Source organism: Leucoraja erinacea, chromosome 18 (assembly GCF_028641065.1).
Source record: "Leucoraja erinacea ecotype New England chromosome 18, Leri_hhj_1, whole genome shotgun sequence".
Classification (NCBI taxonomy): Eukaryota; Metazoa; Chordata; class Chondrichthyes; order Rajiformes; family Rajidae; genus Leucoraja; species Leucoraja erinaceus.
The window spans coordinates 18,108,719-18,397,076 of NC_073394.1; the positions used below are offsets into that span (position 1 = coordinate 18,108,719).

A 288,358-nucleotide genomic window follows, 5' to 3' on the forward strand; every position below is an offset into this window, starting at 1 on the left:
CGGGCTTTTATGCTGCAGTATTTCTTTCCTGATGGCAGGAGATCTAGATGTGTGTGGAGGGGGTGCAGTCTGTCCTTTGCTATGCTCAGTGCTTTTTACATTTAATATAGTTGTTTTTAAGTAGATATGTGCCAACGCACGATGCGTAAATTTAATTGATTTCAGTGTTGAAGTGCTTCAGAATATACAATACTTCTTTCTTTTAAATCCATGTAAAAATATATAGATTATTTTTATTTCTAAATCTTGACAATATGGATATAGGTGACCATGGGAAATGTACTGAATTTTGAGATTGAGGCCAACCATTTTTAGGAATGCCCTTGCCCCTTGTTAATACTCCAGAAAAATAAATTGAACAGAGAACTAAAGTTGCTTGAATTGAAAAGGAAGATCCAATGGGACAATATGTATTCAAGAGTTAAAATCATTTTAACCAAAATGTTGCATGAACAATCTTGATTCTAACCAGAATTACACATGGTAGTAATTTTTTAATTGTTAACTTGTATCCTTGCCTAAAATCAGTGGATCAAATTTCTGAGTAGCATGATTTGAGATTCTCTTCGTTCAAGATTACGTGTTGGCATACCAGGCAGTGACAGAGTTTGAAAATCGTATAGTAAAATGTACAGCATCAACGTCTGCCATATTGTCAATAGATGTATACTGTATTGGACAGCTGGAAAACTTAAAAATGAGATCTTTATTCATCATTTTCTTTGGTGCTAAAGTTGTTCTTTAATGTAACTATTGATAATTCAAATAGTATTAAGTGACTTTTGGGAAAACACAACGCGTCAGATCATGAGGTGAAGCAACAATTCAGCCCAGGTTTCTCATCAAAATTATACCTGTTGAGTCTTTGTGCTTAATTTCTTCATTTCCTGATTTGAGTAAATCTGAAGCAAACTCTTACAGTTGGATTGCCTGTTAAATGTGCTTGCATATTGGTTTCCAAATATGGGATGCTTTAATACAGGCTTTCAATTCATCTTCTTTAGTAAATTGTGAAATTGCTGGGAGCATTTGACAAAAATAACCATCCAGCACTAAAGTAATACTTCCCATTAATTTATTATTGTGTCTAAGATCTTGCAACATTCAGTCAAATATTCATAGATCCATAGAGCTATACAGTGTATATCATAATATTTAAAAGACATTTAAATATTTTAAAGACATTTAGACAGGCACATAAATAGGAAACGTTCAGAGGGAAATGGGCCAAACAATGAGGGTAACTTGGTCAGCACAAGGAATTGGGCTGAAGAGCCTGGTTCTGTGCGGTATAACTCTATGACTCTGTGAAGACGAGTCTTGACCCGAAATGTCACCCATTCCTTCTCTTCAGAGATGCTGCCTGTCCCACTGAGATACTCCAGCATTTTGTGTCTACCCTCTATGACTAACTGTGTACAGTCAAATTCACCCATTTTAAACTCTGAAAGGGCAACAATTCTTCACCCTTTAACTTCACAATATTTCTCCATTCCCAGATCAGCTGAAATACTAATTTATCGGTTTTCCATTTCTTGTAATTACCTGTATTTTGAAATTATGTCCTAAATCCAGCAGATGGCAGTATACATCCACGACAGTATTGTATAAAGGAGTGTAAAGTCATAGAGCTGTAAAGCATGGAAACGACCTTCGATCTCCCTTGCCAAGTTGGCATTCATTTGCTGTCTTTGGTCCATAACCCTCTAAACCCTTCCTATCCATGTATCTGTCCAAATATCTTTTAAAAGTTGAAATTGTATCCATTTCTATGACTTCCTCTGGCAGTTAACTCCAGATACACACTACCCACAGAGTGAAAATGGTGCCGCTGAAGCCCCTTTTAAATCTCTCCCCTCATCTTAAGCCTATGCCCTTCGTTTTTGAATCCACAATCCTGGGAAAAAGTCTGTGAGCGTTCACTTTATCCATACATCTCATGGTCTTGTCACTCCTCCAACTAATGAAGAAGAAAATCCCAGCATAACCAAACTCTCCCTTAACTCAAGCCTGCAAGCCCCGATAGCATCCTGGTGGATTTGTATGCTGGTTTGTAAATTAATTGACCTCTGTAACTTGCCCCCAGTGTGTAGCGAGTGGATACGAAAGTGGGATAACAAAGAATTAGCATGAACAGGTGATCAATTCTGTTAGTTTATTATTAGTTTAATTTATTGTTACATGTACCAAGGTACAGTGAAAATCTCTTCTGCACCCTTTCCAACTTAATGACATCCTTCCTGTATCTAGTGGACCAGAACTTTGCATGATGTCCGAAACGTCTTCATCACATTGTCCATCTGACTTGTCGGTAGGAACCATGCACCTATACATCACCTATAAATGTGAGGTTATCCATTTTGGTGGCAAAAACAGGAAAGCAGACTATTATCTAAATGGTGGCCGATTGGGAAAGGGGGAGATGCAGCGAGACCTGGGTGTCATGGTACACCAGTCATTGAAGGTAGGCATGCAGGTGCAGCAGGCAGTAAAGAAAGCGAATGGTATGTTAGCTTTCATTGCAAAAGGATTTGAGTATAGGAGCAGAGAGGTTCTACTGCAGTTGTACAGGGTCTTGGTGAGACCACACCTGGAGTATTGCGTACAGTTTTGGTCTCCAAATCTGAGGAAGGACATTATTGCCATAGAGGGAGTGCAGAGACGGTTCACCAGACTGATTCCTGGGATGTCAGGACTGTCTTATGAAGAAAGACTGGATAGACTTGGTTTATACTCTCTAGAATTTAGAAGATTGAGAGGGGATCTTATAGAAACTTACAAAATTCTTAAGGGGTTGGACAGGCTAGATGCAGGAAGATTGTTCCCGATGTTAGGGAAGTCCAGGACAAGGGGTCACAGCTTAAGGATAAAGGGGAAATCCTTTAAAAACCGAGATGAGAAGAACTTTTTACACGCAGAGAGTGGTGAATCTCTGGAACTCTCTGCCACAGAGGGTAGTTGAGGCCAGTTCATTGGCTATATTTAAGAGGGAGTTAGATGTGGCCCTTGTGGCTAAGGGGATCAGGGGGTATGGAGAGAAGGCAGGTACGGGATACTGAGTTGGATGATCAGTCATGATCATATTGAATGGCGGTGCAGGCTCGAAGGGCCGAATGGCCTACTCCTGCACCTAATTTCTATGTTTCTATGTTTCTATACTTCCAGATCTCTGTCTTCGGCAGCACTCCCCAGGGTTCTGCCATTTACTGTGCAAGTCCTGTCCTGGTTTAACATACCAAAGTGCAACACCTCATATTTGTCTCAGAATTAAATTCCATTTGCCATTATTTGGCCCTCCTCCTGAACTAATCAAGATTCTGTTGTAAACTTAGATATTTTTCCCCATTATCCACTAAACCACCAATTTTGGTGTCATCTGCAGATTTACTAAGAATGTTAACTGCTTGTCATCCAAATCATTAATGCAGACACCAAACAGTAACCCAGTACAATGATGAGTCGGCCTATAGGGAGGAGGTCCAGCTCATAGCAGCATGGTGCACTGACAACAACCTGGCCCTTAACTCCACGAAGACCAAGGAGTTCATTGTAGACTTCAGGAAGTCTAGGGGCGGCACGCACACCCCCATCCACATTAATGGGACGGAGGTGGAACGTGTTTCCAGCTTCAGGTTCCTGGGGGTCAACATCTCCGATGACCTCTCTTGGACCCACAATACCTCAACTCTGGTCAAGAAGGCTCACCAGCGTCTCTTCTTCCTGAGGAGACTAAAGAAGGTCTATCTGTCCCCTCAGAATCTGGTGAACTTCTACCGCTGCACCATCAAAAGCATCCTTACCAACTGTATCACAGTATGGTATGGCAACTGCTCTGTCTCCGACCGGAAAGCACTGCAGAGGGTGGTGAAAATTGCCCAACGCATCACCGGTTCCTCACTCCCCTCCATTGAGTCTGTCCAAAGCAAGCGTTGTCTGCGAAGGGCGCTCAGCATCGCCAAGGACTGCTCTCACCCCAACCACAGACTGTTTACCCTCCTACCATCCGGGAGGCGCTACAGGTCTCTCCGTTGCCGGACCAGCAGGTCCAGGAACAGCTTCTTCCCTGCGGCTGTTACACTACTCAACACTGTACCTCGGTGATTGCCAATCACCCCCCCCCGGACACTCCTCCCACCAGGAAAAAAATACTATGACTGTATGCACGTAAATAGATTTATTTATTGCTCATATTTATGTCGCTCTTCTAGGGAGATGCTAACTGATTTCGTTGTCTCTGTACTGTACACTGCACAATGACAATAAAGTTGAATCTGAATCTGAATCTGAATCTCTGCGCACTCCATGGGTCATAGGCCTCGAATCACAAAAACCCTCCACAACTTGGGTGGTGCAAGGGCACAGCTTGTAGAGCTACCATCTCATAGAACCAGAGCTAAGGTGTTGTCTGTGTGAAGTTTGTACATTAACCCTATGACCACATGGGTTTCCTCATGTGCTCTGGTTTCCTCCCACGTCCCAAAGAAATGCTGGTTTGTAAGTTAATTGGCCTCTGTAAATTTGCCCCGTGTTTAGCGAGTGGATACGAAAGCGGGATAACAAAGTACTAGCATGAACAGGTGATCAATCGTCTGTTAGTTTAATTTAGTTTAGTTTATTGTTACATGTACTGAGGTACAGTGAAAAGCTTTTTTGTTGCATGCAATACAGTCAGCAGAAAAACTATACAACCGCAGTGTGCAGATACAGGATTAAGGGAAATGCTGCTGTTGAAGTTTAAAAGAGTGGAGTGATTGTAATGAATGATTGCAGATCCGCTTCTAGGTCCACCACGCAGAGAATCGCCTGTTTTGGGCACCATCTTGTCTTGACTGTTGACGGGGACTCGGTGGGTCGCACGACTTGTTTCCTTGCTGTATCTCTAAACTAAACTACTTTTTGACTCCTTCCTCCAAGTCAGTTTTTAATCTAATCCTAGCTCACCTTGGATTCTTTGTGCTCTAACCTTCCAGTGGCCTACCATGAGAACGTTGTCAAAGGTCTTACTAAATTCTAGTTAGGCAACGTAAGCTCCCCTCTCCTCATCAATCTTCTTGGTGAACTATTCAGAAAATTTCAACATATTTGTGAGTCATGATTTCCCATTCACAAGTCAGTCCATTCCTATCCAAATGCTGGTAGATCCTGTCCCTAAGAGTCCCCTCCAGCAACTTTCTCTCCACTGATGTCAGCCGGCTTGTCCTTGCTGCCCTTCTCAAATTTGACCACCCTCCAGTATTCTGGAACTTAACTTATTTCTATGAAATTGCACCATCACAAAATACCCAAGTACACAAACCCACAATAAAATTAAACTGAAAATACGCCCTAAATCTACAATATGAAATACAAAATGTAAATGTATTCATTTTGTCCAATATGCCAATCTATCACAAAATATTAATACTTCAAATTAAAACATTACTGTACTTTTGAGTCTGGAACTAAAATTGCATCACTGCAAGATAATATTACATATTATATCGAATTTTCTCTCCTATGCCAGCAATATTTTGATGTTACCAATGTCAGACCTGCTTCCACCAGTAAAGTACATGTTGAAACCAAAGCAAAGAATTGACAGATGCAATAGTTGAGTTGTGGAGAACCCAATGGGATGATCTGCATCTCTGGAGGGAATTGGATAGTCGCCTTTTTGGGTTAAGACCCTTAATCTCGACTGAAAGAGTAACGAGTACACTAAAATGAGCATGATGAAGGGGTGGGATATGATGCCTTCTTGGCTGTCGCTTCACCGTGGTTGGTCCACGACAAGTCACTGGTAATATTAATGCCATGGAATTTGAAGTTCAGAACCATTTCTGCTTCAGTATCATTGCTGTAGATTGGGGCATGTACTCCACCAAGCTTTCTGAAGTTGATGACTAACACGTTTGTCTTACTGACATTGAGGGAGGGGTGTTGAAGGAGGTAACTGTAGTTGATAAGTAGGTCTAATGTAATATCCTTTCTGTCTAGGTGTTCCAGAGGTGAGTTTAGGTCCAGGGAGATGCTGTTGCTGTGGGCCTGTTAGCAAGTCTTCCCGAGTACCTGCCGTTAGCGTTACAAGCCGGTAAGAGATGTCCCCGAGCTCCGCCGTACCCGCTACGTTCATTCTCCATGCTTACACGAGTTTGATTTTTTTTTAAACTCGGGAGAGCTCTTGAATGAACTCGCATCGTGGGACAGGGCCATAACCAATATGTCCATGGTTTTCTATTCTCCACCTCTCACCAAAAACTTCAAATTATTCAAATTATGGTAGCACCTATCCCCCTTAAATGCATGACACCCTGCAGCAATTTAGGGAAGCATAAAATTGGATATGGAAATGAGGAAATATTATATAATAAAACTGCTCGGATAATAACTTTCATATAAGCTAAGTCAATTTGCAAGAGAAAAACTTAAGGCTTTCAGAAACACATGTCCGTGCAAGAAATAAAGTACAAAGAAACACACACCAGGAACAGGTTGTTTATCAAAACATGGAAATGCTAATCTAAACATGCATAGCTTTGTTTATTGCAATTATAACGCTGTAAGATGTTGTATTTGGTATAATCTTGTGTTCAGAGAGTAATTGTTAATAGGGCCCCTTCTTGGGTCATAGGCCATTTGGTCATGGCCCATTTGCTCTTTCTTTATGGCACATTCTTGAGCTCCGGGTATGACATAGAGATAAGGGTTTATGGCTGTTTATATTAAGTCCGAGGCAGACCCCAAGGCTGGAATATCTATCTATATTACTAAAAGTCTGATCTTGACGGCTTTTGGCCCAATGTGCTGCGATTTCCGAGAGAAGGCCGCCACCTATGGCCGACATTTATTGCCACCTCGCTCAGAGCCTTCCGGGACTGGAGGATTTTCCCCATCGATGAAAAATCAGAGAGATATTAATGTTTTTTTTTTAAATCACCATTCTCTCTGCTGCCCCTGCTGGCGGCAGGGGGGAAGGGCTATAAAACCCGGAAGTGTAGTCCCTCATTCAGTCTCTGCCAGACCCAGGAAGCGAGAGGATCACGGCTCTCTGAGCTGTGAATAACACTGAAAGCACGTCTACTCCACGGTGAGTCCCCTCGATGCGGCTGTAAGGTGGCTGCTGCCCAATTGTTTGCCTCGCCTTTTTTTTAAAGTTTGTGTTCACAAAATGAATTTTGGGTGTCGGGTGGCTGCAGCCAAATTGTTTGCCTTGGCTTGGCTTTTAAAATCATTGCAATAGTTGGCTGCCAGCTTTGGCTAAATTGAATTATAATTATGTTGAGATAAGGGATCGGATGTGTGTGTAAGGGAGTACAGTCGCTTGAAGGGGAAAGAATCAGATTAACAGTTATGTGACCTTCGTATAAGTTTGACTTATGTTTATAGAAAGTCAAAGAGGCGACTGTGCTTTGAGTTAATGGTCTGAAGCTGTAATCTTCCATTTCTTCTGTAATGTTTGTAAAGAGGCCCTGCAGATGAGATTGGAATTCCATCTCCCAGAGATAGCTGGAGAAGGGGAGGCTGTAAGTTAGAATGAAGCTGTATCCTGGCATGAAACACTTATCATCAATTAAGTTAACAGATATACAACCCATGTATGCTTGGAGTTGGGAGGTGTGTGTGTGTTTGGAATTAAACTTACAAATCTGTGTAATTCATAAGAATAAGGCAAACTTATATATTTAATGTTTGTAATACATAGGTAATATAATTTTAAACTGTAAAATTGTAGTGACACCATTTATGAAATGTATTGTGTCTAAATAGGATTGTAAACATTAGACCTTGTTTAGATCTGTAGAGATATCTTTCTTCTTGGTATGGAAAACGTGTTTTGTTTGTATGATGTGTAATCATTGTATTACATGTGTATATTATATGAGGAGTGGTTTCTGATAATTGAGCCTACTGTGGTTTTACTTTGTTGAAATAAAATGATTCTGAACAAAGTTACACCACATGCAAACGAGGGTTGTAAAATGAGGCCAGAGAAGGGGGGTCATGTGACTACTGTTGCAAATCACTGGAAGGACTCAGATGATTGGTTACTAGTTTGCCTTACCCTCTGTATCACAAATGTCTAATACCTATATAATGCCTTGAGTTTGTACCAGAGTTACTGGTTCTGAGCCCGCCCCGGATCTGTCAGCTCTGTGTTGGAAGGTTCAGAGAATTATCGCAGCACTGCAATAAAGAATCAATTTCAGCAACAAGTGTTTGAGTCAAGTTTTCTTGAAATAGATTGACAAAAAGAACTCAGTTTAACCGAAATGGTTTTCTCCATTTATGGAAATGGGTTTTAGTAACTAGGGGCATGCTAAGGTCCGTGAGGCTGAGGTTGGGAAGGAAGGGGGAGGTCAATTTTTTAATTTTAGTTCATACCTATGTAAGTACAAGAATGCATAACTTGTTTATTGTGTATTTGTAATACAATTTATTGTGTATTATATGTCATAGCTGCTTTCTTGTATCTCTCTCTCTCTCTCTCTGTTGCCTGTAACCATCGTCTGTTTCGGTGAGGGAAGCATGTCGGTGATTGGTCACAACATCCCTCGGAGATTGTGTCTGATTGGCCGCGGAGTGACCAGCGCATTATGTGATTGGACACAATGCCTTTGGAGACAGCGGCTGATTGGACGATGGAGACCGATTTGTTGATTGGACCGGAATTTTAAGGGAAGCTGGTCGGTGATTAAACGAATCCCCCTTAGAGACAGCGATTGATTGGCCGCCAAACAATCGGGCACAAAAAATTGACAAATAGGAAAACAATAAAATCGGAATTCCGATTTAAATCGGAAGAATGTCATGCCGGGTCTGCACCAAAGATACTAGTATCCACTCTGGTATCATTGATCTGCAGTTCCTTCCTATTGAAAAAGAACCCTGGCCCAAAACAACTCCTAATCCATTCCCTCCACAGATGAAGCCTAGCCGGCTGAGTGCCTCCAGCACTCTGTGTTTTTTATTTAACTGGAGTAACTCAGCAGGACAGGCAGCGACTCCGGAGAGAAGACCCAGTGGCAGCACCTAACGGCAGCGGCTTGACTGCAGTCCGTCTGTCTTTTTTTTTGTCCTGTTACATGTATGTTTATGGTTCTAATTTTTATTATTTTTTTAGCTGTGTATATGTGTGGTGGGGGGTGGGGGGAATGGGGGAAACCATTTAATCTCTTCCCTCTATGGGGACCCGACTTTTCCCTGTCGGGTCTCCGGTGTCGTTTGGCCTAACATCGTGGAGCCGGCGGCAGCCTCCAACTGGAACCAACCCGAGGGCTCCAGTAGCGAGCCTGCGGACTCGCCATCGCGGAGCTGACCGACTTCGGAGCGGGGAGAGCTGTAGTGGCGCGCGGCTGCAACCCGACTTCGGAGCTTCAGAGGTTCCAGCCGCAGGCCCGGTGGACAGGAACATCGGGAGCTCTCAGGTCCCTGGTGGGAGACCGCTTTTCGGAACTCCCACAACGGCAACTTCTCCCGCCGGAATCGCGGGGTTTAAATGACTCGGAGCGGGGCCTAACATCGCCCGGCGCGGCTTAAACGGCCGCGGGACTTACCATCGCCTGCCGGGAGCTTTAACATCGTGAGCCCCAGTCGCCTCAACGCTGCAGTTGGACAGCTGTACCGCGGGGGAAGAACAAAGGGAAGAGATAAGACTTTTGCCTTTCAACCCAGTGAGGAGGTGTTGGAGATTCACTGTGATGGATGTTTGTGTAAATTGTGTTAAGTGTGTGTCTTGGGTTCTTTTTTGTAATGTCATGACTGTAGGAATGAAATTTTGTTCAAACCTTGTCTGTTTGAATGACAATAAAAGGCATTCTATTCTATTCTATTCTTCAGACTGAACTGAACTGTCGTCGGAGAGAGTATTTATGATTGTCTGAAGTAGGGGGCTCGACCCAAAATGCCACCCACTCCCCAGAGCTGCCGCCCGTCCCACTGAGCCACCCCAGCCCTCTGTGTCCACCTTCAACTCCGGAGCCAAACAAAGAACAGAGTGCTGGAGGAATTCAGCGGGCCAGGCGGCACCCGCGGAGGGAACAGACCAGGAGCCGCCACGGGCCAGGGCTCCCCCCCCCCCCCCCCCCCCCGCCACGGGCCAGGGCTCCCCCAGCAGGAAGGACCGGCAGATGCAGCCGTCCCCGCAAAACGCCAAATTATTCCGGGAATGCCAACGGTGAGAGGATGAGAGAGAGGGTGTGAGAGAGCGAGAGAGAGACGAGATGGGGAGCAGGAGAAAGAGGGAGGGAGGGAGAATGCAAAAGACAGGGACACAGCGAGGGATGGAGGGAGAGGGAGAAAGAGAGGGGAGAGAGGAGAGAGAGAGAGAGCGAGAGAATAATAAAATAACGTGGGTGAATGACTTTACCTGCACACTAGAAGAAGCCCGTGCTCGCGGTCTTTAGCCTTCAATGACAGTGAGTTTTAAGAAATTTTCCCGTGAATTTTATTCAAAGGAATGCGGCGTCATTAATACTTGGTCTAAACACAATTACATTTACTAAGGAATGTGGATCGATGTATTGATGACACATTGTATAACTAAGTGTTAACTCCTGGCTGTTAACAAGTGTTAACAGTGGTAGTCAACAAATCGTTTTCGTCTCATGGCTGGTGCAGCGGTGACTCGTAACGATTATCCATGGTCGTTTTTTAAAAAAAATCTGTATTTAACAACTCTGACCCTTCTAGTACAGAAATTGGACATAAACTGACAACTGAAAAGTAGGGAACGCCGTCCCCCTGCGTACCCCCCCATTTCCATCACTGGTTTTCCCAGTTTTCACCTTCTACCAAGGGGAGTAGGGGAATAGACTAACAGACCCTAATTACTTCCATAACATGGAAACTTTTTTAGAAAGAATGATGAGAATGAAATGGAAAAAAAATGGCAGTTTGCTTTAGTATTATAATTTATAAGCAAATAGGAAAAACTAAAACAAAAAGGGAAACCACAATTGTTCTTCATAACTTTAATATACAAAAATGTTTAAAAATCTCTTAATCCAAGAAAATATAGCTTTTGAAATTACTATTTCACAGATGCAGTTTTATTTATATTTTGAAGTATATTTTGTTAATTATAAGTAACTTCAAAATAGTATGTTGCATTTTTCAATTTGCATCTGTAGGTTTATGGACTTATCCCTGCAATGTTACTAGTGCCCAAGGGATCCAAATCCGGTCTTGTGAGCATCTTATGCAATCTTTGTCCTATTTCTGCCATCATGGCCTGAAATTCCTCCTAAACTGTTCTATCCCTCTCACCTCCATTACAGAAAGAAAGGAATGTTTAAAATGGTTTTCACAACTTCAGGCTATCTTCAAGTGTTTTACATATCACAATGCATCTTTGAAGTATGGTCAATTGTGTAATATGAAAGGAGACAGCAAATGTACATGTAGAAAGCTCCCACAAATAATAAAGATAAGGGTCCTGACCCCAAAACATCTGTCCATTCATCTACAGATCTTCCTGACCTGCTGAGTTCCTCCAGTACATTGTGTCTTCTTAACCCATATCCCTTCCTCTAGCTTCACATGTGCACGTCTCTTATCCCACTACCTTTGTCTTGTCATCTCTGGCCTTTGTCCTACCATCTGCCAATCAAACCCTCCCTCACCTGCATCTTCCTATCAATTGTTAGGCTGTGTTCCGCCTCCCCAACCCGTCTAGTTTACTCCCCCTACTACAATCAGTTTGAAGAAATGTCCCGACCATAATTACCATCCTGTACAGCTCTGTAACAGAGGACTATCTGATTTACATGCTGTTCCCAGGGACACATTTGAAGACGGACATAAAGTCCGGCTGGACTATCATGAACTTGGCGAAAGACACTCTTTGGTCTCCAGCATTTTTGTGTACCATTGTTCTGTTCTTGTTTTGCACACATTGTTGATTCTGAAAAGTTTATTTTTGGAAATTAAAAAAAATATTCTCCAGATATGCGGCCTGAACCCGAGTTACTTCAGCACTTTGTGTCTCTTTCGTATAGTGATGTTGCGCGAGGATAAATATTGACAAAAACACCTTATTAAACTCTTTGAAACAGACAGACGGGATGTTGTGCATGGTGTTTTGCATCCGCCTAACATCTCAGCCAAAGACAGCATCTCATAGAAACATAGATAATAGGTGCAGGAGTAGGCCATTCGGCCCTTCGAGCCTGCATCGCCATTCAATATGATCCTGGCTGATCATCCAACTCAGTATCCCGTACCTGTCTTCTCTCCATACCCCCTGATCCCTTTCGCCACAAGGGCCACATCTAACTCCCTCTTAAATATAGCCAATGAACTGGCTTCAACTACCTTCAGTGGCAGAGAATTCCAGAGATTCACCACTCTCTGTGTGAAAAATGGTTTCCTCATCTCGGTCCTAAAAGATTTCCCCCTTATCCTTAAACTGTGACCCTTGTTCTGGACTTCCCCAACATCGGGAGAGAGGGTGCAGCACTCCCTCGTATTACACACACACACAAAAAAAAACTATTCTCGAAACCCAATCTCTCCCACCAAACCTTGCCATTGCATCCTCCTAGTCGAGGTGTCAGTTTGTCTGACAAAACTTCCCTGAAGGTTTTCGGAGCGTTTTGCTTGGGCGTCCGTCCAGACCAAAGATTATAGAGTCCAGACCCATTGCACTGCACGCAGGCAGGTAGGCGGAATGCGGAAGGCCGGGGCCCGCTCGGCGCGCTGACGTCAGCGGGGCGGGATGCGGGCTGAGAGCGGACGGCGGCCCGCACCTTGCGGTTGTGAGGAATCCGACAGCAGCAGCCGGAGCGGGCGTGACGGACCGACCAGGGCATAAACTCACAGCCTCCCCGACATGGCGGCCACTACCATCGCCACCCAGAGAGGCCCGGTAAGCTGTCAGTCACCGACACCCACCCCACCCGCGACCCGTCTCCCCAGCCCGGCCCCGCTCTCCCCTGCCGCGGCCTGGTAAGGAGCGGACATTTGTGGCTCCGAGCGCCGCTTCGGCAGCACCATAGTCGGCGCAGCGGCGGCAGCAGCAGCTTCGGCAGCTTGACGCTTCCTTCATGTTCACGCCCAACAGCTGTTTTGCAATTCACTGAGTGAAATACTGTGCTGTCCCTTCCAGTGTGTTTTTAGGTTATTTAAACGGCATGAAATCTGGTAATTAGACTGACCCGGACCCGGTCTGGGGAAGGGTTTATGTCCGTCTACCTGGTAACTCCAAGGTGGCATTTTCATGAGACGATCACGGGATTCCAATATTTGTAAAGCTAACGTAACTCACGAAGGCCCCACAATTCTCTTTCGTTTTACAATCACGTGTTTAAGAATGTTTTTAATTTTGTTGTCAGCTGCGATTGAATGTTTTCCTCGGTTTCATCACACGACCGATTACCCCATCTGCTGTTCCCGGAATCAGTTGTCAAAGCTTTCATCCATGATGTTCAAAGAATTTCCCCCTTTTCCAGCATCTTTAAATTATTAAATATGAGTGATGATGAAGGCCAATGTACCACCTTATCTACCCGTGTCGCATTTTTCTGGGAACCCTCTGTTCAACAACAAGACTCACCAGGGCGATACCATTCATGGTGAAGGTCCTGCCATGGTTTTGCTTCCCAAGACACCTGGCACTTATCTGCATTAATTTTCAGCCATTCTTCAGCCCACTTGGCCAGCTGATCAAGATCCTGCTGTAATTTGTGACCGCCATGTGCACTATCTATGACACCACCCAGATTAGTGTCATCAAAGAGGAACAGTCTTACTTCATTTTGACAGTAGTCAGTGATGAGGCTTTGCTTTTGTGTTCCTGTTGGTACCCTTGTCAATCAACTGAAATCATTGTATATAGGCCACTCAAAAAAACCAGAAAGGGCTATCGTACATTCAGAATTTTGAACTATGAATTACAGATGGTGTTTGTGGTCAGTCATTTAGAAATATGATGTGACTTTTTAGAAACATAGAAACATAGAAACATAGAAATTAGGTGCAGGAGTAGGCCATTCGGCCCTTCGAGCCTGAACCGCCATTCAATATGATCATGGCTGATCATCCAACTCAGTATCCCGTACCTGCCTTCTCTCCATACCCCCTGATCCCCTTAGCCACAAGGGCCACATCTAACTCCCTCTTAAATATAGCCAATGAAGTGGCCTCAACTACCCTCTGTGGCAGAGAGTTCCAGAGATTCACCACTCTCTGCGTGAAAAAAGTTCTTCTCATCTCAGTTTTAAAGGATTTCCCCTTTATCCTTAAGCTGTGACCCCTTGTCCTGGACTTCCCTAACATCGGGAACAATCTTCCTGCATCTAGCCTGTCCAACCCCTTAAGAATTTTGTAAGTTTCTATGAGATCCCCTCTCAATCTCCTAAGTTCTAGAGAGTATAAACCAAGTCTATCCAGTCTTTCTTCATAAGACAGTCCTGACATCCCAAGAATCAGTCTGGTGAACCGTCTCTGCACTCCCTCTATGGCAATAATGTCCTTCCTCAGATTTGGAGACCAAAACTGTACGCAATACTCCAGGTGTGGTCTCACCGAGACCCTGTACAACTGCAGTAGAACCTCCCTGCTCGTATACTCAAATCCACTTTTCACTTGTTTTGTTTTATTAATTTTGTTAATAATTGTTTGTTAATTGTTGATATTCATATCTGCGGAGCAGTGCAGATTTTTACTCATTTTGTATATACAGACTTGATTTTTTTGGCAAATTAAAGGAATCAAATGGTATGAGAAATAGGACGGAGGTGTTCAGATTGAAGTGCTTTACTGTCAGTTAATTATAGAATATGTGGAAAACAACTAAATTATTTAACTGTTACTCTTTTTAAGGTGTTCATTGGAGAATTGCCTCAAGATTTCCTTCGCATTGTACCAACACAGCAGCAGCAACAAGTACAACTTGATGCACAGGCAGCTCAACAATTACAGTTTGGATCAGATGCAGCTACCATGGGCAGACTAAGCATCACAGTGGTACAGGTAGATAATTTTAAAGCACACAACTGGGCTTGGCTATCAGAAATGGGCATGGGTGCATGTGCAAATCCTGCTTATTTGCTAATAATGAAAAAATGATCTACTGTCCTGAAATGCTGCATATGTTGTTTGTTGTATGCTGGTGAACTGCACCTGCCTATTCCTGCACTGTCTTTATTAACTGTTCATCTTGTGTGTGTGTGCGATTGTAGAATTGCAATGCAAATTAAATTAATTTAATTTGTGTTACTTTTTTGTTCTGGACTATGAACGTAATGGTACCCTGTCATGGTATACAATAGATCAATTCTTAAATTAATGTTATTGTCTAAAGATCCTACTAATTTTCTCCGATGAACTTGAGTAAACTTGGCAAATTGGGCAATTTGCCTGTGGTTGGGAAATAGCCCTCTAAACCCTTTCGATCCACATCTTTGACATTTGGCTGCCTCATTAGTTTCTTTTAATTGTACATATATAAATTGATTCTTTTAAAGGTTACAAAATGTAATATCTTTATTTTTGCAAATTAGGAATGTAATTGAGCAAATTATTATAATTGTAAGAGAAATCTTAAAGGTGTTAAGGTGGTTTAAACAGTTGAATTTTGAACTGCCAGGATTGAAGTATGTAATGTCTCTAAATCTTTTATATAGCAATTATTAATTATGCAGATTGTTTAGAAAATATTTTAAACATTGCATTTTTGATATTAAAAATAAAAATCAATTCTTATCTGGCTAAACAACCAAAGAGAAACAATTCTGTTTCAGCCCATGAAAAATATTTTTCAATCTGTGCTGATGAATATCAAGTTAATTTTTGAAAAAATCATCGTGCGCACAAATGCCAGAGGATAAAATTTAGTCAGAATTGGTTTCCAAAGAGGAACTTAATAGTTATGAGGGTTGGTGGGAATTTCAATACATGGCACATCAAATAGCTAAAGGCATTGGAATCATTGAAGTGTAAAAGGCCAAAAGCTGTCTAAAGGCCCTTCTCTGAGAAATGGTGAGATAGATGAGCAGGAATTGCTATGGCATTGTAACGGACAGTAGAGATAAAGGCGAACTGAATGGTTTGGCTTGTAGGGCCGAATGCCCTCCTCCTGTACCTATTTTCTATGTTTAGAGGTTGACGAAGTCACCAATCTAATAATTGAAACAGGAGATTACAAACGTGTGAATTGGGGGTTTGCAAGTAAATATAATTGTTTGGAGATGGAGGTAAGAAGAAGAAGTTTGTTTGTTAGAGAAGGCATGGAATGCTGCAACTATGAACAATCTTGCTAGTTGTTTCTTGCAGTGGATGGAACTCAGGGACTCTGTCCGGGCCAGTTGCTTTCTGTGGGTTCATCTTCAGGAAGGCCAATCTAACTTCAAGAAAAAGGCACACTTGAGTTGGGCAGGACATACCCTCTACAATATGCAATCAAGCAAAGCTTCTGCAACAGTTACTCCCAAACCAATATGGATATTACATTCTTAGTCAAATGACAGAGAAACAGGCCCTTTGCCCCAAATTGTCCATGCAAATCAAGATGCCCCATCTAGGTTAGTTCCATTTGCCCATGTCTGGCCCATATAGCTTTAAATCTTTCTTTCTACTTATCTGTCCAAATGTCTTCTAAATGTTGAAGATTTTGACATTGGTCAGAAAATTCAGCGTTTTGGGATTAATTCTCCCACACAAAGATCTTAAATAATGTTTGAGAAATTCTTCTCAAAGAGCCCGTTTAAAAATTTTAAAAAATAATAAAATAACTGAGCGATCGATGATCAGCATACTCAGAAAACTGAAGTGCTTATTTGCTTGCCCTGTAACTGACTAATCCCCCACCACCAAATGTGGATTTTTTTTTCTGAAGACCTTTTAAAGTAAAGATTTGATTGCATTGGCAACTTGATGTTCTTTTCACTTTGAACTCGCATTTGGACATGTCTTTCATGTGTTTACTTTAGAATATTTGTATGTAATAAATAACACAAGGAAAGCTCCATATAAAGTATTATATTTCCTTTTTAATTGTATATGTGGTATGGGAAAATGCCAGCATCGCTGGCACAATTAACACACCAAAATACATTTCTTAACATGGTTAATGTTGCTCCTGAGCTTTGAAATCAAATTGTAATGCTTTCCCTCCTACCATAGGTATCAAATGTGTAATTCCAGGATTGTGAACTGGTATTGTTAAAGGAATGCTATCTTCCATGTCTAGGTGGTTTGCAAATTGACAGAAGAGATCTTGCTGGGTTGCATCTTGTCATAGTGGGGACATCATAGAGGGTGCAGGGTGGTTGTGGTCGTGAATGTATAATGGAAAGTTGCCAGGTAGACACAAAATGCTGGAGTAACTCAGCGGTCGGTACAGGCAGCATCTCTGGAGAGAACGAAAGAGTCACGTTTTGAACCGTCGCGTGACATGTCTATGTTTGGTTTAAATCAGCATCTACAGTTCTTTCCTACACATGGAAAGTTGCTAGTCAAATGGAATAATTTTTCTTGTGCTGTTAGAAATCTTGATTAAAAAAAAGTGGAAAGCATTCCATCACTCTCTGATTTGAGCTTTGTGAAGCACAAAATATGTTGAGGACCTGGAGATGAATATTACCACAGAATATATGAGCCTCCAAATTACTTTCATAAGACAGATTTTGTCTTATGAAAGATCATCCTGAAAGTTTCATAATCACCAGATTATTTTTTTATTGCAGATAATTGATTAACTGAATTTGAACTCAGAAGCTGGCATAGTGAGATTTGCTGGTATTTGGATTGTTTCAAAATAACGTATACTATTATAGCTATAGGCTGCCAGATAGAGATACAGATTTGTTTATTGTCATATACACCAGGGTGCAATGAAATTTCTTGTTCACATGAAGCTCACAGAGTTAATATACAATGATGATAAAACAAAAATAAATACAATTATGAGTACAAAACAACAGAACGGTGTAAGATTGTGGTGCACAAATCAAATTGTTCAAAAGAATGTTAAAGTACAATAATGAAATAACCAATGAGATAGAGGTAAGAGTAAGAGGCAGCACCTCTGGGAATGGAATGTGAAAGAGGTGATTGGTTCCGAGTCGGGCAGCAATGGGAAAGAAGCTGTTCTTAAATCTGGACACCCGGATCTTCTCCCAGAAGGTAAAAAAGAGCAAAGAATGGCCAAGGCAAACATCCTTGATGATACTTCCAGCATTCCTGATGCAATGTACCATTAAGATGGACTGGATGGAAGGAGTCCATTCAGGTTATGATGAACTGAGCTTTGTTCACTACTCTGCAGGTTCAAGGGCTGAGCAGTTGGGCAGTTGGCATACCAAGCTGAGATGCATACTGTTGGAATACCATCTGCCATGCATCTATAGACGTTCGAGAGAATCTTGTGTTCAAGCCAAATCTTTCATATGCGTAAGAAAGTAAATGCACTAGTGCATTTTCTCGATCACTGAATCCATGTGAAATGGATAGGTTAGGATGTTGGTAGAAACTTAAAGTTGTTGACCATCTCAACAGGGGTTCCGTTGATAGAACAGGATTGTGTTCACCCTCTGCCTCCCTTCGGTCAACAATCGGCTCTTTTGGTTTGCTGAATTAAGGGCCAGGTTATTGTCCTGACAATAAGAGATTAGGTTCTCAATCTCTTTCCTGTACACTATCTCATTGTTGTTGATCAGGCTGACAACAGTGGTATCATGTATGAACTTAAAGGTGACATTGGTATTGTTTTGCTATTGTCACCTGCACCAAGAAACAGTGAAAAGCTTTTGTGTGCTGTCTAGTCAAATCAATTCACAGTGTACATGAGTATAGTCAAACCAAATGCAAATACAAAAGATAGTGCAAAAAAATGGTAATAGTGCAGAATGTAGTGTTACTAGCATTATAGTTACAGAGAAATAATGAAAGTTCTGCAATGAGGTAGGTTGGAAGATTGGTAATACACCCTATCTTATCGGAGGACCATTCAGTAATCTGATAACAACGAGGAAGAAGCTGTTCCTGAGTCTGGTGGTACGTCCTTTCATGTTTTGTAACCTGCACAATGGCAGAAGGAAGATGATGGAATAACCAGGGTGAGAAGCATAGTTGATTAGGGTCTGCTTTCGCAAAGGAGTGTGAAGAGTAAATGGAGTCGATGTGTGGAGAACTGGTCTGTGTAATGGTCTGGGCTACATCCATAATTCTGAAATTTCTTATCATCCTGAGCAGAGCTGTTGCCAAGCCAAGCTGTGATGTAACCGAAAAGTGTGATTTCTGTAGCATATCTAGAGGTTGGTTAGTGTCATTTGAGACATGCCAAACTTCCTTAGTCTTCTGAGAAAGTAGAGATGTGGGTGTGCTATCTTGCTTCAGAGCTTCAATATGGTTAGTCACAGTTAGTTTGGTGATATTTGTGCCTAGGAACGTAATCCTCCAAACCATCTCCACTTCAGAACAATTGATGCTAATTGTGGCATGTGCTTGCCTTGCTTCTTGAAGTCAATAACTAGCTCCTTTGTCTTGCTGACCTTGAGACAGAGTTGCTTTCTTGACATATGTTATTAGGGTCTCTTTCTTCTTCCTGTACTCCGTCATGTCATTCTAGGAAATCCAGCCCATTGTAGTGGTCCCATCTTCGAACCTGTAATTTGGCTGCACAGTCATGAGTTTATAGGGAGTACAATAAGGAGCTAAGAATGCATCCTTGTGGGGCATTGGTCTTGAGAATTATTGTGGAGCATGTTTTATAGCCTATCATGGGTGAGGAAGTCAAGGTTCTAGGGGCAGAGGGGTGTACTGACTCTTAGGTCAGGAGTTTGGTTAAGATTATGGTGCAGAAGTCAGAGCTATAGTAAATAAATAAGAATCTGTCATCGATGTCTTTGTTATCTAGATGTGATGAGCGTAGCACCAGTGAGACTGGGTCAGCTGTGGACTCATTGCGACTAGGCATATTGCAGTGGATTAATGCTGTCTGGGAGGCTGGTGTTAAGTGAGCCATGAACAGCCTCTCAGTACTTCATGATGGTGGTCATCAGAGCTACTGGACTGCAGCTATTTCAACATGCCAGTGGCAAGAATACCGGGCAATGAAAGTCCTGTGAACGGGCTTTCAGCCCTTAGAAAGCGTCTGATACCTGCTTGAATCTTTTAAAACCTACAATGTGATAAATAACACTTAAACAAATAAAACTGAAGCAAATAAAGGCAAACAGAAGTACCAACCTCGAGGGAGGATGAAGAGAGAGATGGGGGAAAAATACGAAACGTGAGTGATAGTGAATGGGGGGACTTACCTGCAAGCCAGCCAGGAAAGCCGTTCGACCGGAGCCCTTAATGACCTGACCTATTTAAATCTGATACCTGTTTAAATCTTTCCCATCCACCAATACATCCAAATAGTTCAAATGGTAATTGTACTAATTACAAATGGTAATTGTACCCACATCAGACAGTTTTAAGAAATTCTCCGTGAATACCTTCAGTAATACGAAGGTCAAAACACAATTGGAAATTGTCCCCCACTTCTCAAAACAATAGGGGGACGTGCCCCCGCCACCCCCTACCCCCCACCCCCCGGGATTTCTGCCCATGCAACATGCTACCTTCCTTTTTTTTTAAATTGATAATAGTGGTCTTAAAACAAGTGGGAATCTCAAAATGGAATGGGAAGAGGTTAAGGATGTTTACAAATACTCCTACCAGCTGGTACGCACAGATCCTGAGATTGTGGCTAGGGACTCTATCCGGGCCAATTGTTTTCCCTTAGAAAGGCTGATTTGACAGTGATGGTAGCCAACCCGTTGCATCCGAGGCTGTCGCTGTGGAAATGTAGTAATGTACCTCATTAACTCCTTATTGTACTCATGACTGTGCAGCCAAATTGGACCTCAGGAGGGACAGGAAACGAGTCTACAGCATTTTGGTGGCACATTCTTGAGGTTGAGATGGCGATTGGTCATCCAGGAATTGAGGAAGGCTTGATCGCACAACTCTGAAGGGCGCCAGTGTTGAGGATCAAAATGGGCGAAATGTTATGTCCAATTCTAACTGACTGAGGTCCAGAAGCCAACTGCCAATGAAGGAAATAAGGCCAAGGACCAGGATTGTAACTATAGGCTTATTTGGTATAATGATGTTGAAGACTGAATTGTTGTTAATCAATAGCATCCTGAAATAAATGTTCTCTTACTGTCAATGATCAGGGCTGAATGTAGTGCAAGGGAGATGACGTCTTCTGTGAAGCCCTTCTGGTAGGCAAATTGTAAGGGTCTAAGTGGGATAGGTGGGGTGGGGAAGGAAGGTGGCGGCCATGTATGGCAAGCAATCGGTGGATGCAGGTGAGGGTGGAGAATGGTAGATGGTGGAGTAAGTATCAAAGGTAGAAGTGAAATGGAGACAAAAGGGCGTCAGAAGAAATGCAAACCTTCTGGCTGCATGTTACTCCTTTATCCTTATCTGATGCCCTATTCTCCATCAGAGTGAAGATAGATGCCGAACCAAAACATCACCTGTGCATTCGCTCCACAGATGTTGCCTGTTCCACTAGCAATTTGATTTTTGCACAAGATTTATTTGCTTAATTGAAAATGCCTACTAATTCAAATTGTTAGTGAGGATCCAATCAGATTATTCGATTTTTCACATCCTGATTGTCAGTTAAAGGTGCCAAAAATGAGAGTGGAGAAGAATTCTTGGTATTCTCAATAGAGACTCATAGTTGCCTTCTTGTGTTGAATGTTCACATTTAAAATGATCCCACATGAACTGCGAACTTAAAATCAAAAAGCTTATATTAGGAAAAATCATCCATAGATTTTCACAAATGTAATTAAATGAAAGATTAGAAAGAAATCATGTTTGTTTTTCCAGTTGAAAATTGGCTAAATTTATCCCACTTTTATTGTGCCCTCTGTCGCCCAACTATCTACTTTCCTCCCCATCTGTTATCAACAAAGCCACATTTTTTGATATCAGAAAATGTTTTTCTTGACTGCTCAATGATTCGGAAAAGCTGACATTTGGATGTCTGTTATGGTGATGACGACATTTAGTGAGCAGTCTATGACTAATTGCAACATTGTGCTTAGGTTTGAAACATTTTAATATTATGTAGCAAGATTTAATTGTCCCCACTTCTTTACTGTTTTTTATTCACTATCTACCTCCAACAAAAAGAGATTCAAGAGTGTTTATTGTCATGTGTCCCAGATAGATAATAGGTGCAGGAGCAGGCCATTTGGCCCTTCGAGCCAGCACCGCCATTCAATGAGATCATGGCTGATCATCCCCAATCAGTACCCCGTTCCTGCCTTCTCCCAATATCCCCTGACTCCACTATTTTTAAGAGCCCTATCTAGCTCTTTCTTGAAAGCATCCAGAGACCCTGCCTCCACCGCCCTCTGAGGCAGAGAATTCCACAGACTCACCACTCTCTGTGAGAAAAAGTGTTTCCTCGTCTCCGTTCTAAACAGCTTACTCCTTATTCTTAAACTGTGGCCCCTGGTTTTGGACTCCCCAAACATTGGGAACATGTTTCCTGCCTCTAGTGTGTCCAAGCACTTAACAATCTTATGCTTCAATGAGATTCCCTCTCATCCTACTAAACTCCAGAGTGTACAAGCCCAGCTGCTCCATTCTCTCAGCATACGACAGTCCCGCCATCCCGGGAATTAACCTTGTAAACCTACGCTGCACTCCCTCAATAGCAAGAATGTCCTTCCTCAAATTAGGGGACCAAAACCGCACACAATACTCCAGGTGTGGTCTCACTAGGGCTCTGTACAACTGCAGAAGGACCTCTTAGCTCCTATATTAGATTCCTCTTGTTATAAAGGCCAACATGCCATTCGCTTTCTTCACTGCCTGCTATACCTGCATGCTTACTTTCATAGACTGATGTACAAGGACCCCCAAATCCCATTGTACTTCTCCTTTTCCCAACTTGACGCCATTTAGATAGGACAATGAAATTCTTGCGTTGTTTGAGCACAACAGAATATAGTAGGCATGAATACAGAATAGATCAGTGTGTCTATATGCCATTATATGAATATATATTTCATGTGTGTATATAACATGAATAAATAAACAGATAAAGTGCAAATAAACAGATGATGGTCTATTAATGTTCAGAGTTTTGTTTCAGTTGAGTTTAATGCCTGATGGCTGTGGGGAAGTAGCTGTTCCTGAACCTGGACATTGCAGTCCTCGGGCTCATGTACCTTCTACCTGAAGGTAGCAGGGAGATGAGTGTGTGGCCAAGATTGTGTGGGTTCTTGATGATACTGCTAGCCTTTTTGAGGCAGTGACTGCGATAGATCCCCTCAATGGTAGGGAGGTCAGAGCCGATGATGGACTGTTTACTACTTTTTGTAGCCTTTTCTGCTCCTGGGCGCTCAAGTTGCCGAACCAAGCCACGATGCAAATGGTCAGCATGCTCTCTACTGTGCACCTGTAGAAGTTAGAGAGAATCCTCCTTGACATACCAAGTCTCCGTAATCTTCTCAGGAAGTAGAGGTGCTAATATGCTTTCTTTATAATTGCATCAGCGTTCTCAGACCAGAAGAGATCTTCAGAAATATGCACGCCCAGGAATTTGAAGCTCTTGACCCTCTCCACCATCGACCCGTTGATATAAACGGCTGTGGGTCCCCATCCTACCTCTTCCAAAGTCCACAATCAGTTCCTTGGTTTTGTTGGTGTTGAGGGCCAGATTATTGTGCTGCCACCATTTGTTCATTCGTCGATCTCTATTCTATACTCTGACTCCATCAGTGTACATCGAAAAATGGGAACGTCCCACAACAGTGGTGTCGTCGGCGAACTTGATGATGGTGTTCACACTATGACCGGCTACACAGTCATGAGTAAAGAGTGAGTACAGCAGGGGACTGAGCACGCAGCCTTGGGGTGCTCCCGTGCTGTTCATTATCGATGCTGACACATTTCCTCCAATAAGATCAGTCTGTGGTCTGTGGATGAGGAAGTCGAGGATCTAATTGCAGAGGGATGCGCAGAGACCCAGATCTGAGAGCTTGGTAACCAGCTTGGAGGGGATGATTGTATTAAATGCCGAGCTGTAATCAATGAATAATAGTCTGACATATGAGTTTTTGTTGTCCAAGTGGTCCAGAGCGGAGGGGAGAGCCAGCGAGATCGCATCCACCATTGGTCTGTTACCACCGTGCATGCTATTCATTAATATATGGAATTGCATTACCCAATTTCTGCTTTTGTTTGAAACAATGGCCAAAGTACTTTGTACTTTAATAGGAAAGCTATCTACTTGTAGCCTGCAAATTATGTGCCCCTTAATGATGACACAATTGCAAAATTATGCTTTACGGTGCAAGCCCTGATTTGGATCTATATGAGCAATGAATTTCATGCAGTAAAGTCTTAGCCTGTGTTGGCGTCAGCGATACTAGAATTTGTGCAACTTTTTGATGAAACATGTTATATTTTATCTAATTTTACATGCAATTTCCCCAGGCAAAACTGGCAAAAAACTATGGAATGACACGCATGGATCCGTATTGCAGAATGCGTCTTGGATATGCTGTATATGAGACACCTACAGCTCACAATGGGGCAAAAAACCCAAGATGGAACAAAGTTATACAGTGCACTGTGCCACCTGGGGTTGATTCATTTTATCTAGAGATATTTGATGAGGTGAGTTTCTTAACAAAGTTTACTGTATTGTCTTTGCAAGACAGGAGAGAATATCGAGAGCGTAGTTTTTTTCTTTCACAACAGAGGGACACAACCGAAAAGAGCATTCACCACGCGCAATGCCATCTATAGCCGCTCATAGTATTTCAACCTAGTTCTCGTAATTTTGTCTGGATTATGGATGGGGGCCGGGGCATCAATTGCCGGAAAATCGGTGTTCAACCTAAATACTCCTCGTAATGGTTTTGTTGATGGTGCTTACTCAATCATTTTTGCCATTAACCAGTTTGGATAGGTGTCTTTTTATTCAAACATATGTAATTTCATTAATACGATGAATACAATGTCTTCCCTTAATTGAAGTTAACAGTCTCATATGAAGGTGTTTATCTCGTACCTTGCCACACTCGTTAGTTGGAAAGAATTTTGTGTTTTTACACATAAATGGTGGTTTCCACTGGTAAGATTAACATTTTCAAAGTGGTTGTCACTTTTTGCAGAACATTCCCATTTTCCGATATTAGGCAAACTGATCTATAATTTCCAGGTTGTTCTTTCTCGCCTTTAAGTAGCAGAATGGACCCATTGGATTTTCTAATCTGAAGGTACAGTTCTGAAACCAATATGATAGGGTGCCTGTGTAAATACATTTCAAGTAAACCCTAGACCAGCTTGTATTTGAAATTGCCCAGGTTGGAAAGATGGATTTCAGCTAAATAAATTTTATGTGCTTAGCAGAATTTTACAAAATCTATGCATGTACAACAGATGTAGGAACATGGTTACATTTTAATTTAATCTTGCTTCTATTGAATTCCAATCTTTGAAAAAACTTTACTGACTGATTAACTTTAAAACTTGCCTTTAATTTCATTGGCATATATTTTATTAAACACATATTTTATACTTATAGCGAGCTTTCTCCATGGATGACAGAATTGCCTGGACTCACATAACTATCCCAGAATCGCTAAAAGAAGGGAAAGTGGTGGATGAATGGTACAGCCTTAGTGGGAGACAGGGTGATGACAAAGAAGGAATGATTAACCTTGTTATGTCATATGCAGTAAGTGAAACCTAAATCTTTTCACTTTTACTTTAAACATGTTGTATGGTTTTGTTGAGAAGGAATGTCTTCACCGATAGGATGGTGATTAGAGTCACAGAGTGATACAGTGTGGAAACAGGCCCATCGGCCCAACTTGCCAACAATGTCCCAAGCTACACTAGTCCTACTTGCCTGCGCTTGGTCCATATCCCTCCAAACCTGTCCTATCCATGTACCTGTCTAAATGTTTCTTAAATGATGGGATAGTCCCAGCCTCAACTACCTCCTCTGGCAACTTGTTCTATACACCCACCACCCTTTGTGTGAAAAAGTTACCCCTCAGATTTCTATTAAATCTTTTCCCCCTTACCTTGAACCTATGACCACTGGTCCTCGATTCCCCTATTTTGGGCAAGAGACTCTGCGCATCTACCCGATCTTTTCCTCTCATGATTTTGTACACCTCTATAAGATCACCCCTCATCCTCCTGCGCTCCATGGAATAGAGACCCAGCCTTCTCAACCTTTCCCTATAGCTCACACCCTCTAGTCTTGGCAAAATCCTCGTAAATCTTTCCTGAACCCTTTCAAGCGTGACAATATTTCCCAAAAAACATGGTGCCCAGAACTGGACACAATATTCTAGATGCGGTCTCCAACTTATTATACAACCGCAACATGACCTCACAACTTCTATATTCAATACTCTGACTGCTGAAGGCCAAATTGCCAAAAGCCTTTTTGACCACCTTTCTACCTGCGACTCGACCTTGAAGGAATCATGCCCCTGTACTCCTAGATCCCTCTGCTCTACAACACTACCCAAAGGCCTACCATTTACTGTGTAGGTCCTGCAGTTGTTCGATGTCCCAAAATGCAACACCCCCAAACTTTTCTGTATTAAATTCCATCCACCATTCCTCCGCCCACCTGCCCAATCGATCCAGACCCTGCTGCAATATTTCACAACTATCTTCACTATCTGCAAAACTACTAACTTTTGCATCATCAGCAAACTTGCTAATCTTGCCCTGTATGTTCTCATCCAAATCATTGATATAGATGACAAGCAAGTGCAGGCCCAGCACCGAACTCTGAGGCACACCATTAGTCACAGGCCTCTAGTCCGAGAAGGAACTTTCCACCATCACCCTCTGCTTCCTTCCATGGAGCCAATTTGTTATCCATTCCGCTATCTCTCCTTGGATCTAGAGCAGCCTACCATGCGGAACCTTGTCGAACGCCTTACAGAAATCCATGTACATAACATCTACAGCTCTGCCCTAATCGACCTTTTTGGTCACGTCTTCAAAAAAATCAATCAGATTTGTGAGTCACGTCTTCCCACGCACAAAACTATGCTGACTATCCCTAGTCAGCCCTTGCCCATCCAATTGCATGTACAACCTATCCCTCAGTTTACTCTCTAGTAACTTTCCAACTACAGATGTTAAGCTCACTGGCCAATGTTCATACCACTGGGGTGTAAACTACCCAAGCGAAATGTGAGGTGCTGTTCCTCCAATTTGCAGTGGGCCTCACTCTGGCCATGGAGGAGGCCAAGGACACGAAGGTCGGATTCGGAATGGGAGGGAGAGTTGAAGTGCTGAGCCACCGGGAGATCAGGTTGGTTATTGCGAACTGAGTTGAGGTGTTGTGCAAAGCGATTGCCAAGCCTGCACTTGGTCTCACCGAGGTTGATCATACGCTGAATAATCCAACCAGATTTTGTTTGGAAGTGGAAAGAAATAATAGAAATTGCATTCATTGCTACGTGTAAAAAGAGATGAGATATTGTATTGTAATTTTGCTGCATGTCATTGTGGTATATATCATGTCTTGATTCGTGAATATGTTTAGTTTGTGACTTTATTTGAAGCAGAAATAATATGTGAATGCTTCATTGACCATAATTCCGACTGGTAACTACGCACTTCGTCCGAGCACATTATCGCACGTGCCATGCAAACCGGCTTAAATGATCACCTAAACTGTAATTTGGCAACCTAAAAAGCTGCCTAGGTTGCCCGGCTGGCAACAGAGAAAAAAAGTTAAGTGAGAGCCTCGGTTATTGATCAGGGCATAGATTACCTAATTTAGAGGATAGATCATGGGAGGCCAGGCAGGAGTGGTGCAAAACAATTAAATTCAATTTAGCATTCTTGGATACATTCATACGCAGAATTTGCTCTGAGATGTTGCTCTAAGTTTTGTTCCTTTCCATTTAGAAAACAATTCTACTGCATAATACCGATGCAGTTGAAAGAAAGGTTGTGTGGGATAATTTGAGAATTAACTTTTGAATCTTCTTTTAATTCTTTTAAGTTTACAACTTTGGGAGGAAGATACTGCACTCCTGGAATTCATGCTTTCTTTGTTTTTTCCAACAGACACTGCCACCAAATATGTTGGTCCAACCACAGCCAGTAGTGCTGATGCCTACTGTGTATCAACAGGGATTAGGATATGTGCCAATTACAGGTATAGTTAAACCTTTCAAATTCTTATTGTAATTTCCCAACATGTTTGTATCCTGCAAGATGTGCATGGTTCAAGTAACCATCTTAAAATTATTTATGAACATTGTTTAAGTTTGGATCTTTAATCTTATTCCTCAATGCTCCTGTATTATATCTTTCATTGATCAGAATATTGATCAGTTCATTGATCCGTACCCCTCCCACTACTGTAATTCTATAGTTTTCCAATTACAAACCCTCTGGATTACAAGTGCACTCCCGATTATGAACCTGCTTTGCAGTAAACTGTTCCTTTACACCATACTGCTCACTACAACTTGAAAGGTCTCCTTCCTGACCCAGTTTTGTAATTATCCACCTTGCAGACATAGCCCTCATCCACAAAAGCAGTTCACACAAGACACTTGCTTCATAACAGGAAATAAATCTTTGCCTGCATTAATTGAAATTATATCTTCCAGTCCCAGACAATGGACTAAACTAGGTTTACTGCTTAAAATACAAAATAATGTTTAGTTAATTTCTTCCTGTTAACTCTCCCATCTGTGTCTTTTCCCCAAATGTGCATCAACCTGGAAGATTTCAGATTAATTTCCTGAATTTCATTTGTATGTTTCTCAGTCGAGGAAGTAGAAGCAGTATGAGCTTCATGCCGCCTATGTGGATTTGGCAAGTGGGCAAAATCAAACTAAAGTTCCTTTCTAATTGTTCTTGATATTTGAATTCATTTAATTTATGAACTGTGGCATAAAGGGCTCTAGTGTGCGTGGGATTCAAGTATTGAAGGAAGTGCCAAAAGATGACAATGCTCGTGGAAAGATCCTCACCATGAGCGTCTGTGTTCAGGAGATTGGGGATAAATGGGACAGCATCTTAAATTTAAATTCTCATGCCATTTTGTTTTCTTCTTGTCTGTTTGGATGTTGGTGTTAGTTAAAATTGTGTTTGTTTAATTAGTTTTGATTTAGCATCATCTTTCCTATCCATATTTGTTTTGTTCATGACCATGTCCTTCAGCTAACTGGGAATATTTTTTCACGCCAGGCATTCAGTCTGTACAGTATTGAGCAGAATGAACTGTAGAAATCCTAATTACTTGTAATGCCAAATTCAGTATCATAAGTGGGGAGAAAGAGTGAATTCAAGTTGAGGTTGGGGCTGTAATCCTAGTGATATAGTAATCCTATAATTTCTAGAACCAGTCTGAAATTTTCTATAATTTCTAGAACCAGTCTGAAATTTGTTAGAGGCACCCATTTAAATATTACAGGATCTGGTATAAAATGTGTTTTCTGTTTTGAATTGTCATTATCTTTTGTCTATTTACCTTTTTTTATTTTTTTTGAACTTTCAATTAAAATGTAATGTAATTTTCCAGTTGCCAAGAATATAATGATTGAAAAGGTAACAAACTTATTGCAACTTTGATTGTTGGAGCTCTGCAGAAATCTGCCCTGCTAGTTTAAGCGCCACATAGCAGGAAAGAACTGACTGATTAGCTTTGCTCATCTCATCTCATTCTTTTACAACAGTAGAGGGCAGAATTGGCATTTTTGTGGATTGGAGGGTAGCTAATATTATCCCACTTTTTAAGAAAGGTGGGAGAGAAAACAGGGAATTATAGACCAGTTAGCCTGACATCGGTGATGGTGAAGATGCTGGAGTCAATTATAGAAGATGAAATAGCGGCACATTTGGACAGCAGTAACAGGATCGGTCCGAGTCAGTATGGATTTACGAAGGGGAAATCATGCTTGACTAATCTTCTTGAATTTTTTGAGGATGTAACTAGGTAAATGGACAAGGGAGAGCCAGTGGATGTAGTGTACCTGGACTTTCAGAAAGCATTTGATAAGGTCCCACATAGGAGATTAGTGGGCAAAATTAGGGCACATGGTATTGGGGGGAGATTGCTGACATGGATAGAATATTGGTTTTCAGACAGGAAACAGAGTAGGGATTAACGGGTCCCTTTCAGAATGGCAGGCAGTGACTAGTAGGGTACTGCAAGGCTCGGTGCTGGAACCGCAGCAATTTACAATATACATCAATGATTTAGATGAAGGGATTCAAAGTAACATTAGCAAATTTGCAGATGACACAAAAGTTGGGTGGCAGTGTGAACTGAGGAGGATGCTATGAGAATGCAGGGTGACTTGGACAGGTTGGGTGAGTGGGCAGATGCATGGTAGATGCAGTTTAATGTGGATAAATGTGAGGTTATCCACTTTGGTAGCAAAAACAGGAAGGCAGGTTACTATCTAAATGGTGTCAAGTTGGGAAAAGGGAAAGTACAATGAGATCTGGGGGTCCTTGTTCATCAGTCAATGAAAGTAAGCATGCAGGAACAGCAGGCAGTGAAGAAGGCGAATGACATGTTAGCCTTTATAACAAGAGGAGTTGAGTATGGGAGCAAAGTGTCCTTCTGCAGTTATGTAGGATTCTAGTGAGACCACACCTGGAGTATTGTGTGCAGTTTTGGTCCCCTAATTTGAGGATGGACATTCTTACTATTGAGGGAGTGCAGTGTAGGATTACAAGGTTAATTCCCAGGATGGTGGGACTGTCATATGCCAAGAGAATGGAGCGGCTGGGCTTGTATAGTCAGGAGTTTAGAGGGATGAGATTGGATCTTATTGAAACATATAAGATTATTAAGGGTTTGGACACGCTAGAGGCAGGAAACATGTTCCCGATGTTGGGGTAGTTCAGAACCAGGGGCCATTTAGAACGGAGATGAGGAAACACTTTTTCTCACAGAGAGTTGTGAGTCTGTGGAGTTCTTTGGATACTTTCAAGAGAAAGCTAGATAGGGCTCTTAAAGATAGCGGAGTCAGGGGATATGGGGAGAAGGCAGGAAATGGGTACTGATTGGGGATAATCAGCCATGATCACATTGAATGGCAGTGCTGGCTCAAAGGGCCAACTCCTGCACCTATTGTCTAAGATCTCAGATCATGCAAGAAATTTAACAAAAACAAATTTTTGACGGATATACATACTTAGATACAAATTTGAAAGTGAGATGTGAGACTGCAATGGCTATTTACTGCTGTGATCAAACATTTATGTGAATACTTTTAACATAGAAACACATCCCTAGGTCCTTTAAAAAAATGAACGCTTATCAACAAATTCCGTTGTGAGGTCAGGTGATAGGTGAACAAAACTAGGATAAACATGGAAAATCAGCCCAGAAAGCTTTGAAATAATTAACTTTGGAGATTGCAGAGGTTTGAAAGGAGGAATCCAGTAAGAGTTGGGATGTGGCAGGGGCAGGAGAAGGTCTCGTAAATCATATCAAGCAAGATGATATAGCCTGCCAATAGATTGCAAGGTGGGTAAGCTGGTTGGAGGTGTGCACTGATTGTTGAACTACTGGCCTTTAAATTTCCAGAGTGGCCCTTAGTTATTGCATTGAACTCTAGATCTCTGAATCTCTTGGCCTTTGCACTAGAGATCAACTCCTGCTACCAGCAGACTTAGCAACTACCATATTTTTGGTAAACTGTACATCAGGAATCTTCCTGTTGAGAAAGGAAGAGGAGAGCTGGTACAGCCAAAGGAGGTAGGGGTAAGGGATATTGTGCCATATTTGGAATCTCTTGGCCTGTTAAACTGAAAGATAAGCCACTGTTGTGCTCTGAATGAGAGAATGTATGCATTAAAATATAACCATAATCTCTATTTCACCTGTTAACTTTGGAATAGTTAGCTGCTTGCGGCTTTAGTTTTTGCCTCTGCTATCCTTACAAGTATTGCCTATAGCCCAGGGAGCGGTAGAAATAGCTCTGATTTTTGTTTTAGTTGTCATGTAGGTTGGGTGTGATGCATCAACTTAATTGGCCCAACATTTTTGTTTTAACAATATTTTCACGACGAGGACCCAGTGCCTCTTATTCTTTGTCCTTATATTTGCTTGGCATATTCATTGGTGTAGATTTGGTAATGATATTTATGTGTCAGTGTCTATGGTTCTGCTGTCATTCAGTTTAGTCTTATGTAGAATGATATGCATTTAAGGCTGTGAGTCAGGGAGCAATATTGGAGTCGGCAGGATGTTCTAGTTATAGAGATTAAGGAGGCCAGATATATCCTGCCAGTTGCCTGTAATTTCTAATGGTAAAAATTCTTCATTAGCAGCAATAACATGTAATGATTCAATTTACATTTACTTAATGGTTAAAATTTGTTTTGGTCATCCTACTGTGCCCATTTTATTAAAGTTAGAGTAGGTTTATAAAATATTTTTTCTCAGCTTTTGTATTATGTAACATACACCAGGTTATTTAAGCTGGGCAAGTAGTCATTTAATGTTTGCATACTTAACAAAATGTTCTTAACTAAGCTCCATATTTCTGATCCATCTATATTTTAGAAGTTATATAGATTACAATGTTTAACCTACTATTCACTGTCATCCAGTTACCATTTGAAATCCTTTCTTGTCCATAGCACTTTTACAATGCATATTTTAATATTTGCGTAGAAATGAGAGGATTAGAATCTGCAGCGCATGAAATATTGGGTGTTGTGGCTTGTTGAGTACAATCGTTTATAATACTTGTTTTGCTAGCTTACTAATAAACTCAGAATTTTCTGACATGTTATTAATGTTCCTCCTTGGTGTTTTGCTGCTTTAAATTTCCTACTTCAGGGCTTGAGTATTTTGCACTGGGTAAGTTTTGAGAGAATTTTCTCACAGACTAAAATCTTTGCATGAACACCTTCAATGTGCATTTGCTCTGTACTTTAAAGTGGCTGTTGCATAATATTTGCCGTTTATCAGTAAATGAAGGATGGCTTACGATCTAACTAATTTGGTATTGATAATATTTTTGTGCTTTGCAAACTAAATCTACACACCTGCCTATATTGCAGGCAACATGTTTTGCTCACATAATAGGGGCACATTTTATAAACATATTCCTCACTTCACTACCAAATAAAACTTGCACAAAAACCTCCCTTACTTGAAAGTTGTTTAAATACACCTAGTATTGATTTATAGAGGTGCTATTTTTAAAACCATCAGATACATTTGTAGTTTTATGGGATTTATACTGGCATAACAGACAATTTGAATTCGTGCCATTTCTGTGAATACTTGTGCACAAAATTATTCAGTTGGTCAAATGTAGTTTAACTTGTCAGAATGACTGTATTAAATAAACAGCCTGTGTTAATTAACTTTCAGAAGTGCTACATGTTATTGATATACCAGTAAAGTACATGAATCACTTGTAAAATTTCAGGCTGCTTTGTCAAAAAAAGTTTATGGGTACATCACTTAACCCTCAGGATGCATTCCCAACAGCTTGAGCATTAGTGGATTAACTGGTAAAGGGATAATTATACAAGTGGAAGTTATTGCTGCAGTGTCTGAATGGTATGAATCTCTTCTCCAACAGCAATGTGGTTGAGCACACAGCCCTCAGCTGGCACATCCCCACCAGTAACATGGTTAAAATGATTCTTGCTTCCTGACTCAGTGTGAAGTGAACCACCAAGGCAATATGCAATTGCTGCCTCATGTTGGTCATTTAGTTACTCAGCATTGAGATGCAGAATTAATGGCGGCACTCAGATCAGTAAGATAAATGTGGGCATTGCTGGTGACTGACATCTTCTGTTCAGTATGTTGTCAGACCAACTGGATCAGACGCTCTTTCTCATGGCGATAATGGAAGCTGATGTTCCAACCATATCCTGCCCATCCCTCGGTTTAGCTGGACAGTATCACAGTCATGAAGACACAGCTAGTCTGACCCAGCCCTCACAGGCAAATCTCTGCCTGTTGACCTAAGGACTCACTCCATACAAAGCTTGGTGGCAATGTGATCACCATTTTACTGTAGGAACACCAGTTTTCTACAGCACAAATTTATCCCATGTTTCCAGTGCAGCAGCACACTATCAGAACATGTCTTTATTGAAAAGGTATTAAGGATACATGTGATTGGACAAACTCCGGAACCAAGAGTGTTCTGAGGTATTAGTGTATTGAAATTGTTTCATTGACAAAGCATACCATTTATTTCTAGGGTAACAACGGGCTACTACCCCTTTTTTGGCTATTAATAATACTACCCAGAAATCCCTGATTTTAAGAATATTATTGTAATTTAAAATTACACTAAAAAAACATACTGATCATTTTAATTTCCATGAACAGGATATTAGACAAAATTGTAAAGTTTGATGTCCAGTACAAGCAATTCCATCAAAAAAATCCTAATTTATAATTTATCTTGGAAGTGTTAATTCTTACCAGCACTATAAACAGTTTACCCGTACAGGTATATGCAGTAAATGTAATTCAATGTGATATTATTATAGGATTAGTTTCCCCCTATAATTCCACATTTGGTAAGCTATCTATGTACAGAATGTCATTTTGCTACGGCTGGTATATTGCATGCTAAGCCATCGTCCATATCATTGTTATACTAATCATTGACTCCAGATTTTTGGCATGTTGTATTAAATATTCTTAAATTTACTAGGTGTGCCAACTGTCTACACACAAGGAATGATCCCCGTTGGAGCACCAACACAGATTTCTGCTCCACAAAGTTTGTACAGTGAGGAAGATCTGAAATCCATTCAGGACATGTTCCCCAACATGGACAGAGAAGTGATCCGCTCAGTGTTGGAAGCACAGGCAGGCAACAAGGATGCAGCAATTAATTCCTTGCTTCAGATGAATGAAGAATCGTAGAATATGTGCAGTCAATGTTGCCAAGACCCCATCATAACCTAAGTATTTCTGCATCAAAGACTTTGAGCTTTCTCTCTGCAGATATATCTGGTTTAAGAATGCACGTGTCCAGTAATCAGCACATTGTACAAAGTTTGTAACTGTATTAAACATGAAAAGCATTCCATAATCTTAGTGCATATGTTTAAGATCAGAAATGCAGATGAAATTGCCTTGTGCATATTGCTTATTGGAAGGTTCCCCACAGAGCTTTAACTTGATGCTTATGTTTTTGCAATGGGCCTGTCATGTATTCTGCAGCATTATGTGTACATTGTTCAGCTGTCAAATGCTTTAACTGACAATTGTTATGAGTTTATTTAAAATGTATATTAGTTGGAAATATACCATTGAGTTAAATAGTCATCTTAATTACTTACAACTGCCACAATAAAGCAAAATTGTTTGGGGATGGGGATTGAATGGTAGTGGGGAAATTAAAACTTGTGAATGGGGCACCTTGGTCGGCCAAGGCACTTTGGGCCAAAGAGCCTATTTCCATGTTCATGACTCTAAATCCTAAAATCAGTGAAGAACTTCAGTAAACAACCCCACAGCCTTGTAACACACATCTGAAGATGCTGTAATAATAGAAGTCTCAAAGGAGATAAGCTTGACTAGTAATTAGAGGGTTCTCTCTGCAAGCCTTATAAGGAGTCATTATCAGGATCCTCAACTGTTTGCTCAAGAATAGGTCCCCAAACCACAACATAATTTAGTGAATTCACCATCTAACAACTCCAAGGGAAAATGCAGGGAGCTGCACTATTGACTATAAATTGCCCTTTGCATCCAATCACAGGAGTTACTCCCACCCCCCAGTTACATTGCTCACTTTGTACTCATTTCCCATTACCAAGTCCCTCATTTCCCTTTTATCCCCCTCTCACCTCACCCCTTCCACCCATATCCCACTTGCTTTTATATTTCACACTGACTGTTTCGTTTCATTTTTACCCTCTAGTTTTTGTCACTTACGCCACCCGTATGCCAAGCAAACTCTTCACACCGATATCCACCTATCATTTGCCAAGCTTTGTCCTACCGATATTTTCACTTTCTCTCCTCAACTAAGGGTCGGTCTATTCACTCCACAGATGTTGACTAGCTGAGTTCCTCCAGAACTTTGTCTTATGCTCAAAGGACGCAATGCTAGAGCAATGAGAATCAGACTGTGGGGAGGGGTGGGGGAAAGAACAAAGCTGGAAAAGAAGAGAGGTAGGACAAAGCATAGCAGTAATAGCTAGACATAGGTTGGGCACAAGTGTTTTACCTAGTCTGTGCTTGGTCTTGCCAATGTACAGGCGGCCACATTGAGAACACAAGATGTAGATTAAGTTAGAGGAGGTGCACTTGAACCCGTCTCACCTGGGGGAACTGCTTCTTATCGAGTCCACATCCACAAGATTAGAAATTGTTCAGCCAGAGCTGAACACGCTTCTCAGCATCTGCATACACTGGCGTCTTGTGATTCTTGGTGGAAAGAGGGCTGCGATGTGAACACTCTTTCCTTGACCCCGGGAGAACTGCTGGGGTCCGTGAATGGAGGTGAGGAACAAGGAATAGGGACAGGTGTTACATCTCCTGCGTATGCAGGAGGAAGTACCTGGGGCGGGGATGGTTTGAGTGGGAAGGGATGAATGAACCAAGGAGTTGCAGAGGGTGTGGCCTCTGCAGGTGGACAGGGGTGGTGATTGATGGGATCAAGTTGGAGGTGACAGAAATGTCAGACTATGATATGTTAAATGCAGACACTGGTGGGGTGAAGAGCGAGGACCAGGGCAACTATTTGGGAGAGGGTATAAGAGCAGAAGTATGGGATAAAAGAGATGCCGGTGAGGGAATCATCAATAACAGAAGGGGAGAAACTAAAGAAAGGGGACATTTTGGATGTCTTCGAATGGAAAGTCTCATCTTTGGAGCAGATGCGGTGGAGGGAGAGGATTTGAGCATAGGGAATGGCATCTTTGCAAGAGGCAGGGTGGGAGACTAGTTTTACATTAAGTCTTTGTTTCTACTTGTCAAATTTGTGATTTGTGTCCAGGACTCGCAGGAACACTTTAAAGGCATGAACACCTCAAAAATTCCACGATATATCCCATCGGTCATGTGCTTGCCCATTCACTTAACCTAATCTTTTTAAAACCCTCTATATCTTCACAGAACTCAATAGTACTACTCAATTTGCACATTCGATAGTACCTGCCTCAACTACCTCCTTCGGCAGCACATTCCATATACCCACCACCATTTGTGTAAAAACGTTACCCTTCAGGTTCCTATTTAAATCTTTGCCCTCTCACCTTAAACCTATGTCCTCTGGTTAAGAAACTGCATTTACCCAATTAATCCCTCTCACGATTCTTTCTCCTGCGCTCCAAGGAATAGAGTTCTATCCTGCCCAACCGCTCCCTTTAAGTCCTGGCAATATGCTCGTAAATCTTCTCTGCACCCTTTCCAGCTTGACATCTTTCCTATAACGGAGCTAAAAACTGAACACAATACTCTAAATGTGGCCTGACCAAGGTATTAAATCAACTGTAAAATGACCCCAACTTCTATATTCAATACTCTGGCTGATGAAGGCCAAAGTGCCGAAAGCCTTTTTGACTACCCCATCTACCCACCACCTTCAAGAAAAAATGGACCTGGACTCTTAGATTGCTCTGCTTTACAACATTCTCTAGAGTCCTACCATTCACTGTGTATGTCCTGCCCATGTTGAGATTCCCCAAAATGGAACACCTCACAATTCTCCGTGTTAAATTCCATCAACATTTCTCAGCCCAACTGATCAAGATCCTACAGCAATTTTTGATAACCATATTTACTATCTATATTACCACCCACTTTTGCATCATCTGCAAACTTGCTAAACATACCATGCATATTCTCATCCAAATCATTGTTATAGATGACAAACAGCAATGGGCCCAACACTGAAACCTGAGGAACACCAATAGTCACAGGCGTCCAGTCTGAAAAATAACCTTCCACCATCACCCTCTGCTTCCTTCCAATAAACCAATTTTCTATCCAATCAGCTCTCTCTCCTTGGATCTCGTGCGTTCTAACCTTCCAGAGCAGCCGATCTTTTGGAATGCCTCGCTAAAATCCATATATACGCCTACAACTTTGCCTTCAACAACCTTTTTGGTCACATCATCAAAAAACGCAAACGGATTCATGAGACATGACGTTGCACATACAAAACCATGCTGTCTATCCCTATTCAGCCCTTGTCCATCTAAACGCATGGATATTGTGTGAACACCCAGAAGAACAAGGGAACTCAGGAGCCAAAGGCATAAACTGGGTTAACTAATTGACATAAATATTATGAAAACAAGATATTATGAACAAAGTTCCAGCACCTGAAATGACCAAGAACTTCACGTTCACAAATCCACTTGGGTTCATTAGCATTTATTAATCCAACAGAGCAATAATCGTTCAAATTCACAGCTTGGTCTGAGGCAAGAGTGGAGGAGGGTTGGTGTTTGTGAACTCTTCTTTCTTGGCTATCAAATTTAACCATACCCGAGGCAAATGAATTTTATTGGGCAAAAGCCTTTTCTCTTTAATGCTCTTCTTAACTTATTTTAATTTTCTATGCATCTGCATCCAGCTTTTAGCAGTTTGACAATTGTTAAAAATGTTGCATTAAAAACCAGACTGGAAAGGTAAATTAAGAAATATTAAGACTTTCCAAGATTTAAAATCAATTCAACAATATTGGTAGATAATTTGGTAGCCAAATAATTCATTGTGTGTAAATAGAAAACATCAGCTAAAATTGTTGATGACAATAATTTAGTTATAACTTTTCAGAAAACTACCTAAAGGAAACATTCAAAATAAAAGATTTCTGAAGAGTGGAATTATTCACTTTTGTGGTTTACTATTCAAAACATTGTTCATTTATCTACAAGCATACTTATCCATCATTTTACAATATCTAGTTTTCACAAGTTAAACTATTAAATTAACCCGGAGGACAACCAATTATAAATCAAAATGCCACAAATTTGCTTTATTTAATTACTTAAATTTAGATTCCCAGCCACAATGGGATTTATGTCATTGAACTGAAGGTCTTGTGTCTACTAGGCTGAAAACTACTAGAGCTGGAAATCTTAAAGATTTATAAATAAAAAGACAGAGAATTAAGCACGAGATTGGGATATGTGTTATTCATATGTTTAGAATCAATGAGGAGAATGGGAGAAAGATGTGCACTCCTTTCATCGAGAGACTGGCCAAATAAATACTGAATAAGAAGCTAAATTTTTAAAAAATCACGCACTCAATATGCAAGGTAAACGCGAAGTGTTACTTCAAATATATGATAAAAGTGAAAACTAAAACACTAGGATTATATTTTTACTTAAATGACAACATAGTTGGTTCATTACATTGAAAAGCAGAATCAAACAATGCAATTATACTGTGATGATAAAGCAAAAAGCAAAATACAGGAAATCTGAAACAAAAACTGAAAATACTCTAGAATATTATTTCAGGTCAACCTCTTATAGAAGGTTGGCAAATTGAAACGTTAACAGTTTTATCCAACTCCTGATTATTTCCAACATTTTCTGTTTTTAATGCTGTTATACATTAGATTGAAGCCTTGGAATTGGGGATTTTACGCTGGGAATAAGAGATGGTGGATCCAGAAATTATGTTTTCTTTATGGCACCAGATTCTTCCTCGACGAAAAGGCGATTTATTTTCACTCCTTTCTAGGTAATATTTTGCTGCTTATAATCTGGCCCCTGTACAACAGAGAGGCCAAATGCAATTTTGGTCACAACTTTAAGGAACAACTCTGTTAAATGTGCCCGCTTGTGGACACCCTTTATTAACTTATTCTTACCCAGCGATTAAAAAAAAAAGTTATATTTACTTTTGCATCCTGCCTGGCCTCGTGACAATATTTTAATACATTTCTATTTGCTTTCTCATTATTAACTATCAATTTATCATGCAATTCTGTCTTACTGAATGCACAAGTGCAGGAAACAACAATATTTGTGGAAATGTTCTTCCTTTGGTGGAAGTGTTACAGATGTTTCTGCAGTCTTATTTGACAAATATCTATCACAATAAATGTTGCATTTAGACTAAATACAACTACAACTGCACTTGACTATCTAGTGTTAACACTCCTTTTGATCTGTTTTTCGCAATATTTCCTCACAGATATTCTGGCAGGCCTTGTTTTATCATTTTTCTCTTCGATGCCAAATTAGCTTATAGCATCTGTTGCTTATCCAGCAAGGATACCAGTTGTAGACTCATCTGCACCTTTTCTCTGAACATGCTATTCATGGCTTAGAGCTATCCAATCAATCACAGTCCATCCGTCCAGCCTTCTGCAAAGCTCAGTAATTCTAATCTGTGTGACAGCAGGAATCATTCTTAGGTTACTACACAATGTCTTGCGTTTTACTCTCAACCTTGAATACTGAAACCAAGTTGGGCGACACAGTGGCTCAGCTGGTGAAACATGCACTCAGAGACCTGTGTTTAACCCTGTCCATGGGTGTTGTCTTTATGGAGTTTGCACGCTTTCCCTGTGACCTTGTGGGTTTCTTTCCCGTGCTCTAGTTTCCCTCTACATCCCAAAGACATGCGGTTAGCCAGTTAATTGGCCTCTAAAATTGTCCCTAATGTGTACGGTGTGTGTGAGAAAGTAGGATAACATAGAACATGTGTGTACATTGGTCAGTGAGGACTTGGTAGGCTAAAGAGCTTGTTTCCATACTGTATCTCGAAATTAAAATATATCTCTAAAGTAATTGATTTAAAATAATCAAATACATCTGTCAATTTACATTCCATCTCCAAAATCTTTTACACCATTCTACTTCCGCAATTCACTCTCTCATTATGCAAACACCTTTTCAACAGATTTTGTTTATGGATTTACACATCTTTCAATCTCTCACATATTCAGTATTGAATATCTATTTCAAATGGACATAAGAGAGTTTGCATTGTTGAGTGCTATTGCTGCAATCATTGCAACTCACTGAGCTTATGGGATGAAATCAGAAAATGCTGGGAACACTCAGTGAAACCATCTGTGGAAAGATAAAGAGTTAATGTTTTAGGTCTAGCAATGTGTCAGAAGTGGAAAAGAGATAAAACGTTAGTTTTAGGTTGCAGAGAAGGTAGGAGAAATGGGATCTTACAAAATGCATCAATGTCCCAATATTTTGGAATGTCACCAGCTACTCAAAAACTCAAATTGTATTGAAATTCAAGCAGAGGTAGCATGATTGGTAATCCCAGAGTTACAAGCTGCAACTGTCCCAATAATTAAATGAACTGATATTAACTGAGGGATGCAACCTATCACGTTTTGGTCGCATTCCTTCGAAGACAAAGCTCATAATGAATCCAAGATCAACAAATAATGCATTTTTCACTTGACTGGCCTCTTGGCTCATTTTTGGCGCTTTATTACTATTAAACTCAAACCTGTATTATCTGTAGGGCACAATAAATCCATTGGCAGAATTTTTTTTAAAAAACCACATTACCTATTAAACAATCTATACCAGCTTATACCAGTGAGATACAAATTACTCCAAAGTACAAAGACAAATATAAAGATAGCCACTTCAAACACACTAGCGATAATTCTCTTATATGAAAACGAAACCCGAGAGAAATAGCTGTGCAATCTAACATCTAAGTAAAGCAGTTTAAGCTACATTGTAGCAACCTTATACATCCTATAAGGATCCTTTCCTTAAAGCTGTCATTGTACACTTCAAGGTGCATGAATATTTAAAAAAGAAATTTAATACAGAAACCCAATATTGTCATAACACTTCTGTTTAAATTCAATAAGTACCGTTCTGAAAAGCCAATTACGGGGACGTTTGTTTTGTACGTCTGAGCAAAGAGCATTTTGCAATAATTTGCTTCACTGGACACAAAATTAAAAATGGAACGATGGTCATAAAAATTAAACAATTCACTTTTGTACAACTTAAGCAATTCAGTTTATTGCAAACTTTAACTAAAGGCATTAAATTTAACAAAGTATATTTACATTGTATATTGGATGAACATTGGAAATTGGACAAATGAAAATGTATCATACAACCAGAATCATTTGACAGCAAGATGCCAATACTTTTTACATTTTGTACTTGTGTGAGTGGTTCATGTCCATCCTGGCGGTGTATTAAAAACGATTGCCATTTTATCATGCAACCAAACACATAAACCTTGCAAACAAAAGATTGTCAAGATGGAATAGACTTTTATCCCCCACTTGGCAGCCACATCTATATAACATTGTAACTCCCACAGTTCCGGTTTGGAAATAATCCATCTTTTCCCAATCTAATTTTTTACTTTAAAAAAATTGTACACTATAATCCTACCACATTTTTAAGTAATTGCTACACTGTAAAAGATGTTTCAGTATCCCAATCTTCAAGTATCTGTGATCAACTATTTTAGAAGTTTAAGTGGTGAATCAAGCATTAACAATTGTATTTGGATTTTATCACCCCAAAGCAGTTTGGAAGATCACAGAAAATTGCATTGCTGGGTTTGATTTTCTTTTCCAATGCTTATTTCTAGAGCTCTAATCCCAAGCTGTTTTTTTTTTAAAACAGTGATGAAGTTGATATAAAATATTTCATTGACTTTGAACATATTAAGGTGCTTGAAGGATCCAACAATATAGTTACTGTAGATGCTGCAAAGAACAGGCCACACCAATAGGCGAGTGCACATCTTATTTGACTTTCCTGCAACAGATACTATTTTCTAATGTGAAAGCATTCTTCCACAAATTTATCAAGCATTACCATCATCTCATTTCAGACTTTAACCTGTACCATAGGCACTTTGTCAAATGACATTTTCAAAATTGCCTTAGTATAACCCAATACTAGTCATCGCCTCCATTAACAGTCCAGTAAGGTCCCTTGAAGAGGTCCAATCTGCCAAACACTTTAAATCCCTGAATTCAAAAGATGGAGTTACTGTCATACTTTCCTCAAGTAGGCTCTTCACTCCGTAGAAATTTATTTCAAAATAATCTTTTAGCCAACTCATATTACGTTAACTGCTCAGGCATCAGTTCATCCTGATCAAGCTCTATTCACCTGGCAAAATAAATGGATCTAAAAAAAACAAACTGGTTAAATGATTCAACGGAATTTTTTAAAAATAGTAAAATGATCAGATCTTTAGTTAAGTGAACCACACAATAGCCACGTGCAATTCAAAGCTAATGCTCAGCATTCTTCACCTTTGATTTGTACAATCTGTTGCTCTGAAATTAAAAGATACAGGACAAACATACTTATGGTTATTCAGTGACATACCAAATGATCAACTCATCTTGAGTAACAAGTATATTTAAGCTCTGACTTAATAGAGTTTCCAAGACTAATCTAGATTTCAAGAAATGTTTACAAATAAAATCTGAAGGAAAGTCACTCTTGAACATTTACAATTATTTTTTTCCTAGCAATTGGTTTAATATAGGCAACTCGATCAAAATAACACTTTTACATTTGCATTTCACCTCTACAATTTACACTGCCCACTTGGAAGAAACACTGAAAGTTAAATTCTTATACAAGATGAAAAAAAGTATGAAAATTTCTAAACACTTTGGTCACACTATGTGTTCCAATTGGTATACTTCAATTATATACGTTAGGTTTAAGTATACACACTTTTATAAAATATTCTACTCTTATAACCATGGCAACAATACTAATTATGTGAGTGGCAAGATATTTAATGGACTGATCAACCCATTTAAAAGGACATGTATTCGAAACAAATGCACGCAACAGTTCTTTGCATCTGTTAACATGTAATACCCTCATTTATACATTTCATTCAAACTCTTCTTTGCACATCCATCTTTAAAAAAAAATACGATAAGAATATTGCTGGTCCTGATCCCATGTAAATTTAGTGCAGCAGTGACTGGCTTTGATTGGCCTAAACCCAGTGTCTCCAGTAGACCCCACTGATACCCCTGGATAGTAGCTGCTCAGGCTGGAGTAGACAACAGCAGGCAGAATTATTCATGCAGGTCCATTAATTGAAGCTTCAGGTGACAGGACTTGTTGAGCCATCCTTAAAAAAAACACAAAAAGCTATTTTCAGCAACTGAGGAAATCTTATGCCCCCACAAGCAAAATGGATTCAAATCTCAGTTGAACAGTTACATAAAAATATGTTTAGCATACAGTATAAAGCAGCTTCATACAATTAGCAATCAGCATCATTGAGACTACAAATTAGCACTTTTCTTCCCTGACACATGGTGCACATTTGAAGTCCATATGGAATGCAAGGAATACTCAGAATTTAAGTCAGCCAAATGAAAATTATGGCATGGTTTATTAAATTTGCGACATACCATCAGCCAAGTGACTACAACATTTAATATTTTATTCAGATAAATTAGCACCATTTTAAATCCACTTACTTTGGATGAATTAGTCTGATCCATTTTCAGCTATGCTGCCAAGTGGAATGGAAGTACTCAAGTGGGCCTGCTAATTTGGATAGAATCTACAATACAGAAACCAACCATTCAATCCAATTAGTTTCTGTTGACTTTTATGCTGGACACCATTACGATTTCTCACTCAAACCATTCCTTTCCCTGTATTTATCTACCTTTCTCATAATGGCCCAATCATCACCTTAATGAGCCCAATCATCACCTTAATCATCACCTTAATGAGCCATTTATTTGCTTCAATTCTTGCAGATGGGCTTCCTACACAATGCATCCAAGAGTTATTTGAATTTGACAACTCTTAATACTCTAACTTACACATTTCATTCAAACTCTTTTCTGCAAATCTTTTAAAAAAATTGTAAGAATTTTGCCTTTCCTGATCCCGTGTAAATTTAGTGCAGCAGTGACAGGGTTTGATAAGCTGAAGCTCAGTGCCTACAGTGAACCTAACCAATACCCCTAGATTGTAGTATTCCAGGAATCAATATGGTGAGCTTTGCTGCATTCCTCAATGACAAGTATATCCTTCATTGAAAAGGGAGACCAGACCTATATTTCAGATGTGATACCCCCAGCATTCTACATAATTGGAGCAAGACATTTCTTGTCCTGTATTCAAATTCTCTTGCAATACAGGCAAACATACTATTTGTCTTCCTTATTGCTTGTCAAGCCAACACGTCAATTTCCAGTGATTTGTGTAAAACGACACATAGGTTGCTTTGTCAAATGTTCTCCATTTAAACATTTTCTGCCTTTCTATTTTGATACCAAAGTGGATAACCTTACCATTTTCATATGTCCATGAAGCCACTTTGAAATATTCCACACAGCCACAATGCCGCCTAGCTTGGTAACGTCAGCAAACCGGGGTACATTACATGAACCTATTGTACAAACCACTGATATAGACTGTAAACAACAGGGGCCCTTGCACCATCGCGCAGGACTCATCGTGCAGGACATCTGTGGTAACTAAATATGCAATTTGGTATAAAGAGTGGGAACACGATTAGCATATTCAATCCCGGGAGCCGGTTTTGTCATTCAATGTGATTATGGTTAATCCAACATTCCTCATCTTCATATCCTTGCTCCTTCCCTCAGGCGCTTGATTCTGACATTGATTAGAAATCGATCTCAGCCTTAAATATCCACAATGACTGCCCCATAGTTCTCTGCAGCAAGGAGTTCCAAAGACTTATAAATCTCAAAATATATCTTTCCCTATTCCAATCTTAGATCGGCACTCCTATACTGAGATCATATTCTCTGGGCCTGGGCTATCCTACGACAGGAATCATCTCTCAGTATTTATCCTGTCTAGCCTGCAAGGAATATTATATTTCAATAAGATAATCTTCCATTCTTCTAAATTTCAATGAAGAGTATTCCAATTTGTTTTAGCTTTCCATGTAGGATAATCCTTTCATACTTGCAATTTTCCTAGAGAACCCTTTCTAACCACCACCAATTAAATATCTTACTTAGCGAAGGACCAACATTGTTTGCACCTCAAATGTCTTACTTGTAAAACTACAGTAAGACTTCCCTACTATTTTATTCCACTTCTTTGAATAAAGAGGCATAATTCCATTGGGTTTCCCTTGTGTGCTGGCTTTCTGTGCTTTGTGCACAAGGGTCTGCCAATCCCTCTGTCCTGCAGCTTTACATAGTGTACCCTGATTTTGTTGATAGTTTTGTACTGCATCTTAATAAAGGTTTTCTGAAAGCGTAATTATTTCTCATCAGATGATATCCTTGTTATCCAAAAAAAATTCCAATAGATTTTTCAGATATGATTTCCCTTTCACATTTCCGTTCACTCTCAGTTCAGTTTAGTTTAGCTTATTGTCACGTGTATCAAGGTACAGTGAAAAGCTTTTGCCCCAGTACTATTATTGTTTCCCCAAGTACTCTGTTATCATTTCCTTAAAATTCACTGACGACAAATTAAACTAGGCAAGTCATATTTGAGCAAGAGCAAGTCAGAGGCCAGATATTCTGTCGCATCTCATCTGCAAACGTACAAATGTCTTGCCTTCATCGTAAAGTGATAACAAGAGAGTATTGGATAATTCTCCATTTGCTGGAATGTTCCCATACACTACAAATCACTGAAGGACACACAATGATGGAGTAACTCAGCAGGTCAGGCAGCATCCATGGAGGCCATGGATATGTTTCAGGCCGAGGATATGTTTCGGGTCGAGAAGGGTCTCTTCAGTCTGAAGAAGGGTCTCAACCCAAAACGTCACCGATCCATGTTCTCCAGAGATGCTGCCTGAACTGCTGAGGTACTCCATCACGTTGTGTCCTTTTGCGTATTAACCAGCAACTGGAGCTCTTTGTTTCTACACTCAAAATCAATAATCAGCCTCATTTGATTTTCATCTTACCTAACATAATAGCTGCGGTGTTACAATCCGTCAAAAGAACTGTTGCAGCATAACTCAAAACTGTGATCTATATTACCTGGCTATATTACCTGGAAGGTTAAGAGCAGCAAGTATATTAGAACAATGCTGCATCAGCAAGTTCTCCTAGAATCCTGGTTTAGAAATATATCACTAGAGCCAGGATTTTGCCATAAATGCCATGTCTTTTCATGCCTTTTTTGATGATTTCACCACGATAATGCCTTTTTCACAATCATGCCTAAATCAGCCTTTTTCGTAGTTTTGCTAAAAGGCCATGCTATTTTCTCTAGTTGCACCGTGATTACAATGACGTTTTCTATGTTAACACGTTAATATTAATGCTATTATTAACGTGTTAACATAGTATAACTTACAAGAAAACTTTGGTGGAATCTTTATGGGGTGGTGCAGGTGCAGCAACAGTTAGTTCTGCTGCTTCATCGCTTCAGCAACCTGGGTTTGATACAGACCGTATAGAGTGGTCATGTGATGCTCTAGTTTCCTCCTACATTCCAAAGGCACATTTAGTAAGTTAACTGGATGCAATAAATTATCCCAAGCGTAGATGGGTAGCTGAAGAATTAGGATGAGTTGATGGGTGTGAGAAAGAAGATCCCAGGGAAATAAGAGGAAGAATAGAACAGATGGTATTGCTCTTCTGGAAGTTAACAGAGACATAATGTGCTAAATTGCACCTTTGTGTCATAGTAATTGGGAAAGGGAACATAAGGTCCCAGTGACAAGCTGTACATTGCAGGCAATTTTTATTGTAATCGTTAAACTTGAAGGTATTTCTTTCAGAATATCTGCCATCAACAAATCAAAATCTTCTCTGAAGCATCATGCAAAGACATTGAGAGAAAAGGAAACATAGCCAAGCACACAAAAATGGGAAATGGAAAAGAATAAAGTTCCCCACAAAGCCCAACACAAATAAGCTCAAGGAATGAGTGTTAGAAAGGTAGCTGCTGGAGCTGGATGAATGTCAAAAAGTAAAACTAAAATTCAATAGTTTATATGATAAAAATAACATCATAGGTTTGCAGAAATTAGTCCATTGACTAATTCCATAGAAATTGCAGAAGCTTGAAAGGAACAAAATAAGCATGGGATTCTAAACAGTGGACCAACTGCCATATCTAGCCAACAGAACGGTTCCAAAAGACATGACCAGGAACGTACACTTCAGCCGCAATTATGGAAGTGAACATAGGTAAAATTAAAATTTAAGATTAGGATTATGTGTACAATTTTGGGCAACTGTCCTGCTATCCACCGTTGTGTAAATGCTTTCCAGCCGTGCATTATTCAAATAATAATGTAAATCCATAATTGTGCTGTATAAAGAAAACAAATATTGTTAGCTCATAAAGTCGCCCATGGGGTACTGCACACATGCCAGTGCTGCTGTGATAAGATTGCTGAGAATTAATGTCTAAGATTCCACTGAAATTAGTGAAAGACCAGAATCCAGTTAAATAACCCAGAACTGGAATCACACTGCGGTCACGGTGGCACAGGAATAGAGTTGCTGCCTTACTATGAATGCAGCGCTGAACACCTGGGTCCGATCCCAACTACGAGGGCTGTCTGTACGGAGTTTGTACGTTCTCCCCGTGACCTGCGTGGGTTTTCTCTGAGATGTTTCATTTCCTCCCACACTCCAAAGACGTACAGGTTTATAAGTTAATTAGCTTGGTAAATGTAAAAATTGTCCCTAGTGGGTGTAGGATAGTGTTAGTGTGCGGGGATCGCTGGGCGGTGTGGACCCGGTGGGCCGAAGAATCTCAAAACTAAACTAAACTAAACTAAACATTTGGACTGATGAGGTTAACTTTCCACCAATGACAGCTGTAGTGTTCAAGAATACACATGGTCTTATACCCATCTGTCAGTTTTTCTGATTCAACATGGATGATGTAAATCTTTATAACACCACACTACATAAGCAAACAAAAAAATACAAGCAGGTCCCTCAGCTACCTGGTCCCTCAAGCTTATCCCAATATTCAGAATAATTATGTGGTCTTCCGAAGGCCTCATCTTTGCCCATTCCTATAGCCCTCAATTCCCTAAATATTCAAAAGAATTACATACCATTCTTTTATACATCCCCAGAATACACTAAAGAGTTATTTAAAGAGGAGATAGACAACTCCAGCAGGATTTCTACACATCTCAGTGTAAATTACCACCTCCTCGTTTTGTAATTGTCTGTTTGTTCAAGACTTGTTCAAGATGGAAACATCTCAACATTCTATAATGCCCCTTTGGGATCTTATCAGTTTCAATTAATTCATCCCTCATTCGTTTAACTCCAGAGATTACAAATCAAACTTCTTTACCCGTGCGATGGAAAACCCTCTCATCCCAGGGATTCATCTAGTTAATCTCTTTTGAAACAACTTCTTAATTCCTTTCTTAAAAATGAGATCAGAAACCTGCAAAGTATTTCACAGAGAATATGGTGTGGCGTGACCCCACCAATATCATGTACAATTGTAACAATACTTGCAATAACGGCAACATTTGCCTTCCTATCTCCTTGTTACATTTGCCTGTTAACATTTTGTCAGCCATATTCAATTCGTTTGCAATCTCCCTATTTAGATAATAGTCTGCCTTTCGATTGATCTACAGAACTATACAACCTCACAATTTCCTATCTTATTCTCCATTTGCCAAAGTTTTGCCTACTCACTCAACCAAATCAATTCTGCCTCGGAGTTCAAATATCCTCATCGCAAATGTTTGCATATATTTTAGAGTCATCAACAAACATGTATACCATACACATTTAAAGATCTGCAATTTGCTTATGTGGATAAGCTATAATTACATTACAGTAAGAATTGGATATAGCCACCAAATATTCTCGCATTATAACAAATAGAAAACTTTCTGACAACTGTGCTGACTTCATTCCATAAGATTACAGTTGAACTTTTATCTCATTATCCCTTTCATACAATTACTACATATGCTTTGATTCTGTTAATATCTATAAATCTATCAACATCTTTCTCTTAGCAGGCGAGCCCCAATAGCCTTCATCAGTAAAATATTCACACCACAGGGTGAATGATTCTCTTCCTCATCTGCATCCCAAATATCCAAATCCTTGTATTTAGATTGTGGCCTTTGTTTCAAGACACGTAAACCAGATTTTTAAAAAATAATTTTGACATCTACTCTGCCAAGCTCCATAACAAGTTTGTCCTATTCAATTAGATATTCTAAACACAAGCAGGCATAGGCACAGCCTTGTCTCCTCCTACAACAATCCTGCAATCCCAGGAGTTAATCTGATATAATTCAATCATGTTGATTGAGCAATTTATTTACATAAAAAAAAACATTTCTACACTTTGGAAAAAGTATGCTATTCGCTTATGTCAATAAATTCTGTTCTGTAATATTTTAACATGACAAACAAAATCAGAAAAGCAATCAGTTATATCCTACAATGCAAATAACTAGCTCAGAATGTGAATACTCATTTAATTATTTTATATATTATTATATATAAACATCTCAGTTTAAAAATAAAATTAGACCTTTATATTAAAAGGAGTATACTATGACCTAGATCAACTTATTCTTAAGCAACCTTTGCTCATACCCAAAACGGAGTACTGATTTTGGATGATCAGCCATAATCATAAAGAAGGGCCGAATGGACTACATCTGCACCTATTTTCTATGTTTCTAAAACAAGCCATTTTCTGCTTCTGTAACTATTTAATAACCCCATCAATTTAGTTTATTAGGATTCACAACAAATCAAAATAGTTTTAGTGTGTAAGGAATAACACAAATTAAGTCTACCATTTGTCAAAAAAAATCACTTTCAGGCTAGTGAACAGCTTGTATTACTATTAGATGTAATAATTCTGCTTTTATAATACATAACTCAGAGGTATTTGACAAGCTGCCAGCGAATAATACTGGATAATAGTGATGTGCAAGCGAAAGAAACTGTTCATGAAACAAATATTGTAATAACCATCATCAAATAAATAAGGGATACCAAAGTTAAACACTGTATCAGGTTAATCATTAAACTACATTGGATTCTTACTTGACTTCTTCCATTGATGCTACATTGTCAATGGGGCCATTCAAGGTGTCTTTTGCTCGAGATTTTATATTGTCTTCATTGGGCCTCAAACTGTTGATAAAATAGCTATGTTAAACATACAGACTAAACTGAAGCATGAAGACATTCTTGGTAACAAAGTAGGGATGGTATTTGAGTTCATAGAGCATTCCAGTACTCTAGCACTGTAAGGTTTGATCACTTTATCGCAACTAATCTGGCCTGTCTTCCTTTATCTACAATTCTAGTGGCCTAGACAGGCTGATACATGGTAGATGTATGTCACCAATAATTCATGGACAAAACCTGCCTATTTTTGATCATTCTGCTGCAGCCCAAGGAGGTATGCTTGACCAGAAACCTTTGTTTTGTATGTGAGGAGATAGTCAGCCAAAGATAAAATGGACAATTTTAAATTGCTACATTAGGGCTCAAGGAATAATTATTTTACACACTTCAACAATTCATTTATTACACAATTATGTGAAAATCATCAGCTTTTAGTATATATATTATTACACAATTATGTGAAAATCATCAGCTTTTAGTATATATATACCCACCCCCCAATGAAAGAAAAACATATCTGATATTTCAAATGTATAAATGGAACAATTGACACTACTATATAACGTAATCATTCTGTATGAACCAAACTAAACATAGTCCAGCATTCATCCTTTACAGCTGTCAATTCAGGTTTGGTTGACTCTTTTTTTAGTGCATCTCACAACTACGTCACCCTGCATCCTATGTAGTTTCCCTAATATGCAGCATCAATGTCCTGCTGTTCTACTGAAAATGTGCACCATGTGCCAGTTAAGGGTATTTCATTGCACCACAACTAGATATTATTTGACAATTCATGCAGCTAATCATTTCAATTTCACAAACATGAAGTACAGATAACAATTACAGCCTGATATAAAATAATCTGAAAATAAAATAACCTGAAAATAAAATAATCTATCTAGTAAAAACAAAGCTGTTTTAGTAAATAACCCCAAATGGCCTCTTTCGTGCATGAAAAGGAGTAAACTATTGGTTACTTTTTCATACTTTATCAGGGAATCTTATACGTTATAATGTGAAATCTGCATACCCATCTATTCGATAATCATTAGACAGTGACGTTGAGGTGACTTTTGCAGCTTCTAAATGATCTGGCGACGTATATTTTGAAGAAACATCTTCAGAGGTAGACAACTTTACGTCCTCACTAAACGGGAAAAAGACAAGTAGATTATTTTTCTGTAAACAGTTAATGTCTTTTCACACTCGTTATGAAACTCACTCTCCAATCATGCAATTTGTGAAAAAATTCACATGCAAATAGGAGGAAATCATGAATGAACGAGGATCATTTTGCAAGCAACATTAAACCTTGATGTATTATTTCAGATGTTCACTCAAAGTCATGCCATAATATGAAAATATATCTATGATGACACATCTGCTTGTTCACACATACAGCATGTGGTTAATTCACACTTAATTGTAATACATACCGATAGGATTTCAACACTCTGAAGCCAAAAGCACGAGAGAAAGAGAAAGGAAGCTTAAATTGTGAAAATCTCCAATTGAACTACTATGAATTAGGTTTTTTTTCCACATTCAAATGATACTTAGTATAACTACAATAAAACAATTGGATTACTTTAATTCTACTGTGAGATTCCACCCCCTAAAGGTTTTCACCAAACACATTGGTCTTGGGGAAAATAAAACAGATGTCTGAACTTTAGTATTAACTTAACATTATCCTGTAAGATCTTAAACTAAATCTGTAATTATAATAAACATGTCAAAGGCACATTTCAAATAAAAATAAAATTTATGAAGTTCCTTTACTGACAAAAATTCAATTAATTGTTTTTGAATCAGCAAACAAGTGTTTGACTCCAGTTTCATGATTTTTTTAAATAGTAAATCAATGTCAGTGCAGTTAGTAGTTAATTAACTGAGCTGCAGTGCAGCAACTATTGTAAAAAACAATAAGCTGGCATCTGGCTCTCCACATAATGTTTGCCATGTTCCCTTCTAACTGGCGGATCCTGCTACCCTCACTCCCTTTCACCCCTCCTGGGTCTTTTTTCCCCGCAATATCTTCCAACTCATCGGAGTCCTAGTTCCTGCACTTCATTACAATTCACCAGGGCTCCATTTCCCATACTGCACTCCGACTCACCTATCCACACTTCATTCCGATTAACCCAAGGACAATGCACATGCTCTCCTTAAACTGATTTGGTCCTGCTTCCCATGATCTCCTTAAATTGACCTGGTCCTGTGTCCCACACTCTCTGTAAACTGATGTGGTCCCATTACCCATTTAAATTTATTAGGTGCACTGGTAATGTTATAATACCATTAACATATATTAAGAAAGTGAATTTTTAAAATGTTGTATTAATAGGGAATAACATCCAATAGTTTGGAAAATCTGCAAATCCAGCACAACAGTCCCAAATATGCTGGATTATCAGAACAGTGCTGTATTATACTGCACTTCTGGTAAAAAATACTTCACCAGTTGAATGACAAACGTGTACATATTCAAACTAGTTTGCCACATTTAGAAAAGGCATAAAACATATGCAATAGAATCTGCAACAAAAGAATATGCTGATTAAAATGTATTCACCTATAGGTTTCCTCAGAAAAAATCCTTTCAAAAGAAAGCAATAATGTAAAAGGTTAATTGGAAACTTAAGTGAAATTAAATTAAAAAGTAAGTTGCAGAGATCTGGGTATGAACAACACAAAAGTATAATGAAGCATTATAGAAGAACATAAATCCATTCATAAGCATCATCATAATTGATGTCACAATCAGGAAGAATTTGAGCAGTTCTGATGCTCTTCTTTTAAAATGGAATTTGATGGAAATTTGAAAATAGATTGAGTAACACGAGAGAGAACATTTGTGCCTGACTTGATGGTTACTGACAGCATTTCAAAATGGAAGGCCCATCTTTTCAGTTCACTCTATCACTGGATTCCACATGGAAATGATTAATGTTTTTAAAAATTATTCCCAAATGTTGAAGATATTTTAAAACATTATCAAATACAGCATTTTATCAGACATTTTCGTAGACATCCCTCTGACATGTGTTGTCAGAGGCTCTATTGCTGCTCTGAACATGCCACAGGACTTGAGATGCAATGGGCAAACATAATTGGTCCTCTCTCTTCCAAACCAAGCAAGTGTGGATTTACGTGGGTGACCAGAGGCAGCAAATTCAGGTGGTTAGATAGGCCAGGCAAGTCTGGCTCTGTGAAATTGTTTATAATTTCTCACTTACAATAAATTCAGAATAAATGTCTACCAACAAACCAAATATATAATTTAATAATCATTAAAGATATGGAACCAACAACCACATTAATTAATTGGAAGAAATACTATCTGCACATTTAGGTAAAGAGTTGATGTATTCAAAAGATAGCAAAAATAGTGGAATATTTGGCAAAAAGCAATGTGGATACAAAGGAATTAACATGGAAGCAGCATAAGCAACAGCAATATTCAGTTGAACCAAATGCCCTATTTATGTGCTGTAAATGCTATGTAATCCAGCAAATCTTGCTGTTATTCTAATTAACTATTTTAAATTTCCGAGAGATTTAATTTTATTCCTAATATACATTCACAGTCATAATGTACACCAAACATTTGGTGAAGCAAAGGTAGAACTATTTAACTGTGAGAAATTCAAGTTGATCTTAAGAATGGAAACAATTTATAAACAAAACTTTATTTTTAGTAACATTGAAATAATAGTAACTGCAGGATGAACATGTCCAAAATTAGATAAGGGACAATACCACAATGTAATGTTCATTCACTTCATTAAGTAGCAATTAGTTGGGATGTTACACTCCTTTACCAAATCCCAAGGTTTCAGAGGTTTAACAAATTAGAAGCAATAAGATTGACTATTGGTTGTTGTCAAATAAGGAATAACGGATCCACTCTTAGACGTCTCCAATGGTATTGAAGGCTTCTACAGTGGGTAATGGAGTTGGTTGTTATTTTGGCAGTAAGAGGTAACTAGAGGCTCGGGTTAAAACAGGGAAATACCCATGTGATGAGACTTGGACATCAGATCCACAAGAGATGAACCATCAGAAACAATGAATTCCAATTTCTCTGCACCCCATTGGCTCAGCACTAATACCTATGATGCTACACAGCTGGCAAAATGGAAGAAATACTCTTGCAACCAATAAGCCAGAAACAATGGGATAGAGGTGGAAGAAGTAGATTAGACGTGGATTAGATTATGGATGTCACATCAGAAGAGAACAAAAGTAGTAGGAGGAACATGGGTCTTCTAGACAGAACATAACTATTTACCAAACTCCAGAATTTCATAAGAACCAAGACCTACATTCAGAAAGGAGGAACCCGGAATCTGGAATTCAGAGAAAGCTGGGCACCATTAATTCGAGATAGATCAGCTTGTGACTTGGTGGGTACTAAACTGTGATTGCAAGCTGTGATTGCTCCTATTTTGGCTTTGTAGTTAAGGCGCAATACCACAATGTAACATTTATTTCATTAAAGGGCAGTTATGAATTGGAAAGTTAGCTTGCTTTACTAACATCCAAAGACAGAGGCCTAAAGAATTGGAAAAAACAAGATTAGCCATCTGATTAAAGTTAAATACACCTTTCAACAGTGGAATTCTCCGCCACAGAAGTAGTTGAGGCCAGTTCATTGGCTATATTTAAGAGGGAGTTAGATGTGGCCCTTGTGGCTAAAGGGATCAGGGGGTATAGAGAGAAGGCAGGTACAGGATACTGAGTTATATGATCAGCCATGATCATATTGAATGGCGGTGCAGGCTCGAAGGGCCGAATGGCCTACTCCTGCACCTATTTTCTATGTTTCTATGCCAATGCTGTTGCTCTAAAATTAGTGATAATTTTGTACATTAAAAACATTTATCGCTCACCAAATCGACATGATCTCCAAAGCACATAATTCCCTCAAGCTCAGTCAAAATCAAAATTAAGTAAATTTGGGGAAGAATCTATTGTCATTCACTAATGTCAGTATCTCAGTCCAAACAAGTTTCTTAAGTTTTATGTTAACTTTTCATGACGACCTGAAATGCCTTCATTTTAATATTAAGGTAGATTCCAATTTTACAAGGAATGGAAGTTTGCTAAATATTTAAATAGCCTCAAGATTTAAAAAAAACAGTATTCAGGAGAAAATCACAACAGCAACCTACCTGTTAAACACAAAATGCTGGAGCAACTCAGCGAGACAGGCAGGATCTCGGGGGAGAAGGAATGGGTGACATGGTCTCGACCCGAAACGTCACCCATTTCTTCTTTCCCGAGATGCTGCCTGTCCCGCTGAGTTACTCGAGCATTTTGCGTCTACTTTAGATTTAAACCAGCATTTGCAGTTCTTTCCTACCTTTTAAACACAGCAGTTTCAGTTTTGGCATCTACTGTAAGGCTTACTGTCTCCTTCATGGAGCCATTTGTGACTGTCTCTGTTACTTGGTCTGTAGCCACCTCTTCATCCTCACCATCGGACAAATTGGGTTCTAAATTTAACGTGGCTGACCCCGCTTTTTGTTCTTTGTAGGCAAGGTGTGAGGTTGCAACAAAATCTGAAGATAGGATTAAAAATAAAGAATTACATAATTTGAAGAGCAGATAAAAGAACATTTTAAAACTTGGTTGATAATTAGTTCACAAATTGCACAATCCGGACTTTTGATTTACTTTGACTGATTTGTTTAACAAATTGACAGCAAAAAAAATGTTCTCCCTAAAAACAGTTATTGCTAATAACTCAGTGAAAAAAACCATTTAACACAAATGTCATAGAATATACCTTCCAAATAATCACATTTATATTACTTTCTTGATATTTGCAAATGATTAAATGAAATCAGGATAACTGAAGTTATCTACAGACAGGTTGTTGACACAGATTTTAGTGTGAGGTTAGTGCTCTCTGACATGACAATTAGTTGTGCTGAACTTAGTCTATACTTGTGAGACCTTCATGAACAGGCTCTTCAACTCACAATATCTGCACTGAACATGATGCCAGGTTAAACTAATATCCTCTGCGTGCACATGATCTATATCCCTCCATATCCATATGCCTGTCTATCTGCCTCCACCACCACACCTGGCAATTTCTCCTCTCTTTTCTGTAGCTGGCCTATATCCTGCAGAATACATTGACAGCAATCCTCACTGACTGCAAATCTAGATTTTTGTGGTATTTGTAAACTTACTAACTAACCCATCTACATTTACATCCAAATAATTTATATATATCACGAACAACAGTGGTCCTAGCAGATCCCTGTGGATTGCCACCGATCACAAATCTCCAGCCAGCATTACACTCTTCCAACAAAATCCTGTTTTCTATGAGTAGGCCAGTTCAGAAACCAAATGACCAAGTCACCGTGGATCCAATACATCTTAATTTTCTAGATATCCCTACCATGAGGGATGTTACAAATGCATTACAATAATCTAGAAGATGCCAAGATCCTTGTCAAGTTCCCTGCAATCTCCTCTCTTGCCTCTCTCAAAACGTAATAGATCCCATCAGGCCCTGGACATGTATCCAACTTAATGCTCTTCAAGGGCTCACACATCACCTCCTTCTTGATCTCAAACTGCCCCAGCAAATTAGTCATTCCCACACTGATGTCACTGTCCACCATGTACTCCTGTTTGTTGAATGCAGATACACAGTTTTATTTAGTGCCTTGTTTACGTCCTCTTTTCGCGGGTTACCTTCTAGTTTTTAATGTACATATAAAAAGCCATGGAATTTTCTTTAATCCCACTCACCAATTACATTTCATGGCTCCTTTTTCTCCTTCTAACTGGCAGCTTGAGTTCTTTCCTACTTGCATATTCTTCCAAGGTCCTATCTGATTTAATCTTTCTAAATCTTACATAGGCTTCCTTTTTCTGCATGACCAAATATACAACCACTTTAGTCATGCAAGATTCCCTTACCTTGCCATCCTTATCCCTCCACCTTTTTGGAATATGAACTCGGAGCAGCCTTTAAATGATTCCCATATGTCAGATGCGAACTTACCCGATAACATCGGTTCCCAATTTACTCTCCCTATTTCCAGCTAACAACACTGTAATCTCACATACCCCAATTTAGTACCTCCGCCAAGGTCCAGACTTACCCTTAATCATAACTATGTTAAAACTTATGCTGAGATCAGTTCCAGTGAAACACCAGTCACCTAGCCAGCCTCGTCTCCAGTCCATGGTTCAGTATAGTCCCTCTTTGAGTTCAACTATCCACAAACTGTTTCAGGAAACCTTTTTAGATACTCCTTACAAGTTCTTCCCCTCTAAGCCCTTTGCACTGAGTAAGTCCCAGTCAATAACATGGATGTTAATGTTGTCCACTACAAATTCCCTGTTGCTTTTGCATTTTTCTGTAATCTGTCAAAAATGAGTTACAAATTAATACAATGTTATCTGTAAAGAGATCTCAAGCAGCAGGATGGATTAGCCATCTTCTGCTCTGAACTCCTTGAATCAATTAATATGTCTTAAATTAAATTGATAGTCAGGCAAAATTCGAAATTGAAAGATAAAGTTATAATAGTATTATAAATAATGCTTTACTTTGAGGGTCACACAGTTCATAGAACTGTTATCTCACATCACCAATGGCCTGGGTCCAATCACCAGCTTCATGGTCTGCATGTGGTAAATGTGCAATCTCCCTCCAACTGCATACGTTTCCTCCCACATCCCAAAGATATGCTGGTTGGAAGGTTAATTACCAACATTAAATTGCCCCTGTTTTGTAGATGGTATTAGAATCTGGGAGGAGTTGATGGAATATAGGGAAAATAAAAATAGGATTAGTGTAAATGGATGCGTATTGGTTGGCACAGGCTCGATGGCTTGTAAGGGGCTTTTTCATGCTGTACAGCTCAATGACAAAATCCTTTCATTCGCACAGAATCAATGAATCAATATCTTGGAGAAAACAGGTCCTGCAGATTATCCAGACTACACTCGAGGCATACAGGACTTGTTGATTGGAACATATGGCACCTACATCAAGATAGTTAGCTGAACGACATTTTAACAAATTACTTTGAGGTACAGGGAGGCCAAAGACATGTGGACTTGAGTAAAGCAGTCTCCAGAAATTCAGCATTCCCACTGACATTGGGAGAACATTAACCATAGCTGCTCAATGAAGCCTAGTCAAGGCTGAGATTTCACTGCAAGGAGTTACCAAATTAAGGCATGCCAGTCAGGAAATCAGTGTACTCCACTTTCATCTGGCAAATCGAACTGTAGCAACTGTGAGCAGGTTTGCTGTCCAAGTGTCAGGCTCTTCTCACAATACAATCACGATTGTATGACTGAACGTTCTTCATTTTATTGACATTGCTAAATAACACTAATTCAGCATTTACAACAAAAAGGAATTACCTTCACGATGTGCTGCTACACAACTGTGTCGAGCATCCCCTGGGTCCAAACTGGTTTCCATTGCAATTGGGGAGCTACTTCTTAAAGGATCCTTTGAACTGAATGGAAAATATTTGTATTATTTCGGCTTACTCCAGTAGGCAATATTTATTAAATAATTACGCAGCATTCCACGTTGAGCCCGTTTTTCACATAGAGCTTGAAACTCGTTACATATTATTGGGAACTATTGAACTTCAACCCTGCAATCTCTACTCTTAATAACAGGACAGATCCCATCAGACCCTGGGGATTTTCCCACCTTAATGCTCTTCAAGAGCCGCAACACCACCTCGTTCTTGGTCTCAAACTGCCCTAGTATATTATTATTCTTCACCCGGATCTCACTGACCCCCATGTGCATCTTATTAGTGAATACAGTTGCAAAGTACTTGTTTAGTACCTCACCTACACCTTGCAACTGCAAGCACAAATTTCCTCCTTTATCTCTGAAAGGTCCTACCCTCTCTCCCCGATTACTCTCTTGCCTTTAATGTACAGTCTTGGGATTTTATTTAATCTGACTCACCAAAGACACTTCAATGTACCTTTTGGTCATTCTAATTGACTACTGGAGTTCTTTCCTACTTGCTTTATATTCCTCAAAGGCCTGATTTCATTTTCTTAATCCTCACACGCCCTTCCTTTTTCTTTTAGACCAAATGTATGACATTTTTGGTCATCCAAGGTTTCCAAATGTTGCCATCCTCATTCCTCTGTCTTACTGGAACACGCCAGTCCTGAGCTTTAATCAGCTAGCCTTTAAACAACTCCCATGTCAGATGCCACTTACCTAACAACTGGTTCCAATCTACTCTGCCTAGCTCCTGCCTGATAACATTATAATCTGCCTTATTCCAATTTAGGCTATGTTGCCTCAGCAGATGAACATTCAAGTATGTCCTCTCCGAATGTCGCTATGACTAAAGCAACACCACCACCTCTTTTATCTCCCTCTCTATTATATGTGATATCGAACCCTGGAATGTCAAGCTGCCAGTTGTATTCCTCTCGCAACCAAGTCTCCGGAATGGCCACAACATCATAGTTCCAATCACTGATCCAGGTTAAGTTCATCCATTTTAGCCACAATGCTCCTTGCATTGAAGTAAACACACTTCAGGCTAACAGTTTCACCATTGTCCATTAACCTGTCCCGGGCCTCCCTTTAAGACTTCCTGGTCCAAACCTTCTCTTCAGTCCTTCCATTTGCTGACCATTGTTCTGGTTCACACACCCCTGCTACATATTTATATTGTTCTCAAAAGAACAGAGTTTCATAGGTTATGCCACAAAAAAATCGTCTACATTAAGTTGCAACCAGGATATGAATTTGAACCAGGTAGAAGTTACAAAAAACAAAACAATGACTAGGTCTAGAATGCATTGTAGTAACTCAGACTTTCTGATGAACTAACTTTAGAGCCTATTACCATTGGCAACTGAATGCACGAGAAGAGGCATAAATATGACAACACACACACTTACGAGAGGGTATGTTGCAGCGAGTCGGGAGCATGGCTGAACCCTGCCCCCCCAACACCCTGGCCCTCTTCTCTCTCTCTCCCCCACCCACAGCAACTCCAACCAAACGCAATGGAGGAAGCAGTGGAAGCGGGAGAAGCAGCCTTACCCGGGCTACTCTAAATATAAATGTTTAAAAGTCTCTGAAGAATACATCCAAACTAGAGATTTCCTATTAATGGAGCGCACGTCATTCTGTACTTAAGTGACCATCATGTGGAAGAGGAAAGTGAGCGTGAATGCGCATCAGCAATGAACACATCTATCAGGACTATTACATCGAATGGCTGTGCAAAATTGCTCAGCATGTGGTATATTCCACTGGGATTCGATTCCCATGCGTGTTATTTTCAATAGACTTTCGATTTTAGTTTCTCTGTACCAAAATTCCCACGTCAAAAAAACTAGGGTAAATTCATGACAAACACCTTTGACAAACACTGCCTTGACATATTCATCTGCAGCAACAGCGCCACTTATACACCAACCTACAATAAATGCATGGCCATATGATAACTTTCAACAGGTTGCTCCGACATAATTTACCCTTTGGCCCAACAAATACAACAAGGTCATTGGTCCGTGAATAATAGATCTTTTTCCCTTTTTCCCCCACAGTCAAAATGTAGGGGGAGAATCTGCCTTTTGAAAAAAAACATTGGAGGGATTTTAAGAATAGCTGCAATCATTTATGTTACAATTGTGAAAGATAATTGGGCGGCACGGTGGCGCAGTCTTAAGTTGCTGCCATATAGCGCCAGAGTGCCGGGTTCGTTCCGTACGGGTGCTGTCTGTAAGGAGTTTGTACGTTCTCCCAGTGACCTGCATGGATTTTATCTGGGAACTCCGGTTTCCGCCCACACTCCAAATACTTACAGGTTTGTATAGGAAGGAACTACATATGCTGGTTATACACCGAAGATTTGCAGATTAATTGGGTTGGTATAAATGTCCCTAGTGTGTGTGCGTGTCTAGGATAGTGTTAGTGGTGGTGGGTGTGGGCGAGTGAAGGGCCTGTTTCCGCGCTGTATCTCTAAAGTTTAGAGCAAGCTGACGAGTAAGTTCTGCATTACCACAGAACCCGCTAAATAGCCCGCCGCACGGAACGTGTTAAGAGCTTGCTGCGGGCCAGATAAAATCTTGTGGCGGTCCGGATGTGCTCCGCGGGCCATAGTTTGGAGACCCCTGGTCTACAGCATGGAACCTCAGTATACTAAAATATCATAACCTTTAACTTATGCTGAAGTTGTAATCTTCTCCAACAACAATACAATCAATTTTTTGAATATTTTAACAGCTGGAGGTAATAATAATTTCAAATGAAAGTACAAGTATTGTAAATAAAATCACAATAGTATGATGCAGGTTGGTACAAGTCTTGTTAATGAACACGGAACTAACTTCAATGAATGCACATTACATACTTTAGTAAAGGCATTTGGTGTTGCAGTGAGAAATAGAATATAGAATCATGCAGATTTTATTTTTAAAAATCCAAAGAATAAAACTAAATAATATTGAAAATACTAATTGAAGGCATGGAGGATTGGCACGTTCTGCTGCTTGATCAGTCTGCACTAGATTAGAGGGGAGCATTAATAATTAGGAACATAATTCATCTATAGGATTTCTTTGGATGTACGAAGAAAATATTACCTTAACTGAGAGGAAAAATCCGAAAAAGTAGCCCATCCACTTTCCTGCGATACCGCATCACCTGAACTCCACAAAGTAGGTCCACTGGAATTTGATGCATTTATGTTTGTAGTTTCCATAGGCACTTCAAAGTTTGCTGTCCACCCTGGGGCTGTAAAGAAAAGTTACCAGATTTACTAGTGTTTTACTGCAGCTACAATGTTTACAATACATTTATGCAGCATCTTGAATGGGAAAGGACAAATGAGACTAGATCAGGTAGTCTCGCCTCAGACTACACTAGTTTAGCATGGATGAGATGGACAAAGAACCTGTCTCTATAGTGCATAACTCTACGACAGCAAGAAACAGATACTGACAATGGAAAAATTATATTCAACAAATCCTCACTGAAAACCACCATTTCAAAACAAAGTCAACCCACCATTTTAAGATAACCGAGACATACTACATGTCCCATTCCTTAAATACATACTTTAATTATGAACAATTTTCAGTTGATATTTGTCACAAGTCACATCCATATCATTTTAAGATTAAAGAAAATGTGTGTTTTCACTACTTGCCATCATTTGCATCAATTTCCATTCTGTCATCCGGATTGGTACCACTGGGCTCAAATGTATTATTCCGTTTGTCACTTTCCTCGTCTTCAGAATCTGTGCTTTCTTCACTGTCTGTGCTACCTGAACTTCTGCACATAACACAAAATAACTTAAAATAAGTTGGCAACATTTATAGTTTTTCCTATCAGCTGAAGCATCTCAATGGTAGGGGCAGATGGGTAAGGCGAGGTTCATGTCTGGGAAGCCAGAAGCAAGGGGAAATTATCGTTAATTCCAGGACTCTTAATATAATTGATCTACAGAAGGATCTTGGGGTCCAAATCCACAGCTCTTTGAAAGAAGCAACACAAGTAGATGGACAAGTAAGGAAGGAATACATGTTTGCCTTCATCAGTTGGCCATTGAGTATAAGAGTCTGGAAGTCATGCTGCAGCATTTCATACTTTGGATGTCACATTTGCAGATTTGTGTGCAGATCTGGTCACCACATTGCCAGAAGGATTTGGAGAGGATGCAGAAGAGATTTACTGAAATGTTGCTGAATTAGAGTGTATTGGCTACAAGGACAGGATGGACCAATTTAGTATTTTGTTTTGTGGAGCATCGGAGGCTGAGGGGAGATCTCATTATGAGAGGCATCAATAGTTTACAGTCAGAACCTTTATCCCAGGGTGGAAATGCCAAATACTAGAGGGCAGAGAGTTAAGGTGAGAGGGGGGAAAGTTTAAAGGAGATGTGCAGGGCATTTTTGGTTTTTTTCCACAGTGGTAGGTGCTTGGAACATATTGTAAGGGATGGCGATGGTGGAAACTGATATGGATCGTGTGCATACTTAATTTGGCAATATGTTTGGCACAGACAAAATGGGCTAACAGGCCTCTCCTGTACTGTACTCTATGTTCTATGAGTATTTAGGAAACAATGGGAGAAGTCCCAGGCTACGCACCTGTGTCGATTTTTTGTATCTTGTGCAAAGGTTACATCCTTTTCTCCCCAAATATCTTCTTCATCGGACCCGCTGTCATCAAATTGTTGTATCCTTTCTTTACAGCATGCCTCAAATAGTGCTACATTAGCCTGGAGTAAGATGGTCATATGTCACAAGATCCCAAAGAATAAAATAAAAACCACATTTTCGCATTAGGCTTCAGAAAGTAATTAACGATCCTCTGAGAATTAATAGCCCAAACTACACTTCTCGCTAAATTAGCAAAGAAATGAAAGTATCATGATTTATCAGATTGGTGGAACTGAGAACTGTATTTCATAAGAACACTTCAACTCAAAGAGTTTCCAAGCAATCAAATAGTTTCCAAGCAATAAGAAATGAACATTAAAACGTCAGAGTGCTTCAACTCTGGGAAATTCAACAGAATAAAATGGGCAATTGTTACAAGTACTGAAAAAATTGAGAAGTTAGGTTTACACAAAGTAATTTTAGGACCCAATGTTGTACTTTGGCACTCCACCCAATCATGCTGGCAGTTGTGGCACCATCTCAATAATGCCACAAATTGAATGCATATGAGAATGTGTTCAAAAATGCCTCTATTTAGGCTGGTGACCTTCCTCTTCCAAAGAGGTGCTTCAGGTGAAACTGTTTACGAAAGATCATAGTGAGGAAACCAAAAGCAACCATCACTGTGATGCTTTGGGGACTACTCTTCAGTGAAGCCAAAATGTGCTCCAAGCATCAATTTCTAGTCTTCCTTGGCTTCTCGTAATTTGTGGGGATGTTTCTGGATTAATCAAATTCTCACTGGGGTCATACTGCGAGCTGAATAAATTGACTAAATGGCTCCTAATGACAGTTTTTCTCCCCCAAATGCTGCGGCGCAGATGGTCTCACTGAAAGGAGACATATCGCTTTTAGTCAGAACTTAGCTGAATGGCAGAACCAAGAATCTAAATCTAGCAGCTCAAAATCAAAGGAATCTAATGGAATATTTTATGGAATGGGATGGAATACTTTATTGTCACATGTGACTAGGCACAGTGAAATTCTTTGCTTTCATACCCAATGTATACAATTAGCGCTGAAGTAAATCACTGTATTAAAGTCAATTTATGATAAAACAATCCACAATGTTATTTGCAACTAGTTTGCAGAAAAATACAAAACTATAATAATGGTTCACTTTAATTATTTCAGTTTCATTTTATACATCCATTTAGTGCATTTATACAGTTTAATAGAGACAACATCACCTGTACCTTCACAGTCAACCCAGATGGGTTATTTTAGCAAAGATAGGCAAATCAAATTTGGATCCCTACTGTATTGTTTGGTAAAAAAGATTAGCCTGACTTTTAACAAATAGATGGGTTGAATTTCATTTAACCCATATTATGATTAAATAAACATTCTTAGTATACCTCCTCTACCCCACTGCATAAAAAAGAGCAAATACTTACACTCTCATTTGTATTCAATGAAAAATTGATATCACCAATTCGCTCAAAGGGGACACTGCAAATGATGCAAAATGTTGAATAGGATTACAAAACTATAGCAGAAATAAACTGAGTTTCTGCAATGAGAAATAATTTTATAAAGAATATACAGATCATCAGAATCAGCAGAGAATCTATGAATTGATAACATGTCTTCCAAGGATTTGAATTAATTAGGAAAACAAGAATTATATTATTTTCATGTTAACCAAACAAATGTTGTACAGCAATCATTTACTACTGCTTGCATTTTGTATTATTAAGAGGGCGTGTAAATTACACATCAACACATACTAGACCTAAATGACAAACTCGAAGCTTAAAGAAATATTGTAACTGGCATTTTCATAAACAGATGCAGGAAATGACCCAACTAAAATACCTACCTTCTGGAACATCATCTTTCCTTGTATATAGTTGCTTACGCATTAGATAAAATAGGGTAGGCCTACTATCCATAAGTTAGAATGTTACATATGCAAAATTCTACAAAGATTGTATGCTTCATGGGTGTACCATAAACATACAGCATTAAAACAGCCTCTTTAGCTCAGGCTTGCTCATACTGACCAAGGTGCCCCGTCTATACTTGTCCTGCCTACCCGCATTTTCCCCATATCCTTCCTATCCATGTACCTGTCCAAATGTCTTTTAAATGTCGTTAACAACCTTAACTACCTCCTAATACATCTTTCCCCTCTCACCTCGATCTATGTCCCTGGTTCTTAATTCCCCTACTGTGGCTCAAAGACTGTGTATCTATCCTATCTATTCCCCTCATGCTCTTAAACATCTCCATTAGATCACCTCTCATCCGCCTACACTCCAAGGAAAACAGTTCTGGCCTGCCCAACCTCTCCCTATAGCTCAGGCCCTCAAGTCCTGGCAACATCCTCGTAAATCTTCTCTGCACTCTTTTCAGTTTAACAACATCTTTCCTATAACAGGGTGGCCAAAACTGAATCCAAACACCAACACACCTGTACCTTGTACACCATAATATAACATCCCAATTTCTATACTCAAAACGCTGAGTGATGAAGGCCAATGTGCCTTCTTGACCTCCTTATCTATCTGTGATGCCACTTTCAAGAAACTATGTACCTGCACTCCAAGATCCCTATGTTCGACAATACTCCCTAAAGCCCTGACATTTACTGTGAAGATCGTGCCCTGATTTGACTTACCAAAATACATCACCTCACATTTTTCTGCATTAAAATCCATTAACCATTGCTCTGCCCATTTGATCAAGATCCCACTGTGACCTTACTACACTAACCATCTTCACTATCTACAATACCATCACTTTAGTGTATCTTCAAATTTACTTATAGATCACAATAGGTTTCAAGCAGCCACAAACTGAAGATGGCAAATTTGTCTTGTTTTCAAAACGGTGATGGAGAATGTCAAGAACTCACTAAGGGTAAGCTGCATTGAATGCGGGGAGACAGTTGAAAGAAACCTAAATAATTTCCCAAATGCTTTAGGACTGAATTCTCGCAAAAGAACAACAAAGCTCTGTATTATTTTTGAAGTGTCTCAAGGCCGAACAAGAATTGAATCATGCTTACAATATGATTATTACACATAGATGCAGCACAGGAACAGGCCCTTCAGCCTTTGATATCCGTGTCTCGCATTGTGAAAATTTAAACTAATCCCATCTGCTTGCACAAGGTTTATATTTTTCCAGCTCTTGCCCATTTATTATTGAGTCATAGAGCTTTATAGCAGAGAAACAATCCCTTTGATACTTGTCCATGCAGATCAAGTTGGCATTCTAGGCTCGTCCCATTTGCCTGCATTTTGCCATCTATCTATATGTGTGTGTGTGTGTGTGTGTGTGTGTGTGTGTGTGTGTGTGTGTGTGTGTGTGTGTGTGTGTGTGTGTGTGTGTGTGTGTGTGTGTGTGTGTGTGTGTGTGTGTGTGTGTGTGTGTGTGTGTGTGTGTGTGTGTGTGTGTGTGTGTCTGCCCGTCTTGTGGGTGCTAGCCTTTGATTCGTTGCTACGCCAACACCAGACGCAGAAACACCGATTCTTTCCATTTCGGTAGAGATTTCACTTTTCATTCCAAGTATCCACTCCTGATTACATTTTGTCATGTTTATGTACACGTTTTTAATTAAATCCTTCTCTTCCCCCCCACCACTCACTCATTTTGTCACCTCCTGCTGGCCAGCGACCATGAACAATGAACAATACCATTAAATCACCGAGAGACCAAGAGACTGCAGATGCTGAAATCATTTATTCACAGGTCATTCAAATAACCATTTTTGATGTGAAATTGATCTATCAGAAGATTATAAACTTATCTTGATAGGCACCCTTATTAAAATAATCACTATACACAGAGAGGCTTGGAAGAAAAGTTGCCATCTTTCTAGGGGGGGTGGATGGGTCAAGAGATCCTGCACTAACACAGCTTCAAGCAATCAAGCTTTCTTGAAGTAATCTGGGGGCACTTCTCTTCACGTTGTATATTAATGATTTGGATAAGGGGATTGAAGGCTTTGTGGCCAAGATTGCAGATGATGCTAAGATAGGTGGAGGGGCAGGCAGTGTAGAGGAAGCAAGGACTCTGCAGAAAGACTTGGACAGGTTAGGAGAATCGGAAAAGAAGTGGCAGGTGAAATTCAGTATAGCAAAGTGCAGAAGTGCAGAGTCATGCATTTTGGTAATAAGAATAAAGGCGTAGATTATTTTCTAAAGAGAGAGAATCCAGAAATAGGAGGTGCAAATCGGAGTGCTGGTGCGGGAATCCCAAAAAGTTAATTGACAGCCAAATCGGTAGTAAGGAAGGCAAATTCAATGCTAGCATTTATATCAAGAGGACTGGAATACAAAAACAGAGAAGTAATGCTGAGGCTCTATAAGGCATTAGTCAGGCTGCATTTGGAGTATTGAGAGCAAATTTGGGCCCCATATCGGAGGAATGAAATGCTGGCTCTGGAGAGGGTCCAGAGGAGGTTTACAAGAATTATTCCAGGAATGATTGGGAAACCTCCTCTGGACCCTCTTACCAGTGGAAACATCCTTTCCACATTCATTCTATCTATGCCTTTCATTATTCTGTAAGTTTCAATGAGATCCCCCCTCAACCTTCTAAACTCCAGCGAGGAGAGGCCCAGTGCTGTCAAACGTTCATCGGAGTTTAGAAGGTTGAGGGGGGATCTCATTGAAACTTACAGAATAATGAAAGGCATAGATAGAATGAATGTGGAAAGGATGTTTCCACTGGTAAGAGAGTCTAGGACCAGAAGTCATAGCCTTAGAATTAAACTATATAACTTGTGAACTTGCAATCAAACCAAATAAGAAGGATTTTCACATCTTACGAACACAACACTTTTCACACTGTTTGACAGTTTCTGATTCTTGTTAATAATGATTATATCATATAATGATCCTTTTGCACCTAAAGGAAATGCTATCTTGCAAAAACTGGCAAAGAGGATAGGAGACCATGGTCATGCAGGATAGGTAGACTATCTCTGTACGATTTGCTAACCAGGATGTACTTAGGTATGGCAATACTCTACTGGACTGTTTGAAATAAATAATTTCACTGTGCATTTGTACATATGACAATAAAAGCACCATTGAACACTGAACCATTGAGGTGTGTTTTCAAATCGTCATCATCCAGATGTAACCAATACATCAAGTCCACGACAAAATGTTAGTACTTTCCTTGAACATAAATGGCTGATACACAATGGGAAGCAGGCAGGTTATTTTACCTGAAGTAATAGAATAAAATTGTAAACTATTTACTCTTACCAAATTTGATCATGATCAATAAACAGTGGTTCAGATGTTGGGACATGGCATGTACAAAGCCACTTGTCAATGCCCATTGTTCAAAAAACAAAATACACAAGCCACAAAAAGTTCTTGCATGTCTCACACAGACTATCTCCTTCTTTTCCCCTTAATGGGCCTGTCCCACTTAGGCGACTCTTTAGGCGAGTGCCAGGGTCTAGTTTTAATGGAATTCACCTACTACACCTGGCGACAACCTATGATAGCACCTATGACAAACTACGACAGTAAAAATTGTCGCCACTGTTGCCAAAACATTTTCAACATGTTGAAAATTTTGCGGCAGTCGCCTGTAGTCGCCCAAAGATTCGCCTAAGTGGGACAGGCCCATTACCCTTTTATTACATCTTATCATTTCTCTTCTTAGTCTTATAAAGTATATTTTCCTTCTCCTTTCCTCCACTGCACAAAGTCTGTTCCACTATCCCAACACCGTCGATATCTTCATGCCTTTCTCCTTCATTTCCTTTGTAGATTTCTTTCATGCATTCTCAAAAAAAACATGTAATTTGGAATTAAATGATTACCTCTAGCTTTCCTCTTCTCTGTTCTGTAAAAAGACTAGGCCCACTTATGCTCCCAATAGTGAGAGCAATGGTGAGATATAAAAGTTATTCATTAAAAACTCTAATATTAACATACAAATCAGCATCAAGCTGCTGTAAACCTTGCTGGTCACCAACCAATTGATTTTCTTAGTTGAATACATCACCCTATCACTGAATGGGGATACTGGTTTGCACTCCAACTAATCATTTAGATTTCAGCCAACTAAACAGTTCCCCAAGCAGCTGATCCAGCAGATTGAAGGTCACCGTGGAGCGGCCTCCAACCGGAACGACCTGGGGCTCCAGTCGCGGAGCTGCGGACCTACCTACCATCGCGGAGCTGGCTGAGTTCGGAGCAGGAGGAGCGGTGGTGGCGCGCTGCTGCGGCCCGACCCTGGAGATTCGGAGGCTTACCGCAGGTCTGGTGGACAGTAACACCGGGAGCCCGCGGGTCCCTGCTGGGAGACCGCTTTTGGGGCTTCCGCAACGGCGACTTCTCCCGTCCGAGTTGCTTTAAATGGCCGCGGGGACTGTTAGCGCACACCGGGGGCTCCAACACCAAGACCCGGAGCACGGCCTTGCATCACCCGGCGTGGCTTTAATGGCCGCGGGACACTTACCATTGCCCACCGGGGCTTTGACTCTGACACCAGGAGGAGAATGAGGAGTGCAGGGGAGATATAAGACTTTGCCTTCCATCACAGTGAGGAGGAGATTCACTGTGATGGATGTTTGTGTAAATTGTGTTGTGTCTTGGTTCTTTTTCTTGTGTGTATGACTGCAGAAAACAAATTTCGTTTTAACCTCAATGAGGTTCAAATGACACAAATAAATTGTATTGTATTGTCTTCTTCGCTGGAAGAAGATTCAGGAGACCAGAGGTCACACATGCAGGGTTGGCAGCAGCGAAGCTGTGGAAGTAGTGAATGCAAAGAGGAAGAAAGAGAGGTACAGAAGGTTGAAACCTCAAGCAATATTATCCAACATGTAATGAGAGAGGAGCGCACTCTTGGAATATGCAACTAGAATTTTTTCCATTCCTCCTGAACCAAAGTATGTCTGATGCAGGAAATCAGAAACAAGACCCAAAACTGCTGAAAATACTCAGCAGGTAAGGCAGAGTGCTTTTTTCAGATTATAGACCCTAACAAAGGGTTGGTTTCTCTCTCCACAGTTATTTCTTTAAATGCTGAATATTGCCAGCATTATCTCTTCCTGCGAGTGGATTGTCTGCTCATCCTTTACTCTTCATCTGTTAAAGCCGCCAATGGGAACACTTAGTTCCCATTTCATACTGGCAAGACACAACACACCTATTTTTGAAAGTAAAGATTAGCTTAATGCTTCCCTTCAATCTCGAAAGCCAGAACATTTAGTATTCAAGTACACTGATTTTTTCCTTTTCAGCGTTTGTCTTTTCAAGCTTAATGCCATTCAAGTGCCAGAAGTCTTCGCTCCAGTTGATACTATTAAAGTCGGTTTACACAATAGGCTGATGTTTCCCTTTCCACTACTATTCAAATTTGTCACTTTGTCAACATCAATTTAGATTTGATTTATGAGGACCAGTGAGATATGCATAAAGAGATTGAACTAACTCTGGAGTAGATGAGCGAACAAGAGCCAAATCATAGGTCTGACTTGAAGCGCTAGAAAAATAGTTCCCAGAGATTTATTACCAGGATGCAATATTTGGCAGTGATGCATCCATTAAAATAGGCAATGCCTCAAGATTCCAGTTGATGCAGGGTAAGTACAAAATTCTTTAATTGTAATCTAGACTTAACCAGTTAGAAAAGAGCATTTCAAAAGGGCAAAGTAAGATTACATTTCAAAGATGGAGCTTCTTTACCGAAGAAGGCAAAGTCAAGAATTTCCAGCCACGTTTAGAGCCAAAGATTGCTTGCAATTCAAAACATATGTGCAACATCATCTGTGACAGTGCACACTGTGATCAGCTGTGTCCTAGAAATATTTTAAATTCTCATCTGCTGATTTACCCCAATTGAACGGTGAGAAGCTAAAGGATTGAAGTAGGTTCTTTTTTTTTTATATCTCTTGCTTTACTGATAAATGAAACCTAAGCAGAACACAACATTTATTGTATTTGTAGTTTGGGAAGTAGTTTATTTTGTTCAATGAAAAAGAATGTTCCTGTGGTGTTTTATTTCAATTACTTTATCAAATTAATCAAAAATTAGCAGTTGTATAAACAAATGAATGTGGATATTCATCTAAACTTTGGGTTCCATGCAATGTAACCACAACGTCAAAAGGCTGAGCAATGAACTAAATTCCTGTAAGGTAATTCTCCAGTCAGTTTTAGATGTAGCCTTGTAGCAAAATATCAAAACAGGTTTTAAACAAGCATTCGATCTAAGCTTAAAGGAATGACAACTGGTTATCTTTCTTTATGTTATTTGCTTACATGATGATTCAGTTAAATTTGTAAACATATTTTAGTTTTTAAGCAAATGAATGTTGGCAAAATTCAATTTTCTGCTGAGACAGAAAAAATACCGTAGAACAAATCCACGTAAAGTGCAAAATGGAAATTACCTCAATTGAGCTAATTGTTTGACTTGGGATGCGTTTAATCTCTGCATGAGCAGAAGACGCAAGATGTACCCTTTCATTCACAGGATGCACTGTATGACTGTGGGAAGAGAAAATTATACTTTAAAGCCCCGAATCATAGAAAGGATCAACAGTATATTGTTGAAATTGTTCACCAGTTAACATATTATCCAGCAGCGGATGTCTTTTCACAAGGGTTGAGTCTCAGCCACTGAATACATATGTGTGCATCCAGTGAAAGTATACCTTTCCAATCAGTGTACAATTTCCTCAAAATGTATCGTTACATTTTTCAGAAGATATCAAACGCAGAATGCACTTCACTCTCACAAAGAACCACCACCAAGCACCACCAACAGAAGTAAAAGTGTCTCCAAACTTCATCCACTGGTATTTGCAAGTGGCTTCTGTACAGAATCCATAGAGAAGATTGAAGTTCAATGCAGAAATGATCTGAGAATACAGAACCTTTGGCATGTCCAGGAAATAGCAAATAACCTGACACCACTACACATATACTCAAGTATATGCTAGAGTTGCCAGAGTTTGAGAAAATGGTGCAGGTGTCTTGAAATGTCATTCTCAGATTCCAAGTCTGGGAAATTCAATTAAAATTCAGCAAGATGAAAGAGTCCATGGCATCAAATATTACAAATTGATCTGTGCAGCAAAGTCTACCATGAGTAAAGACAGTAATCAAAGTGTAGACCAGACCATATCATGAAAACATCAAAAGACAAGCCCAAACAGTTTCTCAAGACTGGGCCAAAAGTTACTCTACGCAGAAGAATACAGCCATTTATTGTACAAATAAATGTTTCATAAAGGAGATAGCACAATTGCTCAGGAATTATAACAGTTAATTCTACTTTATGGTCATCTGAAACCTATGACTTATGCTGGTACTTTAACCAATGAGCACCAGAAAAGGTTGCTTATTGCAATTAACATGCAAGCTTTAAAGCAGCCAGGTTTTGGAGAGCACATGTCATTTCATGGTCAACTTGATAACTATGATTATTGATATCAAATTCTCAAGGAATCATGAGGTTTTATTTCCCCTTTATAAAAATGATTCACTTTGCAATCATTTCTGGGGTAAATTTATAGTCATTACGGCTGACCATCAGACCTTGTCTCTTCAAGTGGGGTATCAAAAGGGACAATTTTCTGTGCCAAGATAATCCATGGAAACAAAATGTTTCTTTTCACTAAATGCGAAACAGCTTCTCTTCAACTGCAGATATCAACGAAACAAAAAACAGATTTATGTAAACAATGGGTAGAATCACATAGGTAATGATCTTTCCAATGTCATCAATTCTCATCACAATTGCGCATCTATTCATTCAATCTGGCTCATTCAGGGAGCTTCAGTATTACAAGAAGGAATCTAATCTCTAATGGGTACTTTTGCACAGCTGATCTAACACCTTCAAGAGTTGCCAGAATAATTTTGGTGTGGAGATCAATACATAGTGTGGAGAGATATTGAGTAAGAATTTGGCACAAATTACAACTAGAGGAAATATGACAGAACAGAAAGAATGTAGTTAGTTGTAGTCCAAAAAAGCAGCTTGCAACTAAGATGCTGCAAAGGATACACTGAACTTCAGCTGTATCTCTTCACAATGCATGGGCAACAAAGAGAAATGCATTTGTATATCTAATATACAATGGATAGCATTAAATCCAAACCTAATGTAAAGTAATTTACACAAATTTTAAAATAAAAAAGGGATGAACTGAATTTATAATCTGTAAATATGCTCGTTGCACACTGACAGAAAATAGGGAAAGTCCTATGTGATGACTAAAGATCAAGCCCACTGATTAAATCAGTACAAAAATTAAAAATTTCACTTTTTCCACTCATCTGCCTTAAACAGAATTAATTTGTGGACAGTTCATCAGTTGACATGGCCCATTCAAACTTAATTTAAATGGATAATGATTAAGATGAGTTTGTGCACAAAATGTCAGTGGTTCTAACAATAGGAAGATGACAATTATGTATATCACCATGTACTTATCTTTACAGTGTTCGTTAAAAGACAACTAAGAGATATTTTGGGAGTGTAGGAACTGAAAGAATCAGAACTATAATAGTTTAATACTAGGAACTAGTTTTAAACTGAAATTACTATTTGATTTACCTAAAAGCTGCTTCCTCGTGAGAACATCTTAACAAAGTATAGAAATAAATCACACAAAACTAAAATTTCAGAATGCTCTTTCCTCGCCACCATCTAGAGATCCCAGCAGTCCTTCCAGGTGAGACTGAGGTTCATGTGTACTCCTCCCTCACCTTCATCCAGGGGCCCCTGCATTCCTACCAGGTGAAACGGAGGTTCCCGTGCACTTCCTCTAATCTCATCTACTGTATCCGGTACTCCTGATGTATCAGCAAAACAAGCGTAGACTAGGTGACCGTTTTGCCAAACACTTGTGCTCGATCTGCCAAGGCCTACCAGTTCTCCTTATTGCTAATCATTTTAACTGTCCGTCTCATTCACATATTAACCTTTCTGTCCTGGGCCTCCTCCATTGCCAGAGTGAAGCCATTCGTAAACTCGGAAAAACAGCACCTCATATTCCACTTGGGTAGCTTACAACATTCTCCAATTTGGGGTAACCTCTAACAAACCCCCCTCCCCCCCGTGCCCCACCTTGACTCGCACCTATTTCTCCCCTTCCCCTCCACTTTCATTCCTCTGGCTTTACAATTCGCAACTCTTTTGTCTCACATCTATTTTTTTCATCTTTGGTCTTTGTCCAACTATCTGCCTATCCAAAACCCCTCTCGCCTGTGTCCACCTATTATCTGTGCACCTTGTCCTGCCTTTCCTTGCTTCCAGCTTTCATCCACACCACCTCCCCTACAATCAATCTGAAGAAGGGAACATATATCAGATAATTTTTTCCCAATATTAGGTGAGCTACATCATTCTGAAGTTAAAAAGGTGAGAAATATCTATTTTTTTCTCAATAGTCTACAAAAAAAATGATTCTTCCCCCCCCCCCCCCCCCCCCCCCCAATGCTAAAGTCTAAAAACGAGTCCTATGGCTGGTTGACCAGATGTAAATGCATTATCATACCTTAGTTTAGGTAGTTAGAAAGCAAAGTCTGGACAATCACACACAAAAATTTAAAAATTAGTGAATCAATCTAATTATTGATCAGAATTATTTAATTAATAACCAAACAACAGTGAAGTCCAACATATAAACTAATTTATGCAGCTCATTAAAACTCCTCTAGTTGCATTCATTTTGGTCAAAGAGGATTTCACTTTCAGCTTCAGATATTCAATTTTTTGACCCTAGACCCATTAACTAATCAATCAGACATAAATCCAATAGGTGTTTTTGCTTTTGCTGAAATAATGAAGGGATAATGAGAGAAAAGAGAGCTCAAACGCTTTCTTCTTCAGGTTGAGAAAATAAAGCAGAATAGATTTTAATTTTGTAAAAAAAAAAGGGGAATAGTTGTACATTGATGAGCTTAGATTTTTTGTGGACAAGCTCATTTCTACATTACCAATGCACCCTAATCACTGGTTTGGATACTCGTATCTAGTTGGCACCTCCAAAATGTTGGACATCCTTGTAATGTGTTGCCGTTACTTTTACTAAACTGAAATAATTAGCAGATTCAAAATTTAAAGTTTCACACACAAGATTAAAAGAAATCAATTCTACAATTCATGCAATGCAGAAGTAAATTCCGATTCCAAAGGAAAATGCACCCAAAATGCCAAAGCAGTTTAAATAAATCAGTATTCCAACATTTTAGACAAGAGGAACATTTTAATGGCAATAAGAGCGGAAAATAGACAAGCAGGCTCCAATCTCCTGTCAGTTATTTATTTTTATTCCATTAAAATTCATGCTACCAGAAAAGATTTATAGCTCGTCACCCAAATCAGGCTTATATACACCAGTGTCAAGCAAGGCATACTTACTTCACCATGTCTTCCTGATCAGCAAACTCTTCATCATTGAAGCCGAACTGGTCAATAAAATTGGACGTCATTTGTTGCATCTGATAATCAGAAAAGGCCTGGCAAACCCAGGACCAATGACAGGGATATAATCTTGATACTCAACCATATAAATAAATTTACTTTATTGGGGACCCAAATATCCTAGCAAAATTCTTTCAAATGGGCAATAATCCATTAATCATCTCTCAGCACAATTGGCCTACTGATCAGGATCCTTTGGTCATTTTTCATATCGATCTTCACTATGTACAACTTTAGGGTCAAGTATTTTGTCATCAATTTCAACTCCTTGTAATTTGCTATGAAAGGATTTAATGGATAGGATGGACCCCCTTGGATAAATAGTGGCAATCTTTCCAATGATTCATATTGGTAGGCTACATTGTTGTAAATTGTCTTTAAACTGCACTTCCAGGCCCAGAGTCATCGATTTGTTCCAAGCTTAAATAAGAAAATGTGATGAATCCTCACTGATATGGGTATACATACATACTGGGGAAAAAAACTAAAAAGCTGTGTATTTTTTAACCAATCTTGCATCAGAATCACTCTGGTGGCTGCGTGATCTTTTCATAATTCTACTATAAAGAATTGATTAAATTATATTTTACATTAATATGAGAAACAGTTAATTGAAATTATTTAGATGCATAGTATGATTAATAATTTGTTTTCAGAAACAATGACCTTGGTGAAATAAATCTTTTGAATAGTCGTTTTCTCTATAAAATTGACTTTCCAAAATGTTATTCTAACATGCTGAAGAGATTACAGTATATGAAATAAATGCTAATTTTGCATTAAATTTTGGTACAGTAAACGCAAGCGCAACTTCTTGCCCAAAACTTTATTTTCATCAAATCTATGATAAGGAATTCAACTTAACAGCTGAGAAGCAGCTTCAATCACTGTGAACAATGGAATTTAATTTCCCGGTTAAACTGCAATATTTTTGGAGCTATTCAAACACCCAAACATGAACGCTAAGAATTTGTATTAACATATAGCATCTTTAATATACAAAAGAATGTCAAGGATTTTCATATGAACATTAACAAACATATCACAAAATACTATATCAAATCACTAGTTTGGTCAAAGCAATATTTTATGCAATGTCTTAAACCAAGATAAAGAGTAGTGTGGTAGATCTTTGGAGGGAATTTCACAGTTCAAGAAAATAGCAAGTGACTGTCAATGGTGAAGTTATTCAGGAATTCGGGAATTATTAATCCTGTTAGAGAACTGCAGATATCCTGGAGGTTCTAAGAGCTAAGGAACATTATGGTGATAATGAGGGGCAAACCACAGGAGTATAGGAAAATAATAATGTCCTTAAAAATGTAGACATTGGTTAATAGGGACCCGAGGTGGGCAAGTACAGGGATGATGGGTCAAAGGAACTTTACATAAGTTAGGAGCAAATAGTAAAGTTTAGGATAATCTTCATTTTGTTTATTTGTATATGTATATCCCCTCAATCACTAAACAACATTAGACTTCATCATTAAGCATTCAAAGCAACTAAACTGGTCTGGGTTTATAAAATCCCAAATTCTCATCATTTACAGCCATAAGATATTTTTCAAAAAAACTTTAATTTAAGTCTTGAGTTCTCTTAGTTGTTTTAATATTAAAAACACGTCAATTGCACTCTAATATAGTTTTAACTGTACAATTGTGTAACCTCAAATTAAACATTGCAATTGCCTTCCATAATATAGAAATGAAAACTCATAAGTGGACTCTAGCAGTTTACACTTTATAAAAATAGTTGATTTTGTTTAAGATTCATTTTATTGTAACAATTAGCCATGATTTTTCATTTAAATCTCCAAGTATTATGCTCCTTTCAGCACACAGGTAACTGTTTTCACTCATTCATTATGAATTGGTGATTACTATTTTATAAACTATTGAAGTATTTAGACTTTAGTGATACAGCGCAGAAACGGGCCCTACAGCACACCAAGTCCGCATTGACCATCAATCAACCCGTACACTAACACTATCCTACACACTAGGGACATTGTTTATAACTTACCAAAGCCAATTAACCTACAAACATGTATGTCTTTGGAGTGTGGGAGAAAACCGGAGCACCCGGAGAAAACCCACGCAGTCACAGGGAGAACATACAAACTCTGTACAGCGAGCATCCCTTCTCAGCATCGAACCTGGGTCTCTGGTGCTGTTAGGCAGCAACTCTACTGCTGCACCACTGTGCCACCCCAAGTATCACATTAAATAAAAATCACATTTAGTAAAACACTGCAAATTTGGTAAACTTGGGCCTTTAACAGTGTTGGGCGGGCAAATATTGCAGATGACTGTTTTGATATTCTGTCAATACTCCCAATACTCCAACAGTTTAACAGTTTTTCGGCAAGTTGGAAAAGAGCATGGTAATTAGCCCACACTGATTAACATGCTGATTAATTATGATTTTCAAATAGTCGTCTAGCAGAAATTAAGAGTTATGTTGCACATTGCATATCCTGACTCTTGATCAATATTCGGCAATTATGAATCAGATAAGCCTAATTTTTGGTCCCAATTTCAGCAAGCTTTAAGGTAAGGTGCAAGAGCACCTAGAAACTGAAATTAAAACTGAGCAATTATCTATTCAGCTAAACAACAGTATATATATTGTATTAGTATATAGGGCAGAATGAACAGCCAAGGTTAATTTATATAATCTACATTTCTGCAAACCATTTGTATTTTACAAGTAAAATAAAATTATGCAATGACTTACTTGCTGTAACCCTGAGTCTGGAGCAAAGCCCTGTTCTTTAAAATCAACTTCATCATCACTGGATGAATGTATATTGTGTGTGCTAACCTGGAATAAAATGTAAACAATTACGTTATTCCACTATATACCTTAGGCTATCTGGTTCCACCCTAATCAAAGTAGGTTTACTATTAGTCTAATCACATAATAATCACAATACTATACAATACTGAAGAAGGGTCTCAACCCGAACCATCACATCTTCCTTCGCTTCATAGATGCTGCCTCACCTGCTGAGTTTCTCCAGCATTTTTGGCTACCTACAATACTATACCAAATAGTTTTAACATATTTTGCAATTCCAAACTTCTTTCAAATTCAGTACTTGCATGTGTATAATACAACTCATTTTTTTGTTTGATAGCAACATTCCTCAGAACATATTTTAATAAACTGAAATGCTTGAACATAAATAATTTTACGTCAACTCACATATTTCTATACATCTCAAAAATATAATCTCACCTCACTGAAGAATGTGAAGTTTTGCCTATAATACAAAAAGTTAGAACCCTGGTCTAAGAAATGCTTAATAGTCAATTTACTTTGCAAAATAATTTGAAGGCACCAACTTGAAATTTTAAAACAATGTCAAAACCTTAATCCAGTTACCAATTTAAAGTAATGGGAATATTCGACCCAAAAACTTTACAAATAATTAATTTGCTCATTTATATGAACTAATTTAGTTATCCTAATTATAATGTACATTGAGCCACAATTAATGCAACCATTCTTGAACAATTATCCACGTTACAATAGCACTGATAAAATAAATGAAGAAACTGGTGATCATTTTCAACCCTATATAAACTCCACACCTTCACCACCAACTCCGTCTCCTTCTGTCTCATTGTAAATCATGCTGTTTGCAGCCTTAAGGGCCTGTCCCACTTTCACGACCTAATTCACAACCTTTTTTACTCGTGGACATTTTTCATCAGGCTAGAAAAACGCCCCGACCTACATGCCACGAGTACCTACGACTAGCATCACGACCTACGTACGACCTCCTACAACCTCGTGACGACCATGCTGCGAGTATGTGTCATGGGCAAACTCAGCAGAGGTCGTGAATTAGGTTGTGAAAGTGGGACAGGCCCTTCACCGTGTGTAACAAAACCTTTCAATATTTGCAATTGTTTTCCAAAACCTACCAAATCCACAGTATTCTTCTTATTGGTTTCTGCCAATGAACCCGTGGTAAACGTTTCCCATCTTTCCCTGTAATCCTCATCAAGATCTGAAAACAAATTTAAGAAACAATATTAAAAATATTAGAATTAGTTAATATGTATTCCCTCTCTACCCAGGTTTTGCCATTTCTAAACATACATTTTAAAAATTGTCGACGTATAGCAAAAAGCAAAAGCTATATGTCTTGCACAGATCTGCAGACATAACGATTCTGAAGAAGGGTCTTGGCCCGAAACGTCACCTATCCATGTTCTACAGGGATTCTGCCTGACCCGCTGAGTTACTCCAGTGCTGTGTCCCTTTTTTTTTTACTGTTTTGTTTGACCTCTCAGAAAATCTCTTAGAAATTGGGTCAGAAAATTAAATCCTCCTGGATTGGATATTTTTTGCTTATCCTGCCATAAATATTTTGACCTCGCTGGGCATTTGGGGATCCAGGGACAGACTGATATTTCTGGGTTAAGACTGCACATAAATTAACAAGCAAAAATCTAATTCATCTAGTAATATTCCCTGTGAAGAATGTGGGGCAAAAATTTAGCAGCATTTTTACAATATTAGGTTTATCTATTTCTTATTTGCTTGCCCAGGTTTTACTTGTGGCATTTTCTTCTACACTTACTTATTTTTGCAAACACATTGTGCCCTAACAAGCAGCGTGCAGGGAGTGTCCTGGCAAGCAGCACGCCGGGAGTGTCCCGGAAAGTAGCGGCCAAGTCCACCAGCAGGCCCAGCTCGCTCGTCGAGGACCGAGGACCCGCCTGGTAGGCCTGGTTCACCCACCACGGGCTACGAACTTGGCCATGAGTCACTGGCATCGACAGGACCAGCGCTGCCAAGAGCAAGGAGGGAACTCGTGACCAACCGTCGAGAGCGTAGGGGAACCGTCGAGAGCAGGGTGGACTGTCGAGAGCGGTGTGCACCTACACTACCAATTGCAATGAGGCTCATCAAGAGCTTCCCGGCGGTGTGCCACTAAGATGGAAGGGGGAGCCCGGTGGAGTCCGCTGAGAATGAAGGGGGGGGGGGGAAACCTAACTTGAGATTGCCGAGATTGAAAGCAGAACTTGGCAGGGAGGCCACCGAGTTCAAAGAGGGATGACCCTGTGGGGAGTCGCCGAGATCAAAGGGGAGACACTGCGAGGTACCGCCTGCGGCCATATGCTGCAGAATATAAAACTGTTCGATGAACTCTTTGTAACTTGGTTGGAGCCAGAAACCTGGCGACACTTGCCTAGTTGAGGTCTGCTGTATGATTTTACTGAGTTGTACTCAAAACAAAGCATTTCACTGTACTTAGGTATATTTGACAATAAATTATAGTGTGGCTGGGACATGGTGGCCTGTGTGGGCAAGTTGGGCTGAAGGGCCTGGTTCCACACTGTATCACTCCACGACTCTAAATATCATTGAATTTACTTTAAAAAAAACCCAGTAATTCAACCAAGTAATGAAGCTACATCGTGTTGCAAAGAAGTATAATTTGGACCTTCATTTTCTTCCAGCAGCCTTAATCAGGTTTATTAAGAGCCGAGTCAATGCAGCAGAGACCAATGGTTAAAGCTCTCAGTTCATAAATCAGATCCAGTCTGTTGTCCAGTTATCGACAAGTAAAAAGTAGAAGGACAGAACCTTGTTCTTAACAATGTATATGCACATGGAAGCTAATTTTCTTCTTCCTTGCCACCTTTTCCAAATGAACATTCAAGGAATTTGAACTGCAGAGTAAATGTTTTCTAAGCTGTCAACTACCAGTGTACACTTTGAGTAATAATATAGAATGAATTACAGCCGTGCTGAAATACATGTTCTAAAAAAAACCATGGATAATACCTTTAAGCAGCTGATTTATTAATGCACTGTTTGGCCCCTTCTCAGCATTATGCACAACAGCATTGGCTATCCGTGTTAAGTGACCCATGTACCCTTTCCGTCTTCCACCTTCTGATCTGAAAGACAATATAATAGAATAAGATACACCTGAAGGTTACCATCCCAGAAGAAAATAAATGGTCCTCTAGCTCATTGCTGCTCTTCAAACCATTGCAGAATTCTTGTTTCTACCACCAGATCTAAAAGTTAATTTCAATCTTTTGTTTAAAGAACTTCCTGACATCAATATTTCTCAATCTTTGATCCCATTACTACAGCAAGATGATTTAATCAAGGGTTCTGGATTTACTTTCTGTACTATAAATCTTTAAGTCATTTATTTTAAAGGAAGAACTTTAATATTGTAGTCCTGTCTTAGCGTTTAATATTATAGCCCTGTCTTAGGTATAGCATTTAGCCTAATGTCTTTAAAATACACTATTTTTAAGACTGAATGTTTTTTGCGTGTCTCAAATATGATGATCAAACACACCCAAATTATATTCCATGTAAAGACTTGATGCAAGATCCAATCGCATACTTAAATACAAAATTCACATGTCAATGTACTTGCTGGAGGGGAATTTATCTCATGAAAATCTCGACCACAAATTCTATTAAATCCATGATGCAACTATTCCTTCAAATTTAGTCTACACTTAGCTTCAAAGAAAATAGAGTAATATTGTGTCTTAAAGGAAGTAAATATATTTACAGTATTTAGCACACCGATGATAGACACAAAAAGTTAGAGTAACTCGGCGGGACAGGCGGCATCTCTGGAGAGAAAGAATGGGTGACATTTCAGGTTGAGACCCTAATTCATATTGGTTAAGGATAAGGGAAATGAGAGATATAGACAGTGATGTGGAGATATAAAGAACAATGAATGAAAGGTTTGCAAAAAAGTAAGGATGATAAAGGAAACAGGCCATTGTAAGCTGTTTGTAGGGTGAAAATGAAAGCTAGTGCGACTTGGATGGAGGAGGGATATAGAGAGAAGGAATGCTGGGGCTGCCTGAAGTGAGAGAAATCAATATTCATACCACTGGGCTAAAAGCTGCCCGAGCGAAATATGAGATGCTGTTCCTCCAATTTGCGTTTAGCCTCACTATGACAATGGAGGAGACCTAGGACAGAAAGATCTGGATTTGCAAAAAGAGTCTGGAGAAGTATGCAAGGGTCCGTGGAATGCTTTATCTCGAACAGCTCCGTCACAGAGGACTTTGTGATTTACGGACTGTTCCCAGGGACACATTCAGAGACTGACATCGAGTGCTGCTGGAAGGTCATCAATTCGGTGAAAGACGCTCTTTAGTCTGCCCGAGCGTTGTTCACCACCCAGCGGAGCTAGATGTCTGTCAGGGAATGTTGCCGACTGGCCCGCTGCAGACTGCAGGAGTACGTGCTGAGGGACTCACTGAAGCTCGGTGCAGCCAACGCCAAGGCTCGGTGGGGGAGGGCCACAGTCTAGGGTCCTTCCGCTGCTGGACATGGGGGGCACAGTATGGTGAAGACGCCCCTCAAAATAAGGGAAGGTATCCCACGCCAGGGGGCTACATGAGTGGCACGGGTGGGGGACAGTTTTGTGGAATTTGAAAAATGTATAAACTGTATTAAACAATTTGTATAGCCTCCGAAAATGTCGGATGACTTTTTTGCACGGTTCACGCATTGTATATATTTATTACTTGAATAAAGTCTATTTTGTAATTTTAAAAAAAAGAAAGAAAAAAAAGAAAGATCTGTGTGGTAATGGGAAGGAGAATTAAAGTGTTAGCAACTGGGAGATCAGGTAGGTTCAGGCAGACTGAGCGAAGATGTTCAGCGAAATGATCACTCGGTCTACGTTTGGTCTCGCTGATGTATAAGAGTCTACATCTTGAACAACGGATGCAGTAGATGAGGTGCAAGTGGACCTCTGCCTAATCTGAAAGGACTGTTGGAGTCCCAGGACAATGCTGAGGGAGGAGGTTTAGGGACATCTTCTGCGACTGCAGGGGAAGATACCAGGGAAGAAGGTGATTTGGGTGGGAAGGGATGAGTTAACCAGGGTGTTGCAGTGGCAACAGTCTCTGTGGAAGGCAGAAAGAGGTGGAGATGAGAAAACGTGGCTACTGGTGGGATCCCGTTGGAGGTGGCTGAAATTTCTGAGGATTATGTGTTGTGTTGTATGCGAAGGCATATGGGGTAGAAGGTAAGGACTAGGGGGACTGTTTCTGTTGCAACTAGGGGGAGGGGGGGCAAGGGTGGAGCTGCGGGATACCGAGGAGACACGAGTGTGGAGATAGGAGTGGGGAACCACCGTTGCCTAAAGAATGAGGACATCTCGGATGTTCTAGTATGGAATACCTCATTTTGGGCGCAGATGTGGCATAAACGGAGGAATTGGGAGTAAGGGGATAGTCTTTGCAGGAAGCAGGGTGGGGAGAGGTGTAGTCGAGATAGTTCTGGGAATAGGTGGGTTTGTAACTGATGTTAGTCAATAGTCTATTTCTTGTGATGGATCAAGAAAGAGGAGGGAGGTGTCGGAGATGGTCCAAGTAAATTCTAGTGCAGGAAGAAAATTGGTGGTGAAGTGGATGAAGTCCATGAGTTCTGCATGGGTGCAGGAGGAAGCACCAATACAGTCGTCAATGTAACGGAGATAGAGTTCGGGGATAGGTCAGTGTACGCCGGGAACAGGGATTGTTCAACGTACCCTTAAAAGAGGCAGGCATTGCTGGGACCCATGCGGGTGCTCATAGCTACGCCTTGGACTTGGAACACGTGGGAGGGTCAAAGGAGAAGTTGTTGAGGGCGAGGATCAGTGGAATAGAGTGTTAGCAGAGGGACATTGATGGTTCTGCGGTCGAGGAAGAAACAGAGGGTTTTAAGGCCTTCCTGGTGGGGGATGGAGGTGTAGAGTGTAGGTGTAGAGTCCATAGTAAAGATGAGGGAGTGGTGGCTCGGAAAGCTGAAGTCATTAAAGAGACAAAGGGCATGTGAGGTATCTTGAACATAGGTCGGGAGAGATTGGACCGTGGGGGGGCGATAGGATGGAGTCGAGGTACGTGGAAATCATTTCCGTGGGACAGGAGCAGGCAGAAACAATAGGTCTGCCAGGGCAGTTGTGTTTGTGGATTTTGTGAAGGTAAAAACGGCCTGTGCGGGGCTGGGAAAACGATAAGGTTGGAGGCTGTGGAAGGCAAACAGCCAGAAGTGATGAAATCAGTAATGGTGTTTGAGATTAATGCCTGTTGCTCATCTGTGGGATCATGGTCCAAGGATAAGTAGGAGGAGGTCAAGCACACCAATGTTGACCGTTTATAAGATCTGGAAATCACATGGCACTGTATAGTCTGGATTTAAACAACAAGGAAATATGCAGACAACCCTACACATTTTACACTGTTTATGTTCAGTAATCAGCCATATATATTAAAAGATATTAAAAAATCTACTTAAATATTAATATTCTATAAATTCAGATCTACTTAGATTATATTTAATCATTGAACCTATTACACTTATTAATAGTTCTGATACAATTTACTTAATTTACTATGAGCTTTTTTTCCCCCAATTCTGATACCCAATAATCCTAATTAATATACACAAATGTACTCATGATTGCTTGAATCTGTATCAGACCAAAATAACATAAAACAGAAGAGGCTAGTAAACAATTCAAAGCCAAGTAATCAAAATCCAAAAGTACAACTGCTTTAAATCTAGAATACCTATCCCTGAAGCTCGCATTAACATAGCACATACCCAGGGCTCGAAGGTATAGAAGTGTAAAAACACACACCACCAGTTTCAGGGTAAGTTTCTCCCCAGCTGTAATCATGCAACTGAATTATCTTACCACAACCAGAGAGCTGTGCTGAACTACTATCTACCTCTGATATCTCTTGACTTTACTGGCTTTACCTAGCACTAAACATTATTCCCTTACCATGTATCTATACATTGTAAATGGATTGATTGTAATCATGTATTGTCTTTCTGCCGACTGGTTAGCATGCAACAAAAAGCTGTTCACTGTACCTCAGTGACCACGGGACTACGTGACAATAAACTAAGCTGAAATTAGATAGGCGTGCTTTCTTAATGTGCTTTAAGAGGCCACTCCCTCTTCTCCCGTCTCCCTTCGGGCAAAAGGTATAGAAGTGTGAAGGGTCACAGGGAGAACGTACAAACTATGTACAGACCAGTACCCATAGTCAGGATCGAACCCGCTTCTCTGGCGCTGTAAGGCAATAGCTCTACCGCTACGCCACCGTGCCACCCAGATATAAGACTCTTGAACAATCCTCTCATATGTTAAGTATGATTTCCTGACTTTCTAATCTATCTTGTTGCAGTCCTTGAGCTTTTTTAATATCTGCACTTTCACTGTAGCTGTAACACAATATTCTGCACTCGGTTTATTTCTCTTTTGGACTACCTGATATACTCATGCATGACGAAATGTGTAATCCTCCAAAATTTTCACCACCTCCAACAGGATCCTAACACTAGTCATATCTTCTTATCTTCACCCCTTTTCTGCCTTCCACAGAGACTGTTCCCTTTTTAACTCCCTGGTTAACTCATCCCAGTGGTATGAATATTAATTTCTCTAACCTCATTCCATCTCCCTCTATCCCTCCCCCATGATTTTCACCCAACAAACAGCTAACTATGGCCTGTTTCCTTTATCATCGTTACCTCTTTCGCATATCTTGCATTCATTGTTCTTTATCTCTCAACATCATCGTCTACATCTCTCGTTTCCCTTATCCCCAACTAGTCTGATCTCGACCTGAAACGTCACCCATTCCTTCTCTCCAGAGTTGCTGCCTGTCCCACTGAGTTACTCCCGCTTTGTGTCTATATTTTGTACTCATGCGTGATATGATTTACCTGTAGAGCAAGCAAAACAAAGTTTTTCCACTATACCTCGATACGCGTGGCAATAATGATAGGAAATCAACCATGATGCTTAAACCACTGGAACAGCTATTTACCACATCAAAATTATGGATCATATGTGCTTTATGAACCACACTCTCAACACCGCACGCCAGGATATTATGGTTATTTTTACCTTGGCCACTGCTTCTGCAATTAAGTCTAAATTTGTGCCATTATTTCTCTGGTCATCTCACGTTTTTCTGTATTAAAATCTATCGCTTCCATTTGTTAACTTCTATTTTGTGTTTTCTTGTAGTCTATTGTTGTCCTTCTCACTTATAATTCCAGGCTGTGTGTAAATTTTACCCTACAATCTGTGCTTGTGATGGATATACATCTTAAAAAGTCTGATCCCAGGGTACCATGACTATACAACGTCTTGTAAAAAGAAAAATAACTGATTACCACAATTTTAAGAAGATATCTACTGCATTCATTTAATCAACCACCAACCATCTTAATCATCTGTCTTGCAATACATTCAATGGATAACCTTGACAATAAGAACATTTATGGTCAGGATGCTATTCATTAACTACAGCTCAGCCTTCAACCCTATAATATGAAACAAGCTCATCTCTAAACTTCTGGACTTTGGTCTTCCATTTGGCAACTGGCTTCTGGACTTCTTGACGGGTAGATCTCAGTTGGTTAGAATTGGTCATCACCATTTCCTACACCCTGCCCCCTAACACTGGTGCCTCTTAAGGTTGTGGATAAAGCCCCTTGCCTTACTCCCTGTAAACCCATGACTGCATGGCCAAGTACAACACCAACTTGATCTTCAAGTCTGCCACTGACAATTGTTGTCTGCTGGATCTGTAACAATGAGTAGTACAAGAGAGACATTGAGAACTTAATGTCATGTTATCAGAAAAATGACAGCAAGACAGAAAAAGTGGCTGTTGAATTAAATAAGTGAGAGTGACTACATTCCTGTTCTCATCAACAGAGGTGCTCAAGAGATGGTCGACTGTTGTATGCATCTATACCACCAGCAACCTAACCTGGCCCCTTTACACGGATGCAGTGATCCAGAAAGCCTGTCGGCATTTTTACTTTTTTAGGTGTCCGAGAAGATAACAAACTAAAAACAAAGCAATATGTCACTTACTGTTCTTTTTCATTATTGTCCCATGCGTCGAGTATTCTCTGAATTAATTGGCACTTCTGCAACAACTGGACAATGAAAATCTAAGTTAATATATATTCTTCAATAAAAAAAAAAATAACATTTCTCATGAATTTATTGATCTTTAGAATAATGGTTCTGTTTTGCCACTTCCAACAGTTTTGAGGCAGTAGATACTCTTAATTGATTGGAAGGACTGTTGAAAACAACTTGCACATGCAAACAAGACAAAAATAAATGTTTTGAACTATTTGCAATACAAACAACACTCAGTTGAATAATTCAGAGACTATTTGTCTGTAAAGGGACAGAAGTGATCTCATCTGCTTACCAAAAAAAAGAAATTCTCAAATGGCAGTTATAATTCAGAAAATGCTACATTATTAAAAAAATCTTCTTAAATATAATCCCCATAGAATGAGAAACAGAGGAGCCAAAAAGGCAAGCACCAAAATGTAGAATTACAGGTAAATTGGTGCTGGAAAGACGTTGGCAACATATCAACAGGAGTCTGAAGAAGGGTCTTGACCAAAAATGTCACCCATTCTTTCTCTCCAGAGATGCTGCCTGTCCCACTGAGTTACTCCAGCATTTAGTGTCTATCTTCGTCAGGCATTGAAAATTGGCTTAACTTCCCTCAGTATTTTTACCAGGCTTTATATGGGAATTCGGCATAGCAGCTAAAGAAATGAATAAAATATTAAACAGCCGTTTCTCCCTTCTGAATTATTTATGAATACGAAGTATGAACCAAATTCCTGGAGTGCAATCTGTATTTCCACTGCAAAATAAGGAGTCAAAACAGCTCTACAAATAAGCTTCATTTACATTACCACACAACTAGATAGAGTGATAAAGATAGCATATGGCAAAAGGACACAAAGTGCTGGAGGAACTCAGAGAATCAGGCAGCTCTCTGGAGAACATGGATAGGTGATGTTTCGGGTCAGGACCCTTCTTCAGACTGGAAGCTTGGGGTTGTAGCGGCACCTAGTGGTGGTTTGGGGATGTTCGAACCCTCGTCAATGGTTGGCTCGATCACGTGACCACAGGGGTTCGTTCGCGAGCTTTCCAGTCAGCCGTCTGTGCTCCTCCCAGCAACAGGAGCTATTCTCGTGTTAGCTAGTCAGGCACGCGTGTTACCGAGTTTAATTAGTTTTTATTTGTCAATAAAAATAATTTAACTCAACCTGCCTGGTCTCGCTAAAGGGTAATGTAAACTTGAAGAGAACAGAGGCAGTCAAAGAGTTATAGGTAAACACAGTTGAGGGGGATTTTTTGACGGGCAGATGGTTGGAACAAAGGACAGAGATGAAAGCAGGAGATGTGAGATAGATGGATTGAAGAGTTGAAAATAGCGAAGCTAGAGAAAAGAGTGTAGGAGCGGGAGGGGGAGTGTGAGAGGTTACCTAAAATTGAAGAATTCAATTGCTTGCACCATTGGGTTGTATGCTACGCAAGGTCAGTATGGTAAGAGGAGTTAAAATGATTAGCAACCAGGAGATCCAGTAGATTTTGTTAGACAGAGCGCAGGTGTTCAGCGAAATAGTTGTAGAGTCTATGCTTGGTCTCACCGATGTACAGGAGGCCAGATTTGGAACACCAGATGCAGTAGGTGAAGTTAGAGAAAGTGCATGTAAACCTCTGTCTCACCTGGACTGCAGGGGTCACTGGATGGAGGTGAGGGACAGGTTACATCTCCTGTGGTTTCAGGGGAAATTACTTGGGGAATGGGTAGGTTGGATGGGATGAATGAACCAAGGTGTTGCGGAGGGAGTGGTTTCTGCAAAAGGCAGAAAAGGGTAGATGAAAAGATGTAACTCGTAGTGGGATCACAATGGATGGGACAGAAACTTTGGAGGATGATGTGTTGGATGCGGGGGCTGGCGGGGTGGAACATGAGGGAGTAGGAGGGAAAGCAGAGGAAACGTGGGTGAAGGATCCATCTATGGCAGATGGGGGGGAACCACATTTACTAAAGAAAGAGGACATCTCAGATGTCCTCAAATAGAAATCCCCATCTTGGGAGCAGGTGGGACAGAGACATAAGAATTGAGAGTAAAGAATAGTCTTTGAAAAAAGCAGGTTAGTAGGAAGCATAGTCCAGATAACTGTGGGAGTCAGTAGTAGTCGTCAGTCGATAGTCTGTCCCCTGTGATGGAGACAGACAGTTCAAAGAATAGGAGAAAGAGATAGGCTTATGATATGGTATGCTTGCTATCATTGGTTGGAAGTATAATAGTCTGGAAGTCATGCTGCAGCTTTATAGGTCTTTGGTTGGGCCGAATTTGGAGTATTGTGTAAAGTTGTCGCCCTATTACAGGCAGAATGTGGAAGCTTTGGAAAGGTTAACCAGAATGATGCTCGATTAGGGGTATTAACCACAAGAGAGTTTGGACAGACTTGGGTTGTTTTCTCAGGATATAAAAATCAAATACTAGAGAGCATAGCTTTTAGGTGAGAGAGTCAAAGTTTAAAGGCTATGACTAAGAAAGGACATGTTTTTTTTACAAAGGGTAGGGAGTGCCTAGAGTGCACTACCAGAGATGGTGGTTGAAGGAGATGTATTAGTGGCATTTAAGAGACAAGCATCTGGATAGAGGGGGAATGGAGGGACATGGGTCATGTGCAGTTAGATAAGTGATGGGCTTGGCATCACTTTCGGCACAGACATGGTGGGTTGATGGGCCTGTTCTTGTGATTTACTGTTCTATATTCTATCATTTTGCACAGAAGGAGCAATGAACTAATCAAAATAAAACACACCAAATCTTATAAGGAGTCACTAATGCGAGAAATACTAAAATAAAGGAAATATTATAAACACATATTTAAAGGATTAGTCACAATATCCAAGCACATTTGTGAAATATGTTTTTCTTTACTCTAATCATGATTGAGAAAATGCTATGGTATCATAATTGAACTCTTAACTGATCAACGATTAATTTCACCAAATAATCAATCTTTAACTATGCAATATCAAATAATACATGAAATTCTCTTACATGTTTAATTAATATATTTTCTCTGGCAGTATCAAGATTTTCTTCTATGTTGTTTTCTATGCTGGTGTCAAGAGGTGGAGGACTTCCTAAGATTGTTGCAATGCAAATTTCTACTTGTACATGAAGAAAATTATTCCAAATGTATCTGAAGTACATATCCTTTTTAAAATAAAAGAATTATTTATATTTATGATTTCAGGAGGTGGTAAATATAAAATCATGCTAACATATTAATCATACATTCCTGGATGACAATTATTTCCCAAACAAATCATAACACCACATAATGGAGGTAGCCACCACTTGGACCATCATTATCGAGCCTGATCTTTCTGTTATCTCAGCAATATCTTTTAAACTTCATACCCAATTCCCGTTTGGAAATTACTGTTTTAAGAGCTTCCCCTATTCTTTAAATCAGTACGTTGCAAATTACAACTAAAACAAATCTAATCTCTTCCATCTCTGCAATCATTTTCATCTACCAATATGGTAAATTTCTAACAATCAAAAGTAAAACTACCTCCAATTTCAAATACCTCTGTTAATTTTTGCATTACCCGACTCTGGAATAACTGATTATTGTATATGCGTGTTTCTGTAAATACAGCACTCAGTAGTGAAACTGAAGGTCTCCAAACATCCAGGTTGTTTTTCTGTTTTTTATGTAATATTCCAATTGTTTCATATCCTGTATTTTAAGTAGTATAGATCATGGTGCATAGCCAAAATAATGAGATGAAGCAAAAATAAATAAATCTGTTTTTGCAAAGAAAAATATCAGATACGGCCGTTTGATTTTATTGCCTTTTTTGTGACATTTTTCAAGCAGGATTTCATCAAGGCTAATTTATACCAGAAATATTACATTAATTTTGCAATTAAATAACTCTATACAAGCCAAATTCTGATTATGCTTCTGATTTTTATCATTTATCACCCGATTAGGTGGTTTTCTGATGCCCCAAGTTTTTACATCAGAACGCGAGTAGCGGTGCCCCTTTGTTCACGTGTGAAATGTGCCACGCGTGAACCTTTTCTATATTTACTGTTTCTTTTTTTATTGTTTATATTATGTGTTTAAGCCTTCCATTGAAATTCCTTAATAATGAATAGACCTTAAAATTATGAAATAAAAATCTAGTTTGCTCACTTATTTTAGCGATGTCTCATTCTCATTCCTCAAACAACTTCACTGGCTTCCCATCTCCCACCGGATCAACTACAAAATCCTGATCCTCACCTACAAAGCCCTCCACCATCTGGCCACCCCATATCTCACTGACCTCCTCTCCCCCTACCAACCCTCACGGTCCCTCAGATCCACAAGTCCAACCTCCGCAGTTTTGGGGACAGAGCCTTCTCCAGGGCAGCTCCCAGGCTCTGGAACTCCCTCCCCCAACTGATCCACAATTCCGTGTCCCTCACCATCTTCCAGTCCCGCCTCAAGACCCATCTCTTCACCTCTGCTTATCCTTAGCCCCACGTCCCCCTCCCTTTTCATCTGTGCATTAATTGCCTCATATTGTGTTTTGTAGTGAATTCTGTCTTTACTTTGTGTACTAGTCATGTCTCTACTATTTATTTCATTCCCCTTACATGTTTTTCCTCTACCTGCTAAAATTTTTGTAAGGTGTCCTTGAGACTCTTGAAAGGGGCCCATAAATAAAATTTATTATTATTATTATTATTATTCTGTAGTCCCTCCCGTTGTCAATGCTATTTATAGCGCAATAACGGGGTTTTTTTGCATTCGTCGCCATTTTAAAAAAAAATTCAAACAACGTGATAATAATGACCCTGGTGTGAACTACTGGCCAAGGGTGGGTTAGGTGCTGACATTTTGGAAGGGAGCAAAATCAGTATGTGTCCCATATGTTTTATAACTAATTTTATTTTCTCGTTTTTTTTCAGATTTTGAAAGTATTAAATGTTGGTCGATTTTGATCACAAATTAGTTCAAAAGGATCATAGGTCGGCCCCTTCTTAATCCTGTGGTATTTCATTATGATTTAATAACTTTCAAATTTGGCCACCCATGTCATAGGTTGGTACCTTTTTTAGATATGTATCTGTTGTATTGTTACATTAGTATGCTTGTAAAGCATCAGCATGTAACAATTTCATTATTCGTGTCCTGGTGCATATGACAATTAAATACGTTGGAGTCTTAACTCTACTCTAAAAGACCGGTAATCCCAGTTTGGCTATTCTCGCCCCCAGATGTCCCAATGCCTGGTACATTTCTAGCAAATCTCTCTTATGGTCTTCTCAGAATCCAAATAAGCTTAATCGCCTCTACACCCTTTTCAAATGTGGTTTTCTAACTTCTCTCGAACCACAAAATCAGCTCCCAAGATAGAGACAACTGGTTTACAACATAATTGGCTCCAGTGTTTCAAATAGTTAAGAATCCATAAATGCAATATAAAAACATCAGACTGGTTAAATCCTCACCAATAAAACATCTATAGTGTTAAGTTCTACAAGTTCTGCATTAATACTGTATGTGTTTGTTTGCAGAAGGCTGGCTACAAGTCTGACCACATTTAGACGGGTATTCCCCACTGGCGTGTTTAATATTCCCCACGTCGTTTTCATTGGACTTTTCTACAAATAAAGGAATACAAGATTAGGAACAGACAATATAAATTACCAAATTGGTCTTAATAGAATTTGCAGAAATTAACAAAATATAGTCTAACAGTTTAAAAATAACTTGTTACCTTCACATGCATTAGAGATTTTTCATCTCTTCCTGGTACTGTCATTTAATTACTTTCAAAATCAGCTGCATAATTTTACAACGGAGATGCACGAGTGCATGATAACTTATTTTTGGAAATGTCTCATGGCGACGTACAGCAAGCAACCACTGACAGCAATGACTGTTCTGGAAATGCTGACTAAGGGACAAGTATTGGCCAGGAGACACAAGAGAATGAATGTTAGAATCCTGAGCAAAAAAAGAACTGGAGGAACTCAGTGGATTATAGAGTCAGACAGCGTGGAAACAGCCCTTTCACCACAACTTGCCCAACGCCGACCAACATGCCCCATCTACACAATTCCACCTGCCTGCATTTGGCACATATCCCTCAAAACCTATCCTATCCATATACGTGTCCAAATGTTTTTTTAAACGTTGTTATAGTACCTGCCTCAACTACCTCCTCTGGTAGCTTGTTTCATATACCTACCACCCTTTGTGTAAAAACACTGCCCCTCAGGTACCCATTAAATGTCCCCCCCCCTCCCCCTCACCTTAAACCTACGACCTCTAGTTCTTGATTCCCCTACTCTGGGTATAAGATCACCCCCCCCATCCTCCTGTGCTCCAAAGAATAAAGTCCTAGCCTGCTCAACCTCTCCCTACACCTCAGGGCTAAATCTTCTCTGCACCCTTTCCAGCTTAACAACATCTTTCCTATAACAGGGTGACCTAAACTGAACCCCATACCCTAAATGTGGCCTCACCAACGTCTTTTTCAACAGAGCGTGACCTCCCAACTTCTATGCTCAATATGCTGATGAACAAGATGAACTTCTGACCAGTGTACATTGATATAGATGCTAAACCACAATGGGCCCAGTACGGAACCCTGAGGCACACCACTAGTCTTAAGGGCCGGTCCCACTTTCACGACCTAATTCACGACCTTTTTTACTCGTGGACATTTTTCATCATGCTAGAAAAAACGCCCCGACCTACTTGATGCCACGAGTACCTACGACTAGCATCACGATCTCCTACGACCTACCTACGACCTCCTACGACCTTGCGACGACCATGCTGCGAGAACGAGTCGAGGGCAAACTTGGCAGAGGTCGTGAATTAGGTCGTGAAAGTGGGACAACCCTTAGGTCTCCAGTCCAAAATACAACCATCCACCATCACCCTCTGCTTCCTTACACAAAGCCAATTTTCTATCAATTTGTCTGGCTCTCCTTGGATCCCATGGGATATAACCTTCCAGAGCAGCCTACCATGTAGAACATTGTCAAATGCCTTGCTGAAATCCATATATATGTCTACAGCTCTGCCGTCATCAACCTTTTTGGCCACATCTTCAAAAACCTAAATCTTATTCTTCACCAGAGCCCGAATTTCTCTTGTTAACCAAGTTTCCTTATGCCAACTTGCCTTACCCTTCATTCTAACAGGAACATGGATGTCCTGGACTTTGTTAGCACACTTTTAAAGCCATCCCATTTTCCGGCATTCCTTTTCCCGCAAACAATCTACTCCAATGAACTTGAGCGGGTTCCTATCTAATAACTTCAAAGTTGGCGTTGCCAATTTAGAATTTTAACTCATCGGCCCGTCCTGTCTCTATCCATGATGATCTTAAACCTAACAGAATAGTGGTCACTGGTTCCAAAAGTCTCATCCAAAAATACTTCATCCACTTGCCCTTCCCAATTTCCTAAGACTAGTTCAATTATCTCCCATGTAGGGCCCTTTACATATTGGCTCAGGAAAATTTCCTGAATACATTTAACAAATTCTACCCCGTCTAAACCTTTTGTACTATGACATTCCCAGTCAATATTGGGAAAGTTAGAATCCCTTACTATGATAACCTTATTAGTCCTGCAGCTCTCTGCAATCTCTTGGTATATTTGCTCTTCTAAATCCCATTTACTATTTGGGGGCCTGTCGTACACTCCTAACAAGGTGATCATCCCTTTCTTGTTTCTGAGCTCCACCCATATAGTCTCACTGGACAGCATTTGTGGCGGGAAATGGATAAACAACATTTTGGGCTGGACCATTTTTCAAGCCAGGACACCGAGGTGAACTCCCTTGCTCACCTGATCTTCTTGTAAATAGTACCACTGGATCTTTTAATGTGCCAAAGAAAGCAGATGAAGGCATGCTTGAGCAACTTTGTGCTAGTTCAACATTATAGTAACAACAACTCCTTTGCCAAATTGGTAAGATTGGCATGTGAAAGCCAAATTAACAGAACCTTATAACAATGTGAGTACTTGCATAATAGGAAACAAAAAAAACCTAAAAGCTTGGGCATATGTGGCACAACCAACTTTACGTGTCAATATTCTATACCTTCAACATAATAACATATATCTAAGCATTGAAAGCTATTAAATCCATTTTACCTTTGGAGGTTCCAGTAGTATTTGATGGAAGTCTTTCAGCCTTTCTCTAATGGCTTGCAATGTGCTATTACTCACAGAAAAGGCTGCATGATTCATACCAGTTGGACAAATCTCTAGCTGGCCTTCAAAACTTGAAAAAAAGGTTAAAGCATGTTATATTATTATTGTGCAAAGAAAACGTAGAAAGGCAAAACCCTGATTCTCCACTCAGGCTCGATCATCCTTAAATTCCCATTAAATCCTTGTCCCATTAAAAATCAGATGAATTTAGTAAAAATATTTCACAATTTCCTCCCCAAACCCTTGTGACAATCAAGCTCATACAGACTACAGTAATTCCATAATGCTCATTTCAGAACTTAAGTATCCTTCCAATGGGCTAGAATCCGATCATGCCACCTGAAAAGGTACTCTGGCATCCAACCTTATTCCTTACTATTTTACACATTGAATGATTAGGAACAGGAGAATTAATGTATTCAAGTGGCCAGAACGTACACATTTCATTGTTTAAAACAACATTCTCAAACCAAGCTTAAATTTCTTCAGAAAACAATCTCAACCCTAGAGCCCATTTGATAGCCAAAACCTCTAATCTGAATGACCATTCATGTGCTGCAACAATGCTGCCATTTTAAGTTTTCATTTAATTTGCCGAGTCTCAAATTATCCCATTCAGTATGATTAAAACTATATTCAATATGCCTCATGCAGCAATCCTGATTTATTTAGCACAGCCCCAGTAAAACCTACGTGATTTTATGCGGCATTGGCAATTTACATCTAATTTTCCCCAATACCCAGAACTACAACTACTATCCTCGTTTGCCACAGTGCTAATGGAACTTCAATGTTATCACATCTCCTTGTTCAAAACCTCGACATGATAGAAATATGCATGGACCTCGCTTCTTTTTCCACAGAGAGTTGTGAGTCTGTGGAATTCTCTGCCTCAGAGGGCGGAGGAGGCTGGTTCTCTGGAAACTTTCAAACGAGAGCTAGATAGGGCTCTTGAAGTAAGCGGAGTCAGGGGATATGGGTCGAAGGCAGGAACGGGGTACTGATTGTGGATGATCAGCCATGATCACATTGAAGGCCCAGAGTGCTGGCTTGAAGGCCCATATAGAAACATAGAAACATAGAAAATAGGTGCAGGAGTAGCCATTCAGCCCTTCAAGCCTCCACCGCCATTCAATATGATCATGGCTGATCATCCAACTCAGTATCCTGTTCCTGCCTTCTCTCCATATCCCCTGATCCCTTTAGCCACAAGGGCCACATCTAACTCCCTCTTAAATATTGCCAATGAACTGGCCTCAACTATCTTCTGCGGCAGAGAATTCCAGAGATTCACCACTCTCTGTGTGAAAAATGTTTTCCTCATCTCGGTCCTAAAAGATTTCCCCCTTATCCTTAAACTATGACCCCTTGTTCTGGATATCCTTAAACTATGACCCCTTGTTCTGGATATGGCCTACTCCTGCACCTATTGCATTTTATAGGCTGTTCAGTTTCCCAAATCCAAATCCATTACACAAAGTGACCCAGAAATTGTGTCATTGTACACCACAGATAACATGCAATTGTAATATTAAATATCAAATATTCTAATGACAGTGTTATAAATGATGTGCATTAACTATGACTTACGCAGGCCTTCGAGTCTCCAGCAATGTCAATAATATTTGGATACAATTCACAATTGCTGATTCGATCTTCTCCTTATCGAGGACACTTGCAAGCAAGTATTCTAAAGTTTCTTGCCTATAAAAACAATCCCTTTTTAGAATCACAACAAACATTTTTTCAATCATTACTATTAGTATTAAACACTACAATCAAATCTAAATTGAAACTGAAGATAACCAAGTAGGCTATCCTCTACAATATTGGTACCATGTTAGCAGCATTGTCATTCAAACCATTAATACAGTTGACGGACAATTGTTAACCCAGTCCAATCCCTGTGGCACAGCACTGGTCACAGGCCATCAATCTTGAAAAACATCCCTCCATGGCCACCTGCTGACTCCTTCCACAAAGCCAATTTTGTTTTCAATTTGCTAGCTCATCCTGGATCCAACAGTCTACTGCTTCTTCTTGCGTATGGCGTGCACAGCATAAAGATGTAAGACATCTTGTTCTGTTTGATGTTCAGTTTGTGCACGCCAGGTTGATTGCATTCGTCGAAACAGGGTGGATCACATGGAGGTTGCAATCTCCCACCCTCCACAGTCTACTATGTGGAACCTTGTCAGAAGCTTGCTAAAGTTCATGTCCACAGCATCTATGGTCCTGCCCTTATCGATATTCTTTGTCACCTATTCAAAAGACCCAATCAAATTTAGGTGACATGATTTCCAATGCACAAATCCATAGTGACTATTCCTAATCAGGCCTTGTCTTTCCAACTACTGGTAGATCCCATCCCTCTTGCAGTTCCCTTGCCTTGCCCTTTCTCAGCCTGCAGTTCTCTGGCTTGCCCTTGCTCGCTTGCAGTTCCCTGGCTTGCCCTTACTGAATCTTTGTGCAGCACAATTTGACTGAACTTCCTTTGAATGCAAGTGGTAAAATCCAATCCTTAGCAAGAAACAACATCGGATCATTAGATGTTGAATCCTTGTGGGTACCATTATGAAACTGCAAGGATTAAAAAAAAATTAAAAAATCTTAATGGGAGTTATATATAAGCCTCCGAATAGCAGCCAGGACGTAGGGTACAAATTATATCAGGAGATTTAAAAAAAAAAAAAAAAAAAAAAACATGCAGGAAAGGAAATGTTACAGTGGTCATGGGGAATTTCAATATGCAGATAGACTGGTAAAATCAGGTTGGTACTGGATCGCAAGAGAATAAATTTGTAAAAGGCCCACGATATGTCTTTTTAGAGCAACTCGTGGTCAAGCTCACTAGGGAAAAGGCAATTCTGGATTTGGTGTCGTGTAATGAGGCAGATTTGATTAGCGAGCTTAAGGTGAATGAACTCCTAGGAGGCACTGATCATAATCCAAATCTGAGGAAGGACATTATTGCCATAGAGGGAGTGCAGAGACGGTTCACCAGACTGATTCCTGTGATGTCAGGACTGTCTTATGAAGAAAGACTGGATAGACATGGTTTATACTCTTTAGAATTTAGGAGATTGAGAGGGGATCTGATAGAAACTTACAAAATTCTTAAGGGGTTGGACAGGCTAGATGCAGGAAAATTGTTCCCGATGTTAGGGAAGTCCAGGACAAGGGGTCACAGCTTAAGGATAAGGGGGAAATCCTTTAAAACCGAGATGAGAAGAACTTTTTTCACACAGAGAGTGGTGAATCTCTGGAACTCTCTGCCACAGAGGGTAGTTGAGGTCAGTTCATTGGCTATATTTAAGAGGGAGTTAGATGTGGCCCTTGTGGCTAAGGGGATCAGGGGGTATGGAGAGAAGCCAGGTACAGGATACTGAGTTGGATGATCAGCCATGATCATATTGAATGGCGGTGCAGGCTCGAAGGGCCGAATGGCCTACTCCTGCACCTAATTTCTATGTTTCTATAATGTGATAATTTCAACCTGCAGTTTGCAAGGGAGATGCCGAAATCCGATGTATCGATATTACTGTTGAATAAAAGTAACTATAGTGACATGAGGGAGGAGCTGGCTAAAGTTGATTGAAAAGGGACCTTAGCAGGAATGACAGTGGAGCAGAAAATTGTAGAGGGTAGCGAAGAACGTTATCTAAGATTACATAGAAACATAGAAAATAGGTGCAGGAGGAGGCCATTTAGACCTTCAAGCCAGCATCGCCATTCATTGTGATCATGACTGATCTTCCACAATCAGTAACCCATGCCTGCCTTCTCCTCATATCCCATTGATTCTGCTAGCCCCTAGAGCTCTATCTAACTTTCTCTTAAATTAATCCAGTGAATTGGTCTCTACTGCCTTCTATGGCAGACAATTCCACAAATTCTAGGTGAAAACGTTTTTTCTCATCTCAGTTTTAAATGGCCTCTCCTTTATTCTTAGACTGAGGCCCCTGGTTCTGGACTCCCCCAACATTGGGATTTTTTTCCTGCATCTAGCTTGTCCAGGGCTTTTATAATGTTATATGTTTCTATAAGATCTCCTCTCATCCTTCTAAATTATTGTGAATACAAGCCCAGTCTTTCCAATCTTTCCTCATATGACAGTCGCACCATCCCGGGGATTAACGTCATGAACCTACGCTGCACTGCCTCAATAGCAAAGATGTCCTTCCTCAAATTAGGAGACCAAAACTGTACACAATACTCCAGATGTGGTCTCACCAGGTAGAATTACCTTGTGACTCCTATACTCAAATCCTCTCGTTATGAAGGCCAACATTCCATTAGCTTTCTTCACTGCCTGCTGTACCTGCATGTCTACTTTCAGTGACTGTACAAGGACACCCAGGTCTCATTGCACTTCCCCTTTTCTTAATCTGACACCATTGAGATAACAATCTACATCCTTGTTCTTGCCGCCAAAGTGGATAACCTCACATTTATCTACATTATACTGCATCTGCCATGCATCTGCCCACTCACTCAACCTGTCCAAGTCACCCTGAAACCTTCGAGCATCCTCTTCGCAGTTCACACTGCCACCCAGCTTTGTGTCATCTGCAAATTTGCTAGGGTTACTTTTAATTCCATCATCTAAATCATTAATATATATTGTAAATAGTTGCGGCCCCAGCACCGAGCCTTGTAGCACTCCACTCGTCAATGCCTGCCATTCTGAAAGGGACCCGTTTATTCCTATTCTTTGTTTCTTGTCTGCCAACCAATTCTCTATCCATGTCAATGCCCTACCCCCAATACCATGTGCTCCAATTTTGCCCTCTAATCTCCTGTGTGGGACCTTATCAAAGGCTTTCTGAAAATCCAGATACACTACATCCACCGGCTCTGCTTCACCTATTTTACTTGTCACAGCCTCAAAAAATTCCAGAAGACACCATCATCTGAATCAACAGGGAAAGTGAGCAAAGGATGAGCAGATGGAATTTATCTCGGGCAAGTGCAAGGTGTTGTGTTTTGCTCAGGACGCACAGTAAATGGTAGAGGCTAGAGTGTATAGTAGAGAAGAGAGATTTTGGGGTATTAGTACTTAGTTCCATGAAAATAGTGACATTGGTAGACAGCGTGGTGATGAAGGCGTTTGGCATGCTTGACTTCGTCAGTCAGAACGCTGAGTACAGAAGTCAGGTTGTCATATTACCACTGTACAACTCATTGGGAAGACCACATTTATAGTGTTGCGGGCAGTCTGGTTACCCATGATGTCATTAAGCTGGAATGGGTGCAGAAAGTCACAAGGATGATACTGGGACTGGATGGCTTGCGTTATAAAGAGAGGCTAGATAGGCTGAGACGTTATTTCCTTAGAGTAAAGGAGATTATGGGATGACCTTATAGAGATATAGAACATTATGAGGGGTGTAGATCAGGTGGATGGTCCCAGTCTTTTTCCCAGGATAGGGAAGTCAAAATATTTAATATATACAATATAAAAAATATTTGCACACAGAGTAAATGAAATGAGCTGGCAGAAAAAGCTGCAGAGATTGTACAATTACAATCTTTAAAGCATATATGGACAGGTACATAGAAAACGATAGAAATGGGCCAAACACAGACAAATAGAACTGGCTCAGATAATGATTGTAGTCAGCATGGACAAGTAGGGCCAAAGGCATGTTTCCATGCTGTGGAATTTCCATGACAATAAAATCCATTATTTTTATGGATTTTCAAATTACTATTATTCTGGGGCTCATGTCCATTGATTCCAGATAGAGTAAATACAAGTAAATACAGTGATAAATAAGGTGCATGGTATGCTTGCCGTAATCGGTTGAGCCATTGGGTATAAGAGTCAGGAAATCATGTTGCGCTTTTTAAAACTTTGGTGAGGCTGCATTTGGAGTATTGTGTACAGTTATGGTCACCCCATTGCTTGAAGAATGTGGAAGCATTGAAGAGTCTGCAGAGGTTTACCAGATGCTGGTTTGATTGGAGGATATTAGTTAAAAAGGAAACCTGGATTGTTTTTTCTGGAACATCAGAGGTTGCGGCTGGATCATGAGAAGCATAGATAGGTTAGACAGTCGGAACATTTTCCTCCATGGTGGAAATGTCAAAGACACAAGAGTCAGAGGGACAAAGTTTAAGGGAATAATACAGGGCAATTTTTTTTGTAAAGCACAAAGAGTGGTGAATGCCTCAAACGTGCTGCCAGGGGTGGTGGTGTAAGCGGATAAGATTGTAACATTTAGATAGGAACATGGATATCATGGAATAGAGGGTCACGTAGGCAGAGCAGATTAGTGTTACTTGGCATCACGTTCAGCACAGATATTGAAGTGCATGCTCCTGTGTTGTGCTGTTTTATATTCTCTTTTTTTTTTAATATATATTGATCAAACATGAGACATATTAATTGTTAATCCAATCTTAATACCGCTGAACAAATACAAATATATTCAAGAGATAATGCAACCATTTAGTTTTCCAATGTATGAAACTATTGCAATTCTTTTCCAACAGATAATGTTGAAATCATATAATTTTACCTGCATAACATTTGCCTTCATTATAAATTCAATACAAATTGTGCAATTTTATGATAACAATTATTTTCTATCAAACTACATACTTTTCTATTGTGGCCAAAAGTGGATCTGGTTCTGGTAAGCTCTGCATCTGAATCATCTGGTCTCTGCTAAGGCGGATGATTTCACACAACGATTGTGATGCATTGGAGTGCCTCTACAAAGAGAAATTGATGTTTGAGGACAACCATTTTAGAATTAAAAAAAACATCAAACTGTATTCCAAATTCTCCAAAAATGCTGCCTGACCTGCTGAGTTATTCTGGCACTTTGTGTCTTTTTAAGGTAGGTATTTCATATGCTTCTTAACCATTTAATATGTTCTACCGCTTTCAGGCGTAAGTACACTTGCATGCCAAGATCCTTCGGTTTTCAGACAGTAACAGACAATAATGTAATTATTTGCATTCTCCAGGTGTATCACCGCTCGCACTTCTTGAGACAGTATCTTGTTCATTGGACCACTCCCCTGTTGTAGTTCTGCAGTCCAATACATAAATAAGAGCATGCCAAAAGTAGTGTGGCATTTTATAGTTATATTGTGAATACCTACATATTTTTAAAGCACCCTATAGAATTGTAAAACTACAGAAATTGTGTCAGGAAGGAAAATAAAGCAATATGCTTCATTACCCTCTGTTAACCACTAATTAAAAATTATTTCCTTGACATTTTGTTTTGGTTGGGGGCGGGGGGGGGGGGGGGGGGGGGGAGAAGAAGGGTGGCAGGTAGCAAAGTAGAAAAACAAATCAATAAACTTGTGATATGTGAAGGATATTACAATGGATGTTGAATGTTCTTTCCTTCTAATACATTAACATAAATATTTGAGAACTAAATCAGATGAAATGGCATTTATTACAAATGCATGCAATTCAATATCTTCTAAGAAGATGAGATGCATAATTTGGCAACTGGCTAGAGTTTTAACACAGAATTAAGTTACAGGAATTCATGGATCACTACACTGGTATTTTGATCGGCCTAAATCCTTGGAAAATTTACTCATCGGCCCACATATTGCTTTCAGCAGCAGAGAAACCGCACCTCTCATTCACCTACCTGACAATCTTTGTGCGCTAGTCATCAGAGGTTTTCCTAAATCTAACAATATGATGCCATTTTATCCGTGGATAAAACAAGGAAATTAGCCTCCAACCAGATTGAGATTGAAGAACTTTCTCATAACTTCAGGAAGTTGAGGAAAGACACAAAAAGCTGGAGTAACTCAACGGTTCCGGCAGCATCTCTGGAGAAAAGGAATGGATGAAGTTTTGGGTCAAGACCCTTCTTCAGACTGAATGTCAGGAGAAAGGGAAACGAGAGATATAGACGGTACATAGAACAGATGAATGAAAGATATCAAGTAAGTTGGAGCCTTCACTGGTCCATTGTTGGCTGTGGGGTAGGTGATAAAGTTATACAGACAGTGAAACTCACAGGACGACAGTGAAACTAGTACGACAACTAGGGGGGGGGGGAGGGGGGGGGGGGGGGGGGGGGGGGGGGGGATGCTAGGGTTATTTGAAGTTAGAGAAATACCGCTGGGTTGTAAGTTGCCGAAGCGAAATACGAGGTGCTGTTCCTCCAATTTGCCCCACTCTGACAATGGAGGCGATCTAGGACAGAAAGGTCAGTATGGGAATGGGAAGGGGAGTTAATGTGTGTGGCAACCTGGCGATCACGTGGGTCAAGACGGACTGAACGAAGGTGTTCAACAAAACGTTTGCCCAGTCTGCGCTTGGTCTCGCCGATATATAGTCCACTCCTGGAACAGCAGATGAGGTTGGAGGAGGTGCAAGTGAACCTTTGCCTCATCTGAAAGAACTGTTGGGGTCTCTGGACAGAGTCAAGGGAGGAGGTATAGGAGCAGGTGTTGCATCTTTTGTCATTGCAGGGAAAGGTACCTGGGGAGTGGGTGGTTTGGGTGGGAAGGGATGAGTTAACCAGGGAGATAATGGTCTCTGCGGAGGTAACAGTCTCTGAAGAAAGCGAACCAGTGGTATAAATATGCCTAATTTCAAGTATCCCTTGCATCCCCTCTCTCACCGTCCCTCCCCCACCCTCGTCATCATACTAATTTCACTGTCATCCTGTTAAGTTTCACTGTCTGTATAACTCGTTATCAACTGCCCCACAGCCAACAATGGACCATCGTTTCATATTTTCATACATCTGGACAGTGCTTCCACAACTCAACATTTTTTTTCCTGAAATAGAATTCCAAATTACCTGGAAATTGATGTTATTTCCCGGCCAGGTAAACCTTCCCCAACTGCACATATGCGACTGCTGCCCCAACTGCGCACGCGTGGATATCGGGCCCACTGCGCATTCGCGGGGAGACGGCGTCCCTACTGTCACGGGCGCCATTTTCAATTGTGATGTGGCTGATGGGCCACCCCCCACTCGCAGGCGCGAATGGTTGTAAATATACAGGTACATACTTTTTTCCCCCCCACAAATCATCCCACGGGCCTGATTGGACCCCTTCGCGTCTCCCCGAGTGTGCGCAGTGGGCCCGGTATCCGCGCGTGTGCAGTTGGGGCGGCAGTCGCACATGCACAGTTGGGGAAGGCTTACCGGGCTTGGAAATTTCCCGAAATTATTTCATTTCCCTAAAATTGCCCGAAGACAATCAGAATTTCCCGAATTTCGGGTAATTTCCTTCAAAGTGGAAACTGCATCTGGACAACATTTTCATACAACTGGCCTCAGAAGAGATTGAGGGTTGTGAACACACTTAAACCTCGAGTTAGATGGAAAGAAAGTCAACACAAAATTCATACACATCCAAATGTTCCTACTCTACAAAAGGAAGAAGGGGGTCAGAGCTACTGTAGCAACACAATTGTGCCATCATAAAACATATCAAATGCACTCCAACCCCTACAACAAACATAACAAAGAGTATTAGGCAAGAATGTTTATTTGCATTCAATACCAGAATATTGTAAATAGAGTAAAAACCTATGCAATCTGTTGCAAAATACAGGACACATCCAATGTTGGGGATTATTCCGGAATTTTAAAAAGTACATGAAAATAGCAGTAATTAATTGAAAACAAAAACAAGTCTTCAAAATATCTGTTCTAAGGTACATTGGATTGAGTAAGTTTGAAATTAAAAGGGCAGTTTTGCAAACAGATGAGTCTGCCATGGATTATGCAGACCATAAATATCAGGCATATGAAGAATATTCAGATGTAGTTCGTAGGCCCCCCTCGGTCATGACTAACCATGGGTGATGCATCCTATTGTTGGCTGCTTGCTCCAAACCTCGGCTTGAGCAGCGTCGCTTGTGGCTGAAGAGACCAATACGGGAGTGACAGTCTCTGTCGCAAAGGTCACATTTGTGTGTGGTCTCTGGTTTGTTGAAGCTGCTGCACTCCTTTATGCGCGCCCGCTTGTCTGCCGCTGCGTTCAACAGTTTCTCTTCCCCCGTTTTGAGATGTTGGTTCAGGATACCTCTCCACCTCGTGCGGTCAGCTGCAAGGCTCTCCCAGGACTCCACATCGAAGTTGAGTGCCTTCATATCTCTCTTGCAGACATCCTTGTAACGTAGCTTGGGGCGGCCGATGGTTCTCCTCCCAGATGTCAGCTCTCCATAGAGGATGTCTTTTGGAATACGGCCATCCACCATGCGGTGGACATGTCCCAGCCACCACAGTCTCTGCCTAAGTAGAGTGTACATACTGGGAAGGCCAGTGCAAGACAGGATCTCGGTATTGGACACTCTATCTTGCCAGGATATGCCCAGGATATGGCGGATGCTTCTAAGGTGGAAGGTGTTGAGTCTTCTCTCCTGTCTGGCATATGTTGTCCATGTCTCACTGCCATACAGCAGCGAGCTGTTGACACAGGCGTTGTAGACTGCTATCTTTGTCTTCACTGTCAGCTTTGGGTTGGTCCACACTCGAGTGGTGAGGCGAGCGAGAGTTGTAGCTGCCTTCCCGATCCTCTTATCAATCTCTGTGTCCAAGGAGAGGTTGTCGGTCATGGTGGAGCCGAGGTACGTGAACTGATGGACGGCATAGAGTTCATAGTCGTCGATGGTGATGACAGGATGCGCCTCTGTATCCTGCCCCAGGACGTTCGTCTTCTTCAGGCTGATGGTCAGTCCGAAGTCCTTGCAAGTCCAATAGAAGTGGTCCATCAGTAACTGTAGTTCTTGCTGGGTGTGGGACACAACTGCAGCGTCATCGGCAAACAACATGTCTCTGATGAGAGCTTCATGTACTTTTTGCTCTGAGGTGGGTGAGGTTGAAGAGCCTGCCATCTGATCTAGTACGCAGGTAGATCCCCTCTGTTGCAGTGCCAAAGGCATGTTTCAGGAGCAGAGTGAAGAAAATCCTAAAGAGTGTGGGTGCGAGGACGCAGCCTTGTTTGACGCCACTGCGGATGTCGGATGTGGACAGTCCTGGAATAATCGGGTCTTTCTGAAAATGTAGAAGGATGGCCGGAGCTCAACTTATCAGAAGGTTTTAAACTTGGGAATAGATGTGGGATCCAGCTATCCTGCAAAAGTAACATAGCCCAGGGGGATAGACCAGAGGAGAGAAGAGAGGAGGCAAGGTGGCACTGGCAAATGTAGCTGCTGTGAGGACAGAGAGGACTTGCTCTGTGTGCCAGCAACTAGGACACTGAGCAAGAGACTGTCACACTAGACATAGAACGGTATAGGAGATCAACTGTGGTCTAACAGGCCATGGCTGGTGGTGTCTAATAAGAGAGGAAGATGGGAGAATCACCTGCCAAAATAAAGACAGAAACCATAGTATGCCTTACTGTCCACTGACTGCCAAACAGTTCAATCTGGTGCAGAAAGCATCCAGGTCAGACAAACAACCGGTGGCATCCTCCATTGCTAGTACTAACTAGATGGAATATAGTGTAACAAAGTGTGGAGTCATGCATTTTGGTGGTAAGAATAAAGGCTTACACTATTTTCTAAATGGGGAGAGAATTCAGAAATTGGAGATGCAAAGGGACTTGGGAGTGCTGGTGCAGGATTCCCAAAACGTTAATCTGCAAGTCGAATCGGCAGTAAAGAAGGCAAACGCAATGGTAGCATTTATTTCCAGAGGGCTAGAATACAAAAACGGCGATGTAATGCTGAGGATCTATAAGGCGCTGGTCAGGCTGTATTTGGAGTATTGAGCACCATATCTTAAGAAGGATGTGCTGGCTCTGGAGAGGTTCCAGAGGAGGTTTACAAGAATGATTCCAGGAATGAGTGGGTTAACATTTGATGAGCGTTTGACGGCACTGGGCCTGTACTCGCTGGAGTTTAAAAGAATAAAGCGGAACCTCATTGAAACGTACCGATTGGTGAAAGGCTTGGATAGAGTAGATGTGGAGAGGATATTTCCACTAGTGGGAGAGTCTAGGACTAGATCAGCCTCAGAATTAAAGAATGTTCCTTTAGGGATGAGATGAGGAGGAATTTCTTTATTCAGAGGGTGGCGAATCTGTGGAATTCTCTGCCACAGAAGTGTGTGGAGGCTAGGTCAATAGATATTTTTAAGGCAGAGATAGATAGGAGATTCTTGATTAGTACGGGTATCAGGGGTTATCAGGAGAAGGGGTTAGGAGGGAGATATAGATCAGGCATGATTGAATGGCGGTGTAGACTTGATTCTGCTCTTATCACTTATGATCTTATGGTCACCCACGGACATGCACAAGGGCTTTACTAGGGGACTAGCAATACAACAAGTTAGTGGACACCAGGGCATCAGTATCAATAACTGACTACACTTACCTATGACTGGAGGTGCTATTTATTTCACTGTGCAGGGGGAAAAATAGTGATGGGCAGAGAGAAGTCACAGATATTTGAAATAGGGGGAAATGCACCTCCCTGTGTATTTCTGGGTCTGTCCAAATAACGAAGGTACTAACCTGTAAATAAATTAACTAAGGGAGACAGAACTGTTATAGACTCAACAAAAAGAGAAATAACGTCGTCAAGTCAGGGACAGCAAGCACGCATATCTCATTGAGTACTCAACATAGCTTCGGCAACCCTGGTCTTCAGAATATTTGTTTTGCTGTTCATTTAAAGCAGTAAACAGTTCAAAATTAAAAGAACAGCTTGAAAAACAGACTAGCTGTCCACTAAAATAATATAATTTGTTAATTATATTGTTAAGTAAGCAATAACTATGGTCAGAGCAGAAAACAAGACATAGACCATAAAAGCAGCTATCCAATTAAAATTCAATTCAAGGGAACTGGCAATAGGCAAATTGACCTGCAGATCCTACTATAAATTGTGCCAGAGTTACCATATGGAAGCCAGCTAATTCCCAACACAGTACCAAAAAACAATTACCAAAAAAAAAAATGTAATCAAGGATGTCATTGGGAATCTCTTAGGAGACAGATTTAAATACTATTTATATGCCAACTTGGAATTAAATGCCATACTTTCCATGCCTGTATATTGTCCTTCAAATTAAATCTGCTCGACCAATTGGGAAATAAATGTTTCTGGAAAAGAATGACCATGCAAGGTCCAAAAGGCATTCACAAAAGTTCTTCTAAAGTTTCATTTCAGTGAAGACTACCAGCGACAATTTTAATATGAATAAAGATATCAAATTTGGACAGATTCCAGACTCTATATTGTCTTCAAAAATGTGGGTAAAAAGCTTTATGATATTTGATCAACAGTTCTAAATGAGACCAAAGATAGTACTTACTGGCGATCCTTGTTAAAATAAGGTAAGTGGAGGACTTAGTATGAACTGAAAGATCTAATTTCATAAATGACCATCTTAATGAAAGATAGGTTCCAACAAGAATGATTATCTGAACTTTGGTTAAACTTCAGATTAAAAAAACTATATGAAACCAACTAGATTATTTAAATTCTTCAGTGCCTAAATGTCCACATAACCCACATTTATTTCCAGCAATACCATAATTTACATCTACTTACATCTTCATCTTGAGATGGTTGTATCATTTCTATTAAATGTTGAATAATCTTTTCCTCATTCAACCACTGCAAAATATAAACATCACCAGTAAAAAGATGTTGCAAAACTAAAATTGAAGTTAATGCTAAATCAAAATTTCCTCCGCCTTCATCTCAAATGTATCCTTCACAACAATAGATGCTTCAGATATTATTTCCTTCACTTGAACATATAGTTTAAATGTGTTCTTAAACATAACCAACTACACTGCCCACTATTCAACAATTAATAATATTTCACCTGCTTGCATCCACATTTTCCAGCCCAGAATTAATTAATCGCATTCACTTTTCACATTATTTAACAACCCCTCCCCTACCTCCACTGTCAAATGCTGGAAATTATAATTTGTACATGATCTATCCATATAATACACAGAATTTTTCGACTTACATTTAAAACATCTTGCCTTAGCTGTGGTGGCTCAATGCATGTCAATAACCTGAGTAGCAAGTCCATAAGTGCCGACGTCCCAATGTGTTTGAGCATTAAACTTACAAATGCATCCTTCTTTCGTAAAAATGTAATAATCTGCAGAAGATGATTTTTTTAAAAGCACATTTCTTGAATGGCAATAAAATACAGTCCCAACAACTGTAGGCAAAAGTTAATTAATTAGCTTCTTTCTTTATCCTTCCAGCATCAAAACTTGGGTGCAGTCAGTAATAACTCTTATTTCCAACTTCATAATTGTTTTCATTATCAAAATTTTCTGCCTCAAAAAAGCAAAGTTCATAAAAAGAAATTGAGGCAGATCTCAGAATAATGTTAAAATTTCAGTAACATACAATAACTTGCAATTTCATAGTATGTTTAATGTAGAAAATTGTCCCAAGGCAACGTAACTAGAGAAAACACTGAAGGAAATGATAGCAGAAGAAATAACCAAATTTGTGAGAATTATAGCCCTGTCCCACGGTACGAGTTCATTCTAAGAGCTCTCCCGAATTTAAAAATAATCAAACTCGTGGTAAGCACGGAGAATGAACGTAGTGGGTACGTCGGAGCTCGGGGACGTCTCTTAGCGCTAACGGCAGGTACTCGGGTAGACTCGCTAATGGCAGGTAAGCACGGGAAGACTCGTGAAGATTTTTCAACATGATGAAAAATGTCCACGAGAGCCCCGAGTACCGACGAGTGGCCATTACCGTAAATCTCCGAGTTCGAATCAGCGCAAACTCGGGAGAACTTTTGGAATGAACTCGTACCGTGGGACATTGGTTTGAGGTTTTCAATAGCATCTTTAAATAACTCAAGAAAGTAGAGAAAATTGCTGGAGGAAAGTATATTAACCATACAAATAAAAAATACAACTTAAATCATAAGAATATGAAAGCCAACAGCAAAAATTGCTAATTTAATCATTTATTTAACCTTAGCATTATGCCACCGAATTATGCAAATATACGGGCGAGATTGAGAAATCTTCAGTTAGTATCATTCTTCCTGCTCAACTATTTCCTGCATAACGTTACATAGTACATCAAATAATACAGCACAGTACAGCACAATATATGTGCCATACATGATGCCAAATTAAACTAATCTCCTCTGCCTCCACCCGATCCATACATCTCCATCCCCTGCGTATCCATGTGCCTATCTAAGAGCCTCTTAAATGACACTACTGTATCTGCTTCCAACACCACTCCTGGCAGCAAGTTCCAGGCACCCATCATACTGTGTAAAAGAACACCGGCTCAACACAGCTCCTTTAAACATAATTTTAAAAATGTTTCATGGCATTCAAATATTCAAGAAAATAAGAAAATTCTAACTACCAATTTATGAAAAAATTTATGTTATTTTATGCTCTTTACTCCAGGTACTGTGAACATTGTTCTAGTGATGACAAATCCGATTTGCAGACATTTTTAACTAATTGACAATATTTGGTCAGTATACTAGAGTAATAATAATAATAAATTTTATTTATAGGGCGCCTTTCAGACATCTCAAGGACACTTTACATAGATTAACAGGAATATAAACATACAATCAGAATAAAAGAAATAATAAAGACATCACAGAAACACAAATTAAAAACAGAATTCAGTCCAAAAACAAAAAATCAAAAACACAGTGTGAAGAGAGAGCAGCGGCAGCTAAAGCGCGCCAGCGTCCACTCTCCCTTCACGGCAGCCATCTTGGACAAAGAGTAACAGGATTACCATACAGACAAAAAATCATCCCCCCAACAATGGATACCACTGTGGGGGAAGGAACAATGTCCAGTCCCCAACCACAAGTTCACCCCAAAGTCAGGCGTATTGAGGCCACCGCAGTTGCCTCTACTGAGGCCCGATGTTCCTGGCCGTTCTCACCGGGTGATAATTAGATATTATGATATTAGATATTAGAGTAATAGACTAATATATATTAATATTATATATTAATATATAACATGATATTAGAGTAATAGACTCCTACAGTGTGGAACCAGGCCCTTCGGCCCAACTTTTTCGCAACGGCCAACATGTCTCATTTACACTAGTCCCACCTGCCTGTGTTTGGCCCATATCCCTCTAAACACGTCCAATCCATGTACCGGTCTAAATGTTTCTTATATGTTGCAATAGTACCTGCCTCAACTACCTCCTCTGGCAGCTCATTCCATACACCTACCACCTGTTACCCTTCAGATTCCTGTTAAATCTTTCCCCCCTCACCTTAAACCTATGTCCTCTGGTTCTTGATACCCGTACTCTGGGCAAAAGACTGACTGCATTTACCTGAACTATTCCTTTCATGATTTTACATACCTCTCTATAAGATCCTCCTGCGCTCCAAGTAAGGGAGTCCTAGCCTGCTCAACCTCTGCCTATAGCTTAGGTCCTCGAGTCCTGGCAACATCCTCGTATATCTTGGCTGCACCCTTTCCAGCTATTCATCTATGATAGCCTCCCAGTATTTGAAAATTCATCACAAAAGCATTTCATTTTTCAAAATGTAACTGTTGGCAACCAAACAGCCATTTAATCTTTGAAAATATGCACAATAAGTTGGACACCACAGCAAGTCCATATTCAGAATGAGTAAATGCTTGTGCGATTACACTTCTCAGCAATTGCCAAACCAGCAATAACAATGAAGCAAGGCAACAACAAGTATTACATAAACATCTATAATACAATACTTTTCGCTGGAAAGATACCGAAAGAAACTTGAAACAAAACTGCATAAGGGGATAGAAATGGAATAACAAAGTTCTGGTCATTCGGACCAAGTAAATTTACTATGTTTCCCTTCTATCTCTTACAGTACTAAAACATGGAAACTGTTAACACACTAAAAAAAAATAAGCAAATAATAACATTTAGTACACATCTCTTACCTGTTCAGGTTTCCTACTGATAAGAATGCTTAGCACTTTACTGAAAAAACTTGCAAGCAAAGGGTTAAGTGGTAGCTCATTCTGCAGAAAGCTGTAAAGTTTTGTTAGCAAAGGTTCATCTTCTGCTAGTCGGTCATTTAGTTGTGCTACATCTGAAGTAAGCAGCTCACATGATATGTTGGGATATCTGGAAAAAAAATTCAGAACATTATATGACAGGTATAATTAAGGAACTGCTGGTTAGTATTTTGCAACAACCTGCTCTTAATTTTACGAAAGCACGACCATATTCTAACGTAACATACTTCTGTTATTTCAAAACATTTACATGTATATCTTGTAGCAAATGTCTATTATATAGCAAAATATCTATACAATGGGCTCTTATTACAAGATGTATTAACTCCCCTCCATTAAAACAAACTGGTTAACTGCATTATCTAAGTCATAAATAAATGCTCATTGCATCGATTAATTATTTCCATAGCAGAAAGATGGGCTATGTGTTCAAATATGTAAACAACACAGCAATAGGTAATATGATCGACAGTGCAAAAGAAACATAAAATTATAAACAAATATTAATAGATTTTGAACAAGGAAAAAGGTTTTCAACATAATCATGTGCAAACTAATTCATTTTGAGCTATAAACAAAAAGAACTGATCAGATTACCTATGAAATGCTAGATTGAGTGGAAGACCAACAAAGATTTTGGGAGCTACATCAATAAAATGTCAAATATTCTTACAGAAAATACAGTAAGGAATGCCTGGCTTTATTTCTAATGAACTAGAAAAGTAGGGAATCAAAGTTCTAGTTCAGCTATACAAAGGCGTTCAGTTCTAGGAAATATGTATGAACCTTGAAGAAAGTGCACCATTAGAATAATGGAATGGCAGCAAAGGGATATTTTATGAGCAGAGATACAAATTATAGTTGAGTTTAATATTTCAAGGTGAACAATTACAATGGGTGCCTAAAACTAAAGGAGGGTCATCTCATCGTCCTTTTGACCGTACGTCAGTTTTCAACCTATTTGATTCCTTTCACATATCAAGAAATGGCTTAGTGCCCCATATATAAAAACAATGGAGTCTGACACCAAGATGCGCTGCTAATGACTATTAAGCAAGAACATTTAATACATCTATTTTAGCACAGATGCAGCAGTACCATCTGTGCGACTACATCCCACAACTCAACTGAAAAGTGATAAATTAGGAAAATGGAACCAAAGGATGGTGAAACTTGAATTCTTTAGTATAGAAAATAGTGGAAGCTGGTTTTTTGTTGTTGGTTTTTTTGTGATACAGTGGAATTCTCCTCAATAAATGAGAGTTACAAGTTTCCAGTCACCACATTAACATAATTTGGAAACCACACCAATCTAGCTTGGTAAACTTCACGTAAGTATGAAAGCTTAATTTGAAAACATTTCCTACAATAAGATTTTCTTACTTGTATTTCATCTTTTCGTCCATGTCGTCTGGTGGTTCCTGGGTGATATACGTTACCAAATCATGCATACTCTGTGGTCTGACCAGGAAATCCAACAGTTTACGGTTCTGAGCTTTACATTCCTGCAAAACATCTTCTTCGTCCATTAATTCAGTAAGGGTCACATCTTCCTTCTCCAGGAGCGTGTCTACATGGGATGATGTGTGAAGATCAAACTTCCAAAACATGATGCACTGATTTAAACGATAAAAAGAGAAATGTCAATAGGGGTGCAGCTATTGTTCACCTGTTTAAAATAAACTAATCTGATTGATCAGAAAACATCAGGCGCTTCTTCTGGTAATTTAGTAGGTAAGTGTACAGTATTTTGCAAAGAAAAGTCAAACACACAATGAAAAATAGGTTAAGTTTAATCTCTAGTTAATGCAAAATGATTTTTTTTTATCTTAGGCAGAGAAAGATATTAGACACTATATTTGAATTTTTAAATTGTTTTGGGAAAATGTAGAATGTAAAATGAACATTAGCAGCAGATGAAATGAGTTAATCTTCAGCCAATTCAGTTCACTCTCAGTGACATAAAGAACAACCAACTGCATTGCATACCACAAAGGTTATGGACAATGAAAAAACCCAGTTGCGTTAATTACGTATTGAAAATCTAGCTGTGACTCTGGTTACGTTCACTACAGCTTTAGAATTCTGCCATCCACCCAAATGGAAAATAGTCCAGTTATGCCACAACTGCAAAAAGCACCATGAATCCAGTAACTTAACAACGGTGAATCAATGGTGACATTTCAAAGAGACTTAACAGAATGCGAAAAGTAATTAAACGATCCATTAGGCTGCTTTTAAAAAAAAATGAATTGAATTGACATCATGGGAACAGGCCATTCGGCCCACCAGGTCCACACAAACTAGGGCAAATTAACCTACAAACATGTATGTCTTTAGAAAGTAAAGGGAAACTAGACCACCCAGAGGAAGTTCATGCAGTCACAGGGAGAACGTGCAAATTCCACACAGACTGTACTCAAGATCAGGATCGAACCAGGGTCACTGGCACCGAGGCAAAAGCTTTACCAACTGTGCCATTGTGCCACCTTTTTCTAGGATTGAAACCTCTCTAGGTTTAAATTGCATAGTGGCACAGCAAAGTATCATATGTGCAGCAGCTTATAGGTCTGCTAAAATGCATGCATCCAAATATCAGTGTTAATTAATGATGGTTGGGCCATCAACTATTTATTATTTAGGTGCCAACGTTTATTTTTTTGGTTTAGAGATATAGCGTGGAAACAAGCTCTTCAGCCCATCGAGTCCACACCAACCAGCGATCCCCGCACATCAACACTATCCTACACACACACTAGGGACAATTTACATTCACACCAAACCAATCAACCTATAAACCTGAGCATGTTCAGAGTGTGTGAGGAAAGCAAAGATCTTGGAGAAAACCCACACAGGTCACGGGGAGAACGTACAAACTCCATACAGACAGCACCCATAGTCAGGATCGATCCCAGGTCTGTGGCTCTGTAAGACAGCAACTCTACTGCTGCGCCACTGTGCCGACACCATTAGACAATAGGTGTAGGAGTAGGCCATTCGGCCCTTCGAGCCAGCACCGCCATTCAATGTGATCATGGCTGATCATTCCCAATCAGTACCCCGTTCCTGCCTTTTCCCCATATCCCCTGACTCCGCTATTTTTAAGAGCCCTATCTAGCTCTCTCTTGAAAGCATCCAGAGAACCTGCCTCCCCCGCCCCGAGGCAGAGAATTCCACACTCACCACTTTCTGTGAGAAAAAGTGTTTCCTTGTCTCCGTTCTAAATGGCTTACTCATTCTTAAACTGTGGCCCCTGGTTCTGGACTCCCCCAAAATTGGGAACATGTTTCCTGCCTCTAGCGTGTCCAAACCCTTAACAATCTTATATGTTTCAATGAGATTCCCTCTCATCCTTCTAAACTGCAGAGTGTACAAGCCCAGCTGCTCCATTCTCTCAACATACGACAGTCCCGCCATCACGGGAATTAACCTCTTGCACGCACATTGGCTATTCCAACAGACTGGGCACATTCTTTAAGTATTTAAAAACCATATACTAATCACTTAATTCACTCCATGCTGTTTCAAATATGGAAATATGATACATTTTATTCATCCCTCAATCATCACCACTATAACTGGGAAAGGTTTTGCCTCCTGTTGTTGTACAATATTTTGTAGCTTAGTAACAACTTCTGGGGATATCCTGTTTGGTGTTCCCTCTCCTTCCATATTTGCAGAATGAAAACTAAATCAGACAATGCACACAATGAAGTGGAATATTCAATATAGTGTTTTATTTGATATAAAGTCTACAACATAAAATATATAAAGCTATAGATTGCACAGGCAGAGGTTAAGATCACAGTACACGCCATATGCAATTTTAGCAGGTCATAGTTGGTGAGTAGTAAGGAAATCGCAATAATGTATTCCAAATAGGCTGACACTGTGATTAACACAATGCCCATAAAATGATGTTTGAGTCTAAATGCCCACTTTGTTACAATATAATTCTGTAACTGACAGGGGTCATTCTATTTGGAGGCTGCATGTGTAGGGAATGCTACCCAATAAAGAGATTTTTAATCAAATAGACAGCAATGTATAATTATCTCTATTTTTTTTACTGAAGCAGTAATTATACTTAACAGTTATTATTATGGCTGCAACATTTCAGGTCAGTGGATTTCTGAATATTTGATATTCAGGATACTGGAAACCTCGCTCAAACGAAACTCCGTTTCCACAGCCATACAAACAAAGACAATTTCCTACAAGACATACAAACAATTCAACTTACAGAAACATCCATCACAGTGAACCTCCTCCTCACTGTGATGGAAGGCAAAGTCTTTTCTCTCCCCTGCACCATTTCTCTCCCAATGTCGAAGCCCCTGGCGGGCGATGGTAGGCCCCACGGCCATTTTAAGCCGTGCGGGGCGATGTACGGCCCCGCTCCCGGCCCAAAAGTCACAAAGTTGGAGCCTCCGGCGGGCGCTGGAATGTCCCAAGGCTATTAAAGCCACGTCAGGCGATGTACGGCCCTGCTCCGGGTCGTTCCAACCCCGCGGCACGGCTGGCGAAGTTGCGTTGCGGGAGCTCCGGAAAGCGGTCTCTCACCCGGACCCACGAGTTCCCGATGTCCCAGTCCACCGGACCTGCAGCTGCAGCTGGAGCCTCCGAGCTTTGGGGTCGGGCCGCAGCAGCGATCCACCACCGCTCTCCGCGCTCCGAGACCGGCCAGCCCCACGATGGCGAGTAGTCCGCAGCTCCGCAGGTCGTTCCGGTTGGAGGCCGCTCCACGGTGCTAGGCCCCAACGACAATGAAGACCCGACAGGGAAAAGGTCGGGTCTCCCGTGCAGGGAAGAGATTTTTTTTAAGTTTCCCCCTACCCCCCCCCACATAAACACAGTTAAAAACAGCATTAAAAAACACTACCAACTCCATTTAACTAGACAATAATAAAAAAAAGACAGACAGGCTGTAGGGGCCGCTGCAACAGGTGAGTCGCGCTGCCGAATGCAACCTAATAAAGTGCTTCACTGTAAACAACTCAATAACAGGCTGAAGTCTTAACAACTATGGAGAAAGGCAATGTGAGGTGAAAATATAGACTATTCATAGAAACTTGTTGCCAAAATATTTTCTGAAAGAGGAATTTGGCATGAAGTCAGGAACTTAATTTTAGAACAGAAAGTGAAAGGGTTTCCAAATTGGAAGATATAAAAATATGTGCCAGTTAGCATCCTGGTTCAGTTTTGTTCATAAGAGATCATTCACTTACTGGGGTCAAGGAAAGAGCATTTATGCCGCAGCCCTGTTTCCACCAATCTTTCCACCACTATGCACAAGAAGCGCAAGACACTTGTATGCAGATGCCGAGAAGTGTGTTCAGCTCTGGCTGAACAATTTCTAATCTTGTGATGTTGACGATAAGATTCACTTACTCTTGACACAGTGAAGGCAAAACCCCCCTCAATGTAACAATATTTACACACACACTAATGTATTTCATGTCCTTAAACGGTGCCACACAGTAACCAATAAATTAAGAAAGTTAACAGAATATTATTGTTTATTGCAAAGAGAACTGAATACAAAAGTAGGTAGGTTATGCTTCAGTTATATAGGGTATTGGTGAGACATTTTCCAACTCACTGTATATAGCATTGATGGCATATACTATTGATATAATTTAAGGAAGGATGTGAAGTCATGTAAACAGTTTAGAGGCTAACTAAATTAATGCTTGGAATGAGAAAAGGCTGGAGAAGCTAGGCTAACGTTCATTGGTGTTTAGAAAAGCAAAGGAATGGCTGGGACATATAAGTTCCCAAGAGATCTTGACATATGAATGTGGACATTTGTTTTTGCTGTAGAACCTAGAATTGGTTCACTTTCAAATATAAAATCTTGACTATTTAAGCTGGGGTGGAAATCACTATCAAATCATGGGGGGGGAGGGGGACACGATTCCTAGCCCCGCGCATGTGCGCGCACAAACACGCGAGGCTATGGATGCTTCAGCCATGGGCCCTGTGGACGGTAACATCAGGAGCTGACCTGTTTAAGAAAGAACTGCAGATGCTGGAAAAATCGAAGGTTGACAAAAATACTGGAGAAAATCAGCAGGTGAGTCAGCAGCAGATCTGAGGAACGTCCCGAAACGTCACCTATTCCTTCGCTCCATAGATGCTGCCTCACCCGCTGAGTTTCTCCAGCATATTTGTCTACCTTCGGGAGCTGACCTGGTTGGTAACCGACTATGAACTCCAGCAACAGCAGCTTCGTCCGCCCTGAATCATGGGGCTTCAATCGGCCTGTTTGCGGGACCTTTCATTGCCCGGCGCGGCTTCAAATCGGCCAGCGGGGTCTTTAACATCGGGAGCCTCGATCGCCTCGACGCAGCAGATTGATTTTAAGCTGCGCCGGGTGATGAAAGGCCCCGCGAACGGGCCAATTCAGCCCTTAGAAAGCGTCTGTTACCCGCTTGAATCTTTCAAAAGCTGCAACGTGATAAATAACACTTAGACAAATAAAACGGAAGCAAATAACGGGAAACAGAAGAACCAACCTTGGAGAAGGAGATGTTTCGGGAAAAACATACTAAATATCGCGAGTGACCCGAATGAGGGGCTTACCTGTAAGCCAGCCAGGAAGCCCGTTCAACCGGAGCCTAATGACCTGACCCGGTTAAATCCGATACTCGTTTAAATCTTTCCCATCCACCAATACATCCAATTAGTTCAAATGGTAATTGTACCCGCATCAGACAGCTTTAAGAAATTCTACGTGAATACCTTCAGTAATACTTGAAGGGCAAAACACAATTGGTGGGACACATCATGTTAATACGATGTTAATGGAGACATTTAAAAAGCGCTTAACAGTGGCACCCCCACTGTCTCACGGAAAGCGGAGATTTTAATAGATTTTTTTTCACCGAATTTCAAAATCCGGATTACAAAACATGGGGGGGGATTGTCCCCTACCTCACAAACCATGGAGGGGACGTGATACCTTCGATTTAAACCAGCATCTGCAGTTCTTTCCTATACTTAAACGACCCAATTTCTCTTCACATGTCTGTCGGACCATCGCAGAAATTAGTCTGGTGAACCTTTTCTGGTGTAGGGGCCCCGTCCTGTACGGGTATGGCTGCTCAGCCTCAAGCTGTCCGTTTTTTCATCTCTTTTTTTTATTTTTAGTTAGTTGAGTTTTTGTTTTCGGTGTTCTAGCCTTTTTTACGTGGGAGTGGGGGGGCGGGGGAAAGGGGGAAACTGCTTTTCAGGGTCCCTACCTGGTCGGAGAGGCGGCTTTTCTCCGGGCTGCACCGTCGACCCGTCCTTGCCAGCGGCGTCTCCTGAGGGGACCGGCCAGATCCTCGGCTTCGGCGGAGCACTATCGCGGAGCAGAGCGGGCAACGCATTGCCCGGGTCGCCGCGCTGGAGCTCCGGAATGCTGAGACCGCAGGTGAACATCGCGGAGCTGCAGGACTGTGGAACGGCGGCGCTGAGCTTTGACATTGGGAGCCTGGGATCTCTCGCCGAGATCGCCAGTGGTGGAGCTCAATCCAGCACGGCCTGTTGGCTTCGGAAGCCGCAGTCTCCGGTAAGGAAGCGGCCATTCCAGGCATCCCAAGCCGCTGAGAGGGTTCTCCCGACGCCGGTGCACCATCACCCGGTGAAGAAGGGGCTGGAACATCGGCCCCCATAGCGGGACTGCGTAGGCCTCAATAGGCCCGACTATGGGTGGACATGGGGATGGGGACTGGACTTTGTGCCTTCCCCCACAGTGGGAACCATTGTGGGGGGATGTTTTTATGTTTATTGGTAAATTCGTTAATGTTGTGTCTTATCATTATCTGTGTGCTGCATGGCGTCAAATTTCACTACACCAATTGATGTATGTGATAATAAATGTCCTTTGTATCCTGAATTTCCTACATTGTAAGAACATCCTTCATCAAATAAGGATACTAAAACTGCACATAAAATGAGTGCGGTTTCACTAAAGTCATGTACGAATGTAGCATGACATCCCTGCTTCTATTAACAACTCCTCTCACCGTGAAGTCCAGCAAACAATTTGCTTTCTTAATCACCTGCATACTCACCCTCACATGGACCTCACTGCATCTCCATCTTTATAAAAATAAGTAATTATGATAATAATGTTTTGATGTTATTGCCCAAGTCGGAACGGCACATGAATCCACATACACCGCATCTGTCTTGTATCTGCACACTTCCTCATCCTGTCAAAATTAATCTGGAGCATCTCTACATCTTACTCAAGCCCATCTATCTTTGTGTCATCGATTACAGGACTTGCATTCAAGAGAAGGTAGTCAAAATAAATGGGTCCATCTCAGAATGTAGGAATATAAACAATATAGTGCCCCAAGATCAGTTTTGGCCCTCAATTATTTACAATTCATATTGGGGGAGAAAAAGCGCAAATTCACAAATTATAAAAATATAGGTGGGAGGGCATGTTGCGATCAGGATATTTGAACTCTGCAAAAGGATGAAGATAGATTGAGTGAGAGGGCAGAATCTTGGCCAATAGAGTTCAATATGGGAAAGTGGGAGAAACATAGGGAGGTCATGCATTTCAGTAAGTGGAGACTGCAAAAGTGCAATAGGATCCCAGTGATCTTGTGCACAAATTGCAAAATGTTTGAAGACAGGTATAGCCAGCAGCTGGGAAGGTACATAACATATTGGTCTTTATTGCAAGAGGGAGGGAGTTTAAAAATACCGGCCCTGCACAAGTTATGAACATCCAATGAATGGACAGCCTGTACCTTTAGAAACATAGAAAATAGGTGCAGGAGGAAACCATTCGGCCCTTCGAGCCAGCACCGCCATTTATTGTTATCAAGGCTGATCGTCCCCTATCAATAACTCGTGCCTGCCTTCTCCCCATATCCGTTGACTCCACTAGCCCCTAGAGCTCTATCTAACTCTCTCTTAAATCCATCCAGTGACTTGGCCTCCACTGCCCTCTGTGGCAGGGAATTCCATAAATTCACAAATCTCTGGGTGAAAACGTTTTTTCTCACCTCAGTCTTAAATGACCTCCCCTTTATTCTAAGACTGTGGCCCCTGGTTCTGGACTCGCCCAACATTGGGAACATCTTTCCTGCATCTAGGTTGTCCAGTCCTTTTATAATTTTATATGTTTCTATAAGATATCCCCTCATCCTTCTAAACTCCAGTGAATACAAGCCTAGTCTTTTTAATCTTTCCTCATATGACAGTCCCGCCATCCCAGGGATCAATCTCGTGAGCCTACTCTGCACTGCCTCAATCACAAGGATGTCCTTTCTCAAATTAAGAGACCAAAACTGTACACAATACGCCAGATGTGGTCTCTGGAGTGTGCATTTGAACAAGTGTTTGAGAGAATAGCAAGATTGTTTTGAGCATAATCTGCCAGGTGGGAGCAGGGCATTTCCACATGCCTTGTCTTCCCAAAACCGAACCCTAGCCAGATGGGAACATGACAGTTCCGCATTCCTTGGTTCTCCAGCCCACACACTAACCATCCCGGAACGCAACAATTGGAGACTGGGTCAACCCAAGTAGAATTGAGAGCACAGAGTAGACTCACTCACTCAGAGGCAGAGGCACCAGCTAGCAGCCAATCTTCCCGTGCCCATTTGCTCTCCCGTCACCTGTCTCTTTCCAGTACTTTTTGGAAGGAGGTTTATTACAATTATACAGGGTGGCATACCATGCACACTTTTGATCCCCTCACTGAAGAAACAATATACTGGTGTTTAAGAAGGGTTTCGGCCCAAAACGTTGCCTAGTTCCTTCGCTCCATAGATGCTGCTGCACCCGCTGAGTTTCTCCAGCATTTTTGTGTACAAACAATATACTGGAATTGGAACCAGTCCACAAAAGAAGTACTAAGCTAATTTCTGGGATAGGAAGGCTGTAAAATTACCTGTGGCTGAAGAAATTATATCTATGAGTTTACAAGGATGATGGTGATCTTAATGAAACATGCAAAAACTTCAGGCAGCACGAAAGGGTAAATCTGGAATGAGAGACACAACCTGCTGGAGTAACTCAACAGGTCAGGCAGCATCCCCCAAGAAGACACTTTTTCCTCACAGAGAGTGGTGAGTCTGTGGAATGATCTGCTTCAGGTGGAGGCAGGTTCTCTGGATGCTTTCAAGAGAGAGCTAGATAGGGCTCTTAAAAATAGCGGTGTCAGGGGATATGGGAAGAAGGCAGGATCGGGGTTGATTAGCCATGATCACATTGAATGGCGGTGCTGGCTCGAACGGTCAAATGACCTACTCCTGCACCTATTGTCTAGTGTCTATTGAGAATATAGATAGGTGGTGTTTTGGGTTGGGACCCTTCTTCAGACTGATTGCAGGGACGGGGAGAAAGAAAGCTAGAAAAGTGTAGGGGCAGGACAAAGCATGGCAGGTCATAGGTAAACACAAGCGGTGGGATGTTTTGATAGGTAGATAGCTGGACATAGGGCAGAGATGAACACATTCAGGGTGTGAGACAAAAGGATTAGAAAGTGGTGAATTGTGAAGCTAGAGCATTGACGAGGTGCAATTTGTGTAACTGGGAAAAGGAATGTAGGTGAAGGGGGAGGAAAGGGCAGGGTTTATGATGGGGATGGGGAGGGGGGGGGGGTTTAAAATGGGGAGGGAGGTAGTTGTTTTGTACCGGTTACACAAAGTTGGAAATTCAATATTCATATCGTCAGTTGTATGCTACACAAGTGGAAAATGACGTGCTGTTCCTCCTGTTTGTGACTGGCCTAACTCTGGTAATGGATTTGGCCAAGGACAACTGGCAAGTCTATGCTTGGACTCCCCTATATACAGGAGGCCACATTGGGAACACTGGCTACAGTAGATGAGCTTGGGTGAGGTGCACATGAACCGCTGCTTCACCTGGAAAGTCACTCAAGGTTCCTGAATGGAGGCGAGGAAGGAGGTATAGGGACAGGCATTACATCTCCTGTGGCTGCAAAGAAAAGCATTGGGATTTTGAGTTCAGAAGGGGGTGAAATTAGAGTGGGTAAATGTTGTGGAAAAGTCAAGACAGTTGATATCACGCTGGCAGTTGGATTTTATATCTTTCCTTGGAAAAACAAGATCTGCAGCCCCTCGTTTCCACCTAGTTCCCGTTTCCATTTACTAATAATTACAGAAATGACAACTATATTTTTGATTTTTAAACCTAAACATAGAATTTAAATATATTTGTAAATACGAAAAACACTAACATTGGAGCTCAAGTAGTTTAAAAGTAAATCTCCGAGTACGCAGTCTGGCAATTTAAACATCAAATATTTGCTCACTTAACTATCTCACTAAACTAATCTGTAGAAATTAAGAATGGAAGAGTTAGGAAAAAAAACATCTTTATATTATTTTAGTTTATACACAATGAGTCATTTTTTGTACCAGGATAGGCCATGCAATGGCTGTAGATTAATAAAAAGGAGCAGATCCATTAATTTGCTTTCACCTCATTCACCATATAACCATATAACAATTACAGCACGGAAACAGGCCATCTCGGCCCTTCTAGTCCGTGCCGAACATGTATTCTCCCCTAGTCCCATCTACCTGCACTCAGACCATAACCTTCCATTCCTTTCCCGTCCATATAACTATCCAATTTGTTTTTAAATGATAAAATCGAACCTGCCTCCACCACCTTCACTGGAAGCTCATTCCACACAGCTATCACTCTCTGAGTACTGCTTTGCCTTGGTGCCGATGTGAAATACATATCATGATAAGAAGTTAAAATCAGAATATCTTTCCCGTCAAAGCATAACAAACCATGTGAGATTTGCCACAATTAAAAATTGTTCCAGCAACAACATTCAATGTAACATAGAGGTAATTAAATTTACACAGCAAAATGAGCAACGCTTCAGTCAAATCAGTTGCAGGGAAACGCAAGATGATATCCTTTGCTTTTTACATCTTCTACAAATGTATTTTTCTAATAATTTTGCTTTATTATGGTAACGTATGGCTGACACAAGATCTAATGCTTTACTTTATCAAAAACTCAACAAAAAGTTATCTTCTGGTTATGAGACCTACTTGTGATGGCATTGGCAAGTATACAATATAATTCTAAGTATATTACCCTGTCCATGCAAGTTCCAACAATACGAATGACATATCAAGTAATTCTTGCGTTATCTTACAATTTAAAAAAAACAGCTGATGGTAAATAACATGTCTTTAAATAACCATTTGACAAATTTGACACATCACATTAACTGTGGAGAAGGATTCAAGATGTCAAACACAGCCCAGGCTGTTCAGCTTTCACACAGAACAAATACAAGTCTAATAAACAATATTATTATGGGTGAATCCTTGCAGACAACTGGGATTACTCTGGGTTCTGACTAGTTTTTCTTGGATAGTGTTGTACCAACTACAAAATGTGAAATAAGATTCTCAGTTCTTAATCTTGGATTTATTTTCATCATTTTGTGAATCAAAATGTAATCTCAGTTGTTAAATATTTGAAAGTCATTAATTATGCTGTAAAGCAAATTTTTGTTGCAGATCTCCATTACATCTAATGAAAATCACCAGAACATTTCAATACAAAGCAACAGTAGACCTCAGGGACAGTCATCATAATTTATTGTACATTCCTTATTTACAATGAGTTTTGATTAATTCAGCAACAATATAGAGGGTAGAGTATTAATATGTATGTCTGCAGAATAGCGTTGTCTATCAAAGACATTGAATGGAGTATAAGATGCATGTCACACATAATGTTTGAAAATAATCAGCGCATGATTCAATTTTGTTTACTTGATAAAACCACAGCAGATGAAATGCTGTACGCCAAGGAAATTTCGGTTGAATTATAATTTGTTTTTTAATACGAATACTTAAAAGTAAAACATGATTATTTCCTAAATTCATAACATCAATCCAGAAAACAAGATTTTCTACAACAATTTAGAAAAGTAACAAATATGACAAGATAAAGTGTAATTGCTTAGATGTAAATGTTGAATAGTGTCAAACCCGTCACAAACACTGTGCTTTGACAGTCAACTTGAACCACCCCTCTGAAATCAACAAAAGTCAAAAACGAAGTAATCTGTGACATCTGTCACTTTTCTATAAACAAGAAATAAAGACAAAAATACTTTATAAACTCCATCTATATGGGATTTCTTTTCCTTCAGTTTATCTAAACAGAAGTGAAGGGGAGAGAGAGAATGGGATTGGTGGGACAGTAACAACCTCCGTTCTGCAATTATTGGAACCAAACACAAACAGCAACAGGGCCCCGGCCGCAACACAAACTCACCAGATCCCTTATCTCCAATACAAAAATACAGTAAGAAGAAAAAAACTACATTCATACGTACCCAACCGTTTCATATATTTATTATGCGGAGTAATTAAACCGGGACGGGGATTGTTTTAAATAAATTTAAAATGAGAGCAGGGAACTAAACTATTAACAATATAGATGCATTTCTGTGTCGCGATCGGCGGGAAAGAACAGCAACAAGCCCAAGTTTTCAAGATGGCGTCGTTGCCTGTGCGGGTCTAACCTCAGAAGAACGGACGGATGCGGCTTGTTTTGACAATCCCAGCACCCACTGCGCCGAGACAACCGAAACTGTCCATCAACCACCACCTTCATGATGGTCCCGCCCAAAGATTATAGCGGAGCTATAAGATCTTTGGTCCCGCCTTTTCGAACAAGGAAATCCAACGGCTCTTGCTTCTTTGCTTCAGTGTTGGTTGCGCCTCTCCCGTAAAATAGGGTCGTCGGCGGGCGGGGAGAACCCACCGTCTATCACGGAGCCAGTTCGTCGTCACCAACGAAGGGAGCCCATCCAATCATAGGATGTTAGGACACACAAAATGCTGGAGTAACTCAGCGGGACAGGCAGCATCTCTGGAGAGAAGGAATGGGTGACAATAGGGTCTAATGGAAGATATGCAAAAAAAAACACAATAATCAAGGAAATGTGGGGCACACAATAAGCCATTTTGGCTGTGGGATCGATGATAAACATGTTTAAATAGGATGATAAGCATGGGCTGTGCTAAGTCCGAGTGAAATCACCCCCCTCCCCTCTCTCCTCCCTCGGTTCTGAGCCGTTTGATTGTTGAAAATGGCCGTGGAGCAGCGGTGCGATTTCAGTGGAAACTGGTGGCATCAATTTGGGACATTTTAGGGCAGTTCATTTTGGTAAAAGTACATGGGAGAATGGATGACTTGTTAAGGAACAGACACGTGGGGAGTCGAAACAAAACCGATCGAAAAGCGAGACTGAAAACGAGAGTGCCATGGGTTAACACCAAAGATACGAGTATATTTGGTTAACACTGCTCGGTCGGACGGGAGACCCAGTATTTTTTTTTTTAAGCGCGATGACTCCTTGAGCGGTTTTTTGGAAAAACTTAAATTTCTGCGAAAGTCTGTTACAGATTCAATTGCGTTACGTTGTGTGGAACCTCTGTCACCGCATTTTATCTTAAGTAGTTTTAGTAGAATTATGATCGCAAATAAAAAATATCGCTGAAAACAGCTTTCGGATCCATTTTATTGGACTGTGGTCGAATTATAATATTGGATTCTTAAATTATCTGAACATTTTTTTAAATTCGCATTAAATAATCTACTTTCGCTAATCTGGCAACGAGAAATTTTAGCTTGCAACTTTCAATGTAGAACACAAGTTTGTTATAGAATCGTACAGTGCATATCTTTGCCCTCCATGTCCATGCTGACCATCAAGTACTTCTCTATAAAAGTCCCATTTTGTGGCCTTCAATGTCAGTTGATTCAAGTGGCTTGTCCAGTTGCTTGTTGAATGTTGGCATGGGCGCGCAGGCGACCTGGGAACTGCAGGTCCTTTGGCCTACCGTGTCCGCGCCAACCAGCAATCACCCCGTACACTAGCACCATCCGACACACTAGGGACAATTTACCGAAACACTTAACCTGCACATCTTTGGAATGTGGGGCAGGCGAGCTGACCTAGGCACCACAGCCAGTCCCAGGGCACGCAGGTGACCTGGGCACTACAGCCAGACCTGGGGCAAGCAAGCCGACCTGGGACTGGCTGGAGCACCCAGGTCACAAAACATGCGGGGGGATTGTCCCCAACCTCTCAAAACATGGGGGGGGTCAGGTCCCCCCCCCCCCAGGATTTCCGCCCATGCAAAAAGGACCCGTTAATTCCTACTCTGCTTCCTGTCTGCCAGATAGTTCTCCATCCATGCCAATACCCAATACCCTAATTTTGCACACAAATCTCTTGTGACTTGTTTCCCCATTATAAATTCACCTGTCTCTGACTGTAAGGGACCTACATTCATCTTCACTAATCTTTTCCTTTTTACATACCTATAGAAACTTTTACTGTCAGTTTTTATATTTCCCGCAAGCTATCTCTCATGCTCTTCCCCCCCCCCCCCCCCTTAATTAACCCCTTTGTCCTCCTCTGTTAAGTTCTAAATTTCTCCCAGTCCACTTCTTCTAGCCAATTTATATGACTTTTCCTTGGATTTAAACTATCCTTGACCTCTCATCCGCCTCGGTTGAGTCACCTTCCCAGTTTTAGTTTTTCGCCAGACACGGATGAACAATTTCTGGAGTTCATCCAAGCGGTCTTTAAATCTTCACCATTGCATCTCCACTGTCAACCCTTTAAGTATAATTTGCCAGTCTATCCTAGCCAAATTCCATTATACTTTCAAAGTCTCCTTTATTCATGTTCAGGACCCTAGTCTCTGAATTAACCATGTCACTCTCTATCCTAATGCAGAATTCCACCATATTATGGTAACTGGTGCCCAAGGGGCCTTGCACAACAAGATCACTAACTAATCCTTCCTTATTACACAATACACAGTCTAGAAATGGTCTGCCCTCTAGTCAGTTCCTCTACATATTGGTTTAAAAACCCATCCTGTATGCATTCCAGGAAATCCTCCTCCTCAGCACTTGACCAATTTGGTTGGCCCAATCTATATGTAGATTAAAGTCACCCATGATAACTGCTTGTCCTTTGCGACACGCATACCTAATTTCCTGCTTAATGCTATCCCAACCCCCCCCCCCCCCCCCCCCCCCCTGGTGGTCTGTATAGCACTCCAACAAGCATTTTCTGCCCTTGGCTGTTTTGCAGTTCTACCCATACCAATTCTACAGCATCCAAGCTAATGTCTCTCCTTGCGATTGCATTAATCTCAGGTTAGTTTTTCTTATCTCCCTTCTACCTTTTGCTTCTGTCTTCTTTTCATGGCCCTCTATCTCCTTGCATTGGGTCTCATCCCCCTGCCCTGTTAGTTTAAACGTGACCTTTCTGACACTCTCCCGTTAGATGCACGGATACGAGTCCACTTTGTTGACCCCCACCCCCCACTTTTTGGTTTAAACCCATCTGTGTAGAACCAACAAACCTACCTGGTAGTTCTCTTCCAATTAATGTGCAACCCATCCCTTTTGTGCAGGTCACCCCTGCCTCAGAAAAGATTCCAGTGATCTATAAATCTAAATTCCTGCCCCCTGCACCAACATCTCAGTCACACATTCAGATCCCCTATCTCCCTGTCCTACCCTCAACTAGCATCGGTACTGGAAGCAACCCAGAGATAACCACCCAAGAAGTCCTGCTTTTCAGCCTCCTACCTAGTTCTCTATACTCACGTTGCAGAACCTCCTTCCTCTTCTTGCCTACATGCATAACTTCTTCCGACTGTTCACCTTCCCTCGCGTGGATGTTCTTAAGTTGGTCTGAGACATCTTGGACCCCGGCACCAGGGAGGCCACACAACTTCCTCGAGTGTCGCCTGTTGCCACAGAACCTCCTGTCCGCACCTCATACAATGGGGTCACCCTGCCTGAAGTCGGTCTCGCCGGTCGAGTCCCAGTGCTAGGATTCGAGTCACAGACCTGTCCGCCGCTCGAACTGAAAGCATCATCTGACCCGACAGCTCCCAATAGGGCATACCTGTTTTCAAGAGGTACTTCCACAGACCAAGAGGTCTCCTACACTCATTTCATCCCCTTATTTTCCATCTATACCCCGTCGCACCTCCTGCACTCTTGGAGTGACAAACTGACTAGGTCCTGTCCAGGAAGCTTTCGGTTTCCTGATGGACTGCAGGTCATCTAGCTGCTGCTCCAGTTCCCTAACTTGGTCCTTGAGGAGCTGCATCTGGACACAGTTCCCACAGGTGTAGTGGTCAGTGACACCAAAAGTGCCCCTGACTTCCCACATCCTGCAACAAACGCACTGCAATAACATTCCTGCCATCACAAGTTTAAATATTTAATTTAAATTAAATTACACAACCGATGCAAGTGTAGCCTCCTTGCTGAAGACTCTTGAACCAAAGACTCGCACTTTACCTCACCATGGTACTTTCCCCTCAGCAAGGCCACTCCGCTAGAACTGAACTTAATTTTGTTTAATCAAGTCAACTATCCACTCAACTAATTAGGATGTCTCAGCCAAACCACTCACTCGCTGGTCTGGCTGCTGCTGCTCTGCAAACTTCCAGGTAATTGCCCCGGGTTGACTCGGCGTTCTTTTTAAACCTCCCGAACTTTACTCACCTTAACTTTACACACACTAGCACTCTCCACGCACTCGGGACAATTTACATTTTTATACCAAGCCAATTAACCTACAAACCTGTATGTAATTGGAGTGTGGGAGGAAACCGAAGATCTCTGAGAAAATCCACGCAGATCATGGGAGAACATACAAACTCCATACAGAAGTACCCATAGTCAGGATCAGACCCGGGGCTCTGATGCTGTAAGGCAGCAACTCTATTGTTGTGCCATCCCGAAATGTTCCATCCCTGACAATATCTTCTGAAACCATATCCCTCCTACAGTGCAGTGGCCAGAATTGCAAACAATATTCCAGCTGTGGCCTAACCAATGTTCCATAAAGTAATACCAAGACTCTCTGCTCTTACGCTCTATGCTTCAGCTAATAAAGGTAAGTATTCATGTCATGGGAGCACAATTAGGCCATTCGGACCATCGAGTCCACTCCACAATCTATCTTTCCTCACAAACTCATTCTCCTGCCCTTAACCCCTGACACACTAATCAAGAATCTGTCAATCTCTGCCTTAAAAATACCCAGTGACTTGGCCTCCACATCCGGTTGTGGCAATGAATTCCAAAGATTCACCACCCTCTGACCAAAGAAATTCCTCCTCATCTCCTTTCTAAAGGTACGTCCTTTTAAACTGAGCCTGTGCCCTCTGGTCCTACTCACCCACTAGTGGAAACATCCTCTCCTCCCACGCTATCCAGGCCTATCACTACTCGGTAAGTTTCAATGAGGTGTCCCCTCATCCTAAACTCCAGCGAGTACAGGCCCAGTGCCATCAGACGCTCACAATGCATTAACCCAGTCATCCCCAGGATCATTCTCACAAACCTCTGCTGGACTCTCTCCAACGCCAGCACATCCTTCCCCATATGGGGCTCAAAACTGCTCACAATACTCCAAATATGTTCCGACCAGTGCCTTATAAAGCCTCAGCATTCCTATCTATATATTATAATCCTCTGCAAATAAATGTTAAGATTGCATTTGATTTCCTTACCACCGATTCAACTTGCAAATTAACCTTTTGAGAATCCTGCAACAGTACTCCCAAGTCTCTTTACAATTCTGATTTCTGAATCCTTTCCCCATTTAGAAAAAAAGTCTATGCCTTTATTCCTACTACCAAAATGCATGAATGCACGCTTTGCTAAGCTGTATTCCATCTGACACATCTTTGACAATTCTCCCAACCTGTCCCAAATCCTTCTGCAGAGTTCCTGTTTTCTCTACATTACCTGCCCCTTCGCCTATCTTCTTATCATCCACAAATATGTCCACAAAACCTTCAATTCCATCATCAAAAGTATTGATATACAGCATGAAGGGTAGCATTCCCAACACCGATCCCTGCAGAATACCACTAGTCACTGTCAGTCAACCAGACAAAGCCCCCTTTATCCCCCCTCTCAGCCTTCTGCCATTCAGCCAATCTATCCATGCTAGTATCTTTCCCCTAATACCAAGAGCTTTAGCAGCCTCGTGCGTGGCACCTTATAAAGGACTGCTGAAAATCCAGGTGAACAACATACTCTGCATTGTGTACCTTTCCTGCCCCATCTTCCTTTGCTACCATCTTCAGGGATCTTTGCACCTGTACACTTAAGTTCCTTTGTTGCACAAGACTCCTGTCTCTTAACATGCATGGTAGTCAAAGGCCTGAGTTATAAGGAGTGGTTAGCAGGATGAGTGGTGATCTTACAGACATGTATAAAATTGTGAGAGGAATAGACAGGGTGAATGCACACTTACCCAGAGTAGGGGAATCAAGAACCAGAGGAGAGAGGTTTAACGTGAAAGGGGAAAGATTTAATAGGAACCTGAGAGAAAACTTTTGCACACAGAGGGGGGTGGTATATGGAGGAACCTGCCAAAGGAGGTAGTTGAGCCAGGTACTATAATGACTTAAAATGCATTTGGACAGTTACATGGATAGGAAAGGTTTAGAGGGATATGGGCCAAATATGTGCAGCTGGTACTAGCATAGAAACATAGAAATTAGGTGCAGGAGTAGGCCATTCGGCCCTTCGAGCCTGCACCGCCATTTAATATGATCATGGCATAGATGGGGCATCTTGGTTGACATGGACAAGTTGTGCTGAAGGGATTCTGACCATGCTATATGACTTTATGACTTTGACTCTAAGTTGAAAGTCCAGCACTTTTGGGACCTATTTTTTGCCAATACCACAGCAATTGCCCTCTGATCATCTTTCTGAGCAGATATTATTAAATATAGGCATCCATTGGGTTACATGAAGCTTTCATGAACTGTTGGTAACCTAAACTTTATGTAAAAAAGTATTTGTAGGATGAAAAGGTTATCTGAGATCGTAAAAGTTGAATTGGTAAGTTAATTTGCTACAAATTAGTACAGATCCTGGTTAATTTTAGACCTTACAATTAGTACAAATGTGTACTACAGATTCAAAACATGCTGGACAGAGTTTCAACCTGTATATGTCCTTCCCTTGATGAACCCCCCAAAATGCATCAGCACACACCTATCAGGATTAAATTCTTGTCAGCCATCGACCTACCCAAATTACCAGTTGGTTTAATGTCTTTCTCAATAACTTCTTAATCAATAACTTCACCAATTTTTCTGTCATATGTAAATTTATTAATTGTACTTTTTGCACAACCTTGTACATTTTGATCAGCCACCCCTTATGAAAGGCCATTCTAAAGTCTGTATAAACCACATTAACCACAATGTATTTAGCTACGTCTTCAAATAGACAGTATCTTCCACCAGTAAATTCATGTTGTTTATGCCTCATTAATTTCTAAGCAGTCATGTTCATCTGTATCTGACAATTGCCTTGTATCTGTAATTCTCTGGTTAAAGATAGTTTGCCCTCTCGAAACTATATTCCATAATTAATTTTTATGAAACTTCATGAGTGCTTCATGAAAAAATGTAATTGATTTTCTTGCCTCATGTACTCATTATAAAACTAGAAATGTATCTTGTCAAGAATTGCGGTGGATGATTATGCAGCTTATAATACAAGCAGGCTCTGAGAATATCCTAGTGTCAATGATGATAGGATCCACTAAGTGAGTAGTAAAGACAAAGCTGTAATGGCTGAGGCCACATTCAAGTCAGCAGCTCTTGAGATCTCCACCATCACAAAAGTCAATTTTATTTTATTTTTCACATACATTGTTATTGATTTTTCAGAGATATATACAAAACAGTGCAACACCATCACCATAAATAAAACAAAATAAGAAAATCAACAATCAAAATTAAAAAATAAATAGATAGGGGGAAAAAAAGAAATAAATAAAAAATTGGAATAAGACCGTGTGGTTCACTTGCCAAATTTAAAAAAAAACGTTACATTGATTAGTTATCTGGAGATATTTCAATATTCACACAAACATACCATCTAGTTCTATATAACACAATCTTCCCATATCTAGCTCGGCATTTATCTAGTTGGTGTCATAGCTCAAATAAACGGTCCATTTTTCCCAGATCCTCTCAAATGAATTCTCCTTGATTCTCAAGGAATATGTCAGTTTCTCCATAGTAAAGATGTCTCGCACAATTTCTAACCACTGTTCCTGTTTTGGACTTTTTTCATTGAGCCACTGCCTGGTAATGGCCTTGCTCCAAGCAAAACTTTAATCAAATGGGTATCTTCTATCTTTACAATATCTTGAATGTGCCCCAGATACATCACAGGGCAGGTATTTGGGATTTTATAACCCAAGATATTTTTAACAACTGCGTTAACATTTTCTCAGTATGGCCTTATCTTTACACAGTTCCAGAAAATATGCAAGTGGTCTGCCTCCATACTCCCACACAGCCTCCAACAGTGTTGTTGTACAGCAAGTTGTCTGCTTTTTATTTTGGGTGTTAGATTCTTCCAGCAAAATTCTCTCCATACCAGTGAGCTTGTGGATGAACATTGCGTTTCACACATTTGATACCATTCTTCTTCTATTATTTGAATCTTTAATTCTGCTTCCTATTTTGTTTTTATGTAGAGTGTTGATTCTTCCCCGCTTCCCAAAAGAGCTTGGTAGAAAGCAGAGATGACCCGAGACCCCTTCTGTTTGTATGCATCCACAATCACTTTGATCACATTATTTGAAGCTTCATCTAGTTCTGGCCTTATCTCTTTTGTAAAGTAGTCTCTTAATTGCAAGTATCTAAACAAATCCTTGTTTTCAAGACCATACTTTGACTTTAAATCTTGAAAGCTCATAAACTCGCCATTTTCTGAAACTGTATACATTGCCATTATGCCTTTTTGTGCCCATTATTTGAATCTTGAATCATACACCCCTGGCTTGAGTCATATGCGAACCACTTCAATGCGTGAACCCCTCTTTTTAATTTGTATTTTTCCACTATAACATTCCATATTTCTAACGTAAATGCTACTATTGGATCATAACCCTGTATCTCCCTTTCCATTTCTTTCCATCGAGATTCATAATCTGGTCTACACCAACAAGCCAGAGGTCTGAGTTGAGCTGCATAAAAGTATTTCCTCAGATTTGGTAAAGCCATTCCACCCTTGCTTTTCAGCAGTTGAGTGTTGTTAGTTTTATTCTTGTTTTTTTGCTATTCCAAATGAATCTAGAGATCATCTTATCCCAGGCGATGAATTTGTCTCAGGGAACATTAATTGGGAGAGATTGGAATAAATATAGTAGTTTAGGTAGGATATTAATTTTTACAGTTTGTATTCTGGCACTGAAGTCTAGAGGAAGTGTAGAACACCTTGCAACATCCTTTTTGATGTTTTCTTCAATTTTGTTATAATTAGTTTCAGACATGTTGGAAAGTGTTTTGGTTATAGTTGCACCAAGATACTGCAACAATTTTGAATTCCATTTCAGATTATACTGTTTGCATCTCTGATTTGTTGGGATGGAGAATAATTGAATGAAAGGATTTGTGTTTTTGTTATATTCAGTTTATACCCTGAGTATCCGTATGTTTCAAATAGGTACATTAATTTTGGGAGACATATATCTGGCCGTTCAAGAAAAATAATTACATCATCAGCGAAAAGACCAAAGACAAAAGTCAATTTTCAACTGCTCGTGGTATCAAGAAGTTATCAAGAACACAGAATACAACAAAAGGTTAGTCCACAAGCATTTATTTCCCATCCCTAACTCCTAACTACATCTTTACCTAAAAGGGCCATAAAGAGAGAACCTATTATATTGGTCACTGTGACGTCTCAAATATTGGTATACCAGGAAATACAATCGCTGACAGGACATTAGAGTGAGAGAGCCTTTTGTGTTATTTTTCAGATGGAGCGATCATATCTTAGGCTTTCAAAGAAAAGAAAATCCTAAGAGCTTGGGATCAAACAAAAGCATCACTGCAATAATGATGCATTTTATGTAGATAAACAACATTGCTTATTTGGAACCTTTGGAATTCCCCAATAATTTTCCTCATTTTATAAAGGTTATGGGAGCTGTGCATTACAGCCAAATAATTGTCTGCTTAAGATGAAATTAACGCAGGCAACAAAATTAACATTCACCATAAATATTGGCATTCTGATATAATTAATGCGGCATGATTCATGACAATTCCAGCAGTTCATGTTTATAAACCAAAGTAATTATAATTGTACTGAAAACAGAGATAATGCAGCAAGCCATCTCATCACACAACACAGTGGCAGCACAGAGGCACAACTGGTAGAGCTGCTGCCTCACAGCACCAGAGATCCGGGTTTGATCCTGACCTCGGGTGCTATCTGTTTGGAGTTTGCACATTGTACCTGTGACTGCGTGGGTTTCCTCTGGTTGCTCCAGTTTCCTCACACATCCAAGAGAAGTGCAGGTTTGTAGGTTGATTGGCCGTAGTGTGCAGGTAGTGGATGAGAAAGTGGGATAATATAGAACTAGTGTGAATGTGTGATCAATTGGTGATGTGGACTCGATGGGCTGAAGGGCCTGTTTCCATGCTGTGTGTCTAAAAAAACAGATAATGAAGATGAAGAGGATTATTTATTCGGCATTTTATATACATGCAATAGCTCAACTGTTTATGTGAAAGATAAAGTTGTGGGTAACTGAAGGTCATTCAACTTTGTTAATTTTTATACAAAGTACAATATAAACGAGTTAATTTTTTTTAGAAAGGCACTATTTAACACATGTGGGTGGTTAATAATAAGGTTAGCATTAGCTGTCAGAAAATGTATCCTTTGGATCTGTCTTCCCTGGTTTTTGAGCCATCTACTAATGGTAACAGATTCTCGATTGGCTTATTTAAATAATCATGGTCTTGTGCACCTCCATCATATATATTTTCAACCATCTTTGCTTCAGAGAACAAACACAGATTCTCCAGGCAAACCTTGTAGCTGAAATCATTGCCTCTGAAGCCATTCTGTAAATCTTTTCTGCAACCCTTTTATGACTTTCACATCCTCCCTAAAGGCAACCAGAAGTGAATACAATACTCAAAAATGCAGTTCTGGGCTAGCCAATGTTTCATGAGTATTCAACATATCTCAACTTCAGAGTCCCACCTGCTTTTGAATCCTTCTCTTAACATGATATGCCACCTTCCATGATTTATGCTCATAAGACTTACCTGATGCTGCACACCTTTTAGATCTGTGTCATTTAGTCTACATTGTCTTTCTTAATCCTTTCTGCAAACGTAATATTTCACACTTAGCTATTTCATCTTCCATTTGACTGTTCATTCTAGCTTATCTATAGTCTTTATTAGACTATTACTATACTCCTAACTGTTTACCGCACCTTCAACTTCATTCATTCCAACATTTTACTCGGCACACTCATGCATTTCAATGCATGAGAAAAATATCATGGTCCCAGCACTCTTGGGAAACACTATTGTCTAACATTCTTCAGTCAGTAAAACAAAAATTGATTGCAACTTTTTTACTGTCTTGTTGTCTTTGTTAAAAATCTATGCTATCACTGACTCTTTTATTCACTGGGCCTCCATATTGCTACCAGCGTTTTATATGGGATCCACCAAATGTCTTCTGAAATCGATTCAGCAATATTTAGTATTCCTTCGTCTACAGCATTGCCTTTGTCTACTTTATTCTCTTCTTCAACGTTCTGTTATTTCAAAAAACATTAATTTGGTTTAGTCAAACATAATTTACCGTCACAAATTTTGCAAGTTTTACTTCTATTAACTCAAACTACTCAAGCTCCTATTTTTTTCCTAATTATTGTTTCACCAATGAGATCAAACTCACCATTCTGTCTTTCAGGGAGTATTGGCTTTGGTTCCCCCTTGTGGGAATATATATCATTTTCACTTTAAATATCTCCTCTGCAGGTAACCCTTCGTTGCATCACAATTGTACTTGTCAGTTAAAGTTGCTACTTCTACAGTTAATTTCTATTTTAGATTGTTCTTTATCATTTTCTATTGCTATCTTACTGTAAATCATAGTTGGACCACTTGATCTAGCTCTTTCTCTGGAACCAGTTCAACAATGCCTCCTTTCACATAAGGAGGCATTGTGCCAGTAACACACGTGTCAAAATGCTCCCAAACATTATTTTTTAAATCAGACTAATGACATTCCAATCAATAGTTCAAGAATTGATGTCCTCAATATCAGTATGCTGCTGATCATGAACATCCCTAATTTCCTTGCAGATCTGCTCCACTATTTGGTGACCAAGAGAATATCCTTAGGTAGAACCCATAGCTATCTTGACTACACCTTCCCACCCTGCTTCCTGCAAAGACTCTAACCCTTACTCCCAATTCCTCTGTCTACGCCGCATCTGCGCCCAGGATGAGGTGTTCCATACTAGGTCATCCCAAATGTCCTCATTCTTTGGGGAACAGGGGTCCCCCTCTTCCATTATACATGAGGCTCTCCCCAGGGTCTCCTCTATATCCTGCAGCTCCACTCTCACTTCCCCTCCCCCTATTCGTAACAAGGACAGAGTCCCCCTTGTCCTCACCTTTCACCCATCAGCTGTAGCATACAACATATAATCCTCCAACATTTTCGCCACCTCCAACGGTATCCCACTACTGGCCACATCCTCCCATCTCCTCCCCTTTCTGCTTTCCGCAGACACCGTTCCCTCTGTAACTTCCTGGTCAATTCGTTCCTTCCCACCCAAACCAACCCCTCCCTGGGGACTTTCCCCTGCAACCACAGGAAACACAACATTTGAACCTTTGGCATTCTAAATCCGCTTTTACCTATCTCATAGTCTTTTACTCTTCTCTCCTCCAAAATTGGACTACTTTCTACTCCAGTGTTACGGAACATTCCACTTGTTTGTACAATTTATTCTTTTTTTTGTTATTACTAGCAGTTCTACACCCCTGCAAATTTAGTTCCACACTACTACAGTAGGAGATCTCCTTGTCCCAATCTTGTTGAGGTGTGAACTGTCTATCTTGACTAGCTCCATTCTGCAGCAACCAACTATCTGCCGGAGACACCCAGTGGGTCAAGTAGCATCTATGGGGGAAAGGAATGCAGACAACTTCCTTCTGCTCTGGAATTGGTCCAGGCGTTCAAGATACTGAAATCATCTCCAAAATCATGTATTTTGCAATATATTACCTGCCTTCTGCCTATTTCAATCTGAAGAAGTGTTTTTGAAGTCAACCTTACAAGCCTATGACCCTGACGGAAAGTCTGTAAGTTACACTTGGCTTCAAGAATATAAGATGTACAAATCAGTTTTCATCGATGTCCTAAATAAAGTGTTCCCTATTCTGAGACAATTTTACTTAATATTTATTTATGAGGAACAGGTTTTGAAATACAGTGGAATTTGTTTCAACCCCACTTGACAACATTCCTAACCTTTGTGCAGAATTATTAATACCCCCAAACTACTTGATGTTAGTGATTAAAAACAATACCAAAGCATTCTTATTTGCTAAGAAACTAGCCTTCATTTGGATTGATTCTAAATTGAAAATTACTTATGAAATTAATGTTGTTAATATTTTATTAAATATTAGATTATTAGAAAAAGGTTACGTATACGAGTTATGTGTAGGAAAGAACTGCAGATGCTGGTTTAAATCGAAGGTAGACACAAGATGATGGAGTAAATCCGCGGGACGGGCAGCATCTTTGGAGAGAAGGAATAGGTGACGTTTCGGGTCTGAAGAAGGGTCTCCATCTGAAACGTCACCTATTCCTTCTCCCCAGAGATGCTGCCTGTCCTGCTGAGTTACTCCAGCATTTTATGTTTACGAGTTACCTATTCAAGTGGGCCTGGTGTGGATTTATGGGCATTGTTTTTGTCTTTGCACTATTATTGTTTGTGTTAAATATATATCAACCAAACTACAGATTTAGGAGCATTGTATAATTATAAAAACAATGCTCCTAAATCTGTAGTTTGGAGCTTATTTGTAGGTTGTAGTGTTTAATATCCTGATCCTGAAGCTGCTCCTGAACCTGGACGTTACGGTTTTCTGGGTCCTATACCTCCTTCCCAGTGGCAGGAATGAAAGGAGAATGTGGCCAGTGTTATGTTGGTATCCAATGATGCTGGCTGACTTTTTGAAGCAGCAAAGATCCCTTCGATGGTGAGCAGGTCAGTACCTGTGAGGAACTAAGGAGTATTCACCACTTTTTGCAATCTTCTTTGTTTCTGGGCGTTCAAGTTGCTGAACCCGGCCAGGATGCAACCAGTCAATAAGGTCTCTACACCTGTAGACGTTCAAGAGAGTATTTATTTTTGATTTCCAGCATCTGCAGTTATTTTTTTAACTTTTTGATTTCCGTTTGACTAATGTTTCCCACCATTTTATTTTTAGATATCCAGTAGCTGCAGTTTTATTATACCTTGTATCAGTTTATTTTCACAAATATAATGAACTAATGACAGACATAGTTAAAAAACCTAAACGTCATAACAGTACAAATAAATCCAGTGCACTTTTCACTTTAACTTGACAATGAATGAGAATCTCACAAAATTTTACCATGCCACAATTAATGCTCTTGTTATAGTCTTCAGATAAACTCATAAGCATTAACAATGTCAACTTTGTTTCCTTTTTTAACTTAATGGTACCAAACTCAAGACTCAGCTTTGTGCTCCATTTCTAAGCCACAAGCACAAATGATCACACACTGTCCTGCAATAATGTTAAAATATTTAAGGCACAATATTAAAATATTTAAGACACAATATTACGACAATATCGGAAATAACATATGGCATTTATTTCCATTTCTATCATAAATTCATAAGAAAACTGTGACTGGTTTTGTTTTAATAAATAAAAAGTTAAAAGCTGTTGGAAATTAAGTAAAAACAGAATATGCTGGAAACATTCAATAGATCAGACCGTATCTGTGGAAAGAGACAAAGGATTAATGTTTCATGTCAAGGACCATTCATCGGAACTAGGAAAGAGAGGATACATTCTTTTTAAGTTTTAGGGCAAAGGAAAATTTCTGATAGGAAGACATGAGAACAGACCAGGAACCATGAATGGAATGCTGAAAGTGGAGGGAAAGATTTGTCCAGTGAGAGAATCACACAAAGGTGGTGGAAAGAATTTTCCATTGAATGTCAAAGCTGGTGAGGTGGAAGATGAGGACCAGGGGAACTTTATCCTTGCTCTTTCCAGATATAGAGGGGCTGTCTATTCTATCCTATCTTACTTATTTTGTTTGAATTATTTTTAGATTAAATATAGGGAGGATGTTTGGTTTTTTCTCTGATACAGAATTTCATTAATTTATTTCAGCTTATTCTGAACCATTATTTAACATTTCACCTTTTAGATTTATCCTGTGCCAACCCATCAAGATTAAAATAACAACTCAAATACTCATTGGAAATGGACCTAGAGATCTGTCAAATAAACTAATACATTTCAGAATGCTCCCCATACATTTGCGTCTTGATGAATGAGGAATGAACACGGGCAACCACAAAAGTAAGCGCTAGAAATTCCTTTGCACAACTCCAAAAAAATTTTGATTCAAGGCTGCATCCGTGGAGGAAACGGATAGGTGATATTTTAGGTCAGGACCTTGCTTTAGACTCAACAGAAAAGTGTTGTGCAGCTGAAAGTATACTTAACCCAACAAGCAGCATTGACTCCATTGCATCCAAGAAAATCCAGTCCTTCTTCACAGAAAAATAATTTTGTATTAATACAATGTCATCTTAAATTCTACTATTTAATGGGAAACATTCTGTATTTTTTGTTCTCACTAGGTCTGCTTGATTAGTAAGGGTGTCAAAGGTTATGGGGAGAAGGCAGGAGAATGAGGTTGAGAAGGAAAGATAGATCAGCCATGATTGAATGTCAGAGTAGACTCAATGAATCGAGTGGCCCAATTATGACTAATTAATTTATGAACCTGTCTCCTATAACCTCAGGGACATCCTCTTTTGTATACATAACATGTTTTCACTTTCAGCAGAATTAAGTTAGATGCCAAGTTGAAAATGCCTCACAAGTCAAACATTTTGGCAAAATTACAAAAGGTGTTAAGGAAGCTGTGTTCTTGTATCAGTCAATTAAAATTTAATATATTTTAGTTTTAACTCATTGATATTTTTAGTCCCAAAATATAAAAAAACAATATTTCTTCACCTTCATAGTTTGAAGGAAGTGCATTGAAACTAACATTTTTTAATTTATAATTGTAAGATGTTAAATACAAACAAGAATGTTGCATTAAACAACATTTGCACCTTTACAGTTTAGTATGGCACTTCTTTTTGACAGAATTATACCACTAGATGGCACACTTTATTTAAAAATAATTTCAATTGTCTTGAAAACCATGGAAACTGACGATTTGTAAAACCAGTGCAAAGGAGTGCAAATAGATATACACAATTTACATATTCTTGACTTTATTCGGTCATTTCATGACTGGAAAGTTAGTAGGGCACATTGGTGTTTGTTAATTTCAGTACATAATTCAACATTTCACACAATCACTGATAAGTTACACTACACCCACTGAAACAGGAGCACAACAGTCTCAGGCTACATTTAAATTCCTGACATTTTGCCAGGAAGTCATGAGTATATATTAAGAGCATGGCCCAACGGCCGAGAACTCTCTATATTCTGAAAGAGATATGCAGAGAGAATCACAACCTGGGTGGAGAGAGAATTCTTTTGTTAGTCTCAATTTTTCATGCACCCACGTCATCCTACAATTCCCATGACCACTTTTAAATGTATTTAATGTTAAGTTGGTCCTGTGCCAGCAAAACTTGAAAAAAAGGCTTCTTGCATGTCCTGTTAGCTTCATAAGAATAAGCACATAAAAGTCATAAAACAATGCTGCAGAGAAGGAAACTGTTTTGAATGCATCCGTTTTTTGAAAGTCATCCAATTAATCCTAATGCTCTAACTATTCCCTAGATGCACAATTTATTTCCCTTTCAAAGAAAATGTTACAGATAGTAACAGCCTGCTGCAGAAAAGAAAATGCTCATCTCTCCCAATTCTTTTGCAAATTAACTTGAAAATCATGATATATTTACAAGAAACATATGAAGGATCAAACCCAAAATGAAGTCTGCATATGTACTGAAGTGAACAAAACCATAGAGTTTGTGAAATTAATCCTGCCACACTGCAAGACCAGATATTTAGAATATGTATATCTTATTATTTGTTGCATAGTGAGTTAGGGTATGAACGTACAACAATATTTCAATCATTATTTGGCCCAAGCTAGATACAATAGACAATAGGTGCAGGAGCAGGCCATTGGGCCCTTCGAGCCTAAACCGCCATTCAATGTGATCATGGCTGATCATCCCCAATCAGTATCCCGTTCCTGCCTTCTCCCCATATCCCCTGACTCTGCTATTTTTAAGAGCCCTATCTAGCTCTCTCTTGAAAGCATCCAGAGAACCTGCCTCTGAGGCAGAGAATTCCACAGATTTACCACTCTCTGTGAGAAAAAGTGTGTCCTCGTCTCCGTTCTAAATGACTTGCTCCTTATTCTTAAATACAAGATACAAGATACATTTATTTGTCACATGTATCAATTGGTACAGTGAAATGTCTAAGTCGCCATACAGCCATATGAATAATAAAGAGCACATAACATGATAGTCTTAACACAGGCATCCCCACACAGTGGGATCAAAGTTTCCCACTGTGAGGGAAGGCTCCAAAATTCAGTCAACCTCCTCATGTCCTCCTGTGGACGGGGAGCTCCCAAACCCCCCGCAGTTGCCGCTATGGGCAGCCCGATGTTCAGGCCCGCTCGCCGGAGTGATAGAAGTCCGACGTCAGGACTGGAGGACATCCTCAGCGGCTTGGACATCCGAATCGGCCACATCCTACCGGAGTCCGTGGTTCCCGAAGTCCACAGGCCGCGCTGGGCGGAGACTCAACGTTGGCGGCCCTCAGCAAAGGGCCCCAGGACTCCGCGATGTTGAAGTCAGCGCCGGCCGCGCTGGAAGCTCTGCAACCCACAGCCTTGATGTTGAAGCAGCAGGCCCAACACTCGGGAGCTTCAACGACAATCCAGGTAACCAATTGCCCGCTCTGCGATGTATCCAGCGCTGCGCCGCCGCTACTGAAGCTCTGGTCCGGTCCCCGGCAGGAAAGGCCGCTCCAATCCAGGTGGTAGGCCGCGAGAAGGGGGCCGAGGAAGCGACTCGGAGAATAGTCGCGTCCTCGTCAGGAAGTGACTGGGAAACGGTTTCCCCCTTCCCACATAGAAAAGCTAAAAAAATCTCCAAAACAAACTTTAAAACTGACTAAAAATAAAAAGCGAGAAAAACAGACAGACTATAGGCAGAGGCTGCCATCAATGCGGTACCCCTAGAACATGCTATAAAAAAGCCTTCTTCCATCAAGCCCTTAATTTTTATAGACCATACTAAATAAGAAATCTCTGAGATGGAAATTCTTACTGATAATATGTAAAAGTTAGAGATAGAAAATGTAAATATATTTCAAATTAAATCTTGACATTAGGATAAGGATGCAAGTTGAATCTAATGAAGGGGAAATTATGTCAACATGTTTATCAATTATGAATTATGTCATCATGTATTATGTCATCGTGCTTATGATAATAGAGCTATAGGTTTTCCAGATGGAAAAGTGAATGGAAAATTAGGTGGACTTTAGGAAGGGCCTTGATGACAGACTGGCCAGTAAACTAAAAATCCATTGCATCCAATGAAAAATTATATTGGATCCATAATAAACTCTAGTTTGAAGCAAAAGTCAATGGCTAATTGTTTTTATAATGTTAGATTAAAACAGTAGGGTTCAACATGGCAACATGGCATGAGGTCCACTGATTTCTCTGACTGATATCATTGACTTGCATAGAGTCCATCACTTCGATGGCACAATAGACAATAGACAACTGGTTGACAGTAGAGGACAAAACTATAGATTTCAGGATCATATCAATAGACTGATTTCATCTTCCCCACAGCCAATAATGGACTATTGTGGGCTCCACCTTTCCTTGATTATCATTGCTGACTTTGATCTGCCTATTTTCAAATCTTTCATTAATTTGTTCTATGTACCTTTTCCTATTTCTCTGTTCCCTCTCACTTGATTCTCAACCCGAAACGTCACCCATTTTTCAGCACGTTGAAACATTTTCCGCGAGTAAAAATTGGTCGGCATGGTTCTTTCTAACTCGTAGTGCAGTGGAGTAGGGTACCCCCTGATTTACTCCAGCTTTGAGACTATCTGCAAAGTAAACCATCATCTGTAGTTCCTTCCTATACTTATTGATGAAATAACCTTGTTTATGGCTTATCCCAAAGTCTACGCTATAAATACATTCCTTCACCCTGCAGCAAAGCACTTTGCTCCATTTTCCAGTTCTGACATAGGGACTTCTACGTGAAAGAGCTAACTGTTCTTTTGGGGTTTATTTTTACACACAGATATGGCCCAGCCTGCTGAGTATTTCCACCATTTTGGACTCGAATGAGATGGGGCATCCATATCATGCTTGTCCCTGTAGTTTACTCTTGCCTCAAAAGGAGATGCTGGCAGTCTCAGGCTTGGCCTGGCAGCTCAGTTCCAGTCTCGGTCTTTGCCTTGAAGGAGGTGTTAGCAATCTTGGGCTTGTCCCAGCTGCCCTTAAAGAGAAGCTGTGGCAGTCTCAGGCTTATCCGGTCATCTCAGTCATTAACGCGGAGTGTGACCGTAGTCCCTCATTGTCTGTGAGCAGGTGAGGAGGCACTAGCAATCTCAGGTTTGCCCTAGCCATTCAGTCTTGGTCTCAAATGAGATGCTGGCTGTCTAGAGCATATCACAGAAGCTTGGTCTTGAAGAGAAACTGGCAGTCCCAGATTTGTTCCAACAGTTCAGTCTTCCTCCAGTTTGCAAAAGGAGACACAGCAGGTAGGGAGGCGCCCAATTTTTTCTCCCTTCCTCTCTTTTTTCTTTCTTTCCCTCCTTCCTTTCTCTTACACCTTCTCTCTCACTTGCTACTCTCTTCCATTTCACACTTGCTACCCTTTTCCTTCCTTGCTGGCTGGAATTGCCTCGGTTTTTAAGGGAGGATGTGGTGCAGGTGGGCCAAATCCAATAACAGCTAATTGGACACAGCTGTTGTTCTTTTGGCTGTAGCCTCAGCTCAAACAGGAACTCTGTCCAGGATGCCGGTGTTATCCAGCAGCCAGGCACTGTTTATGATGCTGATTGTTGGCTTCTCCTGGCCTTATTGTCGATGATAGAAATCAGAGCAGCACGTGAGGGTGGAGGTACTGTCACACTATGTACACCAGCATTCTGTCGTCAGAGCACCACCTGAATTCATTGTTCCCCGATCCACTAGGTCTGCATTTCACTTCAGCAAATTTGCAAGTGGACGTGTAGAGGTGAAGGTCACAGTAACCCAGAACTCCTTATGTTCCACATAATTTCAACGGTACTGTTTTCAGCCTATTACTGCATTTGTAATTCACAGAGGTCCGGAAGGGAATTTTGTTTTCTTGATTTACGACTGGAGACCAACAGGAGATACAGGCAGATTTGTTCAGAAGTCAGGCTTCAACCAGGTTCAGGAAGGTGACAGACTGCACATCCCGTGCTCACTGTTCAACCATGGGCCAGCCCGATGACAGACTCCACAGTGTTCATCAGCACATGACCAGCACTCGTGCACACAGTACATGCCCCAATCAGCATCAATGGTGCCAAAGCAGAAATGGTTAAGAGCTTCAAGTTCCTAAGAATAAATATTACCAACAATCTGTCGTGATCTGTCGGGTAGCAACACTTATAGGGGTGTATTATAGACCGCCAAATGGGGAGCGAGAATTGGAAGAGCAAACATGTAAGGAGATCGCAGATATTAGTAGTAAGCACAAGGTAGTGATTGTGGGAGATTTCAATTTTCCACACATAGACTGGGAAACACATTCTGTAAATGGGCTGGATGGTTTGGAGTTTGTAAAATGTATGCAGGATAGTATTTTGCAGCAATACATGGAGGTACCTACTAGAGAAGGGGCGGTGCTGGACCTCCTGTTAGGAAATGAGACGGGTCAGGTGGCAGAGGTATGCATTGGGGTACAGTTTGGGTCCAGTGATCACAATACCATTAGTTTCAATATAATTATGGAGAGGTACTGGACCTAGGGTTGAGATTTTTGATTGGAGAAAGGCTAACTTTGAGGAGATGCGAAAGGATTTAAAAGGAGTAAATTGGGACATTTTGTTTTATGGGAAAGATGTGGAAGAGAAATGGAGGGCATTTAAAGGTGAAATTTTAAGAGTACAGAATCTTTATGTCCCTGTTCGGTTGAAAGGAAATAGTAAAAATTGGAAAGAGCCATGGTTTTCAAGGGAAATTGGACACGGTTCGGAAAAAGAGAGAGATCTACAATAATTATAGGCAGCATGGAGGAAATGAGGTGCTTGAGGAGTATAAAGAATGTAAATGTCTTAAGAAAGAAATTAGAAAAGCTAAAAGAAGATATGAGGTTGTTTTGGCAAGTAAGGTGAAAGTAAATCCAAAGGGTTTCTACAGCTATATTAATAGCAAAAGGATAACGAGGGATAGAATTGGTCCATTAGAGAGTCAGAGTGGACAGCTATCTGCAGAGCCAAAAGAGATGGGGGAGATATTGAACAATTTATTTTCTTCGGTATTCACCAAGGAGAAGGATATTGAATTATGTGAGGTAAGGGAAACATGTAGAGTAGCTATGGAAACTATGAGATTCAAAGAAGAGGAAGTACTGACACTTTTGAGAAATATAAAAATAGATAAGTCTCCAGGTCCGGACAGGATATTCCCTAGGACATTGAGGGAAGTTAGTGTAGAAATAGCAGGGGCTATGACAGAAATATTTCAAATGTCATTAGAAACGGGAATAGTGCCAGAGGAGTGGCGTACTGCGCATGTTGTTCCATTGTTTAAAAAGGGTTCTAAGAGTAAATCTAGCAATTATAGACCTGTTAGTTTGACGTCAGTGGTGGGCAAATTAATGGAAAGGATACTTAGAGATAATATATATAAGCATCTGGATAAACAGGGTCTGATTAGGAACAGTCAACGTGGATTTGTGCCTGGAAGGTCATGTTTGACTGATCTTCTTGAATTTTTTGAAGAGGTTACTTGGGAAATTGATGAGGGTAAAGCAGTGGATGTTGTATATATGGACTTCAGTAAGGCCTTTGACAAGGTTCCTCATGGAAGATTGGTTAAGAAGGTTCAATTGTTGGGTATTAATGGTGGGAGTAGCAAGATGGATTCAACAGTGGCTGAATGGGAGATGCCAGAGAGTAATGGTGGATGGCTGTTTGTCAGGTTGGAGGCCAGTGACTAATGGGGTGCCACAGGGATCTGTGTTGGGTCCACTGTTGTTTGTCATGTACATCAATGATTTGGATGATGGTGTGGTAAATTGGATTAGTAAGTATGCAGATGATACTAAGGTAGGTGGTTTTGTGGATAATGAAGTAGATTTTCAAAGTCTACAGAGAGATTTATGCCAGTTGAAAGAGTGGGCTGAAAGATGGCAGATGGAGTTTAATGCTGATAAGTGTGAGGTGCTACATCTTGGCAGGACAAATCAAAATAGGATATACATGGTAACTGGTAGGGAATTGAAGAATGCAGTTGAACAGAGGGATCTGGGAATAACTGTGCGCAGTTCCCTGAAGGTGGAATCTCATGTAGATAGGGTGGTAAAGGAAGCTTTTGGTGTGCTGGCATTTATAAATCAGAGCATTGAGTATAGAAGTTGGGATGTAATGTTAAAATTGTACAAGGCATTTGTAAGGCCAATTCTGGAGTATGGTGTACAATTTTGGTCTCCTAATTATAGGAAGGATGTCAACAAAATAGAGAGAGTACAGAGGAGATTTACAAGATACAAGATACATTTAATTGTCATTTGGACCCCTTGAGGTCCAAACGAAATGCCGTTTCTGCAGCCATACATTACAAACACATAGACCCAAGACACAACATAATTTACATAAACATCCATCACATCGCTGTGATGGAAGGCCAAATAAACTTATCTCTCCACTGCACTCCCCCCCCCCCCATGTCAGAGTCAAAGTCAAAGCCCCCGGCTGGCGATGGCGATTGTCCCGCGGCCATTAAAGCCACGCCGGGTGGTGCGAGGTCGCACACCGGGTCTTGGTGTTAGAGCCCCCGGCGTGCGCTCGCAGAGTCCCGCGGCCATTCCAAGCCGCGCGGGGCAGTGATGTAGGCCCCGCTCCAGGAGCTCTTCAACCCCGCAACTCGGGTGGGGGAAGTCGCCGTTGCGAGAGCCCTGAAAAGCGGTCTCCCTCCAGGGACCCGCGGGCTCCCGGTGCCGCCGTCCACAGACCTGCCGTTGGAGCCTCCGACTCTCCGGTCGGGCGGCAGCAGCAGCAGCAGCAGCAGCAGCAGCGCTCCTCCACCGCTCCACCTGCTCCGGACTCGGCCAGCCCCGCGACGGCGACGGTGAGTCATAGCACCAGCGTCCCCGGCCTCTTCCTGCTGGAGGCCGCTCCTCGTTGCGGCCCCAACGACAACGGAAACCCGACGAGGAAAGGTCGGGTCTCCCGTGCCGGGAGAGATTTAAAAAGTCCCCCCCCCCCCCTCCCACCCCACCCCCCCCCCCCCCCCACACACACACCCAACAAAAAATAACAAAAACTACATAAAAACACAGACAGAAAATAATAAAACGCGGACAGACTGCAGAGGCCGCTGCTGACCAGAGTCGCGCCGCCCACCGGAACTAGAATGTTGCCTGGGTTTCAGCAACTAAGTTACAGAGAAAGGTTGAACAAGTTAGGTCTTTATTCTTTGGAGCGCAGAAGGTTAAGGGGGGACTTGATAGAGGTCTTTAAAATGATGAGAGGGATAGACAGAGTTGACGTGGATAAGCTTTTCCCACTGAGAGTAGGGAAGATTCAAACAAGAGGACATGACTTGAGAATTAAGGGACAGAAGTTTAGGGGTAACATGAGGGGGAACTTCTTTACTCAGAGAGTGGTAGCTGTGTGGAATGAGCTTCGAGTGAAGGTGATGGAGGCAAGTTCGATTTTATCATTTAAAAATAAATTGGATAGTTATATGGACGGGAAAGGAATGGAGGGTTATGGTCTGAGTGCAGGTAGATGGGACTAGGGGCGAATACGTGTTCGGCACGGACTAGAAGGGCCGAGATGGCCTGTTTCCGTGCTGTAATTGTTATATGGTTATATGGTGATCCGACAACCAAAGAGACACACCAACACCTCTACTTCCTCAGGAAATTCTACAGATGCACCATAGAAAGCATCCGATCAGATTTCATTACCACTTGGTTTAGGAATCAATCTGCTCAAGACTGCAAGAAACTGCAGAAAGTTATGGATGTAGCTCAGTCAATCACACAGGCCAGACGTCCTGTGCATGTAGACTCCATCTACATTACACTCTGTCTCAGCAAAGCGGCCAACATAATCAGAGACCTTTCCCATCCAGGTTATTCCTTCTTCTCCCTGTTCCCGTCGGGCAGAATAAACAGAAGCTTGAAAGCACACACCATCAGACTCGGAAACAGCCTCTTCTGCTTTGCTAGAATTCTTGTTGTGCTAGAATGCTGAGAACTAAATTCTGCACTTTGTATCTTTCCCTTTCATTGTACTTATTGTACTTGAGTTTGGCCTGATTGTGTTTAATTATAGGATTATCTGATGTGATTTGATTGGATAGCATGTAATACTGTACCTCTGTACACGTGACAATAATAAATCTTGCCTAACCTAACATAAAATGTGGCGCAAAAGTCACTCTGGGGGTCAGGCGGCATTTCAGGAGAACAAGGAAAGGTGACGTTTCGTTTTGGGACATTTCTTCAGACTTACCAGCGGTGCTCTCCAGAAATACTCCTGACCCACTGAGTTATTCCAATACTTTGTGTCTCTTTTTGTAAACGAGCATCTGCAGTTCCTAATGTAACATAAAATGTGCTTATGAACAACAAATATAATTGGGGTACTCAATTATAGATTTTTTTTTAGTTGTAGGGCTAGTCGAAGTAGGTCGTGATGCTAGTCATAGGTAGTCGTAGGTGGTTGAAGGTAGTCGAAGGTAATAGCTCCGGGATGAAAAAAAGGTCAGTAGAAAAAAAAGGTAATTTAACCAGCAGAATGTCACCTCTTTCACTCCAAGGCATGTTCATTCATAGTTGGAGAGGAGACTTGTGTTTTAGAGATGGCACCAAAAAGGCAGCAGCACAGGGGGAGGGCACAACCCTCAAAAAGGCCTTCACTCCATAGATGCTGCTGCACCCGCTGAGTTTCTCCAGCATTTATGTCTACCCTCAAAAAGACCTGCCATGCACGTGTTGCCGACCCAGGAGGAGGAGTGGCAGGAGGTGATAGTGCAGGAGAAGGTAGCCCTGCATGAGAGACCCCTGGAGGAGGAGACCAGGGTGGTAGTATATGTCCCCACCACCACCCCATCCTTCACTGCCTCATTTGAAGGCAGCAAAGCAGCCCTTTCTCCTGTGTCTGACACAGCATCAGAGGCAGACGCCTCATTGGTGGTGAGGGAGGGCTGGAGGAAGGTTATGCCCTACACCTTCACCAGGCAGCAGGAGGGGACCTTGAGGAATGGTTCCAGCAGAATGCCATCCTATACGAAAAGGAAAATGAGGGGGACAGGGACAAGAATGGCATGCTTGCCATCCACTGCCCCACATGTGTGCTTAAAGTTCCATCTTTTGTCAAAGCCCACCGCCACTCTCTTCCAGTCATCTGGTGTACTGGGACAGTCCATCACATCATCTCCATTCACCCATTGAGATCTCTTTGTGTGCTTCCTCTTCACCCTTGCTCTTCCCCTTCTGCCTTTCTTAAAAGGCTGCTGAAGCAAAAAGGCTACTGCTAACAGCAGTACTTGTGTTTTTACTAACATCCTCCAAACTAGTTCATTCCTTGCTTGCATGGTTCAGAATGATTTTTTTATAAACCTGGGAGACATAAAATGCAGACATTACATCATTTAAAAAAGTGAGAAAAAAATGCAGACATTACATCATTTTATCAGGTGATCATTTGAGCTGTAGACACTTGCCATTGTTGGTTTTCGGTGTGGTCCTCTGAGGTGGAAGGGGGTCGTGCTCATTCACGGACCAATTTGCCTGAGACCATCCTTGAGTAAAATGTACATGGTCGAAGCCAGTCTTCAACATGGTCGAAGGAGGTTTTCTTCATAGTCGAGGGAGGTTTTCAACATAGTCGTAGGTGGTCGTACACATTAGTCGAGGAAAGTCGTAGGAGGTCGTAGGTCACCACGACCTTGATTTTCTTTTAGTCGCTTAAGGTCGATAGAGGTCGCAGTGGAGGTCTCCCAAGTGGGACAGGCCCTTTAAAGCTGCAATAAAAACAGTAAAAACTAAAAATTCTCAGCTTGTCAGTCAGCATTTTAGATAAATAGCTTATTTGCATTTCATATTTTTAATCTTGCATCAGAAATTAAATGTTAAATTCTGATTGACCATGTCTAAAGTTTTGGCTTGGTGATAGCAAGATTTACTGGGAATTAAAGGTTATTAAACATCAACTTTGGGCTAGTTGGAAAAAAACGTTTCATTTATTTGGTTCACTACAAGTTATACCAGAACATTAAGTAAAGAGAAAAGTATGTGCATATTTTAAAAAATGAATTAGATTTTTCACAAATGTGATAATCCTTGGTTATCTGGGAGACAAAATGTGAGGTACTTCCAATATATAACATAAAATTATTGAGAATTGTAATAAAAACAGGAATGCTATGGTTACTCAGCAGATCAGACAGCATCTATGGAGAGACAAACAGTTAATGTTTTGGGTCAATTCCAATCATCAGAATTGTAAAAGTGAGAAAGTAAGTGTGCTTTAAGTTAAGTTACTGGAACCGTGAGTTTCTGGAGTGTGAGGTACAACACTTTATAGTTAATTATACTTAAATAGTTTGGATATTCAAAGGTTTCAAAGGTCTTTTATTGTCACGTGTACCAATTAATGTACAGTGATATTCGTATTCAGCAATATTAGACAAGTTGGTACTCAATATTGAGTTCAATAGCTTTTGCTAATATTCCTATACTGTTTGTATCAGAACTGGCCAATTCTGGGGAAACACCATCCACCTGGAGTATTTTTCTCTCCATATGAAGAAACTCTTTATTTTCCAGATTCACAGTAGCTGCCGTGTTCTCTATCTTGCAGATCCATCCTGTCATTCTTTCTCTGCAATGCTTTCAATCATCTTCCTCTCGTCATATTGTTCAGGCAGATTGACTATAATTAATAAATGTTTATTTGCCTCTTGCAAATAGCTCCAAAAGCAATTACGGAGCAATAACGCCATTTAGACATCCAGGATCTCCACCCTATCACAGATATTCCTGTGTCCCCTCTATTTAGTTTAGGGATACAGCACGGAAACAGGCCCTTTGGCCCACCAAGTCCGCACCGACCAGCAATCCCCGCACATTAACACTACCCTACACACACTAGGGACAATTTACTCATACACCAAGCCAATTAACCTACATACCTGGACGTCTTCCCCCCCACCCCACCCCCTGAAACTTAAATCATCTGTTTTCTCACCTAAAAAAAAAGAAAATACAGGAAATACTCAACAGGTCAACCTACATCTATGGGAAGAGAATCAAGGTCTTTGGTGAACTTCAACACAGTTTCTCTTTCCAAAGTGCTATATGGCCCATTAAGAATCCCCATTATTTTCTGGGTAGACACAAAATGCAGGAGAAACTCAGCTGGTGAGGCATCATCTATGGAGAGAAGGAATTGGCGACGTTTCGTGTCGAGACCCTTCTCCATTATTTTCTGTTGTTATTTCAGTTACTTAGCATCCACAGGATTTTTGCACTCTAACTGAAACTGTACTTACTTACCTGTAAGGTACATGGCAAGAAAAGTTTTACTTTGATCCGATTAAATTGTTGGAGACATTGGAAAATTATTAGGCTGCGTCAGCCACTGCCTGTGACTAAGGATGATGAAATATACTGGCATTGTAGGACTATAACTTATATAAGTTATATGAAAACTAAATAATGGTTTTTGGAAAAATGATTTTAGTATTAATGACCAACTCAAAATGTTGCAAACACAACAAAATTGGACATCACACATTTATACTGGTAAAGTTCATACAATCAACCATCTTAACACGTTATTTCTAGCATTTTGTCCCTGTGTAATTTGCATTTTATTTCCTGGTTCTGTGCACTGCCAAGTGGTATGAAGTAACTAAACACAAGGGAATACATCCTCATACTTTAATTTTGGCTTGACCAAAGTAGGATTGTTTAAATATTAACTAAGGCATACACCACCTGATTTGAATATTTCCTCAATTGTTCCACATGTGTCCATTGGCATTTTAATCTTGGGTACGTAGTCAGCTAAGATTCTTCTTCTCCAATGTATTTTGTATTTCAGGTAAAGTGAATGGACTTTTTACATTCCTGAACTGAAAAATTGGGAATTATTTTCAGGTAATTCTGCTAAATACTCCACCTCGCAACATGTGAAAACGTTCCATGTAAGTAAAACAAGGTACTAAAAGTAATAGGCTTATTTTCATAAACACTAAAGTTGCAAGTATTTTTTAATGATTCAGTTTTAAATTGAATGCCTTTATAATCTTTTCGCAGCTCTGTATGTTAGTGTATTCATTCACATCAGCAGTCTGTTGATGTAAGTTTTCAGAGTTTTTCATCTGCGATATCGAGCTCTTTGCAAATGTTACAATACCATTTTATGAATAAATGGTTGTTTATACTCAAAATGCTACCTCGGAATTTAGTGTACAAAGCCATATATTTTGATTCCATTTAAATATTATGTTTAATGTGTTGTAGTTGCCTTCAACAACCCGTGATTTACGAAGGATAAACCATATGAGATCACACTCTTGTCTCTAACCCAGTTATTACTACTGGTAGTGAGTATAGATATTAAATTAGAACAGGATTAAACTTGGCTGTTGAATATTATCAAGGCCCAGTGGAAAATATCTGTGCAACTGTGCTCTATATATATATATATATATATATATATATATATATATAAACATTGCCATCTGCAAAGAAAAGGATAGCCAACAAAAAGCTTGTATTTTACAGTTCCAATATTCAGTGTCGATCAGTTGTTGAATGCAGAATTCTGAAATTCAGAAATTTGCGTCTGAAGTTTGAAGGTCTTGTTGATATTTAGGTTACTTTAACTGCAGCTCAACAGACTTATTTACAAGGGATTCTTTTTTTGTATGTTCTAATATCAGATTGCAAATTGAGAGCTGCCCTTGTATATATTAACACAGATTCCTGTCAGATTGCCGAGGTATAAATTAGGAATAAGCTATTCTTGTGTTCTTTGTTAGATGCCTTTCTGGCTGCTTTCAAATGTGCCTAGTTGAAAGCATTAAAAATAATAGATTCTATCCTTTGCTCTTTTCCTAGTGTAGACTCAAATGGACGGAGCATTCAAAGGCTCCAAATCACAATGTTTTTGGATCCTTGGTTACTAACTGAATCGATATCCATGATTGTCAGTAATCCATCAAATTTACAAACTTCTAGTGATACAGAATTATTTCAGATTGCCAGTGGAATTGCTATTAACTTTAGGTAATCGGCTGTGGACAAATGAGCAAAACAAGCAGCTGGCAGATTAGAATAAGCAATTTCATATCTTTATCTGTAAACTATGTGTATCACCTTGATAGAACACTACAGTTTTGCAGTGGCAGGTTTACTAAAGGTGCAAGAAGTCAGAGATTACATCCATGCTTTGAACATTGTACATTTTTCCTGCAAACAGGAAAGAATTCCATTCTTTCATTCATTCCATGTACAACAGCTTACGTGACATCTGTACAATGCTGTGTAATTGACTTCTGCCTGCCCTGGGAGCTGTAATGAATTTATCGATGTAGTTCCATAACCTACAGAGCTTCTAATTGATCAATATTCTTCACTTCAGTATGAGCTGAATATGACGATGTCCTCTCATCATGCTGAGCGCATGATAACGTTATGATCCACATAGCTTATTGAAGGTGAGGCATGCACAGTGTATCTAATTGTGGAACTCTTGCCTTATTTTGGAACACCAGTGGAGCAAGCAAGGAGAACAGTAAGCTTGAGGATGATTACAAAGTCAGGCTCTACCATTTGCAGAACCTGTGCTGCCTTTCATAAAATTTACCATTTCACTCAAGATCAAGATCAAAAGTGCTTATTTGTCATTTGCACCAAATATGAACTGGAACAATGAAATTCTTACTTCTGCAGCTTTACAAGCACATTAGATGCCACATCAATAATAAATGTACAATACATTATCATGATAGTGCATAAAACATGCTTCTCTTTGAATTGTCTTTGAATTTCCAAGTAAACCTGACCAGACAATCTGGAACACTTTCTAATTATTACTGCAACAAAAACAATAACAAGAAAAATAATAATCATCATCATCATCATCAACATCATCTCTCTAAGATGTTCCATTCATTCAGTAGCACAATATACCTTTATCAATGTGGTTAACTCTTAAAATTACTCAAGTGTCCACATAATTTACACACTTCAATTCACACCATTTCTTCAGTTGAATCTTCAAGAATGAAACAAATTCAAGGGAAATGTGTTTCATTGCAGTAACATATTATGCCACTTCAAAGTAAAAACAAAATATACAGTTAGCAAAATCAATGAGCATGGTAGGAAGTTAAGATCGAGTAGTTTTCATTCTCGATTTTCTTCCAGTTCAAACATTTCCTGCTGCATTACCAGTACTGGCTGGTAATAATGTCATTTGCAGTGGCCAAAGCTTTGACAGCAACCACAATTGTTATTAGTAGCATTTGCAATGTCACAAGGAGTGTTGTCAATCCATGAATGCACTTGGCTGATTAGATCATCTGTTTCCCTCGGCAGTAAGCCGAATCCACCTGCTTTCTCCAGGTGGTCTCTCACATAAATGCTAATCAAGCCTGTCTGCTTAACCAGGCACTCATAAGGAGGAAGATTAGAACACAGATCCATTCTTGACCAGAATGCCAATGGCTTGCAATTAGTTCTCTTTGATATATCATTACCTTATATAAAAAATATAAATCAAACATTAACAATCACATCAGAAATATTGTTTTTTGCAGCAACATCAGAAATGCTCTTAATTCTGAGTGCAGATACATTTGAGTAATAAACAATTATTTCAGAGATACATGAAACTGCAGATTTTTATGACAATGTGGCAGAGCATTTTGAATGGATGGCAAAAGATCAGAGAATCATATGATTCTATGTGAACTCATAACGCAGTAATTTGCATACATATGGCAAGTAATAATTCCCATGGAAAACCAACCTGTTCACTTACATTCCCTTTGTGTCGGAATGCATACACCCAGAGTTGAGGTAGGAGGGAGCCAGATTTCATTTGCTATGGACTGCCATTGACATATTTAAGTTTGGAAGATTTTGGGATCATTTTACTAAAGAATTAATATGTTTGCTATTTCATAGTGAATAATGTCATTTGGTTTTATTAATTCCAATTGATGTTACTTGACATGGTTGGGAAATGGGCTTTCAGCTTAGTTGAGTTTAGGAAACAGGCCTTTGGCCCACGGAGACCATTGAACAACTAGTTCTATCCTACACGCTAGGGATAATTTACAGAAGCCAATTAACCTACAAATCGGCAAGTCTTTGAGCGTGGGAGGAAACCGAAGACATCGCAGAAAATGCACACAGGTCACGGGGAGAACGTACAAACTCTGTACTGACAGCAACCATAGTCAGGATCTCTGGCGATGTAAGGCAGCGACTCTACCACTGCGCCACCGTGCCACTCTGATAGCGCCCATATCAGTTTCTCATCCGTACCTTCATTTCTCATGTTTCTCCATCTAATATTTAAAAGACAGAAGGATAATGAAAATGTGCATTTAAATAGTGTCTTTCACAGTCACGGTTTATTTCAAAGTGTTTTGCGACATCTGCATTATTTGCATATGTTGGCACTGGTATGATTTTTTTCTTATTAATTCCATGAATATATGGATAGCACAGGCAAAACTAGTGCTGCATATATTACAAACCCACGGACTCCCACAAGTATCTCGACTACATTTCTTCCCACCCTGCTTCCTGCAAAGACTCTATCCCCTACTCCCAAATCTTCCGTCTACGCCGCATCTGCGCCCAAGATGAGTTGTTCCATACCAGGGCATTGGGGATGTCCTGGTATGGAATCTTTTGGGAACGGGGATTCTCCTCTCCCATCATAGATGAGGCCTACACTCGTATCTCGGTACCGCACATCTCCACCCTTACTACCCCTCCCCTAGTCGCTACGGAGTCCCCCTTGTCCTTACCTTTCACCAACATAGCCATCGCATACAACACATAATCCTCAGAAATTTTTGCCACCTCCAATGGGATCCCAACACTAGTAATATCTTCCCATCTCCACCCCTTTCCATCATCCGCAGAGTCGGTTCCCTCCGCAATTCCCTGATTATCTCATTCCTTCCCACCCAAACCACCCCCTCCCCAGGTGCCTTCCCCTGCAACTGCAGAAGATGCAACACCTTTCCCTATATCTCCTCCCTCGACTGTCCAGGGACCCCAACAGTCCTTTCAGGTTAGGCAGGGATTCACTTGCACCTCCTCCAACCTCATCTACTGTATCCGTTGTTCAAGATGTGGAATCGTACATCAGCGAGACCAAACATAGACTGGCCGATTGTTTCGCTGAACACCTGCGTTCAGTCCGCTTGAACCTAACTGATCACCCAGGTACCAAACACTTTAATTCTCCTTCCCATTCCGACACAGACCTTTCTGTCCTAGGGCTCCTCCATTGTCAGACTGAGGCTAAATGCAAATTGGGGGAACAGCATTTCATATTTCGCTTGGGCAGCTTACAGCCCAATGGTATGATATTGATGTATCTAACTTTAGGTAGCCCCGGACATTCGCTCTCTCTCTATCCCTCCCCCACCCAAGTCGCACTAGCTTCTTGTTTAGACCCAACAAACAGCTAACAATGGCCTGTTTCCTTTATCGTCGTAACTTTTTTGCGTATTTTTCATTCATTGTTCTTATCTCTCTACATATTCATCTAAATCTCTCACTTCCCTTTTCCCTAACCAGTCTGAAGAAGGGTCTCAACTCGAAATGTCACCCATTCTTTCTATCCAGAGATGCTGCCTGTCCTGCTGAGTTACTCCAGCTTTTTGAGTCTGTATATACAGTTTGTATTGCTGAGCCATTTCAAAGGACAATTGAATATTAACCAGGTTGGTGAATCTAGAGCACAATAACACATGCAATAACACATGCAAGATAGGGGGTGTTGTGGATAATGAAGAGGATTTCCAAAGTCTACAGAATGATTTAGGCCATTTGGAAAAATGGGCTGAAAGATGGCAGATGGAGTTTAATGCTGATAAATGTGAGGTGCTACACCTTGGCAGGACAAATCAAAATAGGACGTACATGGTAAATGGTAGTGAATTGAAGAATACAGTTGAACAGAGGGATCTGGGTATAACCGTGCATAGTTCCTTGAAGGTGAAATCTCATATAGATAGGGTGGTAAAGAAAGCTTTTGGTATGCTAGCCTTTATAAATCAGAGCATTGAGTATAGAAGCTGGGATGTAATGTTAAAATTGTACAAGGCATTGGTGAGACCAAATCTGGAGTATGGTGTACAATTTTGGTCGCCCAATTATAGGAAAGATGTCAACAAAATAGAGAGAGTACAGAGGAGATTTACTAGAATATTGCCTGGGTTTCAACAACTAAGTTACAGAGATAGGTTGAATAAGTTAGGTCTTTATTCTCTGGAGCGCAGAAGGTTAAGGGGGGACTTGATAGAGGTCTTTAAAATGATGAGAGGGATAGACAGAGTTGATGTGGACAAGCTTTTCCCTTTGAGAATAGGGAAGATTCAAACAAGAGGACATGACTTCAGAATTAAGGGACAGAAGTTTAGGGGTAATATGAGGGGGAACTTCTTTACTCAGAGAGTGGTAGCAGTGTGGAATGAGCTTCCAGTGGAAGTGGTGGAGGCAGGTTCATTAGTATCATTTAAAAATAAATTGGATAGGCATATGGATGAGAAGGGAATGGAGGGTTATGGTATGAGTGCAGGCAGGTGGGACTAAGGGGAAAAAAAATTTGTTCGGCACGGACTTTTAGGGCCGAGATGGCCTGTTTCCGTGCTGTAATTGTTATATGGTTATATGGTTATAAGACAAGGTCAACTACATTTTTATGACAGTTCAGTAGTTTCATGGTCATTAACAATGATGCTTTAAGTTCACCATGATAAAAACGGAGGAGAAAAACTCATTGAAGATGCCCATCTCCTGCAGATCCACACAGAGATGAGCAGTTTTGATTTCTGAGGGGCCATATTCTCTCTCTCTCTCTTGTGCCCACCTTCCCTAAATGTACATAAAATCTTCTTGAATTCTCCTTAAAATTATTTGTCATAGCTATCTCGTGCCCCTTTTCTGCGCTCCTGATTTCCTTCTTGGGTATGCTCCTCAGTTCCCCAATTTTTTTCATGGATTCATTCAAATAACAAAAGGCCTAGATAGAGTAAAAGTGGGGAGACTTTTCCAATAATGGAAAACTTCAAATTCCTAGGAGTCAATATCACCAACAACTTCTCCTGGACCACCCATATTGAAGCAAGAAAGCGCCTCTACTTCCTTAAAGTTTGGCATGTCCCTTATAACTCCCACCAACGTCTACAGATGCGCCATAGAAACCATTTTATTGGGGTGCATCACTGCTTAGTTTGGGAACAGCTCCATCCAAGACTGCAAGAAATTGCAGTGAATTGTAGATGCACCCCAGATCATCACACATACCAAACTCCATTCCATTGACTACGTTTATACCTCATGCTGCCTCGGCAAGGCCAGCAACATAATCAAGGATGAGTCGCACCCTGGCTACTCCGTCTTCTCCAATCGGGAAAAAGGTATATAAGTGTGAAAACGCGGACCTCCAGATTCAGGGACAGTTTCTTCCCAGCTGGTATCAGGCAACTGAATCATCCTAATATAACTAAAGAGCAGTCCTGAACTACTATCTACCTCATTGGTGCCCCTTGGACTCTCTTTGATCGGACTTTACTGTATTTACCTTATAAAATAAACATTATTCCCTTGTCATTGTTCTGGAAGTGGCGGTGCTGCCCTGCAGCTGCGGCTCGCCTGCAGTCCGTTTGTCTTTTCCTTTTTTTGTTTTCTTTTTGTCCTGTTTCAGTTTATTTTAGTTTATTTTAGTTGTGTATGTGAGGGGAGGGGGGGGGGGGGGGGGGGGGGAAACAGATTTTTGGTCTATTCCATGGGGGGGACGCGACCTTTTCTTGTCGTTTCCGTCTGCGCTGAGACCTAATGGCGGAGCTGGCGGCCTCCAACTGGGACCGACCTCGAGGCTCCGGAGGCAGAACCAGGACTTTCCAACGCGAGGCTGGCTGACTTTGGGGCTGTGGAAACTAGTGGAATACACTAGGACCAGATGGCACAACCTCAGAATAAAAGTATGTACCTTGAGAATGGAGATGAGGAGAAATTTATTTAATCAAAGGGTGGTGAATCTGTGGAATTCATCACCATCCATCGACAGCTGTGGAAGTCAACTCGTTGGGCATTTTTAAAACAGAAATTGATAGGTTTTTGATTAACCATATAACCATATAACAATTACAGCACGGAAACAGGCCATCTCGGCCCTACAAGTCCATGCCGAACAAATTTTTTCCCCTTAGTCCCACCTGCCTGCATTCGTACCATAACCCTCCATTCCCTTCTCATCCATATGCCTATCCAATTTATTTTTAAATGATACTAATGAACCTGCCTCCACCACTTCCACTGGGAGCTCATTCCACACTGCCACCACTCTCTGCGTAAAGAAGTTCCCCCTCATATTACCCCTAAACTTCTGTCCCTTAATTCTGAAGTCATGTAAGGGTGTAAAAGGTTATGCGAAGAAGGCAGGAGAATGTCTGACCATGATAACCCTATTTGTCTTGCAACTGCCTGTATTCTCATGGCATATTTGTTCTTCTAATTGCTTTTGATTATTTATGGACCTATAGTCCATTCCCAACAAGGTGATCATCCGTTTTTTATTCCTCAGCTCCACCAATTTAGCCTCACTAGACAAACCATCAGTAAAGTCATCTCAGACTGCTGCTGTGACATTCTCCTTAATCAATAAAGCAACACCTCCTCTTCCTTTATCCCTACCTCCATCTCCCCAAGAGCACCTGTACCTTGGAACATTAGATAACAGTCTTGCATGCCTCTCATAGCCAGCTTTCTGTAACATCTACAATGTCCCGGTCACATGTCCCTTTGTTGCCCTTAAAGAGGTGGCAGTGGGCTGCTTCTTTCAGCTACTACTGTCCTTGTGCTGAAGTTGCTCCTAACAGTGCTTTTGTGGATGGATTTAGATCCAGCAATGATAAAGGACTGGTTATTTCTTTCCAAGTGAGTGCGGTATATGATTCAGATGACATTCTGGGAAACTGACATCTAGTCATGTTTCCAGAAACCAAGTATCCTTGTTTTTATTTGTGGAAGAGGATATAAGTTTGGAAGGTGCTGTTATAGTAGTGGAGGTAACTGCAATATATTTAGTAGATTGTGCTCACTGCAACATTGTGTACTGCTGGTGGAGTTAATGAATGTTTCCAGTGCTTGGTGGGTTGCCAATAAAGCAGGTCACTTTGTTCTGTTAGAACCATACAATCGAATGTAATTGTATTCTCCAGAGTTCTGAACTTCCAATGCCGCCGCATATTATTTTCCAAGCGTGCATAGCGAAGATGCAAATGCAGTATTTTAAAACATTTTTCAAATAGTTGTTTCTCTAAATGATTTAAACGAGCTCAAACAATTCTACAGATCACAACAAATAATGTGCTGCTAATTGCTATAAAGGTAATGTGCAAAATTAGATTTTCCCTATAGAGTTTTTAACAGCACCCGCTAACCCAGACCTGATAAGATCACCTTGACATACATTGCATGCACCACTTCACTTCATTGCAGATGAGACAAATGTATGTGGCATTAAAGGGGAAGTTGCCACAAGCAACGAACATTCAGTTAAACTATTATCCAAAAGTTTGAATCCTGCGTTAGAAGTTTATAACTAACAGTTTATTAATGCAAACAAACACAATTTTTAAGTCAAGGTATGCCAAACTGAAAGCTGATTTAATACTTAGGAGTACTATAAGTGATGAAATCTGGAAAATTGAATGCAAACCTTTCAAAATTTAACTTTTCAAGCTTCCCATTAAAGGCTTCTCTCAAAGACCTCTATGTTTATTATCCAATGATGCAAACACCTTGAAGTGGAGCAATCCAAGTGAATCCACACAAGGGTTTCGCTTCTCATTATCGATGACAAAGTAATTGAGACATTTCAGTATGGACAAAATGCAATTAGTTACTGCAGCTTTAAAAAAAAAAAAATCTACTGTTAGTACTTTATAAGTATAATTGAGTTATAAATGTGCCAACATTTGCATTCTGGCAAGATCCTTTCCAAAATGACTTCTCAAGATTTTTTATAAAAAGCTGGTTTATAATTAACCAAATGGAAGGTTTTACAATGAAAAGCTGGACACCACTGCCCAGAACTTGGATTGCATGTATTTTTGATGCACTGAAACATGGTTCCATTTAGTAATAATATCTAATCAGATAAGCCACAAAAAAATTATAAATTGCCCAAATCCATTTTGAAACGATACTAATGTAATAAAAAGGAACTGCAGATACCGGTTTAAACCCATGATAGACACAACATGTTGGAGTAACTTAATGGGTCACATAGCATTTCTGGAGAAAACGGATGTGACGTTTTGGGTTGATCTGAAGAAGTGTCCCGATCCGAAACGTCACATTCATTTTCTCCAGAGATGCTGAGTTACTCCAGCATTTTGAAATGATACCAGAGTGCTTTACACCAGAAACAAGAGTTGAGATAGGAGCTTTATGATTCCCAACCAGACTGCATCCACTTTTGCATATCTCCCAGCACATCACTGAGCAGCATTCAGAATCAATGAATGAGGCTATCATAAATACATTGATATTCTGGATCATAATCTGCAATTGACAATTAGATTGAATTGTTGGTTGGTGTAAAGTGGCCTGCAATCAATGTCATTCAAGTCTTTGAAATTGTATGTAACTACAAAGTTTGCACCAACTAAAAGTGTTTTAAACTATTCTGTACAATATTTTCACTGTGTAGTTTTTAAATCTTTCAACAAAAGCAAGCCAGTTACAGAATGTTCCTTACTTTTTTTCATTTTATCTTCCATACAAAGGTGGAACATGACAAGAAATGGCATAATCTTGGCCTTTGCTCAGAGTTTAAACATTCATCTGGGCAACAGAATAACAATTGGACTTTTGGGTGCAGCTGTTCTTTTTCTTCTGATATCCATGATAATTCTTGGATGGCAGATCTATCTTTACTACGAACATGAAAATGCAAAGAAAACAAGAGGTGGGTTCTGTATAAGCTTTCAAAAGGCTTTAAGATTGTTCAGTGCCTAGTATGTTTTGTGCGACTTGGCAGAAATCCATGTATTCTAAGGAAAGCAACATCTCCTCTCCTCAGTGGTAGCATTCGATTATATATGGTGATACAATGGGACAGGGAGATCATATTCAGGGATCAGTGACATACAGACTAATATTTCTTTTAAGTAATAATCATTTTTTACATGATGCTCTAACTTAATTTCCAACTATGCGCCATAGCCTTATCTCAGCTTCCACCTTGGAGGCATTGACACAACAGCACCACCTTTATTAGTCCTACGCTAATCACGTTTTAAACACCCAGAAAAGTTGGAAGGTAGGGGGTGCTGTAGTTATGCTGTTTCACACCAGAAAAGGGGGGGGGGGGCACAAGTATCCATATGCTTGGCTTTTTGTGACATTTGCAAAATTGTAGAAAAGGAAAATAGTGCAGCACCAATCTTTAGTTAACAAATTTAGCTGGTTGAGTGAGAATCAGACTTATTTAATTTCTTCTTCCAAGACCTTTACATAAATTACAAAAGGGTCAGAAATGTACACAAGATTAGTACAGAGTACTGTAGAATCCACTACAATTTATATAAATTACTATTCCTTGTCCCAATGTGAATGCAGTCGAGTATTTACATGGATGGTCCAGTTAGGATTTTTGTCAATATAATTTTCTCATTATTTTCTTATAACTTTAATGAAGGCTATTTAGGCCATTGAGTCTTTGGTGGCACTCAGGGCATTTCCATCGGCCCCCTTTCCCCACATATTTCCCTGTAACCTATTTTCTCTCGTGTTTAGCAACTTGCTCTAATTCTCCTGACATCCATCTCTACCACGTAATTTATATTAGCCAATTAACCTACCATGTCTTTAGGATGTGGAAGGAATACAGAGCACCATAGAAAATCGACAGTAATGGAGAAAATGTGTAAACATCAGAGGGAGTGCATCTGAGCTCAGGATCAAAACCAGGTTTCTAGAGATACGAGGCAACAATGCATACTGCATCGGGTGATGGTAATGTTAGTAAATGACAGGATAACATGATTAGAATTATCATTGTTGGAGAGAGGATTTATCTGAAAAAAGATTAAAGTAATCCAGATCTTGCTGCAATTGGATACAGTCCCCTCCATGAATGATTTGCATTTGGCACTAATGAAGGCAAGAATTATGTCAAAGAGTGTAATATCCTACTATCCTGTGTGTTATTAAATGCTCCCCCAAATGCAAGGGTACACATTACAGTGTATAAAACAATGCTGTGAGTCGTTGACTTTTCCAAGACACTCGTATCTTCCAAAATACTGCATTGGTGAAAGTTAGATCTCGGCTTTAAATCTGCAGGTTCTCACAAAATAACCAAATCATTTTAACCACTCCATTAATGTACATTTCCTAACAAACTTGTAACCATTGTTACATTTATAGTTACAAAGATTGAACCCAAGAAACAATATACAGAAGGAAGCAACTTGTCATCGCAAAATAACTATTCAGACTTTCTGAGCTCGTCAGATAAAGACAAGTATTCAGATATGAAAATACACAATTACAAGGCAAGTGAATGTCAGGATTTGAACATACTTATTGTATTAATTGATGACAAATGTATATTTTGCATCGATTCATGTGTACATAATTTTTCTTAAAGATGTACAAACCCCAGGAGAGTCTACAAATGCTGAATCTTTCTCAACAATGTTGTGATCGTGTTGGCCTTAAGCTGATACAATCAAATGAAGACCTTGTTGCTGAATCAAAGGATGAACTTACAGGAAAATTGAAATTTTCTCTATCATACGATAAAAAACAATCAAAGCTACAACTGACAGTTTTGCAAGCATCAAATCTTCCTGCTCGACATGCCAAACAGAGTGTCGACTCTTTCCTTCGGATAAAGCTATTTATTAGTTTACCTCGATACCAATGTATTCTTCACCAATGGAACACAAAGATTGTGAAGAACACCAGAAATCCCTGTTTTGGAGAACGCTTTACCTGTTCTGTGGAGAGCAATATCCGCAAGAAGGCTAATTTAAAACTTGAGGTATATTTAACCTTTCTTCCAGTCCTTTTTTTTTCTATACTTTTATTTTTAAGAGATATATACAAAACAGTGCAACACCATCACCATAAATAAAACAAAGTAAGAAAAACAGCAATCAAAATTTTAAAAAAAAGTAGATAGGGGAAAAAAAAAGAAGTAAATAAATAAAAAAATTGGAATAAGAATAAAAACCCATCTACTTGCACAAATGATATTTAAATGTTGTTATTGAATCTGCCTCAACGATTCCTCTGGCAGTTTGGCCCATATACCCATCACCTTCTGTGTGAAAAGGTTGCAACTCATGTTCCTATTAAATATTTCCCCTATCACCTTAAACTAATGCCCTCTAGTTTGTCATTCTCCAACCATAGGGGGAAAAAATAATGCATTTACCCTTTCTATGCCTCTCATGATTTCATACTTCTTTGTAAAATTACCCTTTAGTCTCTTGCCCTCCAAGAAACAAAGTCCTAGCCTATCCAACTTCTCGCTATAGCTCAGGCCCTTGTAAATCCATGTCATGCCGCAACCCATGTAAATCTTCTCTGCACTTTTTCCAGCTTTATGGTATCTTTCCTATAGCACAGTGACCAAAACTCAACACAATACCCCAAATGCAGCTTCACCAATGTCTTGTATAACTGTAAAACCATGTCCCAACTTCTGTACTTAATTTCATGACTGATGAAGAACAAAGTACCAAAAGCCTTCTTCACCACCCTAACTCCCTGTGTCGACACTTTCAGGGAGCAATGTGTTTGTACTCCTAGATTCCTCTGCTCTACAATACTTCCCAGAGCCCTACTGTTCACCATGAAGGTCCTGCCCTAGTTCACGTTTCCAATATGCAACACCTCACACTTCACTGAATATTACCTGTGTTTCCTAAACATCGACTACCACTGTATGTTCAGTTCCCATCCTTGGTCCCCTTCAGTATCTCCCAATTGTGTAATTCCTGTTTGTATCTATTTGCCTGATTAATTCACTTATTGGGAATGTTTCACAATTTAGGTTGCCTTTTTTTTTAAATTCTTAGTCTCCTGAGTATTATTTTGCTCTGTGACTGCATTTGTTTCTTGCCCTTGATTTTTCTGCCACTTTTGTTTTTCACCTTCTTGTCGTTTGAAAGGGTAGAGGCTGTATATCATTCACCAAAGCTGATCACAGCTGATTGTGGATGAACGAATAGAATGCTGGTGCTCGTTCGCTTCGGAATGTTTTTATTCCCTGTACAACAAATGGTTTGGTTTTGAAATTTGTTAAATTTAGCTAATCCTAAACATCTTTAACAACTTCCTCCAACTTTTAATGAGTGCTGTGCATGTTCAGTACACTAAAACTATTTACAAGGAGTTGAATATTATATAAACAAATTAATTCACAATTAAAAGATATTATTGCATTCAAACGGTGGTGGGTTTACAGAACGAGCTGTCGGAGGATATAGTTGAGGCAGGTACCATCGCAATATTTAAGGAACATTTAGACAGGTACATGGATAGGACTTACTTGTGTTGTGGCCAATAGTAAAAAAAAATAACTTGACAGTGAACAGGTTTAAGGGATATGGGCCAAACGCAGGCAGGTGGGACTAGTGTACTTGGCTGGTGTGGGCAAGTTGGGCCGAAGGACCTGTTTCCATGCTATATGATTATGACTATTATAATAGTTTTGAATAATAATGGCAACAATTCCAGCAACTTGGCTGGATTTAATATATACATTTCATTTAATGGGATTTAACATATACCAAGTGAGTGATTGAATATTTACTTATTATTGCATGATGACAAATAGATTAGCAATCAAAACCCTAGTTAAAATTAGCTCTGATTGCTGATAATGTTGAGTTAATTCAAATCCTCAAATACTCTAACCACTAGATGGATAAATTAACTGAAGTTATTGTATTCTAATGTAGCAAGAGTTAAAACGTCAATCACTTACATTTAGAAACAGCATCTTGCCTTGTGATCCATGGGCCTAGGAATGACACCAAAACGTTTGCGTACTTAAAGATCTTACAATAATAAAGAGATTGTAAACTTCTCTAAAATAATTATATTTTAAAGCACCAAAGATATACTGTATAGCCCTGGCCAGGTCTTCCAAAGATGTGGGTGATGTCTGAAGAATGAAAATATTACACTCTTATTCAAAAAGGATTTAAGGATAAACCCAGTAACGACAGATAGATCAGGGACAAAATAGCAGTCACTATTGGCTTGTCTGATTAGAGAAAGTCTGCATGAACTTGTTCAAGGCACATCATGGCTGACTGATGTAATGGTGTTTAATATGATGCACATAGAGGTAATGTAAGGGAAATGCAGTTTAGGTGGTATATATGGACTTCCAAAAAATATTTGATGATATTTGATGAAGATATCATGAGTGGACCGATTGGGAAAGGAAGGGAGATTGATGCAGCGAGACCTGGGTGTCATGGTACACCCGGTCATGAAGGTACTGCATGCAGGTGCATGAGGCAGTAAAGAAATCTGCATCAAGCCTGGTATGTTATATTCACTTTTCATTGCAAAACTTCACTTTGAGTAGAAGCAAGCATTACTATTCTACTGCAGTTGTAACAGGGTCTTGGTGAGACCACACCTGTTTTTTTTTGCGTAGTCCTTTGTACAATTTGGTCCTGCAAAAATCTTGCCAGGAGGAAGGACAATATTCACCATAGAGGGAATGCAGAGACGGTTCATTCAGCAACTTGATTCCTGGGATGTCTGGACTGTCTTACAGAATCCAAAAGACTGGATAGACTATTTGGCTTTTTATACTCTCTAGAATTTAATAACTGAAGGTTGAGAGGGGATCATTATAGTAATAAACTTACAAAATTCTTAAGGGGTTGGACAGGTTTCTTTAGATGCAGGAAGATTGTTCCCGATGTTAGGAAAAGTCCACCCTACAAGGGGTCACAGCTTCCAGGATTAGAAGGGGAAATCCTTTTCGTAAAACCGAGATGAGAAGACTTTTTTTCACGCAGATTAGAGAAGAGTCATAGAATCTCTGGAAAACTCTCTGCCACAGAGGGTAGATGAGGCCAGTTCAATGGCTATATTTAAGAGGGAGTGTAGATTGTGGCCCCTGTGGTTATAGGGGATCAACAGGGGGTATGGAGTTCCAGAAGGCAGGTACGGGATACTGAGTTGGATAATCAGCCATGATCATATTGAATGGCGGTGCAGGCTCGAAGGGCCGAATGGCCTACTCCTGCACCTAATTTCTATGTTTCTATGACACTTTGAATGATACATGGGTAATGGAATCCCAAACGAAGCTCAAACTCACTGTGTTAGAGTAACATGGACAGAAAGCTGGCTAGTTAACAGGAAGCAGAGAATATTGATGAAATCTTATGTTTTTAAGTGAAGGAAAGTGTTTAGTAAAGTTCCCTAGCAGTCAGAGGCTGGAGGACTCATCCCGGTCCATCACAGGCACTGCCCTCCTCACCATCAAAAGTATCTACATGAGACACAGCCTCTAGATGGCGGCATCTATCATCAAGCCTGCAAGGACATCATATTCACTATTTTATGTAATGGCAAAACTTCACTTCACTATCAGGATAGAAGCAAACATTACTATTCTACTAACAAACTAAAATCTGGATTAACCATCTCTTGTTGACATTTAGTTGTCTGTTTTTTTAACATTAGTCCTTTGTACAATATGATTCCTTGCAAATAATCTCTTGCCAGGTCTTGGATTTTGACAAATATTCACGATTTGATGCTTTTGGGGAAGTACGGGTATCATTCAGCAACTTAAATTTATCAAATGCAACTGAATTCTGTGAGGACTTACAGAAGATCCAAAAGGTATAAGTGATGTTACTATTGTGGCTTTTCAAGACATTAGTATATTTATTCCTGTACTATTCAATATTAATTAAGAAATATGTTAACAACTGAAAATGGAGTAACTGAAAAATTTGGAATGAAGTAATAATAATCTGTACCCACAATTTGCTACAGAGTTTAATTTGTTTCTTCGAGGTGTTTTTGAGGTGATATCAGGAATTTTGCACTGAAGGAGAGGAAAACAAAACACCTATTTCAGTCTCATTTCATGCTTCCATTCTCTTGAACATCTTCATTTCTAGAATGGGAGCTGAGTTATTCATACTTTCCAAAAAGGTGGAGATATAAAATCAATTTCTTACAGCAGATTAGAGAAGAGTCATAGTCACAGAGCTTGGAAACAGACTTTTCAGCCCAACTTGCACATGCTGATCAAGATGCCCCATCTGCACTAGTCACATTTGCCAGCCATTCGCCCACATCCATCTAAACCTTTCATATCCATGTACCTGTCCATCATTGTGCTACCCCTGTTGTTATAGTGCCTGACTCAACTACCTCCTCTGGCAGCTCGTTCCATATAACCACTGTTCTGAGTGAAAAAGCTGTCCTTCAGGTTCCTATTAAATCTTTCCCCTCTCACCCTGAACCTATGTCCTCTGGTTCTTAATTCCCCTACTCTGGGTAAAGAACTATACGTTTAACCTATTTATTCCTCTCATGATTTTATACACCTTTATAAGATCACCCCTCACCCTCCTACACTCCAAATAAAGTAGCAAATCAATGATGAGACACTTGTGAAAGAGTCATGGCCCATAAATGGCCAATAGTCCCAAACGAAGCTCAAACTCACTGTAGTATGACTTAACATTTGTTCCAAGAATCAGTTGGCTAAAAAGAGGTTGCTTGCAAAGATTACTCTTTTAAGAATCTGGTAACAGAAACATACTTAACTAACAGTTTTAACAAAAGAGTTCATTATTATTTAAAACTGACAATAGATGGGAAAAATGAAGGCGCATGTGTAAACAGCAAATTTACTATAATTTTAATTGCATTTGGTTCCCTCAGGATGTCATTGGAGAAATATTTGTATCTCTTAAATACCTTCCAACAGCCCAGAAATTGGAAGTTACACCACTGAAGGTGAAAGTTGGTTGCCTGAGCAACAGTCCAGATACAGGTATACAAAGCTCTAATCCTTAAACTACATTGTTCCAAGGCCATTTTGAGAGTAAAACATAGAATTTATCAGCCTTGTTTTCATTAAAGTTTTCATTCAATTAATGTTCTGCCTCAGGTTTACACCTTGACAGGTCTTTCAAAAGTGTTGCATTTTCTGTTTGAATCTGGAAGCTTAAACATTCAGACTCAAAATGCCACAATGCTTGAAATCTGAAATTAAAACAGAAAATATTGAAAATGCTCAACAAGTCAAGCAACAAATGGCTCAATTACTTTTTTTTCTAATCTGAAACATTTACTCTCTCCACAGAAACATTTTGATCTGCTGAAGTTACAACATTTTCTAGGGTATTTTCGTATTACATTGAGTGGATAAGGGACAGAATCATGCATTATTATGTTGATACAGTGATATTCTTGTGTGTTGCAATGATATTCCTGGACCAGGTGACACAGTGGTGCACCAGATAGTGCTACTGCCTCACTGCTCCAGTGACCTTGGTGTACAGAGTTGACACACTCTCCTGATAATCACCTAGGTTTTCTCCAGGTGCTGTAGTTTTCTCCCACATCCCAAAGATATGTTACTTGGCAGGTTAATTCACATAATTACCTCTACTGTGGTTGGACAGTGGGAAAATCATAGAAATTTGATGGGGATGTGAGCTAGAATAGATGAGGGGGGAAAAAGTGCAGCAATGGGATTGATAAGATTGCCCTGAGAGTTGGCATAAACTTGATGGTCTGTATGATCTCCTATAATCATGACAAATATTTGAAATATGAAATAAAGCAGTGTTTAGTAGAGGTCCTGCACAGAAACACAGGGTGCTCCACTGCGGTTTGTGCACCATCTAGTGGCTGTACATCTGGGAACTGCAAAGGTAAAAATCACCATTCAGAGCTAGCAAAATAAAATGGAAAATACAAATCACAAACGACAATATGTATTTTATATCCTACATTTACTGTATTTTATCAACTCAAGAATTAGTCCCATTTATGATTCAACATTTTATAATTTCATTGCTTCTTCTGGTAAACATTATATTTAGAAGATGTCTATGCTATATGGAATATTTCTATTTAATTGTTTAAGGGGGCAATGAAAAACATCAAATCCATGGAAGGAATGGAGTGGAGTGTAAAAAGTGAAAGAACAAATTTGGAATCTATTTATGATGTTTATCTATGTCTGTCTATGATGTTTTTAATTCATTTGTCAGGATTTTTTGTCTGGGTAGACTCTTTGTCATTAGCCAGAAAGCTGCAATATTCACCAGAAGGATAAGTCAATCAATGTCAGTGTCTCATTCCAGTTACTATCCCAGATAGATACCCAAGTCCTGATTCATTTGTAGTGTGGAAGCGGGGATAATCATGTTTCTGAAAGGAGGAAAGATAAATGAACATTTAACAATGAGTCATAAGAGGAAAATAAATTGCGAAACACTTGTGACAAATCTCAAATGGAGCATCTTGTATTTCTTTGTCCTATCTCTACTACACTATGCACATACCTTTCATGTCTGTTGTCAACATTGCACAAGCCACATAATTCCTTTGTCCGATATTAAACTTCCAAAATAGGTATACCATTCCAAGTTCTGTCAGGGGAAGTGATTATTTGCCAAACAGATAAAAAAATTAAGGAGCCTCCATGATGGCATGAAACATCCAATCTGTCTTTTGGAAATCTCTGGCCTTTGACTGCTTAAACTAGAGAAGATCATTTCAGTTTAGCTTATTGTCATGTGTATCAAGGTACAGTGAAAAGCTTTTGTTACATGCGAACCAGTCAGCAGCAAGACAATACACGATTAGAATCACACAAAGGCCTGTGAATAAAGCAGGAGTGGGCCACCGCACAAACTATCCACCCTGCCACCCCATCAGCCCAATCCATGGAAGAGGCTGGAATCTGCTGTTCCCACATTGGTCTCAGCTTTCTAGCACCACCCTAAAAAAACAGAGCAAAATTGAGCAAAACCAAGCAAATTATCCTCAATCTCAAGGGACCGTCTGAGAAGAAAAAGGATTGCTGGGACAGGTACTGCAAGTACTGAATGAAAATCAACAAGGTCCAAAATAATTGGAAAAATTGAATGAAGGGAAACATTCAACTTGGAACAAAAATGACTTTGTCATGAAAAGACAGTTTAGGATATATCTCATGAAAAACAACTTCATGCAGAATAATCATCACATGCATAAATCTCTTTGGCAGGTTTGAATATGAAGTCAAAGACCTAAGATAGACACAAAATGCTGGAGTAACTCAGCGGGGCAGGCAGCATCTCTGGAGAGAAGGAATGGGTGACGTTTCGGGTTGAGACTCTTCTTCAGACGAGAGTCAGGGGAAAGGGAAACAAGGGAAGCTCGTGGGGGGGGGGGGGGGGGGGGGGGGCTTCCCCACTGATACCCTGCTCTATTTCCAACTCTCTGCTTCCTATTTGTTAGCATCCTCTAACCCCTGGACATGGTCTCTTTTTATTACCCCCCTTGGGTGGACCAGATCAGAGTTTGAGATTGGAGAGGGAAGGTGGCCATTATAAAGAAAGGGAGGACGAGATGATGTGTAGGTGAAAGGTGGACGTGGACTCTTTAATTTGTAGTTATCTTCTGATAATGATGCCTGTCTTTGATTAACTTGAAGAGAAACATTTCAAGGAAGTGAAGTGCATTAGCATTGGCATTTAAGCGGTTTAGTGAGTAATACAGACATAGCAATTTCCTCTGAATCAGACAATTTGAGATAAAAACCATTCCACTTAGTTGTGCAGCACAGAAGGAGATTGTTCAGCTTGCTGAGCCCAACCTTGCACATTTTTGGTTTCAATTATTTTCCAATTCCTTTTATCAAATATGTTTGGAATTTTTTTTCAGCCTGTGCAGTCCAGGCCATAATAACTCAGACAAAAAATAAGTCCCCATTTTCTCTGTGGTTCCTCTGCCAATTACCTTAAATCTGGTGCTCTCTGATTCCTTATTTTCTTACCAGTGGAAATATTTTCTACTTACTTGCACAATCAAAACCCTTTTGAATCAAAAGATTTTGAATGCCTCAACTGTACCTTCTCTGTTTTTGGAGATATATTTGTGCCTGAGGTCACTCTATATATTCCCGTTATTACTTTAATAAGTCTCCTCTTCACCATCCGCAATCTCTTGTCTTCTTTCCCACAGCATGATGCCCATGGCTGTACACAATATTCCAGCTGAGTCCTAACCAGTGAATGTTAATTTACAGTTTGTTTCCTGGAAGAATGCGTTTATACCATTCAATAGAAAATCATTTCAAATTATCTTTTTTTTTTAATTGTTCAATATTGATGAAGAATTAAACACTGATATTTATCATCAAATGAAAACTCCACGGAATGAAAGCCATATAATGAGGTGAACCAGTCATTTAAAAATAGCTTTATTAATTTCCCCTACTCCACTTTATTATTAAGACAGACCCATAAATATTCAAAACTCTTTAACTCCCCTTGGGGCTAGAGCCAATCAGTGGTATCTCCTGCTAATCTGTTGCTGCTGTTGTTCCTCCCAAATCTACAGCAGTACTCATTTGTATTTGTACTCTATTTGGCTCTTTTATGTATGTGAGAATTTTTTGAAGGTATGAAAAACAATAGGTATAAGAGGTTTTGAATAGGTTTTACGATCATTAAGAGGGTCAACAAATGTTATAATCTATCTACATAGTACAAATCAGCCTTTCCAAAACTTTGAAAAGCACAAAACTCAATAATTCCTTAAAAAAGAATTGAATAGTTGAGGTTATAAAAGCTGCAGGACCCCGTAGAAAGAGCTAGGGAATAGTTCTGACTTAAATACCTTTGTAAAGAATGAGCATGGGGGAGATAGGCCAATCAACCTCCATTCCTGCTGCATCAATCCTGTGGTTCTATGATTCTTTTTGGAGCTAATTGGTAAATATCAGGTGGAAGCAAAATTAATATGGCAACAGGAACAAATCCATGGGGCAATGACGCAGTCATATAGCACTAACTGCTGCACACCATTCCTCGTCACCCACACTGTACCCCAACTAAATCATGATTGAGAATGGGCATGAGCCAGTCTGGCACTGTAGTCTGGCAGCAGAGCAATATGGGAAAAGATGCCAACTCTCATAATAACCATTATGGAATCTTCAATAACATGTTTATCCAATTAGATCATTTTAGCTGAAGTGTGGTAAGTGCAAATAAAGGACAGAAACCTATTGTCATTATTGGCCTGTGGTTTGTGAGATAGAACATTAGAACATTGAACAGCTGTACCGGCAATACCCACAATACTGTTCAATGAGATCATGTCTAATGTTTGACCTAACACCATAAAACTGACGCTCCACATATCTCCTATTACTTTTGTTTGACAAAATCTATCAGTCTCTCATCTTCAAAACCTGAGGACATTTATTTATACATATTTCAAAGGATTACATGATTAATTGTTCACCGACAATAGCGATGTGATCTGAATTCTTTGAAAAACCTACTGGTGAAGAACTAAAGAGACTCACAAACTCAGAGCTCAACAGACCGTGACTGTTCATTGCATGAAACTGGTTGTACTGGCCTCTGTTTCAAACCGGGCAGCATCCAATGACATTATAATGTTTCATAAATTAGCAGTTTTAAAGCAATGGTCTCCCTCTTTATGCCCAATATCAAACACGCTATGCATCTGACTTTGAAAAGAAAAGACAGAAGTACATTGTACCTACATATACATAATAACGTCGGAGGAGACCATAGTGGTCTTGGTCTGTTGTCCTTAGATGTCATCAAGATAAGAAGTAATGCATTTGTAGAGGCAAGCGAAAATATGATGAATGGCAGGATATTGAGAGATGTGGAAGATTCATAGATCATTAAAAGTCGCAATAGGAGTCTCAACAATGCTTTAAAAGGGATACTGGATGTTTTTCTCTGATTCACAGAAACATGTCTTTGGCCCCTACTCATACACACCAACCAAGATATCCATTTAATGTTTTTAATACCTCCTCTGCCAGTTCGTTCTATACATCCACCACCCTCTATATAAAAAACCTGCTCCTCAGATATTCTTTAAATCTTTCCCCTCTCGCCTTATATCTATGCCTTCTATGTTTAGACTGTTATCTTATCTCTACCTCTCCTAATTTTACAAGCCTCCATAAGATCACTCTCAGCCTCCTTCGTTCGAGGGAAAACAGTCCCGGTCTATCCAATTTCTCTATTTAATGTTTAACTAATGTTTTGTACAACTGTAATTTGAAATCACATAGGATGTAAGATGGTCCTACTTCTTCTAGCATAGGGCTCAAAGTAGGAGCATAGAGCATAGAGATGTGGGCGGCGCAGTGGCCTCTGCAGTCTGTCTGTGTATTTATTTATTTTTTGTCCCATTGAGGGTATAGTTTGTAGTGGGTTTTTAAATGTGTATGTGTATGTAGGGGTGGGGGAAGCTTTTAAATCTCTTCCCTGCATGGAGGCCCGACCTTTTCCCTGTCGGGTCTCCGTTGCCATTGGGGCCTAGCACCGTGGAGCGGCCTCCAACCGGAACGACCTGGAGGCTCAAGTCACGGAGCCTGTGGAGCTGTGGAGCTGTGGAGCTACCTTCGTGGAGCTAGCCAGCTTCGGAGCGTGGAGAGCTGCGGCGGCGTGCTGCTGCGACCCGACTCCGGTGGATGGTGACACCAGGAGCTCGCGGGTCCCCGGTGGGAGACCGCTTTGCGGGGCACCAGCAACGGCGACTTCTCCCGCTCGAATTGCGGGGTTGAGAGTGACCTGGAACGGGGCCTTACAACGCCCGGCGCGGCTGTAAATTGCCGCGGACTTGCTAGCGCCCGCCGGGGGCTCACTGTGATGGATGTCTATGTGAATTGTGTTGGTGTGGGTCTTGGTTCTTTTCTTCTATGGCTGCAGAAACCAAATTTCGTTTGAACCTCATGTGAGGTTCAAATGACAAATAAAAGGTATTGTATAGATTGAAAGTAACTAGTCAAATTATGAGGAAATTTTGTTTTTCATCCAGAGGGTGATATGGGTCTGGAACATGCGCTGATAATGGAATAGTGGCAGAAACTCATTAAATGTTAAAAATAGTCTGATGTTTGTGTGAAGGGTCTGACCTGCAGAGTCATGCACTGATTGCTGAATAATGAGATAGGCCAGATGTGTCTTATTCAATGTTACTGACATGATAGGCTAACTGGTTTCTTTCTGGAGTCTAAGAGAAGTGGTTTTCAGAGCTAACAAAGATTGGGCTGTTTGTTAAAGTTTCATGTTCTTGCAGGCATAGTGCCAAGGTCATATACTGAAATCTTGATTAGGTGATTAAAAAAAAGAGCATTTTTGCTACATATATCTCCCTTCATGACATCAAACCACTTCTTTTAGCCAGTGAAGTACTGATGAAGTGTGACCACTGGGTAATGGAGGAGGACAATCACAAGGATTGGAGGACTAGGTTTATGCATCAAGGTAATCCTGTCAGCCCAATAAGGACATAATTAATAGCACACCAAAGAGAAGCAAGGCCTATCAAACTAATACATGTTTGAGAATGTTATCAGAAAAGGTTCACGTTATAATATAAAATTATATTTTAAACAAAAAATGTTAAAAAGGTCATTTTTGTTTAATGAATGTCCCTCTACCTCTCACTCTGACATAGATGAAGGTATTGGCAAGGCGAGCAATTGATGTTGGAGATTGGAGAAGATTTGCATTGGCTCAGCGCTATGTCAGGTCATGCTGGTCATCATTCTCATGATCCAAATAGTGTATTGAAACTGAAAACACAAGGATAACTACTGGAGCAATTAAAAAATAATTGAAACAAGTAAAGAACACTCTTCTGAGTGGAACTTAATTAGAATTAATTACTTATCTATTTAGTCATTATATTACGCTGATGAGCACCAGGTATGAGAAAGCTGATGATTACCAGAAGATCCTGTAAGGTTGTATAAAACTGAAAAGCAAAGAATTGTAAGGAATGAGATGATTGTCCTGTTCTGTTGCTATAGAAAGGCTCTACAGTAAAATCTACAACGATTTTCCCCAATTAAAGGGATAGGAACATTAAAGAAAGCTTTGCTAAATGAGAGAAAATAGGAAAAATTAACATAAAAGTAGGAAAAAGGAATATATTTATCTGAACATTAATAAGTGATCAGCGAATCACAATGGTGACAGTGAGCTGAATATGAATCCAGCAGAGGGAGAATAAAGAAATGTAGGGAAATTATAGCAGCAAGAAGAAAACCACTACTAACTCTATTCACCAATAGTTTTAACATCCCTTCTTACTATAGCAATAATCCTTATTATAATTTAATCTCTCCTTCCACTTCCTATCACAGGCATTCATCCTCACTCTAGCTATCTCCCAGTCTCTGCATCTTAAATCTTACTATTATCTAAAGATCAACATCCTGAAACTGTCTGAAGAAGGTTCTTGACCCGAAACGTCACCCATTCCTTTTCTCCAGAGATGCTGTTTGACCCCCTGAGTTACTTTAGTTTTTTGTGTCTATCTTCAGCCTGAAACTACATCTGTGTAAATGAAAGCTTATTCACCCGCTAAGTTTTCTCAGCACTTTCCATTTTATTTCAGATTTCCAGCTTCTGCAGTACTTTATTAGTTAATTTTAAACTCACTTTCATCTTCCCTTCTTCCTGCTGTGACCCTATTGCGATCAAACTCTACCCTGGTTCCTACACTAAGCCACTCAATATCCCACCTTCCTGGGTGCAATACCCACCTCCTCTCACTTTGCTGCAAACTATAGACTTTAGTCCACCATTGGTATTACCAGACCCATGAGCTGCCTCAGAATGATGAAGCCCCATTCTCCTGTCCTTTGCCTCCATGTAAACATTTGATTGATTGCAGTGTAGTGAAAGATGTTAGTCTATTCTCAACAAAGGCACAGCATACGTGCCAGTTATGTCTGTCCTACAGGTGTGTATTTGTTTAAATGTAAATGACATCATGGACTAGTCAGACTGATTCTGCAGCTAGTTTTAACTAATTTTGCTCTTAAAATCTAAATAATTCCAACCGAAGCATTTCTTTCCAGAACAATATTAATTGCATTTATGAATAACTAATGCTGTGAATTATCAACTAGAGTGCATATCCTTGCCAGTAGTGAGGCTGCATTCATTGCCAGTGTTTGTTGTAACTTGCCTTAAATCCCATTTGGTTCAACATGTCCTTGTTTATTCTATTTCAGATATTTACATAAGAGTAGATTTCTACATCAATCAACACAAGATGAGGCACCAGAAAACACCAGCAAATCCAAAGTCTGAAATAACACTGTTCAATCAGGTCATATTTTTCACTGTATCAGAGTATGCTATAAATCAGTCCACGATTATAACTTCTGTGTATGAAGTTTCACTCGCCAAAGTCAGCACAAGGCAGCTTTTAGGTCGTGCGTACATAGGGAGGGAAACATCCAAAGAGGGTGATCACTGGCTGTCCATGCTGCAGTCCTTGCGACAACCTGTGTCAGAATGGCATCCACTGTTAATCTAAGTCCATTCTCTGCAATTTGTGTTACCAACTCTGCTCGTAACCTCTTGGGGACAATGGCAATATAGCAGTGGATATCTAAAGCACTGTGTCATCTTTTCAAACCAGTGCAATGCAATATTGTGTGTAAAATGTGATTCTGTAAGACATATGTTTCATCTGAAGTATGCTAAAATTCTCAGAAAAGCTAATGGGACACATAAAATGAAATTTGTAGATGATTCTGCGGTATATAAAATAGAATATTGAGAACCTAATGATCCACCTATCCAGCAGCCTACCTATTAACGTCGACACCTACTTACATGCTTAAAATAGTCATGGCACAAAAGCATTCCATCATTCTATCCAAACATTGAAGCTGGTTAATGCAGCTTTTAGAAGTTTCAGGATCAGTCATACAAACACACAACTGAGCAACAGTAGAAAAGCCTCCACTGGTGACATCTGTTTGGTAGTTCTGTTACTATCGGAGCCCTAATATTTTATAACTATTCTTCATTAGTTTGAAGAATAAAGTTTAGTGAAACGGAGATGAGAGTTGAAAATATATATTTTTTTTTTAATATCTGAGTGATGAAATTAAATCACAAGATTTTTATTTCACCATTTTGAGCCAAACAGCTAGAAACAAGAGTAAGGGATCTTTTAAGAAGTGTGGATTCAAGCCATTGTGAAGATGGATGAAATACTAGTTTTTATAAAGATCAACTTTGTTAAATTAATGCAATACTAGTCAAAAGTATTTACCACAAAGGTTGCTCCTGGGGGTTTTCAGCTGTGTTTTAACATAGATAGGAACATAGAAACATAGAAAATAGGTGCAGGAGGAGGCCATTCGGCCCTTCGAGCCAGCACCGACATTCATTGTGATCATGGCTGATCGTCCCCAATCAATAACTCGTGCCTGCCTTCTCCCCATATCACTTGATTCCACTAGCCCCAAGAGCTCTATCTAACTCTCTCTTAAATCAAAAGTGATTACAGTGATTTGGCCTCCACTACCGTCTGTGGCAGGGAATTCCACAAATTCACAACTCTCTGGAAGAAAGTTTTTTCTCACCTAAGTCTTAAATGGCCTCCCCTTTATTCTAAGACTGTGGTCCCTGGCTCTGGACTCACCCAACATTAGGAACATTTTACCTGCATCTAGCTTGTCCAGTCCTTTTATAATTTTATATGTTTCTATAAAATTCCCCCTCATCCTTCTAAACTCCAGTGATTACAAACCTAGCCTTCTAGTTGGAGGGAATTAATCTTCTGAACATCCTGACTGAAACTTTCCATTTTTACAATGGTTCAATAAAATTGCCAGTCTGTCTATTTGTATTTCCACTTTTACTAAGGTTGTTTTACCTGTCCTTTTTCTGGATTCCTTGAATCATTGAGTGTTCATTTATTTACGTATATGCCATGACCATGCAAATACACCTTTGGATAAAATCCTAAAAAATGGCTACAGAATTATGGGTGTTTGGGGGTTCAGACTACTTGAAAGAATACAATTAAAGCACAATTTAAAACTGTACTCATTTTTATTTGTGATACTCAATATCCCACTAAAATAGGAATGTGAAAACATTACCATTTTTTAGGATCAAGACATTTTGCACTGGAAAATGAAGGTTGGATTTCTTTCCTCATTTTCCAATTAACCACTACACAAATTGCTAGGTGAAAATGGATAAAGCAGTATTGATTGCAATACTCTGGACTACTTAAACAATGCCAACAGTTATTCTCTTTGATAGGCACAAATGGTTGGAGTAACTAGGCGGGTCAGGTAGCATCTCTGGAGGAAATGGATAGGTGACATTTCAAGTCAGGACCCTTCTTCAGAGTGATTGTAGTAAGGATAGTGGGGGAAAAAAACTGGAAACAAGAAAATAAAAGGACAAATCAAATGACCTCAGGCAAGGAGGTTCCCTCATAAGCCAATTGTTGGCTGGAGACAGGCGTGAGCCCAAGAGGGATACATAGTTGCGGACTGTGGAGCTGGTTAACAGACTTTTCGTGGAGAAAGGGGAGGGGGGAAGGGGGTGGGGTGGCAGGAAGACGGAGGGGGAAGGGAGGTGTTTGTAGAAGTAATCTAAAATTGGAGAATTCAATGTTCAAAAAATAGTAATTTTCTTTAACCAATAAAACCATTAATGGAGACAGATAGATTCATATTAACCAACTAAATTAGAGTTAACTTTTGGTTTGGTTTATTGTGGTCACTTGTATGGAGATACAGTGAAAAACTTTGCGAGCTATCCAATCATGACATACTCTGCATCAGTACAATTTACCCATATACAAGCACAATAGTACAAAGAGAAACATACCAGAGTGAAAAATATAGTGTTGCAGCATTATAGTGTTAGTTACAGAGAAAAAGCCCCAGGTCCACAATGAGGTAGGTTGGAAGATTGGGACTAGGATTGTTTAGTAATCTGATAAGTGCGGGGTTTCTGAATCAGGTGGTACATGGTTAAATGCTTTTGTATCATCTGACTGACATAAGAGGTGAGAAAAGGGGATAATAAGATGAAAAAGGTCCTTGATTATGTTGGCTGCTTTCCAGAGACAGTATGAAGTGTAAATGTAGTCGATGGTGGGGAGGCTGGTCTATGTGATTGACAACACTACATACACAACACTGTCATTTCTTGTGGCCTTGAGCAGAGCTGTTGCCAAAACAAGCTGTGATGCACCCTGATAAAATGCTCTCTACGGTGCATGGCAAGAAGTTGGTAAGAATCGCTGGAAACATACTGATGAGATTTATAATCCATGATATTTCACTTTCCAGACTTTAATGGAATTTTTGTGCACCAATAACATTATGGAGATAAAACATATGCTTGCCAGAAAACTCTGGCCCAATGCAATGATGCAGGTTACCAGAAATAATTTCCACAAAGATATAGAGAAAACCAGCAGACACCAACTTTAATGCTTTATAAATATGGTCACTTTTTGGAGTAATATGCAAACACTGCTTGACCACATTGACTTCTGAGCTGATCCCAATATCGTCTTGCCTTTTTATAATCTCACTGCCCCTGCAACTCTCACAAACTCAAGTCCATTGTTCCTGAATTTTGAACTGCTTTGATCTTTATAATTACACCCCTCTTTTGACTTTTAAATTTCTGTCATAAGTGTAAAATAATGCATGAAGTACAGCAATATTTCTGCTCCAATATTCACAGCTTATGTAGAGAGTGATGTAATTTGTTTAATCGAAATGGTTCAGTTGCTAAGTACAACACAGACTGTAAGAATGAGCACATAGTTCCTGGGTTGGATCCCTCCATTAACGTTGAATTGGCGAACGATACAGACACAACAGTCTGCTCAGCTATGAAGGAAAATAAACTAATAGCAAGGCTACCTGACTGACTGCTATTCAGAGATGTGTCCACACCAATGTTGGTTTTTGGATCGATTTTTTTTTCTGTAATCCTTACAATGATAGGTTAAAGTATTACCAGCGATGATTTTGGCACATAGACGTATATGATCTGTTTGGAAAAAGTACTGGCGGGTATTCAGTGGCTGGAAGGCCATATTCCAATTGTGAATGAGTGTGTTCAAAAGATTTAAAATGTGGGGACCTAGAAGTGAGCAGTCTTTGTTCCTGGTTAGGTCATAAGGAATAGGAGTAGAATTTGGCCATTTGGCCCATCACGTCTACTCCGCCATTCAATCATGGCTGATCGATCTCTCCCTCCTAAACCCATTCTCCTGCCTTCTCCCCATAACCTCTGATACCTGTACTAATCAAGAATCTATCTATCCCTGTCTTAAAAATATCCACTGACGGCCTCCACAGCCTTCTGTGGCAAAGAATTCCGCATATTCATTACCATCTGACTAAAGAAATCTCTCCTCATCTCCTTCCTAAAAGAACATTCTTTAATTCTGAGGCAAAGACCTCTAGTCCTTGACTCCCCCACTAGTGGTAACATCCTCTCCACATCCACTCTATCCAAGCCTTTCACTATTCTATATGTTTCAATTAGATCCGCAAGACCTGGGCGTCCTCGTACACCGGTCACTGAAAGTTGGCTTACAGGTACAACAGGCAGGGTAGAAAGCTAATGGCATGTTGGCCTTCATAACAAGAGGATTTCAGTATAGGAGTAAAGAGGTTATTCTACAGTTGTATAGGACTCTGGTGAGACCACACCTGGAGTATTGTGTACAGTTTTGGTCTAATAATTTGAGGAAGGACATCTTGTGGTTGAGGCAGTGCAGAGTAGGTTGACGAGATTGATCCCTTGGATGGCGGGACTGTCATATGAGGAAAATTTGAAAAGACTGGGCTTGATTTCACTGGAGTTTAGAAGGATGAGGAGGGATCTTATAGAAACATATAAAATTATAAAAGGACTGGACAAGCTAGATGCAGGAAAGATGTTCCCAATGTTGGGCAAGTCCAGAACCAGGGGCCACACTTAGAATAAAGGGGAGGTCATTTAAGACTGAGGTGAGAAAACACTTTTTCACCCAGAGAGTTTGAATTTATGGAATTCCCTGTCACAGAGGGGAGTGGAGATCAAGTCACTGGATGGATTTAAGAGATAGTTAAATAGAGCTCTAGGGGCTAGTGGAGTCAAGGGATATGGGGAGAAGGCAGGCACGGGTTATTGATAAGGGACGATCAGCCATAATCACACTGAATGGCGGTGCTGGCTCGAAGGGCCGAATGGCCTCCTCCTGCACCTATTTTCTATGTTTCTATGTCCCCCCCCTCATTCTTCTAAACTCCAGTGAGTACAGGCCCAGTGCCGACAAACGCTCATCATAGGTAAACCTACTAATTCCTGGGATCATTCTTATAAATCTCCTCTGGATCCTCTCCAGAGCCAGCACCTCCTTTCTCAGATAATGGTGCCCAAAATTGCTCACAATATTCTGTATAATATAAAACATTTTTATACCTGCTAATATTTCTGATCATCAAATATCTGCTGCAAAAGCTGAAAAGATTTTTGGTAGTGTAATTTGCAAGATTTATTTGCTTTGAAAAGAGTTTGAACTATATGAACACTTTGTGGTTTAACTGTCAGTGAGGAGGGATTCTAGTTTCAATTCATTCCTCAGTACACTGTAGTTTCTTTGTTCAAATTACCAAGGGTGTGAATGGTCTGGTCTGTGACGAACAGGTGGATCGTGAGTTTGGGTTGGGTTAGACAGATCGCAAGTCTCAGTAGTTGTCTGGAGGGAGGCCAGAAAATCAGGAAATGTCGAAGGAGGAGACCAGGAACAGGAGCGCTGGTGCCAAAAACATGGGATCAGGAGGTTGGACAATACAGCCCATTGGTGTGAGAGGGTGTTAATTTCAAATGATTGATTAAGCACTCATTGCCTACGTAATATCCTCAACAATGCACACTGTGGAGGAGCAGGGCTTCACTTACAGCAGTCACAGAATTGCATGCATGCAGATACTATGGGTCAGATCTTGCTCGAAGAACTGCCCACTGTCCCCTGCCTCTACTTACACTATCTAGGTGTAAAGGGATGACTCCATTGGGCCTTCACAATCCAGAGACGATACAAAATAAGTGGGCGAATTATACAAAACTAGGTTTACTAGTAAGTTATGGAGAGTACACCAAGTCCCACTAACGCGACTTTTCAGTGGCAGTCTTCGACCTTCAAGCTCGAGGACACTCGCCTGAAACACCTCGAGCTGGATCAACCGTCAGTGCGCACACACACACACACACACAGCAAAGGCGGAGGCCAGGGAAAGCGGGGGAGCGCTGTCTGAAATTCACACCCGCGATGAACAGGATGGTAAAAGATGGCTGGCACAGTAACAGTAAGTCCTTTAGAGAGCACGGAGAGCGGAGGGGGGGAGAGAAGGGGGCGGGGGAGGAGGAGTGGAGACACTTTTAAGAAGCAAGACAACGTTTAATGAAGTTTAGCGAGCATTTAACATTACCGGTTGGTTTACTTACTTTTTTTTCTCAACGAGCTTTACCTTCGACTACCTTTGATTGCCTTCGCTTACCTACGATAGCATTACGACCTACTATGACCTACTTCAACTAAACCTACAAGTAAAAACATATTGATTTTTTCCATGGCGACCTTTTTTTACTCGCGTGCATTTTTCAGCATATTGAAAAACACGCAGTAACCTAGCCGAGGCCTCGAGTACGCGGGGACTACTATCGACCATGAAGGAGAGTTACAAAGACCTCCTAGGACCTCGGGTCGACCATGCTGCGAGTATGAGTCGAGGGCAAACTCTTCTAAACTCGCGAATTAGGTCGCCGCAGTGGGACACGCCCTATATTAAATGAGTGGATAAGAAGCTGGCATATGCAATACATTGTTAGAAAATGTGAGATTATCCACTTAAGACCGATGCAAATTATTATTAAATTGGAGTCAAACCGCGAGGGTGGTTGAGGGGATATCCAGGCATGTGAAACACAATGCATGTACAACAAGAAATACTAATATTGATTGTAGTGCCTGACTGGCTTGCTCTGGCTCCTATTTCTTATGTTCTTAAATTCTGGGAGATTCTATCCCCAAATCACCCCAAGGGGCTTCACAGCCAGCAAAATCTTGCCGTGCCTTGCCAGCCGTTAGAACTGAAATTGAATATTAATCGTTTTACATCTCTGGTATTCAAAGCTTTACAAATTGAAGAAAATAAAGTAAATCATTAAGATATGGAAACATTTATTCTTATTAAAAAGAAAGCACAAAACAAATTAAAAATAGTAAAGACTAGACTAAGTGGGACCCATTGGGTCCCATGTTTACACGGGAGGGCTGGGCCCCCAGCGCAATATTCCACCTCTCCACCAATTCCAATATTGGTGGCCAGTGGGGGAGGGGGGGGGGGGCTTTCTGGAGCGCTAGTATGGGTGTTGTGGGCTGAAGGGACTGGTTTTCAGAGTGCTAGTATGGACATTGTGGGCCGAATGGATTCTTGGGCTGGCAGCTCAGTCACTCAAGCCTGGTGTGCTGGCAGCTCACGCACTCACGGTTGGTGGTCTGGCAGTTGACTCACGGCTATTACTTGAAATTTCATTTCAAGCAGGGTGCAAAGCCACCAAATTCAAATGCAGTTTCATACCACTTCAAGCAGGGTTCAAGGCCACCAAACTCATGTGCAGTTTCATACCACTTCAAGCAGGGTGCAAGGCCACCAAATTCAAGTGCAGTTTTATACCATTTCAAGCAGGGTGCAAGGCCACCAAATTTGTTTTTTTCTAAAATCAATATACAGCGCAAACAGGTAGTGGTCAAGATTAGACTTTTAATTATATAGATTTTCAAACCACATTTTCATTTTCAAACCACACTTTCAAACCAACCACAGTTTCATTTTCAAACTTCATTTTCAAACCACATTAAGGGCACTCACAGGTCAGTAAAACCACACACAGTTTAGTAGACATGTGTTCAGTGCTATTCACAGCTCAGACTGACCTCTCGCTCCCCCATCTTTCCGAGACTGAGGCACGTTCACACTTCTGGGTTTTATAGTCCATCCCCCCACCCAGCGGAAGGGGCGTGGCCTTCATGGTGCGATTGACAAGAGAGAGAATCTCAACATTTTTTAAACATTAATAAGTCTTTTATTTTTCATCAATGGGAAAAATCCTCTGGCCCTGACAGCTGGAGGGGGACTCTGAGTAAGATGGCCAAAAATCACAGCCGTAAGTGGTAGCATTTTTTTCTAAAATCAATATACCGTGCAAACAAGAAGTGGTCAAGTTTAGACTTTTAATTATATAGATAAACACAAAGTGCTTGGAGTAACTCAGCAGGTTGGTTAGATTCTCTGGTTTTAGGTTGAGAATAAGGTGGGGGGTGGTCAGGCCAAACCTGACAAATAATAAGTGAGGGAGCGGATGCGTCAGACCTCAATTTCACCACCTGTGCCACATCTGCTCAAATATAAGAGGCTATCCACTTTCGGACATATGAGAAGTCTTCTCTCTTTACAAAACGTGGTTTCCACCTGTTGTTGCAGATGGACCATACTCTGCACTCCTCTGGCCTCTTCACAGAGCGACCTCCCATCACCGCTCCATTGTTACTGAACTTTGTTGCCATCAACTTTAAAAGCTATCCACTGATATTTTATAACAGAGAAATTACATTACAACATTTCACAATCAATCAGCTAACAGCTTTTAAACAGCTACATTTGAAGTAAACCGTCTATCCAATTTATAACATGTGCAATTGAAATATAACTTGGGGGAAAGAATTCTTGAATGGCCTGGTGCATAAAATACATTACAGGGTGTGGACACTCGAGCCTTGCTTTTACAGATGCCTCATGCAGTAACCTTTAATGAACACTAGGTGGAAGTGCCTTCTATTTTAGGTACAAGTGTCACTGCAACAGAACAAAGGCATATTTTAGCCCTGCAAATACTCTGCAGGAAATTATCTTGAGAACATTTATGTGTGTTAGAAATGTTGGTCTGTTATTTTCAAAGTATTTGATTCCATCGTTTAAGGAGCTGAGGCACAAACGCATATTTTGTTCAGTTTAGAGATACAGCATAGAAACAGGTCCTTGGACCCACCGAGTCCAGGCCGACCAACAATCACCCGTTCATAAATAGTTCATTGTTATCCCCTTTTCTCATCTATTCCATGCACACTAGGGGCAATTTTGCAGAGGCCAATTAACCTACAAACCTGCATGTTTTTGGGAAACCCGAGCACTCTGTGGCAACCCATGTGTTCAAACACCATACAGACAGCACCCGAGGTCAGGATCAAACCTAGGTCTCTATCACTGTGAGGCAACAGGTCTACTAGTACTGACCATCAATCACTCATTCACACAAGTTCTATCATCTCACTTTCGCTATTTCTCCCCACAAACTAGAGGCAATTTATAGAGGCACATTAATCTACAAATTCACACGTACTTGGGATGTGGGAGGAAGCCAGAGCACCCAGATGAAACCCGTGCGGGCACAGGGAGAACCTACAAACTCTGCATAAACAGAACCTGCGATCAGGATCAAACCCGCGTGTCTGATGTTGTGTGGCAGCAATTCTACCAACTATGCCACTGTGCCACCCTTGCTGACCACCTTGAACTTGTTTTGTCATTAATTTGAGCCATAGTAGCAACTCGTTATGTTCACCATTGTTTCTTGTCCTTTATTATTCTTCTGTAACAATAATCTATGATCTGACTGTCTACGATTTCAGTTTGACAACCATTTATGTGCAAACAACCTCCTTGTTTTTTTTTCCCAAATAGGCAAAATCTATTTTTTTGATTATGCCCTGCTGCTCTGGATGCCTGTAGCTGAGGAGATTATTTATTTATTGAATTATTTTATGTTTCAAAATATTCATTAAATAAGTCAATGAATTTTTCAAATTCAAAAGTGACTAAAGTAAATTTAACATTTTATGCCAGAGTAAAATTCACGGGGAACTGCCGACATTGATTCCATAGAACACAGAACAGAAAAGCACAGGAACAGGCCTTCGGCCCAGGATGTCTGCGTCAAACTTGATGCCAAATTAAACTAGTCCCTTTTGTTTGCACATGATCCATTTTGCTCCATTTCCTGCATATTAATGTGCCCAACCAAAAGCCTCTTAAACGTCACTCTCACATCCACAATATTCATGGCAAGAATCAAACATAAATACTCCACGTGGAAATTTTCAGAAATCGTGGACCGCTGAAGGTTACTTCCTTACTTTTGTATTCCAATCTCCTGAAATAAAAGTCAGCATTCCATTAATGATGATTTATTTTTGCACTACGGTGCCCTTATGCTGTGGTGGATGTTTGTGTTACAGTTTTATTGTGGTTGTGTGTTCTTTATTATTGTACTGCTGCTGACAACCCAAATTTCCACCGACCTTGGTTGTGTGGCAATAAATTATATCTATCTATCTTAATTATTTGTGCACAAGAACATATGTTACGATATGATAAACTTTATTCATCTCCGGAGGGAAATTGGTTTGCCAACAGTCACAACACACAAGGTACACAAAAACTTGAAATGAAAGTGAAAAAAAGAGAAGGACAAGCAACGGTTGGCTGACTGCCATGCGCACAATGCCTAAACTGGAACGAACCAGAACGAACAAACAAACAAACATCCACAGACTTATCCCCTGGGCAGAGGATTCTAAAACTATAGTGCTCTCCCCTCCCCCTCCCCAGGTCTCCCTTTGTCCTCCCACCATCCCCCCACGCCGGACGCCGGGTCCCCATTTTCTCCCCTCATGCTCCACCGCCACCGAGGTTCCCGCTGCCGCCGCCGATGCTCTTCATCATCAACATCTTTTCACTTCTCCATAGACCCCGGGTTTATCACCTTACGAAAACATCCCTATTTGTCTTTCACTTACTGTGGCTCCACATTGAGCACTATCTGCTGTGGATTTGCTTTTTGGTACAACTCCTCGATGCTATTTTGTGACATGGTAATTTATGACTCCTGCCATACCTTCTTGGAAAGCAAAGCACAGGACGCCACCTTTCAGCTCATCGAATCTTAGTTGAGTCTTGGGCTGAAGAAGGGTCTCGACCCAAAACGCCACCCATTCCTTCTCTCCAGAGATGCTGCCTGTCCCACTGAGTTACCATAGCTTTTTGTGTCTATCTTTGCAAAGGACTATATTCCTGTGATCTTTTATCGTATACCTGTATTATTTATTCAGTTACCTTCTAAAAGTCTAATATGGAATCACTTTCCACCCCCTGTTCAGGCAGCATATTTGAAGATGCGACCACTTGCTGTGAAATTGTTTTCCCCATGTCACAATCAGTTTTCATGCCAGTCAGTTTAAACCTGCTTCTCCACTTATTAAGCGTTATTGAAAAGAGTTGCTCTTAATTTTAACTAAACTCTTCAGAATTTTAAACACTGCTGTAAACTCCTTCACAATATAAAGATCATAAAACATCTGCTGTCACCTCCAATCCATGCCATCATCCAACTAATTCCATTTTAAAGATCCCTCATAGTAACGCACATCCTATCTTAGTCCACCACAGCATCCTTTTGTCTTCCCTTCATCCAGCCTTGGTTGCATCTCCTCCTCCATCTGCTCACCCCTCTCACATACATCCTACCTACTTGCTCGAAGTTTCTTCCACTTGGTACGGGTGGTGGTGGGGGGAGGGGGGGTGCCCCAATGACTCTGGGTTCCCAGACTGTTCCCTCTATCTACGGGGACATTGCCGGGTTTTCATCCCCATAGCCGCAGCCCTGCACCACTCTCCACATGTGTGGGCGCTGCCGACCACAGCCAGGTTCCACCACATGCATGTTATAGAAACTTACAAAATTCTTAAGGGGTTCTAGATGCAGGAAGATTGTTCCCGATGTCATCTCCAGCCTTGGTTGCTATCTCCACTGAGATGAGAAGAATTTTTTTCACTGCAAATGGTGAACTCCTCTCTGCCACAGACATGACATCATTGGCACCTAGATGTCACTTTGCTCGATCAGGGGGAATGGAGGGCAGGTACGGCCCTGAGGATGATCAGCCATGATCATATTGAATGGCGGTGCAGGCTCGAAGGGCCGAATGGCTTGCACTAATTTCTTGTTTCTATGGCGGCTGGGTTCAGCGCTGACCCCAAAAATGGGGGCTGCCCCGAGATGTGCCCCTTCGGCCGCTTGCACCTTGGTGCTCGGGTTCAGAGCAAAAATACTAGAGCATTTGGTTCAAAGCGCTCAGTCACCCTCCACAATTATTTACAATGCAAAAATACACATTTCGGCGGTTTTTAACAGATAAGAAAGCACGCGTTTCGTGTGTTAACAGTGTATGCAGGGGGCTGCAAAGTCCTCCAGGAGGATTGAGCTGCTCCATGCGTCACGCCCTTTGACCCGATTACCTTACGTGCAACCCCCCTATTTAGAAAAGATGACGAACTTATAAACCGTGGCAAAGATGTCTTGAATCACAGGAAGCACGATGTGCCTTTAAACGTATAATGTTTATTTCTTTACACGGCAAAGTTTCGTTGTCAGATAATTAAATCTGCCCATTGGGATTCGCCGTGTTGTTGCCAAATACGTAGCTGCAAACTGAAGTTGGGCATGTGATTTTAACCTTCAATATCGTGATATATGATTTAATGTAACGAATACTATGGGACTGTGAGAATTGCACCACACGATCTCAGTTTTCTCTAATAGCTTCGCCCCAGCTCTTTGGACGGGGAGTGGGTCTCTGCAGACAGTAGGTTTTATTCATGGCATCTGGGCTGGATCGGCCGCGCCAGTAACTCGAGAGCTTTCCCTCCCCCTTAACTTGCCAAATCCAGTAAAGAGTGCGTTCCAGCTCAGCAGAACACAGTGCAAAAGTCATTTGGAAGTTGGAACTAACCTTCGCACTCGTGCTAGAAATTCACAACTCCAACGTGGTGTTTTTTTTTTTTGCTTTAATGATTTTTTTTATGGCATTCGTCACCCTTGATTCAACGCCTCGGCGGGGTGTGGTACCAGTGTTGTTGTGATGTGGAGCTCGGCCGCGTTTAGTCAACGCTGTGGTCGGAGCACAGGGACGGGTTCACCCACACCGGCAACACTGATTACCGGGCCCCCTCTTTGATGTTCTGTCCCCGTGCATTCGTGTTTTATTCTACTTCGATACGCTTAACGTGTGCATTTTAAGTAACATTTTTCAACGCTGTAACCATTATTAAATATTGCCCATCGAGCAGTTTATACCGTTGCCGGCCGGCAGCGTCTTCAGGTTCCAGCCCCTCGCTCCCTTGTGTCACCCAGGGTCTGGCTGCTTCTCGCTGCTCCACACAACAGTCGCTGGAGTTGTGCCTTCCTGCCGCCAACCCCCACTCATCTGCAGGTCTCCGGCATCGCCTTCCAACTCTGAAATATGTTAGATTAAATATGGTCGACGAGTACTGGCCGCTCTGAGGACATGTATCCGGGATGAGGACATGTATCCGGGAGTGCTGCCTGGACGAAGGAAACAGGCAGGTGATGAGTTGTGTGAGCTGCAGTGCCCAAAATAACATCACCTGCTACCTTCTCGAGAATAGCAGCCACACGAGAGAAAACATCTCGTTAGATAGTCCCTCAGGATTAAGGATAACGTGTTTCTTTTCCAGTTCAGTGAGTTTGGGGGTGTTTTACGAGTCCAATGAATCAGTGGAATCTGAAATATAGAATTACGCAATAACTGCTCGTATTTTAATCAGCCTAACTCCTGCCTAACAATGTTATAATCAACTTCACCCCAATTTAGGACCTTCCCCCAAAGTCCAGATGTTATCCTTTCTCATAATTGTCGTAAAGCGTAAGGAGTTGTCATCACTGTTCTCAAAATGGTCATCCACTTATGGCCACCGTCGATTCCCAGTACAAGGTCCTTCCTTGAGTTAGACTATCCACAAGCTGTTTCAAGAAACTCTCTTGGATACACCAAGCAAATTTTTCCCAGTCTAAACCTTTTGCACTAAACAAATTCCAGTCAGTATCAGGGAAAATTAAAAACGCCCACATCAACAACCCGTTTGTTTTTGCATCTTTCTGTAAATTATCTACATATCTATTCCTCTAACTCCTGATGGTTATTGGGTGACCAATAATACAATCCTACTATAGTCTTTGCAACTTTCTTACTTTTGAGCTGAAACCATATCACCTCAATGAACAAACCCTCCACTATGTTCTTTCTGAGTGCTACCATGATATTCTCCCTGATTAGTAGATAAACTTCCCCACTTCTTCTACATCCCTCTCTATCACAATTGAATTATTAAAATAATTTTAAAAGAAGTATCCATGATCTCTGCTGCCATTTTTAATCCAACACTTTTAGATGTTCAGCATGTGCTCCACGATATATTCGCCTTTGCTCTCAATTCTCCAATGCTTTTATTCATTTAAATTGTCTACTATATGATCCTCAGATTCAATAGTTGCTTAGTGTCCCACAATCTCTAGTGTTTTTTGTACTTTTTACTTTGAAGACAGATGCGAATAATACCTCACTTCCTTATTCTCGGTTGTAATTTCTCCTGTCTGAGGGACTTGCATTGACCTTTGCTGTTCTCTTTTTACTGACGTGTAGAAGGCTTTACAATTTATTCTACATTACTTGCTGATTTACTCATATTCTATTCTGTCTTCTTATCTATGTTTTTGTCCTCTTTTGCTTGTTCCAAAATGCTCTTGATCTTCAGGTCTACTAAACTTTTTGGAAATCTCTCGCAGTTACACCTGTCTAGCCCAATGAATACCATGACTGAGCAATTCTGACTATGTATATTGACTTTTCCACTCACACACCACATGTCATCTCCTGAGAAAGACAAAAGTCAAAGAGAGAAAAAAAACATGTAGCACACGGAAGATGATGGGTACATGGAATGAGTTGCAGGACACAAGGAGCTGTAGATGCTGGAATCTTGAGCAAAATACCAAGTGCCTTTAATTTACACTAGAATGTCAACTACTTCTTGCAAATGAAACTTTTTTTAATGTTTCCCATTGTTTATCTACTAGCGGACTCGTTAATCTAGCTATCCCGTTTATGACTCACCTTGCCCCATTAAATTGATTTATCAAAAACTCTGTAACATTTATTAATTTAAAGGTGTTGCAATAAGTATATTGCCTCACTGCTAGTGCATTGTTAAATATTAAACTTTTGCGTTTTGCTTGCGAAAAGTGTTGAATAGACACATTCTTACAGTTAAAGATCAATCTAAGTTATGCAATGGTTTTCCATTTTTCTTGTGCTTTCAAAATACATTTAGAAGCATTCTGAACTTTAATCATCATAATGAGGCATTTACAATAACATTTGAAAGTGCTGTTGGGTCCCATTTATGTATTTGTTTCATTTTCTTTTTAATATAATGGAAATTCATCAATAACAAAACTAAAAAAAATGAATAGCTAAATGGACATTTATACTCAGTTATTTTGTTTTATTAATTTTCTTAGCTCACGTTGAATATGGCATTTTCTGACATTGAAATGGTGTTTTAAAATGTTAATGGTCTGCACTATTAATGTTCCAGTATTAAGCCTATTGCCAGAATGTCATTATTATGTTCTTCCCATCCCAGCGAATGTCTTATCAAGATCATAACTTCTGCTACAGGAAAGTCCTGATCAGCAAATTCAACCTGCAACATTTTGACCTTGTGCAGTGTGTATCTTCCCAGATAGCATTTATAGCATGCAAGATAAGATGGCTAGCCTCTCATACCCTTTGTAGGTCCATTAAGGGATTCTCATCGGTGAAATTGAGTGAATCACAGTATGAGATTTTTAATACCTCATGTCCCATTAGTTCCTTCCTACGAGGAGAACCCTCCAAACTATGGAGTTGGGGTCTTCTTCATCTTATTGCGAATGAAACATAAATAAACAAATAAATAGTTAGATCTCAAGCTGGGTGTTGAGCAGCCAGGTTGTTGTCTCTGCGTCAATGTCTGCCAGGCTCTGAGCTCCATTTGGTGGGTGGTAGAGCGGGCACCCAGAGATGACCTGGTTGGCTGTCTGTTGTTCTGCTCCGTATTCACAGGCTGGGCTCTGGCGGAGCCCCCATCTCCACATGCAGGCATTGAAACGCCCAACTCCTCCAGTACCAAGTCTGTTGAGCTTCACCCATGCTCCTCTGGGGAGGTCAGACCCTGGACAGCTTTTATCTGGTGAAAGAGATGTAACTGTGTAATGCCTTCCACTCCTGTGACCACTTGGTGGCTATCCAGTATACTTTTGTCTCAGTTGGCTGGATGGATGTTAGTAGTTGTTTTCCATGTGGAGCAAAGGGGTGACGGGACTTCAGTCGGGGTGGCCTCTGTTCTCTGCTGATAGCTTGATAGAGGAGGTGATCTGGGTCCATGGCACAAAAAGATAGTGCCAGAGTTGCTGCTTGCCTTCGGATCCCTGCAGGCGGAATGCCTGCAAGTATAGGGAGCTGTTCAACTGGAGTAGGTTGAAGGCATCCAGTGATGGTTCGCAAGGTGCTGTTCAGACTTGTGTCTACCAGGCTAGTATGTCCACTGCTACTCCATACGAGTGCGCAGTACTCAGCTGGAGCATACACAAGAGCTAAGGCAGAGGTGCGAAGAGTTGATGGACTGGCTCCCCAACTTGTTCCTGCCAGGCATCGGATGAGGCCGCTACGTGCCATGACCTTGTCGCGGTGTTGACGGAATGTAAGCGACATGTCCAGCTTTACGCCGAGGTAAGTGGGTGTTTGTTGGAAGTCCAAGGGCCTGTTGTTAATTAAGACAGCTAGCTCTCGCTTAGCTTCCTTGTTGTTTAGATGAAATGCTGTTGACACTGTTTTGCCTTCGCTCAGCTTTAGATGCCACTGTCATAGGTATACTGCCAAAGTCCCCATGTCTTGACTCAAGGAGCTTTCGATTGTCTTCCACTCTTTGTGTTTCATCAGTATGGCTAGATCATCAGCATACCCATATTTTCCAGCAATGGTCTCCGGTAGGTCATGGTTGTACACGTTGAAAAGCACCGGAGCCAAGACGGATCCCTGTGGGATGTCATTCTTCAGTCTACGTCACCTACTCTGCTGTCCATCACTGGTCTTAAGCACAAGCTGCGCTCTGATATCAGCTCCATGATGTGGCGTCCATCATGTTGTTCCTTTTGTTTTATAAATTCCATGGACAAGGACAGTATTGCAAGCCACAATGTCCATCAGCAATCTTCTTTGTCACTTCAGGTGGCCCCAGCATTGTCCCTCTACCTCTCCCACACCCGTCGCACTAGCTTCTCGTTTTCACCTTAATGGCCTGTTTCAAGTTCAAGTTTACATTTATCGTCACTGCACCAATTGGTACAGCGAGATTTGAGTTGCCATACAGCTATACAAATAAAAAGAACACAATACACGATAGAATTTAACATGAACATCCCCACACGGCGGAATCAATGTTTCCCACTGTGGGGGAAGACAATAAAAGTTCAGTCATCTGCCTCTATGCTAACCCGTGGTCGGGGCCTCGCAGTCGCTGCAACGGCGGCCCGATGTTTCAGGCCCTCACACCGGATGATGGAACTACAGCGTCGGAAGAACACTCTCAGCGGCTTGGAGTTCCGAATCGGCCGCTTCCTACCGGAGACCGCAGCTCCCGAAGTCCACAGGCCGAGCTGGGCGGATTTCCAACACTGGCAACCTCGGCGAAAGATCCCATGGCCCCGTGTTGTCAAAGTCAGCGCCGCCCGCGGCTGGAGGCTCCGCAGACCACAGCTCCACGGTGTTAAAGTCAGCAGTCCCAGCACACCAGAGCTCCAACATGGCGACCCCCTGTAAGGCATGAATGGCGACCCCCTGCTGCTGAAGCTGAAGCTCTGGACGGTCTCCGGCAGGAATGGCTGCGCCAATCCAGATGGTAGGCCGCGAGGAGGGGGCGAAGATGCGGCTCGGAGGACAGACGCATCCTCGACCAGGTAGTGACTAAGAAAACAGTTTCCCCCTTCCCTCCCCCTCACCCCCCCATAAAAAGACTAAAACACTTCCTAAACAAAGTTTTTTGACGGACAGCCGCAGGGGGGGCAGCCATACTCAACGGCGCCACCCACACAACGTTTTTCCTTTATCATCATTACTTTTTTGCATATCTTTCATTCCTTGTTCTTTATCTCTCCACATCACCGTCTACATTTCACGTTTCCTTTATCCCTAACCAGTCTGAAGAAGGGTCTTGACCCAAAATCTCACCCATTCCTTCTCTTCAGAGATGCTGCCTGACCTGCTGAGTCATCTCATCTTTTTGTGTCTATCTTTGGTTTAAACCAGCATCTGCAGTTTCTTCTTTGTAAAGCAGATTGCTGCTACAAAGTCATTCAGCCTGGAAACAGGCACTTCAGACCAACTTATCCATGCTGACCAAGATGCCCATCAAGCTAGTCCCATTTTCCTGCTTCTAGCCCATATCCCTTGTGGCATCAGAGATGACGCTCGGTTTGGCCCACACTAGCACTCGCAGTAGGGTGCAGAATTAAACATTATTCAATTCCCTTGACAAATTTATCAATAGCCTACTAACTTCTGCTACTGTAACCACAGTGAAAACAAAGTATCTCAAAACACAGGCACTCATCACGTTTCACAAAACATTTAGTTGAGAGAATGTTTAGGTTAGTAATGTGAGCTAATTTCTGAATGCCAAAAAATAACTTTATCCGCACGCAATCAGCCACAAACTGCCACATTCCACCTGCAGACATTAAAACCTGGAGTGTAAAATGAGAGTGTAAAGCCTAATCTAAAGATGAGTGGGAATATCGTGTAATGGACATTTTTGATCAGTTATTTACTGCTTCCTGCCGTCACTCTCCATACTGATATGAACTCTGGTCTACACACATCTGGTGTTACTTGATTCTTACTGGCACATTCTGGCAGGAAACATATTGTTTTGTGGTGGAGGGGAGGTTATCCCAAGCTGTAAACTTTGTGAATGAGAGCAGTCGACGTGTTTGGAAGAAGGGAAGTGACTGGTGAATATCCGAAGAGGAACACAAAAGTCTTTCAAATGTAAATTTAATTATTTCCAAAAATACTAAACTAATTTCTTCAAAGTAGATCTACTATCTAAGTCAGTGTGCAACCAACGATAAATACAATTAACAAATAAAAATATAAGCCAGAGGGTGTTAAATTGCATGCAGTTACTCCCTGCTTCTCCTTATGTATCTTCTCAATTCCTCCTTTTTCTTCATCCTCACCCTAACTCCTATGCCATTTGTTCACTTGCTCTGTGTTCCTAACCCATCTAACAGCATTCCCTTGCTCCTCTTGAAATTTCTCTTCCCTCTCTACTTCCACCCCATTCTTTTCTTCTTCCCCTAATTGGGAGACGTGCATTTAGTTTACCACAAGCTTGCAATAGTTTGTGTCCTCCACTTAAACGTCCGCTGTAGGAAAAAGCTTTACTGAGTAGGACTTGAATGGAACTCATCGGAGTAAGTTACTTGTTATTTTCTAATTTAACAATATCAGCGGAGGGATGGGAAGGGGATGCGACAGTGATTTGGAATTTGTACCTCCACAGTGGCTTGCCTTCTCCTAAATATATAATAGTCCTGTATTCCATCAGTTCACTACGATAAGTAGTCATAAAGCTATTATTTTTATCTTATTGGCATTTTGATCTAATAATGTTTACCCAATAATGTTTACGTGTCATGTCAGTATCACCACATCCACATGACATCAATACAAATGAATATTATTCTAAGCACATCATTTTTTAACATATTCACCTTCCTTGGTATTTTTATGTACATCGAGTACAATAAAGCTGATTTTTTAAATTGAACTTTCCAAACCATCAGGTTTGGTGTGAACTTTGAAAGAAAACATCAAAGAGATCTTACTAAATCTAAGGCAATAAGGCAGTAAAGAATAAGTAATATTTAACTTGCTGTTGACTGGCATAAGGTATATTTAGAAAAGTAAATAAATAAATGACCAGCTACATGGCCTTTTGTGGACAAATAAACTTTTCTTAGGTTGATCTGGACATTAACCGGTCATGATTCATTTTCATGTGACTGTTTGGAAATAGCTTTCCATATAAATCCTCAATCCGAGGATAAGAGGTGACGAGCAATAATTTTTACTCCTTAATTTTATGTACAGGTCCACTAAATATTATGTGAAAGATTACAATTACTGATTCAAGAGTTCAGAGTCTTTCCATTGAACATCACAGAGGACACTATCAAGGTGTCCTATGTTATTAAGTGTAACATCCAAGGTGTTTCACAGTAACAGATTCAAACAAGATTTGAAACAAAACTATGTCAGGATGTGGTGGGGTAGTCGAGTGAAGTGGCTTTGAGGAGATTTTGAAAGAAGAAAAAAGTGGTAAGGAGGCATCTGGGACAGAGAGGAATTCCAGAGATTAGGCTACTGGCAACTGCAGGTATGGCAAACATTGTTAAAACAATAGAATTTGAGAAGCCCAAGAAACCAAAGTTGGAAGGATGGAGCCGTGAGTGAATAGAGGGAAGGGGGAAGGGATGGTGCAAGCATAGATAGTGGGAAAGTAGAGAGAATGGGTAAGCAGAGAGACCAAGGGGTGGGGGTGGAGTGCAAAGAGAATGAGAGGGAGAGGGAAAGCAAAGAACGGGGAAACAGAGAAAGAGTGGGGAAACAGAGAGAGCACTTAAATTACAAACATTAGTCTGCCTCAGAGTCGAAGAGTCATACAGTACAAAAACAGGCCCTTCGGCCCAACTTGCCCATGCCGACCAAGATGCCCCATCTGTATTAATCCCACCTGCCCGTGTTTGGCCCATAGCCCTCTAAACCTATCCTATATACTGTAGGTAGCTGCCCATATGTCTTTTAAATGTTGTTATAGTACCTGCTTCAACTATCTCCTTTGGCAACTTTTTCCATATACCCACCACCCAATATGTGAAAAAGTTGCCTTTCAGATTCCATTTAAATCTTTCCCCTCTCACCTCAAACCTATGTCCTCTGGTTCATGATTCCCTTATTATAGGTTAAAGATTCTATGCATACATAATATCTATTCCTCTCACAATCTTTTCACCTCCAAAAGATCATCCCTCATCCTTCTGCGCTCCAAGGAATAAAATCCAGCCTGCCCAATCTCTCCCTATAGCTCAGGCCCTCAAATTCTGACAACATATTTGTGAATCTCTGCACTCTTTCCAGCTTAACAACATAATTACTATAGCAGGATTACCATAACTGAACACAATATTCCAAATGCAGCCGCACTTGTAAAACTGTAACATAATTTCCCAAATGTTATACTCAATACCCTGATTGTGAAGGCCAATGTACCAAGAGTCTTCTTGACCACCATATCTGCTTGGGTCGGCATTTGCAAGGAACTATATACCTGCATTCCTATATCCCTCTGCTCCATGACACTCCCCAGGGCCCAGCTATTCACTGTGAATGTCCTGCCCTGCTTTGACTTCCCAAAATAGGAAGGATTGGAGGGATACGGGCCAAACCCGGTCAGGTGGGACTAGTGTAGCTGAGACATGTTGGCCGGTGTGGGCAAGTTGTGCCTGTTTCCATGCAGTATCACTCAATGACTCTGACCACTAGTCACAGGCCTCCAGTCCAAAATACAACCTTCCACAAGCACCCTCTGTTTCCTTCCATGAAGCCAATTTTCAATCCAATCGGTGAACCCTCCCTCGATCTAATGTGCAGGGAACCTTCCAGAGCATCCCACCATGCAGAACGTTAGTCATTTGCATTAAAATGGAACTGATTCCCACAAACATTTTTCGTTGCTCCATATCATTCATATTTTGTTCATCGCTATTGTTGTAACCAAAAAATTACTCTCAGTAGTCACAATCTTACCCTTCTCATTCAAAATAAGAAACAAATGTTTGATTGTGCAATGATTGAACAGGAATTTGATGAGACGTGCCTTCTCCAAACATATAAACTTTGAACCTGTAATCTTTATTTACCAACTCATGTGACATTGACCTGGTTTGTTGCACAATGTTTTAAGAATGATTTCATAAGTGATTGCATTTCCTCATGAAAAGGTCAGCACCAGAAATATCACGTTATTGCTGAACAATGATTCAACTGTTATACATAATTTCAGTAGCTTAGTTTTCTTGCTGCTCTTCTGCAATCTATCTTTAGGACACTATTCCTGTTATAAAGAAAAAGGTTGTATATAGTACATTTGCATTATAACAGGCATAATCACGATTGTAATTCACACATAGTAAAGGAAATTGCTGTCCATACCTATTTATATAAAGCAGTTGCATTAATGCAAAACTACTGAACATTTTTGCAATAGAGGTTCAAATGAAAATGCACAAAAGTTACTAAAATTACCAAATATAAAATTTGTTTTTAAATACGGATTAACTGACAGTCTTTAATGTGATTTAACAGAAACCCAAACACTCAAACATAAAGGTAGCTTTCACTAACACATGATGCACATTTTCCAAGTGTTTTAATAATAAGTGGTTTTACTCACAGATCCAGTAATTTGGGTTTGATCCTCACTTCCAGTAATGTCTGTGGGAAATTTGCACATTCTCCCTTTAATGGTGGGTTTTCCTCAGATGCTCCAGTTTTCTTTCATATTCCAGCAATGTATGGCTTAGCAGGGCAATAGGCTATTTCAAATCACCCCTAGTTAGGTGGTTGGTAAGAGATTCAAGGGGGATTTGATGACAGGTTACAGACAAACAAGTGGGGGTATGTGATTGCTCTCATGGCTGGCATGGACTCGAATAGTCTCTAGTGAGGAAATATTAGAGGTTAATGATGATATTTTCAATGTTTCATAAACTGGGCTCAGATTACAAATCAAAAACCTTCAACTTTTCATAGAATTACAGAAAAGTACAATGCAAATCAATGCCATTCTACCAATTGAGCTCCCGTTGACTTTTTAGTTGAACTAACTAAATAACTCCACTCTTTCACAATGTATCCAATTCTCTTTTAAAGTTTACACCTGAATCTGTTTTTCAAGTAAGGCTTTCCAGACCACCATTACTTGCCGTGCAACAAAGAACATAGAACTGTACGACACAAGAACAGGCCCTTCAGACCACAATGTCTGCTGAACATGATGCCAAGATCATCATTTATCTTAATGCACATAATCCATATCCTTCTATTCCCTGCATATCCATATGCCTATCCAAAAGTCTATGTTTAGTTTAAACATACAGCGCGGAAACATACCCTACGGCCCACCAAATCCGTACCGAGCAGCGATCCCCACACATTAACACTATCCTACAACACTAGGGGCAATTTTACATTTGAACCAAGCCAATTACCAGTAACCTACAAAACTGTACGTCTTTGGAGTGTGGGAGGAAACCGAAGGTCTCCGAGAAAACCCACGCGGTCACAGGGAGAATTTACAAACTCCATACGTAGTCAGGACCGAACACGAGTCTCCGGCGCTGTACGGCAGCAATTCTACTGCCACGCCACCATTCTGCCTATATCTACCCATCACAGATAGCCACCCATATCACTAACATATCTGCTTCAAACACCCACCCTGGCAATTTGTTCCAGGAACTCACCACCCTCTATGTAATAAAACTTAACCCGCATATTGTTTTGAAACTTCGCCTTTCTCACCATAAATATATACCCTCTAAGAAGACAGAGGTGATTTTATTTGATCCCAATGGCTGCCATGAACCTCCATTTGTTGATTTAGGTCCATTGTCACGGTACGTGAAGCCAACAGTTGTGAACCTGGGTTTTAGGATGGACAGTGACTTTAAATTAGATCGCCAAATATGCGCGGTGGTTAAGTCCAGCTTCTTTCACCTAAGGAAGCTGGCGAAGGTGAAGCCCATTCTCGAGCGGCAGCATTTTGAGACAGTAATCCATGCCTTTATTACATCTAGGCTGGATTACTGTAACGCGCTCTATTTTGGAGTTGCTCGTTCTTCACTGGCTCGTCTCCAGTTGGTTCAGAATGCTGCTGCTCGCCTTTTAACTGGGACTCGAAAGAGGGAGCACATATCGCCAATTCTGGCCTCCCTCCACTGGCTCCCGGTGCACTTTCGAGTTCATTTTAAGATACTGTTATTTGTTTTTAAATCTCTGAATGGGCTCGCCCCGCCTTACCTCTCTGAGCTGCTCCACCCATACGCTCCTGCCCGGTCCCTCAGGTCAGCTGGTCAGCTGCTCCTGGAGGTACCGAGGTCTAGTCGGAAGCTCAGAGGGAATAGAGCCTTCTCTGTTGCTGCTCCAGCACTCTGGAACACCCTGCTGTTGCACATCAGACAGGCCCCCTCACTGTCCATCTTCAAATCCAGTGTTAAAACACATTTGTACTCCCTGGCTTTTGACCATGCCTGAGACTTTGCTTCTATTTTTATTGTTTTTAATGTTTCTTTATTTTACATATCTTTTCCTACTATTTCTTTTGATTGTTATTATTGGTGTGTATTAACTTTTTTGTCAATGATTAGTGATGTACAGCACTTTGTTGTGACTATGATTGTTTTTAAAGTGCTCTATAAATAAAATTATTATTATTATTATTATTAGTATTTGATTTTTCCATGCTGGAAAATGATTCTAACTGTCTACCTATTAATGCCTCTCATAATGTTATATACTTCTATCAGGTCTCTCCACAACCTTTGTCTTTCCAGAGAAAACATTCCAAGTCCGTCCAACCTCTCCCTATAGGTAATATCCCCTAATCCAGGCATTATTCCAAAGCCTCCAAGTCCTTCCTCTAATGTTATGACTAGAACTGCACACAATAGTCCAAAAATGTTCTATCCAAAGTCGTATAAAGCTGCATCATGACTAGCTGACTCTTATACTCAATGCCCTAACCTATGAGAGCAAGTGTACAATATATGCATTCTTTACCACACTATCGGCCCCATAGCATAAGCGTCCATGTCACGGGGCTGGAAACAGGAAATATCCCGAGCTAATTCTGATACCACCATCATCTATTGCAACAAGTGGTGGCTCCCACTGATTGTCGCCGGAAGCTTGCATCCTTTTCCGGACGGGCGATGACAGCGATGTCAACATTTGAAACATGGAAGATGGACACGAAATAAGAAGACTATACTATCTAATTGTGTTGCCACTTTCAGGAAGCTATGGACTTTGACCCCAAGGGCCCCCTGTTCATCAATGGCGTTAAGGTTCATGGCAGTAATTGTATAATTTCCCTCTTATATTTAAAGTCCCAAAATGCAACATCTCACACTTGCTCGGATTAAACTCCATCTGCCATTTCTCCACCCATTTCTGTGGATCTGTATCCTGCTGTATATTTTGACAGACTTACAGTTTGCAAACCCAGCAATTTTGGTGTAATCTGCAAACTTACTAAACAACCTGTATCTATGTTACGACAAAGTCATTTCTAAATACCTTTTCTGAATATCAACTTTGGTTCTTGGAACAATTTGGTTCCCAATTTTTCCAAGGCATCCGCATTTCATTCCAACAGCAGTGAAGTGCGCAGAAACGTTTTATGTCGAGACCATCGGAAACAATGGCAGAACCTGACAAATCTCCAGATCAGACCAGGGTCTACCTTGCCTGCATTATAACAGCCCACTATTTTGATACTCTCCTACTCTAATCCAGATAAACCCCAAATACAGGAACTTCCATTATTACAGTGACATTTGTTGTATGATGTACTTTGTCTTCTGATGCATAGCTGGAGAGGGTGCACTCAAGGAGAGTTGTAGTTATAAGAGACATTTGGATTGGTCGGGTGGATCTATTTCAGTGTCAATGCAGCAGCAGGAGATTCCAAAAGGCAGTCGGTAGATTAGTTGAGTGATCAAATTTGGCTAATTGAGCAGATAATTTAAGGTATGAAGGCAAGGTGCAGTGGAGCGGCCTATTGCGAGCAGCCGTGGTTTCCTCTTAGTAGGGTGAGATTGAGCAAGCTAGTAATTTATTCCTTGCAGCTCAGGAGGATGAGGTGTAATCTTATAGCAGCGTATAATATCCTGAGGGGAATGGATAGGGTAAATGCATAGAATATTTTAGTCATAGTAGTGAAATCAAGAACCAGGGGTAATAGATTTAAGGTGAGAGGGGAAAGATTTAATAGGAATTCGAGTGGCAAATTTTTCACACATGTGTATATGGAATGTTCTGCCAGAGGGGGTAGTTGAGGCAGGTACAATAACAACATTAAGTTGAGACATTAGTTAAGACAAATGTGGGTCCCTTGAAGACAGAAACAGGTGAATTTATTATGGGGAACAATGAAGTGGCAGACGAGTTGAACAGGTACTTTGGATCCGTCTTCACTAAGGAAGACACAAACAATCTCCCAGAGGACCTAGGGTGACAGAGGAACTGAAGGAAATTCACATTAGGCAGGAAATGGAGTTGGGTTGAATGATGGGACTGAAGGCTGATAAATCCCCAGGGCCTGATTGTCTGCATCCCAGGGTGCTTAAGGAGGTGGCTCTAGAAATCGTGGACGCATTGGTGATCATTTTCAATTTTTTTTATAAATTCAGGATCAGTTCCTGTGGATTGGAGGGTAGCTAATGTTATCCCACTTTTTAGAAAGGAGGGAGAGAAAAAAAAAAGGGAATTATAGACCAGTTAGCCTGACATCGGTGGTGGGAAAGATGCTGGAGCTAATTATAAAAGATGAATTAGCGGCATATTTGGACAGCTGTAACAGGATCTGTCCAACATGGATTTACAAAGGGGAAATCATGTTTGATAAGGTCCCACATAGGAGATTAGTTGGCAAAATTAGAGCACATGGTATTGGGAGTAGGGTACTGACATGGATAGAGAATTGGTTGGCAGGCAGGAAACAAAGAGTTGGGATTAATGGGTCCCTTTCAGAATGGCAGGCAGTGACTAGTGGGGTACCGCAAGGCTTGGTGCTGGGACCACATCTATTTACACATTAATGATTTAGATGAAGGGATTAAAAGTAACATTAGCAAATTTGCAGATGACACAAAGCTGGGTGGAAGTGTGAATTGTGAGGAGGATGCTATGAGGATGCACGGTGACTTGGACAGGTTGGGTGAGCGGGCAGATGCATGGCAGGTGCAGTTTAATGTGGATAAATGTGAGGTTATCCACTTTGGTGGCAAGAACAGGAAAGCAGATTATTATCTGAATGGTGTCAGGTTAGGAAAAGGGGAAGTACAATGAGATCTGGATGTCCTGGTACATCAATCACCGAAAGTAAGCATGCAGGTACGGCAGGCAGTGAAGAAAGCTAATGGCATGTTGGCCTTCATAACAAGAGGAGTTGAGTATAGGAGCAAAGAGGTCCTTCTGCAGTTGTGCAGGGCCTTGGTGAGACCACACCTGGAGTATTGTGTGCAGTTTTGGTCTCTAAATTTGAGGAAGGACATTCGTGCTATTGAGAGAGTGCTGCATAGGTTCACGTGGTTAATTCCCGGGATGGCGGGACTGTCATATGTTGAAAGAATGGAGCGACTGGGCTTGTATACACTGGAATTTAGAAGGATGAGAGGGTATCACTGAAATATATAAGATTATTAAGGGATTGAACATGCTCCCGATGTTGAGGGAGTCCAGAACCAGGGGGCCCCAGTTTAAGAATAAGGGGTAGGCCATATAGAATGGAGATGAGGAAAAACATTTTCACCCAGAGAGTTGTGAATCTGTGGAATTCTCTGCCTCAGAAGGCAGTGGAGGCCGATTCTCTGAATGCTTTCAAGAGAGAGATAGAGCGCTTAAAGAAAGTGGATTCAAGGGATATGGGGAGAAGGTAGGAACAGGGTACTGATTGTGGATGATCAGCCATGATCACAGTGAATGGCAGTGCTGGCTTGAAGGGACAAATGGCCTACTCCTGCACCTTTTGTGTATTGTCTATTGTCTAACATGTAAAAGACATATGGACAGTGACATGGATAGGAAAGGTTTAGAGGGAAATTAGTCAAATACAGGCAGGTGGGACAAGTATAGGTGGGCCATGCTGGTCGGCATGGGAATGTTTGGCCGAACAGCCAGTTTCTGTGCTGTATGACTCGATGAAAGACAGGAGATTCTGTGGCAGTAAACTCTAGGTGTGGTGGCTCCCAGATTCCAGAGTCAAGGATGTCTCTTTGTGATGCAGAATATTCTCAAGAGGGAGAGTGAGCAGCCAGAAGCCAAGAAACATATTGATAGAAAAAGAAGTTGGATCCTGCAGAGTGAAATATAGGAAAAAGGTTAAAAAGCAGGAGCTCAAGGGCTGTAATTTCTGGATTAATTACAGTACCACATGCTAGTAAGGATGGGAATAAGAGGATATGTAAAATGGAGTGTGGCTGAGGAGCTGTGGGGGAGGAAGGGAATCAGATTCCAGGACCATTGGGATCTCTTCTGGAGCAGAGCTAACCTGAACAATACGAATGGGCTGCACCTGAACTGGAGGGGAATTAACACTGGTCTGGAGATTTTCTAGTGCTAAATGGGAAAGGTTAAACTTGTCTGTCAGGGGTGTGGCCCAAAGCAGAGATGTGGTAGATGAGAAACTCATAGCATAAGTTAAAATGAGCAAGTACAGTTGTCAGAACAGGCAGGAGCAGGGAAGGGAGCAAGAAAGGTCTAATAGACTAAGCTGTATTTACCCAAGTGAAAGAAGCCTGACAGATAAACCACCTGAACTCAGGGTATGGATGGGACCGAGATATTTTAATGACAATAGAAATGGCTGAGAGTTGGGAATCGTGGCGTCGGGTGGGCTGCTGCTGATGATGCAGAAGGGCATGCTGGCCGAGGTGGACGCACTGAGCGGTCACACGTACGGAGCCCGCAGCCGGTCCCAAAACCGGTCCAGCTCCAGCCGTGGGCAGTTCTGGAGGGGGTCGAGTTAGGATTAGGGATTTTCCGCTCAGTGGAAGATGCCTTAGCCTTCCCCCAGCCTTGCACTGCCCCAGTTCCACTATGGCCATGACCCCCCACTCTGCACACTGGCAATCAGTGGGGTTCAGTAAACTGGGGAATGCACAGGATCTGCCCTCACCCATTAATTAGGCGGGTTCAGGAGCTGGTGAATCCCGGGACCTCTGCGGAAGTCTCACACAACATCCACCTCCAGTCGGACTCACAATTATATTCATTATATTATTTTTATATAATGTAATTATATATAATTATATACAGCTCTAGTTATATTCACATTACTATATATATATATATATATATATATATATAGTATAATAATAGTTTAAATAGACCGCAGCATCGAATTAGGCTCCCCATAGAGTAACATGAGCATTGAGCACTAGATGGCGATGTTACTTTTTAAATCTTATTTTCCAATTAGCTTAATTAATTAGTGTGCAACTTTTGGCACTGACTAGTTATGAATTCCTTCTCAGTTCTATTTTATCTAAATCTGTGCCAAATTTCAAGTAGATACCAGACATTGTTCACGAAAGTTAAATTCTAGACACATTTTCGATGCTCGGCCCACATGTGGAGTCACAGGAGATGGGCCAGGCCTTCAATGAATATTTCTTGTCTGTACTTACCATGGAGAAGGTCATGGAAGAAAATAGTGTTGTCTTGAAAAATATCAACATTACAAAAGAGGTGGTGCTGATGCTCAAAGGAAATACAGTAGGATAAATCCCTGGGACCTGATCAAGTGTATCCCAAAACATTGTGGCAGCTTTATTTCAGAAGGGCTGTAAAGACAAGCCAAGAACTGCAGGCTGGTGAAGCCAACATCAGTGGTCTAGTTAGTAACTTTCGGATGACCTCAAAATTGGTGATATAAAGAAGGTTAGTTAAGGTTACAACAGAGTAAAAACCAACTTGGACAAGTTTGAGGTCTTAGATTTTGGTAAGTTGAACCAGGGCAGGACTTACTTGGCAAATGCCACAAACCTATGTCTTCTAATATTAATTACCACGGGAAAAAGACACTCTACCCTGTTTATGCCTTTTATAGTTTTGTTTACTTCTATCCTCACCTCTCAGCTTTGGATGCTCCAGAGAAAACAGCCCAGGTTTGCTTAATCTTTCCTTTCAGTTAATGCACTCCAATCCAGGTAGCATCCTGGTGAATCTCTTCGACATTCTCTCCAAAGCCAGCAGCTGTATGAAACCGACCCGGTAACATTTGGAACATTGTATGCAGGGCAGGTTGCATCACCACAAGGATGCGTGGATGCAATGGCGGAAATCCTGGGGGGGGGGGGACCTGGGAGACACCCCGCCCGTATGCTGAGAGGTGGGGGACAATTCCCCCCCATGTTTTGTAATGCAACTTTATCAGACACTTTCTAAGGGTTGAATCTGCTCGTTCGCGGGGCCTTAAAATGAAACTGCTGCATCGAGGTGATCGAGGCTCCCGATGTTTAAGTCCCCGCCGGCCGATGAAAGTCCCCGCGAACAGGCCGATAGTTAGTGTGTGTGCGCCAAGAAATTGTGTCCCCCCCCTCCCCATGTTTTGATAGCGATTTCAGTGCCCGTGTGGATGCATCAACTTTTGTATGATCAATGCCCTGACCAAGCAAGCAGACCATATAGCTTGTATTTTGAGAGGGCTTATATACAAAAATGCTCAGCCATGATCATATTGAATGGTGGTGCTGGCTCAAAAGGCCCAATGGCCTCTTCCTGCGCCTATTTTTCTATGTAACTCACAAGTGGCCAGATGAAACTCCATCAGCTATTTCTCTGCACAAATTTAAAATTGATCCATATCCCGCTGTATCCTTTGACAACCTTCCTCACTCTCATTAACCACCAATTTTCTTGTATGCAAAATTATTAATCAGCCCATCTCCATTTTCATCCAAATAATTAATAAATATTACAAACAGTTGGGTAGTTCTCTCAAAGAGCTTGCACAGGCACAACAAATGACTTTTGTATTGCATCATTGTAAAGATAACCAAATCAGTACAGGACAACCTCAAGGCTGTGTGCTCAGCCCCCTGCTCTACTCACTCTATATTCAAGACTGTGTAGCCAGACACCACGCAAACTCCATCTTCAAGTTTGCCAATGACACCACCGTTGTGGGATAAATTACAGATGATGAATCAGAGTATAGAAGAAAGGAGATTAAGAACCTTGTAACTAGGTGCCAAGACAAGAAACTCTTCCTCAATGTCAGCAAGACAAAGGAGATTGTGATTGACTTCAGAAAGCAAATCAGTGCACCCACCTAGTATACATCGATGCCGCCGAAGAAGAGATGGCCGAAAGCTTCAGGTTCCTAGGAATAAATATCACTCGCAATTTGTCCTGGACCAGCCACATCGAATCTATGGCCAAGAAAATACACCAATGCCTCTACTTCCTTAGAAGGCTTAGGAAATTCAGCATGTCAACAACCCTCACCAATTTCTGCAGATGCACCTTGGAAAGCATTTTATTGGGATGCATCACACCATGGTTTAGGAACAATTCCATCCAAAACCGTAAAAAACATTGCAGGTGTGGGTGTAGCCCAGATCATCATGCAAACCGACCTTCCTTCCATTGACTCCATCTGCAATTCATGCTGCCTCCGCAAGGCTGCCAGCATAACCCAGGGCGTCTCACCCTGGTCACTCACTTTATCCCCTCTCCCATCAGGCAAGAGGTACAGAAGTTTGTTCAAAGGTCTCCAATCAGACTAAATATTGTACCCTTTTTCTACAGACTGTGGTTGGCCCGATTCTATTCATGCATAATCTTTCCTTTGACTGGAGGCATAGCTGGGTCTGTCGTTTGTGGATTTTGGGAAGGAAATAATCCAAGGTATTTGTATGAGAGTTCTAAATCCTCATACCTGCCCCTTGATCATGGGGACCCCAGCTAAGCCTGCCTTTTTGTTAGTCAGTACAAGTGAGCACAGACTATCGACCGATGATAGTGCAAACCCACCGACTCCTAGTTATTTAGACATCTCAACCCACCCTGCTTCTTACAAAGATGCTATCCCTTACTCTCAAGTTCTCCGAGATGTCCTCTTTCTTTAGTAGATCTGGTTTCCCCCCCTGCTGTTATAAATGGATTCCTCACCCATGTCTCCTCTGTAAACTTTTGTACTGCTCCCTCCAGACAGAACAAGGATAGTTTTCCTAATCATCACCTTTCACTCCATCAGTCTCTGTATCCAACACATCATTCTTTGACAATTCCGCCATCTCCAACGTGATCTTACTGCCAGTCACATCTTCTTATCCCCACCCCTTTCTGTCTTCCAGAGACTGCTCCCTCCCTACTTGGTTCACCTGCCTATCCAACAAACCACCCTCTCCCCAGCTACTTTTCCCTGCAACCAATGTAGAGGGTGAATGAGAAATGTTTGCTCTGAAAGCATAAACATCAACATCTTAACCATCAGAATTGTCATTGCAGATATATGCAAAATGTGAAGTAGTTTGGAATTGAAAATGACATTACCATCTTTGTTTTGCATACATTATTTGTTGTATCCTACTCGATTAACTCATTGGTTGTGCAATTTTGCTTTTCCTAAAAATGTATTCTTTAGATGACTGATAGGTTTGCATGCATTCTCCTTTCATTGTTTTAGAATGCAGATTGCAGAAAGGTTCTTGGATGGTATGTTATAATTGTCTAACATATTATGAAATTGTTCCTCACAAATTCCCTCTTCATAGGTAGTTATCAGACATTGCTACAGCATGTTCTCAAATTTCAATTATGGTGTAAACTTTGTCATTTGAACCAGAGAATGTTATTTAGATCATAGTTGGGAATACAATAGCGTAATTTCCATCTGTGCTGCCTATTAAACACAGTGGAACTAAAATGGTTCCCGTTGCAGTCAACTAAAAATCACAGCATAGTCTAACATTAAATCGCAAAGTTACATTTTTCCCTGAAAGATGAAGGGGCAACATATTTGCTATGCTACTTTTCCCAACATTGGTCAACTACTAAACATTAGTTCAGACAAAGGCAAAATACAACATTCTTTCTCAAGGCAACATCCAAACGACAATGAAAATAGTCACCAGAACTGGGACAAACATTTGATGGTTATGAATTTCACGACCAGTAAAAATTATTATTGTACCCATCAGATTTTGACACCATTTTGAAAATTAATCAAGTGACTGATTATGATTTCTTAAATTTGTTCCCACATCCTATTTAATAACAGATCAGCAGCAAGACCCAAACAGGAACTTGACATTTGCATCAGGTTTTATACGACTTATAGTTTATTACAAGGCAGGAAAGAACAATGAAGTTGCATCCAGTTAAGAAATTTTATTTTGAAAGCAAATCATTCATAAGCACTGCTCCAAATGGAACCATTTGTATCCAGAAATTGTCATTATCTTGATATATCATCTTTGGCCACACTGAGAAAGTCAAGTGCATACTCTTCAATCATATTTCCTTATGCTGTTAGGAAAGCTTTATTAAAAGATTTGATGCCATACATAAACTGTGCAATGACGTTTTACAAAAATACAACTGATTTGGCATTAACATAAACATATCACACCACATCACTGCATTATAAAGTTAAAAGCATTCATCACATTTTCTTTACAGTCATAAACAAAGTCAATACCTCAACATACAAGGTAAATTTTGATTGCTTATACTGCAATTCCACCAGTGCAATTACGCTATCTTACTAAAAAGGCAGGACCGAGCCAGTAAAGCTGAAGCATGACACAAAGGTAACATTGTTGTCTTTTGTCATTAACAGTGTAACTGCAAACCAAAATGTATTTAGTGATACATGAAATACAGTACTAACATTTTACATTTCAACTTTTGTTGGCATAGTTTAAGTTGGCTATAGCATTTCACACCGTATTTTAAACACATAGGTTGTACAAAACTCTTTAAAAATAGGAATTAGAGCTTTACTGGACTGGCTTCTATCTGCATCTTGGTAAGATATTCGATTGGTACGAAGAATTAAAGCCCTAATCTGGTGACAAAGTTCAAACATGTACAAAATATATGTACAGATTAGCTTTATATTTGCATTAACTTCATTTATAATAATTTGCTCTGGATAATTCAATGAATAGCTTCCATGCTCATCAAATAAACGTTAATTTGTAAACTTTCCCACCCATTCCAATCAATCTTGCCTTTGGTCTTAATTTCAGAGCTCAATCAAACTACTTGCACATTATACTGTACAAGACAAAGAAAATGGCTCAGGTGTTAGCTTACTTGCCTTCATGTGGGCACATCGATTGAATTACAGACAATAATAGAATACTAAGTTACTGATAAATATTAGTTACTCTTACTTGACCTCAGGTACAGCAAACTGACAACAGCAGAACTTGAAATTCACAATCTAGTGGGCTTGGAAACTAAAGAGTGTTGATGAAACTGCAAAAGATATCATCTCAATAGATGATAGAAAGCAACATCAGGGTTGGAAATTCAACTTTGGCAAGACTGCAGACCAGCTGCCTTTTACAAAATCCTGCCTGTTCATCCTTAATGGATTCTTGTCAATGTTGAACTTCAAAGACAGTCAATTTAATTTAGTGATTCGGTTGCAATTAATACAAGATTCAAACATTCAACTCATTCAAAAAAAAAAATGAAGATATAACATCATATTATGTTTATTCACATTATTATTGAATATAAAGGAACAGTAAAGATTGAACATATTCCTCCAAAAATAGTCTTCACGATGTAATGACGTCAGAATGAAAGAAAAATCAAAACTGCTACAATTTGATATCGTAAACTATAGTTTTAAAAAACTATATCAACTCAACATATTAGAAACTGGTCCCATATCAGAGATCAAACTCAATCCACTACACCCTTCTATATGGGATTCCATAATACCCTCCCTCCACATCCCCTAATCCCAATACTCGAGATTAAAATAAATGTAGGTACAGATGTACTACCCAAGAACTAGACTTATCCAAGTTTGTTTAGGACTACTTCTAGCGTTCAAATGACTGAACAATATGAATACCAGCGAAGAACACTGCAAAGGCATCCTGGTTCATTAGCAGCTTGGACCATCTTATTGCAAGATTATCTGAAGATGACTGGGAAGATTCAAGGACACGATGAAAGAACAATCTCACTTGGTTGTTTAACTATGCTTGCTATTCAATCATTAATAGGGTTAAGGTACTTTTGCCCTATATGGCTCAGGTATCAGTCAGATTACTGAAAGCATCTAGTTCTATTCCTCCCTTCGACAAGTGTGTTATCATTAACAAAGCAAAATGATACTATGTTGTATATACAAATTTAACTTAAGTAGCTTTAGTTTCCCAAATATTATGAGATAAAATGATTAAACTGTTTCAATCTATATTTATAGGTAAGTGCTTCAGCAAATAAATCAACTTGTTACTCATTTGTGATATCACTTAACCAAAAAATATTTTTACTAAAAAACAGAAGAGTAATGTAAAAAAGCTTTCGTAAAATACATGTCAGATTTTCCAGATGGAAGAATATTTTGATGTACACTATCCAATATTTTGTTCATTGAATATCTAACAAATAAAGTTACTCCAGTTGAAGGATTAGTTATTTCGTACTGGTTTAACATTATATTACTGTGCTTTTTGAAATTCTATTTATAAAGCAGCTCTAAAAAAGGTAAACGTAACATTTTGCATTCCATAAATTTGATTTTTCTTTTACTCTACAGATCCATATTCTAAACTTCAACCCACATGAATCAAATCCCCACAGTCAGATCTCTGCTTGGACCTTGTTGTGGATTTCCATAATTGGCCCTGACAGTGTTAAATTACTCTTCTGCCTTTGTCTTTACTTCATACCACTGGTTCATCCATAGGCTTTGTAATCAAACACCCAGTTGCCTTTTCTGTTCAAAGTAAGTTTCAAATCTCGCAATGGCATACTCCTATGGAAGAAACAATTGAAAACAACGATTGAAATTTCACCACATATTGAAGAAAATATGTTTTAGTCTAATGCTAATGTATTGTGCATAAAAGTCAAAGAAATCCATTAATTAACTTTTCACCAAAAATGACAAAGTTGCACTTACCAAATATCCAAATTCAATAGTTGAAATCCGAGCTTGAATAATAGACCATAAGCCCCAAAAGAAATGAGATGCAAGTGCATATCTGCGGTTTTAAATAGATAATTCAATGAATGCATTAGTTGCTGCAAGACTACGAAGAAATATATTGAACACAACAATGTAGAAATATAAAAGACCAAAAAGAACTAATGGCAGGCCATTTCACCAGTTTAAATTTAACACTGAAGCATCTAACTATCCCATCACTTGTATTATCTGTTGTTGCTATAAAAGCATTAAGAAAAGTTAATAATTTTGCCACTAATGCATTTCATAAATATGGCAGATGTAAATATTTTTAAAGGACGTGATTCAAATACTTGTGGCTGATCAATTAAAGTTCTGTGTTACAATGAATCGCTCATTCTTCATGAAAACGTACTTGAACAATAAATAAAGGCTCCTTTAGAAGCTCTTTTTTGCTTCATCAGTGTGAGCATTTCCATTTCTCCATATATTTTTTCTGGTTCTGATTTTAGATGATGCTTTGCTAAATTACGCTCCGTGATAAAATTATCAGTCATTTGGGAGACCCTTTGTGATGAACAGAAATTAGGTAGCTTTCATCCCATTTGATAAACTAGATTCAAACCTTTTGCTGAACAGGCAGTGTTCAAGCTCATTATGATCTCAAATTTTCTGGCACATTGAACTGTCATTTGATGCTTCCATTAAAAAAAGATAGGGTGTCTACAAGAGAATACAGTCTGCTTTAAATAATTTAAAGTGGTTCCCTCATTCCTTTTCTGCCATTTAATTAGATCAGTACCCCTTTCTTGTGTTTACCCTATAATCCTTGATTTTAAAAACTCCATACCTGAATATATACCTTCCATACCTTGAATGTACCAAACAATTCATTACAAAACCATTAAGAGCTCATTAATAACTATTCCAAGCAGATATAGGACTGTAGCATTGACTTAAAATAAACTTTTCTTCTCTCCCAGATTTCTCTATCTTAATGCCAGATCTGAACTAAAGAATGAAAATCAAGTAAAAAAAATTTCCAGCTAAAGCTGCCGAGCTTCACGTGAATTTCCATCAACTGCAGTTATTGAAACCAAATTCTGCTGTAGTTTGATAAGGTAGATGAAAGGATGATGCCTCCCTAGCTGGGGTAAATAGGTTGCAGACTCAAAAGAAGGGCTTGATCATTCAGAACAGACATGAGAAGTGATCATGAAATTTTTGAAGTTCTCTAATCAATTGTTTGGTATTTTCAAGGCACAGACCAGAGTTCCTAATTCATCTATTTGAATGAAATGACCCCATTTCTGTTGATCACAAAAAGTCTCCCAAATGACTGATACATATTACCACACAGCATAATTCAACAGAGCATCAACGAAAATCAGAACCCTGAAAAATATTCGGAGTGTGAGAAATGGAAATGCTCACGCTGGTGAAGAAAATATTAACTTTTACAGGATTAGTATTTATTGTTCGTGCATTTTCATGAATATTACAAGTTTTCAGAATGAACTAATTGTCCCCATCTGATTATTGGTGCAATGATTCTGCTCACTTTGAGCAAATTACACATAAATATTGTAGTTGACTAACCCTTTGCGGGCATAGCATTGGTAATGCCCAATTACACATCGATGATGCTTAAAAATAGGCCATTTCACCAGTTTAAATTTAACACTGAAGCATCTAACTATCCCTTCACTTGTATTATTAACCAATTTTGGTTACAGGTTGTTTTCTAAAGACTAGTGGCCGGCACAGTAACTATTGCATCAAGAATCAATCATTATTAACATCCCTAAGATGGTGGGCAATGAGATATGATGGTAGCATGTAAGATAGTCTGGCTTGCCATTGAGGGCACCCTTTCAACAGTACAACACTAATTCATACTCAGACGGAAAGAGAATGGCTGTTGGATGAAATTGGCATTAATGCTACGGGCATGTTACAATGACCTACCAGGTGAATTGCTCTATCTGCAAATACAGATGACTACACAGCAATAGATAACTGGAGTTAACTCTAAGAGCCCCAGTGAATATAATGAGTAAATAAGCATTCTTATTTCTGAACCTACAATACAGCTGCTGGAAACAACTTGAGATTTTAACTTTGTAAACATACAACATAGAAAAATAGGTGCAAGAATAGGCCATTCAATATGATCATGGCTGATCATCGAAAATCAGTACCCCATTCCTGCTTTTTCCCCATATCCCTTGATTTATTTAGCCCCAAGAGCCAAATCTAACTCTCTTGAAAACATCCAGTGAATTGGCCTCCACTGTGACAGAGAATTCCACTTATTTACAACTCTGGGTGAAAAAGATTTTCCTCATCTCAGTCCTAAATGGCCTACCCCATATTCTTAAACTGTGACCTCTGGTTCTGGACTTCTTAAGCTGCAACCCCTGGTTCTGGAAGGGATAATATTACAGTGGAGTAGTGGGGAAAGATGTGGAGATGGTGAGAAGAGGATAGACGTGAATGCCAGCACGTCCAGCTGAAAGCAATAATTGAGAATTATAGCTCTGCTCAGTGTGCACATCAAATGAATCTTCTTTTTGTTTAAGAGGGAACTGCAGATGCTGGAGAATCGAAGGTTACACAAAAAAGCTGGAGAAACTCAGCGGGTGCAGCAGCATCTATGGAGCGAAGGAAATAGGCAACGTTTCGGGCCAAAACCCTTCCTCAATGAATCTTCTTGTTACTCACAGCCTTAGAAGGAAATTTAAAAACACTAAAAATATATATTGGCAGGTTCGTCTTATTCCATGACAACCAAGCTAAAACTGATGGAAACTAAAAACTAGAAGCTTTGGGTTTGGATTGGTATCCTTCATCAAAGACCAGGTTAAAATTCCAAGTGGTCAACTACAGGGTGCAGAAGTAGTCTTAAATAGTTGCTATACATTTTAATGATATTTCCTTTGACATATCCAGTTTCTATAAAAGTTAGATTACTAAATACTAAATACAGGAGGTGGGGGCGCTGCAATGGTGGCAGCCCTGTCAGCAGCGCATTAGTTATTTTCAACTTTTTTTTAATTTTTTTAGTATGTTTTAAAGTATGTTTTTAATGTTTCTTTGTGTGTTTTGTGTGGGGGGTGGTGTGGGGGAAACCGTTTCGGTCGCCTCCTCCAAGGAGAGGCGACTTTTTCCAGGTCGCCTCCCCCGTGGCCTAACAGCGAGGATCGGCGCGGCTTTTCCCGGAGACGCGCCCAGGGCTCGGTGCTCCGGCGGCGGGTGCAGCGTGGACTGTCAAGGCGGAGCGGGCGAGCCCTCGCTGGAGGGGAGCGCTCCGTTTCGTTGGCCCGCAGCAGCCAGCAGCCTGAAGCCGCGGTCTGCACAGCTCCAGCTGGCGCGGCGTCTACAGCCCGGGATCCCTCGTGGGGGACCCGGGGTAAGAAGAAGCCATCACTGCCGGCCCGCGGCCAACTTCTACCGCGGGCGCGGTGGCGACTTACCATCACCCCTGGAGGGGAGCTTCGACCGCCGGCCCTGCAGTCTGCAGTGCTTCTGGCTGCGACGTGGTGGGAACTTTAAATCTTCGTCCGCCGGCCTGCGGCCTACACCAACTTAAAGCCGCGGTCTCCGGTGGGGAAGAGCCGACTCTGGACTTACCTGGACTCATACCTTGTCCTTACCATCTGGACGCCCGCAGCGGCGGCTGCGGAGGGTTGAGGTCCCGACCACGGGGGAAAATGGAGGAGGACTGGACAAATTGTGTGCCTTCCACCACAGTGATGAATGCTGTGGTGGATGTTTATGTTAAATTTTTATTGTGTTTTTGTGTGTGCTCTTTATCATTGTATCGCTGCTGACATCCATTTCACTTGCACTTTTTGTGCAACGTGACAAATAAACCGTATTATTGTTGTACTCTTTGGAAAAGGTACAAAAACCTTTGGGACTGGTTCATTCCCTACATTCAACACTGTGTCCACTAATTTAATATAATAAACCAGAAATACACAATTTGTCAATTTTCCCTAGTTTTGGTATGCAGATTATCATATAACATGTTAACAATTGAGTGGTATTAACAAATGTCTGAAGACTTGTCATTAGTTTGTGTTAATGAAACGTTTGTGTTTTCTCACTTTACATTTTGATATATCCATCACAATTCGTAATAAGCAAGTCACACAGCATGGATAGAGACCCTTCGTAACTACTTTCAGTAAACACTCATTAACGGACCTCTTTATAACTGATTTGGTTAGAGCAGACAGACCTGCCGATGCCACCCTTGGCTCACACCATCTCCCCGGCTGCTTAGAGTCCCAGATTCCAACATCCCCCCCCCCCTCTCTCGGGAATTACAAGGTGCACCAGTGAGCCCTTCTTCACCCACCCCTTGGTGCAGTTGACGTGGCTGTTGTTGCGGTTCACATTGTAGCCCCTAGCCAACTGTGACGTTTCTTTGGCTGCTGCCACCGACAGGACGAGCTCAGTCAACCCTAAACCTCCCTGCCCACCTGCTGCTGCTTCTTCCTGTCGGCTGTTGCTTTGTCTGCACCCGCTCGACCATCGTCGCATCCTCCTGCCACTCCGTCCAGTCCCCCCACCCTCCTCCTCCTCCTTCTCCGCCAGTGTCACTGCGTCACCATGGAAGCAGCAGCAGGTTAGAGGGGAGGGAGCCCCACGATGACTGAATGTGTCTTGTCGTTGACAGCAGCATGAAGTAAACGCTGTCCCAGGGGCTACAATGCGAGCTGCAACAATAGTTGCTCCAGCACTGGGTCCTTTTGTGTAACCACCATCTGCAGTTCTTTATTTCAAGTACATACCTTAATACGGTACGTGGTAATAGCGGATAACTGGCAATAACGGACACCAGTTACCCCCCCACCGCCACTGGTCCATTATAACAAGGGTTTACTGCATATTGAAATGTTGTGCTTAACAGGTCAATTAAAAACTATGAAAAAAATGTTGCATTACCTATTTATTTCTTCCAGCATTTGCTCTTCCATTTTTGCAATCTGTTTTTCATCCAAGACTTCAAATGCATTCTGCAGCTCAGCATTGTAAACTCTAATAAAATGGAGCTGTCAAAAAATGTAATACGGTAAATAACAGCAAAATTATACATATTAAATTAAACCTAAACATTTCATACATGGATAGTTTGTTTTTATTCTGCCTGATAATTATATTCCAATATCACACCATTTGGGTCCATTGAGAACTGCAGTTTGTGACAAAATAAGCAAGGTAGTCCTTAACAATATATTATGTTTTTAATTTATAATTGCAAGACAGGAACATGGGTACAAAATAACAAAAGTCAAATTTGAGGCTGAAGTGCACCTCTTAACAAATATTTAAGAGCGAACCGGATCTTTGACGCTCAATGTGAGATTAATACTGCACCTGCCTGTTGCAGGATATGTGGTGATACATTTTAGAGTACCCCACAGATGTCTATACCACAAAAAACAAAAAACAGTAGGTAGTTGTGCTATCCGACACCATAGAGACTGCCTGAACGTGGCAAGGTCTGATCCCTGACATTTAGAAGGATGAGAGGGAATCTTATAGAAACATAAAATTCTTAAGGGATTGGACAGGCTAGATGCAGGAAAATGATCCAGCAGGCCTTGGCGGACCGAGTTTCAGTGTTCAGCAAAACGGTTTCCTCATCTACACTTGGTCTTGGCTGTACAGGATGTCACATTGGGAACATTGAATGCTGTACATGTTAGAGGAGGTGCATGTGAATCTCTGTCTACCAAGGAAGGGCTACCAGAGTCCCTGGATGGAGGCGAGGGAGGTGGTGTTGGGACAAATGTTACATCTCCTCTGGCTGCAGGGATAATTACCCGAGGAGGGATGGCATGGATGGTAAGGGATGAGTGAACTAAAGAGTTGGAGTAAGAGTGGTCACTACAGAGAGAACAAAGGATTGAGGATGGGAATGAGTGTTTGACGGTTGGATCATGTTGCAGGTGGTGGAAATGTTGAAGAATAATGTGTTGGATGTGGAGGCCGAAAGGTGAAGGAACAGGGGGAAGGGGGCGAGAGCATAACTGCAGGACACAGAGGAGACAAGGGTGAGGGATCCATCCCACAACACCAAGGGGAAAACAAGTTTACTAAAATCTTGCATGTCCTAGAGTGGAATGCCTCACCATGGGTGCCAGCGTGGTGGAGACAGCAAATTGGGAGTAGGGGATGCTGTCCTTGCAAGAAGCAGTGTAGAGGTGATGGCATTAGTAACGATCTGGGAGATGATTGGCTGGTGTTCACCCATGGTCAATGGGTCTTGAGGGAAAGTGTCCGAGAACAGGTGCTTGGCCTCAGCCCAGTGGAAGTCAGCCTGCCAGACCCCTTGTCGATAAGTTTCATAACAATATCTGGATTGTTACTGCGTGAACACACGCCAGTGTGCAGATGGGGTGAGATTTAAGTGGGCAAGACGAGTGGAGAAATCAAGATGGTTGTTGTTGAGGGTAGAAGGCCGGCCGGGGGAGTACAGGAGGAGAAAGATGTTGTAGAGGGAAGGGATGGTGACTGGTAGACAAGAATTCCTTGCCAGAGACCCACTGAGTTCCTCCATTATTTTGTGTTTTACTCCAGCACTTGCACTCCAGCACTGGGGGGGGGGGGGGGGGGGGGGGGGGGGGTTATGTACTTCCTTGCATGGCCACTTTTGGCTACCACATTTACTGGTGTCAAGGCTAAACTTTAGAAATTGTAGGACAATTGTACAGCTCATGTTGGGTTACCTCTGCCTTTAAGCACATCAACAGCATATTAAATCGGGTTGCTTTTTGGACTAGACATTCAACAGGGCTAAACAATGCATGTTGTAGTTTTTCCAGGAACAATGTGCTTGTCCCTGTAGAAAATAAGTCCTTTGCACGTCTTTGGTTAATAGGGTAGGCCTTGTCTTTGTTAATGTTCAGAAGAAAGCGATCTCATTAAAAATGACACATTTTCTAAAGGTAATCAACAGGGCAAATGCAAGGAGATGTTCTGAGGTCTAAAAATGTCAAAAAGGGAAGGGCATTTAGGAGATGCGAGGAAATGTCTTCACTCAGGATGATGAATCTTTAGAATTATCAGTAATCAAGTTCATTTAAAACAGAGCAACATATTTCTGGATGTTGAAGGAATCGAAGGATCATCATCAATAACTAACTAAACTATTATCAACATTCTAAATTAACACCAAGTTAAGGATGTAGAATCACTGCAGGTTATACCTAGGAGCTAATTAAATTGGGTACAATCATTTGAATATTTATGCAGTGGATTAAAATATACGCTTGAAAATGCATTACTGATAGAACTTGCCTGTTGCATTTTGGTGGGGTATTTCTTGATGTCAGCAATAAAAAACGGATACTCATCGCAGTTGTAGTCATACATCCATTCGCAGAAATGATTCCCAAAATCAAACCCTCTATAATAACAAAAACATGGTAACTGAAATGTATCATTTTCTCATGCAGATTAACTTTTAGTCACAGTATCTGAGAAAGTTAAAATCACAGGCAGGATGTCGACTTCCGCACCATCAGATCTTGGTACTTTTTAAACCGTTCAGTTAGCCACAATGCAACATCCTGTCGTGACAGAGCAAGGCAGTAATGCGGAAAATGTACCAGCACTATGGTTCACACTTGCAGCCACAAGCTCAAATAATGGCAGAATTTACAGCTAATGTGGCACATGCTTCTATTGCTCCAGCCAGGCCTGGGGGGAGGGGGGAGATGATGACGGTGGAATGCTGTGTGCAGCAACCGTGTGCAGCAACCATTTAGTGAAGTTAGATAATGTGACATGAAGGATAGATTTTCTGGCAAGGAGCTTTGAGAAATATAGCAGTGGGCCTTGTACAGGAAGCCTATCATTTACAGAACAAAAGTGCAAGTTTATTTCACAGGTACACTCATGGACCATGTGATATTTGTTTCCTTAACTTTCATTGCAAGACAAGCAACATCCATCCAAATTGACAGCTGTGGAAGTTCCCCTGTAGTAAGTTCTCTGTAGTACTGTAGAGGTTTGCCACTATGCCAAACTTGCACTGCTGCTATCGTCTTTAGATTACACAGCAAATTAACTTCATGGATAAATCAGCATTCCAGAAATCTATTCTTTACATTGCTGCAGTAAATGTAAAGATGTCCTGTACTTCTATCGTCTTTAGATTACACAGCAAATTAACTTCATGGATAAATCAGCATTCCAGAAATCTATTCTTTACATTTGCTGCAAGGTAACCATGTAAAGATGTCCTCTCGCTGCTCTCATTCTTCCCCACCTCTGCTCTAACAGCCTGCCTTGCTCTAAATAACCTCTGCTCCTGTTCTGATCTTTCTCAGTGTGGTCAAAACCAAGAACAAGGAATACTGATGGGTAAGAAACAGCTTTCTGAGCACATCCTTGTACAAAGGTACTATTTCATTTACTTTCTCATCATCCCCAGTAACTTCAAAACACAAAAACAGCAAGTGACTTTGAGAATCATGGCAACATTGGAAAGAAATAAATCAACCAGCAAGTTGGCAATTGCTAATCAATTCAACCAAAATTGACACAAGGCCCTTCATTCTGCTTAACCTCATTGAGTTCATTGCAGGGACTGAAGCACACTAGCAGAACATGAGAAAAGCATGACATCAGTCAGCATGATCTGCTTGTTCTCCATGCTTCTAGCAGGAAAACGGGCTGGGGGATCAGCTGGCATGCAATACATGAGAAATGTGAGTGTGTGCATTTGTGATGTTAGTCAGTTTAGATCACATCAGACAGCGCCAAAGAAAAGTTACCAAACAAAACTTTGATCCCATAAGGCTTTTAGCAAACACCATCCCTGAAACCATAAGCTTTCTTCCAGTAATATTCTCAAAGCAATTAACTCAACTCTAGTGCAGTAATATCAGAGACATCGTAATCAAGGGAATAAATAATAGATGCTAATCATGCCAAAATACCCATTATTTTTACCGATTCATGAGATAAACAGACGAGTTTAGGCAAATGTTTCTGAAGGGATGAATTACTATAATAAATGACTTTGGGTTCTCGTCATCTGTCCAAATGTCATGGTAGCTGGTTATCGACATCAGAATATTATAAATATCTACTATTACAAAACAATAATCCTCAATTAATCACAGCTACTTTAAAAACAGCAATACAATTACCTAAAGTTGTAGCTACTATATTCAAAGTCAATCAACATCAGTTTGTTATCAGAGTTCTCAGGATTATCCAACAGGAGAAGGTTTCCTAGGATGGAAAGTTCAAATATTAGAAAACATCATCATCCCACTAATCTGTCATAAATCATAATTTCCACAGCAATTGCTGTGGAAAAATCAATTTTCCATAACAGCTGTTCACAAATGTAAATGAAAAATTAAATGGATTTGTCCTCAAATTAACACAATACTAAATATTTTATTTTGACAAATTAAACATTCTTATATAATGTTCAAGATAAATTCTGACCTTCCTGGCAGTCGTTGTGGCAGAAAACAATTGGTGAAGGAGTTGCTTGAAGCAAAGACCTAAAGTAGAAGGGAAAATCTGGTAAGTAAGTGACATGGTAAAGATTGCACTTCCTCTTCTGGAATTCTTAAAGCAATTCTACTTCCTTGGAAAATTCTTAAACCTCTGGAAAAACGTTATTTTAATCACCAAGCAAAATGTACTTGTACAGATTAATTTGAGAATGGATGGTTATATGGATATAACGTTTTCCTGTTTGAAAGTGCACTCTTTAAAAGTATTTGGTAATTAAAACACTCGGGTTTCTCACAAAATGCCATGTTGCCAATTAGAGAAAGTTAATATTTGAAACTGGTGACCAAATATTTGTCACCCAAAACATTAACCATGTCTCTTTCCACAGACGCTGCCCGACCAGCTGAGTATTTGCAGTACCTAATCGCTAATACAATCAAAATATTGTTAATCTTCCCTATTCTATCTATTGTGATTTCACCCTCTCCCTTTATGAGTATTACGTTTATAGACCTGTTATGCTGTTGAAACAAGAATTTCATTGTTCTGTTTTTGGTACATGTGACAATTAAATACTCTAGACCCCAACCCTATCAATACATTTGTAGAATATTAAGAATTTCACTCATGCATTAGTAGTATTTTATTGGTTTTGCTCTTTGGGCATACCTTACTTTCACAGGTTACTCCAGCATCTATTTTCAGGGTGCAAATCGGAAAAAAATCACTGCAATACATTATTCTCGAGAACTAAAACTAATTTGCCATCTGTATGCTTGACATCATTTACCCCTTCACCAAATCAACTGTGAATTGCAATTCTTAAACTTAATTCAATATCCCAATTGAAATGGAAAGGGTTTCATTTGTACATAAAGGAAAGTAAAACCACTGATCATACAGACATACAACAGCCACCAATATTCAGTGGGAAGTATGCAATTCAAAGTGGCAGCTTGACAGAATTACCTACAAAAAGAGATGGGAGAGCTCGAGGCAGATTTTGTTTGGAAAATAAATAAAATGCTATGGAGAATGGGCTGCTGATTTACTATTGTCAACCTGCTTTTGCTGAAATTTGTTACCATGAAAACAGAGAACATAGGCAGTAAGACAATAAAAGTTTGATTACAATCCCTGGTTATGTTTTTGGTTCGCCCTCCATAGTATCTAGTCAGTAGAGACGGATTTCATATCACAGGAGATACTAATATGCTAATTAAAGTGAAGTCATTCACTGATTCGAGCAATACGAGCAGTTTACAATGAACATGTCAGATTCATTTGTTGAAATGCAAATCGTGGTAATATTTATTTGTGCTTTCATAATCTCAATGCCTTACCGTAGCTTCGCAATTTCCTGAGGCAGGTTGTAACTAAGAAGCTTGTGGAATGCACCAATGTGTGACTCCTTTGTGAAGTTAATTCGCATCACTTGCTGCAAATATCTGTCATTAATGATAAAGAATATTACATTGTTAGAGATAATATCGTGACTGAAGTTAAACAGAAAATAAGTTCAAGATAAAAGCTCCACTTCTACTGAACTTCTTTTGCTCCACATACATAAAACAATAAGCAGAGCTTGAAAAGTAAAATGGCAGATAGTGGAAATCTGATTATCAGCAGATTGGGCAATAGCTGTGGAGAGAAACAGTGGTAACATTTCAGATTGATGACCTAATCTGATAAAGATCATAGATTTCAATCATTACCTGTTCTATCTACACAGATACTGCCTGAATTATTAAGGATAGCCACTATTTTATGTTATTCATGTAGCAGTAACTATGAGCTTTACAGCTTTCCGAATGCTTGCTAATTATATACTATCAGTTAGAACTGTTCGATCCACAATGTCAGTGTCCAATTTGATGCCAGGTTGAACTAATTTCCTCTCGTGATCCATATCCCTCCATTCCCTGCAGATCCATGTGCCCATCTAAAAGGCTTTTCAATGCCACCATCATGTCTGTTTCCATCACCATGCCCGACAGCACATTTCAGGCATCCGTCAAAAACCAGCCTTGCACATCTACTTTAAACTTTCCCCGTTTAACCTTTAAGTTCCTCCCCCTAGTCCTTGATATTTTCATCCCAGAGAAAGGTTCTGACCCTCTATCTCTTCTATGCCTCTCAATTTTATATACTGTCTCGTGTCTCCCATCAATCTTTGATGTTCCGGAGAAAAGAATCCAAGTTTGCCCAACCTATCCATATAATGTCTCTTGAATCAAGAATTCAAGAGACATTTATTGTCACATGCACCAATTGGTACAGTGAGATTTGAATTACCATACAGCCATATGGATGAAAACACAATACACGATAGAATTTAACATGAACATCCCCACACAGCAGAATCAATATTTGTCGCTACGGTGACTCGATGTTCAGGCCCTCTTGTTGGGACGATCGGAGCTCCGGCGTCGGAACGGAGAACACTCTCAGCGGCTTGGGAGTTTCCGAATCAGCCACTTTCTACCGGAGACCGCAGCTCCTGGTCTGAGATACAACGTTGGCGGCCCCCGGCAAGAGGTCCCCAGGACTCCGCGATGTTAAAAGTCAGCGCCGCCTGCAGCTGGAAGTTCCACAAAGCACAGCTCCACGATGTAATCAGCAGTCCCAACACTCTAGAGATACACAGCAAGGCATCGTCCCGTCCCGCGATGGAATTCAGTGCTGCGCCGCTGCTGAAGCTCTGGTCGGTCTCCGGCAGGAAAGGCCGCGCCAATCCAGATAGTAGGCCGCGAGGGCGGGGGGGAAGATGCGGCTCGGAGAATAGACGCATCCTCGACCAGGTAATAACTGAGAAAATGGTTTCCCCCTTCCCCACCCCCAACATAAAAAAGACTCAAAGACCTCCAGAAACATACTTTTAGACAGACTAAAAATAACAAAAAGGATGAAAGGACAGACAGCTGCAGGCGAGGCTGCCGCACGCTGCGCCACCCGATGACACCCAGGCAAGATTCTGGTAAACTTCTCCAAAGCCTTCATATCCTTCCTGTAATGTGACTACCAGAACTGCACACAATACAATAAACCCTAATGTTAACAGACCTCTTTACTTTAAACCTTAGTTTAGAGATACAGCACGGAAATTAGCCACTCGGCCCACCAAGTCCCCACCGTGGGGGTGTCACAACACGAGAGGTCCCAGCACAGCACGAGAGGTCCCTGTGGAACTACAGTGGTCACAGAACTCCAGCCAGAATAACACCCTTCTGCCGTAACTTCCTCTCTTTTATGAGTAAACCAGTTCTGAATGATTCAGTCATCCTGGATGCCATGCATCTTAATTTACTTGAGGGGTGATGGAGTGCCAAGTATAATTTACTTCAAGATAGAATGCATGAATAATTGAATTATTCTTCATATGGATGTGGCTGCTTGTATCCCAATTTGTCACAGATGACGATTACTAATACCATAATAAGCAAACAAGATCCTCTTATTAATATTGAACAGAAGCAAAATTAACAATTTAAGCAAAATTAACCAAAATGTTTTAAACTTGTTTGAACATAATTAAATCACATCAGTAAATTAAACGGTTACATTGAAATATATACAAACTGTCATTTCTGTTATGAAACGTATTAATCAAAGTTAAATTAAATGGTAGTTTTATAAGAAAGTTTCAAAGAACACCCAATCTCTGAAAGTAAATGCGCAGACATGCAAGCATCTGGGAATGCAAACATTAGGTTGGCCTTCGGTGCAATTTCAAGAACCCTGGCGAGGCGGCCCATGGAATATCATATACAGGCCAGATTTCCCCACAGAAGGGCAGCCTTCTGATGGAGGTAGGTCAAGGAAGACTGACTAGATTGATTCCTGGGACGACAGAAAGGAGGTTGTCCCTTTGAAAATTAGGCAAAGTGGGCATATATTCTTTTCAGTTTAGCAGAATGATGGAGGATCTCACTGAAACATGCAACATTTTTACAAGGATTTCTGGGATGATACTTCCTCTAGCTGGCTGTTCATACCAGAGTGTTAGTGTCAAAATAAGCCGTTGGAATTTGGAATTGACATTAGCTTCTTTGCTCAAAGGATAGGGAATCTTTAAAATTCTCATCATGAGAGTGAAACTCCATTTTCAATAATCAAAGCAGAGAACAATGTATTATGTTTGATATTAACAGAATCAAGGTGTGAAAGTAGGACAGAGGGAAAGAGGTTCAATGGAAATGTAGAATAGATCATTATTAGTTGGGAGAAGGTAGCAACAAAGGAAACAGAGAAAAAATATAGTCGGAGACAGTACGACTGGTTGGAGAAATAGGAAGGAGGAAGGATGGAGGGGGAAAGAGACGGTTTGAAATTAGAGAAGTCAATATTCATACTGCTGGGGTGTGAGCTGCCCAAGCAAAACATGCAGTGCTCTTCCTCCAATCTGTGCTGGGCCTCACTCTGATAATGGACGGGGCCCAGAACAGAAAGGACAGTAAAGTGCTTGAATGATTATACACTTCAATGTTGAATATAAATATAGCCAGCATAAATGGTGTGAATTGCACTTACCCGAGAGTTACTACTATACTTCCCACAAGTTTTTATCTAAAAGTGATATACACCAACCATATTAAAAATATACTTTCTTTTCAGGTAGAAAAGTCTAGTGGATTAAAATATATATAATACACATTGAATGCATTTTACATGGTACATATGACACCCAAGTACTCACTTCTCCATAGTACAGAACAACCATTTAGGTTCTTTGTTAAACGGCATTGTCATTCTGTGGAATGTGGCCATCTTTTTTGCTATTTCTGTCGAAATACTTGGAATAGCCAACTCTCTAGTCTCCAATTTTCGACTCTGCAATAGAGTGATACAACATTCATGTCGTGTCAGATACCAGCAATTGTTTTAGACCATCATGCAGTATCTAAACATGAACTACTATGCATTAAAATGGGTAATTCCAGTCAGAACATACTTATTGTACTGTCAAATTTAGCCTTCCTTATATATTTAAATTCAAAATTTCTATTTTTCTTGGCTCGTCAAAACTCTTTCTAGTTTCTGTATAGTTGTTTAAATATCTAATACCGTTTCCCCTGTACATTACCTGTATAGGGACAAAGCAACCCTGAATCAATTAAAATACAGACAGGCTAAACAATTTTCCCCTAAGCTTGAGATTTGGAGACACTTGTAAGAGCAAGGATTTAAGAGTAAAAATCCATGAAATTTAAATGTAAATTAATGATATTAAGAAGCAATAATTTTCATTTTTAGCATTTAGAGGATACTTGTTTTGTTGGGAGATAGTTTATTCCCTCATGCATACAGGACAAATGGCCTTAATAACAGCACACATAGAACAAGTCAGTAGGTAACATGAAGATTTTTTTTGAAAGATGCAGAATTTTTACTTGGAAGCATTTAATAACAACATTAATAGAACACAAATGATATTATACTTTCAATTTTCCACATTCGCTGCAGAACACAATCAACAATTCACAACAAGAATCATTTAAATCAGGCTTACTGCAATAAACTGTTCCAAACGACCCTGAGGAAAGATTCCATATAACTTTGGTCCAAGGGATCGTTCTGCCAAGATTGCAAACATAACACTTTCCAAAACCATGGCTTCAGTTCCCTGTAAGAGATAAGTACATAATTTCTTAATTCCAGATTAATCTTTAATTACCTAAAAATAAAGTACATATTAAAGCATACATTAATTGAGCCAGAACTGAAAATAGCTGGCAGTAAGAAACTTTGAGAAAGAGGAAGGAGAGGGTCACTGAATGACCAAAAGGATATTAGTGCAAGACAAACGTTAGAGTTTAAGGGATGCAAAAGGAGAGAAAGATAGGTCGAAAGTCACATTACATGGGAACAGTAGGATCGGTACTACCTAAGCAGATGTTTTGATCTAAATTCTATGAATAACCCATCCTCCTACATCAGTGGAATAGTACCAATAATCATCAGCCATTCCCTGAACGGCGGCCATCTTTAAACAGGGAGACTACATTCTAGTATGTAGACATCAAGGTGTTAAAATGGCAGAGATGATTGGGATTAGGGTGAAATAGCGCGTCACAGTTGGTAATCTAATACATATGGGCTGCACAGCGGTAAAGTAACTGCTTTACAGCGTCAGAGATCCGGGTTTGTTCCTAACTACGGGTGCTGACTGTATGGTGTTTGTATGTTCTACCCATGACCTGCATGGGTTTTCTCCAGGAGCAACACCTCCATACCACAAACAAGTACAGGGTTGTAAGCTAATCAGCGTGGTAAAATTGTAAACTGTTCCTAGTGTGTATAGGATAGTATTAAGGGGCTGTCCCACTGCGGCAACCTAATTGGCGAGTTTAGAAGAGTTTAGGAGTTTGAAAAAGTGAAAATGTTGGAAGACCTCCTTCGACTATGCTGAAGACTAGCTTCAGGAAAATTGGACGACGAATAGTGGAGAGTGAAGACGGCCTCCTTTGATCTCCTTTGACTATGTTGAAGACTATCTACGACTACCCTCGATTACCTACGAATAACATGCCGATCTACTTCGACTAAACCGACGAGTAAAAAAAACAGATTTTTTTCCACTGTGACCTTTTTGTAAACACACGGGCATTTTTCAGCATGTTGAAAAACATGCCGCGACCTAGCTGAGACATCGAGTACGTGGGGACTAATCTCGAGCATGAAGGAGAGTTACAAAGACCTCCTAGGACCTCGTGTCGATCATGCTGCGAGTATGAGTTGAGGGCGAACTCTTCTAAACTCACCAATTAGGTCGCCGCAGTGGGACAGCCCCTTTAGCATGCGGGGATCACTGGTTGGCACGGACCTGGTGGGCCGAAAGGCTTGTTTTCGCGCTGAATCTCTAAACTAAACATTGAAAACTAACAAGTTAATGCACCAGTAAGATGTGACAGCTACTCCTATGACACAGCATTGAAATGTTTCTTACTAAGGGGATTCTAAATAAACAAGCAGCAAATAATTCACTGGTGTTATACTGAAAAAACGAATGGCTTCAAATAATTTAACCCCTGCAATATTTAAGTACACAAGGCAATTCTTAAACTATGACCCATTTCATTTGTGCATGGGTAATTAACTATGCAGAAAGAAAGTAAAACAAATGTTATCTAAAATGTCTCCATAATTTGGCTTGAAACCTCAAACATTAGATAGGTGGATGACCATTCATTCCTTTCTGGCAAACTAGAAGATCCATTTACACACCTCTAAATGTCAGGATAATTTGCAGACAATACAAGACTACAACAGGAATCATGAATAAACGCGATCCAGTTTGTGAAAAAACAAAAGACAAGATAAAGCAGCCATTACATGATTAATGTTTACCACAGGGTCCTCAACAAAAATAGGCAAAAATGAAATCAAGACATAAAAATGTAGCAACACTAATATAAGATATCATAAAAAGAAACTTGATAGTAATTAGAAATGGTTGAAATTTAGTTTGCAAAAGAATTCCGCAGTGATAAGTCAATGTACCCGTAATATTATAATGTTTTAACAATCTTTAGGATGAAGGACATTGCTGGTCCATCTGGGATAAAAACGTGTACTAGCTAAAACAGGTTAATGCTTCTAGAGAAATTCACACATGCATATCACTGAAAAATTATTTCAAGCATTGAATAAAACAGACATACGATTGAATTAATAATGTTAAGACAAAGTAGTACCAGTGTCTGAGAAAACACTGCTTTGTGTTGAAAGGGTTAGGGAAGTAACAGCTGAAATGACTGGTGAAAGTAGTAATGCAGAAACAACTGGTGCCTGACTGACTACCGAATAGGACACATATGGGAGTCGGGTCAGGTCAAAAAAAAGATTAAAAGTCCTTTGGTTTGAGTCAGTGTAGGTTGCCTCCAAAGAGCTCCTTTCTAGAATCTGCAGTACTTTTTTTTGTCAAATATCAAAATGTGCCATATTGCTTTACAATAATGTTTGGCTGTTAAACAAATTCACATTAATTGAAAGTAAAAGCAAAGGCCGCGAGTACGTGAAATGCTGTTTATTGTAAAAAAGGCTAGAAACAGACCCCATCAGGCCCCTCCTACTTGTTCCAGAATTCAATAGACTGGTGGCAGATCTTCCATCACACTCATTTTCCTGTGCTCATCCATTGATTCTCTTAATATCCAAAAGTCTTGCCTCAGTTTTGAGCATTTTGGTATCTCCTCAGTAACCTGGGATAGAGTAGTACAAAGATTCACAACCGTCCTAAATGGCTGATTTTGAGACTAACCCGATTTCCCAGCCAGGAAATCCATCATTCCTGCCTCCTGTCAAGTCCCACAAGAGTCGTTATCTATCAGTGAGATCACCTCATTATTCTAAACTCTGAATATTATAGGCCCCAATCTGTTGGATAAACACCACCCCACTTTACAAGAATCAATCTGCTAAACTTTTCCTCTACTCTTTGATCTTATAGAGGTGTATAATATCATGAGGAATAGATCAGGGAAATGCAGTCTCTTGCCCAAAGTAGGCAAATCGAGGACCAGAATCGAGGGCATAGGTTTAAGTTGAAGGGGAACGATTTAATAGGAATCTGAGGGGCAACTTTTCCCCTAAAGGGTGATGGGCGTACGGAACAAGCTGCCAGAGAAGGTAGTTGAGGCAGGGGCTATCCCAACATTTAAGAAAGTTATTCAGGTACATTGATAGGACTGGTTTGGAGGGATATGGGCCAAACGCAGGCAGGTGGAACTAGTGTAGCTAGGACATGTTGGCTAGTGTGGGGAAGTTAGGCCAAAGGCCCATTTCCACGCTGTATCCAGAACCAGGGGCCAATGTTTAAGAATAAAGGGTAAGCCATTTAGAACGGAGACGAGGAAATAGTTCTCACAGAAAGTTGTGAGTCTGCTCTGGAATTCTCTGCCTCAGAGGGCAGTGGAGGCCAGTTCTCTGGATACTTTCAAGAGAGAGGTAGATAGGGCTCTTAAAGATAGCGGAGTTGGTCGGTGGTCGCGCTGCAAGCCGGCGCCCTGTCAGCAGCGTGTCCGTTTTTTTCTTTTTTTTTTGGTATGTTTTAATGTGTGTTTTTAATGTTTCTCTGTGTGTCTTGTGTGGGGGGTGAGGGGGGAACCACTTCGGTCGCCTCCTCCACGGAGAGGCGACTTTTTCTAGGTCGCCTCCCCCGTGGCCTAACAACAAGGATCAGCACGGCCTTTCCCGGAGACGCGCCTGGGGCTTCAGCGGCGGGCGCAGCGTGGACTCTTGGCGTGGAGCATTCGAGCCCTCGCTGGGGCTTGCTGGAGGGGAGCGCTCCGTTTCGCTGGCCCGTGGCAGCCGGCAGCCTGAAGCCGCGGTCTGCACAGCTCCAGCTGGCGCGGCGTCTACAGCCCGGGATCTCACTTTGGGGACCCGGGGGAAGAAGAAGCTTCCACCGCTGGCCCGTGGCCAACTTCTACAGCGGACCCGGTGTGAACTTATCATCACCCCTGGAGAGGAGCTACGACCGCCGGCCCTGCGGTCTGCGGTGCTTCTGGCTGCGGCGCGAATTTTAAATCTTCGACCGCCGGCCTGCACCATCCTGAAGCCGCGGTCTCCAGTGGGGAAGAGCTGACTCTGGTCCCGACCACGGGGGAAATGGAGGAGGACTGGCCAAATTTTGTGCCTTCCACCAGTGATGAATGCTGTGGTGGATGTTTGTGTTAAATTTTTATTGTGTATTGTGTGTTCTTTCTCATTGTATCGCTGCTGACATATTCATTTCACTTGCACTTTATGTGCAATGTGACGAATAAACCCGTATTGTATTGTATTGTCAGGGGATAGGCGGAGAAGGCAGGAACGGGGTACTGATTGCGGATGATCAGCCATGATCACATTGAATGGCGGTGCTGGCTTGAAGGGCCGAATGGTCTACTCCTGCACCTACTATCTATTGTATCACCCTATGACCCATACTGGCCTCCCACCCCTTGAAATTGAAACCATACTCAATACCCTATTTAGTCTCACTAGGATCCTTTAGGATTGCAATAAGACATCTTTAGTCTTCCACTTACATCCTCCTGCAAGATGACGCAATATACCAATCACCTTATTTGATGCTTGAAAATCAAATATTTTTAATCTCTTACCATTTAACAAAAATCACATTTTTCTTTCCAAAGTGGACTTCACCTTTTTCTCCTCAAATCTGCTATGTCCTCACCTACATCCGTCACCCATTTATGCTCTCCTGGCACCCTACTGCCTGGTCCTCACAGCCCACATTGTCAGGTGTATATCATCATAAAATCTGGATATCTCCCTTCCTAATCCAATACACTTCGTCCATTCCATTCAAATATTTGATATTAATTGTGAAGACGTCAGGCCTCAGCATCGACTGATGCAATCCACCATTACTCAGATTCCAACCTAACAATTTAACTTTTAATCTCACGCATGTTTTTCTGTTAATAGTATCCCAATCCATGTAGTCTAATTTTAATAACCATCGTAATACCTTCTCAAAGGAATTTGCCAAAGAAATGCAGAACAGCTATTGTATGTTCCTTTCTACTTTGCTAGTTGCAAATTAAAAATGTATTAAATATCATTTTTTGTCATAAATTCATGTTCAATCTACCCAATCCTATCATTTTCTATGTGTCTTGTTCCACCTCCAATATGATAGATTCCAGAATGTTTTCCTTACCACTGATAAGGGCTCAGTCTGTTTTGTCTCCACCCCTTTTTCTTAAATGTAATGTTATATTTGCTATCATCTTACTGTATAAACCATTCCAGAAACAATATCTTTGCAAAACCTTGGGATGCAGATTATCAGTCCTGAGAACGTCTCTTAACCCCCATTAACCTCCGCAGCATTTTTATTTTACCAGTACCGATTTGTTTCAGACACTCATTCACCCTCGATTTATTGTTCACTGTTTCCAGATGGTCTTCCATGAAAGTAGACAAAATATCTGTTCATTTTTTGGCCATTTGTTTATTCTCCAAGATATATTTTCATCATGCAAGGGCTTAATATCAAACTTTCGAAAATATTTTCTTTAGACATTTCAAAGGCTGCTTTAGATATGTATTCCTGTGTTTTGCACTGGTCTTCTACTTTCCTTTGCTGAATCTCTCTTCTTCCTCCCCCGCCCACCCCACCCCCAATAGGATGCTAATTTCCGAGTATGAAAATGGCCATAACTTTTTTATTACTTGAGATATGAAAGTGAAGTAGGTGTCAAATTAAACTTCTTTTTATGCGTTATCTGATGGGATAAATTGCAGACTTGATTTTTTAAATCTCAAAATTTTGTAACATTGCTACTATTAGAATTAAAACCGGTTTTAGATTAATGTAAATTACATTTAACCTATGTACAATATATCATATTATAACTATTCTTCCATGAATATCAGATTATTAATAGCTTCTCATTCTAGATTTTAAAATTACATACCATTGTTGGTTTTCTAGATTAGTATGCAGAGGAAATATGTCAAATATTCCACAAATTCATCCTCCACTCTATTACTGCTAGTTCAGTGTGGCCAGTCTATGCTGATCAAAGGCACCACGACTGTTGTATTACTCATTACATGTGCCTCTGTTTTCCTGATGGAGATGCCAGTGTAGAGGTGGCTACTGTTGCCCTCCATTCTCTGTCATTTTGTAGAGCTACTTTGCACTGCAGCTGGGCTGCTTATCTAGCTTGGCTGGTTGTGGTGACGCACCAGACATTGGACACAACATTCCACTATGGAGTTGCTATGGTGAAGCTGCAAATGAATGAACTGAGGCCAGGGCAGGGGAAATGGAACATTGCCCTGGTGTTTGGAGCCTACGTGCACTACCACACTGTTCCGAAGGCAGATAATGAAAGTGATTTTAACATGGTTTGTGGCCTGGTGGTCACAGGAAAGAAATAAAGTAAAGTCACCTATAATTTTTGCACCAGATTGTTTTATTGTACACACAGCTATTTTTAAATCTCACTTGCTGCAACACCCTAATTCAAATCTATTTGTCCATACTCATTCCTCATGTATTTGCAATATCTGCTAGTTAACATGTCATATTTGTTTTAATCACAGCACGGCAAAAATACACCCCTGTGGTTCTGCACTGTCAAGTCCCAAGCATAGCTTAGGATTGCTCAGGTTGCAATGCTGCTTGTTTGAGCTCAAAGGAACCTACTGTAGCAGGTTCAGGTAGCAAGCAAAATTACAAGTCCTCAGGCTGTAGTTATTTTTTGTACCGCAAGTGATCATCCAGAAACATTTATCTGACACCATTTGTTTTAGTATTGCAAGGGAGGAACAGGAAATGTTCTTCTTCATTTTTAAAAAAAAGACTGGTATTTTGCTTATATTTCAATCATACATATTTTCTGCAACTTATGTAGCTTTTCTTTATTTCTTTCCCCGTTGTCAGGAGCTTCAGCTTTTTTGTAAAAATAAAAACCCAGCAGGTAATAGAAAAGGCCAAAGCATTGTACTATTCTAATCATTACAATGATATTCAACAGCTAAAAAAAAAGTAACTTATTCAGTGAAAGCCCCAAAAATACCATGTCACAAGAAGGAATGTGTTGAGCAAGTGGAATACTTGGCACAATGCCACCGTCTTAAAACTTAATCCAATATTTTTAGCTACTAAATCTTACAATAATAATCATGCATTTTAGCAGTAAAACAATTCACGTAGCGGTTAAATCTGGAGTTCAACGAAATACTAAAAGATTAAAACTGCAAAAGGATTAACATTTGGTAGCAACAATTGAAGTTTGGCACCCATTGCCAGATTGTCACCCTTGATCTGCTTAACCGTGCATATTTTTCACGTCTACTTGCAGACAGTGTTTTTCCACTGTGGTTTATTGGAGCATACCAAATGAGATTCTGTGCAAACATCATTTATTCCCCATGGTTTCACAGGATCTTGACACAAATAAGACCTGAAGTGTTCCACAGAATATGCTACTCCAAAGCAATTAATAATGACTAATTCTTAATTCAAGGTTTTACCAAAGCCATAACACAGATATAAGACTTTCAAAATAAGCATGTAGTATGGACAATTTCCAGAGATCTATCAGAACACTGAATTCCAAGGACTGAATATGGCCTTGTTAAAACCACCATAAATTCACCATTGATGTGCAGAATGTGAACAAATATCTGTCTCATTTTACACACCTTTCATCTAGGCGATCAAAACAGCCCAGTTTTCTAAATGCCAGTCAAAATCTGTAATATATTTTTGAATTTCCAGTACTTAAATACTAGTTACTTAAACAAATACAAATTGCTAATGATAGCTAAAAAAAATTGCAGGTTTCTGTTGTTTTTTTTCCATTCATGAATATCAATTCCTGTGGAGACTGAATAAGCCAGAAAACATACAGATGAGCAAGATATACACCCTTATATTTCATGCTTCAAAGCAAAAAGCAGTGCACAAATTTCCCACGTGAACACATTCTACAGAAAAGATTAAAAACCTATGCAATTGATATTTGATGAAACTGTAAGCTTACAATTGTTTGAGAATTATTAATCTTCATGTTGCAACAATGTTTCTTTCAGAGCCAGACGAGGAACAGGGAGTCTGAATTGCAGTGTAGTAGAAAGCACAGCACATTCAAAACTCCCAGTCCTCTGAAAAATTAATAATGAAAAGTTTGCTCCTCATGCAAATTGCACACAGGAGTTATTACTTACAATGCGATAATTAAAATAGAGTTCAAGATTGCAAAGATGTTTTAAGGATTTATTCGTCTTTCCTCAACATCCAGAGACTATCTACTGCACACCTGACAAATATTGTTTATGAAATTGACCATCTCATTGTTTACAGGAAGGTTACATACATGCATTGTGCTTCAAAAAGTGGCTATTCAGACCAATACTGTTGAGGTACACTGGGGAGTCAGAGGAATGTCAAAGTTCTCCAGCCACAACGTTACCCATCACGTATCAAATTATCAATCCATCAATATTAGGCTTTCACCAGTTCCAATGAAAATGCAGCTGCCTGAAATGTGAACTGTTTCTCTATCGAAACCATCTGACATTCTGCATACTTCCAGTCATCTGCAGTATTTTGCTTTTTGGCTGTTATTACTGATTCCTCCACTGAGTGATTTGGCAAATTTTGTGTGTTCGGTTTCCAACATATACGATGCAAATGATATATATTTAAAGCATTAAACTTCCTTTTGCATTCCTGTTAAACATTAAATTTCATCCCCTTTACCAGAGGGGATAGTCATGGGAGCAGTCTGCCTTTCTCTGCAAAGGTACATCTGATGCACAGCTGTTTTTTTGAATATGGTGTCCTTTAGGGACTTAGATTCTTTCTAAAATTAACTGTTTAAGTCAATGCAACTGTAACATTCAGACTCGAGTTTCTGGTCATTAAATGGCCTCTTCCTACTCATTGGACAATTTATGTAGACTTATTTTTTTTTAAAGTCTGTGTCTGTCTTCAGCCTTTCCATTGGCAGAGTGAGGCTCAAAACATACTAGAAAAAAGTGCCTAATATTCTGCCTCGGTAGTTGACAACCCAATGACACGAACACTGAATTCTCCAAATTTAAAGAAGCTCACTCGTCTTCTGTCCCTTTTTCTCCCCTTCTGATCTACCCAGGTCCTCTAAAGGGCCTGTCCCACTGCGGGGACCTAATTTGCGAGTTTAGAAGAGTTTGCCCTCGACTAAAACTCGCAGCATGGTCCTAGGAGGTCTATGTAATTCTCCTTCATGCTCGAGAGAAGTTCCGGCATACTTGAGGCCTCAGTTTGGTCGAGGAGTCATTTTTAGCATGCTGAAAATTGCCCGCGAGTAAAAATTGGTCGGCGTGGAAAAAAAATCGATATTTTTTACTCCTAGGTTTAGTCGAAGTAGGTCGGCATGTTATTCGTAGGTAATCAAAGGCAATCGAGGTTAATCATAGATTGTGTTAGTATAGTCGAAGGTAGTCGAAGGTGATCGTCTTCACTCTCCACTATTCAGTGTCTAATTTTCCCGAAGCTAGTCTTCAACATCGTCGAAGGAGGTCTTCTACATAGTCGAAGGAGGTGTTCTACATATTCGTAGGAAGTTCTCTACATAATCGAAGGGGGTCGCAGGAGGTGTTCTACTTCGGCGATACAACAAGACCATGACACTTTTTTTTTTTTTAAACACTCCTAAACTCTTCTAAACTCGCAAATTAGGTCCCCGCAGTGGGACAGGTCCTTAACCCCTTTGCTTTCAACCACTCCCTCCCAGCACCTACCACCCATTTTCCTACCCCTTCTAACCTATCTATCCACTGCTCTTGCTGGATCTCCTACCTCCTCCTTCACAGTTCCATCTGCCCAACATCATCTCTTTATTTGGTTCCACTCTTCATATCAAATTCCATTACCTGCTGCCCATGCTTGCACCCACTATTCTTCTCCCAGCCTGTGTTGTTATCTCCACCCCTCTTCTCCAACCTGACTCTATTTGTTCAACTCTTCCTCATCTATTTCCACCTATCGCTTGCCAGCTCTTGTGCCATCTCACCTCTTTATGCTAACTCCCTTCTACCGTCAGTCCATAGAAACATAAATAGGTGCAGAAGTAGGCCATTCAGGCCTTCGAGCCACAACCGCCATTCATTATGATCATGGCTGATTATCCAAAGTTAGTACCCAGCTCCTGCTTTCTCCCCATATCCTTTGATTCCAATAGCCCCAATAGCTATGTCTAAATCTCTCTTGAATACATCCAGTGAATTAGCCTCCACTGCCTTCTGTGGCAGAGAATTCCATTGATTCACAATACCTCTGGGTGAAAACGTTTTTCCTCATCACAGTCCTAAATGGCTGACCTCTTATCCTTAAACTGTGACCCCTGGTTCTGGACTCCCCCCCCCATCATCGTGAACATTTTTCCTGCATCTAGCCTGTCTAATCCTGTAAGAATTGTATATGTTTCTCTAAGATCCCCTCTTCCTTCTAAATTCCAGTGGAATAGAAGCCAAGTCAATCCATTCTCTCATCATACGTCAGTCTCACCATCCCGGGAATTAACCTGGTGAAGCTATGCTGCACTCCCTCAATAGCAAGAATGTCCTTCCTCAAATTAGGAGATCAAAACTGCACACAATACTCCAGGTGTTGTCTCACCAGGGCCCTGTGCAAGTGCAGTAGGACCTCCCTGCTCCTAGACTCAAATCATCTTGCTATGAAGGCCAACATGCCATTTGCTTTTTTAACTGCCTGCTGTACCTGCATGCTTACTTTCAGTGACAGATGTACAAGGGCACCCAGGTCTTGTTGCACCTCCCCTTTTCCTAATCTGACACTATTTTGCAGCCGCTTCCCAGGGTCGAAGGCGTGGCAGGTTCCGCGGAGCAATCTCTATGAGAGAAGCATTGCTCGGCCAACTCCACGTCATCGGACGCCCAGTGTCCCTGCTGCCCAGTGGTAAGCTGCTCTCTCTTCCCGCCGTGGGGACCAGACCCGACCTGGTAGAATGTCGCCATCAGCAAAGTGACTGCAAGGGTGACACTGAAGCTAGCCACCCAGATAATGTAAATCAGTTGCCAGCAATGAGGGATAGACTTGGCTATCCTCAATACAGCAACATCGTTCTTGATGTTGCTGGACTGAGGGATAGCCAAGTTTATCTTTTTTGGCTAACAATCTAACCTTCAGCCTCCAAGACGCAGGTCAATTTTCGGGCCTTATTTTAGGATAAAAATAGCATCTTCATTGCCGGGAAATACGGTAATCAAAATAGTCTTTTCAGAATCATTTTAGTTATGCAATAATCTTTATTCAATCACTCATTTTGTTTTCTTCTCTGAACATTTAATTAGTTTTATGATTTCTTCCAGGCACTTTATTCAGTATCATTCTCACCAAACCCAAGTCTCTGATATCTACAATTGTTTTTGTGCCAAGTTATTTTGCTAAGAATCTCATTCATTTAGTGTCCCAGAATATCCTGTTCATGATAATGCCATAAATACCAGCTTTGAAATGTAACCTTGAAAACAGAACTCTCCTAGCCTGTTCATTTTTACTGCGTTGATAAAAAATAGAAATTAATATCTAGCTCAAAAATATGGTGTAGTCTATGCACAAATTTATATTAATTGAAATGCACGGAGAGTCATTGGCCTTATAAAGTGCCAAACCGATCACAATAAAACAAATCTGTATTTCCAATAGCTCCAGTGTTCCAATTAAACATATTTTGTTACACTCAAAATACCCATCTTCATGAATAAATAAATTCAGAAGATAATTAAAGAATGCAAATGATTTTACTTATAATGACTCAGCAACTGCAAACTGAAGCAGCAAAATGTGTAGCCTGCAAGATTCCAGTGTTGATCACTGGTCTGATCGGACTTGGCTGATCATCAGAGTTGATCAGCTTGGATGACTCAGTTGGCACTTGCCCTTAGATTGGAAGAGGGATCATTAATCTTCAAATGAAGTCCACTTCAGAGTATATTTCATGTTCCAAATGAGATACAAGGTTTGGAATTAGTTCTTAACTGGAATATACCCTTGAAAAATGAGAATAAAAACCAAATGCTGTGGCAATAATGGTACTCTTGCTCAAATCTGGTCATGGGTGTAAGCCTTTTCACCAGGACTTGAGCCAATATTTTAGCCTGACACAATTGGTGCACATCAATTGTTAAAGCAATGTGCGACTTATAGGCATCCACTCTTGGCCTAGTTCTACCTAGTAAGCTCCAAAGCCCTCAATTCATTTCCACCACATGTTCCTTCATCTTAAGAGATGCAAGTTGCCTTGCCCGTGGGAAATTTCTTTCTGGTACTACCCATGAACAAGTTGGATCTGATGGTGATCCACTGTAATCAGAATTATTTGTGGTAATAGCTTCAAAGTACTACAGTTTGGAATACACTGTCATACAGGTGCAGTGATTAACCAATTCAACGAAAACCTCAAGCTTGAATGTATTGACAGAGCCCATGCAATAATATTACATATCTAGCTCATTCAAGGCTACAGTTGCCGATAATCTTACTTTGAGGTTGCTGTTGCAGCCACTCTCGGCGGCAGATTTCAAGGAGGGCATACTGCAGTATGAATATTCTCACGTTCAGTTAACCAAGTTGCTTCCTAAATAGTCTGGGTGAATATGGCTTCCAGTTGAGAATTCCTCCTCTGCTCCTTCCCATATACAGCCATCCTCTGTACATCTATACATCCTCTGTTCATTTACCCAGTCATACTATATTACAGAAATGACTACAAATGCACTATATTGTAGCAATTAATAGTTTATGCAGAAGATTCAAAATAGGAACAAATTATTCAATACCTGGCATTCAACTCCTTGCAGGGGTTTGCAACTGAAAAGCAGCAATAAATGAATTACAACAAAGTCCACTGTTGTGCTAGCATTTTCACTGAGATTCTCCATTCAAAAAGAGGTAACTACATTTTATCCCTCTTGCCAAAAAACATAAGGCAGGGCGAGAAAAGTTTCTTATGAGAGGCAGCCCTATGGTGCAGGGCCCAGGGACTTGTGCACATTTGAATTGTGTTGCCATAAATCAACCCTGTCCACAGCTGTACTGTGTACATCTAGAGAATTTAGCACATATAATAAGTGGACAGAACAAAGTTAGTGTGTGGCCTGCATTGCAATCAATCGGCAATCAGCAATCAGTAAGCTGCCTCCATGCCCCTTATCATTTTTATTTTATTTTATTTTATTATTTATTTCGAACAGAATAAAAGAATAAAAAGCAAGTGTGAAACAGCATACAAAAAGCAAAACAAAAATATTTATAAAGTGTCATAAACAATATCTATAAATAAATGTGTCCGAAAAGGATCAGGAAGAAGCCAAAGCTTATTAATTCCCACCGCTTATTCAACTGCTTGTAATTATCTTATACAAATTTAGCAGATATATGTACATTGGATCTCTATTTTCCAAGTTTAATGGAACTAACAAATTCCTTAGAAAAAATGCTAGTTACTTTCCCGAAATAAAAGAGGGTGGACAGATTACATAATTATAATTTGTTCCATTGATCAGACATGCTGCTGTCATAAAATCTATTGTGATTACTGTTTCAGCAGCAGATGAGTTGAAGCAAGGGTAGGGAAAGCCAATACTACAGAAATGGAACAAGGTAGTTTAGTGACAAACAGGGTCAGACAGTTGACTCGGAGTGAGACATGAAACCAAGTCTCAAAACTGAGCAAAGAAGGAATCACTGTCCAAGGAATACAATTTGTGACAGGTCGGAGATAGTAACTGTCGTCATTTCAACATTAGTAAAGGTTTAATATACATAGACAATAAGTGCAGGAGTAGGCCATTCGGCCCTTCGAGCCAGCATGGCTGATCATCCCCATACCCTTGATTCCGCTAGCCCTAAGAGCTCTATCTAACTCTGGCTTGAATCAGAGCCGCCAAGTTTTGTCAGAGCATTTCGGTATTCTAGTACCTGAAAATTAGTATTTTGCTGAGGAAATCAGTATTTTTGCGCAGTGCCATTTTGCTGAAAAAAATGTTTTTTTTAATGTGGTGTCATACCCATGTAAGAGTAACTTTGCTACCAAATTAGTATACAAACTTAAAGCACACGGCATTGGGGGTTCAGTATTGATGTGGATAGAGAACTGGCTGGCAAACAGGAAGCAAAGAGTAGGAGTAAACGGGTCCTTTTCACAATGGCGGGCAGTGACTAGTGGGGTACCGCAAGGCTCAGTGCTGGGACCCCAGCTATTTACAATATATATTAATGATGTGGATGGCTCAGTGCTGGGACCCCAGCTATTTACAATATATATTAATGATGTGGATGAGGGAATTGAAGGCAATATATCCAAGTTTGCGGATGACACTAAGCTGGGGGGCAGTGTTAGCTGTGAGGAGGATGCTAGGAGACTGCAAGGTGACTTGGATAGGCTGGGTGAGTGGGCAAATGTTTGGCAGATGCAGTATAATGTGGATAAATGTGAGGTTATCTATTTTGGTGGCAAAAACAGGAAAGCAGACTATTGTCTAAATGGTGGCCGATTAGGAAAAGGGGAGATGCAGCGAAACCTGGGTGTCATGGTACACCAGTCATTGAAAGTAGGCATGCAGATGCAGCAGGCAGTGAAGAAAGCGAATGGTATGTTAGCTTTCATAGCAAAAGGATTTGAGTATAGGAGCAGGGAGGTTCTACTGCAGTTGTACTTGGTGAGACCACACCTGGAGTATTGCGTACAGTTTTGGTCTCCAAATCGGAGGAAGGACATTATTGCCATAGAGGGAGTGCAGAGAAGGTTCACCAGACTGATTCCTGGGATGTCAGGACTGTCTTATGAAGAAAGACTGGATAGACTTGGTTTATACTCTCTGGAATTTATGAGATTGAGAGGGGATCTTATAGAAACTTACAAAATTCTTAAGGGGTTGGACAGGCTAGATGCAGGAAGATTGTTTCCGATGTTGGGGAAGTCCAGGACAAGGGGTCACAGCTTAAGGATATGGGGGAAATCCTTTAAAACCGAGATGAGAAAAACTTTTTTCACACAGAGAGTGGTGAATCTCTGGAACTCTCTGCCACGGAGGGTAGTTGAGGCCAGTTCATTGGCTATATTTAAGAGGGAGTAGATGTTGCCCTTGTGGCTAAGGGGATCAGAGGGTATGGAGAGAAGGCAGGTACGGGATACTGAGTTGGATGATCAGCCATGATCATATTGAATGGCGGTGCAGGCTCAAAGGGCCGAATGGCCTACTCCTGCACCTAATTTCTATGTTTCTAATTGTCATGTCTTCTACGCATCTTACTTGACAGTGCATTTATTTGTATACTGCTATTTGAACGGCTGCTTCCTGCTTTTAGCACCAGATGATGATGTAGAAGCCATTTTGGAAGCCTCCCTGACCCTCCCTCCCTCTCTCCATCCCTCACTCTCTCCTCCCCCCTCCCTCTTTTCTTTTTTTAATCCCTCCCTCCTTCTCCCTCCCCATCCTCTCCCTCTCCCCCTTGAGCCCACCCGCCGTTCTGTAAAATCAAGGCCAATCCCAATGTAACTGCAATCCCACTAGGCTTATCCAGAATTCTACCACTGCCCAAAAAATAATCAAAGGCTCAAAGAGAATTCCAAAGACTCGTTGTTATATGAGAATTTTCTTGAACAGTCTGTGACCCATAGTGCTGTGGCCATAGCACTATGTGTAAAGCCCATAGTACTATCTTTAAATCCAATAGCGCTCCAGCCAGTAGCGCTATTTTTAGAACCCACAGCGCTATAGCCGACTGCTCTTCGTTTAAATTCCCACGCATTAAACTGACAGCACTCTGTTTAGACCTGGAGCGGGACAGGCAGCTGGAGAGAAGGAATGGGTGACGTTTCTGGTCGAGACCCTTCTTCAGACTGAACTGAACTCCGTATTTAAAATCTGTACTTAACAACACAAAATTGTTCTTATCGCATTTCCGTACAAAATACAGAAAATCCGTACTACTTGGCAGGGCTCAAAATTAGCGGTTGCCCGGTTGCCAATACATAATCCTACATAAATAAAGTTCTATCGTATAGTATCGTGTATGTAGGAAGGAACTGTAGATGCTGGTTTAAACTGAAGATAGACACAAAAAGCTGGAGTAACTCAACAGGTCAGACAGAATCTCTGGACAAAAGGAAAATATTACGTTTTGGGTCGGGTCTGAAAAAGTTTCCTGCACACCTTTGGAATGTGGAAGGAAACAAGAGTACCCGGAGAAAACCCATGCGATCAAAAGGAAAAGGAGCAAACTCCATACAGACAGCACCCATATATTTAGGATCAATTCCAGGTCTCTGGCAATTTTAGGCAGCAACTTTATGGCCAATGTACTGCCCCATAGCCTGGAACTGAATTAAAACATATCCTAGCTGTAAAGGGGGACATAGCATCACTTAGAGACTGAAATTTCTTTCTTTTTTTTAGTAACCAAAGTTATCAACATATAATTTTTTGTGTGTTGGGAAATAAAATATAGTGGCACAGCTGGTGGATGTGTTCGATCCTGTCTTTGGGCACTGTCTGTGTTGAATTTGCACATTCTCCCTGCAAGCATGTAGGTTTCCTCCCAGATCCCAAAGTCCCATTGGCTTTGTAGGTTAACTTGTCTCTGTAAAATTGCCCCAAATATGTAGGGAGTGGGTGAGGAGAGTGGGATAACAAAACTTGTGTGAATGGGTAGAAAAAAATGCTGGAGAAACTCAGCGGGTGAGGCAGCATCTATGGAGCGAAGGAAATAGGCGAAGTTTCGGGTCGAGACCCTTCTTCAGACTGATGTGGCGGGGGGAAGAAGAAAGGAAGAGGCAGAGACAGTGGGTTGAGGGAGAGCTGGGCAGCGGAGGAGAAAGCAGGGACTTCATGAAATTGGAGAAGTCAATTATCATACTGCTGGGGTGTAAACTGCCCAAGCAAAATATGAGGTGCTGCTCCTTCAAATTATGGTGGGCCTCACTCTGGCAGGAGGCCCAGGACAGAAAGGTCGGATTCAGAATGGGAGGGGGCGTTGAAGTGCTGAGCCACTGGGAGATCAGGTTGGTTTTTGCGAACCAAGCGGAGGTGTTGGGCGAAACGATCACCAAGCCTACGCTTGGTTTCACCAATGTAGAGCAGCTGACACCTAGAGCAGCGGATGCAATAGATGAGGTTGGAGGAGGTGCAGGTGAACCTCTGCCACACCTGGAAAGACTGCTTGGGTCCTTGAATGGAGTCAAGGGGGGAGGTAAAGCGACAAGTGTAGCATGTCCTGCAGTTGCATGGGAAAGTGCCAGGAGAGCGGGTGGTTTGGGTGGGAAGGGACAAAATGACGAGGGAGTTACGGAGGGAGCGGTCTACGCGGAAAGCCGACAGGGAGATGGGAAGGTGTGACCAGTGGTGGGATCCCGTTGGTAGACAAAGCTGGAGAAAATCAGCGGGTGAGGCAGCATCTATGGAGCGAAGGAATATGCAACGTTTCGGGTTGAGACCCTTCTTCAGATGTCGGAAGGGAGGGGTCGGGAAAAAGAAAGGAAGAGGCTGAAACAGTAGGCTGTGGGAGAGCTGGGAATGGGAGGGGAATGAGGGAGAAAGCAAGGACTACCTGAAATTGGAGAAGCCAATGTTCAGACCGCTGGGGTATAAACTACCCAAGCGAAATATGAGGTGCTGTTCCTCCAATTTGCAGTAGGCCTCACTCTGGCCATGGAGGAGGCCCAGGACAGAAAGGTCGGATTCGGAATGGGATGGGGAGTTGAAGTGCTGAGCCATTGGGAGATCAGGTTGGTTACTGCGAACTGAGTGTAGGTGTTGTGCGAAGCGATCGCCAAGCCTGCACTTGATCTCACTGGGGTTGATTATACGCTGCATAATCCAACAAGAATTTTGTTTGGAAGTGGAAAGAAATAATAAAAATTGCATTCATTTCAATGTGTAAAAGGAGATGAGATACTGTATTGTAATTGTGCTGCATGTCATTGTGGTATATATCATGTCTTGATTGGTGAATATGTTTAGTTTGTGACTTTATTTGAAGCAGAAATAATATGCGAATGCTTCATTGCCCACAATTCTGACTGGTAACTACGCACTTCGTCCGAGCACACTATCGCACGCGTCATGCGAGCTGCCTTAAATGCCAACCTAAGCAGTCATGTGGCAACCCAAAAAGCTGCCTAGTTGCCCGGCTGGCAACAGGGAAAAAAAGTTAAGCGAGAGCCCTGCTTGGCAGCTCTGTATAACCTTTCAGAGAAAACCCATTTCCTGACTGCCACAGAAAACACATAATGTACCAGAGCAATATTTTAACAGAAGTCGACCAAAACAATAGTAGATTTAGGTTATATTACTCAATACTACATTATAGGACACTGAGGGCAAGTAATGTAAAGTTCTTTTCTCACTGTTTCTTCCTACTATAGTTACTTAGTTACATATATCATGCACCACCCTATGGGGTACAATTTTTCTACTGAACTATTGCAAAAATATGAACGCAATGTGCTAATACTTAAAACAAATATAATTAAAAGTAATTCATTTAATCACCTTGAAACAATGACCTTGTTCACTGATCATTGTTAAGGGATACTTCTCAGTTATACATTGGCTGTTGAGTAGGCAGATTTTTAGGAGACTGTTCTCTAGTTGACAAGAACCCAAGAGTTCTGAACCAATGGGAAATAAATATATGGCAGTAATATCATCAAACTACTGTCATTAAATATTTCTAGATTTCCATTAACAAAAGCAATTGCAGCAGAATATCCTGAAAGAAGTATTTCCAAACCTAACAAAACGCAGAGTTGGAAGGGAATTCAGCAACAGATGACCCCAATGGAAAAGGAAATGGCTTCATAAAGGTGAGAACAGCATTAGCCACCTGAAACCATATTGGTAATAAAATTGAAACACTCTCATTGTGCCAACATAACACTTAACAACAAATATAACAAAAATTTGCAAGCACATAGATTGAACTACAGGTGCACAACCTTTTATCCGAAAGCCTTGGGACCAGACACTTGTCGGATTTCGGACATTTTCGGATTTCCGAATGGAAGATTTTTAGCGTAGATTAGGTAGGTAGCGCGGGCGGCTTGAAAAGTCTGGAGCGGCTGCCTCCTCCCCGGAGACCGGGGAATCATTGTAAATCATTGCATAAATGTTAGTCAGTTAGTTTGGAGGGATTTTATGTGGCGGTGGTGGTGGTGGTGGTGGTGGGGGGTGGTAAAGGGGGAAACTTTGATTCTTAGTCCCCTACCTGGTCGACGACTCCCAACATCGCGGAGCTGGGGGCTCCGTCCGGCCGCGGGCGGCGCCGGTTGGAGCTCCGACCCCGGCAACTCTACCCCTGGCTGCGAGGAGCTCCAAATCCAGCGCCGCCCGCGGCCGGACGCCCGCAGTCCCAGCTCCGCGAATGTTGGGAGTCGGCGGCCACAGCGCTCCGGAGCTTACCCCACGGCGACCCGGTAAGGCATTGCCCGCTCCCCACTGGTATCCCAGTGCTGCGACGCCGCCGACTCCCAACATTCACGGAGCTGGGGCTGCGGGTGTCCGGCCGCGGGCAGCGGTGGATTTGGAGCGCCTCGCAGCCAGGGGTAGAGTTTCCTGGGTCGGAGCTACAACCGGCGCCGCCCGTGGCCGGACGCCCGCAGCCCCAGCTGGGAGTTGGCGGCCACAGCGCTGCGGAGTGGACGGCAAGGCGACCCGGTAAGGCATTGAGCGCTCCCCGTCTCTCCGCCCAGGTAGGGAACTAAGAATTAAAGTTTACCCCTTCACCCCCCCTTCACATAAAAGCCCTCCAAACTAACTGACTAACATTTAAGCAATGATTTACAGATGTTTAAGTGTCTCCCCGGTCTCCGGGGAGGAGGCAGCCGCTACAGTAGTACAGACCTGGGTTGACCGTGGGTCGTTTCGGGTCAAGTTTGGCGCCAAACGCGAGCTTTGGTGTGCAGTCGACATCCTGGAAAAATGGCCGGTTTTCTGAGTTTTTCGGTTTCCAGAACACCGGATAAAAGGTTGTGCACCTGTATTACTGACAGGAGCAGGCGAGAGAATGAGAATTAGGTATGGTTTCCAAATTTAGAGCTGTTGATGGGGTATCAGGGGAGTGTTACTATGGCCTGTGCAGAAAATTGCCCTGTCAATTATTAACAGGCATGATTATCACCTCCAGAAGTATTGACCGGAGGGTCCTAGAGGCCCGCTAGGCCCCCAGCGGGGTCCAGGGGCAGTGCCCTGGTGGGGGTTCAGGGGGCTCCTGCATTTTCAATAAATTGAAAGTAATTCCTAAGCTTTCTGCTGGTACTTTAAATAACAAAAGCTTAGAATTTTTCAAACACATAATCAGTAAAATAAACCCCAAAAGATAAATATTTCATGAAATAATTGACTCAGCTTAAAAAAATCTTTACAAAAAATGTCACCTGATTTTCTAAATGAGCTATTTGTAGAGATGCCAAATGAACACAAAAGTAAAACTTACACATCACCTTCATTAGGTACCAAGGCATAATTATGCACAATACTGCAAGGCACAGTTAACTGTCAATATACTGATGTCACATCTACAACGCCTAGAAGGTAGAAAACTAAAAACTTCTGCCAATAACAATGAAAACAAAAATAATATAACAATATAAACAGAAAATCACCAGAAAGGGGAGGGGGTAGCCGCTGCCCGGGAGGTAGGGCCTCGCTTCTCTCTAACCCCCACTATTCATTCCCTTTCCAGTCGCAGCTCCATATGGGAAACACAGAACACTGTCGTGTTAATTTATTTATTGTCCCCAGAAGAGAGGAGGGGGGGGGGGGGGGAAATCAACGCCCGCAGCAATCACCCCCGTCTTAGCTGGTCACCCCGGGCTCCCGCTCAGCAGCCAAAGATCGTCTTTGTGTTCCCCCCGCCCACGGCCTCCCGTGTGCACCCCCCCCCCCAAATTATTGGCTGACCTTGCTGACTTCCATCATGAATCACAAGCTTGCCCGCCTCCAGACTAACTATCCTTCTCTCACCCTTTTATTTTACGATCTTGCTAACTAAACTGTGTCTAAAACAGGCACAAAAAATTGAAAAACCTGATTCATTGTTAGGAAAAAAAAAAAAAATCGGAATTCCGATTTAAATCGGAGAATATCATGCCTGTATTAACCCTACATTTTCCTTTCACAATTCAGTTAAAGTTTCTGACTTTGTAAACTAGTTGCATTTTTCCAATCTCATCTACAAGGACAATAATGAACTTCCCTCTGATTATTATCAAATCAGATTAAGCGAGCTGTATGCCATTGCTCTTTATATGTTCTCTTAAGAAAAGAACACAAGATCCTAGGAAAAGACTATAGGCCCTCTAGTTGACAAGAACCCAAGAGTTCTGAACCAATGGGAAATAAATATATGGCAGTAATATCATCAAACTACTGTCATTAAATATTTCTAGATTTCCATTAACAAAAGCAATTGCAGCAGAATATCCTGAAAGAAGTATTTCCAAACCTAACAAAACGCAGAGTTGGAAGGGAATTCAGCAACAGATGACCCCAATGGAAAAGGAAATGGCTTCATAAAGGTGAGAACAGCATTAGCCACCTGAAACCATATTGGTAATAAAATTGAAACACTCTCATTGTGCCAACATAACACTTAACAACAAATATAACAAAAATTTGCAAGCACATAGATTGAACTACAGGTGCACAACCTTTTATCCGAAAGCCTTGGGACCAGACACTTGTCGGATTTCGGACATTTTCGGATTTCCGAATGGAAGATTTTTAGCGTAGATTAGGTAGGTAGCGCGGGCGGCTTGAAAAGTCTGGAGCGGCTGCCTCCTCCCCGGAGACCGGGGAATCATTGTAAATCATTGCATAAATGTTAGTCAGTTAGTTTGGAGGGATTTTATGTGGTGGTGGTGGTGGTGGTGGGGGGTGGTAAAGGGGGAAACTTTGATTCTTAGTCCCCTACCTGGTCGACGACTCCCAACATCGCGGAGCTGGGGGCTCCGTCCGGCCGCGGGCGGCGCCGGTTGTAGCTCCGACCCCGGCAACTCTACCCCTGGCTGCGAGGAGCTCCAAATCCAGCGCCGCCCGCGGCCGGATGCCCGCAGTCCCAGCTCCGCGAATGTTGGGAGTCGGCGGCCACAGCGCTCCGGAGCTTACAGCACGGCGACCCGGTAAGGCATTGCCCGCTCCCCACTGGTATCCCAGCACTGCGACGCCGCCGACTCCCAACATTCGCGGAGCTGGGGCTGCGGGCGTCCGGCCGCGGGCGGCGGTGGATTTGGAGCGCCTCGCAGCCAGGGGTAGAGTTGCTGGGGTCGGAGCTACAACCGGCGCCGCCCGTGGCCGGACGCCCGCAGCCCCAGCTGGGAGTTGGCGGCCACAGCGCTGCGGAGTTTACTGCACGGCGACCCGGTAAGGCATTGACCGCTCCCCGCCTCTCCGACCAGGTAGGGGACTAAGAATTAAAGTTTACCCCTTCACCCCCCCTTCACATAAAAGTCCTCCAAACTAACTGACTAACATTTAAGCAATGATTTACAGATGTTTAAGTGTCTCCCCGGTCTCCGGGGAGGAGGCAGCCGCTACAGTAGTACAGACCTGGGTTGACCGTGGGTCGTTTCGGGTCAAGTTTGGCACCAAACGCGAGCTTTGGTGCGCAGACGACATCCTGGAAAAATGGCCGGTTTTCGGAGTTTTTCGGTTTCCAGAACACCGGATAAAAGGTTGTGCACCTGTATTACTGACAGGAGCAGGCGAGAGAATGAGAATTAGGTATGGTTTCCAAATTTAGAGCTGTTGATGGTATCAGGGGAGTGTTACTATGGCCTGTGCAGAAAATTGCCCTGTCAATTATTAACAGGCATGATTATCACCTCCAGAAGTATTGACCGGAGGGTCCTAGAGGCCCGCTAGGCCCCCAGCGGGGTCCAGGGGCAGTGCCCTGGTGGGGGTTCAGGGGGCTCCTGCATTTTCAATAAATTGAAAGTAATTCCTAAGCTTTCTGCTGGTACTTTAAATAACAAAAGCTTAGAATTTTTCAAACACATAATCAGTAAAATAAACCCCAAAAGATAAATATTTCATGAAATAATTGACTCAGCTTAAAAAAATCTTTACAAAAAATGTCACCTGATTTTCTAAATGAGCTATTTGTAGAGATGCCAAATGAACACAAAAGTAAAACTTACACATCACCTTCATTAGGTACCAAGGCATAATTATGCACAATACTGCAAGGCACAGTTAACTGTCAATATACTGATGTCACATCTACAACGCCTAGAAGGTAGAAAACTAAAAACTTCTGCCAATAACAATGAAAACAAAAATAATATAACAATATAAACAGAAAATCACCAGAAAGGGGAGGGGGTAGCCGCTGCCCGGGAGGTAGGGCCTCGCTTCTCTCTAACCCCCACTATTCATTCCCTTTCCAGTCGCAGCTCCATATGGGAAACACAGAACACTGTCGTGTTAATTTATTTATTGTCCCCAGAAGAGAGGAGGGGGGGGGGGGGGGAAATCAACGCCCGCAGCAATCACCCCCGTCTTAGCTGGTCACCCCGGGCTCCCGCTCAGCAGCCAAAGATCGTCTTTGTGTTCCCTCCGCCCACGGCCTCCCGTGTGCACCCCCCCCCCCAAATTATTGGCTGACCTTGCTGACTTCCATCATGAATCACAAGCTTGCCCGCCTCCAGACTAACTATCCTTCTCTCACCCTTTTATTTTACGATCTTGCTAACTAAACTGTGTCTAAAACAGGCACAAAAAATTGAAAAACCTGATTCATTGTTAGGAAAAAAAAAAAAAAATCGGAATTCCGATTTAAATCGGAGAATATCATGCCTGTATTAACCCTACATTTTCCTTTCACAATTCAGTTAAAGTTTCTGACTTTGTAAACTAGTTGCATTTTTCCAATCTCATCTACAAGGACAATAATGAACTTCCCTCTGATTATTATCAAATCAGATTAAGCGAGCTGTATGCCATTGCTCTTTATATGTTCTCTTAAGAAAAGAACACAAGATCCTAGGAAAAGACTATAGGCCCTCTGGGCTGCTCCAACAATTAGTATGATCACAGCTGATTCTGCATAAATTTACGAGCAAAAATTTGCCACACAAATTTATTAGCCGCTTTCCATTAAAAAAAAATTATTCCTCCTGAAGCGCATGACCACAATCATACTTTGCTCATTCTATTTTCTTCTGCAGCCGCTGATCTGCAATTGCAGCCAGTGTAATGGGTTCATGTGCTTTTGTTTCCCCACATTGCCAAATCACTGATTAAAAAAAAATCCAACAGGTTTGTTTCAGATAATGCTGTTTGCAAGACGAGCAAGTGCATTTGCACACTGATAATCGGCAATGTTGTTAAAGTGAATGTTCTATGTTAATACCCCGCCAACGCTACACCTGAACATGGAGCAGGCCAATTATGCCCCACAATCATAGATGATCCCAAGGCCACTCAATCAGCAGCAACTGCATTAGATCACAGATCAAGGTATTTAGGAACTTCACATTGCAGATCAAGGACGCCTGGTCCATATAAAGTACTGCTGGCATGTAAATTCTACATAAATTAAAAATACAGAAATTAATTTCAACAATACTGGGGACACTAAATTATGTTTAGTTACTTTTAGGTTGATGCTCTTGGTGCTTATCAGCAATAAATCACAAACTTCTGAATCAATTTCATTCTTTAAGTAAATCTGTGCACCATACAATTTGATTCGCATTCAGGAAGTAATCCAAGGAAAGGGCTTCAAGTAAGGGTGAACAACAAAAAGTGGCAAATTCAATTTTCTGATAGGTGGGACCTCAGCAGGCACCCGATACAAACTTCCATGCTCGATGTATGCATAAAATGGTCCGAGATCAATTTTACCTGCTCTAATTTCGAGCCTTCAATGTCACATCCCTAATTTTGTTTAGACAAATTTGTGGTCACATGTGATATTAAGGCTGCAGGTAGTCTGGTGCAATCTCAGACCTTTGCCCACGACAGAGATGAAATCGGCTTGAAAGTTTGGACAGGGAGCAAACAAAATGGTTTCAGTATTCCCAACATTTGGCTGAAGGGGAACATTTTGCTTCCCTTACAAATATGCAAATATTATTCACTTTCATTGTTAAAATAATCTCGAATCAAGACAAGCTTACCCGAACATTAAATCCTTCCTCGTTATTCTGTTTTGTCTCCCCTTTATTACAGGTCATCTATCAACAAGACAGAAGGCAACACATTTTAAAAAAAAATAAGTACACTGCAAGGGCAAGTTCTATTATGAACTGGTCCTTTCCTTACCCCAGAAAAATCACTAATACCTTATAAAAACCGACTGAAGATCCGAAATCTAAATCTAATGACAGGGTACATACATTGCTGTGCCACCAGACATAACTGGAATTTGGTTATGGTGTATTTTGTCAAAAGCAGTGCCATCTGGGTCTGAGCCAGGTCAATTGCAGGAAAATTGTCAGCACTTGCAGTGATTTAAAGTTCTGCCGAACATTAAAGCAGCACTTTCCATCAAAAAAATTCACTATGAGAGGGGGAGGGGGGGGGTGTGGGGGGGGGGGCGAGGTGAGGGCGGGAGCAGGGGGGGGGGGGGGGGGGGGGGGGGCAAGGGGGGGGGGGGGGGGGGGGGGGGGGGGGGGGCGAGGGGGGGAGGGGGGAGCGAGGCGAGGGCGAGGTGAGGGGGGGAGCGAGGCGAGGCGGGGGGGGGGAATTAGAGATTCACGTTTTTTTAATATTAGAATTTAAAAGATCACTGAAAAGGGCATTTTTATCAAATGCCTATGTTACAGCAAAGTAAAAGCATGCATAAACCTATGGAGAGAGGCAAATGAGAGTTAAAGGATAGGGACATAGAAAGTACACAAAAGGGAGACATACACTGGGACCATTTTGGTGATCTATTTATGTTGTTTATGTTTAATTGGGACAGTAATAACTACCTTAATTAATGAGAACTAATCTTAGTTTGTAAATATAAATATAAATATAAAATTAAGTGATTAGGAAGTTTGCTGATTACATGAAAACTGGTGGTAATATAGCAAGGAAGGTTGTCAGAAGACTCAACAAGATAGAGATTAGCTCGAAATTTGGGCGGAAAAATGGCAGATGGAGTTTAACTCGACAAGTGTTCACTTATGCATAATTGGAGGTTAAATGCCAGAGGAAAGTATACCATAAATAGAAGATATACATGGGGATCTTGGGGTGCAAGTTCATAGCTCCCTGAAAGTGGCAACGAATACCAATTGGGAGTATAAAAGTCGGCACGTCAAGGAGAGATTGGACAAACGTGGATTGTTTTCTCGGAGGGTCAGAGGCCAAGGGACAACCCAATAAATAAATAAAACAGGATTAGATTGTCTTTTCCCCAGGATGGATATGTTAAATACCATAGGGCCTAACTTTCAGGTGAGAGTGGGAAAATTTAAAGGAGGTGAATGAGGACAGGTTTATTTTATTTTTTTAATTTAACACAGAGAGGATGCCTCGAACACACGGCCAGAGGAGGTGACAAAAGCAAATATTACAACAACAACATTAAAAGGCATTAGACAGATACATGAACAGATAAGAAATAGAGGAATATAGACAGTACGCAGACAGACAGAATAAGTTAGATTGGCATCTTGGTTGGCACAGACATGGTGGATTGAAGGAGGTGTTCTTATGCTGTACTGTTCTATGTTAATCAAATCCAAAAACTTAAAAGATTTCATTGACGGCCTCTCAATTAACATTCATAGAAGCAGACTTATGATGAAAGATAAGTAATTCATTTAAGATATTTGACATTTATTCAAACACAGTAACTAGATGGCCACAAAAAAAAAAAAAAATTTATTACGTCACAAGGTTACTCTTATGGCTTTGCGTTACAATGTGGAGAGTAAAATTAGTCTAATGGACACAGCAGCAGCCAGGTTGTCATGCTTTGCAGTATCAGAATGCCAAGATAAATTCACTAAATTGTAAATAGCAATTACCAATGGACAAGTTTGACTTCTCTAATCAAATAGGTTCTAATCGAGTGGCATTACGTGCAAGATTTACTAAAGCATATTTAATGTTTTATCAATCTGTCAGAATTATAATCAATTTTCAGATTTTATTAAACATGTATAATTTTAATGAATCACCGATTATTATGTGTACAATGTTAGCCATTTCCTAGGTGGCACATAGCTTTTTAAACAAAATTAACTTTTTCACTTTTTCGATAAAAATGGTCATTATTCTCTCTTTCTGCTCCTTGTGTTATTTTCAGTGCAATCAAGCGCCCCGCTCCCAGGGCTCTCCTGATTCCACATTAGTTCATCCACAAGCAAGTTGTAAGAGCAGATCAAGCTCTCCAATGAAATCTCTGAAGGAAGTGTTCTCTCTTACTTGACAGTGTTTCTCTCTATGTTCGGGAGTTAATCTGGCAATCACGGGTGTTGGCCCTGCATCCAACCACACTGAGAAACACCCTTTAACTAGTCAATACTTTGCATTACATTGGCCATTTTTGAAATTTCAGAAAAATGACATCTTTCCATACTAAGCCGCACTGTACTGCTAATGAGCATGTTACAAAACTTGTGTCAACCAGCTTTAATGAAGCCCATATAGAATACCAAAAATAAAGAAAACTCTTCTAGATGAGCAAAATATTTTACCACGAACTAAAAGTCCAAGTTAGATATAGACAAAAATGAATAGAATAGTATTTGTTTACATCTGTAGAAGATGCTGCGACGTCAGAGATCAGATACTGTACCGTGAATCGTGTCTGTCACCTGGAAACCAGAGTGCTCAAGGCACGATCGCAAAGGCACGATCGCATGGGTAAGCCTGCAGCAAAGAACATATGCAAGTACAGCCAAGGTGGTATAGAACCCCCCGTAACATACTCAACTCCACACAACACATTCCTGGAAAGCCTCACCATAAATTGAGGTTTAAAATTTAGCTTTTTGCACAAAAGACAATTCTGAATGTATTAACAATTTACAAGATATGTTTAAAAATTATTACCATATATTCACATTAGATGGGGCTGCCTCAGTCTTATATATGAATTCAGAGATTTTTTTAAAGCAAATTAAATTCAAGTTATACAAATTTTATTTTAAAAAATGCTTTGCCAACATAAGCAAATAAAAAAGTAATAAGATATTGCGATTTTTTTCTGTAAACGATTAAATTGTTACAAAATAATTTCCATCTTGTATGTAGGCTTAGTTTGTTCATTATCATACTGTTCTGAACTCTGAAAATGTCAAAAATTGTCCAAGTTGATTAATCTTTGTTTAAATACTTGCACTGTTTAATTTGAAAATAAGAAGCTGTGCATACTATCACAGTAACTGTTTTGAATGATGGAACACCATGTTCAATGCTCTGATAGTTGAGGCAACAGCAAAAAGAGAATTGCCCAACCTTTTTCCACTGCACATCAGCCTCAAGATACTAAAGAAATAAGAATTTACACAAAAGTCTTTCAATTTGCTCTCCATAAATTTTGGAAGGAGAAATTAATTATGGACAGTGATATTTTACCTGAATTATTCAACCCACTTTCTATTCAGCTACGCTAAGATCAATGATGCTAAATACCAGTGATTAAGTTTAATGGTCAGTCTTGCTCATTCCAGACACATTTCTAGTTTTATTCAGTGACATCCAATATTGTATTTTGGGGGGCATGAATCTCTACAACTCCCATGTTCATTATACAATATACAGCAGCAAAATAGAGGGATGTCAAATTGATGCATTTCAGCAATATTTCTATTAATTAAAAAAATTGAGATTAAACTGGCAAATGTTTTTGAATTCCTGCCTTCAGAAAGCAACATTTGTGTGACAATACCTTCATTGTTACACCTATATTTCATATTTCAGTATTTTTGGCTGCATGTCTCGCATTAATTCCAGAAATTTAACTTTTTTTCTGCATTTGTTAACCTTGCATTGGAATCTCTTAAATACAAATGTGCTTCATTTTTTTTTTTGCAACCCCAGGTGGGACTGTTAAACTTAATTTCAGGATTTAAAAAAAAATAAAGGAATTGTAATTTTTCCTCCTAAAATGGTTCCGAACATCAGTCCCTCTGATACTTTGCCCAATAGCCAGAGACCACGTGGTGACCTTGGTAATCAGCAAATCATTTGGTGGAGGGGGGGGGGGGGGGGGGGGGGGTATAACCATTGATCAGATCTAAAAATCACCTAATGTCATATTCATATTATTCCAGGAGGGAAGACAGGGCAATGATGAAGTACAAGGTAAAGTTTCCCCGTCTTAATTTAAGTGATGTGGTCAATAGGTGTGCTTCACTTGAAAGCAGTTAATCCTGCATAGATTTGACATGGATTCTGTGATTTTAAGCTTTATCTCAACCTTTGTTCATTAGATAGTGTGAAACAAAACAAATGGCTATCCTCATTGTCATTGCATAATATAAATAATTACAGGGTTAATATAAAATTTACTACCTGAGTTGAGATCTCTGGAATAAAAAGCAACACAGGACCTCAGTGCAACATAACTCACTCACCCTTCAGGACTGTGGATCAAGTCTCATCACACCGCTTCCCCAATCAGTAATCCTCTGCAAGTGCTCAACAAAAACATAACTTTTTCATCCTGAACAAAGACTGTAGTACTCCTATCGCTATCCTATTCCAGATGTTAGCAATTAAAGGAGTAAAATATTTATTTGTGCTTTCAAAGCCATCACATGGATGTATATTTTCATAATTGAAGTTTCCTAACATTAAATATTTAGAAAGCTTCTCAGTGTTCGTCTGCAAGTTCTCTAGTTTAAACACTTGTCCAAAGCCACTGGAAGCAAACAACTTGTATTGAATTTATGGGAATATAGTAGAATAGATGTTAGGAACACATTGGCACAATCTCTGATAAATCAAGCATTATAAATTAGGATAATATATACGTTTTACTTCTCTTAGCAGCTCCTGTGACTATTTACTTTCAAAGCTACTCATGAGGAAGCAGCATGTGCTTCTCATTTCCATAATACACTATACTTATTTAAAATCAAATATTTCTAAACAAGTTGTCGATTTCTAATTGTTTTCAGCCGGCAATAATAAATTAAACAGGTAAACCTGAAGACAAACAATGAGAAGCTACATTATAGTACGGAACATCTCTGAGTGTGAAACAACTAGAGAATATACTTAATATTAATCTATCGGAAGGCTTAACAAGAAATACTAGATGCGTTACACATTAAAACTGATGATTATGTTTCAAACTCAAAATCGTACTCGTCAATTTCAACCTGTACTATCTGTAGGTATCGATTGGCTGCTTCAACATGTTTAACAAAATTACTGGATATTTTTGGCTATTAGCTGAAAACATGATATGATTGCATTATTACAATTTTATGTGATTGTTTTTCAATGTGCTTTTAAAACTATTATTGGAGGTTGTGATTTTGCAGCCACTGTGCAAGTTTTTAGAATAATGTACACAAACAAATCAAATTCAGTTATTAGAAAATCAAATTTTATAAATGGCCACAACTAAAATTCTGCATGATAATGTCCAGCACATTCCTCAAATATACTTTATCTTCTAGAAAGTATAAACTACTCCCTTTTATACCTTTACAGTATTGCTTGATATTCCATCAATACATCAAGCACTTTCCACTGTAAACTGTGGATGCTTGCTAAGTCAGGTGTAATAAGACAGTGAAGGAAGGTTAAAACCCATACTCTGTTGAATCAGCTGATTGAACCTCAAATGGTGTTTGAATATTGAATTAAACAGTGACCCAGAATAACCCAATGGTAGTGTATGGTGGCAATAAGTCAATTTAGAAGGGTTGTGGATTGAAAGAGATGAAAATGAATCTGCCCATTCAGAAATATTTTGGGAAAACATGTTGGTAATGGCAAGGATCCAAATTAGACTCTACAAAGAAAATGCAACCATCATCCCTCAGGGAGGTAGCCTTCAAATTTACCATGTGAACACATAAACAAGTCCCAATGGAGGTGGGTGAGGAAAATAGTTGAAAAGTTTATTTTCTACAGGCTGAAGATCTAAAAATCTGCTGATTAGTAAAATCATATCGTAAAATAAAAAGCAGCTATGGGCATCTTATGGTTATTTTCATGTTTGACAGTAAACCAAATAATAAGTTTAATTTAAAACTAATTTTAAATGTATTATTAAGGGCAACAGGGAAGATCATAACTAATAGATTTTGCCACTATTTGCATTTCAAAGGAATTCATGCTGATATGGAACAGGCAATTAAATATTTAACTCAAACCTTCCAAATCAAATAAAAGGCACAAATTGCTGGTGTAACGCAGCCTAATTTAAAGTTTCTATACTAGCTGTAACATGATTCTGAACATGCTCAACTTCATGTGTCAATTGTGATTTTCCACATTTAGTTTTTAATTTTTTTCTGTGGGTACTTTTACTCAAAAGGTCATCAATTTCTTAACATTTCTTTCCATATCCAACCATACCAATGTAATGAGTGGAAGGGCAGCCAACCACTTCATTCCCATGTCTCATTCATTTATGAAACTAGATCACAAAGCAAGTGCTTTGTCATAGATATTTACATTTATGTGTTCTATTGAACAATCATCCATTTTCTCATTTACAACTCTCTAATCCCAGCAACTAAAATGAGATATTCACTGAAAGAAAATATGAGAACACACCTTTTGGTAACCACAGTATCTTACAGCAAATCCCTGGTAAATTGAAAAATATAAATGTGCTCTTATAAAATTAGAACTGCAAGCATACATGCCACGTCATGTCAGCTTTGGCACATTAAGTTTGATACCATCCAGATTTTCTGCAGAGAAACAAAACAGAAAAACTTGTAGAATACTCACTACATGATTCCATAGAGAATGCAATCATAAGTATTGATAAGAAATAGAATATGGACTTGCAATTACAATGTTTGGGTGCACTGACGCTGTTTTGCTGCCAATGTTATATTCCTAGTTTTAAGTGGACATGACAAAAACTGCGAAGTAAAAGGAAGATTGAGATATTTAACTTCACAAAACTGGTGCAAGAACATTTGATAATTAAAATGTATTTTTATAAAATTAATTCACTGCAACAAAATAATTTAAATAATCAAGTGTCATAGTCATTAACCTTAATATCTGCAGAATTTAAAAGTCAATGTCCTTTCTAAAAATAGACTTCTACAATTATCATTAAAGCCTGATATAAAAATGGAAAATGATCAACTGATCAGGCAATATTCGTGGAAAATTCCAGGTCCAAGACCATTTTGCAAATGCCGTCTTAGGGTCTTGGACCGGAAACATTTAATTCTGTCTCTTTCCAGAGATGCTGACTGACCAGCTGAATGTTCTTACATTATGGTTTTTTTTTAGATTTCAAGCACCTGCATCTGTCTTCTACCCCAACTAGCCATTAAGCTGGGTCATCACATCATTTTTTCAGTAATTAGTCTGGGCATTGGTTTTGGAGCAGTGCATCATAATCTGGACTAACTATACTTAGACTAATGTCGATAGAGTTCTGCTGAGAGAAATTCCTACAAATTTAAGTTGATCATGTAACCACTCGGATTACTGATTACCCTAGACCTTGAAAATGTCATAAACTCGTTACAATATTTTGCAGCAAACTGGGGTAAAAGTCACATTCTTGCATAAAATGTGTCAGTCAGAATGAAATTAAGTTTCTTATTGGTAAAGGCGTGCATGCGCAACAATTTCTTCTTACAAAGCTCTAGTCATACTAAGTTCACCTGGCGATTTCCTCTGCCTATGGTCATTGAAGGGTTTTTGCTAGTACATGTTTGTTGACAAGGTCCATTCCAAATGGCAAATAGTCAAATGTAGATTAGTTCTTGTGAACAATATATTTTACGTTAATTTTTCTTCCCAATGAGAAAGCTTTAAATTTTCATCTTAATACAAATCAAAATTTCCAACGAACATATCCATTTGCTCAAATAACATTGATACATATTATTGGAAATGTTTTAGAAAGATTTACATTGCAATTTCTACAAAAATGCAGAAGTAGCATAGGTATACAATTGAAGCTGTCAATTAACAAGCAACACTTCAATCTAATCATACTTGGAAACATCAGGAATTGTAAAAGCTCAATTAGGAGTAACTTTTTAAGTCTCTGCATAAAGGCAGAAATGGACCTATAGACTTTATTATTGTTAAGTGCCGATCAAGATTACACCTGGAAAAAATAAAGTGCAATTATTAAGCTTGTAAATGCACCTAACACATTCTCCAGGCAATTACCAATAATTTCTACCCCAGCTATTCTTATAGATGGAAAGGGTAACAATACCAAAATAAACCGTTTTTGACCTTTTAACTTGCAACGTGACCTGGACACTTTCATTTAACTTATTTTGATGTCTATTTATATCTTACAGAATGAATAAAGCACCAATTAGAATCAAGAAAAACAACTTTCTTGATTCATCTTTCCCTCATCACAAAAATATGACTGCCAATGTCATGTTATTCGGTGTAAAAAATTTAAGATGAATATATTTCAACTATTTTAATATACAGATGCAGAGCACTACCTTTATCAACTGTCCTGCATCATGATGGACGTCAATTCTCTTAAATTAGGACAGCAGTTTGATTAAAATGCCTGTATAATGAAAATGCTATTATCATTGGAGGTTTCTGTCCATGTTCCACTGCATAACTATGTATCATTGCAGTCAGGCGAGTGCAGTGCATAAACGAAATCATAGCCAAAACATGACGGATTCATAACATTGAATTAAGATCGTCTACATGAGTTTCACTTAAGGCATTTCATCAAATCGCCCATGGTAGGCTAATCCAGAAGATTAAGGGGCATGGCATTCACAGTGACTTGGTTGAATGAATTCAGAACTAGCTTACTAATAGAAGACAGGGGGCTGTGGTTGAAGGGCATTATTCAAGCTTAATGACCGTTACCAGTGGAGTTGCAGGGATCTGTGCTCGGGCCTCTGTCGTTTGTAATATGTATATGTATAAATGACTTGGGGGATCAAATATATTCATGTGATAGGAGAAGAATTAGGCCATTTGACATATCGTCTACTCTGCCATTCCATCATGGCTGATCTTTCTTTCCCTTTCAACCCCATTCTCCTGCTTTCTCCCCATAACCCGACACCCATACTAATCAAGAATCTATCAATCTCTGCCTCAAACATTAGTTCTGTTTTTCCACTTTTGCATCCACTCCCTGCACACTATGGATAATTTACAGAGATCAATTAACCTACAACCCACACGCCTTTGGGATATGGGAAGAAACCTTTGGTCGCAGGGAGAACGTGCAAACTCCACACATACAACACCCGAGGTCAGGATTGAACCTGGGTCTTTGGCGCCGAGGCAACAGCTCCACCAACTGCACCACTGTGCTTGTCTTCATTAGTTGGGACATTGAATATGACCGTTATGAGTTAGGAAATCATAATGCAGCTTTATAGGACTTGGCTTGGGCAGCATTTGGAGTACTGCGTGCAGTTCTCAACACGTCCTTAAGAGGAAGAATGCTGAGGCTTCGGAAAGGGTACAGAGGTGGTTTACCAAGGTATTGGCTAAGGGGAGACTTGAACCTTTTCTCTGGAACATTACAGGTTGAGGAGAAACCCAATAGAAGTATATAAAATTATGAGACACATCAACATGTTGGACTGGCAAAACCTTCCCCCCCCCCAGCTGGAAATTTTAATAACAAGAGGACATGGCTTTACAGTGAAAGTGCAAAATTTAAGGGAGATGTGTTTTTGGATAGGCACATGGATGTGCAAGGATTAGAGATGTATACTTCATGAACAGGCAGATAAGTTTGGTTTGACATTGTGTTTGGCACAGACACTGAGGGCCAAATGGTCTGTTCCTGTGCTGTACTTTTCTATGTTCTAAGGTCTGTGATAGTTATAACTGCCTTGAAATTATTAATATTAAAGCTCAACAAATACCAAGCTATTCTGAATTTCTATATGATCATACAAATAACCCTTATTACTTCTGGGCACCTCGCCTAAGAAATATAGCAAAGACCTTGAGACTTGATACACTGAATATTCACCTAGGGCTAAAATACAAGAAGATTGTAGAGATTGCTGAAGATCAAATTTGCAAATTGACCAAGTTAAAACATATGAAGGACATTCCTATCTTTGATGGTGAAATCCAGATCAAAGGTGCATACTTTTACACAGAACTAGTTCATACTGGGATAAATTTCTGACAAGTCCTCACATAAAGAATAGTGAAAGTGTTTCCCAAAAGGAACCGATGAATGTACATCAAATAAAAAATCCAAATTTGTCTGATTTGTTATGATTGGGCATGGACATTGAAGAATATGGAACCCTGGCATGTGACCAGAGATGATATAGATCAGTAATGACATACCTGAAGTATTCAACAAGCTTGACGAGCTGAATAATTGACCCCTAAGCTTGTATTTTGTCACACTTTCAACATTTGTCTGTACATATTAATAAGCAATCAAGATTTACACTAGAAATTTGACACATAAATTATATATTTAAAGCACAATGAAACGAAATTGAATCACAATGTAATACGATCATTTATTTTAAAAGGATCCCATGCCCTCATGAAAATAATTTATTTTTGAGCTGGTCATTTACAAAATAAATTGCCAGTTAATCTATAAAAATCCCCATGCTGGACAACATAGTTATAAGAAGGGATTCAATTTTTTCATAAGCATGTCTCAAATGAAGAGATTTACTTCAGCTATTTAAAATTTGTACTATAATAGTTTTTAAAGTCTTGCAATACTCTAGGTTTTGCTGATTGAAGAGCAAATGTCAGTGAATTCAATATTGCACCGGAATTTACTAATCTACTAATGAGGGAGGAGTACTAATATCAAATTGCATCAACTGCAAGGAACAATCATAGCATTAATTATTTTGATGATGCTTTTGAACCTTGTGTAGATAAAGTGACAATCATTTCACAATATCGTAAAACATTAGAGAACAGGTTCCAATTTCCATCATCTGATTTATATTAAAGATTCGTGGAAACAAACTCTCTTCACTCACACTGAATTAAAAGTTACCATGTTTAAAAGGTAATAAGATTGGGTCAAAACAATGTACAAAGAATAAATGCTCAAAAGTTATTTTTTTTACAATGCCATATCTCTATTGATCAAAGAATGAATGGACGATTATTGCTGTTTTCCTCAGAGTGGGAAAATAACGTGGGACATATCAAACAGATCATTGTTTATGAAAGTTACAAAATAATTTAAAAAAAATTTAGTTCATTATTTATCTGACAAGTTAATTGAACCAAAACAAAGTGTTCAATGTTACGTTTACATAGGTCCAAATAAATAATGCAATTATTGTAGTATCATCACATTAACTGATAATATATGGTTCAGTGACATATCTATGTCTTGTTTGTCTTTTAAGGGTTGAATGTGTGGCAGTCTGGATCAGTTCAATCTACAAGTTGAACATTCAAAATCTTCTGAAATCGCATCTGTTGGCATTAGCTCCCAATTGCAAGACAAACACTGTATGTCAACAGCAATTGCACTTTTTGTAATGATTAACTACTGTAGGAATACACAAAGTTCATAAGATGAATGAATCATCTTCAATTATAACAATTATATATATCCAATGACATCTGCATAGCCATCATTAAGTTTTGGATACTCACCATTAGGTTTAACAGATGTGACTGTACAAATGTAGAATCCTACCTTTTGACCGATTTGTAACAGATGTCTCTTCTAAACTCTAACATTTGCTATGGGGTCTTTGTTCTAAAGAGCATGAACTAAGCCAAACCATTTTGTAATAACCTGAAGTTTGAAAAGCAAGTGACATGCCTAACAGTTTCCAGTAATCAAAATTAAATATAATTAAGTGATTTTACTTTATATGCAATTCCATGATTAATGTTTCATAATCTGCTGGGTAAGTGGTCATTTTCACTTGTACATTTTCTGAAAATAAGCAAAGTTCTTATTAGCTACAATATTTTGCAATTCCTGTTAATTATTAATGTTTCATTAAAAGCTTTTGGTTACCTTGTATCCAATTCCATACCTTCAGTTTAGTTTACCTTATATTTTATTCTATACTTCCACAATTGTTGGATAAAATATTGAATGTTATAAATGATGATTAAACTGCATTTCACAGCTCACTAGGTTAAACAAATCTGAAATATATGATGTGCATTTTCTCATGAGGTTGGAACCAGTATCTCTAATTTGCAATGGCTCATTTCTATTTCTTTTGGTATTGTAAATTAACAATTGAACTATAGTTGGTACATTGTTTTGCAACTTAGGTTTTATGAGAAACATTAATTCCAATTTTATGAATGAAAGTTATTTGCTCTTGCTCAGAACAACGCAAAAACGTTTATACAATTTCAACATGGTAAAACTTGAATTGTTCATACAGTTTGGCTTGAATTCACATCTTGTCACATACAAGTTTAGTTACCAAAATGAAAATAATTCAATCATTTTCTCCAGTCCAATTTAACATTAGTTTCCCATTGAATGAAAATATCACGGCTCTCAAAAACAGTTCAACATCCCACCATCAGAAATACAATCTCACCTGAAGAATTGCTCCATACAATCGAAGGAGAATACAGTGTGGTTCATCCTCAACACAGCTTTTAGTATCAGGCAACGAACACAGAAAAAGCAGATTACTAAGGCCACCCCTGAAAAATAATCAGCAAAATAAATAATACACTTAATTAATACATTTATTAAAAAATAAAGTAGTTAAATATTTCTATCAACTTCTATAAAACTTGTAGAACAATTACATTATATAGTTATTGGAAAGTCAGAATGGAAATTACTCCAAAAAGTGGTTGAGGTACGTGAAGTAGAATTTCAGGATAGTCCATGCTAAGATTGAGAACTTTTAAGTGCACAAATTCTGTGCCAAGTTTGTCTAGGATTGAAGTAATCTGCTCATGTTTAAGGCCACAACCCAAGCGGAATTAATAATCTTCACAAGTTTCATTGGGCATGAGTTTTTGTGAGCACGTCGAGAAGCTTCTTTTAATTAAACTGCACCAATTATTTACTGGCTTCCAGTCTGCAAGAATTAGTAATGGAGGTCGATTTTATTTGTTGGACCTTTAGAAAATTGATTCAGGAGAGTCAACATGGAATTATGAAAGAGAAATCACGTTTTGTAAATCTACTAGGTTTTTTTCAGGTCATTACGTTTTGAATAGATATGAAATTATTGTATTCTGGACTATTAGAAGGCAATTAATAAGATACTACACAAGAGGTTATTAAAAATAATAATAGCACATGAAGCACACAAGTAATCCCACATTGATGCAGCAGTTGATGCTGCTACTTCAGTTTCAGGAGTTTTGTTTTTGATCCTGACCTCTATGCTGTCTATGTGGTTTGTTTGCATTCTGCCTGTGACCATATGGGTATTCTCCAGTTTACTCTCACATCGTAAGCAAAACGTAAAGTGCTGGAGGAACTCAGTGGGTCAGACTGCATCTTGAGAGGGAATTGACAGATGACATTTTCGGTCAGGTCCCTTCTTCAGACTGATAAAAACAGGAAGAGAAAGTTGTGAAAGGAGGTGCGAGGGGAACAAGGCTGAGCAAGTGACTGGTGGATACAAGCAAGAGTAGCTTTATTGGCGGATCAAAGGTGATACAGTTGCCTAGTCTACACCTCACACTTGTGCTCTGTCCACCAAGCCCTGGTTGATCTCCCAATTGCTAATTATTGGAACTCCCCTTCCTATGCTGACCTTTTTATCCTTGATCTCTTCCATTGCCAGAGTGAGGCCACTTGGAAACTTTAGGAAAACCATCTGATATTCTATATGTTTAAGAACGAACTGCAGATGCTGGAAAAATCGAAGGTAGACAAGAAAGCTGGAGAACAGCGGGTGAGGCAGCATCTATGGAGCGACGAATAGGCGACGTTTTCAGGTCGAGACACTTCCTCTGACTGATGTGGGGGGGGGGGGGAAGAAAGGAAGAGGCAGAGACAGTAGGCTATGGGAGAGCTGGGAAGAGGGAGATGAATGAAGGAGAAAGCAAGGACTACCTGTCTCCTGGTGGCTCAGCACTTCAACTCCCCCTCCCATTCCGAATCCGTCCTTTCTGTCCTGGGCCTCCTCCATGGCCAGAGTGACCCACCACAAATTGGAGGAACAGCACCTCATATTTCGTTTGCGTAGTTTACACAATTCAGGTAGTCCTTGCTTTCTCCTTCCTTCCCCCTTCCCAGCTCTCCCACAGCCTACTGCCTTCGCCTCTTCCTTTCTTTTTCCAGCCCCCCCCCACATCAGTCTGAAGAAGGGTCTCGACCCGAAACGTCGCCTATTCCTTCGCTCCATAGATGCTGCCTCACCCGCTGAGTTTCTCCAGCTGATATTCTACTTGGGTAGCTTACACCAATGCATGAACTGAATTCTTCGACTTCAGGTCATACCTCAACTTTCTTTCCCATGCCCACCACCACTCTGGTGTGCTCCCATTCCTCCGTGCCACCTGCATCTTTTCCTTACTTTGCACTCATATCTCATCCCTGGGGCTCCCATTTCACTTTTATAGCCCCTCTATTCACTTCCAGTCTTTGTTACTCACTCCATCCATCTGCCAACCCCCTCATCAGCATCCACCTATCACTTACCAGGCTTTGCCCCACCTACCCTTTTTCCTCCCATTCCAATCAGTCTGAAGAAAGGTCCCAACCCAAAGTGTGCCTGTGCATTCGCAGATGCTGCTTGACCTTCCAGCCTTGTTTTGCTCAAGATTCCAGTATCTGCAGTTTCTTATGTCCACACATCCGGTAGGCGGCGCGGCTCTGGCCAGCAGCGGCCTCTGCAGCCTGTCCGCGTTTTTATTATTTTTTGTCTGTGTTTTTATTATTTTATGTTGGGGTGTGTGTGTGTGGGGGGGGGGGGGGTGGGGTGGGGGGGGGGGGGGGAAAACTTTTTGAATCTCTCCCTGCACTGGAGACCCGACCTTTTCTCGTCGGGTCTCAGGTGTCGTTGAGGTCGCAACGAGGAGCGGCCTCCAACGGGAAGAAGCCGGGGACTCTGGTGCCGACTCACCTCACCGTTGCGGAGCTGGCCGAGACCGGAGCGGGTGGAGCGGTGGAGGAGTGCTGCCGCTGCTGCTGCTGCTGCTGCTGCTGCTACCGGAGAGTCGGAGGCTCCAACGACAGGTCTGTGGACGGCGGGAACCGGGAGCCCGCGGCTCCCTGGAGGGAGACCGCTTTTCGGGGCTCCTGCAACGGCGAATTCTCCTGCCCGAGTTGCGGGGTTGAAGAGCTCCTGGAGCGGGGCCTAACATCACTGCCCCGCGAGGCTTGGAATGGCCTCGGGACTCTGCGAGCGCACACCGGGGGCTCCAACACCAAGACCCGGTGTGCGACCTCGCACAACCCGGCGTGGCTTTAATGGCCGCGGGACAATCGCCATCGCCAGCCGGGGGCCTTGACTTTGACTCTGACATCGGGGGGGGGGGGAGAGTGCAGTGGAGAGATAAGTTTATTTGGCCTTCCATCACAGCTATGTGATGGATGTTTATGTAAAATGTAATTATGTTGTGTCTGGGGTCTATTTGTGTGTAATGTATGGCTGCAGAAACGGCATTTCGTTTGGACCTCCAGGGGTCCAAATGACAATTAAATTGACTCTTGACTCTTGACATCCTAATGATGTGCTGGTAGGTTAATTGGCCACAGTTAAGTAGCAAACTAATTAAAGAGGAATCCTTGATAAGACGATAATGATGATGCAAGACTAAACTGAAGTAACTGTTGGGAACCAGCATTAACCCAACAAGTTAAATAGCATCCTTCTATATTGTATTAAGTTTGTTTTGGCATACACCGACTAGAATTTAGAATGAGATCTCATTGAAACATCCAAAGTTATGACATTTTTCTTGACCACAGTCACAATCTCAAAATAAGAAGTTGACCATTAAAGACTGAAATATGAAGAAATTCCGCACTCAGAAGGGGATGCAATTTTTTGAAATCCTTTACCCAAGAGGGTTGTGGCGGCATGCACCAGGTATATCCAAGACAGATCCATAGGTTCGGTCATAAAAGGAAAGAAAAGCACACGGGGCTAGTGCTGGAAAGCACAGCTAAGGTAAAAGATTAGCTCTGATCTTTTTGACCAGCACAACAAGCGTAAGGGGGCCAAATGGCTTATTTCTGTTTCTATGCACTCATTATGGAGACATAACAGCATGAAAACTAGCTATTAAGACCAATACATCTGCACCAATCATCAACACCCTGCCATCTAACTACATCCACTCCCCTCCTAAATGTTTCTCTCACTCATCTCCAGTCAGCAATTTAAAGTAGTCAATTAACCTTCCAAGCAATATATCATTGACCAGTGGAAGGAAACCAGAAAACCTGGGAGAAAGTCAAACACCGACAGGGAAAATGCCTCCCACACGCGAGGGATGGGCCTTCCTGAAGATCTTGCCCTGCAGATCCTTCTGCAAGGCAATGTGAGTTGCAAATTGGTGACTGGCGGAAGAACCAAGGACCCATCCTCAGCACAAGCCTGATGGCCTTTAACAGTCTGACACTGTAAAAGACCTTTTGAATTATTTTACATGCCACTGATATTCATATATTAGTTTAAATGATTAAAATAATTTAATTGAAGATACATTTTGAATGATGAATGTCCATTGCAAGTGGAAAAAATACTTCATCTAATCTTACCTTTTCAGGAATTTCAGCACCCCTCTCAAATAGATGGGAGTTGCTGCTTCAACAGATATGACAGGGCTCAAACATGAAAAACATCCAGTCACTCAGTTCAGTACAATCTGGACCTACCATTGTAGTGGCTCACAGGTGCAGGGAAACACTGCTTGTTGGAGAAGCAGACAGCTCAATTGGACTGGTGGTATCAGACTAGATGGAAATAGTAATACGACAATTCCTGTGATGCCAAATTTGTCGAACAAGAATGGTTAAATATATTGGGCTTGCACTGACATACGTTTAGAAGAATGAGAGGTAATCTCATTGAATTTTTCAGACTTAATAGGGCTAGTGTGGTAGTGATCAACTAGATAGCCTCAGCTGCAATATCCACACCAGGGGCACAGTCTCAAAATAAGGGTTGGACATCCCAATTCCAGTAAATGCATGGAATTCTCCACCCAAGAAGTTTGTGGAATGTCATTGGCAGAATATATTCAAAAATCAGATTGATAGATTTTGTATGTTAGGCCAATCAGGGACAAAGGATTAGTGCAGGAAAAAGGCATGGATGTAAAAAGTTAACCATTATCCTACTGTATGACAGAGCAGTCACAAGTGGTAAAATGGCATACTTCTGCTTCCATTTCTTTTGTCTATTGCCTGAATTATGGAAAGAACATCAACTACAGTTCACATTTTTGTTTATATCTGATGAGTCCTGTGGGAAGAGAACAGTGTGCATGTTTAATAAATTTAGGAATAGGCTCAGCTGAAATCTTCCCCAAAGTTGAAAAGCTTGCCAAAACCAATGCATTTTAATAATGGACAATTGGTTACATGCCAGAAAGCACGAAGCCAATTTAACTGCATCAGCAAGGAAGATAGACCTTGAAAACAAAATGAAAGACACAAAAATGAAGGATAAATGTACAGGAAGGAACTGCAGATGCTGGTTTAAAACAAAGATGGACACAAAAAGCTGAAGTAGCTCAGCAGGACAGGCAGCATCTCTGCAGAGAAGGAACGGGTGACGTTTATGGCCAAGGCCCTTCACCAGCCTGAAGAAGTGTCTCAACCAGAAACGCCACCTGGTCCTTCTCTCCAGAGATGCTGCCTGTCCCGCTGAGTTACTCTAACTTTTTGTGTCTATCTTCAAAATGAAGAATATGTATTCGCAAAAAAAGTCACTACAGTTATCCATTAATTAAGACTGGACAATTGGTTTGAGATGAAGCAAAACTATTTCAAAAATAGACTGCGATTAATAAAGACGAAGGAAATTTATGAGTTAATATTTGGTACCTTAAGTTAGATGGGATAAATACTATTTGAATTTTTTTTAATTTCATATACTTCAGCTGAAAGATACATTTTAAGTCATCATGCTGAGGAAACAGCAGTTTATACAATGCACTGATTTGATCAAAGCTACATTACCTTTTATCTACAAACTAACATTTCAGCAAGGAAAGATTCAGGTTATCCAGCCACTCTTGAGTTTATCTTGGCACATTTCTAATTATGCAGAAAACTGCCTGTGGTCAGGAAATTCTAGAACCCCCCAAAAATTCTCATGCAACACTTTCTTCATAAAGATCACTAAAGTTTATTGTTCCACCACCCAGACTTCACATGATCACAATCACAATAATACTTTATTAGCCAAGTATGTTTTGCAACATACGAGGAATTTCAATTGCCAAGTCTGTCATACAAATAAAAAGCAACGGAACACACAAAATACATTTTAACATAAACATCCACCACAGTGACTCCTCCACATTCCTCAGTGTGATGGAAGGCGAAAAAAAAGTTCAAATCTCTTCCCTTCTTAGCTCTCCCGCAATCAGGGGCCTCGAGCCCTCTGTTGACGGGACGATCTTGACTCCCGTATCCTTCTAATACAAAATATCCTGTGTTATCAATACTGCAAATACAATCACCAATTATTGTATTTGCAGTATAGATAACAGGATTTATTTATGACTAAAAGGGTGTTAACTCTTTCTTTGAATTACTCCAAACTTTTCATATCTGAACATTGCAGTGCATCTCCTAGTCTCTCCAAATCTGGGATCAATCATGCAAATGTAATCCCTCAAATTACTAGATTACTAGTTGAAATATAAAAACATCAAATATGCAATCAGTCCTCAAGCCAATTTTCTTCAGAATCAAATACCTTGTTATAAATAAAAAAAACAATTTAGATTTTTAGACCCATATCCTTTACAATGAATCAGCGAATACTATCTGTTTTGCACCAATGCACACTGATATTCAACATAAGCTAGTACTGCAAACCTCCCAACCATTTGCCAAATATTTGTTTCATTTAGGGATAAACATGATGGTTGACCATAATTAGTGGGATTTTGTCAAATAGCCGTTTCAAATGCAGATAGGTAACATCATTACTCCCAACTGACCCCTCTCCCGGTCTATTCAGTAAGTCTTCTCAAATAGTTCTAACACTAAACCAATCAAACCTTTATGCCCGAAAATCATGCTGACATGTTTGATTAGTGCCTGCCCCTCAAAACTATTTCTCAATGTTTCATTTTAATTTGTGGTTAACTTTATTTAAAATCTGCTCACAATACTATGATTATGTGGTATGTTATTTATTTAGTCGAGAAGAGTATTCAATGGAGATACACATGGAGTTTTGTCAAAATTAGAAGTAATTATGGTTTGGCTTAAAATTGCAGACTATAATTCATTGGACAATTAACCTTCCAATGGGGAGAATTACTATTGTTTCTAAAAGTCAAAAGAACTGGAAGTAAACTCAAACTATAATAATGTCAAAACATAATCCTTGACCTTCACTAGAAGAATGTGCTTTAAATTCTATTAGGTTAAATTTAAATGCTGAGAAATCACCTGCAAATCTTTTAGACTAATTCAACACTGGTACAGTTACTATTTTATAGCAGACAAACCTCAAACTAAACAGCTCCATTTGCTGAAGACTGAGCCACACCCATCGAGAAATCCAATCACTTCCCTTTGCTGCATTTTGCTGCAATGTATTCTGCATTGCATGAATGTTTTAACCCTTTTCACCTCCAGATGAATATTGAGCATGTCAAATCTGGTCTTTTTTAAACAGTCAAATGACATAAATTACTGAGGATTAATGTCAAATTATGAAAACTTTGATTAATTTGGTCCATAACCCCTTGAATATCTAAGATTGAGAAACATCAGATATGCTTTTAAAATGTTGAAAGGATTTCTAGAGGTACATGTGGAAAAAATAATTTCCCTCGTTGAAAGCGTAATCGTCCATTATGTATCGTCCAGATAGAGACAGAACATAATGAAACAGAAAGGATTATCAAGAATATGGAAATACAATTCATGCAATTCATGACCAAAATCAGACAGCAAAATTTCACATGAATGTTTGCTCGAGCTATTTTCAGTTTAAGACCACAAAAGACAATATTTATTTTAGGCTGTGTGTCGGGAGCTATGGAGCAAATGTGTTGGTAGTCGTTATATCGTTTGATAAATTGAGATATCATTGGAAGATGGACCAGTTGACTAAACGGCCCGCTCTTGTTTCTGAATATCTACGGCTACATCGATGCACCCATTAAATATTTTCACTGCAAAAATAACAAGGGTTCCATATATTACGTTTAGCCAAATTATTCCACCTGCTATACCAGTTATTACCTAACTCCCCCAAACCGCCATAACATCTCATTTCCTTCACCATATACGTGATCGGGACAAAATGCCAGGCTGATCATATAACAACGCAATTATCCCAAACCTTTTTCACTGTTAATATTGTTTCTTTTTTCGCTATGTTTTAATTGTATGAAAGTCATAGCAATACGCATTGGGACTCGATACAAATCATTGATCAGCATTGTATTCCGACTCTAGGCTCCATCTTATCCGAACTCCATCACTCGTGGGCAGAGAGGCGTAGCTTCCATTTTTAAACTCGTTTATTTTTTTTGTGCTTTTTTCACATTCTCCGTCAAGAATTCCGTTTATTTAGACACCAGCAGGCACCCTCATTTTTTAATAAAACATTGCAAAATCCCCCGAACATTCTGGAAAAATTGGTTTAGAAAACACACATGTACATACAAACCTTATGATACTAATTTGGAATTCCTCCTCTGTCAAGGTTTTCCAAGCACCTCGAAGAAATTCTTTACACCACAGATACGCTTTATGCTTGGTCTGTTGGTCGGGTTCGTCCTGTTTTCCCGCTTTGTAGTCTGTGGCTTCTTCATGCTGAACACGGAGCCCATTCTGTGCGATCAAGAGCCCCATCCCCGTGGTTTCCGTGCTGTTGGAGAATTTGGTTTTCATTTCTACCGATCAGGTTTCGGAAAAAGAACAAAAGTGCGTTTGTAAAAGGACGGGGGAAAACCTAACGGAAATAAATTCCTCTCGCCCCTACTCGTGCAATGTCAAGAAACTCAAGAGTTGAAAGACAAAAAAAAGAGAAAAATAGCGAACCTTATTTCAGTAACCCACACCTAGCAGAGCAATTATTGCTCTGGAAGAGGAGAATAAAAAATGTCTCAAGGTTGATTTTCAATTATATGCCGAAAAGTGCAGTTTTACGGTGTATGCAAAATCTACGGCTCCTGAAAGAATCAGTACTTTTGTTCCCTAATTACCGCGAATGCGAGTGAGATTACTGTTCTCTCGGAGTGCAGACAACTGTATGCGCAGCCCGCCGAGAGACTCAGAACAAAACTCGCTCGTCACGTCTTTGGAACAAAAGTCATAAAGAACATGATTGGAAACTCAGTTCGCCCCGCCCTCACAACAGCCAATGGATGAAAGCCTTTCATTTTAATCGCCGCCCTCACCTCAGCAGACCGGTGTGATCAGGATTCGTCCATTGCTTTTGTTATATTCACTTATTATTCTTTGTTCGATTCTTCTGTGAGTCACTTTTTATTAAATGAAAAAAAGCTATTCCTAGATGCACCTACATGAGTGCCCCGTCCCGACTTAAAGACTAAACACTTGAATTTAGACGTGTGGGTTTTTCCTGACCAAAAAAAAACACAAAACTGAAAAATTGGAAGAATAAAACATCAGATCGGTAAGCATTCGTGCAGGGAAAGGGGAATTTTATGACGCAAGCTAGTGTGGAATTTTGACAAAATGAGAATTAAACAACATCAGATGTTGGAAATTTGAAATAAAAACAGTAAGTGCTGAACATGAAGTTGTTAGGAGGCATCTGAGGAAAGAGAAACAAAGTTAACATTTCATTTCGAAGACTTTGTCAGAACCCGAAAAGAACAATATAGTTTTGTGTTGCAGGAAATATGTGGAGAAGAATAAAAGGAGTATCTTTGACAGGATGAGGTCAGGGTTACGTGGGGATACGTTGTACTGGTCATCTGGTTAATGGGAACTTCGAGGGAGAGAACAAAAATGAACAAAAGCAAAGAAATGGGAGCAGTCAGAAAGTGTGAATCCAAACAAAGGAATAGAAAACGTTGCAAAATGCAGCACTCTAGGACTTGCCCAGCAACTCAGCCTATGATAATAGGGAACAAAAAAAACAGCATTATCACAGATGGATGGTTTACAGCAGAATGACCAGTTCCAATGCAAAGAGAGAAGCCAAGTTTTCTGGTCAATGATTTTGATGTCGATTCTGGAAGATTGCAGCCTGCCAAGCCAGAAGATGATGTGGTGCTGTCCCTCAAGCATATGATGGACCTCACTGTAATAGTGTAGGAGGCCACAGACAGGTAGATCGGGACTCAGAGGAGTCAGATGGAGAGTTAAAGAGAAAAACAAAATAAATCTCTGAATTACCCCCAAGGTCTGTACACAGATGATCTGCAAAGCAAACACCCAATTTACCATTCCAATCTAAGGACAACTACATATAGGCAGCACAAGCGGACCTTGCCAACAACGCCCAGATCATAATCAATCAATACATAGGTAAGCACGCAAGTTGTTTAATCATCTAAGATATACATAAAATTCTGGAGTAACTCAGCTGGACAAGCAGAATCTCTGGAGAACATGAATGGGTAATGTTTCGGTTCGAGACTACTTCAGACTGAGAGTCAGGGGAGAGGGAGACTATAGGTATGGAAGTGTAAGGTGTGAAAACAACAGATCAAAGCAAACAATGTTCAAGGAAATGTAGAATGGTTCATTGTTAGCTATGGGGAAAGTGACCAGTGGGCATACAATCAGCAAAATTAATCAGGACAATAAAAATTGTCATTGTCCTGATTAATGGACAATGACAGATAATTGTCCATTATAATTAGACAATTATAATTAGGGTGGGAGAGGGACAAAGAGGGAGGGAAAGCAAGTTAGAGAAAGCAGTCACGGTGGCGCAGCGGTAGAGTTGCTGCCTTACAGTGAATGCACCGCCGGAGACCTGGGTTCAATCCCGATTAAGGGTGCTCTTTATGGAGTTTGTTCATTATCCCTGTGACCTGCGTGGGTTTTCTCCGAGATCTTCGGTTTCCTCCCACATTCTACAGATGTGTAGGTTAATTGGCTTAGTAAATGTAAAAATTGTCCCCAATGAGTGTACGATAGTGTTAATGTGCGGGGATTTGGTCGGCGTGGACCCGGTCGGCCGAAGGGCCTGTTTCCGTGCTGTATCTCTCAACAAAACTAAACTAAACTAAATCAAAATTTATACCGCTGGGTTGTAAGCTGCCTAAGCAAAATACGAGGTGCTGCTCCTCCAATTTGGGTTGTTACCTTCCCCTCAACTCGACTCTACACCCATGACTGCATAGGCAGATACAGTTCAAATTCCATCTTTAAATTTGCCCATGACATCATCGTCGTTGAACGGATTACAAATGATGAGTCAGAGTATAGGAGGGAGGTCGATCAGCTGACTGATTGTTGGTTTTAGAAGAGGAAGGCTGAGCATTGACAAACCTGTCTTCATCAATGGGTTGACAGTGGAGAGAATCAAAAACCTCAAGTTCCAGGCTGTGCATATCTCTGAAGATTTGTCCTGAACCCAGCACATTGATGCAATCATTTAAAAAACTGTCTGTAAAAGGCAACCAGCATCTTCAAGGACCCACACAACCCTGACCATGCTATCATTTCACTCCTGCGATCAGGAAGAGATCATAGGAGTTTGAAAACTGTAACATCCAGGTTCAGAGGCAGCTTCTTCCCATCAACCATCAGGTTATTGAACACCATGAACTGAAACTAAACCCCAAACTACAGACTGCCTTGATTGCACTGGGAACTTGGGTCTTTTTCTTTTGTCTTTGCACCACATTGTATTTTAAAATATATTGAACATTTTCTGTTTACTATGGTATCCAATGAGTACTATGTTTACATATCTTCTGTGCTGCTTCAAGTAAGAATTTTGTTGTTCCATTTTGGGACATAGAACAATAAAACACTCTTGACTCATTTTGCTCTTTTAATTACATGCCTTTTTTATTGCTTAGAGTACATGTTCTCTGTCGCAGCCTTACTATGTTGTCACATAACTTTTAGATTGCCTGCTGTTCCCCTCTGCACCCCTCTATGAACCAAGGTTGATTCTCTGGTTTGATAGAAATGGTATGTGAGGGACATTCCAGACCATAAGGTTGCAGACTGTGATGGTGTACATATCTGTTTCTACTGATGTTCCACAGAATCTCATGGATGCCCAATTTTGAGTCATAGGATCTTATCAAATTTATCCATCAAATTTAGCACAATGGTTGTGCCATACAATACCCCAGAGAAAAAGTTGGGACTTTGTCTCCACAGAATTGAGGAGCGTTCAATGACTCTGGGCCTGTACTTACTGGAGTCTAGAAGGATCAAGGGGGATCTGATTGAAACTTACTGAATAATGAAAGGCCTAGATGAAGTCGATGTGGAGAGGCTGTTTCCATTAGTGGGAAAGTCTAGGACCAGAGGGCACAATAAAGAGCCTCACAATAAAATAATGTACCTTTAGGATGGAGATGGGGAGTAATTTCTTTAGCCAGAGGGCGGTGAATCTGTGGAATCCATTTCCACAGACGTCTGTAGTGGCCAAGTCATTGGGTATTTTTAAACTACAGATTGATAGGTTCTTTATTAGGGAGCCAAAGGTTACGGGGTGATGGCAGGAGAATGGGGTCGAGAGGGAAAAAAAGATCAGCCACCAATGAATGGCAGAGCAGACTCAATGCGCCAAATGGCGTAATTCTGCTCCTAGGTCCTCTGATCTACTTTAAAATCATTTTAATTGTGATCTTTACCTGAATAATGATCGTACCTTTAAAAGTTAATAGTTACTGTATCATAAAATATTAATTCACTGAGAAATAATAATTTTACAACAATACTTTTAATACAGAATATAATAAAATACACAACGTTGATGTTGCTTAGAAACTGATCAGAGGCCTGGTTTAAACATTGTTTTCTTAAGGAGCTCCCCCAATTTCTGCACATCTTGAACTCAGATTTACCATACCCCCAAGAGTATATGGTTGCTTGATGTAGTCAACAACGTTATTATTTTGGGTAGCTTCAATTATTTTCCGTCCCATCCTATGCACCTGTGGGGTATTAGTTTATACTGATATATTATAGAGTGTGCTAAATAATACATAGAAAACACAGAGACTTCCAGAATTTTTATTTTTTTTCTAACTTTCCCAGTTCTGATGAAACATCTTTGGCCTGAAATGTTAACTCTGTTTCTCTTTCCACAGATGCTGCCTGACCTGATGAGTGTTTCCAGCATTTTCTGTTTTTGTTTCAGATTTCCAACATCTACAGTTTTTAAAATCTCCAGTAGATATACATGGTTTATTCAAGATTCGTATCAAACTGTGAACATGCACTCAAGGAAATGCTCGTGAGCAAATATATAATACATCAAATTGCATTTATTTACATTTGATGCATTGATGAGCAAGCACCAGGATGTACCATTGGAGATGCAGGAAAGATCCCATGGGGATTTCAGAGTCATAGTGAAAAGCATGATGAGATACTTTAGGAATATATAATCTCACCAAGAGAAGGCTATTTAGTCATCAATCCAGCTTGAGCAATGCTGGATGATTCAGCAATGGAGTTTCTGCCCCGTCTCATACAATATTTATTCATGAGGCTTCACAGACAGGATTTGGCAGCTACTATAACACTAATTAAACTTGCTGTGTGGTGGTGAATTTGACAAGATATTAATTTGCAGGCCCCTTAAATTTGAAGAAATTGTTTTGTCATCCAATGAATTGGCTGTTCTCCCAAATCTGTTAAGGAAGTTAATGTTTTGTTATTCTAATCGTTTCCAAATTCCAAAGTAGAATAAACTTGGAAATTCTCAGCCCTGTGGGGCACACCAAAGGAATGATTGCAACACAGCCAAATCTAGTGCAGTTCCCATGTCAGATAGAACTGCAAAATGTGGAGATTTCACCTTAATAAAACACAAATATAAATGACTGTAAATGTGCAATCCATCAAAATTCCAAATCTAATCATCACAAAACCAGCAGACATTCAAAAGCCTGGCCGTACCTTCTGCCTTCATTAAAATGGTCAAAGTAATTTCCAAATTTGCAAGGATTCACAAAACAAAAACAGAAAACTGCAAACTATAATGAATTCAGAATGCAGTGCATTTGCCTGATTTGATGTCTAAGTATACCATATAAGAGATGTGCACACTTTAATTTAAATTATCACTTTTGTGGATAAATAGGTGCATGTATTACAGGTAAATATTTAGGAAAATGAACAAAGGTACATAAAAATTACTAGGTGTGGCACAATTCCTCAGCTACCCCACCAAATACATCAACATACCACTGGCTCAGACTTATTTCGGGCACTGCGAGAATAATGGACAGGACCAGAGGATACATGGGAACTTAATCTAGACACTCTGGCTTGATGATGACACTTGTTATGTGGATTCTGAAGTGAGGCCAATGTGTGAGCCATGGACTCTGTCCTGCATGGGGCAGGATGCTTATGAGCTTGGCAGGTGGATAGTTTTGTAGCTGGTGCACTACTTCTTCTGATGTGCTGAGCTTCTAATCTGGGTCAGTGGCAGGAGTTGATGAGCATGTGAAAGTGAAAAAGTGCATGGACATAAAATAAAATGGGCGAGAGAAATGTCTGAGATCCGCATCGGCTCAAAGGGCCACATGGCCTCAATGTCATTAGAAAATAAGAGAAATAATATTTAGCCATCATTTCAGCAAGCTGGGCATCCACTGCAGCTATTAGATAGTGGGTGGTTTCCACGTGCAGTGACGGAAGCTGCACCCTCATCCTACACATGCTGGATTAACCTGGGGCCCACAAGTACAGTCAGTGGAAAGGATTGGCTTTGTGCCAATCCCTGTGCCAAGTCATTGATGGACTGCTCCATGTTAATTGAAACTGAACTCAGGCCATGTTGGTTTGCATAGATGACATGACCTCAGTATATACGTATTAGTATATAGTATTAAGAGCCATCATTCTTAAACATATTCACTCTCCACTTAATCAGGAATGTGACTTCCTGACACTAATACCCAATGCCCTTCTTCACACTTGCTCAGATTAAACTCCTTCTGCCATTTCCCTGCCCATTTCTGGAGCTAATTTATATCCCACTGTATACTTTATTAGCGTTCCTCACAGTCCACAATCCCAGCAATCGTGGTGACATTTGCAAGCAACACAACCCATTTCCACTTCTATCTATTTGTTTTTGTAACACAACCTTCTGTCTTCTATCAGTAAGCCAGTTCTGAACCCATACAATTAACTTACTGTTGACAATTTCAAATATCACCAGCCCATCTATGTTTACATCAAAGTCATTTATATATATCACAAACAACAGAGAAACTCCATTAGACACAGACCTCCATCCTAAATATTGTCCTTCAACCACAGCCGTCTGTTTTCTATCGATAAGACAGTTCTGAATCCATACAACCAGGTCACTGTTAATCCCGTGCATTTTAATCTTCTGGGTCAGCCTACCATGGGGATCTTTATCAAATGCCTTACTATAACCCATATACACATATATCACCTTCAAAACCTCCTCAAAAAAACTCAATCAAGTTAGTAAGACATGACCTGCATGTACAAAGCCATGCTGACTCTCCCTAATTAACTCATTCTCTACTGAATGTGAGTATATCGATCCTGAAGAATCCGCTCCAATAGCTTCCCTATCAATGATGTGAAGGTCAAGTCAATAATTCCCTGGATTACCTCCAACTCCCTTCTTGAACAAAAGAACAACATTAGCTACTCTCCAGTTCTCCAGGTCCTCACCCGTTGCTAGTTAAGATCCAAATATCTTCATGAAGGTTCCTACAATCTCCTGTCTTTTCTCTCTCAAGAACAAATGGGGGATTTATCCACCTTAATGCCTTTTAAGAGCCTCAACACCTCCTCCTTCTTCATCTCAAACTGCCCTTGCATATTAGCATTCTCCACACTGTTCCCACTGTCCTCCATTTCCTTCTCCTTGGTGAAGTTAAATGCCAGGTACTTGTTTAGTACCTCATCTACATATCCAGACTCCAAACACAAGTTCCCTCATTTATTATTTTCTACCCTGCTTTATATCCACAAAGGCTCTGTCTGATTTCACCATCTTCTTAAACCTTGCATATATCTCCTTTTCCTTATTGACAATATTTACAACCTCTGGTTATCCAAGGTCCCCTAACATTGCTATCCTTATCCTTCCACCTTGCTAGAACCTGCTATACCTGAACTTTAATCAGTCGGCCTTTAAACAACTCTCAAATGTCAGATGTGGACTTACCCTGTAATATTGGGGAAAGTACTCACTTGCTAAAACAACTTTCTTGCTTTGACTTCTTTCAGTAATCTGTCTAAGTATCTATTCCGCTACTCCCCAACCTGCTATTTGGGGGCTTATACTAAAATTCTTTTAGACTGCTTGCACATTTCTTATTTTTAAGTTCAACCTATATCACCTCAGTGGACAAATCCTCCAGTATGTCTTCTCTGAGTGCCACTGTGATTAGTAGAGCAATTCCATCACCCATTTTCCCTCCCTCTCTATCACATCTGAAACTTCAAAACCCTGGAACATTAAGCTGCCAATCATGTCTCTCACAACCAGGTTTCTGCAATGGTCACTACATCAAATTTGCAAGCATTGATTCAGGCTCCAATTTCACCTGCTTCCCCCACAATACTCCTTGCATTGAAATAAACACACTTCAGCCCATCAGCTTTGCCATACTCCTTCACCTCTCCATGTATGTCCTTCCTTAGAGACTTACTGGTCCTAACCTATACCTTCCTATCACTCCTTCCAATCTCAGACCTACTTCTCTGTTCCCAACCACTGCCTCTCTAGTTTAAACTCTCCCGAGTTAAGGATTACTTCCTTGTACAGGAAGTAATTCACTTAATAAATCCATTTTGCTTCTTATAAATCTATCAGCGACTATAATGATTTGTTGTTATCATGAACAAATCTCTAGTGTGGTGAATTTCAGTATGAATTGGCAAATTCATAGAGCTTCCTGAACAAATCCAGCTTCTATCTGATCAAAGAGGCCTTCTCAGTGCAGGCTGGGCCTTTTCAGTTTCTGACATTTATACACGTGCAGACAATATTCACGGTTAAATGTACTGTTAAAAAAGTTTGAAAACTATTTAAAATTTTAAAAACAGGAACTGAATCACAAAACATAAAAAGGGCTTCCTGTTCCTGCATATTTAAATAAGACTTCAGTCTGAAGAAGGGTCTCAACCGAAAACATCACCCACTCCTTCTCTCCAGGGATGCTGCCTGTCCCACTGAGTTACTCCAACATTTTGTGTCTATCCTCAACTTCCTGAAAGTTATGAGGGGAGCTGATGACAATATAGAAACATAGAAACATAGAAAATAGGTGCAGGAGTAGGCCATTCGGCCCTTCACCGCCATTCAATATGATAGAAACATAGAAACATAGAAATTAGGTGCAGGAGTAGGCCATTCGGCCCTTCGAGCCCGCACCGCCATTCAATATGATCATGGCTGATCATCCAACTCAGTATCCCGTACCTGCCTTCTCTCCATACCCCCTGATCCCCTTAGCCACAAGGGCCACATCTAACTCCCTCTTAAATATAGCCAATGAACTGGCCTCAACTACCCTCTGTGGCAGAGAGTTCCAGAGATTCACCACTCTCTGCGTGAAAAAAGTTCTTCTCATCTCGGTTTTAAAGGATTTCCCCTTTATCCTTAAGCTGTGACCCCTTGTCCTGGACTTCCCTAACATCGGGAACAATCTTCCTGCATCTAGCCTGTCCAACCCCTTAAGAATTTTGTAAGTTTCTATAAGATCCCCTCTCAAGCTTCTAAATTCTAGAGAGTATAAACCAAGTCTATCCAGTCTTTCTTCATAAGACAGTCCTGACATCCCAGGAATCAGTCTGGTGAACCGTCTCTGCACTCCCTCTATGGCAATAATGTCCTTCCTCAGATTTGGAGACCAAAACTGTACGCAATACTCCAGGTGTGGTCTCACCAAGACCCTGTACAACTGCAGTAGAACCTCTCTGCTCCTATACTCAAATCCTTTTGCAATGAAAGCTAACATACCATTCGCTTTCTTTACTGCCTGCTGCACCTGCATGCCTACCTTCAATGACTGGTGTACCATGACACCCAGGTCTCGCTGCATCTCCCCCTTTCCCAATCGGCCACCATTTAGATAATAGTCTGCTTTCCTGTTTTTGCCACCAAAATGGATAACCTCACATTTATCCACATTATACTGCATCTGCCAAACATTTGCCCACTCACCCAGCCTATCCAAGTCACCCTGCAGGCTCCTAGCATCCTCCTCACAGCTAACACTGCCCCCCAGCTTAGTGTCATCCGCAAACTTGGAGATATTGCCTTCAATTCCCTCATCCAGATCATTAATATATATTGTAAATAGCTGGGGTCCCAGTACTGAGCCTTGGGGTACCCCACTAGTCACTGCCTGCCATTGTGAAAAGGACCCGTTTACTCCTACTCTTTGCTTCCTGTTTGCCAGCCAGTTCTCTATCCACATCAATACTGAACCCCCAATGCCTTGTGCTTTAAGTTTGTATACTAATTTCTTATGTGGGACCTTGTCGAAAGCCTTCTGGAAGTCCAGATACACCACATCCACTGGTTCTCCCCTATCCACGCTACTAGTTACATCCTCGAAAAATTCTATAAGATTCGTCAGACATGATTTACCTTTCGTAAATCCAGGCTGACTTTGTCCAATGATTTCACCACTTTCCAAATGTGCTGCTATCCCATCTTTAATAACTGACGCTAGCAGTTTCCCCCCTACCGAGGTTAGACTAACTGGTCTGTAATTCCCCATTTTCTCTCTCCCTCCCTTCTTAAAAAGTGGGGTTACGTTTGCTACCCGCCAATCTTCAGGAACTACTCCAGAATCTAAAGAGTTTTGAAAGATTATTACTAATGCATCCACTATTTCTGGAGCTACTTCCTTAAGTACTCTGGGATGCAGCCTATCTGACCCTGGGGATTTATCGGCCTTTAATCCATTCAATTTACCCAACACCACTTCCCGGCTAACCTGGATTTCACTCAATTCCTCCAACTCCTTTGACCCGCGGTCCCCTGCTATTTCCGGCAAATTATTTATGTCTTCCTTAGTGAAGACGGAACCAAAGTAGTTATTCAATTGGTCCGCCATATCCTTGTTCCCCATGATCAACTCCCCTGTTTCTGACTGCAAGGGACCTACATTTGTTTTAACTAATCTCTTTCTTTTCACATATCTATAAAAACTTTTGCAGTCAGTTTTTATGTTCCCTGCCAGTTTTCTTTCATAATCTATTTTTCCTTTCCTAATTAAGCCCTTTGTCCTCCTCTGCTGGTCTTTGAATTTCTCCCAGTCCTCCGGTATGCTGCTTTTTCTGGCTAATTTGTACGCATCATCCTTCGCTTTGATACTATCCCTGATTTCCCTTGTTATCCATGGATGTACTACCTTCCCTGATTTATTATTTTGCCAAACTGGGATGAACAATTTTTGTAGTTCATCCATGCAGTCTTTAAATGTCTTCCATTGCATATCCACCGTCAACCCTTTTAGAATTAATTGCC

General features: G+C 40.5%; 4 protein-coding genes across 21 annotated transcripts; 2 read left to right on the forward strand and 2 right to left on the reverse strand.

Annotated features, from left to right (window-relative positions):
- Positions 1-12,671: 12,671 nt before the first annotated feature.
- Positions 12,672-38,787, forward strand: tollip (toll interacting protein). 2 transcript variants are annotated; one of them, XM_055649431.1, is made up of 7 exons: positions 12,672-12,844; positions 14,800-14,949; positions 24,436-24,618; positions 25,532-25,684; positions 28,057-28,147; positions 32,804-32,824; positions 34,653-38,787. In XM_055649431.1, the coding sequence occupies exons 1-7, from the start codon at positions 12,809-12,811 to the stop codon at positions 34,865-34,867; spliced, it is 849 nt and encodes a 282-aa protein (XP_055505406.1). In that variant the 5' UTR covers positions 12,672-12,808; the 3' UTR covers positions 34,868-38,787. The 2 variants fall into 2 exon arrangements, with proteins under 2 accessions (XP_055505406.1, XP_055505407.1); XM_055649432.1 differs by lacking the exon at positions 32,804-32,824 and having other exon boundaries at positions 12,676-12,844.
- Positions 38,788-41,901: 3,114 nt separating this feature from the next.
- On the reverse strand, positions 41,902-128,636 carry LOC129705704 (serine/threonine-protein phosphatase 6 regulatory subunit 3-like). Of its 8 annotated transcripts, none has more exons than XM_055649426.1 (25): positions 127,076-128,636; positions 115,108-115,340; positions 113,647-113,833; positions 110,706-110,843; positions 110,273-110,338; positions 103,370-103,482; positions 98,353-98,466; positions 96,703-96,832; positions 94,036-94,188; positions 91,579-91,737; positions 88,553-88,617; positions 82,459-82,574; positions 80,586-80,671; positions 79,390-79,476; positions 76,590-76,636; positions 65,630-65,684; positions 64,161-64,291; positions 63,215-63,342; positions 62,649-62,799; positions 59,430-59,527; positions 56,389-56,587; positions 52,457-52,474; positions 52,051-52,167; positions 50,931-51,020; positions 41,902-44,035 (listed from the first exon to the last, which is right to left on the reverse strand). In XM_055649426.1, exons 2-25 carry the CDS (start codon positions 115,332-115,334, stop codon positions 43,984-43,986), a joined length of 2,727 nt encoding a protein of 908 aa, XP_055505401.1. In that variant the 5' UTR covers positions 115,335-115,340; positions 127,076-128,636; the 3' UTR covers positions 41,902-43,983. The 8 variants fall into 8 exon arrangements, with proteins under 8 accessions (XP_055505401.1, XP_055505399.1, XP_055505398.1 ...); XM_055649424.1 differs by having other exon boundaries at positions 76,590-76,669; XM_055649423.1 differs by having other exon boundaries at positions 76,590-76,687; positions 127,076-128,635.
- A 37,115-nt stretch (positions 128,637-165,751) lies between these two features.
- On the forward strand, positions 165,752-180,994 carry syt19 (synaptotagmin XIX). Its single transcript, XM_055649434.1, has 4 exons — positions 165,752-167,429; positions 171,152-171,271; positions 172,328-172,439; positions 180,687-180,994. The coding sequence occupies exons 1-4, from the start codon at positions 167,034-167,036 to the stop codon at positions 180,992-180,994; spliced, it is 936 nt and encodes a 311-aa protein (XP_055505409.1). The 5' UTR covers positions 165,752-167,033.
- A 32,689-nt stretch (positions 180,995-213,683) lies between these two features.
- Positions 213,684-277,967, reverse strand: chka (choline kinase alpha). 10 transcript variants are annotated; one of them, XM_055649443.1, is made up of 15 exons: positions 277,376-277,405; positions 269,132-269,240; positions 263,184-263,323; positions 261,023-261,144; positions 259,240-259,313; positions 256,622-256,678; positions 231,478-231,591; positions 230,665-230,798; positions 227,312-227,416; positions 225,954-226,012; positions 225,647-225,731; positions 223,788-223,896; positions 221,430-221,536; positions 216,468-216,549; positions 213,684-216,320 (listed from the first exon to the last, which is right to left on the reverse strand). In XM_055649443.1, the coding sequence occupies exons 6-15, from the start codon at positions 256,676-256,678 to the stop codon at positions 216,261-216,263; spliced, it is 912 nt and encodes a 303-aa protein (XP_055505418.1). In that variant the 5' UTR covers positions 259,240-259,313; positions 261,023-261,144; positions 263,184-263,323; positions 269,132-269,240; positions 277,376-277,405; the 3' UTR covers positions 213,684-216,260. The 10 variants fall into 10 exon arrangements, with proteins under 10 accessions (XP_055505418.1, XP_055505417.1, XP_055505419.1 ...); XM_055649442.1 differs by lacking the exon at positions 261,023-261,144; XM_055649444.1 differs by lacking the exon at positions 261,023-261,144 and having other exon boundaries at positions 259,198-259,313.
- Between the last annotated feature and the right edge of the window lie 10,391 nt (positions 277,968-288,358).

What these genes read in the sequence shown, in the direction of transcription:
- LOC129705704 (XM_055649423.1), bottom strand. Translation starts at nt 115,334, where the DNA reads ATGTTTTGGAAGTTTGATCTTCACACATCATCCCATGTAGACACGCTC. An exon ending in CTTTTGGCCACAATAGAAAA is followed by an intron (nt 98,467 to 103,369) that starts GTATGTAGTTTG and finishes TTGTTTTTATAG; the next exon opens with GCAAGAAACTTTAGAATACT. An exon ending in GATACAAAAAATCGACACAG is followed by an intron (nt 63,343 to 64,160) that starts GTGCGTAGCCTG and finishes TGTTATGTGCAG; the next exon opens with AAGTTCAGGTAGCACAGACA.
- syt19 (XM_055649434.1), top strand. Translation starts at nt 167,034, where the DNA reads ATGTACAAACCCCAGGAGAGTCTACAAATGCTGAATCTTTCTCAACAA. An exon ending in AGGCTAATTTAAAACTTGAG is followed by an intron (nt 167,430 to 171,151) that starts GTATATTTAACC and finishes ATCTCTTGCCAG; the next exon opens with GTCTTGGATTTTGACAAATA. An exon ending in ACTTACAGAAGATCCAAAAG is followed by an intron (nt 171,272 to 172,327) that starts GTATAAGTGATG and finishes TGGTTCCCTCAG; the next exon opens with GATGTCATTGGAGAAATATT.
- chka (XM_055649435.1), bottom strand. Translation starts at nt 277,599, where the DNA reads ATGAAAACCAAATTCTCCAACAGCACGGAAACCACGGGGATGGGGCTC. An exon ending in GTTTGGAACAGTTTATTGCA is followed by an intron (nt 230,799 to 231,477) that starts GTAAGCCTGATT and finishes ACTCTATTGCAG; the next exon opens with AGTCGAAAATTGGAGACTAG. An exon ending in CTATTGAATTTGGATATTTG is followed by an intron (nt 216,321 to 216,467) that starts GTAAGTGCAACT and finishes TTTCTTCCATAG; the next exon opens with GAGTATGCCATTGCGAGATT.
- tollip (XM_055649431.1), top strand. Translation starts at nt 12,809, where the DNA reads ATGGCGGCCACTACCATCGCCACCCAGAGAGGCCCG. An exon ending in TAAGCATCACAGTGGTACAG is followed by an intron (nt 14,950 to 24,435) that starts GTAGATAATTTT and finishes CAATTTCCCCAG; the next exon opens with GCAAAACTGGCAAAAAACTA. An exon ending in ACCTTGTTATGTCATATGCA is followed by an intron (nt 25,685 to 28,056) that starts GTAAGTGAAACC and finishes TTTTTCCAACAG; the next exon opens with ACACTGCCACCAAATATGTT.